Source organism: Hemiscyllium ocellatum, chromosome 37 (assembly GCF_020745735.1).
Source record: "Hemiscyllium ocellatum isolate sHemOce1 chromosome 37, sHemOce1.pat.X.cur, whole genome shotgun sequence".
Taxonomy (NCBI): Eukaryota; Metazoa; Chordata; class Chondrichthyes; order Orectolobiformes; family Hemiscylliidae; genus Hemiscyllium; species Hemiscyllium ocellatum.
The window spans coordinates 6,374,508-6,662,865 of record NC_083437.1 but is presented as its reverse complement, the minus strand read 5'-3'; the positions used below and the strand labels follow the sequence as shown (position 1 = coordinate 6,662,865).

General features: G+C 41.9%; 3 protein-coding genes across 4 annotated transcripts in view; 2 read left to right on the top strand and 1 right to left on the bottom strand.

The window, feature by feature from the left end:
• The window catches only part of ldlrad2 (low density lipoprotein receptor class A domain containing 2), a 25,518-nt gene extending 19,816 nt beyond the window's left edge, over nucleotides 1-5,702 (bottom strand). Inside the window, exon 1 of the mRNA XM_060851910.1 lies at nucleotides 5,621-5,702. Coding sequence (XP_060707893.1) covers nucleotides 5,621-5,702 — 82 coding nt within the window. The remainder of the gene's footprint in view (nucleotides 1-5,620) is intronic.
• Nucleotides 5,703-45,046: 39,344 nt separating this feature from the next.
• On the top strand, nucleotides 45,047-176,366 carry usp48 (ubiquitin specific peptidase 48). Of its 2 annotated transcripts, none has more exons than XM_060851941.1 (27): nucleotides 45,047-45,331; nucleotides 58,343-58,463; nucleotides 60,666-60,822; nucleotides 62,657-62,784; nucleotides 63,987-64,111; nucleotides 79,726-79,834; nucleotides 86,012-86,145; nucleotides 92,371-92,453; nucleotides 102,647-102,826; nucleotides 108,534-108,668; nucleotides 110,465-110,614; nucleotides 119,351-119,551; nucleotides 128,806-128,920; nucleotides 137,069-137,211; nucleotides 139,874-139,948; nucleotides 141,073-141,197; nucleotides 142,799-142,921; nucleotides 152,539-152,600; nucleotides 153,954-154,064; nucleotides 157,749-157,882; nucleotides 159,162-159,268; nucleotides 162,051-162,155; nucleotides 163,359-163,523; nucleotides 167,121-167,246; nucleotides 170,748-170,796; nucleotides 171,265-171,291; nucleotides 175,343-176,366. In XM_060851941.1, the coding sequence occupies exons 1-27, from the start codon at nucleotides 45,198-45,200 to the stop codon at nucleotides 175,363-175,365; spliced, it is 3,147 nt and encodes a 1,048-aa protein (XP_060707924.1). In that variant the 5' UTR covers nucleotides 45,047-45,197; the 3' UTR covers nucleotides 175,366-176,366. The 2 variants fall into 2 exon arrangements, with proteins under 2 accessions (XP_060707924.1, XP_060707925.1); XM_060851942.1 differs by having other exon boundaries at nucleotides 45,242-45,331; nucleotides 60,644-60,822.
• A 7,724-nt stretch (nucleotides 176,367-184,090) lies between these two features.
• si:ch73-206d17.1 (tyrosine-protein kinase STYK1) lies at nucleotides 184,091-287,590 on the top strand. The gene is made up of 10 exons (XM_060852260.1): nucleotides 184,091-184,400; nucleotides 227,139-227,205; nucleotides 229,561-229,701; nucleotides 242,335-242,568; nucleotides 249,466-249,647; nucleotides 259,658-259,741; nucleotides 273,040-273,257; nucleotides 274,729-274,769; nucleotides 279,854-279,950; nucleotides 286,613-287,590. Exons 2-10 carry the CDS (start codon nucleotides 227,166-227,168, stop codon nucleotides 286,782-286,784), a joined length of 1,209 nt encoding a protein of 402 aa, XP_060708243.1. The 5' UTR covers nucleotides 184,091-184,400; nucleotides 227,139-227,165; the 3' UTR covers nucleotides 286,785-287,590.
• The last annotated feature ends 768 nt before the right edge of the window (nucleotides 287,591-288,358 follow it).

Sequence of the window (288,358 nt, the reverse complement as noted above, 5' to 3'; positions counted from 1 at the left end):
ACAGAGAGTCGCCTGAGGTGGAGAATAATTATAGTTCAAACATTAATAGATGATGGAAATTTACAAAAGTAATTTTTACTTTAAATAGTCAATACTGTATAACTAAGACATGTGGTACAACACTAACTTTAACTCCTGTATAAATCATGAGACCATGAGCAACCTTGGTCTTTCCAACAAAATCCCCATTTTGTAGGATCTCTCATGTCCCAGCCAATTGTTTCAACCTTTGAATTGCATTTACAGCAGAACATCTGATATTACCAGACAGGGTCAACATTGGCAAGGAGCAGGTTTATGAATCCTCTCTCACTTGAATTATGGCTAACCCTGATGCCACGGAATTCCTACAGACTCCCTTCTCAATCCCTTTAAACATTCTGGTGAGCTCTATCAAATCTGAAACAGCAGCAATGGGTCTTGTCCAAGTCACAATCCTTTGCTCTTCCTTTCTTCAGTTCTTTTCCAATTCCATTATATAACAGCTACACAGACCCTGCTTCATTCTCAGAGGCCTGTTTCAACACCAGGAAATGTTTGACAACTGACAAACAGAAACCTGTTCCATTTGAAGAGAACCTTACTTGCTTCCATTTTCTATGAATTCTCAAAATGCTTTGAACAACAAAACAGAAAACTACAGAAAGACCCAAGCTCATTGCAATTAGTTTTCCATTCACTCTGCTTCTTTGCTGGAACTTATTGGTACTTAATGATGTCATAATCAGGAAACCAATTAACTTTCAAAAAATTCCTCAGTTCACCTTGTTTTTAAAGAGACATCACACAAAACAAAATAAAGATTTCTCACAGCACATAGCTCATCAGAAATGGCACATGGATATAAGTTCCCAGAACATACTATGACTAAACCAATATCAACATTACCTGAAAATTTAACAGGTTGGATTGCATACTTCCTTTTATTGTAATGACCACCAATATTTTGCAAGAGTTACACATAAAAATGTTTTTACTTAATGTCAATAATGAAACAATATATATTTCTTTTTCCTTATTACATACTTCCAATGAACCTATCTGGCTTTTTTCTATTTCTCATCTCCTTCTATTTCAATCCACTTTCTATCAACACCTTTCATCAGAACTTTGACTCTGCTTCTCATCGAGTCATTGAGTCGCACAGCACAGAAACAGACTCTTCGATCAAATGAGTCCATGCCAAACATAATTCCAGAACTACTACGCTGATTGAGGTATCACATTCAAAGACCATAACTCACTCTGCTCTATTTTGGATGATATGATATCAGCAAAATGTCAGTTTCTTTGTGGTTTACACTTCCTTTATACTTGCCCTTGAAATTGTAGGATGAATCTTTTGCTGTCCCTTTGATAGACTTTCTTTTCAAGCAAATTATCTACATTTATGGAGTATTTCTATAACCTTCAATTAATATGTAACTGCACTTTGTATTTTTACAACAACACCAATAAGATATCTCTCATCATCACCTTAGATTTTTATCATCTCAGTGGTTTTTCATTATTGACCAACATTGAAACTGTGTTTCATGCTTCAAATACCATTGGTACATCTTCACTTTGTCTTGCTTTTTTCTTACTTTGTTATTGATATCAGTCTTAAAACAACTTTAGCCCTGTCCTATGATCATGTTCAAACAATAACAGTCCAATCTGTTGTGGACTGCAGGGTCACTCTGTAAGATAACAGAACATTTTTGCCAGTGTCAACGGGAAGCTCAGAAATTATTGCCTAGTTTGTCACTGAACAAATACTTCATTTTGCAGCACAACCTGATGCTGAGGATATGGTGGTGCATTTGGGCTCCATTCTTACTCAGAAATATCTCAAAGTTTTGGATTTAAATTATGGATCTTTATCGGAGACAAAAACCTCTTTGGTAACTCAAACTGCAAATCAACTTCACAAAACTTCAATGGTTTTAGTACTTGTGTATCAGACTTTTATCTACTTACTGCAATCATCAACCAAAACAGGGTCTTATTTCCTTTCAAAGAAATCAACATGTACTTGTTTCCATAGCCTTCTTGCATTTGACCACAAAATAGAAACATTGGTTGAATCATGCAAGCATTTTTAAATCATTTTTAGATGCACTTCACAATTTTTCCATCAGCGCTTCAATGTCTCTATCTACCTATTGAACCAAGATAGCTGGAGAAAGGGGCAATTTAAATGTTTGATAGCTATTACTGCAACTGACCTTAGCTTCTGAGGACTGGATCCTGCAGAAATTCTCCTGTCAGTTCCTTTCAGATAAACATCCTCCTTGCAATTTGCAACTGTAGTAAATCCTGTGTAACAATGCCCTGTTGTATGTTGTGTAGTTTTAAAGACAGTCAGTTATTTTAATTAGCATTGCAAGTTTTATTTTAACATAATTTCCTACTTGTCTGATGTAGGGGCCCTTTGACCTAACGACTGCCATTTTGGAGCTCACTGTTTCACTGGAGATTAGAGTCAAGATTAGAGCGGTGCTGGAAATGCTCCTCGGATGCTGCCTGACCTGCTGTGCATTTCCAGCACAATTCTAATCTTGACTCTAATCTCGATTCTAATCTCCAGCATCTGCAGTCCTCACTTTCACAAATTTGTTTTGAAGCTGAACCTCCATCGTGCAGCCTCTGCCACTTCCTATTCCAGAACCTTGCTGTTGTCTCACCCACTGAGTCTTTTCCACTTCCTGGCTTATCTTCAAGATGATCCTTACTCTTGTCAAACCTCCCACCTCCCACATTCACCACTTCCCTCTCCTCAACCCTCACTAGAAGTTCATAAGAAATTAGAACAGGAGTAGGTCACTTAGCTCCTTGAGCCTGTTCTGCCATTCAGTGGTTAATCTGACACTCCTCACATCCACTTTCCTGCCCTTTCTCTATAACCCTTGATTCCCCTCCTGACGAAAAGTCTATCTCAGTCCTCAATGTATACAAGGAGTGCAGGTTCATAGTTCCTTGAAAGTAGAGTTGCAGTAGATAGGATAGTGAAGAAGGTGCTTGATATGCTTTCCTTTATTGGTCAGAACATTGAGTACAGGAGTTCGTAGGTCATGTTGCGACTGCACAGGACATTGCTTAGGCTACTTTTGGAATACTGCATGCAATTCTGGTGTCCTTCCTATTTGAAGTATGTTGTGAAACTTGAAAGGGTTCAGAAGAGATTTACAAGGATGTTGCCAGGGTTGGAGGATTTGAGCTATAGGGAGAGGCTGAATAGACTGGGACTGGTATCCCAGGAGCATCAGAGGCTGATGGGTGACCTTATAGAGGTTTACCAGATCATGAGGGGCATGGATAGGATAAATACTCCCCTGGAGTGGGGGAGTCCAGAACTAGAGGGCATAGGTTTAGGGTGAGAGGGGAAAGATATAAAAGGGACAATGTTTTCACGCAGAGGGTGGTACATGGATGGAATGAGCTGCCTGAGGAAGTGGTGGAGGCTGGTACAATTGCTGCATTTAAAAAGGCATCAGGATGGATATATATATGGAAAGAGTTTGGAGGGATATGGGCCAGGTGCTGGCAAATGGGACTAGATTGGGCTGGGATATCTGGTCGACATGGACAAGTTGAACCAAAGGATGTGTTTCCATGCTGTACATCTCTATGACTCTATGACTGTGCCCCCACAGCTCTCAGTGGCAAGGAGCTCCAATGAGTCACAACCCTATGGGAGAATAAATTCCTCCTCAACTCAGTTTGATGAGTGAGGGCTCTACAAGGGAGCTGCAAAAGTCAGGAGGAATAGAGTCCTATCCTCATCATCATCTTGACTAACACAGACTCAACAGCCAGCAGACATTATTCAAATATCCTGATCTACACAGAAGTAGCAGGAGAGAGAGTGCTGTTAAAAAATACTAAGGTCATACAGCATACTGATGATCTGTATTGTCTTCTGGTCAAGTAACCTGAACAGAAGGAGTGCTAAAATTTCATAAAATGGTAGGGGTGTATGAGTTTACAGCGAGAAAAGATGAGGTTGAGGAGGGATTTGTAAGCAAGAAGGATAATACCCACCAAATGAAGTAAAAAACATATATTTGAGCTCTTAATGAATTCAAAACAAGAACAATGTCCCTAAAAGTATTAACATATGGTCATTTACTGGTCAGAATCTGTAACAATCGAGGAAACGTAAAACACAATTCTGAACCTTTAAGAAGAGAAAGTCCAAATTAAATCTGGCATCCAAAGTTCAATTCCCACAATCTGCAAAAGGAACCTGCCATAATTTTAGTTCAAATAATGTCAGCCCCCCGAGGAGTATTATCTGTAAACCATTGCTGCCTGTTAATTGCCAACATAGTGCGTGTAAGGTATTGTTTAATTAGAAGCCAATGTATTTAGATTACTTACAGTGTGGAAACAGGCCCTTCGGCCCAACAAGTCCACACCGACCCGCCGAAGCGACAACCCACCCATACCCCTACATATACCCCTTACCTGACACTACGGACAATTTAGCATGGCCAATTCACCTGACCCGCACATCTTTAGTCTGTGGGAGGAAACCGGAGCACCCGGAGGAAACCCACGCAGACACGGGGAGAACGTGCAAACTCCACAGTCAGTCACCTGAGGCGGGAATTGAACCCAGGTCCCTGGCGCTGTGAGGCAGCAGTGCTAACCACTGTGCCACCGTGCCGCCCAATTGAGTGAGCAGTGCAGTAACAGGTGAACAGGACTTGGTGCGTGTTAGGATACAGGCAGACAAAATTCATACATTGAGTAACAAAAGAGATAGACTCAGCAAGGTGGGACTTAACGGCACATTCCAGATCTTTGGAGAGGAAATGGAGGTCAGTGATGGAGTTGAAAGCTGGAAAGGTAAAAGGCTCAAAATTTTAGGAGAGGACTGGTAATGGCAGATGTCAACGGCGTGGGTGCAACACCTTAGGAGAGCCATTTATCAGAATCAATTATCATGAAGAACAGGAAATGGAGCTGGATATTTTGCAGTCTGGTGAGAGAGGCCTTGTGTCTGCTGGATATAATCCCCGAGAGGTAGTTAAGGACTTGATTCAAACTGACGTTTCACGAAAATAAATTTGGAAGTTATTCATGAAAAATTATTAGATTATTTGTAAATGTTTTTATTCTGGTCGGTCTAGTCCACGTTGAATTTATTAAAATGAAATACATTGTACAACATATTCGATGAGAGTGCGAATATTAATTTTAACTCAACAACCGAACATTATAAGAGACAATAGTGTTCAGCTGAGAAAGGAGAATGGACTGTGAATTCAGGGGAAGAGGATTGTGAATTCAGTCAGAAAGAAGCAAGTTTAAAACAGAGGGGTAGCTAGAATATGATACTGAATTTAATGATTTATTGTCGCTTGTATTTTGGGGAAAGATACAGTGAAAAGTTTCACCTGGACACTTGAGAAAAATTCATGCAAAAGGATCGGCCAAGGCGGGGACTTACAAGTGAACAAAAGGGGAAACAAATACAGACATTGAAACAAAAACCGAACGAATCGCAAAAGCTGCTGAGCTTTTCCAGCAATTTCTGTTTTTGTTACAGGATTGGAAGCCGGTTTAAACAAGGGAGATCTGGAGGGACTGCCTACATTCAAACCCCAACTGAGGACAGGTCGGCATTTACCTGTTTGCATGGAGTCCACATGAAGCGTGTTCAACATGAGGAAGAGAAGGGCCGGCAGAAATCTGCCCAGGGTTCTCTCCATCCTCTGTCTCCTTTAACGAGTCTCACTTTTCGGAATGGACGAGGTGGGATATCCTAGAGCTTGGCTCTCTCTGAGTTCACACGACCAGCCCGTTCAACCAACAAACACAGCATTTCTTCACCAAACATGCGGAGAACTAAAACAGGGTGTGTGCTGCTGTCCTTTCCCTCTCTCAGGCAGGTCTCGGTTTTGAAGGGAAGTGGTGGCGGGAGATCCAAAGGAACAAGGATATTTGATGCACAAAGAGGCGCCGGTCTTTGTCCATTTTACCCTCCTCATGTATGTTTTGGGAGAAACCATGGAAACAATGCGAGTTTAATAGAGCACAGAAGACAGTGAGAGGAGCCGAGGCAGTGACACGTCTTACTGACAATGTTTGACAAAGCCAGGTTTTACAAATTGCAGAATTAATAGTTCTGCCCTTCCTTCGAGTGTTTACAACTGAGCACTTCGAAGTTGGCGACGAACCGCTTTTGTACGTCGTTCAGTTGTGACCAATATTAATGTTGGCCTTAAGGTCCAACCCATTAAACTAAGACCTGGCGCCTTGGCCCCCTACCCCAGAATGAAGATCGAGACACCAACCCGCACATTTCAAACTATTTGCCTGGAATCATAAAACTTGGTGCAAAGCGCCAGGCAGACCCCAGAAACACCGGCTGACAGTATTATTCAGCATTACTAATTACACACGCTGTTATTGGCAGTAACAGACAGCAATGGTTCACAGGTAACTTCTCGGGGGACTGACATTATTTGAACTAAAATTACGGCAGGTTCCTTTTGCAAATTGTGAGAATCGAACTTTGGACACCAGATTTATCTTGGAACTTCTCAAACTCAATCCAGGATGTGTTCCCTTTAAATTTTCGGTATTGTTAAAGATTCTGACTATATGCTAATACTTTCAGAGACATTGTTATTATTTTAAATGCATCAAGTGCTCCAATATAATATTTTCTACTTGATTTGGTCGATATATATATTTCATCCAACCATTAATTTCCAGTTACATTTCCCTTTTACTACTAAACAATAAGGAGTTACAAACCTACATTAGCCATTCCCAGGAAAACAAGTTGACAGACAGTAGAATTTCATCTGAACATAAATAGAAGCCATCTGGCCCATCCAGTCTGTTCCGCCATTCGATAAGATTATGGCTGATCCTTTCATGGACTCAGTTCCACTTACCCACCTGCTGACCATAAGCCTTAATTCCTTTACTGTTCAAAAATGTACCTTTGCTTTGTAAACATTCAATAAGGTAGCCTGACATGCTTAACTGGGCAGGGAATCCCACAAAACCACAATCCTTTGGGTGAAGACGTTCCTCTTCAACTTGGTCTTAAATCTGCTCCCCCTTATTCTGAGGCTATGTCCCTCTAGTTTGAGTTTGACTCACCAGTGGAAACCACCACCCTGCTTCTATTTTACCTATTCTCTTCATAATTTTCTATGTTTCTATAAGATTCCCCTCATTCTTCTATTTTTCATTTGATTAGATTAGATTAGATTCCCTACGGCGTGGAAACAAGCCCTTCGACCCAACAAGTCCACACTGACCCTCTGAAGGGTAACCCCACACCCCCATCCTCTGACTAATGTACCTGACACTATGGGACAATTTAGCATGGTCAACGCACCTGACCTGCACATCTTTGGAATGTGGGAGGAAACCGGAGTATCCAGAGGAAACCCTCACAGACACGTGGAGAATGTGCAAACTCCACACATCGATCCTGGGACCCTGGCGCTGTGAGGTAGCAGTGCTAACTACTGAGCCACCGTGCCGCCCATGAATGACGATAATCGCAGTCTATTCAATCTCTCCTCATAGGCCTACCCCCTCAACTCCAGAATCAACCAAGTAAACCCCCTCTGCACCCCTCCAATGTTACCTCCTTAAGTGAGGAGACCAAAACTGTACAAAATACTCCAGGCATGCCCTCACCAGCACCCTGTATAGCTGCAGCATAATCTCCCCATTTTAAAACTCCATTCCTCTGGAAACAAAGGACAATATTCCATTTGCCTTGATTATCTACTGCATCTGCAGGCCAACCTTTTGTGATTCATGGACAATGAGACCTGAGTCACTCAGCATAGCAGCATTCTGCAATTTTTCAATTTTGCTGTTATTCCTACCAAAATGGATGACCTCACATTTACCAATATTGGACTGCATCTGCAAGACCCTTATCCACTTAACTAACCTATCTATATCTCTCTGCAGACTTTCAAAGTCTTTTATACACTTTGCTCTACTATTTACTTTAGTGTCACCTGTGACCTTTGCCATACTACACTTGGTCCCCCGAGTCTAAATGATCTATGTAAATTGTAAATAATTGTGGTCCCAACACTGATACCTGAGGCATACCACTAGCCCCTGATCACTAACCAAAAAGACACTCATTTATACCTTCTCTTTGCTTTCTGTTAGTTAACCAAATCTTTTATCCATGCTAATACATTACTCATAACGCCATGCACCTTTATCTTATGTAGCTGCTTCTTGTGTGACACCTTGTCAAATGCCTTCTGGAAATCCAGATACACCACATCTACTGGTACCCCATTGTCCACCAAGCTTGTAATGTCCTCAAAGAATTACACTAAATTAGTTAAATATGACCTGCCTTTCATGTACCCATGCTGCATCTGCCCGATGGAACAATTTCTATCCAAATGTTTTGCTATTTTTTCTTTGATTATAGAGTCAAGTATTTTCCTCATGACAGAAGTTTAACTAACAAGGCTATAATTATCCACCTTTTGTCTACCTCATTTTTTAAAATAGTGGTGTCACATCTGCTGTTTTCCAACAAATTTTGGTAAATTATTACAAACTTATTTACTATTTCCCCCATAATTTCTGTCAGTACCCTGGGGTGCATTCCATAAGGGCCAGGAGACTTAAATACCTTTAGCCTCAGTAGTTTTTCCAACACTACCTCTTTAGAGTCATAGAGATGTACAGCATGGAAACAGACCCTTTGGTCCAACCCGTCCATGCTGACCAGACATCCCAACCCAATCTAGTCCCACCTGTCAGCACTCGGCCCATATCCCTCCAAACTCTTCCTATTCATATACCCATCCAAATGCCTTTTAAAATGTTGTAATTGTACCAGCCTCCACAACATCCTCTGGCAGCTCATTCCATACACTTACCACCCTCTGCATGAAAACATTGCCCCTTAGGTCTCTTTTATATCTTTCTCCTCTCACCCTAAACCTATGCCCTCTAGTTCTGGACTCCCCAACCCCAGGGAAGAGACTTTGTCTATTTATCCTATCTATGCTCCTCATAATTTTGTAAACCTCTGTAAGGTCACCCCTCAGCCTCCGACGCTCCAGGGAAAACAGCCCCAGCCTGTTCAGCCTCTCCCTGTAGCTCAGATCCTCCAACCCTGGCAACTTCCTTGTAAATCTTTCCTGAACCCTTTTAAGTTTCATAACATCTTTCCAATAGGAAGGAGGCCAGAATTGCACGCAAAATTCGATCTAGTGATAATGATCATTTCTAAGTACTCACCTGCCACAGCTATTATTGACATGTTATTTGTATTTTCCACTGGGAAGACTGACACAAAATATCTCCAACACCTCGGCCATTTCCTCATTTCTCATTATTAAATCCCCCTTCTCGTGCTCTAAACGATCAATGTTTAACTTCGCCACATTTTTTTCGTTTAATGTATTTGTGGAAACTTTTGCTGTTTTTACATTCTGAGCTAGGTTTACTCTCATAATCCATCTTCCCTTTCTTTATAGCTTTTCTCATGAATTTCTGTTGACTTTTGAAGATTATCTAATTCTCTAGTTTCTGCTAATCTTTGCCACTTTTAGCATTTGCTTTCAATTTGATACCCTCATCTATTTTCTCAGGTGCCTACCAACGTAGCAGACCTATGGCGGATACCATATCCCTAGCCTTTGCCCTTGCACTCATCCCTGGAACATCTGGGCAACAAGGATACTGACATCAGACTCCTGTTCATTGAAGGCAGAGCTGTAGTCAACACCATTATCCCTTCCAGACCATGCTCTCAGCTCTGCCTTCTGCAACTGGCTCCTCAGCTTTCTGACCCACAAACCATAATCATTGAAGATATATAACAGTACCTTCTTCACAATAACACTCAACACTGGAACCTCCCAAGGATGCATCCTCAGCCCCCTATCATACTCCGTGTACACCCACAACTATGTTGCCAAATTCCAAATGAATGCCGTGTACAAGTCCGCTGACAACACCACCATAGTGGGACAGATATCTAAAACGATAAGCCAAAATACAGAAGGGAGATACAGGGCTTGGTGACGTGGTGCAATGAGAACAACCTCTCTCTCAATGTCGGCAAAACTACAGAACTGATCTTTGACTTCAGAAAAACAGGAGGAGAACACATCCCCATCTACATCAATGGAACGGAGGTTGAGAGCATCAAGTTCCTTAGAGCAATGATAACTGACAACATTTCTTGGTCTTCCCACAGAGATACGATGATCAAGAAAGCACAACATCTCGTCTTCCTCAGACGGCTCAGGAAGTTTGACATGTCCATAAGAACTCTCACCAACCTCTACAGGTGCACCACCGAGAGCATACTGTCCAGGTATATAACAGCCTGGTATGGCAACAGCTATGCACAGGACAGTAAGAAACTACAGAAGGTGGTATGCACAACCTGACTATCACGGAAGGCAACCTTCCATCCATGAACTCTATTTACATGGCTCACTGCCGTGGAAAGGCTGCCAACACCACCAAAGACCTATCACATCCCGGTAATGATCTCCTACAACCTTTTCCATCACACAGAAGATGCAGAAGCCTGAACACATGCACCAGCAGGTTCAGGAACAGCTTTTTCCCAACTGTTATTAGACTGAAGCCCACTGTCTAGCCTCAAATAATGCTGATCTCACCCAGTGCATGTTCTGTGCAGTGTAACCTGTGTGCCTTGAAGTCTTTTTGATTTGTACATCCTTGTTTCATGTGACGTGTTTGTACTGCTCATAAACAATGCTTGTCACTGTACCTCAGTACACGTGACAATAAGTTAATCAATCGTTATGCATGGCTGATTATCCCTTTTCCTACAGTCCTTCCTTGTCACTGGTATATACTTTTGCTGAACACTTTGAAAGACCTTCACTGTCCCTCAACTGTCCCACCATATAGTCTTTGCTCCCAGCCTACCTTAGCCAAGTCCTCCCTCATCCCATTGAAGTCTCCTTTATTTAAGCAGAAGACACTGGTATTCAGTTTTACCTTCTCACCCTCCATCTCTATTTTAACTGCAACCACACAGTTTTCATTCCTTCCAAGAGAATTCCTAGCTATGAGATCAATAATTATTTTTGACTCATTACACAGGACCTGATCTAGAATACCTTGCTCCCTCATATGTTCCATCACACACTATTCAAGGAGACTATCGTGAAAGCATTCTATGAACTCTTCCTCATGGCTGCCTTGACCTATTGATTTGACCAAATTGTAGATTAAAATCCCCCATGATCATTGCGATATCATTTCTACCTGCATTGGTTATTTTTTTGTTTATTACCCATCCAGACGTGATGTTATTAGTTGGTGGCCTATAGACAATGTCTGTCAGTGACATTTTCCCTTTACTAGTTCTAATTTCCACCCACATTTATGTAACCTTTTTTCTCTATAGATCCTACATCATCTCTCGCTACTTCTCTGATGTTATCCTTAAATATCAGAGCGACAACACCTCTTTTCCTTCCAGTTTTTCCTCTGAATAATCTAATATTCCTGGACATTTAACTCCCAGTCATGACCACCCTGCAACCATGTCTCTGTAATGGCAACTAAATCATACCCATTTGCGATGATTTACTTTGATCCGAATGCTACGAGCAGTCTGATGAAGTGCCCTTCTGCTAGTTTTTATACCTTCTTTTTGGATCCTAACACCTCCATCAGAAGAACCTTTGTTTTCAAACATTCTCACTTTTTCTTTCATTACCTGGTATCTACTCATCTTAATGCTGCATTTTTTTTTTAGATTAGATTACTTAGTGTGGAAACAGGCCCTTCGGCCCAACAAGTCCACACCGACCCGCCGAAGCGCAACCCACCCAAATCCCTACAATTATGCTAAATTGCCCATAGTGTTAGGTAAGGGATAAATGTAGGGGTATGGGTGGGTTGCGCTTCGGCGGGTTGGTGTGGACTTGTTGGGCCGAAGGGCCTGTTTCCACACTGTAAGTAATCTAATCTAATCTAAAACTTCCGGCAATTTAGCATGGCCAATTCATCTGACCCGCACATCTTTGGACTGTGGGAGGAAACCGGAGCACCTGGAGGAAACCCACGCAGACACGGGGAGAACGTGCAAACTCCACACAGTCAGTCGCCTGAGTTGGGAACTGAACCCAGGTCTCAGGCGCTGTGAGGCAGCAGTGCTAACCACTGTGCCACCGTGCCACCCACATTGCTCAGCTGCTTTTTATTAACTATCTTGATTCTCTTTTTTTTCTTAGGCCCTTACCCACTTTAGTTAACTCAGAGACTCCCCTTAGATTCCCATCCCCTTGCCAAACTAATTTAAAATCATTTATAGAGTAAGGCCTACTGGTGTCAATAGTTTATGAAGGTTACTGTTTCAGAAATCAGGATACACGCTATATTTCTCTTATTTAAAGGTTTTTCTTTTGCATTTATTGAAAGAGTCTTAGAGCCATCACAGATCATTCCAATCCTATCTTTACCAGTTAGGGCACTTAAGAAAATGATAGAGCATAAACCCGACCTGACCTTTCCTCTGGAACTTGAGGAATACTAAACCAAGAGTCCTTTGCAACAAACTAGGAATTAATCACTGTTCTAGTTGTCAACATGGACACCAACTATAAGACTTGGCAAAAGGGCTGTTATAACGTTGAAATCAACACGAGTTGGATCATTAAGATCTGCTTTTTGATAATTACTTTTCTATGAATCGACTTTGAGCAAACTTTAAAGAATTCTTTAACTGTGACACATGCAAGATCATAAGATAGTTATGTTTTAAATTGTTTCCTTTAATTTCAGGTAAAACAGAGTGCACTGAGGAATAGCATCATACTGAACTCTGCCCAGAGACATGTGATATTGTTGTCAAGAGAGGTACACACATTAAAATCCACAGAAACTCAAGTGCCAGTTATAGAGTAATACAGTACGGAACAGACCCTTCAGTCCAATCAGTACATGCCGAACATAATCCCAAACTAAACTAGTCCCACCTGCCTGCACTTGGCCCATATCCCTCCAAATGTTTTTCATTCATGTAATTATCCAAATGTGCTTTAGATGTTGTAACCTGCATCCACCACTTCCTAGAGAAGTTCATTCAACACACATACCACGCTAAAAAGCAAAAACAGACATTGTTGGAAAAGCTCAGCAGGTCTGGCAGCATCTGTGAAGAAACAGAGTTAACTTTTTGAGTTTGGTGACTCTTCCATCACTGGACCGGAAACGTTAACTCTGATTTCTCTTCACAGATGCTGCCAGACCTGCTGAGCTTTTCCAACAACTTCTGTTTTGGTTTCTGATTTACAGCTACCTTCATCAGGTAGCTACTGGAGCAGGATCATAGGACACAGAATTTATAATAAAAGATCAAAGTCTCACATAACTGATGCGATATATTGAACAAACCTGGATTGCTGTTAAGTCTTTAATAACTGAGAATGGGGTTGTAGGTTTCGATTCATCAATATGTAAATCCCAGAGTTTCTTTCCAGTCACATTCCCGAGATAACTGATGGTTTTATTTCTAAAAAGTGGCATCTCAGCTTAGACAATGCATTAAAGGTGTGAGGTTAGAGTCGGTGTATATCCCAATCTTGAGTCAGACTGCTTCTGTTTCCAAAGTCGGAATTGATAAAATGTCACGTGGACTGACTGCCTACAGATTGTGTACTTTTTGAACAAAATGGAATGTATCTGCAAATACAAATTTGCAAATGCAAATTCACCTCAGGGGCGTTTGTGTGTGTGTGTGTGTGTACATGAGCGTGTGAGGGAGAGAGTGTGTTTGTGAGAGCGCGAGAGTTTGTGTGTACTTGATAGAGTGCGTGTGTGAGTGTGATGGAGGGTGATATGTCTATGAGAGGGTGTGAGAATGAGTGTGTGTCTGAGAGAGTGTGTATGTATGACAGAGGGTCTGTGTGAGTGTGATCATGTGTAAGAGTGTGTGAGTGTGAGCGTGCATGTGTGTTGTGGGGAAAATCATCAGCCTCTTTCAGTCAGAATTGGGACTCAACGACAGAGTTTATTGTCCAAAGAAACTGGAGCTCTGGGGAGAGAGAGGTGTCTGCCTGTATGGCTGTCAGCTGTGAGCCTTCTCTCTCCTTCCGAACACATTATGATATTTTATACATTTCATTGTATAATAGTTCAAGTAACGAGCCTTTGTTTGTACAGCATGATTTGTTTACAGAAAACAATAGAGTCATTGTCAGTTTCAGCAGCTACTCAGAAGTCCATTGCTGCAGTAATTGGTCATGATCATTCTTCCTGAGAAGAAAGATCGTTTTCCATAACTGCAAATCTGAAGTATTAACACTTGTATAAAAGCAGTCTCAGGTAGTTAACATTTCTATTGAAGATGATGGCTGGATTCAGACACTTCAGCAAGCAGTAGACGTTACTCATGTGTATCCTCTCCCCCACCTGCCTTAAACTAATCATCTATGTTCTGTGTCTATTGTGCTGGAATCCTATTAGCCTCAGGCAGTATCTGTGTATGCTTTGCTGTATTTTTCCATGTAATGGCTCAGCAGCCATCTTGTGTCTGTGTGCCCTGTGCCAACTGCGAATTCATGTGTGTGTGTGTGTGCGCGTGCGCGCACACACACACACACATTGTGTAGTGGGGGTCACCTGCCATGTGACATGAACTCAAGGTTCCAGTTGAGGCCATTCTCATGGGTACCGATCATGGCTATCAGCCTCTGCTCGGCCACTCTGCGTTGTTGCATGTCCGAAGGCCATCTTGGAGGATAGTCACCCGAAGATCCGAGGCAGAATGAGGTGTTCCCTGATTGAGAGGGAACATCCCTGTCTGGCATTTGTTGCACAGTGTACTTTCATCCGTTGTCTTAGCATCTGCTTGGTCTTGTCAATAGACCATGTGTCAGGACATCCTTGTCTGCAGCATATGAGATCGACAACAATGGCCAAGTCAGACGAGTACCTGCTGCGAATGTGGTGGGTGGTGTCCCCTTGTGTAATGGTGGTATCCATGTCAACACTCTCATGTCTTGCAGTGGTTACCATAATGGGGTTGTACAATGTTCTGTTCAATGTTGTCCTGAAGGCTGGGCAGTTTGCTGCAAACAATAGTCTGTTTAAATGTTTGGCAGTTGTTTAGAGGCGAGAAATGGGAGGTGTGGGGAAGATCTTGGCGAAGTGCTCATCCTCATTGATAATGTGTTGTAGGCTGTGAACATGGCGTAGTTTCTCTATTCTTGGGAAGTACTGGACGACAAAGGGTACCCTATCAGTTATATCCCATATCTGTCTCTGGAGGAGGTTATTACGGTTTCTCGCTGTGGCACATTGGAACTTGCAATCGATGAGTTGAGCATCATATCTTGTTCTTATGAGGGCATCCTACAGCACTTTCAAGTGTCTATCACATTCCACCTCATCTGAACAGATCCTGTGTATGCATCCGCTTGTCCGTAGGGTACAACTGTTTTAATATGCTTAGGGTGGAAGCTGGAGAAATGCAGCAGCATGAGATTATCTGTGGGCTTGTGGTAGAGTGAGCTTCTGAGGTGTCCATCCTTGATGGAGATGTGTGTGTTCAAGGGTGAGACTGATTTTAAAGAGTAGTCCATGGTAAGTCTGATGGTAGGATGAAACTTGTTGATAACACTGTGTAATTGTGTCAGTGACTCCTTGCTATGGGTCCAGAGGAAGAAAATGTCATCAATGTATCTAGTAGGTAAAAATAAGGACTGCAGATGCTGGAAACCACAGTCTAGATTAGAGTGGTGCTGGAAAAGCACAGCAGGTCAGGCAGCATCTGAGGAGCAGGAACATCAATGTATCTAGTGTATAGTATTGGTTGAGGTCCTGCACAGCAAAGAAGTATTGTTCAAACTTGTGCATGAAAATGTTGGTAGATTGGGGTGCAAATTTGGTCCCCGTGGCTGTTCTGTGTATCTGGATGAAGAACTGGTTGTCGAAGGTGAAGATGTGGTCAAGGATGAAGCGGATGAATTGTAGGATAGTGCCTGAAGATTGCCAGTTGTTGGTATTGAGTACTTAGGCTGTTGCAGTGATGCCATCATCGTGGGGGATGCCGGTATAGAGTTCCGAAACATCCATTGTGACAAGGAATGTTCCTGGTTTGACTGGTCCGTGGGTGCTGAGTTTCACTAAGAAATCTGTAGTGTCACAACAGAAACTAGGGGTCCCCAGTACAATTGGTTTCAAGAAAGAGACCTTGGAGTGCAGGTTCATAGCTCCTTGAAAGTGGAGTCGCAGGTAGATAGGTTAGTGAAGAAGGCATTTAGTACAGGAGTTGGGAGGTCATGTTGTGGCTGTACAGGACATTGGTTAGACCACTGTTGGAATATTGCATGCAATTCTGGTCTCCTTCCTATTGGAAAGATGTTGTGAACCTTGTAAGGGTTCAGAAAAGATTTACAATGATGTTGCCAGGGTTTGAGGATCTGAGCTACAGCTGGGGCTGTTTTCCCTGGAGCGTTGGAGGCTGAGGGGTGACCTTATAGAGGTTTACAAAATTATGAGGGGCGTGGATAGGATAAATAGACAAGGTCTTTTCCCTGGGGTCGGGGAGTCCAGAACTAAAGGGTATAGGTTTAGGGTGAGAGGGGAAAGATATAAAAGAGACCTAAGGGGCAACCTTTTCACGCAGAGGGTGGTACGTGTATGGAATGAGCTGCCAGAGGAAGGGGTGGAGGCTGGTACAATTGCAACATTTAAAAGGCATTTGGATGGGTATATGAATAGGAAGGGTTTGGAGGGATATGGGCCAGGTGCTGGCAGGTGGGACTAGATTGAGTTGGGATATCTGGTCGGCATGGACAGGTTGGGCTGAAGGGTCTGTTTCCATGCTTTACATCTCTATGACTCTATGCCTGAGAGGTATCAGACATGACGGGATGACTAATATGACAGGACGTGTATCATTGGAAGGCAGCTGAAGTTGCCTACATGAGAAGTACGTGGGATGACAGCATGTCGAGTACTCTGAAGGGCTGGATCAAAAGTCTTGATCAATCTGTTTAGTTTACGGGGGTGTTCTTTGGTCGGATCGGCCAGTAGTTGCCTGCTGTGATATTGGTTGTTCAGTTGTTCCTGCACTGAACAATGAAAGCAAACATGTTAAATGCCTTCTTAATCTCCCTGTCTACATGTGATGCAAACTTCAAAGATTTATGTACCAGAATCCCTAGGCCTCTCTATTCTACAACACTACTCAAGGCCCGAGTTCTAATTGTATGAGTCCTGCCCTTATTTGTTTTACCAAGATGCAATACCTTGCATTTATCCAAATTAAATTCCATCTGCCACTCCTTAGCCCACTGAACCAATTAATCAAGACCTCTTTGTAATCTTAGATAACCTTCTTCACTGTCCACTATACCACCGGTTTTGGTGTCATCTGCAAACTTACTAACCATGCCTTCTATATTCTCATCTAAATCACTTATATAAATGACAAACAAAAGCAGACCTAGTACCATTCCTTGTGGAACACCACTCTAACAGCTCTCCAGTTTGTAAGAATTACCCTCCAGCACCTCTGTGTCTCCTGCTATTGTCAATTTTGTACCCAATTGACAAGCTCATCCTGAAACCCAGGATGACTAACTATACAAATTAATTTACCATATGGAACCTTGTCAAAGGCTTTACTGAAGTCCAAGTAAACAATATCTATTGTTCTGCCCTCACCTTTTACGTTATTTCCTCAAAACACTCAATCAAGTTTGTGAGACATGATTTCCCTCACACAAAACCATGCTGACTTCCCTAATCATCCCTTGCCTCTCCAATGCATATAAATCCCATCTTTCAGTATCACCTCCAACAATTTACCCAACACCAAAGTCAGACTGACAGGTTCATAGCTCCCAGACTTCTCAAGCAAAGGCACAACAATGTTGAGGAGGTGATAGCCAAGTGATATTATCACTAAACTGCTAATCCAGAGACCCAGATAATGTTCTGGGGACCCAGGTTCAAATCCCACCATGGCAGATGGTGGAATTTGAATTCAATAAATATCTGGAATTAAGAATCTAATGACTACTATAAGTCCATTGCTAATTGTCGGAAAAGCCGATCTGGTTCACTAACATCCTTTAGTCTACTATCCCTACCTGGTCTGGCCTACATCTGACTCCAGACCCACAGCAATGCGGTTGACTCTCAATAAATGCTGTCTAGCCAGTGATGCCTTCAGCCTGTTATGGAATAAAAAAAAAATAGGCATTCCCTAGTCATCCGATGCCTCACCCGTCATTATAGAAGATATAAATATTTCTACAAGGGACCCTGTAATTTCCCACAATGTCTAGGATTCACTAGATCAGGTCCCGGAGATTTATTCAGCTTTATATTTTCTAAGAACTCCAGCAATTTCTCTTCTGTAATGTGAACTGTTTATTTCCCCGAGTTCTCCAGCTCCATTTTTCTCCACATGAAATCTGACGTGAAATATTAATATTTCATCCATCTCCTGAGACTTAATTTAAATACAACTTCTTTGATCTTTACGGAGCCCTACTCCTTCTCACTCTTAACATACTTATAGAAGCTTTTTGGATTACCCTTAACCTTATCTGCCAAGGCTAACTCAAATCTCTTTGCCTTCTTGATTTCCCTCTTTTCTTTGTAAATATATTTATTTGAAATTTTCTTTTAACTTTACAATCATATAAAATTGAAAAATACAAATCAATAACAAATATCAATATAATAAAAACAAAAAAAACACAAATTACAATACAACTACTGTCTACCTTATAATACAAAACAAACCCTAACACTGTGCAAAGCAACACCAAAAAATAAGCAAAAATTAAAAACCACAAAATACAGAACAGCTATGCTCAGCGCAAAGCTCCCAGAAAAAAAAGGGAACAGGAGCATTGTATATATACCCGTATTAACTCAGGAGACCTCTCCTCCAGGGCCCAGGCCTTGACAAATCTAATCAACCTGGTTAGACAAACACCTTAGTTAGGATAACTGACAAATCTATATCCAAATAACTCAAGTAGGGCTGCCATGTCTTGCAAAAATGGTCTGTTGTGTGGTGCACCACGTTTGTAAAAAAAGTCCAAGGGAATGTGCTCCTTAATTAACGTCTGCCACCCCAGCAAACCCGGCAGGTTCTCAGACACCCAATTCATCAGAATATTCTTCCGTGCACAGTATGCAAAAATATTAAATAGTTTCTTCCCATGCCCGTCTAAAGATGGTAAATTCAGTAGACCTAAGAAGAGAGGTATTGGGTCTACTTTGACTTCAGTCCTCAATACCCTCCCTATCTCTCCCGACACAGCACTCCAATAAACACGGAGCCTGTCCAGAAGCAATGGGTAAGAGTACCTACACTTATTTTACATTTGGGGCACACTGAAAATGCCCCTTTTTAAAACTTCACCAGACGGTCTGGTGCCAGATGAGCCCTGTGCAGAACGTTTAACTGCGTAGCACACGTCCTATTACAGATTGAGATCCTTCGAGTATTCTCCCATGATTGAGAAGAGATCTCCACTCCTAGCTCTTGCTCCCAGACCTCACATAACCAGTTTATATCCTGCCAGGCCCTGCCACCCAGCAGGCGATAGAGGGCACTAACTGAAAGGGTGCTTATGGAATGTAGCAGCATCCTCTCTGAACCAGGCTTATTGGGCTTAGTGAGAAGCAGAGTCTTCTTCTGGATGAAAACCCTAACCTGAAAAAAATGGAAAAAGGTCTCTGTTGGGCAACCCATATTTGCCGGTCAGTTGCTCAAAAGACATCATAACCTCCCCCTCAAACAAGTTTCCATACTAGAAACTCCTCTCGCTGCCCATAGTTTGAACCCTGAGTCCATCATCCCTGGTTGGAACCCTGGCATGGCAACTATAGTGTAAGTGGCAAAGTTTTGGATGAACAACCCTCACTCTGATGCATCGCCCTCCATGCCTTGACAGTATTAATGACAGTGGTGTTCCGGCAGTGGTCCATAACTGTCCTCATTTTATCCATGAACAACAGGTTACTAAGAGGGCACTTTGCTTGGGAGGCCTCAATATCCAGCCATATCGTGTTTGGATTGTTACCTACCCAATCGCAGACAAAGGACAGCAGGGAACTCAGTTGATACCTTCTGATGTTTGGGAAATCAACTTCTCCCCTTCCTTGAGGCAACTGCAATTTAGTAAGTTTGATGAGTAGCCACCCACAATGCTAGACAAAGGAACCAAACCACCCCAGAAACTTGTGCAGCGTTGACCTGGGAAACATTATAGGGAGCATACTCATGGGATAAAGCAAACGAGGAAGAACATTCATCCTAATGAGGGGTATTCGGCCCAGCCATGAAATTGGAAGAGCCTTCCATCTCTGGAGATCTCGCCTAATATTGTCGAGCAAGTAAGCAAATTTGGTCCAAAATAACAGATCAAACATGGGGATAATAAAAATGCCTGGGTATCCGAACCCTGCTCGTGACCAATTAAAAGGGAGCTTAGGGCCACCTTTAACTTCTGGCACATCCTTAAGGTTCCCCAAAGGCATAGCTTCCGATTTTGCAAAGTTAATTTTATATCCTGAAATAGCCCCAAATGAATTGATACATTGACCTCCGTACCCCATTTGATACAATCGGGTTCGATAAAGACAGAAGGACATCGTCCGCATACAGTGTAATCTTGTGTACCCTCAATCCCATTCCGGAGAGGTTATGTGGATGTTCGGCTCTATCACCAACGTAAACAACAACGGTGAGAGGGGGCAGCCTTGCCGACTACCCCTACCCATCCTAGGATTCCCAGACTTCACCCCATTGATGATGACCACGGCCAGAGGGTGGTGATATAAAACGTCCATCCACCTAGCAAAGACTCCACCCAACCCAAACTGTTCTAAGACATAAAAAAGATACGGCCATTCCACCCAGTCAAATGCTTTCTCTGCATCTAAGGAAATCACCAACCCCTGCATCGATCATTGCTGACAAACTTGGACCACATTCAGCAACCTTCTAATATTATTAGAGGACCTACGGCCCCTTATAAAGCCTGTTTGGTCCTCTTTAATAATATGGGGCAACATCCTTTCCAATCTCAGCGCCAGGATCTTAGACAGAATTTTGAATTCTGAATTTAATAGAGAAATGGGCTTGTCCTCAGGAACCTTCCCCTTCTTAAAAATTAAGGAAATATTAGCTTCTCTCAAAAATGGTGGTAGGCATTCATGCATATAGGAGTCATTGTACATCTCCAACATGAGGACTTTCCTCATTCCTGAAGAAGGGCTTATGCCCGAAATGTCGATTCTCCTGCTCCTTGGATGCTGCCTGACCTGCTGCGCATTTCCAGCAACACATTTTCAGCTCTGATCTCCAGCACCTGCAGTCCTCACTTTCTCCTCCTGCTCCAAGGTTACCCCTGGGAAGTCCAGGTTCTTAAAAATGGTCTCCATTTTAGCCGTCCTGTCTTCGCAACCTTCAGACCGATACAATTCAGAGTAAAAGCTCCAAAAAGCCTCATTAATCTTTTTAGCATCGTATGTAAGGACCCTGGCGCTGTCTCTGATTGCAGTAATGGATAGGGGAGCATGCTTTTTCCTAGTCAGGTGCGCTAAATACTTCCCTGACCTAACCTCATATTCGAACAACCTTTGTCTAACAAAAGCAAGTTCTTTCTTTGTGTTTTGTGTCTGTATTGAATTCAAGGCAGCCCAGAGGGCTGTGATCTGCTGTAGCTTAGTCACTGAAGGCCACGCAAAATGTGCCACGTCAGCAGCTTTCAACCGCGTTTCAAGTAGACGCTGCTGTTCCTCCCTCTGTCATTTCTGGCTAGCTGAATAAGGAATAGCTAATCCCCTAGCAAAGGTCTTAGCAGTCTCCCACAGCATAGACGGACTACTAGCTGTGCCCGAGTTGATAGTCAAGAATTCCTGAAACTCCTTCAAAAAGTATTCCACAAATTTGGAATCCTTAAGGAGAAAAGGGTCCAAACACCAGTGCAGCAAACCTAGCCCTTCACATTTGGCCTTAACCTCCAAATATACTGCCGCGTGATCAGAGATAGCTATATTCCCAATTTTCCAACCCACAATCGAATCCAGAAGGGCCGAGGGAGCCAGAAAGAGGTCAATCCTCATGTGACATTTATGACGGTTTGAAAAAAAGGTGAAGTCCCTGCCGGTAGGGTCAAGACATGTCCGAATATCCACTAGCCCCAGCTCCTCACATTAGTCAAACAACTTGCTTGGCCTGTGAAGAAATAGTTGGGAGCCACAAGGCATGCTGTCCACTGTTGGATCCAAAAGACAATTAAAATCCCCCCTTTAATAAATGTGCCATGTTCCAAAAGCACTCAACTTAGAGAAAGCACTAATCAAAAATTTGAGGGGATGTGCCGGAGGGCAGTAGATATTTAAAATGCCATATTTCTCCCCATGTATCAGGGCTTTAAATATCACAAACCGTCCCTGCTCATCTTTCACCTGCTGTAATAACATGAACGGGAGATTTTTCTGAATGAATACTGCCACTCCCCTACTTTTAGTAGTAAAGGATGGAAGAATACCCAGTCATAACCCCCCTGTTTTAATTTCAGGTGTTCCCCATCATCAAGATGGGTTTCCTGCAACAAAGCAATATTGTGACCTTATAGAGGTTTACAAAATTATAAGGGGCGTGGATAGGATAAATAGACAAAGTCTTTTCCTTGGGGTCGGGGAGTCCAGAACTAGAGGGCATAGGTTTAGGGTGAGGGGAAAGATATAAAAGAGACCTAAGGGGCAACTTTTTCACACAGAGGGTGGTACGTGTATGGAATGAGCTGCCAGATGATGTGGTGGAAGCTGGTACAATTGCAACATTTAAGAGGCATTTGGATGGGTATATGAATAGGAAGGGTTTGGAGGGATATGGGCCGGGTGCTGGTAGGTAGAACTAGATTGGGTTGAGATATCTGGTTGGCATGGACAGGTTGGACCGAAGGGTCTGTTTACATGCTGTACATCTCTATGACTCTATACTCTGAAGGCTAGAAAGTACTTTTTTCCTATTAACAGATGAATGACTTCCCTTAATGTTCCAGGTGCATCATTTAATAAGACACTTAGCCATATCTCCTTTCAAAGACCCTTGAATCCCTCGGAGGGTGAACCCTGCTTACATAGCGCTGAGCATAAGTAAATAAAGACTCAGAATCGAAAAACTATATATACAAAAACTGCCCTATTCATAACTATAAACAACTATGACTACCAAAAAACTACAAAGAAAACCAACTATAAAACCTTGATTGGAAGACTCTTCCCCCAGCCCATAGGGGGCACTCACCCTACCCCTCCTTCACAGCTCCTTCAAACCCAGACTGTGCACCAGCCTTTGGCCAGAAATAAAAACAAGATGATCATTAAATCAACAGAAAAAAGGCAAAGTCAGGTTGAGCACTCCACCACCCCTGGCTTCATGTCACCCCTACTTGTGACTAAGAGAGAAGCAGAACAAACAAAAAAAAGGGGAGAGACAACAAAGAACATCCACAAGATTTCCCATCAGAAAGTCCAGTTATTAAAAAAAAATAGGAACAACTTATTCCAAGGTCTTTTCCCCACTTTCCAAAAAGGAAATTATTAGGGAGAAAGAAAGGAATAAAAAAAAAGAGAAAACACGGAGAAAGATAGAAAAGAGAACAAACATTAACAGTATTCTTCAGGCCAATCCGTCTATTTTAAAGTTTCCACAAAGTTTTTAGCTTTATCCGCTGAATCAAACAGATAAACTGAGTCCTCGTGGCTGAAACAAAGTACTGCGGGGTACCTCATGGAGTACTGGATGCCCATCTTCCTCAGCCTCTTCTTAACTTCATCAAAGAACTTCCTCTTTCGAATTACAGGTACAGAGAAATCCTAGAAAAACATTATTTCTGATCCCTTGTACAGTAGCGCCTGTGGATCTTTTACCAGGGATCTGGAAGCTTCTACGAGTTTTTGCTTGTATATGAGTGGAAGTGCACTAGGACGGAGCAGGGGCGCTGCACCAGCCTTGACCTGTGCACTGTAATCTGATAAGCCTTTTCAATCTGAAGCCTGCTGGACTCGACGTGAAGGCCCAAAAACTTCGGCAGCCAGTTTTCAAAGAAGCTGACTGGCTGCTCACCTTCCTCACCTTCGAGGAGCCCGACAATTCGGAGATTTATCCTCCGACCTCGATTTTCAAGGTCGTCGATATGGTCTCGCAAGGCCCGCACCTCTCGCTCCAGCACCTGGATCCGACTGGATGAGGACTCCATCGCAGCTTCCAAGGGCTTAGTTCGACACTCCACCTCCTTCAGCCTCTCCCCGAGGCCCTGTATCTCCTGCTCATGCTTCTGCAGCATGGACACGATAGGTTGGACCTGGGCACAAATCTCCCCATGGATCTCCTCAAGTCGCAACCGCAACTTTCAAGGTAAGTTTCTCCATCGCCACAGCCAATTCCTGCAAGTCTGTCAGGTCCCTGGGGGTTCAGGAGAGCCTGATGCTGCAATCTCTGGTGGGGTAGGTGCTGCAGGGGAGTGCCCTCCCTGCTGCTGTTTGCTTGCTCCTTTTCCCTTTGGCATCCTTCCCACTCCCAAATATTAACAAATATGTGTTCTGTAAGGTTTTAAACTAATATTTCCACCACAAAAGTTGGTCAGGGATGGTGAAAAACACCGGTATGCCTTGGCTGTTAGGCAGAGCTGTCCACAGCAGTTCTACAGAATCGCTGCCATCTTGCCGAGTCCCGATTTCCCTCTTAAGAATACCCTTGTATTCTTCATACTGTTCAAGAGATTCATTTGAACTCAGTTGTCTATATCTAATACATGATTCTTCTATATTCTTGACTAGAACGTTAATATCTTTATTGATTCATTGTTCCATAATCCCACCAGACATACCTTTCACTCTAAGAGGAACAGAATGTCTCTAAACTCTCATTGTCACACTTTTGAAAACCTCCTACTTGTCAAATATCCTTTAAACTGTGAACAGCCTATTCCAGTCAATTTTTGAAAATTCATGTCTTATACCATTAAAATTTATCTTACTCCAATTACAAACTTTAATTTTTGTTTGGCTTATCCTTTCCCATTAACATTTTAAAACTACTAGAATTATAATCACTAGACTCAAAAGATTTCCACTACTATCACCTCAATATAATCACTTGCCCTGCCTTACTACCCAAAAGAAGGTCAAGTTTTGTTTCTTCTCAACCATGAACATTTACATATTGATAAAGAAAATTTTCCCAAACACAGTTAACAAATTCTTCACCATCCAAACCTTTAATATTATAATAGGCCCGGTCAATGTTTGGAAAATCAAAATCACTTATTATTACTACAACCTCATTATTCCTACATACTGTATATCTGAGATCTCTCTACATATTTGTTCCTCGATTTCACTCTGACTGTCGGCGAGGGGGAGGGGGTGCATGTAATACAAACCCATCAAGGTGATTTTTTTAAATTTCCAATTTCAACCCATCTACTGGACGATTTTTTTGAAATATTTCCTCTAGATGCTGCAGTAATGTTTTCCTCAATCAAAAATGCCATTCACCTCGTCTCATGCTTCCTTTTCTATCCTCCTTACAGCATCTAAAACCGAGAACATTGAGCTGCCAGTCCTATCCATCCCTGAGGAGAATGTGAGGACTGCAGATCAGAGTCAAAAAGTGTGGCTCTGGAACAGCACAGCAAGTCAGGCAGCATCTCAGGACCAGGAGAATTGACTTTTCGGGCATAGGCTCTTCATCAGGAATACACATCCCTCAGCCAAATTTCTGTAATAGCTATGACGTCCCAATCTCATGTTCCCAAATGAAGTGGGAGATGGCACAGGGCAGGGTGACACTAGGCACAGGGACACACAAGATGACTGCTGAGCCATCAGTTGGCCAACTTGACACAGAAGATGGCCACCAGATCACAATATAGAGTGAAACAGAAGAGCAGATACAGACACTGCCTGGGGGCACCAGAATGCCAGCACAATGCATTCACAATCCAGTTGATTAGTTTAAGGCAGGTGGGGGAAGGGAATACACGAGTAACGAACACTGCCCACCAAAGTGTCTGGGTCCAGCCAACACCTCTTACAGAAATGCTAACAGCTTGATACAGACTCGATACGAATACTAATAGCCAGGGCTGCAGTAATTGTCCTTCTCAGGAAGAGCGATCAGTTCCCATTACTATAGCAATGGATTTCCATGCAGACATTGAAACTGACAATGTCTACACTGAAACTGACAGTGACCACGCGGAAGTTAACAAAGGCTGTGCTGGAACTGAAAAAGACTGTATCAAAACTATCAATGATTCTGCAATGATTGCCATAAACAAACCATATTACAAAGACAATAATCTCTTCACTGATCTATTGTATCACAAGATGTATAAAAGGATCTTGACATGTGCTCCGGGTCGAGAGAAGACTCGCAGCTGACCACTGTGCCGTTGGCGTCTTTCTCTCTCCGGAGCTCTGGTATTTCCTTGTGCAATAAACTCTGTCAGTGAACCCCGACTCTGACTCCGAGGCTGATGATTTTCCCCATAACAGTTGGTGCTGCGAGCAGGGTTCTTATTACCAGTGCCCTGGTAGAAGGCCATGATCAGGGAGCCGGAGTATGAACCAATTTGTACCTGCAAACGGGAAGAGTCCGACCGGGCCAAGGACACAGTTTAAAAGGTGTACCCATTGTAATGGCTAATTTGCTACAGTACTGAGTTAAATATTTTTAAGTTCATGTCTGTGGACAATAAGTGTTTACCTGTATTAATTGCTGCTTCTGCTGAAACAGGAGAGGACAAGGTAGTGCCTGTCTCAAAAGCCCTGGCCTAAACCAGTTGTTAGAGGGGTAGCCCCCGCCCCCACCACCCCCCTCCCCAATCCCCCCCCCATTCCCCTCCCCAATCCCCCCCCCCATTCCCCTCCCCAATCCACCCCAAATCGCACCCCCCTTCCCCCAATCCCCCCCCCCCCACCTATGCGAAGGTTGGGATTTGAAGTGGGAATTGAGGCGGCAGGAGCACTGAGAGCTGTGAAGCACAAGTGGCAAAGTCGGGTAACATTTGACTCTGTAGGGGCAAACAACGCAGAGTCCAGTTAGAGTTTAAGTTAAAAGTTGGGTGCTGTCTGTACTTGTAACTTCCAATGTTGTGAGGAAGAAGAGCTGATCACTCTGACCCCGAGCCAAACCTCAGTGGAGCGCATGTAACCAAAGTGGGGAGCGCGGACACAAAGTAACCACGATAACCTGTCAGTCCGTCATAGGACGATAGAGCTTGAATCGTGGCAGTTGCTGGGAGGATAAAGAGTCCACAGGTAGAGAGCACACCAAGCCAGAGGTAGGTTTCTGGGCCTATCGGGAGGCGTTGGGTCAGTAGAGGTGGCCAGGAGGGTAATGAGTCCCACCGGTAGAGAGCACACCCTATTGAACCAGCATTCCCAGCTAACCGGTAGGTACTGACTAGTGGTGGTGGCCAGGAGGATAGGGAAGTCCCACCGGCAGACAGCACACCTTGCTAGGAGGCTGCTACAACTGTACGGCAGTGCTGTAACAGTATTATTGGCCAGGAAGTAGAGAAGTCCCCACTGGATTAGGGGCACTTTACTGTTGGTAGTATCTGGGGGTACACAATCCGCTAAATGGCAGATCAAAGTTCTAAGGGGAATACTGCAGGTTCCCTCATTGAGAAATACAAGGGCTGACACAGCAAAAGAAGAGGAGTGGTTGGGACCCATCCCAAACATTAGCACAACCGAGAGAGTGGATAGATAAGCAGAAACGGAATAAAACTAAAAAGGTAGGGGTAATGTTAGTACACCAATTAGCAGGCCTAATTGAACAAGTCAGTGCCTTCACGAGTAGGTGGAGAAACGACCAGGAGCAAGTTAGAGAACTGGAGGCAGAATATAAAACAAACTTAGAATTCACCTTAGAAAAAGTCCGAGAGGAGAGAGCAATGGACTGTCTCCCCTCCTACAAAACTGTCCAGCAGGATCCAACTGCTCCCTCTGTTGGGCAAACTGTGCAGGAGCCTAACTTAATGCCCATTACCAGAGGAGGCACAGAGTCGCAACCTATTATAAACCCTTCACCCCAGGGAAAGGCAACAGATTATGGCCTCCCTGGGCAAATTACAGCCCCGGGGCACAAACACCAGATTCTGGGAAGAGCTGGATAGTGTATGGATAGGGCACCAACTACACCTGAGGGACATACACCACCTGGACTGGGCAGCTTGGCCAGCAGACAAGTGGAGACAGGTAACTGGTGGACCCAACGCCACAGCAGCCCAAGACTTTAGGGGAGGGTGGTGGACACATGCCGTTGTCCTCGCAGCAGAGATAGATGCCCTGTAGACCCTCTTCACTGACTTTAAAGAAGAAATCCAGAGGCTATTAGGAAATGCTCCCACGAACTGGAGCTTGATCACGAACATGAAACAACTTAAAGGGAAGGAGCCTCTGAATATAGGGAACGATGATTTAGGATCTATTAGGAATGCTCAGGGCAAGCAAAACCAAATCGGGGTGACTGGGCATTCACCCACGCTTTTAAAGATGTGCTCTCTAGCGCCCACCAAGCCATCCTGAAAATGGGAGTAATAACGTCCCAGGATTATGATGACCTAGTCAAGTGGGGCTAGTGGGGAGCAGGATGCAGAAGTTCCCGCAACAAAGGCAAGATCTGACAAAGTAGCCGACAGGAATGGTGGCAAGAGCAGAATAAACTGGTCCTGCCACAACTGTGGCTGGCAGGGACACTTTACTCCCCTGACTGGGAGAATGTAAGGTCCCACGAGCAGGAGATAGACCAGGGAACAATGTAAAATACTGCAGCCACTGCAAAAGAACAGGACACACAGAAGCAGTGTGTTGGGAAAAGAATGGGGCACCCCCAAACACCACCCGGAACACCGCGGAACCGCGGGAGTCCCAAGGTCAGCAGAGCTGACAACCAGCTGCCCCCATTTGTGAGGGTAAGGGAGAGGGGAGAATTTACCTACCTGCAGTAATAGGAGGGAGGAAATGTGAGATGCTACTAGACACAGGAGCCACTGTATGCATCACAAACCTACCCTTACGCCACACAAACAAAAAGGTTCACTTAACTGGGGTAAGAGGAGATAAAACACCAGCTTACCTAAGTGAAACTACCCTCACAGAAATAAATAACATATATATCCCCATGAGATTCTATGTATATCAAAATAACAAGGACATCATAATGGGCAATGATCTCAAGAAAGAATATAGTGTTCTAATCCATTGTGCAAAAGGGAAATTGATTTGGACCAGACACAGGACGGTCGGAAGACAGATTGGGAAACTCACGAGTCAACTCAAAACTATTAAAGAGGCTACCATCACCAGTAGGGACTGGAACTTTGAAAAGGGGGGATTCGGAGCCTGGGCAGAAACAAAGTTAGATATAAGTCTAGTTAACATAGACCCGATATGGGTTCCCGCACCTGAGCATAAGCCCCACCGGCAATACTCAATAAAACCCAAAGCAGGACAAGCAGTTATGAAGATAGTGCAAGGACTAGTGAAACAGGGAACCCCAAAAGAAACTGCGAGTACAACTAATGCCCCGACCTGCCCAGTACTAAAGCCTGATGGGAGCTACAGGCTCACCATTGATTATACAGGACTAAATAAGGTCACCCCCAAATTGTGCCCCATTGTAGCAGACGCCTCCACCACTTTAAATGGCTTGGCCCCAAAGCACAGGATTTCTAACGGCTTCTGGTCTATTCCGTTACACCCCGAGTGCCAGGACAAATCTGCTTTTACAGTAAGGGGCAGACAGTACACGTGGACTCGCCTGCCACAAGGGCTCCACAACAGACCCACTATTTTTCACAGGGTGATGAGTGACATCCTAAAGAGAGTAGATTTACCAGAGGGTAGCACTGCCCTCCAATATGGAAATGATATCCTACTTGCCTCAGAGTCCGAGTCAGGACACCAGGAAGTTTTAGGGCTAGTATTGCAGGAATTGGCAACTGCAGGGTTAAATGTCAGCCCCACAAAGGCACAGATTGGTAAAACATAAGTCTTATACCTTTGTCACCTCAAATCTCAGGGATTCAAAGAAATGGGCGGCACGGTGGCACAGTGGTTAGTGCTGCTGCCTCCCAGCGCCAAAGACCCGGGTTCAATTCCCACCTCAGGCGACTGACTGTGTGGAGTTTGCATGTTCTCCCCGTGTCTCCGTGGGTTTCCTCCCACAGTCCAAAGATTGCATGTCAGGTGAATTGGCCACAGTGTTGTTAGGGGGTAAACATAGGGGTATGGGTGGGTTGCGCTTCGGCGGGTCGGTGTGGACTTGTTGGGCCGAAGGGCCTGTTTCCACACAGTAAGTAATCTAATCTAAAACATGCCCAACAACCACAAGAAGGCAATCCAACAGATGCCACGACCTGCCCCCGTCAGGGGAGTCAGAAAGGTCATGGGGCTATTCAACTACAGTCAGCGCTTTATACCAATCTTCGCAAAATTGGCTGAACCAATCCAGAGACTAGTTACAGGAGGCAAACCCGCCTTGGAACCTGTAACCTGGGGGCAAGAACAGAAGAAGGCATACAGTCAGCTTAAAACACGACTCATATTGGACCCGAGCTAGGTCTGCCAGATCCCAGCAAAGTGGGAGAATTTTACTCTGCAGTGGTCACCCAAGACCACGGTAGCAGGAGATGGCCTGGAGAGCTCTACTCAACTACAGAAGGGCCAGTTGTCAACAGGTTGCCCAGGTGCATAGCAGCCTTAGACTCTAATGCTTGGGCCATTAGGGTTAGTGAGCCCATAGTAATGACAGCGAATATCCTCCTCCACACTAAACACACCCTGGTAGAGATGCTAAACACAGGGAAACTGAGGGCCGTTTCCAAATTGAGAAGGGCAAAGTGGGAGGTAGTTCTTTTACTCCCAAGTTGGACCGTGGTAATAGTCAGGGATACAGGAGAAAACCCAGCTGAGGGAATTCTAGACTCAGGGGAACCGCACAATTGTGGGGATATAGAGGAGGATGAGGATAGGGGGGGGGGGGGGGGGGTGCGAGTAAAAGATACCCCCCTAGACACAGCCAAGGAGACCCTCTTCGTGGACGGGTCACGAAAATACTTAGCCGGGTCGCCCCGAACAGCCCGGGCTGTGGTAAATGATAAGTTAGAAACAGTTACATCTGGAAGGATCGATGGAAGTCAGTCCGCACAGGTAGCAGAACTGGTAGCACTTACCGAAGCGCTGGAACGCGCAAAAGGAAAAACATACATACGGACAGTAGTTTAGATCAGAGTGGTGCTGGAAAAGTACAGCAGGTCAGGCAGCATTCGAGGGGCAGGAAAATCGACATTTTGGGCTAAAGCCCTTCATCAGGAATAGAAGCAGGAAGCCTCCAGGGTGGAGAGATAAATGGGGAGGTGGGACTGGGGAGAAGGTAGCAAAGAGTACAATAGGTGAATGGGGATGGAGATGGAGGTGATAGGACAGAGAGGAGGGTGGAGTGGATAGGTGGGAAGGGAGATTGGCAGGTAGGACAGGTTATGGAGGACAGTGCTGAGCTGGAAGGTTGAAACTGGGGTAAGGTGGTGGGGGGGGGGGGGGAAAAAGGGGAAAATTAGGAAACTGGTGAACTTCTCTTAATAAAACTAGCAAATCTCCCTGCTCTTTCCAGCTCAGATGAAACCCATCCTTCTTGAACATGTCTTTTCTGTCCCAGAAAAAAAATCCCAATGATCCAAGAATCTGAATCCTTGAACATTACACCACCCCATGAGGAGCACGGATAGGGTAAACAGACAAGATCTTTTCCCTGGCATGGCAGAGTCCAGAACTAGAGTGCATAGGTTTAGAGCTGAGAGAGTGGTGCTGGAAAAGCACAGCAAGTCAGGCAGCATCCAACGAGCAGGAAAATCGACGTTTCGGGCAAAAGCCCTTCATCAGCATAGGTTTAGAGTGAGAAGGGAAAAATTTAAGAGGGACCTAAGGTGCAAATTTTTCATGCAGAGGTTAGTGCGTGTATGGAATGAGCTGCCAGAGGAAGTGGTGGAGGCTGGTACAACACATAAAAGGCACCTGAATGGGTAAATGTGCTGGCAAATAGGACAGATTAGATTAGGATATCTAGTCAGCATAGATGACTTGGACCGAAGGGTCTGTTTCCATGCTGTACATCTCAATGACACTATGACTCTCCAGCCATTGATTTATATCCTTTATCTTTTATTCCTTCCCTCATTTCAGCTTGACACCTGGAGTAAACCAAAGATTACTAGTTTTGAGGTGTTGTTTTTAAATCTTCTACCTTACCTCTTATATTAACTCTGTAAAGCTGTAATCTATTCCCCAACTACATCATTCATACAAGTGTGTATAATAACTTCTGGCTTCTCACTCTCCCTATTAACATTATGTTTTTTAAAATTAATTTGTGGGACTTGGGCATTGCTGGCTGGCTGGCATTAATAGCCCATTCCTACTTGCCTTTGAGAAGGTGGTGGTGAGCTGCCTTCTTGAATCACCATGAAGTCCACTTGCTGTGGGTTTCCCCACATTGCTGGTAGGGAGGGAATTCCAGGATTTTGACCCAATGACTGAAGAAATTGCAGTACATTCCCAAGTCAGGGTGGGGAGTGGCCTAGAGAGGAAAAGGAAGGTGATGGTGTTGCAAAGTACTTGCTACCCTTGTCCTTATAGTTGGAACTGGTTGTAAGTTTGGAAGGTGTTATCTAAGGATGTTTGGTGAATTTCTGCAGTACATCTTGTAGGTAGTACACACTGCTGCTATTGAGTACACATGGTGGAGGGATTGAATGTTTGTAGATGTGCCAATCAAGTGGGTTGCTTTGTCCTGGATGGTAATATTGGTGTCATCTATTGCATCCGCTGCACCCGATGTGGCCTCCTCTATATTGGTGTCATCTATTGCATCCGCTGCACCCGATGTGGCCTCCTCTATATTGGTGAGACAGGCCGCTTACTTGCGGAACGCTTCAGAGAACACCTCTGGGCCGCCCGAACCAACCAACCCAATCACCCCGTGGCTCAACACTTTAACTCCCCCTCCCACTCCACCGAGGACATGCAGGTCCTTGGACTCCTCCACCGGCAGAACACAACTACACGACGGCTGGAGGAGGAGCGCCTCATCTTCCGCCTGGGAACCCTCCAACCACAAGGTATGAATTCAGATTTCTCCAGCTTCCTCATTTCCCCTCCCCCCACCTTGTCTCAGTCGGTTCCCTCAACTCAGCACCGCCCTCCTAACCTGCAATCCTCTTCCTGACCTCTCCGCCCCCACCCCACTCCGGCCTATCACCCTCACCTTGACCTCCTTCCACCTATCCCACCTCCATCGCCCCTCCCCCTAGTCCCTCCTCCCTACCTTTTATCTCAGCCGGCTTGGCTCTCTCTCTTATTCCTGATGAAGGGCTTATGCTCGAAACGTCGAATTCTCTATTCCTGAGATGCTGCCTAACCTGCTGTGCTTTGACCAGCAACACATTTGCAGTTGTCCTGGATGGTGTCAAGCTTCTTGAGTAGTGTTGGAGCTGCATCCATTCAGGCAAGTGAAGCATATTCCATCACACTCCTGACTTGTGCTTTGTAGCTAACGGATAGACTTGCCCCAGTATCCCTAGTCTCTGACCTGCTCTTGTAGCCATTGTTTTTAATGTGGTGATTCCAGTTGCATTCCTGGTCAATGGTAACCCCAAGGATGTTGACAGTTGGGGATTCTGTGATAGTAGTCCTGTTAAATGGCAAGGAGCGGTGGTTAGAGTGTCTCTTCTTGGTGATGGTCATTGCCTGTCATTTGTGTGGGGCTGATGTTACTTGCCACTTGTCGACCCAAGCCTCGATATTATCCAGATCTTATTGCATTTGAGTATACACTGCTTCGGTATCTGAGTCGTCACGCATGGGGCTGAACACTGCAATCATCAGCAAACATCCCCACTTCTGCTCTAATGACAGAGGGAAGGCCATTGATAAAACAGCTGAAGATTCTCAGGCCTAGGACACTACTCTGAGGGATTCCTGTAGAGATATCCTGGAGCTGAGATGACTCACCCTTCACAACCATCTTCCTTTGTGCCAGGTATGACTAACCAGTGGAGTGTTTGCCCCCGATACCCATTGATGCCATACTTGGTCAAATGCAAAGCCCTGGCAAAACTGGAATCAAGGGGTATCGGAGGCAAGCACTCTGCTGGTCAAAGTCATAACTGGCACAAAAGGAAGATGGTTGGAGGGTCCCAGCTCCAGGACATCCCTGCAGGAGTCCCACAGGATAGTGTCCGAGGCCCAACAATCTTCAGCTGCTTCAATGACCTTCCCTCTGTCCTAAGGTCAGAAGTGGGCATGTTCACTCATGATTGCACATGTTCAGCACCATTTGTGACTTCTCAGATACTGAAGCAGTCTGTGCTCAAATGGGCGTGTGCTCAGTCTGTATTCAAACAACATGTTGAGATGTTGTTAATCCTGGTACCAGGAAACCAACACACCAGCTCAGACTCTCACTCTGCCATAGAATTTTCTGTCTGTATCCGAGTTCCCTATAACAATTATTCCTATAAATTTTATAAAACACTGCCTAACACAAGATTCATTCTTAGTACTGAAGGTCAGACTGCCATTTCTATTTTCCTCTTAGAGACCATCCCTTCCAACAGTACTGTTTGAGGGAGGAATAGATGCTGGAGATATCTGAACTACCTTCTTACCCTTCCTGACAGTCACCCATCGATGCGATTGATCCTGCAGTGTCATTGCTTTTCTAAATCCACTCATCATCTCACTATCTCCTGTATGCCCTGGACAACATTAGGTCTAAAAAAAGGTCTTTCAATGGCACATAAAATACAATCTTTCCTCACCCACAGAAATTAAACATTAAAGAATGCAAAAAAAACCCCACCACTTAGCTGAAGAATCAAATTAAAAAATGAAAAAAAGTAGTCAAGCAGAGTTTTAAATCCTTGGATAAAAAGAATTTAAAAATCCTTATCCCAAGCAGACCACATGTGGGCTTCTCCAAATATAAACACATTTGGACAAAAAAAAACTACCTCTAAATTGACATTCAAAAAACCCTATGTGCATAACTATTTTAAGGCAAAAAAAACTTGAGCCGTCAACGAGTAGTCCTCTTCAAAAGTTCCGAAAGTACAACGCGGTTTGAAACACGTGCATTTTTTTTGTTTAAAGATCCAAAAGGAATCAAAATAAAAATCTTTAACCACTGAAATGTAAGAGCTACAATAAAGTTAGAAGTAAGCTGGCAATCTCAGGAGCCGCTGCAATATCCAAGCTACTCAGTCCACTATTGTTTTTTGTCACACCTTGATACTAAAGGGGCAGCTGACCTTTACTGGACAGATTCTCAGTCAGATGGACAGAGGAAGACTGAAAATGGCTGCTATTGGGAGAAAGACCATTATAGTATTCTAGTGTGAGGGTCACCTTGGTTCAGGGTATATTTTAAATGTTACAGGTGTGAGGGATAGTATCACATATTAAAATAACAGCTTCTTTGAATATATTCTGATATATCTCCTTGTCAGAACTCACTAACTCATTTACTAGGTGATGAGTCATATAGTAACAATCTATTCTGTATTTGTGCTGATATATTGAATAATTGGAATCACAAGAGGAGCAAATGTAGAATTCAACAATATCCTCCATAATAATTTTCACTCCATTAAACTTAAAAGCCACAACACACAAGGAAAGCATTAATTTCCAAGATACCACAGTATCAAAATCAATGCAAGACAAGTCATAAATTAACAAGTCCCTTCCCCCCCCCCCCAAAAAAACTGACATACTTCAACAATAAACAAAAACACATCTATCACAGACAGATGAGGAAATCATTAATGAATCTACACAAGCCTTGAACATTTTAATCAGGATAGTCTACAGAATCTTATCTCAGTCCAATAATAAAATATAAAATTAAAACCATCTTTATTACAATGCCATTGATACATTTTCCCACATATGACTCCAGAATTTATGCAGCCTTAAGTTACAGAGTCAGCAGTAATTTTCAAGCAATTCATTACCTCATTGATTTCATGTGTTTCTGTCTCCCAGTTAGCACAGTGTTGCTTTGTTCAGTTTTAACATTACTCTCACTTTTACAGCCTCCTTCTCTTTTCACACACATACAGGATCTTTCTTGCTCCATACCTCACAGCCCCCTTTCTCCCTTTCTCTCTCTCTCCTCACTTGCACATGTATCCCTCTCTCCATTGCTTATGGCACTTTACTTTTCTCCCTCTTCCCATTCTCTCCTGACTCAAACTTGCAGCTCCCTGCAGCCCACTCCTTCTATACATTTTGCTATCTCTCCAACCGTGCTTGTAGTAGCCTCCTCTAACCCTGTTTTTTCCAGCCTCTCTTCTACTCTAGTAGAAGGCAATTTAGGATCAAATCTACCACACCCAAAGACCAGATGGGGCTAATAGCAAATTCCACATATACTCCTCCAATTACAGACCAGTTGTCTCTCATATTTGTTGGTAATGGGCAGAATATTGAACCTATCAGCAGCAAATGCAGATGAGAAAGAACCTGACATTGGAGGAGCAGGGCCTCATAGATTTTGTGTCTGCCATGTGTGTCTCAAGAATTTCCTTGATTGGGAGACCCTGTGGTGGAAGTTTCACAGGTCCTTTGGGCATGAATTCCCCCAACACCTCTGTGTATCTTGAACCCTGGATGGGACTAATTTTGTATCTACAGAAATGCCAAAACTAGCCATAAACTGAGTATTGCCAGGAGTAAACCACTGTGCATTAATCACCAGGAACTTTCAACCTCTACTGTCTTCAGTTAACTGGGGAGAATCCTCAGGACTGCAATGTTTTCGGCTCTCGTCTTGAAGACTACAGGTAAAAGTGACTTTTTGGGCAACTTCTTAGTGTAGGCAACCTCATCTGCAATGAGTGGGTGCTGTTATGGTGACATATCTAGTGTTGAGAAAAATTACTTATTTTAATTAAATCTTATGACAAAGCATGTTTTGTGTCTATTCTTGGAAGTCATTGTACACAAGGAGTTAAAAAGACTTCTTTTTTAAAACACACCTTTTTTGTAGTTCATGGAAAGATGGAACAAAGGGAATCATCCTATTATCTCTCTTTCAATCAGAATAAAGCCCTCATAGTGGTGTAATGCCTATCTATTAAAAAAAGGTATTTGCTTCTTGAGATGGTTTTAGTGAGCTGCCTTCCTGAACTGCTGCAGTTTGTGTGGTGCAGGTACACCCACAATGCTTTTAGGGGTGTTCTAGTATGTTGACCTAGTGACAGGGCTAGGCCCAGGAAGCTAAGACTTAAATATCTGGATATTTTTCTTTTGGCTCTGTTTCTTCTCCTGTATTTGGACTTGGATACATGTTAAAATTAATTCTGACAATGAAGAAAATGCTGATATTGTTCCTTGTTAGGATGCTGTGTGGCTTAACAGAGAATTTGCATTTGGTGGTGTACCTATCCACTTGCTGTCCTTGTCCTTCTGCTGTTAAATGTTGCAGGTTTTGAAGGTGCTTTAGTAAGTTCCTGTAGTGCACCTTGGTACATGGTATACACTGCTGCTATTGAACATTGGTGGATACAGTGAATGCTAGGTGGTGGATATGATGCCTGTCAAGTAGGCTGCTTTGTCCTGGATAACTTTGAGTTTCTTGACTGTTGTTGGATCTGCATTCAAATAAGCCATACTCCCAGTACTCCAAACTTGTTTTTGTAGATAGTAAACAGGCTTTAGGGAGTCAGAGATGAGCCACGTACTGCAGAATTCTTAGTTCTTTCAGCTACAATATTTATGTGCTAGTCCAGTTCAATTTTTGGTCAATGGTAACACTCAGGATGTTGTTAGTACGATATTGCAATATGACAATGTCATTAAATGCAATAGAGAGATACTTAGATTGCTTCTTGCGGAGATGCTCACTTTCTGAAACTTGTATGGCAAGAATGCCCCTTTACACTGATCATCCCAAGCCTGAATGTTGCCTACCACTGCATGTGATACAAACTGCTTATTTATTGAGTTATGAATGGGCCTAAGCAAGTGCAACCATCAGTGAGCATTTTCAATTAGATCTTTATGACGGAGGGATGTTATTGGCATCCAAGTGTTAAACTGATTGGCCTTCAACCATCTTGCTTTGTTTCGAATATGACTTTAGCAAGTACAGAATTGTCTCCCGAATACCCTTATCTTCAAAGTGGATTCTTCTTTAATCCATTTCCTAGTGGTTTCCTGCAGGCACCGTAATCAAAGACTCCTCCCACCCCAGTTATAGAACATAGAACAATACAGCACAGAACAGGCCCTTCGGCCCTCGATGTTGCGCCGACCTCTGAACTATTCTCAGCTCGTCCCCCTACACTATCCCAAAATCATCCATGTGCTTATCTAAGAAATGTTTAAATCTCCCTAACGTGGCTGAGTTGACTATATTAGCAGGTAGTGCATTCCACGCCCTTACCACTCTATGCGTAAAGAACGTGTCTCTGATGTCTGTCTTAAATCTATCACCCCTCAATTTGTAGTTATGTCCTCTCGTACATGCTGACGCCATCATCTCAGGAAAAGGACTTTCACTGTCTACCATATCTAATCCTCTAATCAGGGAGAAAGTGAGTACTGCAGATGTATATCCCTTGTGGTTGGAGGGTTCCTAGGCGGAAGATGAGGTGCTCTTCCTCCAACTGTCGTGTTGCTATGGTCTGTTATATCCCTTGTGGTTGGAGGGTTCCTAGGCGGAAGATTATATCCCTAATCCTCTGATCATCTAGAATGTCTCTATCAAATCCCCTCTTCGCCTTCTTCTTGCCAATGAGAACAGGTTCAAGTCTCTCCGCCTTTCCTCATAAGACCTTCCCTCCAGACCAGGCAACATCCTGGTAAACCTCCTTTTGCACCTTTTCCAATGCTTCCATGTCCTTCCCGAAATATGGGGACCAGAACTGTACATAATATTCCAAGTGTGACCACACCAGCGTTTTGCAGCATGATATTGTGGCTCTGGAACTCAATCCCTCTACCAATAAAACCTAACACACCATATGACTTCTTAACAGCATTATCCACCTGGATGGCAACTTTTAGGGATCTATATACATGGACTCCAAGATCCCTCTGCACATCCACACTACCAAAAATCTTTCCATTGACCCAGTACTCTGCCTTCCTGTTATTCTTCCCAAAGTGCATCACCACACATTTAGTTGCATTGAACTTCATTTGCCACCTCTCAGCCCAATTCTATAGTTTATCCAAGTCCCCCTGCAACCTGTAACACTCTTCCACACTGTCCACTACTCCACCGACTTTAGTGTCGTCTGCAAATTTACTGATCCACCCACCTATGCCTGCGTCTGAGTCATTTATAAAAATGATAAACAGCAGTGGTCCCAAAACAAATCCTTGTGATACACCACTAGTAACCGGACTGCAGGCTGAATATTTTCAATCAGCCACCACTCGCTGCCTTCTTTCAGAAAACCAGTTTCTAATCCAAACTGCTAAGTCACCCTCAATCCCATGTCTCTGCATTTTCTCCAACAGCCTACCATGTGGAACCTTATCCAAGGCTTTACTGAAGTCCATGTACCACATCAACTGCCCTACCCTCATCTACATGTTTCGTCACCTTCTCAAAAAACTCAACGAGGTTTGTGAGACATGACCTGCCCTTGACGAAACCACATTGACTATCTGAAAACAAATTGTTGTTTGCTAGGTGATTATTAATCTTATCTCTTATAATCCTTTCAAAAACCTTTCCTACAACAGAAGTAAGGCTCACTGGTCTATAATTACCTGGGTCATCTCTATTGCCCTTCTTGAACAAGGGCACAACAAGTGGGCGGCACAGTGGTTAGCACTACTGCCTCACAGCGCCTGAGACCCGGGTTCAATTCCCGACTCAGGCGGCTGACTGTGTGGAGTTTGCACGTTCTCCCCGTGTCTGCGTGGGTTTCCTCCGGGTGCTCCGGTTTCCTCCCACAGTCTAAAGATGTGCGGGTCAGGTGAATTGGCCATGCTAAATTGCCCGTAGTGTTAGGTAAGGGGTAAATGTAGGGGTATGGGTGGGTTGCGCTTCGGCGGGTCGGTGTGGACTTGTTGGGCCGGAGGGCCTGTTTCCACACTGGAAGTCTAATCTAATCTAATCTAATCTAATTTAATTTGAAATCCTCCAGTCCTCTGGTACCAAAAGTGTATCCAATGATGACTCAAATATCAAAGCCAAAGTCCCTGCTATCTCCTCTCTAGCTTCCATGAGAATCTGCGGATAAATCCCATCCGGCCCAGGGGACTTGTCTACTTTCACTCCTTCTAGAATTGATAACACCTGTTCATAACTCACCTCAATCCTTTCTAGTCTAATATCTCGTACCTCACTTTTCTCCTCAATGATATTCTCCTTTTCCTGAGTGAACACCAATGAGAAATGTTCTTTTAGCACCTCTCCGATCCCCATAAGATCCACACTCAACTTCCACTTCTGTCTTTGGCTGGCCCTATTCCTACCATAATCATCCTTTCATTCCTCACATAACTATAGAAAGCTTTAGGGTTCTCCTTTATTCTATTTGCTAATGACTGCTCATGTCCTCTCTTTGCTCTTCTTAACTCTCTCTTTAAATCCTTCCTAGCTGATCTGTAACTCTCCATCGCCTCATCAACACATAAGCCTCCTTCTTCTTCTTAACAAGAGATGCAATTTCTGTAATAAACCACGGTTCCCTTACTTATCACTTCCTCCCTGCCTGACAGCGACATACCTATCAAGGACATGCAATATCTGTTCCTTTAAACCAGCTCCGCATTTCCATTGTTGCATCCCCTGCATTTTGCTACCCCATTTTATGCATCCTAATTCCTGCCTAATTGCATTATAATTGCCCTTGTCCCATCGATAACTCTTGACCTGTGGCGAGTACCTATCCCTTTCCATTACTAAACTAAACGTAACTGAATTATGGTCACACTCTCAAGTGCTCACCTACAACTAAATCAAACACCTGGCCTGGTTCATTACCAAGCACCAGATCCAGTGTGGCCTCCCCTCTTGTCGGCCCTTCGACACATTGGATAAAAACTGATCCATCCGACATACTAGTGTTATAGCATTTCCAGTCAATGTTGGGGAAGTTAAAGTCCCCTATAATGACCACCCAGTTCCTTTCACTTCTACACAGAATAATTTTGCTAATCCTCTCTTCCACCTCCCTGGAACTCTGCGGAGGCCTATATTATAAAAAAACCCCAAGCAGTGTGACGTCTCCTCTCCTGTTTCTAACCTCAGCCCATACTACCTCAGTAGACGAGTCTTCATTAAACGTTCTCTCAGTCACTATTATAATATCCTTCACTAACAATGCCACGCCTCCCCCTCTTTTACCGCTTTGCCTGTTCTTAATGAAAGATCTAAACCCTGGAACCTGCAATATCCATTCCTCATCCTGCCCTATCCATGTCTCTGAAATGGCCACAACATCGAAGTCCCAGGTTCCTATCCATGCTGCAAGCTCACCTACCTTATTTCGGATACTTCTGGCGTTGAAGTAGACACACTTCAAACCAGTTTGCTGTCTGCCAGCACATTCCTGTGACCCTGAAATCCTGTCCCTGTCATTCCTACTCTCATCCTCCTGTGCACTGCAACTACACCTCTGGTTCCCATCCCCCTGCTGAGCTCATTTAAACCCACCCGAATTTCCCACCCAGGATATTAGCACCCCTCTGGTTCAAGTGAAGACCGTCCTGTTTGCACAAGTCCCACCTATCCCAGAATGAGCCCCAATTATCCAAGTACCTGAAACCATCCCTCCTGCATCATGCTTGCAGCCATGTGTTCAGCTGATATCTCTCCCTGTTCCTTGCCTCGCTATCACGTGTCACGGGCAACAAACCAGAGATAACAACTGTTTGTTCTAGCTCTCAGCTTCCACCCTAGCTCCCTGAAATCCTGCCTTACATCCACATCCCTCTTTCTACCTATGTCGTTGGTACTTGCATGGACAACGACTTGAGGCTGGTCACCCTCTCCCTTCAGGACCCCAAAGATACGATCTGAGACATCATCTGGCACCTGGGAGGCAATACACCAACCGTGAGTCTCGTTAGTTCCCAATAACCTTCTATCTGAGCCTCTAACTATCGAGTCTCCAATGACGAACACTCTCCTCCTTTCCCTCCTTCCCTTCTATGCAACAGGGACAGGCTCTGTGCCAGAGACCTGGGCCCCACTGCATATCCCTGGTAAGTCGAGCCCCTCAACAGGATCCAAAACGGTATACATGTTTTTCAGGGGAGCGACCACAGGGGATCCCTCCACTGACTGACTGTTGTTTCTTTTCCCCCTTCGAACGGTCACCCAGCTTTCTTCGTGCCTAGGAGTAACTACTTCTTTGTAACTCTTATCTATCACAGCCTCTGCTTCCCGAATTATCTGAAGTTCATCCAGCTCCCGCTCCAGTTCCCTAACACAGTCTTGGAGGAGCGAGAGTTGGGTGCCCTTCCTGCAGATGTACTTGGATGGAACACTAATGGCGTCCCTCACTTCAAACATCATGCAGGAAGAACATTGCTCTCCCTGCACTGCCATCCCTGCTCGTCCTCTTATCACAAAGTAAAAACGAAGAGACGCTTACTTGATATGTCCCTGGTTTTTAAGGTGAGAGAAGGTGGTTGGGTGAGAGGCCTTACAAAGATAGGGTCTTGAGGTGAGAAAACACTGACTTATGTAGGTGGACGGGAATAAAAATAAGAAGTCCCTCCTTTCCCAGAAACCTCTGCTCTCTGACTTCAAATTTCAAAGCTCAAATTAGTGACTCACCGCTCCCGGCAGGCCCCTGGTGCAAGCTCCTGCCCTTCGAGTTGCTGCTGCCGCTGAAAAACAGAAATGATCTCTTCCAACCTCTTCCATCAGGTAGAAGATACAAAAGCTTAAACACGTGTACCAACAAATTCAAGAACAGCTTCTGTTGTACCCTGCTGTTATTAGATTTCTGAAGGGACCTCTAAAATATTAATGTTAATCTCACTCTTTGTACACCTTGTCTGCAGCCATACATTGTATTCCTTGTTCTGTACTATTATCCTACTGTACCTTGTATGGATGATCTGCCTGTACTGTGTGAAAACAAAACTTTTCTCTTTACCTAGGTACACGTGTGCAATTCTGGTCTCCCTCCTATCGGAAGAGTCTTTTCCCTGGGGTGGGGGAGTTCAGACCTAGAGGGCAAAGCTGTAGGGTCAGAGGGCAAAGATTTAAGTGACCTTAGGGGCAGAGAGTGGTGAGTGAATGGAATGAGCTGCCAGAGGAAGTGGTGGAAGCTGGTACAATAACAACATTTCAAAGGCATCTGGATGGGTACATGAATAGGAAAGTGTCTAGAGGGATATCGGCCTAGTGCTGGCAAATGGGACTAGATTAGTTTATGATATCTGGTCAGCAAGGACGAGTTGGATGAAAGGGTCTGTTTCCGTGTTGTACATCTCTATGACTCTAAATCAAATCAAATTGTCGTATTGGTGGAACAAGATGTACTCAGGGTTGTTAATGAAAGTGTCTGAGATATCAATTGTAAGGTATGATTTGATTATTATAACTGTCGGTCACTTGCTAGCCTAATCTATGCTAGATTAGAGTGGTGCTGGAAAAGCACAGTAGAGGCCTCTATTCCTGATGAAGGGTTTTTGCCCAAAACATCGATTTTCCTGTTCCTCGGATGCTGCCTGACCTGCTGTGCTTTTCCAGCACCACTCTAATCTAGATTCTGGATTCCAGCATCTGCAGTCCTTGTTTTCACCTCACCTAATCTATGTGTCAGCTTTCCCAATTTTAGTACAAAAAGACTTCAGGTAGGGAGGTGTACTTTTTGGGGTTGACTGGGCTGTGTGCACCTTGTCTTGTGTCCTGTTTAGTTATTTGATATGTTCAGAGCTGTTTAGATGCAAGTGACAGCATTATCCCATAGATGTTCACACTTTTCATTAGTCTTAATTCATTTTCTATTTCTTAATTCTACTAATATAGTTGCCATTACCTGCTTCGTTCCTGTCATTTTGCCTCTTGGTTGAACCAATTTCATCCTTAATCATGAAGGCAACTATTTTCTATAATTTTCCTTAGGTTTCCTGTCGATCTTATATTTGGTGTATTTAGTTCTGAGTTATAGAATCTTGGAATGATTCCAGCACAAAAAGAAGCCAATTTGGTCTGTTGTTTTTGTGCTTCCTTGCTACAAAAGCAACAATTCCCCTGGCAAGATTAATAAACTACATTTCCCCATTGCTTTTCTTTCCAGATAATTTCCTTTTGACTGTATTGATTGTATCTACTCCTCGATAGTACATTTCAGACCTGAATGATGCGCTGTGTAAAACACTTTTCCTTCTGTTGCCATTGCGTTTTTGCCAATTGTCTAAATAGAGGGTTCAACAAAACCAATTTGTTCCTATGTTTCCTATTTAGAACCTAAGCCATATGAATTTGAAAACCGATATGCACTTCACGTCACTAAAGTTCATCATCTCTGCAACCATTCTCTCAATTCTCTTATCTTGCAGCAGCCCAGTTCACTTCGGGGTAGCATGTCATTGCTTCCAAGTTGAACTTTGAGGCTGAAATTCGTCCAGCTTGTTCCTTGCGTGCTCACTGCAGTTGGGCACAACATGTTCATCCTGACCTGACCTGTTCTAATGGATGTTGAAAGCCAAGTCCCAAGTGTGTCACAGCATCTTTAAAAAAGTTGATTAGAAAATCTCTACACCACGGTCTGAGTAGAGATGATTCAGTGATCGAAATGAGAATTGAACATGAGTGATACAATAAAGCTCTCAGGTGAGTACATTCTGACAGCAACATAATAAAGATACATTTCTGCACGTAGAGCACACTTGGATGGATCTCCAGCCTGTGTGCTCTACGTCACTGCGTGTAGTAGTTATGACGTCACATATGTTGCTGTGGTCCCGACGTCACCGAGATCTGTGCTCCTGTGTGTTCCACGTCAGGATCCCGGCTGTTTGGCGGTGCAGAGCAGGCCTAGGGCTCGGAGTGAAGGCCGCGGCGGGACCGGGCCAGGCCGGCGCTGGGGAGAGAGTGAACCAGAGAGGCGCCGCGAACGGACAGTCCGCTCACCACGGCCGCAGGCTGAGCGGAGCCTATGGCCCCGAAGCAGCAGCTGGAGAAGGCGGCCTGGCAGTGGACTGAGAGCGTCAGGCCGGAGGAGGTGAAGCAGGAACACATCGAGCTGGCGTACCGCATCCGCCTGGGCTCCTGCCGCAGGGACGCCCGCAGGTAAGCGCCGGGAGGCTTGGCCTTCACCCTCACTCACTGTCCGGGGACAGGGCGTCACCGCAATGAGCTCTGAGACTGGACCCAAGTCTTGGAGCGGCCCCGGGTCCCAGCCCCGTCCCGGCCCCTGAGTCCCGGGTCCCAGCCCCGTCCCGACCCCCGGGTCCCAGCCCCGTCCCGACCCCCGGGTCCCAGCCCCGTCCCGGCCCCCGGGTCCCAGCACCATCCCGGCCCCCGGGTCCCAGCACCATCCCGGCCCCCGGCCCAGGGCCCCCGGCCCCGGGTCCCGGCCCCAGGTCCCAGCCCCATCCCGGCCCCGGGTCCCAGCCCCGTCCCAGCCCCATCCCGGCCCCCGGCCCCGGGTCCCAGCACCATCCCGGGCCCTCCCTCCTTTCCCCGCACGCAGTATCGCCCCCAGAACCACACTCTCTCTCTCTCTGTCTCTGCTGATTCCCCGCCCTAACCACCCTGTGAACAATCCGTGCCCCAGCCCATCCAGCTGCACCCCTCCCTCTGCCAGACAAACTCCCTCAATCACTGCACGCCTCAAACATGCCCTTCCCTCCGCAACTGGCTCTTCCACCCTCCCCGCGCCGCCCCCTGAACATGAACCGTCTTTCTCTGCAGGAAACATTGAGTATACATTTATTACACACGCTGACGGTGATGTCAGTTGTGAATGTACAGGCACATTCTGACTTGGGGGGGTTGGCTACCGCCAGGAGCTGATGTCACTTGACCCTTGTGTATAGATTACATTAGGTTAGAGTCCCCTCAGTGTGGAAACAGGCCCTTCGGGTCAACAAGTCCATACTGACCCTCTGAAGAGTAACCCACCCAGACCCATTTCACTCTGACTAATTGACCTAACACTATGGGACAATTTAGCATGGCCAATTCACCTAACCTGCACATCTTTGGACTGTGGGAGGAAACCGGAGCACCCGGAGGAAACGGAGAATGTGCAAACTCCACACAGTATAAATGGCCATCTTGACAATCATTTTGGCTTTCGGATCAATTATTTCAAGAAGCAAATTGCATTTAAGTAACTTTACACATTTCTTTGGAATAATGGAGAGAGCTGGTCAGGATTGTGTACTAATGTTTTTAAAAGGTACACGGTGGCACAGTGATTAGCACTGCTGCCTCACAGCACCAGGGACCTGGGTTCAATTCCTGCCTCAGGCGACTGACTGTGTGGAGTTTGCACGTTCTCCCCGTGTCTGCGTGGGTTTCCTCCGGGTGCTCCGGTTTCCTCCACAGTCCAAAGATGTGCAGGTCAGGTGAATTGGCCATGCTAAATTGCCTGTAGTGTTAGGTAAGGGGTATATGTAGGGGTATGGGTGGGTTGCGCTTCGGCGGGTCGGTGTGGACTTGTTGGGCCGAAGTAATCTAAAAAACATCAGTTAAGACTAGAAACTGTTAAAGCAACAATAGTGGTATGATTACAAATTTGGTGAGAGGACAAAAAGCAGTAATTTTTTAAACAAATGAAATTATGTTCTTGAGGGATCAGTGTTAGGACCACAACTCTCTTCCTTTACAAGACTGTTTAAAAGTTTGTAAATAACATAAAACTTTTTGGAAAGGTGTGTGAGCAATGAGGGAGATTTCAAGGTAACATAAATCAGTGAAATGGGCAAATATGACTGAAATTTAGAGTAGTAAAGGGGTATATTTTGGCATGGGGAATGAGACAACATAAAGTACAATTTTGAAAGGGATGCAGCATGAGATGTACTTAGATGCATTTACAGAAATAGTTTTACCATAGCAAGGCAAATTAAGAAGGCTGTATTATTACAAATAGCTTCTGACATCCTTGGCTTTATAAATGGAGACTCCAGAATATAAAAGCAAGGAAGTTATCCTAAACATTGGCAAAACACGGGTTAGGTCTCAGCTGAAGTATTGTATATTTCTGAATTTATTTAAATGAATATGTAAAGTGATTCATTTGATCTGTAAGGTAACATTTTTGCTTGATTTCAGTTTTATACTTGGAGCTTTTCCCTAGCATGCTTCTCTTCACTGCAATAAATAGGTTCTGTACACAGAACTAGTTACCTGTGATGTAAAACTGGAATGTTTTATGTGCCATGTATCCATACAGTGTGTGTGTCTGTCTCTCACTCACGCACTCACACACGCACACCAGTTCACAGGCTGTCTCTTAAATAATCAGAACAACTAGGTTGATATCCTGGTACACTACTCAACGGTGTGTCTGTGCAGTACAAGTCTTCCTTCATTCAGAGCACAGATTTGCTACTAGTAACAGCAATATGAGAATTGTTCAGTATCTGCTTAGTCCAAGTCATCTGAGTCAGTTGTCTGTCATCACGATATGATTGCTACCGACTAGATATCAAGGTGAGAGAAGTGATTAAACTCGTATATTGGTGCTTGCAATTGGAAATAATATTGTCATTCTGACAGGTTATTTACCTGGGTTCAAAATCTCAGTGCATATTTTATTTAAATTTGCAGAAAAGAAGTAGGGCGGTTAATTCAGAGCAGATCGTAAAAGTATTGTAAAGTGAGTTGGACAGAATTTGAGTTGGCAGAAAAGTGGCTAATACTCTGTTTTAAATGATACATTTAATCTTTCTGAAATATTAAAATGAAGATAAACTTTTGGGTTGAATGCTGTAATTTTGGAGTGATTGTTCTTGCATATATAATCAATACCTTGGGTTATAAAATATTCAAGGCCATTTAGTGATAAACAGAATCCAAAATTTGAGATACTAGAATAGGTGACTAAATATAAAGAGGATGTTTTTAGAACATAGAAAAATACAGCGCAGTACAGGCCCTTCGGCCCTCAATATTGCGCTGACCGAAGTCTACCTAACCTACACTAGCCCAATAACCTCCATATGCTTATCCAATGCCCGCTTAAATGACCATAAAGAGGGAGAATCCACCACTGCTACTGGCAGGGCATTCCATGAACACTCAACCCGCTGAGTAAAGAATCTACCCCTAACATCTGTCCTATACTTACCACCCCTTTAATTTAAAGCTGTGTCCCCTAGTAACAGCTGACTCCATTAACGGAAAAAAGGTTCTCACAGTCAACCCTATCTAAACCCCTAATCATCTTGTACACCTCTATCAAATCTCCCCTAAACCTTCTTTTCTCCAATGAGATCAGCCCCAAGTGCCTCAGCCTTTCCTCATACGATCTTCCTACCATGCCAGGCAACATCCAGGTAAACCTCCTCTGCACTCGTTCCAATGCCTCCACATCCTTCCTATAGTGTGGCGACCAAAACTGCACACAATACTCCAGATGAGGCCGCACCAGAGTCTTATACAAGTGCAACATGACCTCAGGACTCCGGAACTCAATTCCTCTACCAATAAAGCCCAGTACACCATATGGCTTCTTCACAGCACTATTTACCTGGGTGGCAACTTTCAGAGATCTGTGTACATGGACACCAAGATCCCTCTGCTCATCCACACTACCAAGTAGCCTACCATTAGCCCAGTAATCCATCATCTTGTTACTCTTACCAGAGTGAATGACTTCACACTTAGCTACATTGAACTCCATTTGCCACCTTTCTGCCCAGCTCTGCAACTTATCTATATTCCGCTGTAACCTGCCACATCCTTCTTCGCTGTCCACAACTCCACCGACTTTCGTGTCATCCGCAAACTTGCTCACCCAGCCTTCAAGCCCCTCCTCTAGGGAGTACTCACTGTGAGAACCTTTTAGGGAGTACCTTGCAGGAGAAAAGGCAGTTATTTGAATATAGAACAAATAGAATCAAAACTAGAGGTGCACAGATGTCAGAGTTGTCGGACCAGATGAGAATGGAAGGACCGATGCCATGAAGGGATTTGAAAATGATGATAATTTCAAAATTGAACTTTTGCTATACTGGCAGCCAACACAGAAGAAGGTGTGGGGTATATTTTGCTAATTAGGCTGCAATTTAAGTACTTCGTGCAACTTTGGTCACTTGTTTATAGATGTAATTGCACTGGAGCTTTACAAAGATGTTGTTGAAACAGGAAAAATGTAGCTGCAAGTAAAGTTTGGATGGTCTGGGCTTTGTAGCTGCAAGTCAGGTTTGGATGGTCTGGGCTTATCCTCCATGGAATAGAGGCAGCGAGTGGGAGATTTGATTGAGATAGCCACATTCTCCAAGAAGCACAATTGTGGGCCTGATTAGAATGAATGGGAAGAGTCTGTTTATCTTAAAGAGATCAGGTTAGTGGGCGTAAGTTTAAAGTGATTAGTAGACAGATTTGAGAGAGACAGTGTTTTTCCCACCCACAGGGTGGTAGGAGTCTGGAACTCACTGTCTGTCTGAAAGCAATTATAGAATCACTACAGTGTGAAACAGGCCATTAGGCCCAACATCAACTCTTCAAAGACTACCCCCACTCCCCTCCTCTATCCCTGTAACCCTGCATTTCCTATTGCTAATCCACCTAACCTACACATCTGTGGATAGTATGGGCAATTAAGCATGGCCAGTCCACCTAACCTGCACATCTTTGGATTGTGGAGGGGAAACCAGAATACCCAGAGGAAACCCATGCAGACACGGATGCATACTCCAAACATTCAGTCACCCAAGGGTGAATTGATCCCAAGTCCCTAGTGCTGTGAGACAGCAGTGCTAACTACCAAGCAGCCCCCAGTAGTAGAGGTAGAAATCTTTGACTCGTTTGAATGGTGACTAGATATGCACCTGCAGGGTTATGGATCAAATGCTAGAAAATGGAACTAAACTCTTTTTCGGAGAAAATGAGGACTGCGGATGCTGGAGATCAAAATCGAGAGTGTGGTACTGGAAAAAGACAGCAGGTCAGGCAACATCAGAGGAACAGGGGAATTGAAGATTCGGGCAAGAACCCTTCATCAGGAATCATCTTCTATGGGTCTATAGCTGAGTGACTCCTGGGTGAATGTAAATTAAAGATAATTAGTGGATTTCCATATGGCTTTAAAGCCACATTCTTTGCTTTTTCCAATGCATTTTCTCTTTGAAATAATTGCTGTTCAGTCAAATGTGATTCTGGTCGTAAGATGATCTTACTGGTAGTATCCCATTTGGCTTGAAATATCCAGATCGATAGGTGCTGACAAACTTAACAGCCCCATTCCAGGGCTTAGAAATCATATTTTAAAACTTTGAAAGTAATACAAATGAAATTCATTAAACTAACAAGCCCATGATTGGGCTTGATGAGTGCCATAAATTAGCTTTGATCTGATTAGAAAAAGAGAAAATGCTTCAGCAACATCTATCCCCTTTTCAGCAAGATTCAAGTCCTATACTACCAACTGACTAGAAATATGCTTATTGATAATGACCTGTGTAGACTTTATGGGAAATTGGGAGACTGAACTAGAGATGTTAATGCTGATAGGATTAGTCAGAAGGAAGCTGCATATCTTTGAAGTGACAGTCAAAATAAATTTAAAATAATCAAGTTTAAATTATTGGCTGCGTGAGTCTAGAAAGTAAAAATATAATTGGCAGTCAACATAGATTTTGAAAAAGAGACCTCTTGATGCACAGTGGGAGTGTCCCTATCTTATGGTCAGGAAGTTCCAGTTAGTCTAACTTGCCTTGAATAAGTGTCATAACATGCTAATATAGCTCAAGCAAGACTTTTTTAAAAAAAAAGTAAACAATTTAATTAAAGTAAAATACTGTGGAGGCTGGAAATCTGAAATGAAAATAGACAATATTGGATGACCTCACCAGGTAGCATATGTGTAGAGAGAAAAATAGTACATTTCGAGTCTATTATGACTCTTCTATGGAGCTGTCCTGAAAAAGGATTGTATTAGACTTGAAACATTAATTGTTTCTTTCTCCACAAGTACTGCTAGACCTATTGAATGTCTCTACTATTTTCTGTTTTAATTTCCCATTGAATTCTTTGGAGGGTACCAGAATAGCTGAGGGTGATGTAATGGATGTGATGTATCTAGATTTTTAAAAGGTCATTATAAGGTAGCATGTAATCGACTATTGAATAAAGTTACAGCATGTAGAATTGAGATGTTTGGCAGAATGAGAGTGGCAGCATGGAAAGTGGGCTCCCACAAGGATCAGTTCTGGCACTACTGTTGACAATGTATGTGAGCAAAGTAAACTTTGAAATCAAAAATGGAGGTCCTAAATCTGTGGACATTGTCGATATAGAAAAGTACAATGAATCAGACGAAGACACTAAACTTGAACAATCAATATATAAATGAATTTCAGTACAGGTGGTAGAAGATCCTCCGGGAAGAGGATCTGTATTTCCTCTTAAGCCAATGAGGAAAGCAACTGGAACCCAGCCTTGTATTCTTTCTGTCATATTGCTTATTAAAGTTTAAAATGGTAGGCTCTTATTAGTAGCTGAAGAGGAAAATGCAGGATTGAGAACGGTGTTAAACTTAGCAGTGGACTATTGTTGCACAGATCATCACCACAAAGACAAATATGAAGTATTACATTTTATTCGGAAAAATAAGAAGGTCACATTGGAAAGTGACAAACTTAATAGGATAGAAGAGAAATGGGATCTGGAACTGCAAATGCAGTCTTTATTAAAGATTGCAATGCAGGTCATAAATTAAAAATAATCGAGCACTGGGCTTTACAATTTGTAGCAGCATAGTAAACCTGGAGTAAAGGTGATACCAAATTTTGCGAGATTAATTATCTTTAGGCCAAAACTCTTTGGATACATTGAACCCTGCCCGTGCCAGACTCCTATTGGGAGTTGGCCTAAATTTTGCACCGTACGGCGTGTTTGCTCATCAAGAAAACACTGGCAAGTGCTGAACAGAAGTGGATACTCTAGCCAAAAGAATTAAGTATGAAGCTGACATTTGCTAACTGATCAAATAACCGATACAGCGAGGGATTATGGTATTCCTGAAAGAAGTCGTTAAACCACCCTGAATCGGATGTCCAAGACCAAATGTGCCACAAAATCAAGAAACAAAGCATTCATTGAGCTGGCTTCTCAAATCGTCAAAGTGGTTGTATCATTTAAGAATGTAATATGTATAAGTGGCTGGATCTAATGGAGTCCAGCAAAAATTTCAGAGCAGCACCTATTTCACATTAGTTGTTCAACACTTTGAGTGTCCATAGTTATGGCAAAGAATGAAAGTCACTCAGTCTACCAGAACACCTCAGCTAAAATTACCAGTTTCCTAATGCTTAATCATCAGACATTGACAAAAATGTGAATCAGCAATATAGATGAAATGCACGTGAATTTTGATATGCTCAGCAGCTGAATTGTGGAGTGGCATGATTCAAAGAATTTCGGTGAAAGCTATAACACACGAAGACAAGATACATGGTGATAGAACAATATTAAAACTTAAGCTAATTTTCAAACCAACAATCATGCTGAGAATCACATTCCATATGGAGCTTGTGTGCATGTCCTGGACAGTGGTTGAATGGATGAAAATGGAGCATAATTTTAAACTAATAGAATGTGGAATGGACATTCTGGAAAGAATGCAGTTTAACGTGTGGGCCATTAATGAGATAGAGGTATCTGTGAGGCAATGCTGAAATTACAAATTATACTAGAATTCAACTTTTTGTTGTATATCCCAACAAATCTGCGCTGTATTGTTCTATGTTCCAAATCATTTGAGGTTATTGTTATTGCATAGTTAATGAAGAAAAATACTTTCTCAAAGAGTGGAAATGTGCATGCTGTCTCACTTGATATTCTTTCTGGTTTTGTGATCAAATTGTGAGATGTTATTAATGCTCAAATTGTTGAAAATATTCAGCTAATGGAAAGGAAGGTGATTTATTCAGGAAGTTAATTCTGAAACCGCAAGTGCCAAATCTAATAATCCAGAATAGAATCTTTACAAGCTCCTCATTTTTGACCCCGAAGTCCTTAGGTTTTCACAAACCACGTGCTCGTTTTGGGATTAAGGTTGGCAGGGAAAACTGCAGTGAGTATTTTTTGTAATTGCTCCTACTTAAGCTATGAAATAGCCTGGGACACCAAGTCACTGAATTCAGGACCATGGTCAGCAGCCGCTGAGGGGGTCTCCTTATTGGCTGTTCTGGAGAATTGGTAAATATTTCAACCCCTTGAAAATATTACTCATGTCTCAGAGCCCCTTTTTCTGTGTTTAAAAATTGGTTTTCAGAACCTGTTTTTACTACGTGTTTGTTAAAACTTGTTAAAGATTTTCAAAATTTAGTTGATCTACACTTTTCGCCTCCTGAACTCTGCTCCATATCTTGTCAAATGTGTTTATGTTTGCAATGCTTTGTTTGAGCTCTTTCTCGCAAAGAGCATCCAGGTCTTAAGTTAAATGCAGATGTTAATACACCTGCCAAAGATTTTGAGTCTTTGTCTAATTTAAGCTTCACATGAACCCAAAATTCATTCAGAGCAATTATACCAACTACCGTCAAGGGAGCATGTGTCTGAATTTGTGTGGGGGGTGGGGTTCACAACCTCATTTTACTTTTCGGCATATGTTAAATGGACTATCCTGTAACAAACTATGACTAGTACACTTCAGCGTTTATTAACTTTAGATTGCAGATTTGTAAAATCCCTCCAGTGTGGAAGCATATCATTTGGCCCATTGAGTCCACACTCATCCCCTGAAGTGTATCCCACTCTGGTGCAGGTCTATACTTTTAAAACCTGCTTAAACATGTTAAATTTCTGTTGAAACAAAAAAAAAACAAATTGCTGGCAAAACTCAGCAGTTCTGGCAGCATCTGTGGGAAGAAACCAGAGTTAATATTTAGAGTATGTTGACTCTTCATTAGAACTGCTAGGGAAAAGTGGTATTTATTTATACTGAAGGTGAAACTAAGAAGGGAAGAGGTGATCAGATAGGTGGACATGGAATCCAGCGGGGGAGAGATATGAGAGGGGTAAGTATACAGATTGCAGACCAGGACAGGAAAAGCTGAAATAACTGATAAGAGCTAAGCACAGGAATGGGTAAAATGCACTCAAAACAACCTGTTTAATGTGATAATAGGCCGAGGAGTGAGAGTGGATGACTGATGTCATAACAGGACCTTGTGTAGGATGCGTAATAAAACTAGGAAGAATGGAATTAGCCTCTCAAGTTATTGAATACAGTGTTGAGTCCTCGAGGCTGCAAGTTTCCCCAGCAGAAAGTGAGGTTTTATTCGATGTGCTTGCTCTAAGTGAGGCTCACTTGGTAATTGCAGCAAACCTGCAACAGAAATGTTCGCATGGGAACACAGTGGTGAATTGAAGTGGCAGGCAACTGGAAGTTATGGGTCATTTTTGCAGACAGTAAAGTGGTCACCTAGTGTCTGTCTCCAGCCTTCATGCCAACTTCTCACTCATTATCATCACACCACCCTGTGTTGTAAAACATAATCTCCAACAGAAATAGCACTTTTTCCTAGCTGCCAAGAGTTCTGATGAAGAGTCACCAGAAATATTAACTTTGCTTTCTTCCCATTGATGCTGCCAGTCATGCTTAGTTTTGCCTCCAGTGTCTGTTTCTGTTGCTTATCTCTGTCATCTGCAGTTTTTTTTCTTCATTTTAAGTATGCTCTGTTAGCTTTCGAAGACTTGTTTATTTTGTCTGACTCGCCCATGCATAAGAATATAAGGCATAGGAGCAGAATTAGGCCATTTGGCTCAAGGAGTCTGCACCACCATTCAATCATGGCAATATGTTTGTCAGTCTCATTCTCCTATCTTCTCCTTGTAGCTCTTGATCCCTTTTACTAATCAAGAACCACAATGAGTTCCACAGATTCACTGCCCTTTGGTTGAAGGAATTCCTCCATCTCAGTTGATTTGATTTATTATTATTGTCACATATACTGAGATACACTGAAAAGTATTGTTGTTGTGGTTCTGTTTGCCGTGCTGGGAATTTGTGTTGCAGATGTTTCGTCCCCTGTCTAGGTGGCATCCTCAGTGCTTGGGAGCCTCCTGTGAAGCGTTTCTGTAATGTTTCCTCCGGCATTTGTAGTGGTTTGAATCTGCCACTTCCGGTTGTCAGTTCCAGCTGTCCGCTGCAGTGGCCAGTATATTGGGTCCAAGTCGGTGCTTATTGATTCAACCAATAAACACATCGATCTGGACCCAATATACCGGCCACTGCAGCGGACAGCTGGAACTGACAACCGGAAGCGGCAGATACAAATCACTATAAATGCCGGAGGAAACATCACAGGAGGCTCCCAAGCACCTGAGGATGTCACCTAGACAGGGGATGAAACGTCTGCAACACAAATTCCCAGCTCAGCAAACAGAACCGCTACAAATCTTCTCTCAAACTTTGAAAAGTATTGTATTATGTGCAAATCAGACAAGCCTTTCACAAGTGCATCAGGATAACGAAACAGAATGCAGAATATAATGTTTAAGCTACAGAGCAGGTGCAGAGAAAGATCAGCTCTAATATGAGAGGCCCATTCATAATTTTGATAGTAGCAGGGAAGCAGCTGTTCTTAACTTTGTTGGTATTTGAAGGAGCGTCTCTTCATTCTGAGGCTGTGCCCTCAGGTGTTAGTCTCTCCTCTTAGTGGATATGGAGAAGATGTTTTCACTATATCCAGGCCTCTCAGTATTACCCTCATCCTTCTAAACTCCAAATACAGACCCAGAGTCCTCATGTGACAAACTCTTCATCCCTAGGATCATTTTTGTAAACTTCCCCTGGACCACCTCCAAAGCCAGCACATCCATCCTTTGATATTGGGCACATAACTACTCTTAATATTCCAAATACGGTCTGACCAAAGTTCTATACAGTACATCCCTGCTCATGAATTCTAGCCCTCTTGAAATGAATGCAAGCATTGTATTTACTTCCCTAACTGCCAACTGAACCTGTACCTTAACCTGAAGAGCTAGAGCTCCCAAGTCCCTTTTTGTGCTTCAGCTTTCCAGAGTTTTTTTCCTTTTAGAAAATAGGCTACGTTTCCATTCTTCCTACCAAAATGCACGACTTTGCCCTTTACAATATTGTTTTCCATCTGCCACTTCTTTGTGCATTCTCTTAGCCTACTCAAGTCTTTCTGCAACCTTACCACTTCCTCAACACTCTGCCTATCTACCTCCTCTTACCACCACATTTTTTGATTATAAATTGATATCAAACCTTCAAAAACAAATGAACTGTTATGCTGCTACAGTCTGTAAGAAATATTTGCTTTCTCAAGGCAGCCCTGCTGGCACCTGGGGTTCATATAATGCCATGTTCCTGCAGATCTTGTTAGATCAGGAAAGGGTACGGTTACTTAAGTTTCTTCACCAAATGTTTTATTAGAAGAGTAGTTCTGAATCTTAGCCAGTTCAAATGGAACCGAGTTGCATTATGATGTATCCTCATTTACAAACTGCACATGTTCTCATTATCTGTCATTGCCGCCAAAGTAGACATTTAATTTAGTCTTGCAGCTAAGCCTTATTCCGCCTTTTCTTCCTCTGTATTTCCAACAAAAGCACCAAATCCTCTTTTGTAGTCTTGAGGTCTGGTTGCTCCATCCCATGTCTCGTGCTTCTTTCTGGAATTCTGCCCAAACAAGGTCAGATTTTTATGATCGACATTATCGCGTTATGCTGGATACTCAGCAACCTGGTATCACTATTATTTGCTGATTTTAATTCGTGTTGTTTAAACTTAAAAATTTAATAACATGCTGTGGAATATTGAGTTAATTTTGATAAAATTACAATTATGTTTGCAAAAGTATTTCTTTCTTAATTACATGTGAATAATTTGTGGCTTTTTAAACTGGGTTCGTGATTTAACACCAATTTGCACATCATTTAAATTAGCACAGTGAAGCAGGTTTCACTATACCAGATACACACACACACTGTCAAACTCTCAGAATAGACACAAATCGTTAAAGTGAGAAATGTAGTTTAGTTACACCATGAAAATAACAGCATCTTGGATCATTTCCAGTAGAATGGGATTCAAAAGCAGAGAAGTTACGTCAATAATTATGTCGAGCCTTGTTTAGGCCAAGCTCCAAGTACTGTGCAGTCTAGCCCTCACATTTGCATGAGGGCTACAGAGCACTGGAGAAAATGCATAACATAAGTTCTACTATCACTTTTATAATTGACAGGGTGCAACCATCTGAAGACTAAAATGGTCTGAAGTGATGGTTAGTAGAGCTGTTTAAAATATAAAAGACTTCATAGGGTGGACATAGGGTTGTTTTCACTGATGGGAGAGTGTAAAACCAAGAAAGTATATGTTAAAGCCATCAATAAGGAATTTCATTTTTTTAAAAAATTCTTCACTAGGTAGCCGTGTAGAACGCCACATGGTGTTAAATACTATATGATAGCAAAAACATATTTAGGGCGTGGCAGGTAGATTAGCACATGTTGAAGAAGTAAAGAGATATGTTCATAGGGTGAAGTAGAGAACAGTGACAGGCGGCTCATGTGGATGAGCTAACCTTTTTAAACTGGTCTACTTGGGCGCTGACAAATTACATGAGAATTAGTGAATAAAATAAAGTGGCAACTTAAATCACAATCATGAAGTTAGCCAGTAAGAATTAGAATTCCTCTGTAGACTTCATAGCTTTGGCTCTATGAAAATCAGAAACTGTCTGATGTTCTACTTATATTTTATAGTGAAAATGTGGGGTGAGTACTGGCAGAATCAAACTGGTATTTTTCTTGTCTCCAATGTACATTTTCCAGCCTGTTCACTCTTGGGAAATTGGTTGTTTTGTCTCCGTTCTTGCTTTCTGACTCTGATATACAAGATGCTTCTCTATTTTGGCTACTGTAGTTCACCCAATGGAGATTGTAATTGATAGAGACCATCCAAGAGAATTTATAATTGAAGGCTTTTATAATGGACAATAAAGAAATAACAAGCTAAACTAGTAAGATTAGATAATACACATTATACATTTATAAGAGTTTCTTGGTCACACAATGTTTATTGCAATTTTCTAAAAGATTCATTCAAGGTTTCACTATTGATATTTGCTTTCCCCTTCCACAATCTAGACGCAACTGTAGAGGAAACCCAAACTGCTTAGTAGGTCTTGGTGAACATGTTTGGCTGGGAGAAATTGATGAAAATAGCTTCCACAATATCGATGATCCAAACTCTGAAAGGAGATGCAAGGTAAGTACAATGCGCTTTGGGAATAGCTTATTGCAAAAACATAAAAATGTGATGTTTCAGGTGGAATCTACCATCTGGACATAAAGTGCAGTAAGAATTCTACTGATTTTCTGAATTGATGATTGGTTTAACCTTCTGCACAAGCTTATTTATATAAACTAGCATTTTAAATCTTCCAGGGATATGTGCAGTTTTGAGAACTTTTTTTTTCTTGAATTCACATTTTAATTTCTTGACCCCTTTAAATGATAACCTAGTGCGGTTTTATTGATATTCCAGAAATATTAGTTTATGGATGTAGGTTCATTCGCTGAGCTGGAAGGTTTGTTTTCAGATGCTTCGTCACCATACTAGTAACATCACTGAGCCTCCTGATGAAGCACTCGTGGTAAGGCTCCTTTTCTATTTGTGTGTTTAGGTTTCCTTGGGTTGGTGATGTCATTTCCTGGAGTGATGCCATTTCCTGTTCTTTCTTTTTCTCAGGGGGTGGTAAATATGTTTGTTGATAGAGTTCTGGTTGGAATGCTATCCTTCTAGGAGTTCTTGTGCGTGTCTCTGTTTGGCTTGTTCTAGGATGGATGTGTTGTCCCAGTTGAAGTGGTGTCCTTCCTCATCTGTATGTAAAGATACTAGTGAGAGTGGGTCATGTCTTTTTGTTGCTAGTTGATGTTCATGTACCCTGGTGGCTAGTTTTCTGCCCGTTTGTCCAATGTAGTGTTTGTTACAGTCCTTGCAAGGTATTTTGTAAATGAGATTAGTTTTGCTTGTTGTCTGTGTAGGGTCTTTCAAGTTCATTAGCTGTATGTTCACTAGTTCAATTCTTAAGTTTATTTTCACTAATATTCTCTCATATAGATGAGTAAGGACAGCACTTCAACTGGGACAACACATCCAGCTAGGACAAGCCAAATGGAGATCCCCACGAGAATTCCTAGAAGCATGGCATTCAGACCAGAACTCTTTCAACAAACACATTTGACTTTGATCCTATTTACCACCCCTTGAGAAAAAGAAAGAACAGGGAATAACATCACCAACCCAAGGAAACCTAAACACGCAAATAGAAAGCAGGCCATATCACCAATGCTCACTGATTTTACCTAGTATGATGATGAAACGTCTGAAAATGAACCTTCCAGCTCAGCAAGCAAACCTACATCCAGAATTTCAGCCTGAGCTACACATCTTCTCAAAACTTGCTAATATTAATTTATTGCTAAGTATAAGTATTTTAAGCTGTACTTATTAGGTCTGAGCAGATTGTGTCTGAGAGTAATCAAATTCCAGCTGGAAAAGACAAAGAAAAATGTACTGAAGCATCTGCCAGTTATGTCTGTGGAAATTTAGTTCTGTTGTAAATGAGATATTTTCTTAAAGATGACTCTTACATCATAAGAGCTTCATTTAAAAAACACTCTTGGGCTTGTAAGTAGGTGCAATCTGTAGAAACTTGCCATGGAATTAATTTAATTTAGGGCAATGACTGGGGTAGTGATCAGGCCAGCTTCTAATGCAATCTTCTGAAAGCAGCGCAAAAAAGTTCACAAACTCCTTTTTGGGTGAACTAAATTGCATAACCTCATGGAAACTATGCTAGCAACTCTGAATCATTTGTAATATCTTTGTAGCTGTGGAATAGAGAATTAAAAGGTCCCAAAGTTTTGGGACAGGAGAGATTTTATATGACACTTGCACAAGATTATGGGTTGTTGAGGAGGTGGTGCTTTTCACTGTGCAATTTGGGTGTTCATGTTACTCAAGTGAAATAGTGTTGGAATTTTTTTTAGCTTTTCTGCTTGACAACAAGTAATTGTCAATATTTGGTGAAAATTGATAGCTACTCATGGTTATAGCAGTGGTATTTTACACTCATATATTTTGCAAACATGCATAAAATAATGTACAAATGTAAATGGTGAGAGAAAAATTAATATGGAAATTATATGAGAAATACAATTTTAGACAAAGTTGTGCATAAATGCTTTTACTTTCAGTCCTGCATTTCTTCCTCCTAGTGTATCCTATGAACTCGGCTCTTAATTTTTTTTAACCCAGTTTTGATCAGTTGAGCTGATGTCTTTTTAAAGTACTTTTATATTTGATCAGCATGTACTTTGGCAGTTTTACAAACTCTGAAACCTCACATTGTTATAAAATATTCTTCCTCATAATTCAAACAGTTTTTTTTCTTCTCTTTTGAAGAATACCTTTGTTGGATTAACTAATCTTGGAGCTACTTGTTACGTTAACACCCTGCTTCAGGTTTGGTTTCACAACCTTGAGTTGCGACAAGCACTGTATCTCTGCCATAGTCCTCGAAAGGAAATAGGGACTGGAGAAGCGATCGAGGATGATGCAGGCAAGTATTGGCAGTGAGTTGGCCTTAAGGAAATTGCGGAAAACTGAATTGTCTTTGACTCTACTGCAATACGGTAGTTTATAATATTTTCTACTCTTTATTAGATGTTTGGGCATGGCCTGGATGATTATGAATGTAATTGTTGATTCTGTTAAAATGTGATATGAATAGATCCACTTTGGTAGTTCCCATTAAATGATTTAAAAATAGGTTGCTGATGAAAATGTCCAAGTATAATGAGATTCTAATGTGCTTTGTAGCAGTGTGTGGGAAAACCTTTATTGAATGATAGCTGTGAGAATTGGTTTAGCTATCCTGGGTTGAGGTTCCTTTTATGCTGAGTTGTTTTAGGGAATATTGTATTCCTCCATTGCTTGATGAAGGTGGTAACTGTCATAGTGAGAGTTGGTTTTAAAATGTATTTATTGGTCAGGAGATGTGTCCCTAATTTTTTCTCTTGGTTTCTGCTTGGTTATTGAATCATGCAATAATTGTAAAAATGCAAATTCTGCTAATATGGAAGCCATGGAAGTTTGAAATTGATCTCTTGCTGTGAAAGCTAGACATGTGGTGCAAGGGAAGGATAGGGCTTCCAATTATATTTTTAAAACCAAAACCTAATGCATCCTCCATTGGATCCTTTCAAAATGATCATTCCCTTTTTGAAAATATGCTTCACAAAAATGCATAAATTATTTCAGCTCTGGCAAAAGTTTAAGTGATCTGTTGTAATTTAAATGTTTCTTTGTTGAATCCCTTTTGCTGCACATATGTAAATGTAACTTAGCAATAACTTCTCCGACTGAATTCTTGCATTGAATGCTTAGTAGTGATCTTCAAATCACCTTTGTTTCCTACCTTTGCAATTCCTTTATTTTGTATTCATTTCAGTTGTATGTTGCCCCTTTCTGTTCTGTAACATTCAATCTGATTTGTATTGTCAGTGACTGAACATCAATCTCTTTGCATCCTACTTCATCCAGCCATATCTGCATAACCTTCTATTTCTTTCTCCCTTCTGTACTTGGCTGACCTCCCTATAAAGGCTGTCTATTGACGTTAAGACTCATCCAGTTAATTAATTCAGATGGCCTCAAGTTTTCTCCATCACCACAAAGTTTTAGAATTATTTAAAAACATCATTGTACAAGAGGTATATGTTACATTACAGCTTGGCCACCCTCTTGTTGTAGACATCCTAAACTGCATCATTCTTAGGTGGACTACAAATTGATATTATTTGAAGTATTTTTAAATTGGATGGGAAGGATAGGGCTGCAAGTGAAAGATGAAAGCAATTTCTTGTGTGAGTGTTGCCTTTCTACAAACAATGTGGACTTGCATTTTGTAGATACAGTGCCAAAGGGTTGTAGCAGGTTTGGAAAGGAGCTGTGAATGATCATTAAGTTAAAGGATGGAGATCTCAAAACCATTAAAACTACGAGCTTTAAAATGACAGTTGAAGGCATTGCTAAAAGGCTGAGCTGACCAGTTTACACAGCTGATTGATAAACTATGCAAACGTACTGTGTACTGTTAGTCTTGGCTCCATTTCAGTATACCTGCACTCTGGTATTGTGTTGAGTCTGGAGTGAAATGTTCTTTGTGTTCAGTACACTGGAATGCAGAGGCAGTATGATCAATAGAAATCCTGCTAGTCTCATACAAATATGTTTTAACTATCTAGATTTAACCATTTATATCTGTCTTACAAAAAACAGATCACTTTAGTACTGCCCTCCAGTCTATATTTCATGCAAATGAGACATTCTAGAAGAAAGACATTATTTAATACAATAATAATCAGATACTAAAATGGTGTTTTCCATTTCAGAATTTGAACCGCAATCCATCTGTGAGCACCTTCAGTACTTGTTTGCTTTGTTGCAAAGTAGCAATAGACGATATATTGATCCTTCTGGTTTTGTAAAAGCACTGGGCCTGGATACAGGGCAACAGCAGGTAAATCCATGTAAATCTATGGAACGATGTTGCGAAGGAATATTGTGTATTAGGTTTTCTGTATCTTGTAATTAAAAAGAAACATTTTAATTAATATTGATCCAGTTTAAGCAAATTCTGTTGGCTTGTGGTCAGGATTATAACTTATTGTGTATTAAATATCAATTTAAAGGATACTTTGTGTTTACATTGTGGCCTTCTCTTGTATGTTGTAAATAACAAATTCAGTTGATGTTTCAGTGGATCATCCAAAAATGGCCTTTGAATTAATAAAAAGTGAACAGTCAGTTGCTAGAAATGTGCAAAATAATTGACAATATGTGAAGGTTCTTCATCAAGTTAGGTTAAGATGGAAAATTGCCAAGGGAATTTTTGATCTAAAAGATTAAGAAAAAATGCTTAGAACAAGGAGTGCCTTTGACCAACTGGAATGCACGAACGTAAAGGCAGCAGATAATATCAGTAGGGGATAAGGGTGGAGGACGTGATTAAGGTGAAAAGGATCATTTTGAGGACATTTTGTCTAGGGTAGGAAAGTGTATATGTGGACAGGCGAGTGACATTCTGGCAGAAGTACAGTAAAAGTAGTCAGTAATCTAATAATTCTGTATCAGTGAGCACCCATTGAAATATCTTCTGCAAAAGCAAAATATTTCAGACACTGAATCAAATAACGCCATTACCATATAATGCAGCATGTTTGAATTCAAAATATCTAAATGTAGTTTGTGGAAGTAGCATGACAGTGTTTTTAATGCCATTAACTGGCGTTCTACGTGCCATTTTTAGTGCTAGATTTTCAAGAACAGTATCAACGTTAGTGCCTTAATGCAACTGTTGTTGTAAACTTTTGATAATGTTTAGTCTTTCTTGGCAAGTACAGAGTGCTAGAGTAGAAGTTATATTCAGAGACTTGCAGTGAATGGTCCACTCTGCTTTTCATAGTGCTTAACTTCTAGCTGTAAATGAGGATGAAAGTTGGTAATCCTGTCCAGTTGATCGCAATTTTAAGTTGGTTGTTAGGATTTCGTAGGCTATATGATTGATTCTGCACTTGACAGAAATGACCTTTCAAAGATTTTTTTTCTATTTTATACTATGCTTAACAGTTAAATAATGAATCACTTTTTTTTCCTCAGTAGTTAAAATAGCTATTTTCATGATATTTGTTAAATATTTGAATTTTTTGCATGGAATTACAGGATGCTCAAGAATTCTCTAAGCTTTTTATGTCACTATTGGAGGACACACTATCAAAACAGAACAATCCAGATGTACAGAATATTATTCAGCAGCAGTTCTGTGGACAGTATGCGTATGTCACAGTGTAAGTATGCTGGAATCTATTACTGAACTTTGCTTGTGCTGCAGAACTTTTTCCAATTATGTTTTGGAGCGTGGTTTTGGGAAACAAAAATTGTGAGAAATTAAGAAATAATAGTTTGTGTCCTGTTTTGGATGGCCATGCATATTCTTTTGAGACTAGTAAATTTGGCTGAGTTGATATTTGTGTTGAAATGATTTTTGAATTGTATAGTTTCTTTGCTACTCGATGCCAATCTTGTATTTACTGTTATCAAAATGCAAAGTAATGTGACATTAAATACAAGATTTCATTCAGAGACTAAGCATTGTAAGGGAAAAAAAAGTCTATTTTCATGCTTTTAAGCATTCTCTGAGTGAAGGGATGACACTTTAGAGCTGAGACGGAATTTCTTCAGCCCAGGGGTGGTGAATCTGTGTAACTCATTGCCGCAGAAGGCTGTGGAGGCTAAGTCACTGAGTGGATTCAAGGCAGAGATGGATCGCGTTTTCATTACTAAGGGGTCAAGGGTTATGGAGAGAAGGCTGGAGAATGCATTGAGAAAGACGTCAACTATGATCAGATGGCAGAACAGACCTAATGGGCAAATGGTCTAGTTTGGCTGCTGTACCTTGGTCTTTTCTGGAATAGAGGATGTATTGAATTCCTTGCTTAATTGTAGCATGTTATCATTCTAACTGTTACAAGCACTTAACTGATTATCTCACTTCACAACATCTTATGCCATTGTCCCAAAAACTAGTAGATGTTCATTATCTTGTAGTCCACATTTCTCTGTTGGAATGCCTTTCTGTTGTTAGCAAAATAGGACGTTTCCGCTTCCGACTTGTTAATTTTTCAGATTTGTTTGGAGAGACTATATTTCTTCAGCCATAATTCTTAAGATCATCAAACTACTTGGGTTTTAAAATTAATTTTTAAAATTTTGTTTTGGGATGTGGGTGTTGCTGGCTAGGACAATGTTTGTTTATTTCCTATCCCTAAGTGTCTGTGTAAGAGTTAATCACGTCACTGAGGGCCTGGAACCGCGTATAAACCACATCAGGTAACAATGGTAGATTTCATTTCCTGGAAGACAGTAGTGAACCAAATGGGTTTTTATAACAATTGACGCTGGTCATGTGACTGTCATTAAGGTTTTTATTTCAGATTTTTATTAATTTTAAATTTTACCATCAACTATGCTGGGATTCAAAGCATGTCCCCAGAATATTAGCCTGGGTTTCTTGATTGCTAGTTTAGTGACATTATCACTGCACCACTACCTCTGCCAAAACATGGAAATATACTCTGACACCCCCCCATTTGGAACATGAAGTACAGTGGAATAGTGAAAAGAAAAGATGTGCAGGTTAGGGTGAATTGGCCGTGCTAAATTGCCCGTAGTGTCAAGTGGATTAGTCAGGGATAAATATAGGGGGGTGGGTTTCTCTTCATAGTGTCAGTGTGGACTTGGTGGGTGGAAGGGCCTGTTTCCACACTGTAGAGAATCTAATCTAATTTAAAAACATTTCAAATAATGGTAGGGAACAAGTCCATGAATTCTAGATGGTTTTAGCAAGTTTTGAGAAGATTTGTAGCTCAGGTTGAGGTTCTGGACGTAGGTTTGCTCGCTGAGCTGGAAGGTTCATTTTCAGATGTTGTGTCACCACACTAGATAACATCTTCAGTGAGCCTCCGGACAAAGGCTTCCTCCTGGAGGCTCATTGAAGATGTTACCTAGTAAAGTGATGAAACGTCTGAAAATGAACCTTCCAACTCAGTGAGCAAACCTACGTCTAGATGATTTCTTGTTAGGATCAAATCCAAGATATGTGTTATTATCAAAACTCTATGGATCAAAAGGTGTCACCTGAGAACACAGTGAAAATATTTATTCAAGCCATTCAATAAGATCATGTCTGATTTGATCTAGCCTCAACTTCTTTCCTGTTGTGTTCTGCTTAACTCTAATACTACCAACAGTTCAAAATCTCTCCCTCCCCCTCTCTCCCCCTCCCTCTCATCTACATTGTCAAATCCTCTCAAGCTTCGTGTTTCAATAAAATCAGCTTTTATTCTTGTTAATTTCAACCTGTTCAACTTTCCATATTAGACATCTGCCCCCTTCCCCCATAACAATAGGGATGATCAATTTTGTCTGTTTACCATTTCTTTTCCTAGTCGAAAAGGTGTGGCGCCAGAAAAGCAAAGCAGTTCAGCAGCATCCGAGGAGCAGGTGAATCAACGTTTCAGGCATAAGCCCTTCATCAGAAATGTGCCCAAAACATCGACTTACCTGCCCCTTGGATGCTGCCTAACCTATTGTGCTTTTCCAGCGCCTCACTTTTTGACTCTGATCTTCAGCATCTGCAGTCCTCACTGTTTCCCATTTCTCTTCCTATACTGCCCTATAAGCTTGTGTACTCTCAACATTGTATGCTGTGTTCCTTCCTGCCACATTCTAGTTGTCATGGTTTGCATTACTAATTTGTGCAATTGTATTGTGATTTTCACTTTGCTATCTAAATTTTTCCTCCTTTGCATCCACCCTATATTGTTTAGTTTTTCAATTTTTCGGGACTCTAATCCCGACATAGTTGATGTAAACTCATCCCAAAGTACAGCTTCCTCATTCCCTCTTACTGTTACTGGTACCCCATGAATTAAAACCATTTCTCCCACAATGTGTTCAACTTTGATTTATTTTGACCGTGTGCTAAGGTATTAATGACTCAGGCATGACTGTTTGTGGTATGGATTTATCCTCTGGTTGGTTGTCATCCTTCATTGGAAACTCGATTGTAGTTCTACCTATTATGTATTGTTATCCTTGGGTACCATGGCAATTGGTGTGTTTCTCTCCTGCTGAAACCTCCCCTTTGGCCGCAAAGAGAGGTTATTAACCCTTGCACAGAGCAGGCAGCATTGTCTTCAGAACTCACATGCCCAGCTATCCTTACTTAAATTTCTTATTTAGTCCCCAGCGTTGAATAGTCTCCTAAACCACAGTCTGTGGTTAATTTGTTCATCCTCCTTGTAGTGCTTGCTTTCTTCCACACAAACTGCAAGCATCTCAAACCTATCCGAGAAGTGCAAAGATCCCCACACCTGCCACACATAAGTCCCATCCTCCTGTCTGTGACCACAGCCCAAATCAAACTTCCTTTTTCCATTCATGGGATGTGACGTTGCTGAGTAGACTAGCTTTAATTGCTGTGGAGGAGGTAAGCTAGCTATCTTGAACTAATGCAGTCCTTAGAATGTGGATAGTTTTTTCTTAAACTTGAGTGGTGTGACTATTTCCTGGAACATAGTTCAAGTGGCTTTCTTCTTGCTGATGCATTGCAGTGTCTAACATGTGGAGTCCAGCTTATGTAGCTTTTGAGCTGATGGTACTATAACTTTAGGTATTTAGTGCAGATGCCCTTAAGGTGACTTATACTGATGCCTGCTAGCTCCCATATGCTGCTTATTGCTTGATGTTCTATTTTAATTAAATTACATTTTCAAAATCTGAAATATCACTTTGTACTTTTTTTAATGTAGGTAACTACGTTTTATTTGAGTAATGCTCTGTTCTTTTGTTCTCCCGTCCAGGGTGAGCAACTTCATAAATCCTACCATGGCAGATGTGAAGTTTGGAATAAAACTGAGCCTAATGGTGAACACTGTTGATTTCTGGTTTACTGTTGTCCTTTTAGGAAAGTTAATGTGCCACCTTTACCTGGTCTGGCCTATGTTTGACTCCAGACCCACAGATGTGGTTGAATCTTAACAACAGTCTTTGGGTAGTTAGAGATGGGCAATAAATGTTGGCCAAGCCAGATTTGGGATTGGTGGTGCTGGAAGAGCACAGCAGTTCAGGCAGCATCCGAGGAGCAACAAAATCGACGTTTTGGGCAAAAGTCCTTCATCAGGAATAAAGGAATTATTCCTGATGAAGGGCTTTTGCCCGAAACATCAATTTTGCTGCTCCTCGGATGCTGCCTGAACTGCTGTGCTCTTCCAGCACCACCAATCCCAAATCTGATTTCCAGCATCTGCAGTCATTGTTATTACCGAAATGCTGGCCAAGCCAGTGATGCTCATACCCCAAATGAGGTTTTTTAAAAATAGTGTTTTACTTCAAATATTTTATTCCTTACTTCGAGAATTCGTACAGTGTGGAAGTAAACCATTTGGCCTATCATGTCCACACAGATACACCGAAGAACACCCCACCTAGATCCACTCCCCTACCTTATCCCTGTAAACCTGCATTTCCCATGGCTAATCCATCCAGCCTACACATCCTTGTACATGATAAGCAATTTAGCATGGCCAATCCATCTCATCTGCACATCTTTGGGTGGAAACTGGATCCCCAAAGGAAACCCACGCAGATACAGAGAATGTGCAAACCCCATACAGGTAGTCTTCGAAGGTAGAATCAAACCTCGCTCCCTAGTGCTGTGAGGTAACAGTGCTAACCTCTCAGCTATTCTGCAGCCTGCTTTACTTATTTGTTTATAGCTGATTGCACATGTAGCATATCTGCTTAATGGTTTTTACTATCTTCGAGTCTCCTTTTTACCCTTTGTCAGTACTCTTCCACAAATATCTGTCTAGCTGTTACTTGAAAATCGTCAATTCAGAGTGTAATTGCGTCTCGCTCATTCTGCATGCTGGGCTTTCCAAATCACTCAACGTGATCTCTTGAGGATACAGCTCCCAAATGCTGTATATTTCTGACTGGACAGTACCTCTTGTTTCACCTTCATAGAAAGTATTGTAAATTATTACATGTATTTATGAAAAGACAGGTGTTGTGGCAGCACTTTTTTGAATTGTGTTGGCAGTGGAAGCTGAAGAATTTTGGTCAAGCTTCTTGGGTGCTGTCCACTTAGTGGAGTGGTCTTGAATTCTGCTGTAAAAGCTTCTGCACTGAAAGACTGTCCATTTGGATCTGTTTAGTTATGTTGTTTATCATTGATTGAGTTGGAAGATTGTTGTTTCAAATCCGGCTCCATTTCTTAAGTATTCAACATTTTAGTGTGGTGTTGAAGATATAAAATTAGCACAGAAGTATAAGGTTTTGCATTTTGTAAGAAGGGAAATGGGAAGGCAATTGCATTGTTCTCCAGGTATATGCAGGGAACACTGCGTATAGATCTTTGAAGGTTGCAGGATGCATTGAGAGAGGAATTAACATCTGATATGCATGTATTGTGAACTGAAATTAGATTCTGATTTAGTCACAAGAAGAGTATTTATTCAATTCTACTTTGCGTAGTTCAGAGCAATCAGAAAATTTACAGCACTGGCCTAACAACTAACCATCACATGCAGCCTAATCTTGCTTTCTAACTTCTGGTCTCCAGCCTTGTACGTTAGGGCACATGCTAGGTATTTCCAAGTAGGTTTTAAATATGATTTAGGATTTCTGCCTTTACTACCCTTCCGGCATTGAGTTCATAATCTGGCTGAAAAAAACGTTTCCTCTCAGATTCTTCTCTAAATGTCCAATCTCTGATCTTAACCACTTGGTACATGAAAATGTTTTCTCTCGTATTGCTTTTGCTGCTTTTGCTTTTGCCATTTATTTTAAGTCTATGCCCTCAAGATCTTAATATTTTCTTGAGTGGGTGCAGTTACGGAGTGATTAGAGTCCTTCATCAGAGTCAGGCCCTTTCACCTAAACTCGTCCATGCTGACCAAAATGTGTCTCCACGCTAACCCAATTTCCCTGCACTTGGCCCATGACTTTTAAATGTTGTTAATGTACTCGCTTGAACCACTTCTGCTAGCAGCTCATTCCATATGCACATCTCTTCATAAAAAGGTTGCCCCTCAGGTTCCATTTTTATTCTTTCCCCTCTAACCTTAAACTGATGCCTTCTAGTCCTTGATTCCCTAACCCTGGCAAAGAGACTGACTGACTGACTGCATTCACTGTATCCATGCCCCTTATGATCTTGTACGCTTCTTTAAGACCCACCCCCCCCCGCCCAAAGTCTCCTACATTCTAAAGAAAAAAAGTCCAAGCTTGTCTAACCTCTCCCTATAACTCAGACCGTTGAATCCTGGCAGCATCCTTGAAAATTGCTCCTGTACTTTTTCCAGTTTAATAATATCCTTCATATATTATTCCTGATGAAGGGCTTATGCCCGAAACGTCGAATTTCCTGTTCCTTGGATGCTGCCTAACCTGCTGTGCTTTAACCAGCAACACATTTTCAGCTCTGATCTCCAGCATCTGCAGACCTCATTTTTTACCCGAAGATTTTAACCTACTGCGAATCCTCTTGCAAGGATGCCTTCCTTGAAGAAGCTCTCTTCCTCCCTCTACAAGGATCTCAGTGAGTCTCTCTCTCACTGCACCCCCCAGGTCATCTCCTCTGCACAGAAGCTCTTCAGCCACGTTCTCAAACAGACTCGTTACCACAGCCACATCTCCTTCCTCAGCTCCTGCCTACGGAACCGACTGATCCCACACGGACTCCGAACTACATTCCAACCAACAAAATTTGGACCCAACCAGGACAACCTGTACCTACAACAAATCCGAAGCCTCCAGCATCAGACCTCCCTCCGGATCCTCCGCTCCACCCTTGCAGCCATGCGTCGCTACCTACATTCCTGATGAAGGGCTTCTGCCTGAAACGTCGAATTTCCTATTCCTTAGATGCTGCCTAACCTGCTGTGCTTTAACCAGCAACACATTTTCAGCTCTAATATCCTTCATATAGCAAGGTGACCAAAACTGAACACAATACTCCCAAGTATGGCCTCGTCAATGTCCTGTACAACTGCAAAATAACTTCCTAACTTCTGTACTCAATGCCCTGACTGATGAAGGCCAGTGTGCCAAAAGCTACCTTCAGTTCCCTGTCTGTTCCACTGTACTCCTTAAAGCCCTACCATTCACCATGAAACTCCTACCTTGATTTGACTTTCCAAAGTGCAAGACCTCACACTTATCTATATTAAATTCCATTTACTATTTCTTGGCCCACTTCCCCAACTGATCAAGGTCCTGCTGCAAATTCTGATCACCTCCCTCATTGTCCACAATACCACCTATTTTAGTGTCATCTGCAAACTTACTAATCCTGCCCTGTAAATTCTCATCAAAATCATTGATATTCATAACAAACAGCAATGGGCCCAGCATTGACCCCTGAGGTACACCACTAGTCACAGGCCTTCCATTAATATCCTCTGCATCCTACCATCAAGCCAACCGAGTATCTAATTTGCCAGCCCTCCCTGGATTTCACGTGCTCTAACCTCCCAGAGTAGCCTGCCAATGTGGAACCTTATTAGAGGCCTTATTGGAATCCATATTGCCCTGCTCTCATCAACCTTCCGGTCACTTCATCAAAGAATGTTGACAAATTTGTGAGGCATGACCTCTCATGCATGGAGCCATGCTGACTACTGCTAATCAAGCCTCATCTTTTCAAATGCGTGTATATCTTATCCCTCAGAATCTTCTCCAATAACTTACCTACCACAGATGTTAAGCTTACTGGTCTATGGTTCCCAGGTTTTTCTTTACAGCTATTCTTGAATAAGGAAAACATATTTGCTACCCTCCAGTCTTCCAGGACCTCAGTTGTGGCTAACGATGATGCAAATATATCAGCCATGGCACCCACAATTTCTTCAGGAGCCTCTTTAGGGTCCTTGGATATATGTGGTCAGTTCTCTCTAACTAACTACTGTATCTCTACCGCTAAGATTTTGAATAAGTATATCAAATTTCATCTCAATATTTTTTTCTTCAAGGAAACAATTTCAACTTCTTCAATTTACCTTCACAAGAGCAATCTCTCATTTCTGGGGCCATCTTCGTAAATCATTTCTGCAGTATGTTTGATGTCTTTGCATGCTTCCGAACATGTGGCCTCCAGAACTGAACAGCTGAGGGTGAACTAGTGTTTTATGCAGTTTAACATAACCTCCTTGCTGTTACACTCTGTTCCTCTATTAATACACCCTGAAATATTGTATACTTTATTCTTCACCTCTATGTCACCTTTAATGACCTGTATTTAAACACACAGCAATGAACCATAGTGTTCTGCTGTGTTATGGGCAGCACTCTTTCCTCAGTTGATGTTAACGAGCAATTTAACTGGTCATTCAACTTGTGCCTCATCAAAGCGGTTACTGCACATCAGAAAATAGGGTAATCAATGCTGACCATCTTGGACTTTGGCCACTCGGAGCGAATGTAGATTTTTATTTTTTTGGCTTAGAAGATTTAATTTCTAGAACGTTAATGAGATATGATCAGGTTCAGTTTACAAGAAGTATATTTCCAGCAATATACAAGCCATTCATACGGATGCTTAAGTGCAGATGCAAGCTGATCAGTTCTTTGTTCAATTAGATTACCTGTGCCTCAATGCCATTTACCCATCTTTGCTTCATCTCCTTAATACCTAACAAAAATCCAGCAAATATCTTAATTGTGAATTTTCTAATGATATAGTTACAGCTTTTGAGAGTATTCTAGGTTTTCATTATTCTTTTGGGTGAAGAGATGCTTTCTGAACATCCTAGCATTAATTTTATGGCTGCATGTCATTGTTGTGAACTCTACAATTTCAAAGAAAATTTCTGCATTCAACCTATCAAATTCTTAACTCCCTTAGCAAGCTTCATTTGACGGATCCCATAATATTCTGTATTGAAGGCATTACAAGCTCTATCTGCATTATCATTTAACCTCTCTAATTACAGTATTGTTCAAGTGAATCTGCATTGCACCGTTGCAAGGCCGGAATATCCTGCCTAATATGTGGTGCTCAAAATTGAGATATTACCCCAGACTCTCTAGCAGTCTTACTTTCACCCCTTTGTATCCAGTTTCCTTGAGATAAAGACTAACATTCCATTAACTTTTAATGATTTTTCTCATGCCTGTTCATCAGCGTTTGTACTTCTTGACATGGAGCTATAAATGGCACAACAGTTCCCAGTTTCTTACAGTTTAGATAGTGGTGCAATCAGTCTGTTTCTGGCTTCAGATTGAATGACCTTACACATAGCTGCAAATGTATTGCTGGTCAAAGCACAGCAGGCCAGGCAGCATCTCAGGAATAGAGAATTCGACGTTTCGAGCATAAGCCCTTCATCAGATTCCTGATGAAGGGCTTATGCTCGAAACGTCGAATTCTCTATTCCTGAGATGCTGCCTGGCCTGCTGTGCTTTGACCAGCAACACATTTGCAGCTGTGATCTCCAGCATCTGCAGACCTCATTTTTTACTCGATGACCTTACACACAGCCATATTAACCCTTTCTTCACTTAATCTATCCATCAATGTCCCTTTACAACTTTCTGCTCCATCTGTGTTCATAAATAATGCTGTTGATTTCATTAGGGAGAATATCAGACAAACAAACACACACTGGCATTTTTTGAGGACAATGGGGAGTCTTTATAGAAGTTTGCAGTCCAAATCCAAATCCAAATCCATCTTCATTCGAATTGCCCAGCAGAGGGGTTTAGCTGAGCAAATGTAGCGTGAGATGTTGTATTGGAAGGAAGTGTGATTCATTCAAGATGATAACAATCCTGGTCAGAGTTGAAGATGGGGTCAGAAGTCACCCTTTGTGTCTCTGAGATATCCAACGCTCTTATGTGGGCATGTTTTGAGATCCCAGATTTTGTCATTAGGATTTATAATCTACAAGATTTCACAGACTGAAAATCTATAACAGGGTCGAAATGACTTTGATATAAGATGCAGTCGATAATTGATCAGCAAATGTATTTGCTGTGTGAGTAGTTTGTATTTGTTGGTCCATGAGTTAGCTGCTTTTTGAATGTTCAACCTCTGACCTTGGACTATCATGGATATAACTGTGACAAATCAATTAGTTGAGATCAAAGTTTCTCCTCATTGGTTCTCTTGCTATCTGCCACCAACAGATTCTGGTGACTTTTTGTTCAGAATTTGGTCATAGGTGGTGCTGTGATGTCAGCAGATATGACAGACATTGAAGTCACCTGCAAGATTACATTCTGTGCTCCTATTTGCTTTCCACAAGTGGTGTACAATGTGGAAGAATAATGTGCAGGGGGTATTTTTGCTCTTAGCTAGAAGCCATGACATTCAATGGTGCCCACTGTCCACATCGAGGATTCCCAGGGTACTCACTGCCAACTGTATACGTTTGTGGCATCATGTCTAATGGCTCTGACCTGCCAATAAGCCAAGACTTGCTCAGAGATGGGATGGAGTGGTATGTGAAAGTCACTTTGTCAGAACCATCCTTAAGCCAGGCTGATGCTTGACTAGTCTGAGGGTCAACTATTTCAATTGTGGTGCTGAGGAAATCCTTGTAAGGTTTCCTTCTACAGTCATAAAGATGTGCAGATCAGGTGAATTGGCCAGGCTAAATTGCCCATATTGTTAGATGCATTAGTCAGAGGGAAATGTGTCTGGGTGGGATATTCTTCGGAGGGTCGGTGTGGACTGGTTGGGCCAAAGGTTCTGTTTCCACACTGTAGGGAATCTTTAAAAAAAAAATTAAATAATGTATTGGTATTCTACTGTTTATTGTAGGGGAACTCTAATTTCAAACAACCTTTCACTTAGGATGTCAAATTAAGTCTTAGGTAGTTTATGCCTGATATAAATGGCAAATGGTAAAAGGAAAATTGTCAAACAAATTAAAATGATAATCACAGAATCATAGGATTGTTACAGCGTGTAACGTGATCACATTTTTTCTCAAATTGCTCCTACAGGAGTTGAATGCTTTATAATTTCAAACTAATGAGCCAGACTGTGTTGCCAAAGAAAAATAAGGCTCATGGCCATACAGTAGAGTAACTTTAATGTGCAGGCAGTTTAAACTATATTATCAAGAAATTGTTGAATGCATTTGGCAATTATATTGACTGTTGGGAAAAATTGCAGTTCACTGTCTACATCACTATTAAACATACAGCTACTTTGACATTAAATATTTGTGTGTTGTCAATATGTCTAAACGCCACAGAATCTTGACATTTCAATTCTAAGTTTCCTTTTACTATAGTAATTTATGAATTACTGCCAATTAACCTTTCTGATACTGAAAAGTAACTTACAGAAGTGTATGGTCTAATTTCTTCAGTTGTTAGGTTTAAATTTAAAATGTTTTACTTTTACTTCACCCTTTTCTGTTAATCCAATCTTCTTTGTCCCGTCTAAGCTGCTTTTTCTGCACCCAATTTCACATTGAATTCACCCACACTAACTTTCTATTGCTCTTCAGTTGTTACGCTGTGTACTCCTCAGTGCTTGCATGTTTCTGGTTCGTACCAATTAACATGATGAATTGCCACACAAAAGTATTAAGAGAAGTCTAGACCACATCCGCAAAATGTGAGCTATTGTATCTCAACTTGTTTCTCATAAATGATAGTTAAACTAAAAATGTTAACTTGAGCATTGATCATTTTACACTGAAAATGAATTCTACATTAGCATGGTATTTTAACAAATATCTTGCTCCCACTGGACTGAATCATATTTTTCTTGTTTTATTGCCCTTAAGATATTCTTTCCTTATCTCTGTCACTTCCCTTTCACAGGTCAGGTAGGGTAATGAACAAAATATGGCATTCATTGGTATGAACTGATTGGTGTTCAAAGTCCATTGTCTTGGACGGATATTTAACTGGTTAAAGATAAAGGCCTTTCTGTTTAATCAAAAGAGAAAGACTGAGTGATTAAATATTTTTTATCTGTTGAACCTCCTGTCTATGTTTGAATGTGGTCTCGTTAAGAAATGGCTGAGGTGGAGCCTTCCATTGTTCTGTTTGGTTCGGAATTAGTTTTGATTTTCACCTCCTGTTCAATGTAGGATGTAATGACATATTCCAAACCTTTTCCCAATTTTATTACTCTCTATCATTCCTAGCTACTGGCCCACTGCTTATTCTTTGGCTTATACTCTGCTGTTGCAACTTTAATCTCTAGAAAACAGAAGAACATAGATACACAAATAGTATTATGAGCAAATGCCATGCCATGGGAAGTCAATATTGCTTCATCTAATTCTAAATTGTTTCCTCTCACACTTATTCACTTTCAGTTGAGGAGGTGCATATAGTTATAAAACTGGTCATTCAGACCTGTCAAACAATATCATTGTAAGGAATCGCTTTGATTTTTAAGAATCAGCTTCGGTTGAATATTTGTATTTCTTATTTCTGAATTAGAGCCATCTGTTCGAGCCTTATTCCAGAGATTTCCTCAAGCAAGTTAGGCTGAAGCTTTGTACAATACTGAAATGCTGTCTTTGGCCAATGCTAAATTTGGGCCCTCATTGGCTTCTGTGGTGGATAGATTCAGATAGAAGTTAACAGGTTTCTGATTTATCTGCGGACATTTAGCCCCAGTCAATAGCATTCAAACAGATTGTTATTTTCTAATTGCTGCTTTATGTGAGCTTGCTACATGTAAATTACACTATTCAGGTGTACATAAACTGTACAGTATGACAATGACCAATCTACCCTAGTTTTATTTTGCATGTGGGAGATTCATTAAGGTACTTTAGCTGTTAATTTTTTTTTCAAATGGCACCTAAATAGGACTGACTTGTACGTAGACTGAGAGAGTTTTTAGGTTACAGCTTAGAGGTAACATTGGTGATGATCTAAAAGATGCACTGTTGCAACCATAATTCCGGTGTTATCCAAACACCGCGAATGCAGAATCACAGTGAAAAGCCAGTAAACTGGTATCTTCTATGAACTGAGGCTTGCATTCTGACAAGCACTGCATAGGACAGTATTCCACTGGACTAATTATAATTGCTGTTATCGCAGGTTTAAGCAGCGACACTCACTTGGGCTGCTCACCTAGTTATTATTTGAAATGGGGAAAACATCACTTGAAGTATAAAACTGATTCTCTAAGTGGTTTACAGGTGATATAACAAAATGCGTGAAGAAATTGGGAGGGAGATGGAAAGCCAGCCTTTGTACAATTTGGCAGTGTTTCCAAAGTACAGAATTCTTCCAAAGATTAAAGATATTGTTCACAGGCAATCTGCAGAGCTGTAACTGCAGATATATAGGTTTTGAATTTGTTCATTTTCTTAGTTGTCTGTCCTGTAAATTTGGCTGAGAGCTCAAACTCCTTTAACATCTCAAAAATGTGAGAATGGCTAAGAAAGCTTACTGATTTTGGATTCTAATTACAGGCAATGCCTTCCTACCACCCCTCCTCCACCTGCCCCTGCTCTGCCAAAGACCACTGAATGTAGGTTGTCTCAAAACCAGTTGCTAAAACAATACTCAACAGTCTGATATTCACCCGACAAAGACAAAAAAATCTTATTTTTCAAAAGCTACTCCTGAATACCAGTCTTCATAATTCAATGGTCTAATGTGTGCAAAAAGAAAATCTTCTGAAGTAAGATGATCGCTGGTTCTGTCACGGTGGTTGAAAATTAATCACCAATTTTCAAAGCTATCCTCTCATAGTTAAGGATTATATGGGTTTTTAATATAAGAAGGTTTGAAGGTTTGAACGTTTGCAAGTGTGTCCAGTGGAATACCTGTCACTAAAAGTAGGAAAAACTGATTTAAGAGGTGAAGCGAACTTGCATTTTAATGGTGACTTTCACAAACACAGCCATCTCAAAACACTTCACACTCAATAGAAAATATGCTTTGATATGTACTGGCTGTTGTAATGATGGCAGGTTTGTGATGCAGGGTGGCACCACAGCATGGGTTCAATTCCTGCACTGTTGATATTTCCATGGAGGTGCATCCTTCTCAACATTTCCCCTTGCCTGGGGTGTGCTCTCCCATTAGAGAGCAGGCCAATGCTGACTTTACCTTTACTGTTGTCATGGAGAAAATGTGATAACCAGTTTATACTCAATAATCTCTCAAACTATTTCAGATGTTGATTGAGGGATAAATATGGCCCAGGAGGCGCAAGTTAATTCTGTAGCTGCTCTTCAAAATGTTGCTCTGGGTTCTACCTGAGAAGATCTTTGTTTACTGCCGTATGCAAAATATGGCACCTGAGGCAATGCAGAACTTTCTAAAAACTGGACTGGAACATTATTTTTGTTTTTTGTGCTCAAATCTACTAGTTCCATCTTTGCAAAGAACCAATGGATTAAAGCCTTTGGTGACTTCCATAACCACACAGGTGACTTTTCATCCAAACTGGAAAATGTTCAACATGAACCTGGCTTTCAGCAAGACAAGGGGCAGAGAATGCAGGAAGGAGGAGAAAAGAGCCAAGGGAAGGTCTGAACTAGAATATAAGGCAGGAGAGATGAGCCAATAAAAGGGTTAAGTGCATGGCCAAATGTACAATTTGGACAAAAATTAAATCAATAAAAAAATCACGTTCAAAATAGTTAACTTGGCAAGTCTGGCAGTGTCTGTGGAGAGAGAAACAGTTAACATTTTACGTCCAATGGGTGACTCATCTCCAGATCTGGAGAGAGATAGAGATGGATGTTTTAGGCTGTTGAAAAGGGTAGGAAGGCAAATAGAACAAAAAGGAAGGTTTGGGTTGAGGGAGACTAGAGATTAAAGTCATTATAGAGAATAAAAGGTAAAGGGAATAGTAATGGTTTTCAGGAAGAAACTAAGCATCTGACCCCGAATGGCTTTACCCTACCGCTGATAGACAGCTGAGACAGGAGTAAGCCCTAATCTCTGGAATTTGCTCACCAGGCGGCATGGTGGCTCAGTGGTTAGCACTGCAGCCTCACAGCGCCAGGAACCTGGTTCAATTCCAGCCTCGGACAACTGTCTGTGTGGAGTTTGCACGTTCTCCCCATGTCTGCATGGGTTTCCTCCCACAGTCCAAAGATGTGCAGGTCAGGTGGATTAGCCATGCTAAATTGCCCAGAGTGTTAGGTGCATTAGTCAGAGGGAAGTATGTCTGGGTGGGTTACTCTTCGGAGGGTCTGTGTGGACTGGTTGGGCCAACGAGCCTGTTTCCACACTGGAGGGAATCTAATCTAATCTAAAAGTCCACCTATTTAAAGTTCACTTTGAAGCCACCTATTTGGTCAGCTGCACTCCTGGCTCCCACCTGTTTTGGTCAATGTCCGTGTTTGGCTGATTATGACTCTGAAGTGCCATGAATCACCTTAGTACATTAAAGATGCTTTATAAATATGTGTAGTTTTGCAGAATTTTTTTTCGTTGTAGAACACAAAAGCATTGAGTAATTTGCCTCCCTACGTCCTTAATGATGTATGTAATATGCAAAAGAAATTGTCCCTTCATTGTGGTATATATTATTCCAGCAGTCAAATAGTTCCATAAACCAGCTAGGCATATTTTTGTTACTATTCAACAAATTCAAATTAAATAGAATCATGAAACGCAACATTTTATCTGCATTTTGATATAAAGTTGAAGGAGTATTTTATGCCCAAGCAGAATTCAAGTGATCTAACCAAATATTTGCCTATTTTAAGTGAGTGAAATTCTTGGTGATCCAAATGGAATCTGATAGTAATTTGATTTGACATCATCTATCCCAACTGCATCTAATGTAGATGAGTTCCTCAGTTGAACTATGATTTGCAAAAGCATTTTTCAAAACCAAAGTTTGTTTAGTCTCTGCTTAATTAGCAATGTCTCTCTCTTTTAATTTCAGGTGTAATCAGTGCAGGCGGGAGTCTAAGCTGTTATCTCGTTTTTATGAACTGGAGTTAAATATCCAAGGACACAAGCAGCTGACAGATTGCATTGATGAATTTCTGAAGGTATCGTGATCTTCAGTAATGGGGAGAACAGGTCCCAGGACTCATTCTGCAGTAACATGTCTTTCACCAGGCCCACGACACAAATAATTGTTGAGTCCACCTCAATTTCATTAATTTTGTAGCATTATTTTTCTCAAAAATGCTTGTGTTCTTTTATTTGCAATGGTGAGGGTAGGTGGGAGACAGTTAAAGAGACTTATAATACCAATATCAGGCAATGAATTCTCACCCATTTAAATTTTGAAGTGCTTCCTTGGTACACAAGGATTGCAGTGTCAGAAGGGGATCCAGTTGCCATACCAAAAACATGTCGTCATCATAAAATCACACAACACAGGTTATAGTCCAACAGATTTGTTTGAAAGCACTACCTCCTTCATCAGGTGGTTGTGGAGAATAAGATCATGATCACAGATTTTATTGCCAGAAGAGTCCAGTGTCATGGAGATGTGGTACATTAAACAATTTTAGATCAAATCTTTCATCCTTTTAGGATAGGATATGCTGGTTTCTGTTCTTTGATATGTAAATCCCAGAGCTTCTTTTTAAATTACATTCTCAAGATAACTCAGCTTTTCTAACAATAGGTGTGAAGTCTGTCTGTGTCCCAATGTTGATGAAGAGGCCCGATCTCTAGGATTAATGCTGGTTGTACCAAGCAATGAACTATTAGCTCTACAAGTTAAATTACAACATCAGTAGAATAGAGTTGCTCACCTGACTCTCTCCAGCCCCACTGATTATAGACCCTCTCACCTCTTTTTAACTGGTGGTTCAAACTTCTTTTATCAGTGTTAACATTCCCCAGCCATTGTTCAAACTGACTTAATATCCATTTTACTCCCTCCTTCCCCTGCCTCCATGAGATGGGACTACAGTCAGTTTTTTGAGCATTTACAGCACATCCTTCACGGTGTCCATTAATATGGCCTCTTTTAAAAATTCTTTATGCTTTCGTTTTTTTTTATAAACCAGACTTTAAGACTCATTGAAAAATTGTAAATATGTTTACTACATTAAGAAAAGAAATGCATTATCTACTCAGTTTTAAATCTATTCCTTTAGAAGTAATTGAAAATCTGAAGAATTTGGTTGCCTCAGTATTCATCATTGTATAATGAAGAGTATACGCTTTCAAAACTAGTGATGAGAGGGCGAATCTGGACCAGGACAAACCGCTAAGCCAGGAGAAGAAAATCAAGACTGTAGAGCAGGGTAGTGAGTTTGATTAGGATTAAGCAGGTTATGTCAGGAAACGATATAGGAGCGGAAACAGGCCATTTGGGCTGCTTTACCATTGATCATGGCTGATATGTTTCTCAATCCCATTGTCCTACCTTCCCTGTGTAATCCTTGATCTCCTTATTAGTCAGGAGACTGTCTATATCTGTTTTAAATACACTCCAAGACTTAGCCTCTACAGCCATTTGAGGCAATGAGTTCCAAAGATTCCACTTAGGCTGAAGAAATTCCTCCTCATCTCAGTTCTAAGTGGCCATTCCTTAGCTCTGAAGCTGTGTCCTTAGGTCTTAGTGTCTCCTATTAGCGGAAACATTTTATCCACATCCACTCTATACAGACCTCTCAGTATTCTGTAAGTTTTAATGAGATCACCTTCCAAACTCTATCAATTACAGACCCAGAGTCCTCCTATGACAAGCCCTTCATTCCCAGAGTCATTCGTGTAAACCTCCTCCCAATTTTATTCAATTTCAAATCAGTTTAACACCGAGGAAGACAAACTTATAACCTTTTTCTGTTTCGGACTTGTTTGTTTCCACTTATAATCACCAATGAAACTTAATTTTGATGTGCCAGTCATAACTTTATTGAGGGAGTCCCCTCCATCAATGACAACTGAAGTTTCAGTCAACATTAGGTTGTGATAAATCATGTAATAAAATTAATATCCTATGGTTAATATCTGTGTTTTTGGATTTGGCCATTATTTGTGCCTTCGAAGTCTTTTTAATCATCTGAGTAGACAAGAACTTTTCAGGCAGCTGCAACCATTTCATGATCGATAGCGTTGTAAATGAGCAATGTCTGGTCAGGACCACTTAGGGGACCTAATCTTGGATTTAAGTTAAGGGATTAGAACCGGCTAATTATAGTGAATTTCAAAGTTGGAAATGGTATACATTTTACTTTTTTAAATATTGAATACTGAATAAATGAATTTTGGTTACCTCAGTATTCATCATTGTATAAGGAAGAGTATACATTTTCAAAACTAGTGATGAGAGGGCGAATCTGGACCAGGACAAACCGCTAAACCAGGAGAAGAAGATCAAGACTGTAGAGCAGGGTAGTGAGTTTGATTAGGATTAAGCAGGTTATGTCAGGAAACAATATAAGATATAGGAGCGGAAACAGCGGAAAATAAATAAATATTGATGACTTTTAAAATGTCTTAGTCACTTGTTCAGTTTCCACCTCTGAATTGCAGATAATTATTTTTAATAGTCAATCGTATTAAGGGGAATCACAAAATCAAAATGAATTGGCAGGATTGTTTGGTTTTATTCCTTTACACATCGTCAGTGACCTGTCTCATTGCCTCTTGGTTAATTTGAAGCATGGCTGCATTAATTCATTGATAACTAAAGAATGGAAAGCTACCTTACTGGCCAGTTGAAGAAATTCTGCATGTGATTGGGGGATAGACCTGTGTATAGCAGATGGAACTCCCAAAAGGTGGGAGGTGATTGTGAATGGGTACATGAGAAAAAAGGGCCATAAGAGAACGTGAAAGGCCACTAAGGTTGAGGAATATACAACAGGTACTGTAAAATAAAGAACTTCGGCTCGGGATTCCTAGTAGAATCTGTATCTGGTATACCGGCCCTTTTTTGAGGATAGTGATTTTGTTCCTAGATACCCACTGAGCCCCTAGCATCTCCTGATTGATTGTCCCCAGCACACACCCACTTATCACAAACCTTTCTTGCTTTTGAAAATGAAGCACCCAGTCTTCATAGCCGATATTATGGGGATGAGTGGCCTGCGTCATCCTAAACTGGGTCCCATTCTAGGAATGAGAGTTATGTTAATTTGCAGCCTGAAGCCATTTTATTATGTTACTTGCATTAAGAAGCCATTTTGTAGTTAGTAAAAGCATGCATTAAATGGTTGCTCCTGACAATAGCCTAAATCCAGATTTTCGATCCTCACTCCAGCACCACTATATCCTTTCTTCGATATGGAGCCCAAAACTGCCCTAAGTATTCCAAATGCTATTCTGTCACTTTTGAAATAAATGTTAATATTCTCAAGGACAGAGTTCAACAATAGTAATTGGACACTAAGATGAAAGACAAATCAAGAAAAAAGTTTAAAATTATAGAGACTAATATTTTGTGCAGATTTTTCAACAAGTTAGTTGAATTTATGGCAGAAATAGAGATCATTAATTTTGATCTAAAATCAAATACTGTAACTTTAAAACAAAAAGCTAGCCTGATTTTAGTAGCAAAAGTGGTTACGTTAATGGACTACTAATCCATAAACCTTGGACTAAGGATTCTGAGACATGAATTCTAATCCCATTGTGTCAACTGTGAAAATTAACTTCAATTAATTTAATTAAATCTGCAGAAACATTCTGGTATTCATTACAGTTGGCACGCAATGACTTGTTCCAAAAACCCATCCTGTTTTCTAACCTCCTTTTTGGTGAAGGCAACCTGCTGACCCATCTGGTCTGAGTACCCTCAGCCCAACAATAGTGTGATTAACTCTGAAGTGTTTAACAGGGCGTTCATTTGTTATGTAGCCAAGGAGTATAATGAGGTGAAGTAAGGTGATCTTTTTGAAATTTATAAAATTCTTAGAGCGCTTTAAATGGCAGTTGCTGAGAGGGGAACATCCTTTATTTCAAACATAAAAACTGTTTCTGCCAGGATTGAACCCAAGGTTGGCTATATAGGGCAAAATTGAGATTTTTTTCACTTAAGTGTTATGAATCTGAAATTATCTACTAGAGGGCTTTTATGTTATTTATGTTCAGGATTGAGGTGGTAGATTTTCAGCCACTTAGGATTGAAGGAAATGGAAAACAGGTGGAAAACTGGAGTTGATACAGTTAATTAAATCTCTTTTGACTGGTGGAGCACACCTGAGAGGCGTACTGTTTCATTGATCTTGTGTTACATTAATCTTGTTAAGCTTTACTTGTGTGAATGCTGTGCAGTTAATATTCTTTTGTTTCAAGAAGAAGTCATTTTGGACTCGAAGCCTTTAGCTCCTTTCTTTTTCCACAGATACTGCCAAACCTGCTGAGCTTTTCCAGAGCTTTCTGTTTTTCTTTCAGGTTTCAATGTTCACAGTGCTTTGTTTACTTTCAGCAGTTATGTTTTATGTGTGCCAGATATAGGACTTGATTTCTGAGTAGCTTCAGGACTGATGCCAGCCTTTCAGTTCAGACTTTTGCAGGGTTTTAAGTCAGTGAAACTAATACAGTCGCTTACTTGTAAAGCTATTTCCATTCATAATGTGTTTGTTTCTGACAAAGGAAATGTTAGTGTTTTGAGTCAGCTGTGAAAAAGCCTCCCTGGAAAGTTTCACTTCGTGTGCAAGGAATTAAATAACAATATCTAAAAATTTTTATACATTTTTCTATGGCAAACTTTGGTCAACCTATAGTTGGTAAACCATGTGGTAAACCAAAGCCACTCCTCAGCTTCAACAGTGTAGGCAGTGCCATTCCTTATCGTACAGTTGTCGATATTCTAGAAACTCTGATAAAAGCTATCTGTGGAAGCTTTCTAAACCACTAGTAAATGGCACAGAAAGTCCAGAAAGAAGACCAAATTAGAAATCAGTCTGTAAATATTTGAGTACTTACAAAGTAACCTACATCATTTACAGTTCCATCTTCATCCTGTGTAACTTCCATCACGGGCGGCACGGTGGCACAGTGGTTAGCATTGCTGCCTCACAGCGCCAGGGACCTGGGTTCAATTCCCACCTCAGGCGACTGACTGTGTGGAGTTTGCACGTTCTCCCCGTGTCTGCGTGGGTTTCCTCCGGGTGCTCCGGTTTCCTCCCACAGTCCAAAGATGTGCGGGTCAGGTGAATTGGCCATGCTAAATTGCCCATAGTGTTAGGTAAGGGGTATGGGTAGGGGTATGGGTGGGTTGCGCTTCGGTGGGTCGGTGTGGACTTGTTGGGCCGAAGGGCCTGTTTCCACACTGTAAGTAATCTAATCTTCACATCCAAAGTTCCACTCATCCCATCTCTCATCCCTGTGCCACTAACTTTCATTGACTCATTGTCCTCTGGTGTTTCATTTAAAATCAAAACATTCATTCTCAACTCCATTATAATCTTTCTCCTTCCTATCCTTGTAATCCTCATATGTTTGACAACAGCTTTCATGTCATTCAGTAAGTAAAAAGTTTAATGTTCGCAACAGCTACTTAAGTTATGTCATATGCAAGAAAGTCTTTGCTATTACTTATTTGTTTGAATAGAAACTCAACTTCTTCTGAACAGTTGAAGCATAGAAGCAAAATGCAAAATACTGCACCTGCTGGAAATCAAAATGGATGCAAGAAGTCCTCAAAGTTGGTCAGTGTCTGTGATGCTGATCTTGCATTGGAACTGGAAAACGTTAAGGAAAAACAGAGGAAATGAGGAGGAAAATTGTAAAAGGAGGATCTTGAATAGGTAGAAAGCAGAAGAGGAGAAATGACAAAATGAATGATGGTGCAAGAATAAGATGGTGATAGAACAAGTAAAGAAACAAGAAAGAGAGGAAAGTGAACCTTGGAAATACTGGAATCAACAGTAGAACTGTCAGCTGCTGTCCAAACAAATTGCAGAAATGATTATGATCCGAAAATTATAAAGTGCATTTTGAGCCCAAAAGCTGTAAAAGACCTAATCGCAAAATGAGGGGGTTGGGGGTGTCTTATTCTTCACCTTTATGCTGGGTTTCAGTGAAATTGTTTAGGAAACTATGGACAGCAAGTTGGGAGTGAAGAGGAGATTTAAAAGAACAATCAAATAGAATTTTAGGTTCACCATTGTAAGTTCCACAATCTCCCACAGTGATGTAAGAAAAATGATAACGTGTGTAACATTTATTTAGGAAAAGAACGTTCATTCCATATATAAACCTAAGTGATTTACTCCATGTTATAATCCTTGCACTAATCTTAAATTTTCTTTCAGGAAGAAAAGCTGGAAGGAGATAACAGGTACTTTTGTGATGAATGTCAGGACAAACAGAATGCAACTAGGAAAATTAAACTACTCAGCCTTCCAAGAACACTCAATTTGCAGCTTTTGAGGTTTGTCTTTGACAGGTCAGTCACATTCAACTTGCTGAAAGCATCACCAGCAAACAGTTATGTTTGTTTTCCAAAAATGCATTTACAATCTTTGGTATAGTTATCTATGTAGTCAATTTTCAAGCCATGACAATGCTGCTTAATTTCAAGGCGAGAGGTAGGAGATATACATCAAGGGATCTCAAAACTGTCACTCAGAAAAGCATCTGATTTGATCCTTATTATTTTTGTCAATCTCAGTTAAAACCTAATGTTCCATTTTAGAGATGAATAAGTACCTAGGACTTCAATGTTTTGGCCATTTTGGAGAACTGGATAGAGCTTGGGTCAGGAATGGATGTTGCAGGTTCCAGGATTTAGGTCTTTCATTAAGAACAGGGAAGGCGGTATAACAGGGGGAAGGTGTGGCCTTGTTAATCAAAGACAATATAACGGTGGCTGAAAGAACTTTTGCCGAGGACTCGTCTACTAAGGTGATATGGGCTGAGGTTAGAAACAGGAGAGGAGAGGTCACACTGCTGGGAGTTTTTTTTATAGGCCTCTGCAGAGTTCCAGGGGTGTGGAGGAGAGGATCAGCAAAGCAATTCTGGATAGGACTGAAAGGAACAGGGTGGTCATTATGGGGTCTTTAACTTCTCCAACATTGACCGGAAACGCTATAAATCCAGTACGTTGGATGGATCAGTTTTTGTCCAATGTGTGCAGGAGGGTTTCCTGACACTGTATGTCGAAGGGTCAATGAGGGGAGGCCATATTGGATCAGGTGCTTGAGTTTGATTTAGTGATCGGGCGGCACGGTGGCACAGTGGTTAGCACTGCTGCCTCACAACGCCTGAGACCCGGGTTCAGTTCCCGACTCAGGCGACTGACTGTGGAGTTTGCACGTTCTCCCCGTGTCTGCGTGGGTTTCCTCCGGGTGCTCCGGTTTCCTCCCACAGTCCAAAGATGTGCGGGTCAGGTGAATTGGCCATGTTAAATTGCCCATAGTGTTAGGTAAGGGGTAAATGTAGGGGTATGGGTGGGTTGTGCTTCGGTGGGTCGGTGTGGACTTGTTGGGCCAAAGGGCCTGTTTCCACACTGTAAGTAATCTAATCTGATCTAATTTAAGAGTGACCATAATTTCAGTTATGTTTAGTTTAGCAATGGGAAGGGATAGGTACATGCCACAGGGCAAGAGTTATAGATGGGGGAACAGCAATTATAATGCGATTAGGCAGGAATTAGGATGCATAGAATGGGGTAGCAAAATGTAGGGTATGGGGACAATCAAAATGTGAGGTGGTTTAAGGAACAGTTATTGCGTGTCCTTGATGGGTATGTCCCTGTCTGGCAGGGAGGAAGTGATCAGTAAACCATGGTTCCCTTAACTTAAGAAATTACATTTCTTGTTAAGCAGGAGGAGGAGGCTTATGTGATGTTGAGACAAGATGGTTCAGATGAGGCGATGGAGAGTTATAGATCAGCTAGGAAGGTTTAAAGAGAGTTAAGAAGACCAAGGAGAGGACACGAGCAGTCTGTAGCAGGTAGAAGAAAGGTGAACCCTGAAGCTTTCCATAGGTATGTGAGGAATAAAAGGATGACTAGGGTAGGGAATAGGGACAGAAGTGGGAAGATGAGTGTGGACCCCGCAGAGAGGTGCTAAACGAATATTCCTCATCTGTTTTCAGTCCGGAAGAGAACATTGTAGAGGAGAAGAATGAGATATGGGATATTTAGACTAGAAAGCATCAAGGTTAGTAAGGAAGAAGTGTCATCAATTTTAGAAGGAGTGAAAGTAGACAAGTCCCTGGGCTGGATGGAATTTATCCAAGGCTTCTCTGGGAAGCTAGAGAGGAGATGGCAGAGCCTTTGGACTGGATCTTTGCATCGTCATTGTCTATAGGTTTAGTACCAGAGGACTGGAGGGTTGCAAATGTTATGCCCTTGTTCAAGAAGGGCAGTAGAGATGACTCTGGTAATTATCGACCAGTGAGCCTTACGTCTGTTGTAGGAAACGTTTTGGAAAGGATTATAAGAGAGAGGATTTATAATCATCTAGCAAGCAACAATTTGATTGGAGATAGTCAACATGGTTTTGTCAAAGGCAGGTCATGTCTCACAAACCTCATTGAGTTTTTTTGAGGTGATCAAGCAGGGGTACGGCATGATGTGGGTAGGGCAATTGACGTGGTGTACATGGACTTCAGTGAAGCCTTTGGTAAGGTTCCAGATGATGGGCTGTTGAAGAAAATGCAGAGCCATGGGATTGAGGGTGATTTAGCATTTTGGATTAGAAACTGGCTTTCCGTAAGGCAGTGAGTGGTGATTGATGGAAAATATTCAGCTGGAGTCTGGTTACTAGTGGTTTGCCACAAGGATCTGCAGGCATAGTTGGATGGATTAGTAAGTTTGTAGATGATATTAAAGTCGGTGGAGTAGTGGACAGTGTGGAAGATTATTGCAGGCAGATTTGAATAAACTGCAGAATTGGGCTGAGAAGTGGCAAATGGAATTCAATGCAGACAAATGAGGTGATTCACTTTGGGAAGAATAACAGGGAGGCAGAATACTGCGTCAGTAGAAAGATTCTTGGTAGTGTGGATGTGCAGAGGGATCTTTGGAGTCCATGTACATAGATCCCTGAAAGTTGCCGCCCACGTGGATAGTACTATTAAGAAGCCATCTGGTGTTTTAGGTTTTATTGGTAGAGGGATCGAGTTCCGGACACACAATGTCATGCTGCAACTATGCAAATTAGAATGGATGGCTTTGAGGTATGTAGGGAGGAGGTGTTGGAAATTCTGGAAAGGGTGAATGTAGATAAGTCCCCTGGGCCTGATGGCATTTATCCTAGGATTCTCTGGGAAGCAAGGGAGGAGATTGCAGAGCCATTGGCCTTGATTTTTATGTCCTCGTTGTCTACAGGAATAGTGTCAGAAGACTGGAGGATAGCAAATGTGATTCCCTTGTTCAAGAAGGGGAGTAGGGATAACCCTAGTAACTATAGGCCGGTGAGTCTCACTTCTGTTGTGGGCAAAGTCTTAGAGAGAATTGTAAGGGATAGGATTTATGAACATCTGGATAGGAATAATGTGATCAAGGATAGTCAGCATGGTTTTGTGAAGGGCAGGTCATGCCTCACAAACCTTATTGAATTCTTTGAGAAGGTGACTAAGGAGGTGGATGAGGGTAAAGCGGTAGATGTGGTGTATATGGATTTTAGTAAGGCATTTGATAAGGTTCCCCATAGTAGGCTACTGCAAAAAATACGAGGTATGGCATTGAGGGTGAGTTGGAGGTTTGGATTGGGAATTGGCTGGCTGGAAGAAGACAGATGGTAGTAGTTGATGGAAAAGGTTCATCTTGGAGTGCAGTTATTAGCGGTGTTTCGCAAGGATCTGATTTGGGACCATTGCTGTTTGTCATTTTTATAAATGAGAGGCTAGAAGGTTGGGTGAGCAAATTTGTGGATGATACGAAAGTCGGTGGAGTTGTTGACAGTGAGGAAGGATGTGGCAGGTTACAGCGGGATATAGATAAGCTGCAGAGCTGGGCAGAAAGGTGGCAAATGGAGTTCAATGTAGGTAAGTGTGAAGTGATTCACTTTGGTAAGAGTAACAAGAAGATGGGGTACTGGGCTAATGGTCGGATACTTGGTAGCGTGGATGAGCAGAGGGATCTTGGTGTCCATGTACACAGATCTCTGAAAGTTGCCACCCAGGTAAATAGTGTTGCGTAGAAGGCATATGGCGTACTGGCTTTTATTGGTAGAGGAATTGAGTTCCGGAGTCCTGAGGTCATGTTGCAGTTGTATAAGACTCTGGTGTGGCCGCATCTGGAGTATTGTGTGCAGTTTTGGTCGCCATACTATAGGAAGGATGTGGAGGCACTGGAACGGGTGCAGAGGAGGTTTACCAGGATGTTGCCTGGTATGGTAGGAAGATCGTATGAGGAAAGGCTGAGGCACTTGGGGCTGTTTTCATTGGAGAAAAGAAGGTTTAGGGGAGATTTGATAGAGGTGTACAAGATGATTAGGGGTTTAGATAGAGTTGACCATGAGAACCTTTTTCCACGTATGGAGTCAGCTATTACGAGGGGGCATAGCTTTAAATTAAGGGGTGGTAGGTATAGAACAGATGTTAGGGGTAGATTCTTTACTCAGCAAGTTGAGTTCATGGAATGCCCTGCCAGTAGCAGTGGTGGACTCTCCCTCTTTATGGGCATTTAAACGGGCATTGGATAGACATATGGAGGAAAGTGGGCTAGTGTAGGTTAGGTGGGCTTGGATCGGCGCAACATCGAGGGCCAAAGGGCCTGTACTGCGCAGTATCTTTCTATGTTCTATGTTCTAAAACACTAGTGTGGCCTCCCTTAGAATATTGTGTACAGTTTTGGTCGCCCCATTACAGGAAAGATGTGGAAGCTTTGGAAAAGATGCAGAGGAGATTTACCAGGATGTTGCCTGGTCTGGAGTGAAGGTCTTATGAGGAAAGGCTGAGAGATTTGGGTCTGTTCTCATTGGAGAGAAGAGGGCTAAGAGGGGATTTGATAGAGACATACAAGATGGTCAGAGGATTTGATAGGTTGGACAATGGAAGTGTTTTTTCCAAGGATAATGACGTAAGCGTGTACGAGGGGGCAGAGCTACAAACTGAGAAGTGATAGATTTAAGTCAGATGTCAGAGATAGGTTCTTTACGCCGACAGTGGTAAGGGCGTGGAATGTCCTGCCTACCAATATAGTTAACACCGCCACATTAGGGACATTTTAAACAATCCTTGGATGATGATGGGATATTGGAGGGGAATGGGCTTCGATTAGTTCACAGGTCGGTGAAACATTGAAGGCTGAAGGGCCTGTTCTGCGTTGTATCATTCTGTGTTTATGGGGATACGCAATCCTCCAAATTTTGTACAACGTTTGAATCAACTGGACTCTAAAAATTGCATTCAGTTGGTTGAGCACGTCATTGGCTCAGGTGCTGCTGAAGTTTAGATGAAATTCCTTTTCTTGTATAGCATGTGATGGCTAAAACTGACTCATTTTCCCATTTTCCTGCTCCCTCCCATTTAGTCATATAATTGGAATCAGACCCTTCAGTCAAACTCCTCTGCGCCAACCAGACATCCCACTCTGGCCATTTGCTAGCATTTGGCCCATATCTCTTTTAAACCCTTCCTATTCATATGCCCAACCAGATGCCTTTTAAATGTTATTATAGTACCAGCTTCCACCACTTTTTCTGGGCATTTTTTCTTTAGAAATGTTGAGACATCCAGTCAATAACAATGTAACATTACGCAATCCCAGTATTTTTTCATTGTCATTATTACACCTGAGTATTTTTAACGTGATTTCCAGCAGTTAATTTTATTGATGCAGAACTGACAAAAGTGTTGAATAGTTTGAGAAAGAGCAGTTGTCCTCCGAATTACAAAACATTCTGCCATGATTTGCATTATGCTACATTGCTGTTGATGTTTGTTTTGATTCATGAACTTGTTTTTCTTGCTCTGTTAACTGCATGGTTATGCTAAACATTTTGTAGCAGGTTTGGCTTTCAATCGATACTTTTAAAGTTTAAATCTGTTCCTTCATTGGAAGCTTATTTTGAGTTTACTAGTGATCCATTTTGGTGGCTGGTCTGTGCAACCAGTACCTCTGTTTCTAGTAGACTGCATCTTTGAGCATTCTATCTCAAAGAAGGCTATTTCTGACTGCTTACAGAATTTCAAACTCTAACATGACAGAATTAAATCATGCAGCCCAGTCTACCTGTAAAGAACTATTCAGTTAGTACCACATTCTTCCCCGGTTCCTGCACTTCTTCCCATTCAGCTTTTCTCAATTATTGCTGAACTTGCTTCCATCAGCTTTTTGATTTAAAACACAAAATTGTAGCATTTTATAAAATTCAAATTTTGTGGATTTGTGGTGTTAATTTTTAGTTTTTATCTATTTTAAAAATATAATGCAATAACTTGGGTAATGCTATAGCTTTTTGCCTTTAACTAGTCTCCACAAGGTGAAATTCGTCTTGGATCATGATTCTTCACTGGCTGTAGTGGATTGGTCACCCATTATTCCCAGTGCTTGATGTTTAATTCCATCGCTGCAATAGAACTGAAGGTCTGATGTTTTGTGTAATATGCAGGCAATCTGATACAACCTGATTTGTGCATGGCTTAAGATGAATTTCTATCCCATAAGCTTTAATATCCAAATTTGGCAAACTAACTCTCTCACATTTTACTTCTGCAGACAAACTGGTCATAAAAAAAAGCTAAACTCTTACATCAGCTTTCCTGAAGTTTTAGACCTAACTACGTACCTTGAACGAAAAGGTAATGAATAACTTTATTTCTAAATGCTTTCAGCCATGATGTTGGAGTTCAATTATCTAGGGAATTGTGTTTTTTCTCTCTTGGTATGAGGATCCAGTTCAAGTTAATCTATTATGTGGGAAATTAATGTTTGCTTTTCCTGTCAAGCCTATTAACATGCTTATTAGCTGACATCTAGTTAATGAAAATATATTTTCAAGGACTGATTCAGCCCTTGCAAATTTTGCACAGTTTGTTCAAGAGGAAAAGTGAATTTATTTCCAGATCATTTCAAAGAACGTCAAAAACAAAATATTCTAAAATGCGACGGTCAAACTAAAATTGCTAAATGATTGGAAATTACTGCAGCATTTAAAATATCCCCAGAGCAAAAACGGTGAGGATCTTTGAGATTAAGTAAAATCCATGTCAGGAGATGGTAGAAATAGAGAGTTCAGCAGACAGAAATGGAACTTATTTAACAGTGTATTTATAATAAATTGTGCTTTTTAAGATAATTTTAAGCTTCTAAAGGGCACCGAGATAGCTGGTTGCATACAGAAATCATTGGTGAACAGTTAGCATCTAGTTGGTGTGTCACATGGTGAGTTAATTAATGCAATTTAATTATGTTCTTATGATTCCTGCATCTGCTTTTATGGGCTATCTGATTTAACCCTCGACCTGTCTGGTGGAGTATAGTTGAAAGAAGAATCTAACCTGTGCAATATTTCTGACGTTTGAACCAACTGCTTAATCATTCTTCAAGCCTGGAGCAATGGGCCATACACTGGGCACTTGGACTCTCCAATGTGTTCACAAACCTTACAAATGAATATAAGTAGGTCATACGTAGGGAGGGGTGAGGTAATAGTGCCATTTTGTGATAAGCTACAGGGCTACAAATGATTAAATTCTCTTGACTCTTGCACCAATGCTATTTAAAGTTGTTCAAGTAGTATTGTAGGAGAGAAACAGTAATTCTCTGGTCCAGAACTTCCAAAACCTTTTTCTGTTTGATATTTCAAAACTGATTTGGTCTCGGACAATTGTGTGTGCATGTTGTCTGGGTGTTGAGGCGAGTGTGTGGTTTTTGTTGGCAGATATGTGGCTCGGTGGAAGGTACCTGAGGAAGTGGGGTGCTGGTGGTAGTGTGGGGAAGAGGATCAGTGAAGAGATGGCCCTGTCCCTTGCTCTTTACCTCTAACCCTGCAGCCTTTTCATAAATAATTATTCAGTACAGCTTTAATGGAATCTTCCAACACAATCAAGCTGTGCCTTCCAGATTCTAGTTACTCACTACATGTGGAGGTTATTCCTTATGTTGCCTCTGCTTCCTTTGCCTATTACATTAACTCTACCTTCCCCTCTTCTTGACACATCTGCAAATTCAAACACTTTTACCTTTTCTGCTCTTGTCCAGACTTTTCATGTTGAGTACACTGATTCAAATCTCCTTTCTAAATTTGTCAAACTATCTCATTAGAACCATTGCTGTAAGTCGTCTTTGCATTCTTGCAATTCCCTCCCTTCCTTCCTCAAGTGGAATGCCCAGAATTAGATACTCCAGTTAAGAGTGAGTCAGTGTTTTAGAAATGTTCATAATGATCTGTTTGCTTTTGCACACTTTTTTTTGGCTGTATCTGTAAACCTCAGCCACATACTATGAATTATACAGCTATATCCACCATGTTTATTTGTTCCTGCACCTTTTTAGAATTGTATCCTTTGTTATACTGTCATTCCTTGTGTCACTATTCAGTGCTTCCAATTTTTGTCACCCAAACAGATTTGAAATTATACCCTAACACCTATGTCTAAGTGATTAGATTTGCAAGAGTGGTACCAATTTTGATGGGAAAAGCTGAACAGCCTGGAGCGTTCATCTCTTAGATGACTTAAGAGATAAGATTATGAAGGGGTTTTGTAGAGTGGTATTCCAAAATTAGGAGTCATAAATAGAGTAATTGTGAAGAAAACCAACATAGAATGGGGGAGAAAAGCCGATAGAGAAGATTAGATTAGATTCCTGACAGTGTGGGGACAGGTTCTTTGGCCCAACAGGTCCACACCGACCTCCGAAGAATAACCCACCCAGACCCATTTCCCTCGGTGACTAATATACCTAACACTACGGCCAATTTTGCATGGCCAATTCACCTGACCTGCACATCTTTTGGACTGCGGGAAGAAACTGGGGCACCCGGAGGATACCCCATGCAAACACTGGGAGAATGTGCAAACTCCGCACAGACAGTCGCCCATGGCACCCTGGTGTTTCGAATCGAACATGGGACCCTGGTGCTTTGAGGCAGCAGTGCTAACCAGTGAGCCACCGTGCTACCCCACAGAAACCTAATCTTTATCCGGTCTAGCCGGTTACAGATAAACAAAAATAAAAATTAATTATCACGAAGTATTTGAGGCAACAATTCTAGTTGCTTGTTCCAAAAAAAGAGATGTGTACATGAAGGTAAAAACAGTAGGAGATTATACTGATAAGATTAGATGAAGTAAAATAGGAAGCAGTTCATGTGGAGTGAGAGTATTTAAATGTATGAATTAAGAGCAGGAATAGACAACTAAGCTCCACTCTGTCGTTTACTAAGATCATGGCTAATCTGAATACTTCATATTTCACTGACTTCAAAATCTTTCGCCACTGAAATAAGAGTTATATAGTACAGAAGAAATCCTTCAAGGGATGCTGCCTAACCTGCTGTGCTTTGACCAGCAACACATTTGCAGCTGTGATCTCCAGCATCTGCAGACCTCATTTTTTACTCAAAAATATACTCCAAAAATCCTGCTTTCCTGTACTAGGTCCATAGCCTTGAATGTTATGACACTTCATGTACTCATCCAAGTACTTTTTTAAAGATTGTGAATTTCCCCCCTCAACTACCCTGCCAGGCAGTGCATTCCAGACCACTATCACCATGTAGGTTTAAAAAAAGGTTTTCCTCAAATCCCTTGTAAATTTGCAGCCTTTCGCTTTAAAATTATGCCCCCTTGTACTGACCCTCCAGTTAAGGAGAACAACTGCATTCTAGTCGATCAAGAGCATCTCTGTTCTAAAGAAAACCATCCGAGCTTAGCTAACCCCTTTATAGCTGAAATGCTGCATTTCAGTTGATACCTTGGTGAATCTCCTTTAAATCTCCTGCAGTACAACTGTGTCCTTCCTTAGTGTCGTGACCAGAATTGCACGTTAATCTTTACAACCCCATCATGACCTCCCTGCTCTTGTATTCAAATTCAAGGGCAACACTTCCACTGCCTTTTGATGAAGTGAGTTCTGAAGATTTGTTCCCTGCTGTGAGGAAACATTCTCCTAACTTCTGTGAAATGATCAATCCTTTATTTCAAAAGTGACCCCTAGCTCTAGAATGCGCAGACCATTTCACCTAAATGACCTATTTCTCTGAAGTTAATCCTATGTAAAAGAGTAGGCCTTTATTGCCACCATATAAAATAAGCTTTTGATTAATGAGTGAAGTTTTTTTTTGCTTGGCACTTCTGCAGTTATTTCTTTTATAGTGTGCTTGCTGTTGGATATTTAATGGGATAATGTCTTATTGTTTCCATATCTGCTCTGAAGAGCATTTGAAGAATACGGAGTCACACAGAATATCTACATGGAGGCCATTTGGCCAATCAAATTCTCACTGACCCTCTGAAGAGGATTATTCTGACTGAGCAGCCACACGTTACTGCTTGAAGTTACATTAGTTCTATTACTGAATGTATTTCGTTCCCTGCCTATGAAGTGCACTTGTGTCTAATGTAAATATAGTGACTGTCTATAACTTATTAATTTGTAGCAGCCATTTACTATGTTAAACCTTTAACTTGCTGGCTTAGACTTCACTAAATGAAATTTATATTGATGTCACTGATTTCATTGCCTGTCAAACCATGGAACCTAGGAGAAAGTGAGGACTGCAGATGCTGGAGATCAGAGCTGAAAATGTGTTGCTGGAAAAGCGCAGCAGCATCCAAGGAGCAGGAGAATCGATGTTTCGGGCATGAGTCCTTCTTCAGGAGAGTGTGCCAAGCAGGCTAAGATAAAAGGTAGGGAGGAGGGACTTGGGGGAGGGGTGTTGGAAGTGTGATAGGCGGAGGGTGGTTAAAGTGAGGGTGATAGGCCGGAGTGGGGGTGGAGAGGTCAGGAAGAAGGTTGCAGGTTAGGAAGGTGGTGCTGAGTTCGAGGGTTGGGTGGAGACAAGGTGGGGGGAGGGGAAATGAGGAAACTGGAGAAATCTGCATTCATCCCTTGTGGTTGGAGGGTTCCCAGGCGGAAGATGAGGCGCTCTTCCTCCAGCCGTCGTGTTTTTATGGTGTGGCGATGGAGGAGTCCAAGGACCTGCATGTCCTTGGTGGAGTGGGAGGGGGAGTTGAAGTGTTGAGCCACGGGGTGGTTGGATTGGTTGGTCCGGGTGTCCCAGAGGTGTTTTCTAAACGTTCCGCAAGTAGGCGGCCTATCTCCCCAATATAGAGGAGGCCACACCGGGAGCAGCGGATGCAGTAAATGAAGTGTGTGGAGGTGCAGGTGAATTTGTGGCGGATATGGAAGGATCCATTGGGGCCTTGGAGAGAAGTAAGGGAGGAGGTGTGGGCGCAAGTTTTACATTTCTTGCGGTTGCAGGGGAAGGTGCCAGGAGTGGAGGTTGGGTTAATGGGGGGTGTGGACCTGATGAGGGAGTGGTCTTTTCGGAACGCTGATAGGGGAGGGGAGGGAAATATATCCCCGATGGTGGGGTCCGTTTGGAGGTGGCGGAAATGACGACGGATGATATGATGTACATGGAGGTTGGTGGGGTGGTAGGTGAGGACCAGTGGGGTTCTGTCCTGGTGGCGATTGGAGGGGCGGAGCTCAAGGGCGGAGGGGCAGGAAGTGGAAGAGATGTGGTGGAGAGCATCGTCAATCACGTCTGGGGGAAAATTGCGGTCTTTGAAGAAGAAGGCCATCTGGGTTGTTGGAACTGGTCCTCCTGTGAGCAGATGCAGCGGAGAGTAAGGAATTGGGAATATGGGATGGTGTTTTTACAGGGGGCAGGGTGGGCGGAGATGTAGTCTAGGTAGCTGTAGGAGTTGGTCGGTTTATAGTAAATGTCTGTGTTGATTCGGTCGTCCGAGATAGAAATGGAGAGGTCTAGGAAGGGGAGGGAGGAGTCTGAGATGGTCCAGGTAAATTTGAGGTCGGGGTGGGAGTTGGTAAAGTGGATTGAACTGTTCAACCTCCTCATGGGAGCATGAGGCAGCACCGATACAGTCATCAATGTAGCGGAGGAAAAAGCGGGGGTTGGTGCCAGTGTAGCTGCGGAAGATGGACTGTTCCACATATCCTACGTAGAGGCAGGCATAGTTGGGGCCCATGCGGGTGCCCATGGCAACTCCTTTGGTTTGGAGGAAGTGGGATGATTGGAAAGAGAATTTGTTCAGAGTGAGGACCAGTTCAGTCAGTCGAAGGAGGGTGTCAGTGGAAGAGTACTGGTTGGTACGGCGGGAAAGGAAGAAACGGAGGGCTTTGAGTCCCTCGTGATGGGGGAATGGAGGTGTACAGGGACTGGATGTCCATAGTGAAGATAAGGCGTTGGGGACCGGGGAAGCGAAAATTATGGAGGAGGTGGAGGGCGTGAGTGGTGTCCCGAACGTAGGTGGGGAGTTCTTGGACTAAGGGGGACAGGACCGTGTCGAGGTATGCAGAGATGAGTTCAGTCGGGCAGGAGCCGGCTGAGACAATGGGTCAGCCGGGGCAGTCAGGTTTGTGGATTTTGGGCAGAAGGTAGAAACGGGCGGTGCGGGGTTGTGGGACTGCGGTTGGAGGTGGTGGAAGGGAGATCCCCTGAGGTGATGAGGTTATGGATGATCTGGGAGATGATGGTTTGGTGGTGGGAGGTGGGGTTATGGTCATGGGGGCAATAGGAGGAGGTGTCCGCGAGCTGGCGTTTAGCCTCAGTGGTGTAAAGCTCGGTGCGCAAAACTACTACCGCGCCTCCCTTGTCTGCCGGTTTGGTAGTGAGGTTGGGGTTGGAACGGAGGGAGTGGAGGGCTGCACGTTCCGAGGGTGAGAGGTTGGAGTTGGTGAGAGGGGTGGAGAGGTTGTGGTGGTTAATATCGCGGCAGCAGTTGGCAATGAAGAGATCGAGGGCGGGTCAGAGGCCAGCACGGAGTGTCCAGGTGAATGGGGTGTGTTGGAGGCGGGAGAAGGGGTCGTCAGAGGGTGGGCGAGAATCCTGGTTGAAGAAGTAGTCCGAGAGCGTAGAGGAATGAAGGTGAGGCCTCTACCGAGGACTGATCTTTCATCCTCAGAGAGGGGTAGTTCTGGAGGGATGGTGAAAACAATCTTCCGCCACCTCCGCCTCCGCGCCTACTTCTTCGACCAGGATTCTCGCCCAACCTCTGACGACCCCTTCTCCCACCTCCAACACACCCCATCCACCTGGACACCCCGTGCTGGCCTCTTACCTGCCCTCGATCTCTTCATTGCCAACTGCTGCCGCCACATTAACTGCCTCAACCTCTCCACCCCTCTCACCAACTCCAACCTCTCCCTCAGAACATGCAGCCCTCCACTCCCTCCGCTCCAACCCCAACCTCACTATCAAACCGGCAGACAAGGGAGGCGCGGTAGTAGTTTGGCGCACCAACCTTTTCACCGCTGAGGCTAAACGCCAGCTCGCGGACACCTCCTCTTACTGCCCCCTTGACCATGACCCCACCTCCCTCCACCAAACCATCATCTCCCAGACCATCCATAACCTCATCACCTCGGGAGATCTCCCTTTCATAGCCTCCAACCTCAGTCCCACAACCCCGCACCGCCCACTTCTATCTCCTGCCCAAAATCCACAAACCTGACTGCCCCGGCTGACCCATTGTCTCAGCCTGCACCTGCCCCACCGAACTCATCTCTGCATACCTCGACACGGTCCTGTCCCTCTTAGTCCAAGAACTCCCCACCTACGTTCGGGACACCACCCATGCCCTCCACCTCCTCCATGATTTTTGCTTCCCCGGTCCCCAACACCTTATCTTCACCAAGGACATCCAGTCCCTGTACACCTCCATCCCCCATCACGAAGGGCTCAAAGCCCTCCGCTTCTTCCTTTCCCGCAGCACCAACCAGTACCCTTCCACTGACACCTCCTTTGACTGACTGAACTGGTCCTCACTCTGAACAAATTCTCTTTCCAATCATCCCATTTCCTCCAAACCAAAGGAGTAGCCATGGGCACCCGCATGGGCCCCAGCTATCCTTCCTCTTTGTAGGATATGTGGAACAGTCCATCTTCCGCAGCTACACTGGCACCAACCCCCACCTTTTCCTCTGCTACATCGATGACTGTATCGGTGCTGCCTCATGCTCCCATGAGGAGGTTGAGCAGTTCATCCACTTTACCAACTCCCACCCCGACCTCAAATTCACCTGGACCATCTCAGACTCCTCCCTCCCCTTCCTAGACCCCTCCATTTCTATCTTGGACGACCGAATCAACACAGACATTTACCATAAACCGACTGACTCCCACAGCTACCTAGACTACACCTCCTCCCACCCTGCCCCCTGTAAAAACACCATTCCATATTCCCAATTCCTTCGTCTCCGCCGCATCTGCTCGCAGGAGGACCAGTTCCAATACCGAACAACCCAGATGGCCTCCTTCTTCAAAGACCGCAATTTCCCCCCAGACGTGATCGATGCTATCCACTGCATCTCCTCCACTTCCCGCTCCTCCACTTCCTGCTTCTCCGCCCTTGAGCCCCGCCCCTCCAATTGCCACCAGGACAGAATCCCATTGGTCCTTACCTACCACCCCACCAACCTCCATATACATCATATCATCCGTTGTCATTTCTGCCACCTCCAAACGGACCCCACCATCGGGGATATATTTCCCTCCCCTCCCCTATCAGCGTTCTGAAAAAGACCACTCCCTCCGTGACTTCCTCGTCAGGTCCACACCCCCCACCAACCCAACCTCCACTCCCGGCACCTTCCCCTGCAACTGCAAGAAATGCAAAACTTGCACCAACACCTCCCTCCATACTTCCCTCCAAGGCCCCAAGGGATCCTTCCATATCCGCCACAAATTCACCTGCACCTCCACACACTTCATTTATTGCATCTCCTGCTCCCGATGTGGCCTCCTCTATATTGGGGAGACAGGCCACCTACTTGCGGAACGTTTAGAAAACACCTCTGGGACACCCGGACCAACCAACCCAACCACCCCGTGGCTCAACACTTCAACTCCCCCTCCCACTCCACCAAGGACATGCAGGTCCTTGGACTCCTCCATCGCCACACCATAAAAACATGACGGCTGGAGGAAGAGCGCCTCATCTTCCACCTAGGAACCCTCCAGTCACAAGGGATGAACTCCGATTTCTCCAGTTTCCTCATTTCCCCTCCCCCCGCCTTGTCTCAGTCCCAACCCTCGAACTCAGCACCACCTTCCTAACCTGCAATCTTCTTCCTGACCTCTCCACCCCCACCCCCACTCTAGCCTATCACCCTCACCTTAACCTCCTTCCACCTATCGCACTTCCAACGCCGCTCCCCCTACCTTCTATCTTAGTCCTGAAGAAGGACTCATGCCCGAAACGTTGATTCTCCTGCTCCTTGGATGCTGCCTGACCTGCTGCGCTTTTTGAGCAACACATTTTCAAACCACGGATCCTGTAGTACATCAACTGGGAGTCTTTCAAAGAGCCTGTCTGTGTGACCTTCGTGTGTGGGATAGAAAAGTACAAAAAACAGAGTACTAAAACTAAGAGACAAGATTGCTTTGCTGTATGAGTGCAGTGAATGTAATTTATTAGTGTTTTCAGATTGATGAAAGCATGCTGTATTCAGGAACAGTATCCTAGGTAATTCAGCTATTGGTATCTGTAAGGATTTACTTTGAGAAGTAACAGGAAATATGAGAACATATTGTTTAACACTAGGCTGCACAGTGAGGTTGAACTATAATGTTTGTGATCCAGTTAGTGCATAGGTACGTTTCAGCTGTTTTGCCCCATTTGCACTGTTTTCTGAAAACATTTTGCAAATGGAAAACTAGAGTTGAATTTTCAGCTGGGACAAGGACTCACTCAATAATGAGAGATTTCTTTATTTGGAAAAAGGGTCATTATTAATTTTGCAATCCTTTCTACATCCATTCAAACAAAAATTTGATTTGAGACTGGGCTGTCCAATATAAAACTTTCGGTGCCCAATGACCGTTTTTAATGCTGTTGGCTTTTGCCCAGCTTTCTTCCATTCTGTACAATGGAAGTAAATATTTTTTGCTTCATTGGGAAAGCTAAACTGGATTTATTTTGCTCTTGGGAAACTTTCATTCCTTCAAACCCAAAAAGCAATTGAAATAATGTTTATTAAAAATATTGCTGGTGAATGCAAATAACTTCAGTTAGCAATTCTCACTAACATTGCAATCATGAATATTTATATCTGACATTTCCATCTGCCACATTTGCAGGTTGCTTATTTAGTCATTTGCACTTTTAATACTGTAGTGTTTTAGTTTTAATATTTATATTTCTAAAGCTTAGGTGGTAAAACTAATTTGATTGTAATTTTGGAGGGTAAAGGCTCCTGACAGATCCTTCATCAAGTTTACTGTGTTGTGTAGTGGTGCTGTGTTTAATGGTGCTGTGTTGTGTAGAAATCATGGTGACTTACCCAGCAAAGCACAAGGTTAAATGTTTTTCTCAGAACAGAAGACCTTCATTTTTAAAAACACCAATTGAAAATTTTACAAAATAAGAATTAAGGAAAAAAGAAGTACTCTTGAGTCTTTGTTAGTTCTTGCAGACTAGAAGGAGCTGAAAAATGGATAGTAATTAATTCTTAATAAATGTGTCATTGATACATAAGTCAACAACTCCCAGTTGAACTACATTATTGTAACTACATCTTTGCAGTTTTAAAAAAAAAGCTGAGATTATGAAACATCACAAAATCTGGCAGAGTTTTGTAAGTGCCATTTGGTCAAAGTGCATCACGTCAGTACTCCAACCACAGCTAGAATATTTTGAGTTATAGTGTGTAATAGTTTTGCATGGAGAATTAACAGAATCAAATTCCACTGTACTCCATTAAATATTACCATGTGTCAACTTAGTACTCTGCTAATTAATGCTAGAATTATTATCACTTTGTGCATAATTAAATGCATTCTTCAATTTCTGTGCTCTTCCAGATATTGGCTGTATTTATGAACTGAGTGCGGTGCTGATCCACAGAGGGGTGAGTGCATATTCCGGCCATTACATTGCACACGTGCGAGATGACAGGACCGGCGACTGGTATAAATTTAATGATGAGGAGATTGAGAAAATGGAAGGGAAGAAGCTACAGTTGGGGATAGAGGAAGATCTTGGTGAGCAATCAGTGGCTTGATGCTAGCCCATGTTCAGACGTTTTACAGATATGTTGTGTTCAAAATGAGACAACTCTTTGATATATGTTTGGCCCTTGAGGTTTTCAGTGCCTTCACCTCCATCGGCTTGGTAGGCCAGGTAATCAGTTTCTGAGTCCATGCTAATAAGCTCTAAAACTGCACTGAAGTAGTCCAGAACTACTTACTGAAATATATTTTTATTATGGCTGAGTAGATGTGCTCAGCATTTAGTGGGGTCATGTAAAGTCACCCATGTCATACCTCTCCTGCCAGCACTTAGTGACACAGGTTCCTGTGCAATTTACTTTCAAATCGGAAACAAGTTCCTATGCATGAACAATTAGCATTTAACAAGTGCACTGGTTCACAAATGTCAATTCTAGCTAAGTCCATGAAACAGAATAAGAGTTACTTACCTATTTTGCACCAGCAGCACAGTCATTTGCACTGCTGGGTGAAAAGCTAGTTAATTGTACTGCTGCAGTCTCAGTAAGTGAGAAGTGCTGCAATTTTGAGTGGAAGTAAACATATGATACTGATGGTAACTTTGATGTAATGTCTGTTAATTTTTTTTTAAAGAAAAGGTCTTGATTTTGTTTTTTGTCCCTTGTTACTTTCATGGAGTCTCATGTTTGCATACTTTCCAATTAGAGGGAATGGGGTAGTCACTTGTTTGTAGTCTTTCTGTGAATTGGATGACTGGACTTCCATTTCCCTTTGTATCAAGCCTGCCGCACCCTGTGGTGGAATCATACAAGGAATTGTTTGCACAAATTTGTATCATAATCCTCTAAGTTTTGTGACTGTGTTGAAATCTGCTCATTTTGGTAATTGGCTTTTTTTCTATCAATAAAACTGGTTAAAGATTTACTGCTGTTCATTACCTCCTTTTATAATTAAATGATCAGTTATTGTCTTTGACCAGATAATGCATTGATATTGTGTGAATTGTCTTTTCTTTATTTTTGTGTCCTTCCCTTCCCCAGCTATCTTTGTTGTCTTATCCTTCATCCCACACACCCATTCAGTTATTGAAGAAGACATCAGACTTGTTCCCTGCTGTGTATTCATCCATGACCCTTTGCCTGCAAGTAAGCTGCTGGATAGCCATCTGAAACAAACCTCAACTACTTACCTTAACCAAGTGGTGCTGAAGCCAATTATAGTGAGATATACTATCACTGTTAAATCGCAGTTTACTCCTAGTTTGCATCAGCATCTATCCTGAGTATCACTGTATTTGTTTCTTCATAGTTTAAATCGCTCAAGTTAAATCTTTGAATTGGGCTCATTGCAATAATTGGAATGTCATTGTTAATTGATAATGTGTTAGTTATTGACACTGAATACTGTTCACAGGATACGGCTTTTTCCCTTGCAGTAAACAGTAGAGTTGTGCAAGATAGCAAGATTGCTAATTTGACAACTTGTATTAATATGGGACCCCTAGTACAATAAACTGTCCTCCCAACTGCTTCATAGGAGCACACTGAAACAAAGAATTTACCTACCCACGTGAGGATGGGTGAACAAAAATGTGTCCATTTGAAGTAAGCTTTAGAGAATGCCTTAAGAGGTCTGAGAAAAATGCAGGTTTACTGGGGAATTCCAGACCTTGCATCAAAACAGTTGAAGTAACTGCCAGGAATGGTGGAGCAGAGAAGGGGACAGAGTTGGAAGAGTGCAGTCTCCAGCATCTACAGTTTCCCCCCTTTTTCCAGCTGCAGAGTGTTGTGGGTTTGGGCAAAGTTTGAGGAGTGGGGGAACAAGACCATGGATAGATTTGAATGCAATGATAATTTTAAGATGGAGGTGTTGATGGTGATTACTCAGTGCAGATCAGCTAGCAGAAGGGTGATGGGTGAATGAATCTGGATGGACTAATGTTTATGCAGGCTGGACGATAGTTGCTTCCCAGGATATTGTTTGAATGGTTAATCTGGTTGTGGTGAAAATAGCAGATGGGATGAGGTAAGGATAGCAATTTTAAATGGGTGAAAGTAGTTATCTTCGTGTTGGAAGGAATATGGAATCACAGACTTACCTCCGGGTCACATAGACACACCAGGGGAAACAGTTTCTGGATTAGCTTGAGACAGAAGGCAATGGAGTCAATTGTTATGCAAGTAACTTTGTTGGGATTTGTTGGTGATGGCTTCAGCTTTACTTTAATTGGTGGAAGTTTCAGTGCAACATGAAATGGAATTCAGACAATACTGCTCACCTCCAAACCCTGGACAGTATAGAGACAACGTAGGAGTGTTGTGGATGCATTGAGACTAGAGGCAGATGCAGATGCAAACATTCATTCAAACATTAAAATCAGTTGCAGGTGTAGGACATGACTTCTAAGAATGAACTGAGGTGAACTCTTAAGAATGAACTCTTGGTGACAGGTGGTGAGGGAACCAACAACAAGGCACACAAGTATCCCATCCTGAATGCTGGGGGAGCTTGGTACATCAAAGATAAGACAAGTTCTTGCAGCAGCTTTCAGTTAGAAGTACCAAATGGATGAATGTAATGCCAGTCTTCAGACAATTTGGTTCACTTTACCTTATATCAAGTAATGGCTGGAGGCATTGGAAACTACAAAGGCCAAGGGCCCTGATGATATTCCAGCAATAGAACTTGCTGGGCCTCTACAGTGGTATCTCCCCAACAGTGTGGAAAATTGCCCAGGCTTGTCAGTTTACTCTTGTTCATATGTAAAGTGATGTAAGAAGTCATCAACAGTGCTCTCAAGCAGCTTGACAGTAACCTGAGCTCAATGAGATTGGTTGCTCCTGACTTCTTTGCAACCTTGGTTCGAACCTGGAGGCAAGAGCTGAATCCCAGCAGTGAGGTAAGAGTGACAGTCCTTGACAAAGGCTGCATTTGACTGAGTGTGGTATCAAGAAGCCCTAGCAAAACTGGAATCCATGATAATCAGGAAGAAAACTCTTTGGTTGAAGTCACATCTGGCATGAAGGAAGATGATTGTGATAATTGGAAGTCATGATTTTGGTTCCAGATCATCACTGCAGGATGTTTGTTGGGATAGTGACCTTAGCCCAACCATCAGCTGCTTCATCAATGACCTTCCCTCCATCATAAGGTCAGGAGTGGGAATATACACCTTAGTAATGTTCAGTACCATTCATGTCTCCTCAGGTACTAACGTAGTCCATTATCAAATGCAGCAATATTCAAAGTTGGGCTGACCAGTGATAAATAAAATTCATGCTTTACAATTGCCAATAAATGGTATTCTCTAGCAAGAGAGATTCTGGCCAATGCCAGTTGACATTCAGTGGCACTACTTTTGCTGAATCCCCATAATTAGCATCTTGCAGGTGATAGTACCAGGAACTGGGCCACCCATATAAACATAGTGGCTCCAAGAACATGTCAGAATCTATGAATCCTGTAGTGAGTAAATCACCTCCTGACTCCTTAGTGCCTCTCCACAAATCAGGAGTGCGATGGAGTACTTCCAATTTGTCTGGGTGAGTGCAACTTCAGCGAAACTTCAAGAAACTGGACCTGATTCAGGACTGGCACTGCATTCAGTCACTCCACTCCTGATGCTCAGTAGCAAGTGTGCATCTACAAGATTCACTGCAGAAATTCATTAAGGCTTCTTACATGTCACTTTCCATGAAGGTAACATGGACCTGGAAGCATCATCTGCACACTCCTCTGCAAGCCACTTCCTATCTTGGAAATGCAGTATTGGTCTTTCAGTGTTGCTGACGCAATATCTTGGAACTCCCTTCCTAACAGTATTGAGTGTATTTATACCAAATACACTGCACTGGTTTAAGAAAGCAGGTCACAACCGCATTCTCAAGGCATGGGCAAAGTAATAATGGCCCATTTAGTGAAGTACACATTCTGTGAATAAAATTTTTAACATCTGATAGGAGGAAACCCTGCCAGCTGATCTCATGCTGTCATTGTGACCGTATTTAGGAAACGAGTGTATACCCATTTCATTTTCCTTGAAATTGTCAACAAGCAACAGCCACCTCTCCCCACACCTTTTTGACTTTTGAAGCATCCTCCTCCAAGTTGGATGCCTACAGAAATTCTGTGCTGCCATCTGCCTATTGCATAAGAATGCAATCTTCATCTTCGGCCTAGTGCATGTGCAGGCTTGAGATCAGGCCAAGTTGACTTATCAGGCAAATGCTCTTCTCCATTTTCCTTCCATTCACACTATACCCTGTATCTGTCAGGTTTCCCACTGGTGTGGAGCTAATCTACTGGGCATGCAGAAAACTGTTTAGCTGACATGTTCAGTTCAGAACCAAGTACACCCCAACCTCTGTCATCAAACTGCAGTAGACAACTGGCATGTGTGCCTACTGAAACCAAGCTCCAAGCCATTGATGATACATTCATAGGGACATATGAAAGGTTGGGCCTTAGGCTCAGTATCTGTAAGACAATAGTCTTCTACCAGCCAACTCCTGAAACATATCATTGCCCTTAGGAGGATTTATAACAAGTCACTGGACAAAGTGGATCATTCCTATGCCTTGGAAGCTTCCTCTGAATGAGAGGAGACATTGTCCTTAAAATTCAGCATCATCTACGATGTGCCAACACAGCCTCTGACCATCTAAGAAGCAGCAGGTTGGATGGTAAAGACCTCCCACTTGGCACCTTGTTAATGATTTACAGGATTAGAAGTGTTAACTGGTCCAATGTGTGTGTTGGAAACATGGACAGTTATGGCAGACATTTCAAATTCCTTGTGAAATATTAGCAGTAATGCGTCCACCCAATGCTGCAAATACAGCAGCAAAATAGGCCTTCCAATATCAATGTCTTCTATCAAGCTAACATGCACAATATTGTGGTGCTACATATTTGATGTGAGACTTCAAAGCAAGTTCTTTTCTGCCCTCGTGGTGGGTGAATACCAGGAGGCCAAAGGAAACCTTTCCGGGATGTCCTTGTAGCATTTCTAATAAATCCAATATCCCCACTGATTCCATGGAATCTCCAGCTGAAGACTGTCCAATTTAAAGAAGTAGGAACTTGGAAGAAGACAGCTGTTTTGTGTTCCTGACCGACCCAGATGGAGGCCAAGTGCAAACAGTGGAAGGAACATGTCAAAATCAAAGCATCGCATCCACCTGCTTCAGTCAACAATACCTGTCATAGTTTGCATTTCCAATAGTCCATTATTTAGTTATTCCAGGGCCCACAACACTAAAGTGGAAGAAAGCAATCCTCGATCCTGAGGGACTCCCAAGGAAAAGTGTTGGGTTTGAAGTGATACCAAGATAGAACTAGGCGTCATCAATTTTCTTCGAATCTAATATGATATTTTCACATGATTTTGAAGAGCAGCAGAATGTAGTTCAGATATGAAAATAAGTAAACTCTGGTATTTTGCCTGACCACCTCATGTATGAAAGATTAACTTGAGTTGCTGTATTCAAATTAAGTCATATTGGTAAGTTGAATGTCTACACTTTGTCATTTGGAATATCTTGCTACAATGTTTCATAATATCATATAAATATTATTGCTTTTATTTTTAAAAAACATGCACCAAGCTAATTAGTGAGAGCAATCAACTCATCCTATTTAGTAGTCTAACCATTAGTTTTATTCCAGGTGTACCTAAAATTGTTAGACAGTTCAATTTTATCAGTATTGACATGGGTTTTGTTTTTTTGCATATTTTTAGCTGAACCTTCAAAGTCACAGACACGAAAACCCAAATGTGTTAAAGGTGTTCACTGTTCGCGGAATGCTTACATGTTGGTGTACAGACGTAAAGTGGAAGGAGGCAAGGAAAAGGAAATAACTGTTCAACTACCACGTAAGCATCCACAATTCAGTAAATTAGATTTCATAGTACTTTCAGCTGGAAATGTGATGCCTTTTAATGTGGGTGGGTTTTGTATCACCCATTACTAAACGTTGAAATGTGGTTTGGAATTAAAGGGAAAGCAGTAAGGCAGGACTAGGCCACGCTGCATTACTGCCACGAGGATGACATACCTGCAGTTAGGCTCACCCAGGAGAATTAGAATTAGGTTTATTGTCATGTGTAGTCAAGTTACAAAAGAACAGGAGTACAATGAAAAGTGTACAATGTTGCCAACGCACGGTACCATCTTAGGTACCTAAGTACTGTTACGACACCGGACGTGAGCCCCTCTGTTAATTAAACCAAACACCCTGAAAAGCTCACCTCGCCTTATCACCAATTCCACTATTTAAGAAAAAAAATCAATAGAATTGTGAATTATTGTTTTAATGTTCACTTTGAGTTTAAAAAAAATCAATTTTTTGCCCTAAAAGTTAACATTAAACAATAATTCACAATTCTAAGCTTCACTTTCTCCTAACTGCTTATTATCTGCCTCCAATTCTATAACAATATTATTAAATTGCATCAACGTAAATTTCAAAACCACATAGCAGCTCTCGTGTTTCTGTGTCTTTCGTCTTCCAGCTGAGGATCTCCCTGGGTCATCGTCTTTTGTTTTACTGCGAATATGTTTCATATGAAAAGGTACCTTTTGATAGAATATTTCTAAGTTCTTGGAGAGTAAGATGTTAACTCTGCAAGAAGTTTCTGTCTCGAAGACCGTTGCGCTGTCTCAAATTTTCAGAATGTCAGCATTGTTATACTTCCAACATCAGATCGTCTCATTGGTTCAATGTTGGTGGCAATATAATGGATTCAGTCTTGGATTTTAGTATCCTGGGGCATAATTTAACCTGGTTAAATATGAATTGTTGTCAAAACAGAAACCGAAACTCAGGTAGCTATTTCATAGCCAAATGTTACAACTTCTTAATTTTCCAGTACACTCTGGAACTGCCAATTAGTCATATATAGGTGCTTGTAAGTTCTCAGTTCAAGTAAAAAGTGAGGTCTGCAGATGCTGGAGATCAGAGCTGAAAATGTGTTGCTGGTTAAAGCGCAGCAGGTCAGGCAGCATCCAAGGAGCAGGAAATTCGACGTTTCGGGCACAAGCCCTTCATCAGAAACAGTTCTCAGTTCAAAACAGTATTCTGTCTCTTAAATGTACAGTAAATGCCTTCAACTTCATAACAGCACAAAAAATAGAGAAAATAAGGAAGAAATGTTACACTACATTACAGGTATACATAGTATAAGTATACATTAGGAAAATAAGAAATAAACATAAAATTATTAACACTGCCATCTTTCTATAAGGGGCTTCCGTGTGGTCTGACCCCTGAGCTACAACAGTTCCCAAGCAAGAGCCAACTTTGCTCCAGTCCATTGGCAGCTCTCCCCGCTCTGTTTTGGGTCACTGGCTGTCCCCAATCCATTTAAGCTAAATAATCTGAATTTGTACAGTGAAGTTTTGTTTTTAGAAAAGCTATTTGTACTATAAACCAGTGTACATCTCCATGTTGGAAGAAACCTGCATTAACAGCCTCAGTGATTTTCAAAATTAAAACACCAGTATATCTATTATGAAATTAATTGAGTAAAGATTGCTTCTAATTATTATTGATCAGAATGTTGAAATGTTTTTTCCCCATTGTACGCAGTGGAGATATTTGATTTACATATGGCTCTACAAATGTAAACTTTCGGTTTCTGAAGACCTTTTCATTTACTTTTGTTTGCAGCACATTTACAAAAAATGGTTGAACGTGATAACAAAAAATTTGAGGAGTGGTGCATGGAAATGGCTGAGATGCGGAAGCAGAGTGTGGACAAAGGCAAAGCCAAGCATGAGGAGGTGCAAGAGCTCTTTAACATGTTACCAGCTAAAGAAGGTCTGTAAATTTATTGGAGGGTGGAGTTCACATATAATATGTACATCTATCTGAACAATTTCTTTTGAAGAAACCTATTCAATTTGCTCAGTAAATGTGTCCAGCAGAGATGACAGCGTGTATGTAGTAGTAGAAAGTTGCTTGATCCTGTCTGAGAGGTTAAACCTATCAACCATTATTTTAAGTGGCTTTATTCTCTGGCAAGGAAAACCATTCCAAGTCTAAATTAAAAATTGTAGCTAGTGCACCCCCACATTGCCCAGATATCTCGTTGTGAACAAAATGCCGTACAAGCAGAAGACTTGCTTTGTGTTTCAGTGGAGGCCATTGAGTGTTCTCTTGCTCAGTTATTCTCTGCTAGGTAGGGGCAGTATTAGTCCAATCCCTAATCTTGATTGACTATTGTAGTGATATATGCTGCCGAATGAATAGAAAAGTGAAATTAGATAGAAAAATATCAATTATTGATTGAGAGTCAGTGTTCTTCCTTTTATTTATGAAGGCCTGAAGTTTTTGTGATAGGAGGAAAAGTTATTCTAATGCCGCTCACTGTTATTAAAGAGAAAGTCAAATTGTAGCATCTAGTGACTGCTCCTGCCCAGAAAATTTGTTGTTGCTGCCTGATATGACCTGCTTCGTCATAAGCCTGTTATCCCAGGATATCACTGAGAGACTCTGCTTTCAAATACATCAGGACCGTGGCATTGCAATACTTTCTTGTTACCCATAAAACTTGCCATAAAAAGGTGAAGTTTATCCATTCAAATGTAAGTGATTTTTTCACATCATATTTGTTTTTAATTATAATCAATCAAATTGAGGAATCCACATAGTGACACAGCCTTCAAGCAAGGGAATAAAGAATGGGAAGTGTAAGTTATATTTAAATAATTGTGTAGAAAGCGACATAAAGGTTATACACACGATTGTAGGAGATGCAAAGGGAAAAAACAGAAATGCTTACTTAAAGAAGCATTGAATGTTCTTTTGGGGAAAGAGATTCCATGCTTAGCTTTTCTGGGCAAGAGAAAAGGTGGTATGCCATTTAAAAGGAAAATTGTTTGTACCTCAACGGTCTCATAACCTTTTTTTTCATCTGTCTTCAGTGTGACTATTGTTGCTGCCTTAAGTTCATTCCACGACAGTGATAAATGTGCAGATTTATTTGGTAGAAATTTCAATAGCGTAGTCTCTAGAGGAGTAGATTATCATTGACAGCTTCTGCATTTGCATTTCACACCGTCTTGCTAAGAGTTAGCAAGCTATCTGTTTGCCCTGTAATAACATTGAATGCTGTTGGCATTCCCATTATTCATACACCAAAATCAAAGCCGAATCTTGTTTCAAAGAGAAACAGAAATAATTTAGCTTCACTTATTTCTTACTAAGATTTGCAATTCTCAAAGCTGCATTGGTGCTGCCATGTCCTGGTCAATGGTGAATGTATGTTAATGACCCTGAGTTTTGAACTGTTCTGAGTGAAAACATTTGGGCGGCACAGGTATGGGAAATTAGGGTTGTTGGGGGAAGGGGGGTGGAATAGCACTGTACCAACACTGGAGAAGATGTTAAGAAGATAGAAAGAAGACAAAACTAAAGATTCTATACTTGCATAGCGTTCCAATCAAAGTAAATGAAGTGATAGCAACATTTAAGTAAATATATACAATTTGAAAGCCATTATGGAGATGTGGCTTCAGGAAGACAAAATATTGAGGGGTGAGTAACATTTAAGAAAATTAGAAAAATGTTAGAGGAGGGTTAGCGCTGTAAATTAAGGATGGCATTTGTAGAACAGTTTGGAGGTCCTGTTGTGGATTTGGCTTGGAGGAAGACCAGGAATAGCAGGGAAAAGGTTGGGTCTACGCCTAGTATTTTAAATCTAAATGAGGGCAATTATATGGACATGAAAGCTGAGCTCACTAAAGTGAACTGGCATACTGTTATGGACTAGGCCAGACCACTCAAAGCGTTCTTAAGCAGGCAGCCCCAGACCATAATTTTGCAATTTGTTTCGGTAAGCATACTGTGACAATTACCCAGAGTAAGCTAGCTCGGTTGACTACTAAATTTTAAAATGAACAAAAATTTAGTCACAAAATTACACAATGAAACACAGAGCTCAATCTATCCAACTAGACTTAATTATGCTGTTCCAGATATACACAACAGTCCCAATAAGCCAACTCCCTTTAAAACCCAGTATAAATGGAACATGCTTATAGGTTGAAGTTGAAGGGCAGAAAAGAGAAAGAAAGTTTCCACACAGCTCCCTGTGGAACTTCCCAGTTCCAGACTGAACTAAATCCAGCTCAGCCCAGCTAAAGAGCTGATCAGTCCCCTCTCTTTACACTTCTAAAGCATGACCACTTTGGCCTGAAATCTCATCTGTTTACATATAAACAAAAGGCCTCTCAAAATCCTTTTCATCTCTGTACCAAACCAGACTGATCGGACCCCGGCCCAGTTTATTGCCCCTCTGAAAAAAAATCAAGGATGGAGTCTCCTTGAGCCAAGGAACGGCTTTTAGGAAAAAAGGGACTAAACTAAAGTCAGACCATAGATGCACAGTTTTTAGGGGATTTTGTTTTAACAGAGTACTTGGAATAAATGTACTCTGACTATGCGAAGTTCTTAAGAGAATACTTACCATCTTTGGTTAACTAAAGTTAATGAAAGCCTCAAACTTAAGGAAAATCATGAAATCGGGCAAAGATGAGTGTTGGCCATAATATTGGTCAAGACATAAGGGATGGCAGCAAGTGACTAAAAGGTTAATCAAGAAATTGGACTGAAAGCAAGCTAGCTAGGAAAATAAAAACAGATAGCAAGAGTTTGTATAGGTATGTTTTTAAAGAAAGGAGAAGGTTAATAAGTGTGTGTTGGCCCTCCAGAGAGCGAGAATGTGGAGTTGATGGTAGATAACAGAGAAATGGCCGATCTGATCGATGGGTCTCGAGAGATTGTGAATGAGGTAGTAGATGTGGTGTTAATTTTCTAAAGTTCCTTTGTTCCATCAGACTGAAAAGGAGCAAATCACCTCCATTCAGGAAAGGTGGCACAGAACAGAATACAGTAGGCCAGTTATCCTGATTTCTGTTGTGAGAAAGGTGCTAGAATTGATTCAAGAGAATATAGCTATGTACTTGGAAAGATTGAAGGGAATCTGGAAAGTTCACCAACCGAATCGGCCAAGGGGAAATAATGTTCAACCAATTAATGGAGTTATTTGAAGGCATAACATGCACTTTCCATTTAGAGGAATGTGTAGAATTACTGCACTTGGATTTCCAGAAAATGGTTAGTAAGAAACATAAACTTGACCGGTGTAGGCAAATCCAGCCCTTTGAGCATCCTCTGCCATTAAGTAGGCTAATAGCTTATCCTCCATTCCAATGCTATATTCCCACTTTCTCCAAATACCCTTTGGTGTATTGAAAATTCACCTCATTAGATTCCTCTGCTTCATAAAGGTAAGCAACAAACTATGTTAAGTTTGCTATCCTGTTAAAAACTTAAGAACTAGGACTGGGCAATTTCACCCCTCGTGCCTGCTCCACTATTTTCTCCAATCACGGCCGATCTAATCTTGGCCTCAATTCTCTCTTCCTGTCATCTCGTCATAATTCTTAATCCACATCTAATTAAAAATCTGTGTCTCTCCTCAAATGTAGCCAGTGTCCCAGTGTCCGGCATGCTCGAATAGAGAATTCTACAAATTCAGTACCCTTTCAGAGAAGTAAGTCGTCATCTATTTTAAATCTGCCACCCATTAGCCTAAATTATAGCCTAACTTACTAGGTTGCTTCACAAGCGAAAGTATTTGTTCTGATCCTTCAATATCAGTCCTCTCTGCCACCTTAGATATTGCAAGTAAATCTCCTTTCGTCCTTCTAAACTCTGGCAAAACCACTCAATCTCACCTTCTAAGACAAGCTTTTCATCTCTGGAATTAAGTGAACCTTCTCCAAACTGCGTTGCATGCAGGTACATCCTTTCTCTAGAAAAGGGACTGAAACTGGATTCCAGCAGTGGTCTCACCAATGCTTTGTCTCATTGCAACAATATGTCCCTGCTTTTATAGTCTATCAGGTTAGCAATAAATTTAGAGATTCTGTTTGTCCTCTCTATTACATGCCACACCTGCACACAGGCTTTCTGCAACTTATGAATGAGGGCACCCAGATTGTGAAGTTTCTCTCCATATAAATAATAACTTGTCTTTTCATTTTTCTAACTAAAATACCTAACTTCATGCTTTTATTACATTAGATTAAATTCCCTACAGTGTGAAAATAGGCCCTTCAGCCCAACAAGCCCACACCGATCCTCTGAAGAGCAACCCACCCAGACCCATTCACCTAATACTACGGGCAATTTAGCCTGGCCAATTCACCTAACCTGCACATTTTTGGACTGTGGGAGGAAACCCATGCAGACACTGGGAGAATGTGCAAACTCCACACGACAGCCGCCCAAGGTTGGAATCGAACCTGGGACCCTGGTGCTGAGAGGCAGCAGTGCTAACCACTGAGCCACCGTGCCACCCCATTTAAAAAAAAGCCTACTGCACCTGGTATTCCCAGGCGGTGTCCCATCCAATTACTAACCAGGCCTGAGTCTGCTTAGCTTCCGAGATCAGGCATTTTCAGACTTGACACATTAAATTCTATTTGCCATACTTTGACCTGTTATCTAGCCTATCAATGTCCGTTGGTAGAGTTATTTTAGTCATGGAGCCACACAGCACAGAAACAGACTCTTCAGTCTAACTCTTCCATGCTGACCAAGTTTCTCAAACTAAACTAGTTCCATTTGAATGCATTTGGCCCCTATCCGTCTGAACTCTTTCTATTCAAGTACCATCCAAATGATTTTTACATGTTGTAACTGTTCCTGCATCTACCATTTCCTCTGGCAGTTCATTCCATATACAAGCCACCCTCTGTGTTTTTAAAAAGATGTTGCAAGACTCTTTTTTTTTTAATCATTCTCCTCTCGCCTTAAAAATGTGCCCCCTAGTTTTGAACTCTCCCATCCCAGGGAAAAGACTCTTGCTATTCACCTTATCTATGATTTTATAAACATCCTATAAGGTCACCCCTCAACCTCCCACACTCCAGTGAAAAAAGTCCTAGCCTATACAGCATCTCCTTATAACTCAAGCATTCCAGTTCTAGCAGCATCCAGGTCAATCTTTTCTGAACCGTCTCCAGTTTAACAATATTCTTTCTGTAACAGAGCGACCAGAACAGTACACAGGACAGGTAGTTCCCCTACAATGTGATTTATTAAACATGATTTGTGAATTGCTGACCTTTTTTTAAAATATGAAGCAAGCTCCCATCCGCTGTTACATGATTCTCATCCCAGGCACGAGGTGTCGTGGTGTGTGGTGGACTGGTCTCCAGTCGGCGTCACGTGACCAGTCGGCTTGTGAAGAGCTTCTTGAAGAGTATTGTGAAATATTTGTGCTAGTGGACTTGGAAAAGTATTGTGAAAATGTCTCTACAGCCTTAGGACAAGAAGCTGTTAATTTAAAAGCTTAGTGTTGAGACGAGTGAAATTTCACTGGAATTGACTAACAGTAAAAGGATAGTGTTGAGGAGTAGTTTGAAACTTGACTTTGTTGTTTTATATTAAGAGCTTTTTTTTCTTTGTTGTTTAAAAAAATCTGTTTAGATGTTAAAGAATACCAGCAGACTCTGTCTGTGACTAATGACTATGGTAACCAACTACAAAAGAATCACCAGTGCAGTCAGTTCTGTTATAACGAGGTTGATTCGTGTTCATGCAATCCCATGGTATAAGAAAATTGTATAACAGCAGTACCATTTAAACTAATGGGATGGGAATCACGTTATAACCAATACACGCTTTAAAGTTGGCGCTTTTGAAACAGTGTCCCCAATTTGTCAATCTCAAATTCACATTAACGAAATGCGCATTATAGCAAAACAACCTGTACAGGTGCTTGGACATGGTCAGTCAGCTGATCAGAGTGGTCTGAGTCAGGAAACTCTACACATAGTGGGTGAGGGAGAGAAAGTGGGTGGCAAGCTGTTACTTTTGGTGCACATGTGCAGATGCCCTGAGGGGATGAATAGGCTGTGCAAAAGAGACTTGAGTTAGTCAGAGTCAGATGTTAGCGAGGATGAGAATGAGTGGGGAAGATGTTGCAGGAAATGGTAGGTTCAGTAGTGGAGATAGTGAGTGTGAGGTATCAAGGTGAAACTGGGGCACTTTCACTGGCAGAGTGGAGAAGATAATTGATCATCTTAACTAGCCCAGTGATGCCAAGTTTGGGTTCTGCCAGGCCAATCAGCACGTAACCTCATTACAGCCTTGGTTGAAAATGGACAAAAGAGCTAAATTCCAGAGGTGAGGTGAGAACGACAGCCTTGACATCAAGGCTGCATTCGACTGTGTAGTATCAAGGAATGCTCGCAAACCTGGAATCAATGGGAATTAATGGGAAAACTGTTTCTACTGATTTGGAGTCATATCTGGCACAAAGAATTAGAGGTGGTTATTGGAGGTCTGTCATCTCTGCTCCAGGAGGTCTGTCATCTCTGCTCCAGGAGGTCTGTCATCTCTGCTCCAGGAGGTCTGTCATCTCCGCTCCAGGAGGTCTGTCATCTCTGCTCCAGGAGGTCTCTTCACAAGTTCCTCAGGGGAATGTCCTCGACCCAACCATCTTTAGCTAATTCATCAAGACTTTCTCTCCATCAGCATCATGCACGACGACTCAAATATTGAAGCAGCCTATATTCAAATACGACAAGATCTGGACAACAACCAGCTTTGGGCTAACAACAGGTTTGGGCAAGCAACATTTGTGCCAGACAATGATCATTTCCAATAGGAGACAATCTAACCACTGCCATTTGTCATTCAGTGTTATCATCAGTGAGTTCCCCACAATCAATATCCTGGGGGTTACCATTGACCAGAAATGTAACTGGACTCACTACATAAGCACAGTGGCTACAATGGCATGTCTTAGGCTAGGAATGCTGAAATGAGAGACTCCCCTCCTGAGTCCCTAAATCCTGCCCATCAAGTACCATCATCAGGAGTGTGAGGAAATACTCCCCATTTGCATGGATGGATGCAGCTCCAACGATACTGAAGAAACTTGGCACCATCAAGGACAAGCTTGATTAGCACGAGATCCACAAGTATCCACTTTTTTATCATCGGCACTCAGTAGAAATAGTATGTGCCATCAGCAAAATGTACTGCAGAAATTCACCAAAAATTCTTATATAGCACCTTCCAAACTCTCAACCACCACTTCCATCCACAAGGACAAGGGCAGCAGATACAGAACACCACCGCCTACAAGCTCCCTCCAAGTCGTTCACCATTTTGACTTGGAAATATATTGCCATTCTTCCACTGTCATCGTGCAAAGCCTGGAATTTCCTCCCCAGTGGAATTGAGAGTCTACCTACCAAATATAGACAGCATCGGTTCAAGAAGGCAGCTCACCATCACCTTCTAACTGGCAGCTAGGGATGGGCAATAAAAATTGGCTAGCCAGTGACGCCCATGTCCTGTTTGTGAATTAAGAAAAAGATTGACTTCAATTTAAGGATGTTATGCTTCAGTTTTGCGGAGCATTGGTGAGACCACAACTCAATATGCTGCACAGTTTTGGTATATTTATTGGAAGTAAACACACTGGAGCCAGTCCAGAAGAGGTGTATTCCATTGTTAGCTGAAATGAGTGAATTCCTTTTTTGAGAAAAGATTGAATGTACTGGAGTTTAGAAATGTGCGGAATTGAAGTGTTTAAGATCCTAAGTGATCTTGACAAGGTGAACATAGAAAAGATGTTTCCTCTTGTAGGTCAGTCCCGAACCAGAGGATAACTAGGTTTAAAACTAGGTGCCCTTCCAAGACAAAGATGAGAATTTTTTTTCCCAAAAGGTGGAGGAGGCAGGGTCATTAAATATATTTAAGGTGGAGAGGTTAGGCAGGGAATCCAGGGTTATCAGGGTTAGACAGGAATATGGAATTTGAAACATGAGCAGACAAGCTGTGACCACTTGAGATCAAATAGTCTAATTTTCCTATTTTATATTGCCGCACCTCACAAGATTTGGGCAGGATTTCTTTCCTGTAATAATTTGAAAGGCAATGTGGGAAGTGTAGTACGTTTGGAAGGCCTCGGTCACTTTGCATCTATAATTCCCATTGCTTTGTATCAACTGAGTTCTTATCATCTCCTGTGTCTCAAATACTGGAGGTTGATAGTCAACAATCCATTACTATTGCATCATGCTGGAATGGAAGGGGGCAAACTTAATGAAATGTTTTCCATCTCAGTATATGTCTCCGTAAACCATGTTGCAATCAGTTATTATGTCTCTTTGCCACCATCCCCCTTCCCCAAAGCATACTACCAGTAATAGTGTAAACTTTTTTAAAAAAGTCTTAACCATGTCTTCCGCAAGCATGACATGCGATATAAAGTTCCAAGTGTGACCGGTCCATTGAGGTGTCTCCCAAATGACCATTTATCAAGTTTGAGTTTGCAGTGTGAATTATGACAGTAAATGTGGTCACTGCATGTACACAGCTACCTGCACTTATTGTTTCCTGCGCAAATGAACACTGCTTGTATACCTGCTGAAGATTATCTGAAAACTTTTTTATTTCATATGTCCCATTACGGTTGCTAGTTAAATGTTTGCTAGTGTAAAATTTCTTGAATTTTTATTGTTTTAGATGAGCACTATGAGTTTCTACCAGTGGATTGGTTACGGAAGTGGCTGGATGACTCGGCAGTAACAAAACCAATTGATAATTCTTGCCACCTGTGTGCACATAACAGACTTATTCCGGATAAAATCTGTGATGTCAAAAGGATTTCTCAGAAAGCAGCTGATATTTTCTATGCTAGATATGGAGGTGGTCCCAGGTTGGATGGTAAGTAAACCAGTTTTATAACGTTTTGAGTAAAAGGTCTGCAGAGTTGACTGTGGCCAAAAGCCCTTTAATTAACTGAAGTTAAATTTATAAAGCTTTGTTAAATTGGTTGGTTGGTTTGAATTTACTGCAATCTGTCAGTATGTGTGTGTACTTGGCAAATGAGTTTCCATGTTGATACTGTAAGGTGATACATTTTAATAATAAAAAAGCCTCTTACACAGCGGCACAAAGGAAACTGATTGCAGATAATAAAAAGCGCTCAATAGTTACCGAGGATAATAAGGTCAGTTTGGAATAAAGCAGACAAAACACTGGGAATCACTGCTATAGGATCAGAATTGAAAAACAGAAATTTTCTAAAATGTGGGAAGAATCGCAAATAGATCACAATGTGTACTATATGGAATTCAGGTCTCCAGACTATTAAAAAGGATATTGCAGAACTGAAAAAATACAACAGAAAGTACCATTTTGAACTGAGATTGTGTCTATCAAGAAACATAGAACATTACAGCGCAGTATAGACCCTTCAGCACTCTGATGTTGTGCCAACCTGTGAAACCAGTCTGCAACCCATCTAACCTACACTATTCCATTGTGATCCATATGTTTATCTAATGACCATTTAAATGCCCTCAAAGTTGGCACGTCTACTACTTTTGCAGGCAGGGTGTTCCACGCAGTTATTGTTCTGAGTAAAGAAACTATCTCTGACAACTGTCCTATATCTATTATCCCTCAGTTTAAAGTTATGTCCCCTCATGCTAGCCATCACCATCCAAGGAGAAAGATCTCATTGTCCACCCTATCTAACCCTCTGATCATCTTGTATGTCTCTATTGAGTCATCTCTCAACCTTCTTCTCTAATGAAAACAGCCTCAAGTCCCCATAGCCTTTCCTCATAAGACCTTCCCTCCATACCAGGTAATAACCTGGTAAATCTCTTCTGCATCCTTTCCAACGCTTCCATGTCCTTTGTATAAAGCCGTGACCAGAACTGTAAGCAGTATTATAAGTGCAGCTGCACCAGAGTTTTGTAGAGTTGCAGTATGATCGCATGGCTGCGAAACTCGAACCCTCTACCAGTAAAAGTTAACAGAACGTATGCCTTCTTCACAACCCTATCAACCTGGGTGGCAACTTTCAAGGATTAATGTACATGGACACTGAGATCTCTCTGCTCATCCACCATACCAAAAGTCTTGCCATTAGCCCAGTGCTCTGTATTCCTGTTACTCTTTCCAATATGAATCATCTCTCAATTTTCCACGTTAAACTCCATTTGCAACCTCTCTGCCCAGCCCTGCAGCTTATCTATACCCCTCTGTAACCTGCAACATCCTTCAGCACTGTCCACAACTCCACCAACCTTAGTGTCATCTGCCAATTTACTAACCCATCCTTCTATGTCCTCATAGAGTCATAAATGACAAACAGCAGCGGCTCCCAAACAGATCCATGCGGTATGCCACTAGTAACTGAACTCCAGCATGAACATTTCCCATGAACCACTACCCTCTGTCTTCTTTCAGCTAGCCAATTTCTGATCCAAACCGCTAAATCATCCTCAATGCCATGCCTCTCTATTTTCTGCAATAGCCTGCTATGGCGAACCTTAACAAACACTTTACCTTCATCCATCTGTTTGGTCACTTTTCAAAGAACTCCATAAGGTTTGTGAGGCACGACCTACCCTTCACAAAACTGTGGTGACTATCCCTAATCAAGTTATTCCTTTCTAGATGATTATAAATCCTATATCTTATAATCCTATCTCTTTTAGTCCTTTCCAATGCTTACCCACAACCAAAGTAAGGCTCACTGGTCTATAATTACCAGGGTTATCCCTGCTCCCCTTCTTGAACAAGGGGGCAACATTTGCTATCCTCTAGTTTTCTGGCACTATTCCTGTAGGCAATGATGACATAAAGATCCAAGCCAAAGGTTCTGCAATCTCCTCTCTAGCTTCCCAGATAAATCCCATCTGCCTCAGGGTACGTATTAATTTTCTCACATGCCAGAATTGTCAGCACCATCTCCTTATGAACCTCAATTCTGTCTAGTCTGATAGCCTGAATCTCGGTATTCTCCTCAACAACATTGTCTTTTTGCATACGAAAAATATTCATTTAGTGCCTCTCCTATCCCCTCGGACTCCACACACAATTTCCCACTACTGCCCTTGACTGACCTTCATTTGAGTCAAAAGTGAGCACTACTGGAAACCAGAGTCTAGATTAGAGTGGTGCTGGAAAAGCCCTTCATTCCTGATGAAGGGCTTTTGCCCGAAATGTCAATTTTCCTGCTCCTCGGATGCTGTTTGACCTAACCCTGACCTTAATTTTACTCTAGTCATTCTTTTATTCCTGACATATCTATAGAAAGCTTTAGGTTTTTCCTTGATTCTACCTGCCAAAGACTTCTCATGTCCCCTCCTGGCTCTCCTTAGCGCTCTGTTTAGGACCTTCCTAGGTAACATGTAACTCTCAGGTGCTCTTACTGAGCCTTCACACCTCATCCTAACATAAGCAGCCGCCTTCCTCTTGACAAGAGATTCAACTTAGAGTCATAGAGATGTACAGCATGGAAACAGATCCTTCGATCCAACCCGTCCAGATATCCCAACCCAATCTAGTCCCACCTGCCAGCACCCGGCTTTATTAAACCACGGCTCCCTTGCTCGATCCCTTTCTCCATCCTTGACAGGTACATATTTATCACGAAGCTGCTTCTCTGGAGAAGAGAGTACTTGTTGGTGAAGTGATAGTTGTCACAACGTTACGTAAAGGTTTGATGGGTGGGATATAGGAAAGCTGTTTCCACTTGGGGAGAACAGAATTAGTCATAAAAATGAAAATAGTCACTAATAAATCTAATAGGAAGTACAGGAGAGGTTTCAGTTTCCATAGAATTATTGGAATGTGGAGTCCCCTATCACAGCACGTAGTTGAAGCAACTAGTAGAGATTTATTTCTGGGGAAGTCATATATATGTGAAGGAGAAAATAGGTTAGCTGACGTTGGATGAGTGGAGGTTCACGTGGAACATAAATGCTGTGGGCTAGTTTAGTCTGTTCCTGTTTAAAATTGTATGCAAATTTCCTTTCTTTAGTTTTTCCAAAGATGTGTTTCCAATTTGTTTTTACCACCTTTTGCATTACTTTCTTTTCTGTTTGAAAAAACTTTATATGGTGCACAAAAATGCTGTATTACCCCTGCTGCATTTTCAAAACTATTTTTTTAAGCGTTGCCCCCCCCCCCCACTGAGTTTGTAATGATTCTGTATTGCTTAGGGCTGGGCTTTGATGAGCACTCCTTGAAAGGTGTAATAGTAAATGTAGCTTATCATTACCCTGTGTGTCTCAGTCTGGATCCTGCCTCACTGCAGCTGCAAGCTTCTCGCATGAGTTAAAATTTAAATGCGGGATTGCAGCAGGGAGGATCCTTACAGTATTTAAACCTACCAGACATGAACTTAAACAAATTATGAAAAGTGGCCATGAGGTACAGTGCAGTGCCTGATCATTTTGTAAATCCATATCAAACTTTGTTTACCTTCAGAAATAACAAATGGAAGTGGTGTGTGGCACCCTTTTCCAGATCTTTTTGCACACTCACTGAAAACAGAGAAGCCGATCTCTGAATTTCCACTGCAAGTTCAGTAGAAGTACTAATCTGCAACCATTTTACACAATTGTTACATCTGTTGAATTAATGTGCCCAAAGATAATCGTAAATATAGATAGCTCTTTTCCTGTGCTCCTTATTTCTTGACCCATAATTTACAGACATTTTGGTGTGTTTTCCAAGCTCTGCAAGCTGGCTACTATGAACTGATTCAAGGAATGGCAGCCCTTTAGGTGAGATCTGCCAGCTTTGGTGAATTTAGTTGATCTGCTCCCATGTTGACACTATCAATAGTTCATTGTTTCCAATCGTTGTTTTTCTTTCAAAACTCATTATTGTCACCCCATTCCACCCCTTCAGTCCTAACAGAAACCTCACTCACACCTTCACTAGGTGCTAACACTTGAACAGTAGAATCATGTCAAGAAAAAAATTTGATATGTACTTGTATTCTATTCTCAGAACTAATATGGAAAGTTATTATTTGCTAATACCTGCACCTTTCTTGAGTTTTAGGCCAAGGTACTACCATCTACAATTTGGCAACCTCCAGTTCCACTTTTGCTTTCTTTGCTGAATAAATGTCATGGAAAAGATTCAGCTGCTCCCAATTGAAATGGAATTCATCTTGACAACCTGATCTTACCTTAGGTGAATTCAAATCAGTCAGTTTGAGGAACATTTTCCTTTCATGCACATCCGTCTGAAAAAGGGGACAGGAGAGAAGAGAACCTTTTTAATTTGGTGTCAGGAAGAGGTCGGAAGTAATTGAGACAATGTTTTCAGACTGGTTAAAATTTTCTTTAAAAAACGTTAGCATGGTGTTAGCATTTGAGTCAACTTTAATCTGTGCAGAGTATTTATCTGTGGGTCAGCAGCCAGCTCTCAACATCTGAGAGAGATATTGTTTTAAAATCGAGTAGCCAGCATGTTATGAAACTTGATAGTAAAATTATTGTCTGAAGGACATGCTACAGCTGGGAAACTTGGTATCTTTCATTGGGTCGGAGGTGGTGCAGAGTATATGTGAAATTCAGTGTGACAACGAAGAACATACAGTGCTTTTCATGTTGTCACTTTGAATATATATTTGAAAATCTATCTTGTCCAGTGTCTTGACCCCACATTCAAACTTTCTTAAATATTGTTTATTTAACCTGGGGGACATCAGCTAATAGTATAAATTTAGCAATTCACAAAGATGACTGTAGGGAATGGATAAATCATGTGGCAGTAGTAACAGTATTAAGAGTTTGATGTCATGTTGAGTGAGCATTGCTCTGCATCAGACCTGTGATATTGGTCTTTGAGTTGCTCAGTGTTGACCTAGGCTGATAAAATATAGTGTAATTTACTAATAAATGACATAAAATATTTTCCATTTTGTTTTAATTTGTCTTGACTGTGAGTGGGAGTTTGTGCCATTGCAAAGATCCACTTTGACAAACAGAATCAGATGCCACTATGATTAATCATGATTAGATTAGATTACTTAGTGTGGAAACGGTCACTTCAGCCCAACAAGTCCACACCGACCTGCCGAAGCGCAACCCACCCAGACCCACTCCCCTATATTTACCCCTTCACCTAACAATACGGGCAATTTAGCATGGCCAATTCACCTATCTACACATTTTTTGGATTGTGGGAGGAAACCGGAGCACCCGGAGGGTGCCCACGCAGACACTGGAAGAATGTGTAAACTCCACACAGAATTACCTGATGCGGGAATTGAACCCAGGTCTCTGGCGCTGTGAGGCAGCAGTGCTAACCACTGTGCCACCATGCCGCCCATAGATTAAACAAAGTGAGCCTTCTTTTCTGTACAAATGACTGCCATAAAACATTTTCTCTCACCACATCCATTCTGAACTCTCAATGTGAGCAACTGCATCCTGCCTTTTGCTTGGTGTCTCTTGTCCAGATCCTCATCCATTTTTTTGGAGTCCCACCCAAATTGTTTGCCCTTCAATCTGAAGCTCACATTCATTATGATCTATGTTGATGCTCTACCCATTTATTTTCTGACCACCAACATCTTTTCCAGTTGTCCTTGCTAGCTAATGTTCAATAGAACTTCTGAACTATTTTCTCTTCAAAACCATTGTTGTCATTTTCATGCTAAAGAAATAGTTTTAATCCGTCTGTCTAATATTCGCTCTGTCCTGATCTCCCTTTCCTCATTTTGTTTGGGCAATTGTGTTGTAGTTTTAAGCTTGAAGTCTTGCAAGTTCAGTTTGTTGAGTATTCTGTGTCATAACCCTAATCAGGAATCTGTGCCCATCTCCAGGTTACGTGGGAAATTGTGAATCAAAGTGACATCAACTATGGGATTGTTGATTGTTTCATCATTTATTTTGACTTCTGAGTTGCAAAAGGTTCCCAACCACTTTTTTTATCTGTGAATATTTCTGGTTCTCTGCAGCATCAGAGTTCATCTTCACTGCATTGGTTTCAACGTTTTGTTTCCCTATTTGCAAACATCAAAAAAGGAGGACATTGGGCTTTAGTGTGATCTAGCCAGGGCGGTATAGAGCTGCAGCATAACCTCTCAGCTGTTAAACTTAATCCTCCTGCTAATGAAAACCAGCACACCATACGCCGCCTTAATAACCCAATCAACTTGGGTGGCAGCTTTGAGGGATCTGTGGTCGTGGACCACAAGATCCCTCTGTTCCTCCACACTGCCAAGAATCCTGCCTTTAACCTGCATTTTGTGTTCAAATTCGACCTTCCAAAATGAATCACTTCACACTTTTCCAGGTTGAACGCCATCTGCCACTTATCAGCTCAGTTTTGCATTCTGTCAACGTCCCGTTGTAATCTACAATGGCCCTCCACACTATCTACAACTCCACCGACCTTGGTGTCCTCATTCCAAGTCATTTATAAAAGTCACAAAGAGCAGAGGTACTAGAACCGATCCCTGCAGAACACCACTGGTCACAGAGTTCCAGGCTGAATACTTTCCATTTACCACCACCCTCTGTCTTCTATGGACGAGCCAATTCTGTATCCAGACAGACAGGTTTCCCCGTATCCCATGCCTCCTTTAATGTCGAAATGAGCCTACCATGGGGAACCTAATTAAACGCCTTCAGTTCTGGTCACCTCATTATAGGAAAGATATGGAAGTTTTAGAGGGTACAGAGAAGATTTATCAGGATGCTGCCTGGACTGTAAGGCATGTCTTATGAAGAAAAGTTGAGGGAGTTAGGGCTTTTCTCATTGGAACAAGGAAGGATGAGAGGTGACTTGATGTAGGTGTACAAGATGATGAGAAGCATAGATAGAGTGGATAGCCAGAGAAGGTTTCCCATGGCTATCACGAGGGGGCATAACTTTAAGGTGATTGGTGGATGGTTTAGAGGAGATGCTGGTGTAGGTTCTCTACTCGGAATGATTGGTGCATGGAATGTACTGCCAGCAATTGTCGTAGAGTCAGATACTTTAGGGACATTGAAGCGACTCTTGGATAGGCACATAAAGTTAGTACAATGAAGAGTATATAGGTTATTTTGATCTTAATAGTATAAAAGATCAGCACAACATTGAGGGCCAAAGGGTCTGTACTATGAACAAGAATGAAATAACAGTATGGCCTTTTAAATGAAGCATAAGTTGTCTTCAGTTCTTATCCCCCTGAGTAATATTAAGGGACTATGTCTGTTAATTAGGTAGATATAATGTATATGTTCCCAAATGTCTGTAAATTATGCATTATATTTTGGTTTCTGCACCATTGGAAATCTATTAGTTACTGTTGTAATGATCTTAATGCGTAAGGAATGTCTACGTTTGGAAAGGCAGCATTGTAAAACATTAAGCAAAGTAGATCTTGAAGCTGTTTAGTAAAGAAACCACAAGCTTGAAATCTATAATAAAACCAAGAGGAACTATCCAAGAGTTGTACATGTGTCTTTTCCCATAGCCCTGAAAATTTATTTTGTTCAAATATTTATCCAATGACCTCTGAAAAGTAGCTATTGAACTTTCATTTGCTTCACTTTCAGATAGTGCATTCCAGATGTTTATTTTTTTTCTCTCCTGTTGCATCTAGTCCTTTTGGCAATCACTTTAAATCTGTCTCCTTGAGTTAAGAACCTTCCTGCCACTGGAAACCATTTCTCCTAATTTATCCAATTAAAATCATTCATAGTTTTGAATATCCTCTGTGAAATCCACCCCCACCCTCAACAGCATTCTCAACCTTAAAGTTCTCCATGTCTGGTGAAATTTTAGCTAATTACTTTTGCACTCTTTCTAAAGTGTAGTGTCCACAAATGACCTTGATGCTGTAGCAGACCCTGTAAAATTATTTTATCATGTTTAGCATAATTTCCTTGCTTTGTATTCATGCTTCCATCTTAAGCAGCCAAGAATTGTCTTTTCAACAGCTTTCTCAACTTGTCTAACTATCTTTAAAGATTTAAGCCTGTATGCCGTTGTCTCTGTTTCTGCCCCCTTCCCTTTAAGATTTTTGCATGCTGTTCAGATGATCAAAATGAATGCTAAAAGAAGTTCTGCCAGGTACATTCCCTGTGGCAATGCCTCCAACTAGCAAGGTCCACTTGCCAACCAAAAAGCATACTCTTATACAGTATACATATGATGCTTATGCTGGTATTTCTTTCATATTGTCATAATGAGTGCAAGGTGAAAAATCTGGACAAAATGTGTCTTCAGAAAAACAACAGAAGTTCTTTCGTGATCGGCATTTGGAAGAAGAAAATGAAATGTTTTACTGGCTGTTTTGGTTGCAATGAACCATTTGCAATAACCTCTTTCTAACTTTTTTGGGGCAAAATTTCAGCCTTCTACTAAGGTGTCTTCATTGTTTTTCTTTCCCTTTGTTTTGTTCACATTTTACTAGATACAAGAAAGTTTAAGGAATATAGAATGAAGACTAACCCATTTGGTAGTGATTAAAATTGTATTTCGGTTGACTATTATGAAATAACAAACTTGCATACATGTATGGTACTGTCTTGCACATCCTTGGGAAGCTGACAACCAATTATTTTTATTGATCTGTTTGTTTGGATCATAACAGTTTTCTGAACAATATAGAATCCTGTTAATCAAACCTGGTATATGCTGTATGTAGTTCTTGTGAAGTGCCAAAGCATGTTATGTTAATCAACTGAATATTCATTGCAAGGCCTTATTAAGCATATACCTGAACTTTATGGGCAGGGTGCAGGGAAGGGTTGAAGTTGGAAAATGTGGCGAAGCAAACATGTTGTATGATGATAATCCAGAACCTACTTTAATGTTCTTCCTGCCTGTTTCATATCCACAGTAATCTACTCAGCCCCTGTTCTATCTCATTATCTGCTGTTGAGTTTTGCCTGCTTAACAACTGTACCCTGTTTTGTAATTCTTTAATATTTTGGGCATCCAGTTGAGCTATAATTCTGTATTGTGTGCCTTAGCTTTACCAAGAAAATCCTCTGTTAAACAGCTGGAAAGCATCTTTTGAGATAAATGTAAAACACTAAAGTTAATTTGGATGTGACTATCAGTAACAGTCTTAGTCTTAGTCCTGTAACAACCAAAAAAAAGGTAAATTTGTTGTAAATTTAACTATTGCTGAATAAAATATATTATTTTCTTCTTTTTAGCTACTGCTTTATGTAGAGATTGTGTGGTGGAAAAATGCAGGATTCTTAGATTAAAAAATCAGTTAAATGAAGATTACAAAATCATCTCCAACTTGACCAGGACCACATTGCAAAGGTACTTTTTTGTTTGTTTTGAAACCATCATTCAGCTTAAATGGCAAGAACTTGATTCGAATCATTTGAAAGTTAGTTTGTCCTTTAATGTTGATTTTGGTGTTGTTCTGTTAATCTATTTATTTTAGAATTTCTAATGCATTCTGTGACTTTGTGCTTGCTTGCATGTATTTATTATCATCTATTCTTACCTAGTTTCATCTAACTAGTATTACTAAATTTTATGTTAGGTAGCTATTTGCAAGGACAGATTACGATTTTGAGCAAATTGAGTCTATACTATTTAAAGGTTAGAAGAATGGAAAATGATCCTATTGCAACATTTTGGATTCTGCAGGGTCTTGGCAGGGTAAATGTTGAGATGATCTATTAATCTAGAATTAGGCATTAGTTTCAGAATAAAGGTGTCTCGTTTAAAGCTGAGATGAGAAATTCCTGTCGGTCATGAAACTTTAGATTTTTTTTAATCCCAGAGAACTATGGATGTTGAATCATTGAATTTATCCACTGCCGGGAGATTCTAAATTATAGGTTATCGAGGATTAATATAAACAGCAGGCAAATGGAGTTGAGGTCAAAATTAGCAGGGGCTTTATTAGTCTACTGCTGCTTCGATTTCTTAGATTTATTATGTTCTTTTGAAGTTAAAAAGCAAACTACCCTTAGAGCATCAGGCAGTATTTAAAAATATCCTGGAACAGAAACCTTCTTGCCTTGGCTACTAAATATATCACAATGTGAATACCTGTTCTGACATTATTAATAGATTATCTGTCATAGTTATGGTAGTTTTTGGGCATCAGATTTAATGCTATTCATTTTTAATGTTGAGGATCAGCCAGTGATTTGGACATCAGAACAAAGAAGCTAGATTCTTAGTGAAGTTGAGAAAGCATTGCGGGTAGTCAGATTTTGAAGTAACTTCTTTCAGATGTTGAAAGAGGAAACCAGATTGTCAACTTCAACAGGTATATTAAAGAGCATTATCAATTACATCTGCTTGGACAGCAAGAGGACAGAGTATATGGACCTTAGAATTTTCTGTGATTCATTGTGTACTGCCAAAAGGCTTTAATCCCTGGGCATTGAGTTGAAGTGATGCTTTATAAGTTGTTGTGAACACTTGGGATGGTTCTATACTTTATTAAAGATGCTTTGCTGCTGGGGGTTGTCACTTTTTTCCATTGGCACTTGCAGCTGCAGCTGTGTTCACCCATCTCCTCATTCTTAGGAATGAGATTTTTGGCTTGAATGCTGTGCAAGTTACTACACCGGTGTCTTTATCTGCTGCCTGTTGGAGCACAAAGTGCTTTCACTTAATGCCTGATTTGCTCTTGCATCTTTGAAGGAATATTCCATCAAGAGGGAAGGAAGCCTGAGAGACGTTGTCACTCAGGAGACTCGAAGTTTCTCCAGACACACTTTTCCAGGTGATCATCGTAGGGATTTAACTTCTTTCTTTTCAACTTGTAAGCTTGTAGATGAAATACATTTTTTTTCCATGAGTTGCGACTATCAGCATTTCCTTGTAGGATTTTGACATTTTACTATAAAGAAAAGTCTTGGAACCTAATAAAGCATGATATCTAATTCACAGCTTATGATTGTCACATCAGTTCTGATTTTGTGTCTCCTCATTCTCCCTGAAAATTGACATAAAGTACAGATTATTCTTCCAATTGGGTGTCCAAGATCCTGATGAAAGAGAAAGTATAACATTATTTGGCAATCTAAAACCGAGTATTGCCAATCATAACAAGATTTTTGGCTAAACTATGAAATAGTCATATTTGTTTTAAGAACAAGTCTTGCCAGTGTACTCGTGAATTAATCCCATGAACAAACCCATGAGTAAATACTTAAAGCAGTGAAGAAATAACAATGGGCTGTTTGGCCTCTAGAAATCCTATTCTGCCACACTGGCTTATATTCTCTATCAACTTTACTTTTCTGCCTGGTCACTATATCCCTTGATTCCCTTAATGTCCAGAAATTCTTCAATCTGGAATATCTTGAATCAACGCATTGCATATTTACACCCCTCTGGGGAGAGCATTCCAGTGGTTTGCAACTTTCAGAATGCATGGCACAGGTTAGTTTACTTTTTATCGCCTATTGCTGATATCGATTGTTTCATCATAATGGGTGCATAGCCAGAATTTGAAGCATTTTTAATGCTACAGACATTGGAATTCACTTGTTGGATAATGTGAGACCAACCACAAAATGAGAATTTTTAAGACTAAAGTATTTCTGCTACTGAGTTTGAATGAAGAAGCTTTATCCAAAGGAGAAGACTAAGCTTCTATTGACATACAGTCTGATTGAAGCATTTAAATATAAATTGCACTCTCTCTTGTTCTGTATCACACATCCATGTCTTGGAGTTATTGCTTCAGGGCAACTTGCATCTTGCTGTCGACCCTCTGAGGTTTATTCTTGCTGTCAGTTTGATAGATTTAGTTTATGACTGCTGTTAAGCCTTTTGCTCTGCACAGGATAAATAACTGGTGCTGATCCTACCTTTTATGGTTTGAAGTTAACATTTACACCTTTTAGAGTAACGGGTAGCTAGTTGTTTAGTTTGATTCCCATTGCTAAACACCTATATGTATTTGTCTATATGTACAGTGAACGATTTTGTGACTTTTAGATTGTTGCAATTCATCATAAAAAGCTGCACTATAAGCACATCACTGCCTAATGTACAACAGGTTTCTGTTTACTTTCATGCAAAAAAAAATTTAGGCCATTCATAATGCAAGTTATCTGAGCTTAATGGTTTAAAGTGACTGGAAACTAAACTTGTTGAGCTTAATTTTGAACTTCCATCCCATTGTCAAGAACTTATCCTCTCTCTCAATTTGGCTTCTGCCCACCTTGCTTCCAACTCCTGAGTGCAGCACAAGGTTCCGCCAAGGAAATTTCAATCCTGGGGGATAACGTAACAGAACCTTCTCCCCAAAGGAACAACGGGCAGAATTGGCAAGGAGTTGCTCCCTGTAGTCACAGGCCAGTGAACGAAAGGAGAATGAGACTGCAAGAGAATGGCTGCAAAGGCAAGAAAATAGTTTAAACCTGTCAATAAAGACATAATCAATCAGCACATGACAGAAGAACTTGAAATCAGTAAAGTAATGGATTCCTTGCAAATGAATGTGGAATCTCGAGTTTAAACCTACATAAATTCAAAAGCTACTATTGAAGGAAAAATGAAGTGGGTGTTATTGCAATAATCACCATTCACTTGTTACTTTTAAGTCTGAGATGCACTGAAAAGAATAGCAAAATATTTCAGTTTTGTACATTTACCATAGAAACACATTTTGCTCTGACCTCACCCAGACTGTTGAAGTTGTGTTTGGGGTGATGACTTTGTGTGGAAGTGTCAGTTATTTTGAGGGAAAGAAACATTTTAACATGGAAACAGAATTAGATCATGGCCGATCATTTACCTCTATACCACTTCTGTATGCTATTTCTATATCCCTTAATATCACATTAATCTGCCTTTTGTCTTGTGCCAGATTAAACACTGTGGTGTCTAGAAAATTGTTCTGGTGTATTGTGGTTTTAGTTTAATAGAGTTTGCTGATAATTGAGGATATTGATTAATTCTTCTAAAATTACTGCTGTGAGTGTCTGAATGTCCCAGTGATCAACACAACTACAGAAAGTATTGTTACTAATTGACTGCATCACCTAATGGCTGGTGAGTGAATACTGAGCTCTGAAATCATAAAAACGTAGCCCTCTGTAAAGTGTGGAGTAGTGCCATTGGGGAAAAGAAATTCTTGTGAATCGGTGTAAAATTGCCAGCCTAAATCTGTTGTTAGAGAGGAATTCCTGGCTAACTACAGGTAAGCACCTTGCGTATAATGTAGATATATCAATTTCATGTGTTCAATTACTTTACAAACATCACAAATGCAAAATCGTTTTGCCAATTTTCAAAGTTGGCAGCTTCTACATGTTGTCCAGCATTTGGGTGTAGTGCTTCCTTCATCCTGAGCGTGTTGACTTTGCAATTATTGCCTTGTCCATCCAGAATGTGATTAGACACAGCTTTTCCTTTACTGTGATACCAGGTGGGAGCCACTTGTTCCTGTTTGCACTTGCAACTACTTAATGAAGCAGCAGCGTTTCAAAAACTAGTGCTTCCAAATAAACCTGTTGGACTATAACTTGGTGTTGTGATTTTTAATTTTGTCCACCTCAATCTAACACCGGCTCATCCAAATCATGATTACTTTGTTCTCACCTTTTGAAGTTATTCGGATTGGTTGAGCTGCCCAGTTCGTATATGTAGTTTCCATGATGTTGATTTAGTGTTTTCATCCATTTCCTTACAATTTTAACAGATAAGTAGTGAGTAACAGGAAGTAAATCCTACACAGCCATCGCAGAATACTCACACTTTGCATGCCACCAATAAATGGTACAAATGTGAATGCCATGCAAATTTGAGTACTGAGATCACAAGCCTAGAATATCTAGTATTTATTTCACATTTGCTAATCAAGAATGCAGTTGCTACATCAGGGCTTCCAATTAGCCACATGTGACTGATGCTAAACTATTGGACAACGTTGACCTAAGTTATGTGCTCAAGTCTTGTGATAGGGCTTTAATGATTTAACTGGGGCATAAATGCTATCTCCTGAGCAAGTTGACATTTCAAAAATCTTACATCCTTTGATTTAGGGACAATTTTTGCACTCCTCAACTTTTGATGTGTAGATTTCCTGCTTGGAAATGCAATAGCCTACACACATACTTCAAAGTGCAGATCTGGCTAAGCATGGTTCTGTCAAAGTTGTTGAGGATAAGAAAAAATAGCTAGTTGAATCTGGCTGAAAGGAGAGTTCAGACAACAAAATTAATTGTGATATTTCATGAAAAATGTTTTTATAATTTATTTTTCAAAAGTTGTGCCCAGTTCCAAAGCATTTTAAATGATTTGATTATTTCATTCATAACACATTTGTAACTATGAAGTTTTTGCACAGAAAATGCTTAGATCCTGAGCTGTAGGATTTATTTTAAGTTTGTGATTTTCCATGGTGACATATTGCTACTTTTGAATCATACACTAAGAGTAGTTTGTGTGAGCATGAACTGCATTTCATTAGATGTAGTGTTGAATCCCATTAGAAAATGTATCTTACTAGTAGGCATTGGTTATGTTTATACAGAACAATCTCAGTTATCCGAACGTCAATTATCCAAATTTCGGATTATCCGAGCAAGATCTCAAGGTCCTGTAAAAACGTAATCCGTTATCCAAACAATCAGTTTTCCGAGCAAAATATTCGCCGCCCATCTCGTTCGGATAATTGAGGTTGTACTGTACAAGAATATAAATTTGGGTGAGTAAACATTCCATGATACACTCATGCTATTGTGACCGCAAAGTGTAAACTGCAAAACAGTCATCTAGAGTGATGGCTAATGTATGTGGAAGGGTGGCAGATAGTCCAGAATGTGCATGTGATGAGCTATTAAAAAACTAGCCCAATTTCATTCCATTGCTTCCAATGGAATGAAAATTGGACACATTTGCTACTGAGTAGGTGAAACATTTTTCCAGATTGCTTTTCGCAATGAATTGGTATAACACATTAGATTTTGTTCTTTGTTTTCTGAAAGTTTTGGTTTTACATCTGTGCTCTGCATTTGAGTTAAAGCATAGTAGTTATACCTGTTTCTTTTGTGTTGGTGCATTAATTTAACCTCCGTTATGCCTTGTTTGTAACACAGCTATAGAAAATCATTGTGAATGTAGGGATGCAGCACCCTCAGACTATGCAGGATAACCAGGCTGAACATGGATTTGCAAGGCAATGCTAATGGTAGCCATAGAGAATCTCTCAGCTGCAGCACATCACTCCACATTGACTTCGTTATGTCACAAGAGTCTTCTGCAGACTCCATTGGTTTGGTGACCTACTTAGTATTTCAGGAAGCTTCCCTCTTTGGGGATTTTGCAACTGTGTAGTAGAGAAACACAATATTGCTTCATAACTATGACTTTGTAACCCCAAACATATTCTTCATATTGTATCACCTTCTGAGAAGGACAACATTCATTGATGGGTGACCTTTCCCCTCTTTTGAACCAAAGGTGCAGACAATTAACAGCTCTCCAAATACATTGCAGTAAGCCACGTGCGTGTGCAAGTAATGCCATAGTTTACTTGCCCAATGCTCTTAGTGTAAAAAGTGAGGTCTGCAGATGCTGGAGATCAGAGCTGAAATGTGTTGCTGGTTAAAGCACAGCAGGTTAGGCAGCATCCAAGGAACAGGAAATTCGACGTTTCGGGCCAGAGCCCTTCATCAGGAATGAGGAGAGGGTGCCAGGCAGACTCAGATAAAAGGTAGGAGGGAGGGACTTGGGGGAGGGGCGATGGAGATGTGATAGGTGGAAGGAGGTCAAGGTGAGGGTGATAGGCCGGAGTGGGGGTGGGGGCGGAGAGGTCAGGAAGAGGATTGCAGGTTAGGAGGGCGGTGCTGAGTCCAAGGGAATCGACTGAGACAAGGTGGGGGGAGGGGAAATGAGGAAACTGGAGAAATCCGAGTTCATCCCTTGTGGCTGGAGGGTTCCCAGGCGGAAGATGAGGCGCTCTTCCTCCAACCGTCGTGTTGTTATATTCTGGCGATGGAGGAGTCCAAGGACCTGCATGTCTTCGGTGGAGTGGGAGGGAGAGTTAAAGTGTTGAGCCACGGGGTGGTTGGGTTGGTTGGTTCGGGCGTCCCAGAGGTGTTCCCTGAAGCGTTCTGCAAGTAGGCAGCCTGTCTCCCCAATATAGAGGAGGCCACATCGGGTGCAGCGGACGCAATAGATGATGTGTGGAGGTGCAGGTGAATTTGTGGTGGATATGGAAGGATCCCTTGGGGCCTTGGAGAGAAGTAAGGGAGGAGGTGTGGGCGCAAGTTTTGCATTTCCTGCGGTTGAAGGGGAAGGTGCCGGGAGTGGAGGTTGGGTTGGTGAGGGGTGTGGACCTGACGAGGGAGTCACGAAGGGAGTGGTCTTTGCGGAACGCTGATAGGGGAGGGGAGGGAAATATATCCCTGGTGGTGGGGTCCGTTTGGAGTTGGCGGAAATGACGGCGGATGATACGCTGTATACGGAGGTTGGTGGGGTGGTAGGTGAGAACCAGTGGGGTTCTGTCTTGGTGGCGGTTGGAGGGGCGGGGCTCAAGGGCGGAGGAGATGCGGTGGAGGGCATCGTCGATCACGTCTGGGGGGAATCTGCGGTCCTTGAAGAAGGAGGCCATCTGGGCTGTACGGTATTGGAACTGGCCCTCCTGGGAGCAGATGCGGCGAAGACGAAGGAATTGGGAATATGGAATGGAGTTTTTACAGGGGGCAGGGTGGGAGGAGGTGTAGTCCAGGTAGCTGTGGGAGTCAGTCGGTTTATAGAAGATGTCGGTCGCCCGAGATAGAAATGGAAAGGTCTAGGAAGGGGAGGGAGGAGTCGGAGAACGCTTCAGGGAACACCTCTGGGACGCCCGAACCAACCAACCCAACCACCCCGTGGCTCAACACTTTAACTCTCCCTCCCACTTCACTGAAGACATGCAGGTCCTTGGACTCCTCCATCGCCAGAATATAACAACACGACGGTTGGAGGAAGAGCGCCTCATCTTCCGCCTGGGAACCCTCCAGCCACAAGGGATGAACTCAGATTTCTCCAGTTTCCTCATTTCCCCTCCCCCCACCTTATCTCAGTCGATTCCCTTGGACTCAGCACCGCCCTCCTAACCTGCAATCCTCTTCCTGACCTCTCCGCCCCCACCCCCTCTCCGGCCTATCACCCTCACCTTGACCTCCTTCCACCTATCACATCTCCATCGCCCCTCCCCCCTACCTTTTATCTGAGCCTGCCTGGCACCCTCTCCTCATTCCTGATGAAGGGCTCTGGCCCGAAACGTCGAATTTCCTGTTCCTTGGATGCTGCCTAACCTGCTGTGCTTTAACCAGCAACATATTTTCAGCAATGCTCTTAGTGGCATTTTTTGTTTTTATTATTTGAACTTGGGTATGGTATTCTTCTGCCTGACACTAGGAATTGCAGCTGAATAAGTTTAATTATAAATTAGATGCTGTGCCTTTTCAAAGGCTAACTAATTTGTCACCTCTTTTCTAGCCATGAAGGATATTGGGTGGGAAAAGCCTCACTTCGAAGTTGGCGTCAACTAGCACTAAATCAGTTGGATGGAAAGGAAGGTGACCCAGATCACACTGATGGGAAAAGCAATGGAGAAGGCCTAAACAATTTGCATGCCAAAGGTATTTTTCCAAAAGGGATTTAATAAGTGTGCAGCTAATCCAATATCCAGCTAAGTAGGTGAGGTTTTAAAAAGAAAAGTATGGATGCTTCGCAAATACGCAGCCACTTTTCCTGCAAATAACATCTGTACTGTTTTATGTAGATATGTGAGGTGATGCATTTGGGCAGGGCAAACAAGGCAAGAGAATGCAGTAGGACCCTGGGAAGCATTGAGGATAAGAGGAACCTGGGTGTGCATCCGCACTGATCCCTAAAGTTATCAGGACAGTTGGATAAAGTGGTTGCAAGAAAGCATGTGGGATACTTGCCTTTATTAGCTGAGAAATAAAGTTTAAGAGCAGTGAGATTCATAGGATCATAATGTACAGTAAAGCAGAGGCCTTTCGGTCCATCAAATCTGTACTGCCAAAAATATAATTACTACCTACACAAGTCCCACTTTCCCACACTAGGTCCATAACCTTGAATGCCACGACAGTTTAAATGCTATCCATGTACTATTAAAACATTGAGGTTTTTTGCCTCAGCTTACCCTCCCAAGCAGTGCATTCCAGACCCCTTTCACCCTCTGGGTGCAAAGAAATTTCCTCCAGTCCCTTATAAACTTCCTGTCTTTCATATTAAAATTATGGCCCCTTATTATTAACCCTTCAGCTAAGGCAAACTGGATAAAATATTGGCAATGCTATAACTAGAGTATCGTGCAGCTGTGGAATTGACATAATTTTTTGGGTGTGAGGGAGGGCGGGGAGGTGGCATGGTGGTGGTTGTTGATATGATAGCACTGGAGAGGATGCTGCCTGAGCTGGAGACTTTCAGCTGTGGTAAGAGTTTAAGTTTGGACAAACTAGGATTGTTTCTCTCCAAAGAGAGGAGACATGATGAGATCTATTACATTAGATAGCATAGTTGGGAAGAAACTTCTATTCTTCATGAAGAGATCAATGGCAAGTGGGCACAGAATTAAGTAAGGGGCAGAAGGTTTCGAGGAAATGTGAGGAAAGACATTTCACCCAGAGTGTGATGACAATCTGGAACTCACTGCCTGTGAGGCTGGTAGAGGCATAAGCAATCAGACCATGTAAGAGGTGCAATTGTAAAGGCATGCAAGGCAATGGGCCAAGTGCTTGAAAACGGAATTAGGTGGCTGGTTTTGACCATTGTGAACATGATGGGTCGAAGGGCCTCTTTCTGTGCTATAGAGCTCTATGATCTTAGTCCTGATGTAAAACATATGGCACAAAGAGAAATTTATAGTAATTCAATGTGACATTTTACACAGTGTAGGTATTTGCCCAGACTTTGTCTTGGTTCTGAAGACATGTATGTTAATCACACCCACTAAGAGGATCCTGATGTGGTATTGGATCACATCTGCTCCCGTCTTGTATAAAACCTTATGCTGCCTGGAATGTTGCAAGTTTAGTTTTCCTCATTCTCACTCCACGTTGACCTCATTATGTCGCAAGCTTCTTCTGCAGACTCTGTTGGTTTGGTGACCTACTTGTACTTCAGGAAGCCTCCCTGTTTGGGGATTTTGCAACACAATGTTACCTCCTACTTATGGCTTTGTAACCCCAAACATACTCTTCCCATCATTGCACCTTTCTCATATTCAGAGAATGCATCTTTTAGCACTTCAATGAAATATAATTTGTAGAGATTACTAGGATGTCCCCTCCTTCACTCTATTATCAGACTTGTTCTTTTTCATCTTTGGGGTATTTTGTTGAAACATGGTGAGAGCAGTCAAGGCATAACTGTTCTTTGACAGTAAAGTGTGTTACTGTATTTTAATTCCAACAATGAGGTGTGAGGTGTGTGTAGCTGAGGTGGATGGATAACTGCCTGTGTAATGCTGGGTCTGTTTCCTGGTGGGAATTTACTGAGTAGCAGAGAGGTATAGGGTTTCAGACAGCAGAAAGCATCTATTGAGAATGTGGAAAATGGTTAATTTCTTTATTCATGGCATTGTTCGTGGAGGAGGAATCTCGGAAGGACACAGCGAGAGCTCTTTTGTTATTTTTGAATAGCAGCATGGTGTGTTTTAATATTTTAAAGAATATACGTAAATGGAAGCTGGTGCATGCATATGTATTATTGATGCAACCTTAGTTTTAATATCTCACCTATAAGATGATACCTTTGGCATTATAACATTCCTATTACTGGATTACAAGCTTGCATTGTGTGCTGATGTGGGGCTCAAATCTATCTCTGATCAAAGTAAGATGCTATGTTGAACTTCCTTCATGGAACGGCAATTTATCATGGGTCGGTAAACTGATCTTTTGGAACAACTCCTGTGTGAGGAAGGTTTTCAGTTATCTGGTTTCTCACTTGAAATCAGAAAAAATTAACAGAGGTACTGTGATTGCTTTTAAGAGTAACTGAAAGGTGCAAAATATTATTTAGAGAACACTGTTGGAATAAAACACAGTGTATGGCTTGGAAAATTACCATTTGAATTTTAAAGAAAGTTTATGTTGGCTCACTGCCACCTCCTTCAAAGTCTCTGTTATGATCCTTTATGATAATATTATGCTGCTTAAGAAAAAGTATCTATTTAATGTTTTTCTGTTGCCTATTTAGTGTAATTTGACATTTATTTTTGTTATGTATGTTTTGGGGGAAATCATCCAACATTGTAATTTGTTGAAGGGGATGACGAGATGATAGGAGAAAAGGATGATGATGAAGACATGAACTTTAACGAAGATCTTGTCTGTCCACATGGTATGTAAGAGAATTTTAATGCAGTGACATTACTTTATTTAAACTTACTTTTCTCTTTAGTTAGCGAGTTGATTATTAAATATTGGATTGGAGTAAAACATCTTCCAGAATCCCTGTCAGATTTTTTTTCTGTTCAAATATTTTTTGTATAATTTGGCTGGAAATGTGAGCTGATTACACATGGCAAGAGCAATATGGTATCTGGGATCAATGCTGCATCTTGATAATGAATTAGATTAAAGGATTGAGAAAGAAATGGGAACAACAGAGGCAAATAAATTAGTGACTGAAATAGAGTCAGATCAGATACAGGAAGAAAAATAAAAGAAAGAAACATTGAATGTTTCTTGGTCTTATTCAAGGTGTAAAACCAAGAGGAGAAAAATACATGAGGTAAAAATCCACTAGATAGTTTACATGGTTGAGCGTGCATTTGGCACATAGAAATGTAGGAAATTGTGAACTCATCCACTCTGAGAATGAATAGAAAAACAACACATTATTTAAATGGAAAAAAAATTGTAGAACTCAGACAAGGAGATCTGAATATCCTGATCATGACTCCTACTAATATGCAGGTAGGGCAAATGACTAGGAAGCAAACGGATTGTTGTTTTCGACAAGGAGAATGAAATATGAAAGTACAGATGTTTTGTTGCATTGATGCAGTGCATTAATATAACCATATCTGCACTGTGTGCAGTTGCTGGTATCGTTATTTAAGACTGGATCTAAATGCATTACAAGTAGTTAAGAGAGGATGTACTGATAACTGCAATGTTGTTTGTGCGTGCGTGTTTTTCAGAGGAGGTGCTGGCTAGAACTTATGTTATTGGGAAAAAGTTGGTGCCGCAGTTCCATTTTGAATGCAGAGCAGGCTCAAGGGGCTGAATGGCCTACTCCTGTTCCTAATTTAAATACTTAAACGTCGAATGCTCCCAGGGTACTGATCCAAGAAATGTAGAATTTATATTTTGTCTTCGGAGATGTAGGTGAAACTCCTATATCTGCCGCTCACCGTACGTCTGAAACTTGGAAGGCCTTTGGGGCTCAAAAACGTATCACTATGTTTGTAATTTAGCCAGATAAACTGAGATTTAATAATTCATAAATATTTTCAACAGGCGATTTATGCACATCTGAAACTGAAAGAAGACTTGTGTCTGTTGAAACGTGGCATAGACTAAAGGCTTATTTCCCAAAGTCACCTGAGTTCCCACATTATCACTCGCCTTGTGTACAGTGTCAGGTAATAGCAATACTGGATTACTAAACCAAGCAATGAGCTTCAGTCTGATTGTTTTAAAATTTGTTGGTTTGTTTCTTGCATAGGGACACAGAAACTTCTTCAGAAGAGATTAACAAATCTATCAGTCATGCTAGACATTCGTCTATCCAATTAATCCCATTCACACCTTAAAAACAACTCTCACGTGTTGCCCATAGATATTTTAGCAATGAGAGCCCAATTGTGTTAAATTTCTCCCAAAAAGCAGTAATTCTCAGTGCTCATAACATTTTAATAAAGTTCGTTTGCACCTTCGCTATTATGTTTTCAAAAAATATAGAAACTGCTGAGAATGTGGTCTGACCTTCTATATAAGCCTATTCCATTTCTCTGCTTTTAACCCTTGAGTAATGAATTTTGATGTTTTGTTCAATTTTTCATGTCTATATTAACCTGTGAAGTGCTTTGTAATTTGTCTATTTTTACTCCTAGGTTCCTTTTATGCCTGTACCTCATTCAGACTCTTACTTTCTATAGATACTTAACCAAAATGCACCACCTTATTTGGCTGTATTGAAATAAGTCTGCAGTTTTTAGACCAATTCGACAGATTAATGAATGTCCTCTTATAGTCTGTAATAGTCTTCCTCAGTATCAAGTATGCTGTCGCTCCTTAGTTTGTGTCATTTTGTCTCCAGTAAATATTTCTTCAATGCAATTCAGGGATTTCATTCCACATGTTCTGAAAATATTGTTTGAATGATTTTTTTTAACGAATTAGACTTTGACAAGTTTGTTTACTTTCCCTCATGTTTCCCTTCTTGGAAGAATGTTAAGGTAGTTCTCATGTCACCCTGTGATCTATTTTCAGTACAGTATAATGTTAGTTTACCTGGTCTTTTATAATGTATCTATGGAATTGTTGTAGAGTTAAATATTTTATATTTTTGCACCACTTGTTGTTTGTTCTTTGCTAATTGCTTTTTTTTAAACAGTATAATCAGAAAGTTTATGGTTTAAATCTTTTGAAATTAGTTGTGTGTCAAAGGGCCACATGTACTTGCAGACCATACAAATAAACTGTACAAAGCAGGAGGAGTCCATTTATCCTGTGGCTTTTTTGAAAGAGCAGTCAAATTATTCCCAATATCCTGCTCTTTTCCCTGAGCTTTGGAGTCTTTTTTTAAGTATATAATCTCGATTCCCTTTTGAAGATGCTGTTCAACCCTGTTCCCACCATTCCCTCAGACATTGCATCGCAGATCACCATAATTTGCTATATAATAAAAAAAACTCATCCTTTCAGTCTGTCCTCTGGTTATCAGCTGTTTTATCACTGAAAGCTTACTTAAGCAAAATCCTCAATTTTGATCACCTCTATCAAGTCCTCTTTAAGCAGAGCAAATCCAACTTCTCCAGTCTCTTTGGACAGCTGAAGATGCTCATTCTTTCTCTCATTCTTGTAAAATCCCTTCTGCACTGTTTCCACTGGACTGGCATCATGCTTTGGGAAGGATCTCCAGATTTGGGCATGATGTACCTGCTGAAACCTGATCAGTAATTTATAGCAATTTAGCATCATTTCATGTAATTAACTTTGAGCCTTCTGTTTTGTGGAGAAGGTATTAGAAAAGGAGGGTGAGGAAAATGAAACTCTGAGCAAGATGATGGCAAATGAGCAGAAATCAGCACTTCTATGTCTTTTTCAAGATAAGAATAGACCACTGCTAATCAAATGGCCTGAGGTAAGTAGCTTGATGGAGAAATCCTATTTATTATTAACTATTCAATCATGAATGAACCAATTTTTTTTCTGTGTTTCCATTAAATCTATCATGTGAAATATTGGTGTATGTCTTGGGTAAGCGACTGTAGTTACACAGTTATGAGACCAGTGATTCATATTTGGATAAATACAAATATAATAGGATAACTGCTGTAAGACCAGCGTATCTGCCACTCTTTGAAGTAATGCTGTGACATTCTTTGGCTTTTATAGAGTATAGATGTACAGCATGGAAACAGGTCTCTTTGTTCAGCAACACTCCCTAGGACCTTGCCATTAAGTGTATAAGTCCTGCTAAGATTTGCTTTCCCAAAATGCAGCACCTCGCATTTATCTGAATTAAACTTCATCTGCCACTTTTCAGCCCATTGGTCCATCTGGTCCAAATCCTGTTGGTCTGGTGTAACCCTCTTCGCTGTCCACTACACCTCCAATTTTGGTGTCATCTGCAAACTTACTAACTGTACCTCTTATGTTCCCATCCAAATCATTTATGTAAATGACAAAAAGTTGAGAACCCAGCACTGAGCCTTGTGGCACTCCACTGGTCACAGGCCTCCAGTCTGAAAAATAACCCTCCACCACCACCCTCTGTCTTCTACCTTTGAGCCAGTTCTGTATCCAAATGGCTAGTTCTCTCTGTATTCCGTGAGATCTAACGTTGCTAATCAGTCTCCCATGGGGAACCTTGTCGAACGCCTTACTGAAGTCCATCTATTGCTCTTCCCTCATTAATCATCTTGTTACTTCTTCAAAAAACTCAATCAAGTTTGAGACACATGATTTCCCACGCACAAAGTCATGTTGACTATCCTGAATCAGTCCTTGCCTTTCTTAATACATGTACATCCTGTCCCTCAGGATTCCCTCCAACAACATGCCCACCACTGAGGTCAGGTTCACTGGTTTATAGTTCCCTGGCTTGTTCTTACCACCTTTCTTGAATATTGGCACCATGCTAGCCAACCTCCAGTCTTCTGACACCTCACCTGTGACTATCGATGATACAAATATCTCAGCAAGAGGCCCAGCAATCACTTCCCACAGAGTTCTAGGGTACACCTGATAAGGTCCTGGGGATTTATCCACTTTTATGCGTTTCAAAACATCGAGCACTTCCTCCTCTGTAATATGGACATTTTTCAAGCTGACACAGTCTATATCTTCCATATCCTTTTCCACAGTAAATACTGATGCAAAACATTCATTTAGTATCTCCCTCATTTTCTGTGGCTCCACACAAAGGCTGCTTTGCTGATCTTTGAGGGGCCCTATTCTCTCTCTAGTTACCCTTTTGTCCTTAATATATTTGTAAAAGCCCTATAGATTCTCCTTAATTTTCCTTAATTCTGTTTGCCAAAGCTATCTCATGTCCCCTTATTGCCCTCCTGATTTCCCTCTTAAGTATACTCCTAATTCCTTTATACTCTTCTAAGGATTCACTCGATCTATCCTGTCTATACCTGACATATGCTTCCTTCTTTTTCTTAACCAAACCCTCAATTTCTTTAGTCATCCAGCATTCGCTTATACCTACCAGCCTTCCCTTTCACCCTGACAGGAATATACTTTCACTGGATTCTAATTTCTGAAGGCTTCCCATTTTCCAGCCGTCCCTTTACCTGCAAACATCTGCCTCCAATCAGCTTTCGAAAGTTCTTGCCTAATACCCTCAAAATTGACCTTTCTCCAATTTAGAACTTCAACTTTTAGATCTGGTCTATCCTTTTTCCATCACTCTTTTAAATCTAATAGAATTATGGTTGCTGGCCCCAAAGTGCTCCCCCACTGACACCTCAGTCACCTGCCCTGCCTTATTTCCCAAAAGTAGGTCAAGGTTTGCACCTTCTCTAGTAGGTACATCCACATACTGAATCAGAAAATTGTCTTGTACGCACTTCAGAAATTCCTCTCCATCTAAACCTTTAACACTATGGCAGTCCCAGTCGATGTTTGAAAAGTTAAAATCCTCTACCATAACCACCCTAATATTCTTACAGATAGCTGAGATCTCCTGACAAATTTGTTTCTCAATTTCTCTCTGACTATTGGGGGGTCTTTCATACAATCCCAATAAGGTGATTATCCCTTTCTTATTTCTCGGTTCCACCCAAATAACTTCCCTGGATGTATTTCTGGGAATATTCTCCCTCAGCACAGCTGTAATGCTATCCCTTATCAAAAATGCCACTCCCCCTCCTCTCTTGCCTCCCTTTCTATCCTTCCTGTAGCATTTGTATCCTGGAACATTAAGCTGCCAGTCCTGCCCATCCCTGAGCCATGTTTCTGTAATTGCTATGATATCCCAGTCCCATGTTCCTAACCATGCCCTGAGTTCAACTGCCTTCCCTGTTAGGCCTTGCATTGAAATAAATGCAGTTTAATTTATTAGTCCTATCTTGTCCCTGACTGTTTGACTCACTTCTGTTCTCAACTGTACCAGTCTCAGATTGATCTCTTTCCTCACTATCTCCCTGCTCTCCCCCCACCAACCTAACTAGTTTACATGCTCCCAAGCAGTTCTTGCAAATTTCCCTGCCAGTATATTAGTCCCCTTCCAATTTAGGTGCAGTCTGTCCTTGTACAGGTCACTTCTACCCCAAAAGAGATTCCAATGATCGAAAAATGTGAATCCAGCTCCTCAGCCATCAATTTATCTGCTCTATCCTCCTATTCCTGCCCTCACTAGCTCATAGCACTGGGAGTAATCCAGATATCACTACCCTTGAGGACCTCCTTTTTAAATTTCTGCCTAACTCTCTGTAATCTCCCTTCAGAGTCTCAACCTTTTCCCTTCCAATGTTGTTGGTTCCGATGTGGACAATGACCTCCTGCTGGCCCCTCCCCCCCGTGAGAACATTCTGTGCCCTCTGAGACATCCTTGATCCTGGCACCAGGGAAACAACACACCATTCTGCTTTTTCTCTGCTGGCCACAGAAATGTCTGTTTGTACCTCTGACTACTAACACAATTGATCTCTTGGAAGCCAACATACCCCTCATTGCAATCAAGCTAGTCTCAATACCAGAAACTTGGCTGTTTGTGCTATGTTCCCCTGAGAATCCATCACCCCCTACATTTTCCAAAACAGCATACCTGTTTGAAATGGGTATATCCACAAAAGATTCCTAAACGAGGTGCCTACCTCTCTCGCCCTTCCTGGAGTTAACCCATCAATGTGACTGTATCTGAGACTTTCCCCCTTCCTATAACTGCCATCCATTACATACTGTTGCTGTTGCAAATTCCTCATCACTTCTATCTGTCTCTCCAACCGATCCACTCAATCTAATCAGATTCACATCCAACAGCATTTATGGCAGGTATAATCCACAGTAACCCTTAAACTCTCTTCAAACTCCCATATCCGACAAGAAGTACATATCACTGCAAAGGCCATTTTTGCTCCTTCACAGTCTAGAGACTCAGGAATAAGACAGTGTTATTCCTCTACAAAACACTGCCCCAGGTTAAATTAATAGTTATGGCTTATATTTTAAGTTTAATCAAGAGACTCCAAAAACATATAATCAAGAAAGAACCCACTGTACTCACTAATACAGCCTTTATCTTGGACAGACTTAAAACAACAAAAAAATTACCTGATTCTGTGTTGTGAACGTCACCCAAACCAGTTCCTCCAAGATTAGTTGTGAAATTCACTGTTTGTTAATTTTCCCAGATACACTACGATGTCTAGCAACACATGAATTCAAAAACAGCAAAGGCAGTAACTGTGCAGGTTCTCTCTCTCTCTTGCACTGTCCTCACTATGTGCTTCCTTTGTCTGTTCTGCTTAGCTTCATCTGAGGACATTGTCACTGTATGACTGTTGATGGGTCAGAGGAAAATTTGTCCTTTTTTTGTTTTATTCATCCACAAGCACATTGTTTGTTTGTTTTTTCACTTTTCTTGCAACATTAGTATGACGGCACATGCTTTTTCTCCCCCAGTATACTGATGAATAATTAGTGCTGGGTTATTCACCTATGATTGGGTTTCCAGTACATCAATCTATTAGTAATAGCTTGTTGCTGTGACCTGAATGAGCCCCTCATGGTATGTGGGAAACCGAACTCTCCATGTCACTTGTGATCTTTTATCTCTCATCGATGACATCTGTGTCAGCTATTTTTGTACTAGATTGGAACAGTTTTCTTTTGAGATTTACCATCATTCAAACCCTGTTTAGCTGCTGTCCTTGATAAGGGATAGGGAGGCCCCTCTCTATTACTCATATTTAGTTTTTAGAACTTTTTAATGTCTTGTTTAATTTTATATAAATGTGTGTTAAAACTATAATTTACTTGGAAACTATATGATTATCTTGAAGAATCTTAATTAAAATCTACTTGTAGTATAACTGATTAGAAAAAAAGCAATAACTAATTGTCATGAAATGTTCTTATCTTTCAGGTAGCAAAGAATGTTGCACATTAATTAGTTATTGTTTTAAGCACTGAGAACATAAGCCTTCCCCACACACTAATTCCTGTTAAATGTACTGCAAAGCTTGATGGGGCTTTCATTGGCTATTTTGCTGCACTGTCAGGGGACAACCCTAACAGTTACAAATAGCTGGCCATGCTTCTCTCACGCTCACTTAACAGTACTTTTCCAACCTCCCCATTGGCAGTCAGGATTTAACAGGAGTAGGTAGATCATGTCCTGTAAGTCATGGAACATTTGTAGGGTATTTGGTACTCTTTCTGGAGAAAGGGGCAACTCATCACTTTATTGGCATTGCAGCAGGACAGTTGTGAGTTCAGGTAATAGTTTTATAAGAGTGACTAGAATCAGCCTCAGAGAGCTATGGGCCCAGGACAAATCACACTCTACAACACAGGGAGAGTGATGGGGTACAAAAATTTCATCAAACTCCTTTGTGCTAATGGACCTTGCCTTCGAACTAAAGAAGAAACAAAGTGCAAGGTCACCAAGGTGTCTCTTCCACCTATTCCTTGCCTGATATGGGCGGCTCAGTGGTTAGCACTGCCGCCTTGCAAGGCCAGGGACCCAGGTTTGATTCCAGCCTCTGGTAACTGTCTGTGTGGAGTTTGCACATTCTTCCTGTGTCTGCATGGGTTTCCTCTGGGTGTTCCAGTTTCCTCCCACAGTCCAAAGCTGTGCAATTCGGGGAAATTGGCCAAGCTAAATTGTCCATAGTGATACTTGCATTAGTAGGAAGTAGGAGAATGGGTCTGGGTGGGTTACTTTTCAGATGGTCGGTGTGGACTTGGGCCAAAGGGCCTGTTTCCGCACTGTAGGGAATCTAATTTAATCTAATCTACCTGGCTTTTAGGTCCTCACAGATGACCATGGTCTCAACATGGGCTGTCAACAGAGGCCAGTGGTTACCCTATTTTGCCCTACTGTAGGGATAGTTCTGAGAGTAACCATGAATGCCAGCACTACAATGAGGCACATGCATCCACGAGACTAAGGTGACATAAGGTATCAGAAATGTTTTTATTTCCTGACAAATCAGGAACAAAGCTAGGTCATGATTTTGAACAGTTGGAGCCTATTATGTTCCTTATTTCACTTAGCAAAGGCTGAACTTTGATCGGTTTGATGCAAATGCTTTCCTTAGTTAGATGCAGAACTACGTGGAGCATTATGATGGTGGGCACTCAGAGGAGTCCTCATAACATGCAGGAAGGGGCATCAGAATCCAAACCATTCGCTTTCCTTCCAGTGTAATATCCTATCTTTGCCTTTATCGTCCCTGTCCCTCTTTCAAAGAAATGGACTTTCTCTTAAATTACTAGTCATTCTACCACATGAAGTGTTTTTTTCAGCTCTCTGGCCCTATTTGTATTTGCTTGCACCTTTTTCCCTTTTATGATTAGATTAAATAGCATAGTGTTGGCTGATGGGAAATCTATTTTAATACAATAATTTTAATAGCATAATCTTCCCAGTCTTTCCTAACATTGCAGATACTCTGAGGGAGTATGCTTTTCTCCATTTATCACTGGAGCTAGGTTTTATGAGAAATGATTGATATTAGACAAACCTTGGAAATCAGTGGCCTTTCCAGGGAGGTGATTGCGGCAATTTTAACTGCAGCAGCAGCTTCAAGGCAATCCAGTAGTACATCTCTCCCACCCGCTTGCATCCAAAAAATGAAATAGGCCTAAATCCATATCTTTTTACTCAACTGAACCTAATAGTTCTCTGTATCATAACACAGAATGGTAAATCTAGTGGGAAGCATTCCTCCTCCACCCTCCTCATTTTGCCCTAGCCCCATATCCTTCTGCTAAGAATCTATATGTTATTTGGCTGTCTCTGTAATTGTATCCAAACGTGTGAAATGCTAACTTCCACTTTGGGTGCATCCTGCAGTAACTCCATTAAGACTTGATATTGAATCAGTTTCTGACATACCTCTTTCTTCTTCTCTTTTCTCCTTAATGTGGAAGACTTAATTCTGCCCCAGCTGTTGACCAGTGGATATGCAAGTTCACATCAGCTGTTTGTAGAACAGGAGATTTCCTTGGCTAATGTTTATCCATCAAACAACATAAAGAGATTATCTTGTCATTATGTCATTAGTGTTAGTGGTATCTTGTTATGGATAAGTTGGCAGCCATGTGTTTAATAACAATGCTTACAGCAATGACTATATTTTAAGCTAGTAAAAAATGAGGTCTGCAGATGCTGGAGATCACAGCTGCAAATGTGTTGCTGGTCAAAGCACAGCAGGCCAGGCAGCATCTCAGGAATAGAGAATTCGACGTTTCGAGCATAAGCCCTTCATCAGGAATAAGAGAGAGAGCCAAGCAGGCTAAGATAAAAGGTAGGGAGGAGGGACTAGGGGGAGGGGCGATGGAGGTGGGATAGGTGGAAGGAGGTCAAGGTGAGGGTGATAGGCCGGAGTGGGGTGGGGGCGGAGAGGTCAGGAAGAGGATTGCAGGTTAGGAGGGCGGTGCTGAGTTGAGGGAACCGACTGAGACAAGGTGGGGGGAGGGGAAATGAGGAAACTGGAGAAATCTGAATTCATACCTTGTGGTTGGAGGGTTCCCAGGCGGAAGATGAGGCGCTCCTCCTCCAGCCGTCGTGTTGTTGTGTTCTGCCGGTGGAGGAGTCCAAGGACCTGCATGTCCTCGGTGGAGTGGGAGGGAGAGTTAAGTGTTGAGCCACGGGGTGATTGGGTTGGTTGGTTCGGGCGGCCCGGAGGTGTTCTCTGAAGCGTTCCGCAAGTAAGCGGCCTGTCTCCCCAATATAGAGGAGGCCACATCGGGTGCAGCGGATGCAATAGATGATGTGTGTGGAGGTACAGGTGAACTTGTGGCGGATATGGAAGGATCCCTTGGGGCCTTGGAGGGAAGTGAGGGAGGAGGTGTGGACGCAAGTTTTACATTTCCTGCGGTTGCAGGGGAAGGTGCCGGGGGTGGAGGTTGGGTTGGTGGGGGGTGTGGATCTGACGAGGGAGTCACGAAGGGAGTGGTCCTTGCGGAACGCTGATAGGGGAGGGGAGGGAAATATATCCTTGGTGATGGGGTCCGTTTGGAGGTGGCGGAAATGGCGGCGGATGATACGTTGTATGCGGAGGTTGGTGGGGTGGTAGGTGAGAACCAGTGGGGTTCTGTCTTGGTAGCGGTTGGAGGGGTGGGGCTCAAGGGCGGAGGAGCGGGAAGTGGAGGAGATGCGGTGGAGGGCATCGTCGATCACGTCTGGGGGGAATTTGCGGTCCTTGAAGAAGGAGGCCATCTGGGCTGTGCGGTGTTGGAATTGGTCCTCCTGGGAGCAGATGCGGCGGAGACGAAGGAATTGGGAATATGGGATGGCGTTTTTACAGGGGGCAGGGTGGGAGGAGGTGTAGTCCAGGTAGCTGTGGGAGTCAGTTGGTTTATAATAGATGTCTGTGTTGAGTCGGTTGCCCGAGATAGAAATGGAAAGGTCTAGGAAGGGGAGGGAGGAGTCTGAGACAGTCCAGGTGAATTTCAGGTCGGGATGGAAGGTGTTAGTAAAGTTGATGAACTGTTCAACCTCCTCGTGGGAGCACGAGGCAGCGCCGATACAGTCATCGATGTAGCGGAGGAAAAGGTGGGGGGTGGTGCCAGTGTAGTTGCGGAAGATGGACTGTTCAGCTACTTGGCTGTATAGTTGTGAAAGGTGCAAGACTTTTCTTAAAATAGTAGAATGAACGATTACTTTATGAAAATCTTCAAGCACTGCACTAAACTGGATATGTTCATTTTTCATATCGGGGAGTGAGATTTTAACTTAGATCTTGCTCTCAAAATTAACCCTTGGTTGCCATAAAATGCAGGGTCTGAAATGTGGTTGAAGTAGAGCCTTTCACCTCCTAAAGGGTTTGAAAGTTCTTGTGAGGAATGGTATTGAAAGATGGGCTGGTTCTGTTTGAAGGAGACAGGCTTGCCACATTGTTTGAACTATTGAAATTGAGAAGGTTGATTGAGACGTACTGCACATTGTAGCATAGGATTCAAAGATCAAGAGCAGAAAATTTAAAAATTAAGTGAATGGTAACCTGATACCATTTCCTTTGAGCAAAAGATAATTAGATTAGACTTACAGTGTGGAAACAGGCCCTTCGGCCCAACAAGTCCACACCGACCCGCCGAAGCGAAACCCACCCATACCCCTACATTACCCCTTACCTAACACTATGGGCAATTTAGCATGGCCAATTCACCTGACCCGCACATCTTTGGACTGTGGGAGGAAACCGGAGCACCCGGAGGAAACCCACGCAGACACGGGGAGAACGTGCAAACTCCACACAGTCAGTCGCCTGAGTCGGGAATTGAACCCGGGTCTTCAGGCGCTGTGAGGCAGCAGTGCTAACCACTGTGCCACCGTGCCGCCCATAATGTGAATGAGTTACCTGGACTGATTGTGAAATATGGGATGCAAAGAGATGTGCTTCTTCTGGAGTGGAGGTTGGGGTTGGCATGTTAGGATAGTCATTGACGGGCAGACAAATATAGCTGATGCCAACAGTAATATTGGTAACCTCCGAGCATACAAGTTGCCATGATACCTGATATCACGCTAGGATTTAGCAGTACTATGAAGAGGAAGCCTGGAATTTTGACAAAGATGATGGGTAGAACATTGGGTTTGGATCACTGATGGATTATTACAAGCTTAATTAAAAAGGGGACAAGAAAACAAGTGGAAAGGGTTGTTGGTACATTACTTATTCCCAGGTTACCCGGTGTTACTGTCTTGATATTTTGTACACAGGAACATTTTGCACGAACTTTGCTAATTTTTCTTCTTGAATGGAAGCACTGGACATTGCTTAGCCGCACTCAGAATAGCAAAGTGAGCTGAGTTCTATTAATATGGAGAACTAATATATTACGTTTAACTAGGATGATAGCAAGCTGTCAAAGTAACAGTGATATTAACTATAACATTGAGTGGTTGAAGTATCTTGTCAAAGAAAATTAAGAGATGTAAAATATGTGTTATAACTCAGCATTTCTTCTGAAGTAAGCCTCTCTGCAGGTTGCGGTATACTAGACTGATTGACTGACTTCAGTTGCATAATCTTGTAGAGTTTTACTGACAATATCGTAATACATGTTTTCCAGGAGACAGATGTTCTTTATGTTGTTTCCCAGTTTTTTGTCGAAGAGTGGAAGAAGTTTATCAGGTGATGTTTTGTTTTGTTTCTGTTTTATTTTTGTATATTTTTGCTGTATTATTTATTTATGCTTTGGCTGTTCCAAATGGTCATCTGAAGTTTAGGACTGCTGTTCACAATGGTTTAGGAGTGGACAGGAAAATAATTTATGGTTTGGTTGGTGCACAATCATATTTTGAATTTTGGCTTTTTGAAGATGGAATACTATTTGATCAACTCAACATTAAATGATAAAATGCCCCCAGAATATTGCCTCAATTGCAGAATTTAGAATCACAAAGAGAAAATACAGGTATCCCTCCATATTGGTTACTGATGCATATTGGGCTTTATTTGAGGATAGCATATTTGTACACTTTCTGTTGTCATAAATTGATTGTTACTTCAATTGTCAAGCTAATTTTGAAAACATTTTGTTTTACTTTTTAAGTACTTAGTATGGTGATTGTTGTTCCAGACTTATAATTATCATTTATATTATTATTATAATTATTTGAAAATTGCAGTAAGTTTTTTTTATGGTAGTTCGCGTTCACATACTTCTTCCTTAAGTACCTCTTTGTAACTTGGTATTGGGAAAGTTGTCTGTTTTATGTGCTCAAATCCTCACTGCATCAGTAAGGTCCCTTCATTGCTCCTTCCAAAAGAAGCAGCAATGTTAAAATTCCAGAATAGGCCCTATGTGCATCGCACAAGCAGTGAGTAACTGGCAAGGCACCAAAACAATTGCAAAGTTGTTTTTGTATCTGTTTGAATGATGGACATTTCACTAGTATGTGGAAGTTACGCTACATTCTCAAAAAAAAAGACTTTATGGGAAACTTTGAGTACGTTCGCATGCATAATTAAGTACTAATAAACAAATAAGTTTATAGCCAAACTTGGTTGTCCACAGTGGTACTTAAAATTAATTGTTAACCAAATCCTATCACGGAATATTTTTCCAGTCCTTTCACTGTTTGATGGAATATGCACCAGAGGTACATTACTGTTGGTGGGAAATGAGCAGAATGGCTTCAGCTTTCCAGTGTTGAGTTGTAACAAAGTTATGATTCAGTTGGAAGGTGTTTGACCCAGCAGCAGACCTGACGTCCTTAGTGATGCTGCACTGGAAGAACAGAGCATATAAATGCATAACAAGGTTTTAAACCAGGCGGCGCAATACCTATCACAGGAAAATCACTTCACTTCAAGGTGCTAACTGAATGTAGATTTTTAGAATAATATCTACCATTTAGTAATGTTTTAATTCAGAGGGCAAATAGGCTCACTCTAAGAGCAAGAGGATCAACATTGATGTTGAATATGTTGCATCCCTGTAAATCCCTCCTCTGTGCATTCATTTGATTCTGTTTTCTGAAGGAAGCCAACGAAATGCAGTCCTGTATCATCTGTGGGTAACAATGCACTTCTCTGTCCACACGGAGGTCTCATGTTTACAGCAGAGTCAATGACCAAAGAGGATTCAAAACAGTGAGTCTTATTCCATCCTTCTTCTTAATGCTTGCCTACAAAGACTTAAGTATTTATAATCCCTTTTTTAGGCAACTATTTAAGTACTGATGACAGATAATCATTTCATTTCCTTCGGTAACATGTTTAATTGAAATTAGGATTACGAGTCATGTTCTATAGTAATTCAATCTCCAGAAGTAAAGAAAGATGTTGCTGCTATCAGGTGGAAGAGGATTTGAAGGGAAGTGGGGTACAAAACAAGCTATGCTTTGATTTTCAAAGTTTGGGAGAAGATTTGTAGTTCGGGTGCTCGTTTTGTGGTTCTGTTTGCCAAGCTGGGAATTTGTGTTGCAGACGTTTAGTCCCTTGTCTAGGTGACACCCTCAGTGCTTGGGAGCCTCCTGTGACACGCTTCTGTGATGTTTCTTCCGGCATTTATAGTGATTTGTATCTGCCGCTTCCGGTTGTCAGTTCCAGCTGTCCGCTGCAGTGGCCGGTATATTGGGTCCAGATCGATATGCTTACTGGTTGAATCAATAAGTACATCAACCTGGGCCCAATATACCGGCCACTGCAGCGGACAGCTGGAACTAACAACCAGAAGCGGCAGATTCAAACCACTACAAATGCCGGAGTAAACATCACAGAAGCGCGTCACAGGAGGCTCCCAAGCACTGAGGATGTCACCTAGACAGGGGACGAAACTTCTGCAACACAAATTCCCAGCTTGGCGAACAGAACCACGACAATGCTTTGATTTTATTCAGCCTTCATTCAGCCCTATCGGAGAAACTCTATTCAGTCGTTACTGCCTCTGGCAGAACCTACTCTCCTATGAGGGATCCAGTGCAGATTGACAGAATCATTTTTTTTTACAGATTAGACTTACAGTGTGGAAACAGGCCCTTCGGCCCAACAAGTCCACACCGACCCGCCGAAGCGCAACCCACCCATACCCCTACATTTACCCCTTACCTAACACTACGGGCAATTTAGCTTGGCCAATTCACCTGACCCGCACATCTTTGTGACTGTGGGAGGAAACCGGAGCACCCGGAGGAAACCCACGCAGACACGGGGAGAACATGCAAACTCCACACAGTCAATCGCCTGAGTCGGGAATTGAACCCGGATCTACAGGCGCTGTGAGGCAGCAGTGGGACTTACACGAATAACTTAAAAGTCCAGTTGCATGAACCTGGCTTGTATTTCCTTAACTTTAGGGGATTGATGAGTTCTTTGAGTCTTTCAAAATGTTAAAAAAAAAAAGTTGATCTGGTTTAACAGAAATTATACATACTGTTGCCTGAGATAAAAGCAAGAATATTTAAACTCATTAAACAGGATATAGAAGAACCACAATATAAATGACTTTTCTAGGAGAAATTATTTTTTCTGGTCTGAAGATCAACATCAAGGGGACATAAAATTAGTTTTCAATGATTCAGGAGTAAAATCACGAAGCAATTTTTTTCCACATGTGATAATAGAAATCTGGAAACCCTTCCCATCCTTTGGCTTTCTTCAAGGCAGTGCCTTGTCCAGTTAGAGTTGACTTGTCCCTGCTGTATAGATTGTTGTAATTGTTTGAAATTTGGAATTCTTGAGTTTGTCCAGATGAGCATAAGCTTAAAGATTTGGCAACTTGCTTCTCTCTTCCGTCATGTTCAAGTTCTGGACTGCCAAGAGACAATTCAATTATAAGCCAGCCTTTTTTAAAAGTGGTGTGTTATGCTTTCACAACTAACAACATTGTCCGCAGCATGCCAGAAACTTCAACTAGATCTAGCTACTAGGGCCAGTCTGCTTTCCCAACCGGCTTTGCTGTTGTAGGTTATGGCTGTTCATCCACCTTAATGCCATATTCCTATGTTATCCCCATATCCCAGGTCATTAGTAATTAATTAGAAATCTATCAATCAAACTTGGGCGGCACGGTGGCACAGTGGTTAGCACTGCTGCCTCACAGTGGTTAGCACTGCTGCCTCACAGCGCCTGAGACCCGGGTTCAATTCCCGAATCAGGCGACTGACTGTGTGGAGTTTGCACGTTCTCCCCATGTCTGCGTGGGTTTCCTCCGGGTGCTCCGGTTTCCTCCCACTGTCCAAAGATGTGCGGGTCAGGTGAATTGGCCAAGCTAAATTGCCCGTAGTGTTAGGTAAGGGGTAAATGTAGGGGTATGGGTGGGTTGCGCTTCGGCGGGTCGGTGTGGACTTGTTGGGTCGAAGGGCCTGTTTCCACACTGTAAGTCTAATCTTATTCAATAATTGAGCTCCGCAGCCCTCTAAGGTAAAGAATTTCAAAGACACCAGGAAAAACATCCTTTCTATATCTACTCAACTTTCTAAAAAAATATTGTATGCTTCTATGAGATCACCTCTCATTTTCCTAAACATTAGACAATACAGGCACAGGCTCCCCAGTCTCTCCTCTTTGGAAAATTCCAAATCCCAGGAATTATTCTAGTGAACTAATAGAGGTTTCTCTCTGTGATAGCTTCTGAATTTAACCGTGTTGATATAGGTGCTTGCAATTCATTGGATCAAATAGTCAGAAGATATTTTAATGGGATAAAATCTTATTAGTACAGGGATATAAACAATTTATTTTGGGATTTTGGACCATAACCTTCAGCAGCTTCATGATTTCTTCAGTGGAAATGCCTCATTTTTAAAATTCTCATTCTTGTTTTCAAACCCCTGATACTCCCCATTCTGTAACCTCCAATGTCAAACCTTTTAAGATGCCTGCATTTAATTCTGGGTTCTCTTGTATTTCCCAATTTTAATCAGTTCACAGTGATCTTGCTTTCAGCTGCCAAAGCTAAAGCTCTGGAATTCCCTCCAAAGACCTCGCTGTCTTGTTTCTTCTGTTTCTTTCTGAAAGATGCTACTTAAGATCTACCGCACTTGCCCCAATATCTATTTTTGAATAAGGCATTTGACAATCTTCAAGGCAGTATATTGTCAGCAAGTTGTCAGGCCTATCTTTGTGATGTTGAATGACAGATGTTACTTCCTATAGCTGACTTCCCTCCGACCTTATCTAATCAGTCTACATGTACAAAAATATGAGTCTATCATTGTTCTCCTTCAAAGATGGCCTAATCTGTCCTTTAGTCGTTGTTTTAAAGGTTAGCTGCTTTTCATATTAACTGAGTAACCAAAATGTTGGTACGTACTCCTGTAACTGGAAGCCTGTCACAAATTGAGACTAAAATAATATGGGACTTCGATCTGCATTGCATATTGTTTCGGAGATGGTGAACTTGGCAACTTTTACCATGCACTTATGGCAGTTTTTATTTGCTTGGGGCTGCTTAACGCCTTTAAAAATGGTGGCAAACATGCTGCCTGCAACAAGAAATTAATTACTTTTGATGGAGATATCTATGGCTACTCTTTTAAAGTTTTGTGATAATAGTGACTTAGATGGATTGAAAGATTAAGACTGGAGAAAACTGATCAAATAAATCTGTTTAGTTTAAATTACTGCAGCACAATCAAACCTATCAAACTAAGGATAAGTGTGCATCTTCGTGTAAATAACTGTTTTATTTCGTGTTTGGCTCATGGTCTCTAATATTTGTGCTGTTTTTTGAAGTGTAGTATTGACCCTCTTAGCTTTTGTGTTTGTGGTTTTGTTTAAATAAACACTCAACATTCTTTCAGCATTCAATAACCTGTATCTTCCTTTGCACAGTGTAGCTCTTTTATGGCCAAGTGAATGGGAAATCATCCACAAATTATTTGTCGTTGATAATACGATTAAAGTTATTCGACTGATGAGCACTGGAGAAAATGGCACTGTCCAACTGGAATATACCACCAGTCCTGGTAAGCATGGTTCCAGTGTGAGTTTTGACAGAAAGGAGTGTCTTCCTTTGATTTGTTACAGTTCTGCTGTTAATGTCAATTACTTTATCCTCGAAAGCATTGCTGCTTTTTCTAGTCTCTACTTTGTGAAGAATTTTCAAATACTAGTTGCAAAAATCTATTAATTTGATCATTCCCATCACAATTGAAATCTTTGCAATTGCACGCTTTTTACTCTTATGTTTAAAACCCGTGGTGCAGGTGAAGTTCTGCTTGTATCCCAATTGGGTATCTGTGAAATTGGTGATATGCTGTATATTCTTGTATATGGTCACAAGTCATGTTCTGTGCTGCTTGTAGAGTGATGTTTGCTCAGATCCCTTATCAACCTGATATGTAACCCCATTCAGCCAAACCCAATCTATTACCTATATGAAAGTTGAGGTCAAAGCATAATGTAGCCACGCTTACTTCCCCACGTCCCACATTCATTACATTGAGGCACAGAAATAAAATCAAGTTGGTGAGATTCTTTGTTAATTTAACAAAGCAGCAATTGAATCCATCTCTGTTACGTACCAAGAATTTCTGCCATTATTAACAAGTTACTGAACCATACGTTTTAAGTTGATTTTGTTCCTTGCACTCGATTACAAGATTTTTACAATGATACCAAGTGTAGTCGAATAGTGCTCGACAAACAATAAGGAATGTGAAAGTAATCAAGAACTAAGTCAGCACAGACTTTGAAATGGACTGTGCAGAGATTTGGTTGCTGAAGGACTACCGATGCCACAATATGGCAGCCAAGAAACGTGCACACATTTTACTAAGGTGTGCTCCCTTATCATTGTGGGCGAGGGAAAAAGATTTTTGTTCTCAGCTAACACCTGAAACACCTGAAGGTTTTTTGCATATGCAAATAATGATCCTAAGACTTGTTTGAGGCTCCTGTTTAATAATGGATGTGCCTTGACACAGCTGGTGATAACATCATGTCCACCTTGTTCGCTACAAGTGGGGTGACAAGTTGAAATGTATTTAAGTGAATGTGGCACTGGAAAAAATCAAGAATGCTCTACATTTGAAGAAAGCTAGCCCTGAAACTCCACGAGGCTTCATTTTGCGCTGTTTGCTGAAATTGCAAAGCCATGAGAAAAGATGCCAACCAATGGTCGGTGTGGACAAATGGTCAGAGTACCAACTGGGATAGGGCTGGTAAAGCAATCTTTATATGATTGACACACCAATTGAATTTTTATAAAACAAAAGATTGTAAAGTTTAATTTTTAATGTCTAGATCTTTGTGGAGAGTGTCGGGAAGGTTTACTTTGTCAACAGCAGCGAGATTTAAGAGAGTACACACAGGCCACTATCTATATCCGAAAGGTAGTGGAGAGTATCAAGGTACGACGATTTGTTTTATAAATGCTATTCCTATATAAATTATATTTTAAAACACAGCATTTAACATAAAGTATGATGTACCCTTGTATAATATCTCGTTAAATCATCACATTTTTTGTGTGATCACTTATCATGTATTGCTGCCATGCTGGTTTACATGTGGCTAGCAAGAAGGTTTAAAAATTGGATGAAGGGCCATTTAATCTTCCCCAAAAAAGTAGATAGTCTGAGTTTTAGGAGGATTTTAGAATTCAGCAAACAAAAAAAGTCAAAGCTCAGGATATCAGAAATAGAGTTAACTAGCCAGCGGGATAAAAACAGACTGCAGAAGACTTTATGGCATTTTAAAAAAAATGTTAGCAAAGGTAAATTTAAGCCTCTTTGAGGCAGCGACAGGGGTTAAAAAAAATAAGTAAATGGCATAGATGTTACATATTTTGTGCTAGCCTTTGCACGAGGAAACACAAATAACATACTGAAATATGGCTGGGAAACCAAAAGTCTAGTGAATGTGAGGTAAATAAAGAAATTAGCATTAAGGAATAAATAATACTGAAGAAATTAGTGGGACTTAGAGCTCAACTTCCAAAGCATGGTGACTCTGCTTGATTATATTATGTATTTCTAAATGCCCTGCGATTACATCCTTCATAAGAAAATAACATTTTTCCCAATGGCAGATATTAAGTTAACTGGAGCATAGTTACCATTGTTTTTGTCACTTTGTGACTGTGGGTGTTAGTTACATTGACTGACAGTTTTCCAATCCTTTCCAGAATCTAAAGATCTTTATATCATTAATTTTCCCTTTGCATTTCCCCAGTGCATCCACTATCTCTGTGATTATTTCCATTAATATCTCAGAATGTCCCATCAGTTCAGGGGGACTTGTCAGCCTACAGTCCCATTCATTTCCCTGGTACCTTTTTCTCTAATGATGGTTACAGTATTCATTTATCTCCCAACGTTTGGAATGTTATTAATGTCTTTTACTGTAGAGACTGATTGAAAGTATTTATTCAACTGATCACCCAGTTTTTGATTCCTCATTATTATTTCCTCAGCCTCACACTCTCGGGATTATGTTCACTTTGGTCCGTCTCTTCTTTTTCATATATTTAAAGAATCTGTTAGTCTGTTTTTGAATTATTTGCTAATTTACCTTTTTTTTGGTAATCTTTTGTTTTAACAATACTTTCTCATTCCTCTGACAGTCCTTTAATCTTTGCTATATTGTATGTTTCGTTTCCTCCAAGTTGATACCAGCCTTAAGTTGTTAACTATGATCAGTTTATCCCTTTGCTAGAATCCTCCTTCCTCAGTACTATATATCTTTGCATAAACGATTATCGTTGTTCCTCAATCATCTTTTCTTTCCTTTCCTTTCTTAATCCATGCCAGCCAACTCTACTCTCATTCCTTTATCATTACCCTTACTCAAATATAACAATGTTTCTGACAAGTTTCTTGCTCCCAAACTGAACGCTTAATTCGACCATGTTATGGTCACTGTTTCCTAGGAGATCTTTTGTTCAGAAATTATTTATTAAATTTGTCTCATTACACTTGCCAGATCAAAAATAGCCTGATCTCTGGTTGGACTCTCAACACATATTCTAGGAACTTGTTCCAAGTACACTGTATGAATTCTTTCTCGTGGTTGGCATTGCCAATTTGAATTTCTCAGTCTGTTTGAAAGTTAAAGTCAAGTCTGATTTAATGATGACTGTGTGTCTTGCATGCCCTCATTATCACCTGATTTATTCTCTATCTTATGGTATAATTAATGCGAGGGGCCTGTATACAACGCTCCTCAATATCATCTTGCTCCTATTATTTCTTAAAGCCACTCGTGGATTCTTCATCTTCCTGTCCCAAGATCACACGTCCACCTCCTCATTCTCTAACAAAGCCACCCAGCTCCTTTTCTTTCCTGCCTGTCTTTGCAGAAAGTCAATTCTCCTGAAACATTTAGGGTTAATTTGGCTAACTTTGGTTGCCTTGTAACCATATTTCCATAATGGCTCTAAGATCATAACCATTAACCTATATTTGTGCTGTTTAATTTTGTTCTGAATACTGAGTGCATTCAAGTAAAGAGCTACTAATTTTGTCTTTATACCACTTTTTACCTCCTTTGACCCTATGTGCTGCTTTTTTAAAGTTTATACACATTGTGAACTTTCCTGTAAGACTCTGGATATCTTTACCTAAACAGCTATCCTGCAACACTGCTGTATCTTTTGCAGTGTATCCCCTCAACCAGAACTCATTAGGAGCAGGAATAGGCAATTCAGCCTCTCAAACCTGTTGTTCCATTCTGAGAGATCATGGCTGATCTATGAATGAACTCGGATATATCAATTTTTGGTCCATATCCACACTAATCTTTGAGGCACGCATTTAACTCCTTCATTTCATTTACCTTATGCCAGTTTGCCCATGTCTCAGGGAGCAATTCTGAAGTTGTTGTCTTGGGGTTCTGCTGATCAGTGTAACTCCTCACTGCTCAGTCTTTCAGCAGAATCTCCTAAACTTATCTGAGGATTACATTTCCTGTACAAACTAAAGATGTAGTTTTTTTTAATAAGTTGGACTCCTTTCATGATATACTTGGAGTTGTGGTTGTAAAATGGAGTTAAAAGAATGAAAGACTGTAAATTAGTTTACATTATAACATTTATTCAGTGTAAAATAATGTTACTTGGCGGAAGTATAGCTGTGTTTGCCTTGTTACAAGCTGATTATTCTGTATATTACACATCATTCCTTTATTTCTCAGGTGATGAAAGAAGGTGCACCAGAGCTAAATTTAAGTGGTTCAGAGGCAGAGGAGGAGAGAGAGGAATGCAAAGTAGAAGGAGAGAAGGATCCTGACTTTAACCAGGTAGTATGATGTTTCCTTTTATTTAAAAGATACCTTGCAAATGAGTGGTCGGAAGGAGTCTTCTAACAGTGTAATTTATTTCTGAATTAATAGTTTATAGTAAAGCATTTAGCTGGAACATTGGAGGGACAGTTTGTGATTGCCATAACTGCCTTTCATAACCTTTGCTGCAACTGAAGCCAACTTACTTTTCATTAATATCTAGTTATGTTGTGTTACATGATTGAGGTCAGATTATTTTGGTTGCACTGTTCATTTATGACATTTTTTTCAGATATTAGAATTTGTGTCTTCTGCCAATGGCATTTGTATGTGGTCTTCAAGCACCGTCCAATTTTTCTGAATAAACTGGTGCACTCCTAATAAGAGGTTGGTTAGCATTGTTGCACAATTTGTCCAAACTACTATGTTTACCTCCATCTCATGACTGGCTCTGGGAGTCAGTGCCTCTGTGCATGAAAAGAAATTAATGCTGGAATTTCAAGTTGACAACTGAACATGGTGTTACAGCCACCCACAGCAACCCCTTCAGAGTAACCTGATTCTAGTTGGCATTAGGCAAGGTCCACTCACCACACAGATTGTGATTCAGTATTAAGTGTTGATTAGCCATACAGTCATATAAACAAGCTCTTAATGTTCCTGTGATGTGCTGAACAATTCAGCTCAATGATACTCTATAGACCTGCCATCTGTTCTCCTCTCTGCATAAGTTTGCAGAGTTGACTCTTGCTGATGATGTTGTTGTAGCCCCTGCTTCCTCCGACATGTTAAGGAGTGGAAAATAGGATGTTGCACAAAGAACATCTGTTCTCAACAGATCAAATTTAAAAAAAAATTCAAATGTTGGAAATCTGATTCAAAAACAGAAAATGTCAGCTGATCAGTCAGCACTTGTGAACCATCAGTGAAGTTTCAGATATAATTTTTCATCAGGACCTTTGAAAGTATTACAAATAAACAATTTTTCTAAAGGAAGTAACAAATGAGGTGTAGGCAAAACTATGTATTCTAGATGTAAGGTAGCTAATCCATGAGCATCTTGTTTCGTATTTATAATGAATTAAATAATGATGTAATTTATAGTCGATAAACTTAAAATGTCCTCCATGTTCCATGCTAATTCAATGCAGAAGTTAATAGATCAAGTTTCTCCACTTTGTGGTCAAAAGCAAAAGTAGATGTCAAACCTTCTGCTTTCAGAGTAATGGAGCGAAACGACGGAAGCTGACACACCCTTGTATTGGTGGAGGTAACAGCAGCACATACTATAAACAGGGAATTCGACGTAGCACACGGCATAGAGTTCGTGGAGAAAAGGAGCTCATTGTGTCAGCGAATCAGACTCTCAAAGAGTTGAAAATTCAGGTAAGCTATTGTTTTAGGCAAATTACACCTTTGTTTCAATTACATTTTCTGTTTATGCAACTATCAGATCTGTTACTGATATTTGTTTTGTGGTGTACGTGTAGAACTATTGAAATTAACTATTGTAAATGAAAATACAGCTGGGGGGAAAAGCCATTCAGGTATGTTTTTAAAAAAAGTCAATTAATGACATTCCTATCCATCAAAATAAGCAGTTTATTCGATCAATTATTTCATGATCTCTAAAATTTGGAGTTACACATACTTTTTTTTACTGTCATTGTGTTTTTAGGGGGCAGCAAAGCAGAATACATAGCTGTCACCATACAGAAAGGTTCAGTACTGTAAACAGGGAATTCACTAAATATAACTAAAAATAAAATTCAGTTTGTGAATTTTCTGAATCCTGTGCAGGTTAGTGGTATTATTGGGAGCAACTTCATTCTCACTGCACTTGAGGGCTAATTAGATTAGATTAGACTTACAGTGTGGAAACAGGCCCTTCGGCCCAACAAGTCCACACCGACCCGCCGAAGCGAAACCCACCCATATCCCTACATTTACGTCTTACCTAACACTACGGGCAATTTAGCATGGCCAATTCACCTGACCCGCACATCTTTGGACTGTGGGAGGAAACCGGAGCACCCGGAGGAAACCCACGCTGACACGGGGAGAACGTGCAAACTCCACACAGTCAGTCGCCTGAGTCAGGAACTGAACCCGGGTCTCAGGCGCTGTGAGGCAGCAGTGCTAACCACTGTGCCACCGTGCCGCCCAAATAGGGATGATTTAATCATTGAATGCCTTTGATGGTCAGAAATAGTTGTTTTCTGTGTGCCAACACAATCTGTGCTGAAAGAATACCTCCATACTGAGCTTAGAGGATGAAAAAGTACACAGACCTTGACATGTTTTTACTTCTGTGTATGGCCTGATAAACTGATGGATACACCAGTAGTATGTGCTTTCTGGTAAAATAATTGCTGCTGATGTCCCAGTTCCTGAAGCAAAGGTGTCACGTAAAGTAAGATAATGTTAGGAATTAAATTTTGGAGGCATAATCGTAAACTATCGAAGTTATGCACAGAAAACCCGTTGTCTGTGTGGCTGAAAGAAGGGGAAAATGAGGTTGACCGCCACCACCCCCCCCACCCCCCAATTTCAAATCCCATGTTTCAGCACCTAGCCTGCAGGTCACAGCATGTCAGGTTCAAACCCAGGTCCCTTTTAAACAAGTTGAGGGTGTTTTCCTCCACTGTCACACTAGCAGAAAAATCCAGATACTCATTGCCTTCTGGGTAAAACATCTTTACCTCCTGTCCTTTCTAATGTTTTTACAATCAACTTAAATTTGTGCCTTGTAGTAACTGACGTCTCATCCAGGGGAAACAGATCGTATCTGTGTCCCCTATCTAGGCCCCTCAAAATTGTGTACACCTCAATTACAACTCCTTCTGTTCCAATGTGTAGACTTCGCCCATGACCACTTCATTTGAGAAGGACAAGGGCAGCAAATACATGGGAACACCACCACCTTTAAATTCCCCTCCAAGCCAATCGCCATTCTGACTTGGAAATATATCACCATTCCTTCATTGTTGCTGGGTCAAAATGCTGGAACTTTCTCCCTAAGTGCATTGTGAGTCCACCTTCTCAAAGGGCAACTAGGGCAGGCAATAAATGCTGGCCTGGCCAATGATGCATATCTCCCACTAAGTGAATTTTTTAAAATTCCAAACTTAATTCATAGCTGCCATTTCAGGACTTGGAAATATTCTGTAACTCCCTTTTGTATTCTCTCTAGAGTAATTATGTCCTTCCTTTAATGTGATAACAGAACTGTCTAGCTGTGGTCTAATCAGTGTCCAATATATTTCTAGCATTACATTCCTGCTTTTGTATTCAACACTTAACCCAATAAAGGAAAACATTGTATTTGTCTCTTCACCTTCTCTATCTGTCATCATTAAACCAGTTTTGGATCCAACATGTCAAATGCTCCTATATTCCAAAGGTCTTTACTGACCGGTCTGTCCTGTGGAACTTGTCAGATTCCTTTCTAAAATCTGTGTAGACAATATCCATTCCACTTGGCTCTTTAATCCTCATTGTTATTTCCTCAAAAAAGTCAATAAAGTTAGTAAGACACAACCTTCAATAAAACCATATTCTCTATTCCTGATTAATCATCTATGCCTTTTTAACATCATAGTTTATCATCATAGAATCCCTACTGTGTGGAAACCTGCCATTTGGCCCAGCAAGTCCACACCGACCCTCTGAAGAGCATCCCACCCAGACTCATTCCCCCACATTTCCTCTAACTAATGCACCTAACGAGACTTCATAATTTATTCTAATAATACGATTTTGGAGAAGATCAGGTTGTAAGCTGGTAGATTTGTTCTCAGATGTTTCGTCACCATGCTAGGTAACACCAGTGAGCCTCCGATGAAGCATTGGTGTTCTGTCTCACTTGCTATTTGTGTGTTTTGGTCTATTGTGAGTGATATCACTTGTGGTTCTGTTTCTGAGAGGTTGGTAAATGGGGTCAAAATCATTATGCATATTAATGAAGTTCCAGTTTGAATGCCAACCCTCCTGGAATGCCCATACATGCCTTTGTTGAGCCTGTCCCATGATGGATATATTCTAAGAATATGCTCCTCATCAAGTCAGACTGATCAGCCTATAATTATTTTACCTATATCCTTGACTCTTTTAAAGCAACGATGCAGCATTTACCACCCTCTAATACTCTGGTCTTCACCTGTACCTAGTGAGGATTGAAGAGTGATCTTTGCAGCAACTGCTAAGCTCCCTGGCTTCTTTTTACCACCTGGAATATAACTCCACTTTCAAATATGTCAATACCACCAGTAATTCTGCATGCATTATGCTTATTCTATTTAATATTTCATACACTTTTTTATTTAGAACACCTGCATCAACCATTTTCTTTGTGAATTCGGAGATAAAATACTCATTACGAACCGTGTCTACATTATCTGTGTCCATGGAGTCCACCCTTGGTTATCTGTTGCTCTTAATGAACTAATGAAACGTCTTTGGGTTTTCTTTGATTTTTGTTTTTGTTTATGTGCATATTTTCTCAAAATCTCTCTTTCCTAATTTGTTTTATTACTTCCTTCCTGTACTTTCCGTATCTCATTAGCCTTTTGTACTGACTAAAATAGTTCTCTTGAATACAGATCAAGAATTTTATACTCTCTACACTCTTCACATTTGTTTGTGTCCCAGTTGATATGAAGGTAGTTGAAGTCTCTAACTATTGTTGTTTATGCAGTCAGAAATTTGCCTTCATGTTGTGGTTCTGTTCGCCGAGCTGGGAATTTGTGTTGCAGACATTTCGCCCCCTGTCTAGGTGACCTCCTCAGTGCTTGGGAGCCTCCCGTGAAGCGCTTCTGTGATGTTTCCTCCAGCATTTATAGTGATTTGTACCTGCCGCTTCCGGTTGTCAGTCCGCTGCAGTGGCCGGTATATTGGGTCCTATCCTTACAATGACGGTGATCAGATTGTTTACATCACAAATTCCTTATTTCAAATTGTTCTTTACTTTCACCTCTTCTACAGATCATGCATGCCTTTTCTGTTGCACCATTTGATCAAAATTTGTCACTGGAAGGACGGATGCTAACTGATGACACTGCAACACTGGGAAATCTGGGAATTATCCCAGAATCAGTCATTCTGTTAAAGGTATTTTTTATTCAATAATTGGCTATTTTGGTACTATGGTATTAACTGCTTTTTGTTGTTAAAACTATGATTTAGTGGCAATGTGTTAATAAATATGGAATCAAATTTTATTTTCCTTACTGACTAGTAGTGGTTTCACCTCAAACTGAATTTCAGTGATTTATTTCTCAATGTGTGTTAAATTTATATTCTATTACATTTTGGTAGCATTCTAGTCTTCTAGTCATCCACCTGTGTCCAGGTTTTGTCTCAAAACACCCTCCATCACTCAGGATTTAATACAGCAAGTAACGAGATGATTTAAAAAAATATAAATTATTAAAGACAGTATGTTGGCAACATTTTGCACTATTTTTGACCCTGAAAACTTTCTTTAGAGTAAAACCACAAACAGGGCTGCAGAAATTGAATGTTGTGGAATCATAGAATTTGCTGCCTATAGAGGGTTATTAAGGCCATAATTCTAGCCCTTCCACTATCTATAGCAACTCAATTGCCCTGTCTTCCCCTTATCCATTTGTATTTATCCATCTCTAATCTTCTAATTTCTTTTGAATAATTAGAGTGCCTGTCTCAATTGCTCCTTGTAGTAAATGTGTGCCTTACGAAATGATTCTCCAAGCTTCCCTCTTTAATTTGACTTGATGTTCTCTTGTACTGACTTACCAACCAGCAGAAGCAGTATATGGAGTTCATTGCCACAGAAGGCTGTGGAAGCCAGGTCCTTGAATATATTCAAGATTGAAATAGATAGGTTCTTGAAGATCAAGGTTACAAGGAGAAAGTGGGAGAATGGGGTTGAGAAACTTTTCAGCCGTGACTGACTGACTGAATTTTGGAGCAGACTCAATGGGATGAATGGCCTAATTTCTGCTCCTTTGTCTTATGGTCTATAGCAATTAATGACAATTAAACTTTGATGTGAAATATTTCATTGTTGTACACCTTCACCTATATTTCGTCTTTCATAACCATTTCACTCATCATTGCATAATTCTAGTGACTCTATACTTTTTCCATAGTTCATAGAATATTCATACAGCGTCAAACCTAGCAAAGTGCCAAATAAAGACTTAGTCTTATTTATATAGATATAAGATATAATCCATAAAACAAAACTCTCTACACTATCAAACCTTTCCTCAGCAGTGTTAAGGAAAGGGAATACATGATGAACGGTAGGACCCTGGTGCAAGACCCAGTCCCTTAAGACATCAGGACAGATAGATAAATTAGTTAAGGGGACATATGGGTTACCTGCCTTTATTACTGGAAGAACAGAGTTTAAGAGTAGGGAGGTTTGTGCTGGAACTGTATAAAACATTGGTTCAGCCACAGCCAGAGTATTGTGTGGTGTTCTGGATTCCACATTTCGAGGATATGATAGGACTGGAGAGGATGCAGAGGAGAGTCACCAGGATGTCTGTGCTTGAGACTTTCAGTTGTGAGAGAGATTAGACAGACTGGGGTTGTTATCTGTGGAGGAGAGGAGACTGAATGGGGACACGACTGAGATGTTCAAGGAAAATTATCCCTTTGGTGACCATGGGGCAAAGATTTACAGAAAAGGGCAGGAGATTTAGAAAGGTCGTGAGAAATTTTGTTTTCTACCCAGAGGGTGGTGAGAATCTGGAACTTTGCTTGTAAAAGTAGTAGAGGCAGAAAATCAACATTTCAGAAATATTTAGATGTGCACTTTTTTTGCCAAGGTATACAGTGCTATGTTCCAAGTGCTGCAAAATAGGATTTGAATAGTTCGATCATTAAGTGTTCATTGGTCAAAACAAAGGGCCTTTTTCTATGATGGTAGATCTCTATGACCCTAAGACATCCAAGTGTTGAATTATTTAATTTTTTTTAATGTACAATTCACATTTTTTGTAATATATCATCTGCCCATTCTGTTAATCTGCATGTTCCTTTTCTTGCTAACGTACAATTAGCCATAGCTTTAATTTAGTATGTTGTGGTTCTGTTCGCCGAGCTGGGAATTTGTGTTGCAGATGTTTCGTCCCCTGTCTAGGTGACATCCTCAGTGCTTGGGAGCCTCCTGTGAAGCGCTTCTGTGATGTTTCCTCCGGCATTTATAGTGGTTTGTCTCTGCCGCTTCCAGTTGTCAGTTCCAGCTGTCCACTGCAGTGGCCGGTATATTGGGTCCAGGTCGATGTGTTTGTTGATAGAATCTGTGGATGAAGGCCATACCTCTAGGGATTTGCTGGCTGTTCTGTGTGGCTTGTCCTATAATAGTAGTGTTGTCCCAGTCTAACTCATGTTGCTTGTCAGCCGCGTGCGTGGCTACTAAGGATAGCTGGTCGTGTCCTTTCGTGGCTAGTTGGCATTCATGGATACGGATCATTGTTAATGATTATCATACATCAAGACAGTTTCTGAACTGACGGCCAGACTACTGCGATCACTCGGATTCATCACAGCACACAAACCAACAGCCACTCTCCGACGACAACTCACCAGGACAATGGACCCGAGACCCAGCATAAGCAAAACCAACATAGTGTACAAAATCCCATGCAAGGACTGCATAAAACACTACATAGGACAGACAGGAAGACAGCTAACTATCCGTATCCATGAACGCCAACTAGCCATGAAAGGACACGACCAGCTATCCTTAAGTAGCCACACGCACGGATGACAAGCAACATGAGTTCGACTGGGACAACACTACTATTATAGGACAAGCCAAACCGAGAACAGCCAGGGAATTCCTAGAGGCATGGCACTCATCCACAGATTCTATCAACAAACACATCGACCTGGAACCAATATACCGGCCACTACAGCGGACAGCTGGAACTGACAACCGGAAGCGGCAGAGACAAACCGCGATAAATGCCGGAGGAAACATCACAGAAGCGCTTCATAGGAAGCTCCCAAGCACTGAGGATGTCACCTAGACGGGACGAAATGTCTGCAACACAAATTCCCAGCTCGGCGAATATAACCACAACAACGAGCACCCGAGCTACAAATCTTCTCACAAACTTTAATTTAGTATTGCTATCAGACATTGCTACAGTATCTGTATAAAAAAAAGAATTATACATGTAGATGACAAGAGTTCCAACTCAGATCCTGGGTAAGTTGTGGCAGTCATACCTGAAATCATCCTTATTTTATCCCAATTGTTGCTGCATTTTTTCTCTGAGGAGTCACTTTCTTTATACAAGTGCAATAATTTTTATAAACTTCCTAACCTAATATTCCCAGTGATTACTAGTTTCATTCTGTACTGTAGAGTCCAGGGGGTTAACCACAAACCAGGTAAAACTAACTAGTTTATAGTGTCCTGTTTGAAACCAGCAGTACAAAAATATGTTTTCTGTACCGCTAATAATTTGTATATAAGTTTCTTTCATTTTGAATCTTTATGAAAATCTCAAGATTCTCAGCAGATTTGATTTGGTCAGATTTCTTTGATCATTAAAAATGTATGAAATGTGCAAGCAGTTAAATTATCTTCCATTATTTTTTGTACTTAAGGCTGATGAACCACTTGCTGATTATACAGCAATGGATGATATAATGCAAGGTAGGAAATTTGAAAGGTTTTCTTGAATTAATGTAAATTTATAAATTCTATTACAAATTACTGCTGAACAATCTACCTTAATATGTGGTCTGTAATTATTTTATTTTTAACCTATAAAAGGTGGAAATTTTGAACATCTAAAGAAGTGAAGAATGCAAAGATAATTTCGTGTTTTATAGTTGATAAAGTTTGGTTTTAAAAAAAAAGGGCTGCAGATGCTGGAAACCAGAGTCTAGATTAGAGTGGTGCTGGAAAAGCACAGCAGGTCAGGCAGCAGCCAAGGAGCAGGAAAATCAACGTTTCGAGCAAAAGCCCTTCATCAGGAATAGAGGCAGAGAGCCTGCAGCGTGGAGAGATAAATGAGAGGAGGGTGGGGCATTAATAAAGTTTGGTCATTGAATGATTTCTGTTCAGAATCTGACATTGAAAAGTTTTTTAATCACGCAATTAACTTTTCTCTTTTCCCAGTATGTATGCCTGAAGAGGGTTTTAAAGGTGAGTCTTCAGTTTTTTTTCGGATCTGTTTTGTGGCTTACAGAAGTCTGCTATGTTACCTGGGTCCTTTATCATTTTAGATATGGGTAGCAATGTACCAGAAGGCATCAGACCAGGTTATAAATGTCAATATACGGGAGTATCACCTGGACAGGTTTTGGGATTGGCACTTCAAGTATAACTATACCAAGTAAAGCATAAATAGAATTGACTACACACCCCTCGACCTCTTCCATTCTTCTTATCGTGGTAGGTTTGATCTACTGTACTTTCCTGTTTGCTCTCCCATAACTCTAAAGCTTTCTTTTTATTCACTCATGGGACATGGGTGTCACTAGTGGCTAGCATTTATTGAATGTTCCCAGCTGCCTCGTGAACCACTGCAGTCCATGTCCTTTCGGTAGACCTACAATGGCTTTAGGAGGGGATTTCCAGGATTTTGACCGAGTGACAGTGAAGGAACAGCAATATATTTCTCAAGTCAGAATGGTGAGTGACTTAGAGGGGATCTTGCAGATGGTGGTGTTGCCAAGTATTTACTGCCTTTGTCCTTGGAAATGGAAATGATTGTGGATTTGGAAAATGGTGCCCAAGGATATTTTGTGAATTTCTGCACTGCATCTTGAGTTCATACTGCTGCTACTGAGCATTGGTGCAGAGGGTGTGGACATGGTGCCAATCAAGTGGGCTTATTTGTTTTAGGCAGTGTCAAGATTCTTGAGTGTTGTCGACTCTGCACTCGGCCAGGCAAGTGGGGAGTATTCCATCATATTCCTGACTTGTGCCTTGTGGACAGGCTTCAGGGAGTCAGGAGAGAGTGTTCCTCGTCTCTTACCTGCTCTGGTAGCCACTCTGTTTATGTGGTGACTCCAATTGTGTTTCTGGTCAGTGGTAACTCCCAGGATATTCTTAGTGGTGGATTGACTGATGGTATCAACGTTGAATGTTAAAAGGCAGTGTCTCTTATTGGACATAGTAATTGCCTGCATTTTCTGTGGCAAGAATGTTATTTGTCACTTGTCAGCTCAAGTCTTGATATTGTCCAGATCTTGGACTGCTTCAGTATCTGAGGAGTGGTGAATGGTACAGAACATTGTACAATCATCAGAGAACATCACCACTTCTGACCTTATGATGGAGGGAAGGTCATTGAAGCACCTGAAAATGGTTATGCTGAGGACACTATCCTGAGGAACCTCTGCTGAAATGACAGACCTCCATCTACCACAAAAACCTTCCAAAGTAGCAGGTATGACTCCAACCGGCAGAGAGTTTATCCAAGATTCCCATGGACTCCAGTTCTGAGGGGCTCCTTGATGCCAAACTCAGTCAAATGCAGCCCAATGTCAAGGGCTGTCACTCTCACCTCGCCTCTGGAATTTAGCTGTTTTGTCCATGTTTGAACCAAGGTTGTAATGAGGTCAGGAGCTGAATGGCTCTAACAGAACCCAAACTGGGTGTCACTGTGCAGGTTATTGCTGAGCAGGTGCTGCTTGATAGCACTGATAACACCTTCCATCACTTTACTGAATGATGGAGAGTAGACTGATGGGGCAGTAATTAGCAAAATTGGATTGTCCTGCTTTTTGTGTACAGGACATACTCTGCATTTTCCACATTGCCGGGTGGATGCTAGTGTTGTAACTGTACTGGAACAGCTTGGCTAGAGGAGTCGCAAATTCTGGAGCACAAGTCTTCAGCACTATTGCGGGGATGTTGTCAGGGCCCATAGCCTTTAAAGTATCTACTGCCTCCAACTATTTCTTGAATGGAATTGCTGAAGACTGGTGTCTGTAATGCTGGGGATCACTGGAGGAAGCAGAGATGGATAAGCCACTTTAAACTTGTGGCTGAAATTTGCTGTAAATGTTTCAGCCTTATCTTTTGCACTGATGGGCTCGTCCATCATTGTGGATGGGTGTATTTGTGGAGTTGCTGTCACAAGTGAGTTATTTAATTGTGTGCCACCATTAATGACTGTATGGGACAGGACTGCAGAGCTTAGATCTGATCCATTATTGGTTGTGGAATCAATCAGTTTCGGCTTTCACTTGCTGCTTGTGCTGTTTAGCACACAAGTAGCCTTGATTGGTAGCTTCACCAGGTTGACACCTGATTTTTAATGTATGTCTGGTGCTGCTCCTGGAGTGCGCTCTCGCATTCTCGATTGAACCAGGGTTGATCCCCTGAGTTGATGGTAATGGTTGACTGGGAAATATGCCATTCAAGAGTTTGCAGATTGTGCTGGAGCACAGTTCTGCTGTTGATGGCCCACAGCACCACATAAATGCCCCATCTTGTGTTGCTAGATCTGTTCAAAGTCTGATCCATTTTAGCACTGTGCTAGTGCCACACAGAATGATGGAGGGTAGTGTTAATGTGAGGGCAGGACTTTGTCTCCACCAGGGCTGTGCAGTAGTCACTCTTATTGATACTGTCATTGACCTGCATCATGGCAGATTAGTAAGGATAAAATAGAGTATGTTTTTCCCTCGCCAGTTACCACAGACCCAGTCTAGCAGCCATGTCCTTTAGGATGAAACTGGCTCGATCATCATTGCTGCTACCAAGCCATTTTTGGTGGACATTGAAATCCTTCACCAAGGGTACATTTTGTGCCCTTGTCACCCTCAGCGTTTCCTCTAAGTGTGAACACTGTTGTTTGTCAGCCAAGGGGTAATCAGGAAGTTTCCTTGCTCCTGCTTAACCCAAAGCCATAAGATTCCATGGATCACAGAGTCAGATGTGTAGGACTCCTAGAGCAACTCTCTTCTAACTGTATATTTACTGTGCCACCACCTCTTCTGGGTCTATCCTGCCAGTGGCCAGGACATATCTAGGGATGATGTCTGGGGCTTTGTCTGTCAGGTTTGGATTCTAAGATTATGACTGTCAGGCTGTTGTTTTACCAGTCTAAAACGGTTCTCCCAATTTGTACTAACCCCCAGATGTTAGTAAGGTGGATTTTGCAGGGTCAGCAGGACTGTTTCTGCCCTTGTCCTTTCATGTGCCTAGGTCAATGCCTGGTCATTCATCTGGTTTCATTTCTTTGTTGAGACTTAATAGCAATTGGCACAATTCCGTGGCTTGTTCGGTCCTTTTGACAGCAGTTGAGGGTGAACAACATTTCTGTGAGTTTAGAGTCACATATAGGTCAGACCATGTGAGGATGGCAGATTTCCTTTCCTGAAGGACATTAGTGAGTCAGTGGGGTTTTCTCACTATCAACAATGGTTTCATGGTTATCAGTAGATTCTTAATTACAGAATTTTAAAATTGAATTCAAATGCCACCATTTGCTGTGATGAGATTCAAACCTGAGTCCCCCAGAATATGAGCTGAGTTTCTGGATTAATAGTCTAGCTATAATACCACTTGCACCTCCCTTCGTTGAAGAGTCTGTCCATCTCATTCTCCGTTATATTTCATGGTTCCATTTCCATGCTTTCTGAGGTAGAAATTCCAAGACATGACCAGCCTCAAAAAAAAAGTTTTCTTTGTCATCTTAAATGGGTGACCCCTTGACCTGAAACGAGGCTCCAAATACCTGATTGCCCCATGAGGGGTGATATCCTGTTCAGAATCTAGCCCATCAAATCTACTCAATCTTAATTTTCAATCCGATAACCCCTCATTCTTTTAAACTCCAGTGAGTATAGATCAACCTGCTCAACATGTGTGTCAGAAAGCCCTTCTTCCCAGGAATTAACCTTGTGAAGCAGTTCAACGCAGGTAAATCCTTCCTTCAATAGGAGACCAAAAGTGGACACAATCCTCCAGTTGTGGCCTCATCAGCACTACATATAGCATTTGCAAAAGTTCTACATCAGTATGTCTGGTTCCTGATATCATTATGCCAGTATTGAGTTTTGATCCCTTTGATATGAATATGACGGAGATGATTTTCCGATAGAGCTCATGACCGAGACAGTCCGCCACTTGTGCTGGCTTTGTTTGTACGAATATTTATAAACGGAACTACTGAGCCATCGATTTGCATTATCTGGCTGGTCACAGCAGATGAGTAATCAGCCTTTGGTTCTTGTTGCAGGTACAGGTCTACTGGGCCACTGAGCAAATGAAAATTGCTGTGGACAGCTGAGTGAAAAGTTATGCAATAAGGAAGGACAAAGGTGAAGTTGCTCAAACATTGCACCAAGCATACAGGACATGCATTGACTTGGTTTATACTTTTAAAAAGAAAGGACCAGTCTTAAAGTTTGCTTGTATCTCCTGCCTTTTTATGCAAAAATGCACAGTGTCTTGAATTCAGTTGATGGAGCAATAGAGGAAAATAAACCTGTTTCGATGCTGCCTTGACATTTCAGAGTGACCAGATCATTGGTGTTGAGAGAGAAAATCCCCTTCGATTCACTGTGTCTAAAAATGTATTTGAAGCCAGAATAGTGTCTTGATGCCTGTTCTGATCAAGCTGTTTGATGTAAAGTTTCTTCCTTGAGCACGCTCAACTGTTGGCAAGTTGCTATTTACCATGAGGCCAATAATTAACTTTTTCTCCTGTGATGTCATCACACACTTAAAAGTTGATTTTTGCTTAGAATGACACATCAACCTGTCAATATGTGTTAATACTGAGTTATATAAATTGTTTAACACATCAAATTAACAAGTCACTACTGCATTTCAAAATGTAAAATATGCAAGAACAAACTGAACAAATTTAATGTTCTATGAGTATCCTTGTTCAGGTTGTTCCTTGCAACTTGTAAACTGTGTACACAGTGAAATAGTTGCCTGCATTAATTACATTAATGTTTCCTGATATATTCGAGTAATATTGTACTAGGACCACTGAAGTGCTGTAAATAAATGCAATGCTTCTTGATTTAATACATTTTACTGTTTTGTTTTTTGATACGGCCTTTTGCTTGGAAGAGAATTGAAAGTGTGCTGAAATAGGTTTTTCCAAATCCTGTTAAAAGGGTTGTACAAATTGCGTTTGTTGTAGAAATGCTGTGGTAAAAATGCTATCTTGATAAATCTACTAGAATTGTTATATTGCTTATCTTTACTGTACCAAATAAAAGAGCAGATGGTTATAGAAAATGAGGTGTTTTTTTAAGATGAGAGGCATGAAGGTGCTCAACACATTACAGCCTGGATCAACCTGTGTGTATATTTTGCAAAACAGAAGATTGTGATGAATAAATATTAATTACGACAGCCATCGTAATTGCTGCTTATGGTATAGTTTTATACCATATCATAAAATGCCATTGAGATTTAAATCTCAATCATCAGTGAAGTCAAAATGCATGGACGTACTTAAAACTTAATCTACTTATGGACTGGAAAAAGATAGCTGTGCAAAGGTAGCTTTGAGGAGTTTATAGAGTATTTTCAAGTTAACTCCTCAGCACATCATGTTCTGGAGCAGTTTGAGAGAGAGAGAGAAGTGAGTCCAAAACAATTTCTTTACATTTCAATAAGGACAATTGTGAGGGAATCAATGAAGAACTGGCTAAAATGAAATGGCATGTTTAGTTGAAGGTTAAAGTGCAGAGGCAGTGATTTAAGGGGATATTTTAGAATACAGAGTAGCTGCCTTCCAATGACAAAAATTCCAAGGGATCATCCCTCTCCCCCAATATGTATTTAACTAGAAATAAAGATAGTATCAAACTTAAAAAGCATATAGTTAGGTAATGATAGGTCAGATTGGACAGAATATAAAAATACAGCAAAAAAGATTTTAAAATTAATGGGCAAAAATTAATGAAAAAGCTAGCTAGAAATAGAAGAACAGAATTTGAGTTTCTATTATTATTTAAACTATTACATGTCATGATGGGATCCAAACCTATGCCCCCACAGCATTAACCTGGGGGTCTAGATTACTCATTCAGTAACATAATATCCATACCACTGCCTTCCTAGCTGCAGGTCTGGAGTCAAATGTCAGCCAGGTGTCAAGGATAATAGATTTCATGTCATGAAGGACATTAGTAAACCAGATTAAGATAATCCTATGGTTTCATGATCACTACGATCAAGACACGCATTTTTTCCACATTTCATAACTAAACTCTAGTTCCTTTAGCTTCTGGGATTTACATCTCCTTGCACCTTTCCCAACCTATTGACATTCAGATAATCTGCCTACCTGTTTTTGCTACCAAACTGGATCATCTCTCACTTATCTGCATTGTATTACTGTCGTGTGTGTGCCCACTTAACTTGTCCACATCACACACAAGTGCCTCCCATAGCAAACACTCCCATCCAACCTTGCGTCATGTGCAAACGTGGAGATATGACCTGTAGTTTCCTCGTGTAAATGTGTATTGTGAATAAGCTGGTGTCAAAGTCATGGTTCTGATAACTTTCAAGGGCCACAGATATCTAAGATAGGTAATCATTTATAAGTAATTTTAAGGTAGCTTATTAAGAAGCGACAGCTTAGATATTGATGCATTAGCTACTTGTGGTAGTTAAGGCTAGTTCACTGACACTGGAGGATGCTTAGACCATTGACACCAAGTGTGTCGATCTGAAGAGCTTGCAATAACAACTTTGTGATCTTTAACCAAAGTGGGAGAGCACGCTTCCCCCTCCAATCATCTTCCAGGACCACTTTCCACCTGCAGAATCCAGCAAACAGCTGAGCACTGTCCCCTGTCTCTGAACACACATTCCTATGGTTTATTTATGGGTATTTCTATTTCCCACTGTATCAATCTTGAGACTGGTGCCAATGTATGGCAACAGTATAAACTTTCGCTGTATGTTATTGAATACATTTGACAATAAATGATTCAATTCAATAGAGCTCTATGCTATCCTAAAAAAAAAATTGAGGGTTTATATTTCTTAGATGCTGTTGCCATTTATCACTACCCTTTGGCCTATATTTTGATCTCTAATTTGTCTCATTATCACCTTCTCCTATATATCCATTAGCCCTTTGTCATTTAATTTTTATCCTAACATTGACTCCTAGTTGTTCTTTGCTCCCCACCCCTTAACTATATTTAATTTAAACCTGCTACATTTCTAACTTCGTTCTCGAACTTTAATTCTGTTTCTCCACAAGTGCCAGACCAATTGAGTATTTCCTGTTTTTTTTTTTGTTTTTCAGATTTGCAGCATCCTGCAGTAATTTTGCAAGTGTGCCTGCCTATGTATATTATTTCTTGCACCTCTGAACAAACCTAGATATATCACTGTCCCCTTACGTAGCAATAAATAACATGAGAAGAATATGCTGAACAACAATTTGTAACTCTGGGGAAATCTCTGTTCAGTGCTGTGGAAATTCCTGGACTAAGTCTAACAAACAGGTAACTGACACCCTTCACTGGACCCTGTTGTATGTTCATGTAATTGTGCTGGTGCGTCATGTGCTTAATATTCAGTGAAAAAAGAACATAAATGATCGTCCTGACATTTATACCATAAACCAAACAAATAACATTTTCTATCATTTTAGTTAATGTGGTGCGTCATGTCCCATAACTTGTACCTTTATAAATTGCTTTCATCTAACAGAAGTTCAACATAATAATGTTAGCTTAACATTTTAATTAAGTACTTAAATAAATTAGTAATCAGAGTCATTGAATGTCTTGTGATTTTCTAAATCATAAAAGGCATAATCGGCTGAATTGCTCAATCGGATCACTATAGCCAACCCGTAAACAACACCCGAAATACAAATCACATAGTTTTCTTGATGATTCACCTTGGAAACCATGAGATTATCATTAGTGGTGGATTTTGTTTTACTGCGTTGCAAAACAGCATAACCAGTCCTTTAGGCTTCAAAACACAGTAATTAAATACTCAAGTTGACTCCCAGTGGTATTAGCACCCTCTAAGGGAGACACTCTCTGACAGTGAAGAGAGCTACCCAGATAGATGACTGTTGGAGGAGGGTGGTGCTGTTGAAGGCGGTGTACAGGTCAAGAAGGAGAATGAAGAAAAGCTTACAGATATTATACTCATATAAGATGTCAAAACAAAGGGGCATAATCTTAGTCAGATATGGGGCTGTATAGGAATGAAATTAGAAAATTATCACAAAGGGTAACAAAAATCATGAACTCAAAGGGTGTATTGTCACATGATTATATACTGGACAATAAGTGTCAACTGGTGCTTGTAGGGCCTGTAGTCTGGGTTAGGATTGGTCATTGGTTTAAAATAGGACTGTCAGCCCCTCAAATGTGTCCCGCCTCTATTCACTGCTCTGTGATCTGACTCCATGTACTTTAAGAACATCTAAGAATCTTTAACAAAGCATTCAGAAAGGGAAAAATTAAAAATGTTGATATAATGTTTCAAATAACACAGCTCAGGGATGCATCTGGCTTGCCACAAAATATGTCAAAACCTTGCTGTGAGGCATTGGTTCCACCAATGAGTGAAAAGAAACGGAGTGTCGCAGTTATTTGTGCCCATTGTACTATCATAGTGTTGCAGATACAGAGATACACATGATATTGGGGGGGGTCCCCAGTAAGAAAGACCAGAATGAGGTCAAAATTACAACATTGTGTGTAAACACATAGGGAATGATCAATAACCTTGAGCTGTGAGTGCTAAGAAGTTAATGTGGTACAAGCTGAAACTTTGGGGAAAAAAATGAAGTATAAAATATTTCTGGGAGAGAAAGAAGAGGGAGATAGTTTAGAGTAGATTACAGGTAATATAATGATGCTGAAGAAAGAGGGTAACCTTGAGGAATTCAGGACTGAATCCATTTGATGTAGGTATCACTAGCAAGGCCAGGATATGATGCACATCACAAACTGCCCTTGGAAGGAGATGGTAAGCTACATTTTTTTGTCATGTGGTCCTGCCAGCTGATGTGTGTGATTTTTGACTTTGTCTATCAGTGGCGTTAGTTTTCAGCACAGAAAATGTGATTCTAACCCAAACTGGTTAGACTGGAGGCGTGTGACCAGCAGTGTGCCCCAAGGATCCATGCTGGGTCTACTGTCATTCATTTATATAAATTATTTGAATGAGAATATAGGAGGCATAGCAATTAAGTAATTAAAATTGGTGGTATAATGGACAGTGAAAATAATTGTCTAAAAATACAATGGGATCTTGACCAAGTGGGCCAGTGGACCTAGGAATGGCAGGTGAAGTTTAATTCAAATAATTGTGAGGTATTGCATTTTGATAAGACAAGCCAGGGCAGGACTTGCACAGTAGATGTTGTTGAATAGAGAGACCTAGGGGGTGCAGGTGTATTGTTCTTTGACAGTGGTGTCGCAGGTAGACGGGTGGAGAAGGAAGCATTTGGCATGCTTATCTTCATAGGTCAGAGCACTGAGTACAGGAGTTGGGATGTCATGTTACAGCTATACAAGATATTGGTAAAGCCACATTTGGAGTACTGCATACAATTTGGGTCACCCTACTATAGGAAGTGTGACAATGCTGCTCCTTTTAACAAGGTTATTCTGTCATTGGTTGTTTTTTCAGAAGGGTCATAAAGGCAGAGATATCAATATGTCAGGAAATATTGGCTTGAAAAAGCTTTAATATATTTTTAAACACTTGTACAATGTAAGTAGAATGGCTAGTTCTCCCAGTTCAGGTTTTGGTTTGGTTTGGTTTGGTTTTAGCAAGCTGTTTTTTTTTGTTGAGGCTGGTTATTGAAACAGCTCCATGCTGATCCTCTCTCTCTCTCTCTCTGTGACATCTCTCCTGGAAGAACCTGTGTTTGACTTTACCTTTTTTGCCAAGGGGGTTTTTACGGGGATGTTGCTACTATTTGGAACAGCATCATTAAGCTGTGATAGAGTCAACTGGGTTCTCAAATAGTCATGTTATTCTAAATTCAGTTTGCATTTATTAGTGTATAAATAAATTCTGTTTTGTTTAAAACTGAGTGGCTGGGCCAGCTGCATCCCTCCTGGAATATCCACTCTACACCTGCTTAATACAACTAGAAAAGTTCTCGCGCTACTGTCTTGAAATGTTTTGAGGGGGTCTGGCCTGGTCTATAACAGATGGGGGGATTTTTGTAGGATTTGTTCAACAGTTCTGACTTGGGATTAGGGTTGTTGGAGGCAGCGAGTGGTGGATATGAGTAACTTTTGTTCCAGGTGTTGAAGTTGGTTGGTTTAAACAGTGTTTGGTGTCGTAATGACTCTTTCAATCACTAAGTGTGTTCTGGGGGTGGAAGAAGTGACTTTGGGGGCTTTACAAAAGATGTACAAGGCAAAGCTGCTGGAATTGGCAGTCAGGCTGGAGTTGGGGTTACCTTTGTCCGTATGAAAAAGAGAGATAATTACAGCAATAGCTCGGCATTTAAATCTTTGGAGATGGCTAAAGTTCAATAGAGAATGAAGCAGCTTGAGTTTTTAAATTAGATTACTTACAGTGTGGAAACAGGCCCTTCGGCCCAACAAGACCACACTGATCCGCCGAAGCGCAACCCACCCATACCCGTACCTTTAACTAACACTACGGGCAATTTAGCATGGGCAATTCACCTAACCTGTACATTTTTGGACTGTGGGAGGAAACCAGAGCACCCGGAGGAAACCCACGCAGACAAGGGGAGAATGTGCAAACTCCATACAGTCAGTCACCTGAGTCGGGAATTGAACCCAGGTCTCTGGCGCTGTGAGGCCACAGTTAGAGGCAAGAGAAAGAGAAAATGAAATGAAACCATTTGAGTAATGATTAAAGGCAGAGAAAAGGAATAAAAGGCCCTAGCAGAACAAAAAAAAATCAGAATAACTTCATTAAAGGAGCAGCATCATCACAGAAGGATGTTATTAAACTGGAAAAGGTGCATAACAGATTTACACGCATGTTACCAAGACTGGAAGGTTTGAATTGTAAGGAGAGGCTGAATAGGCTAGGACTTCTTTTCCCTAGAGCATAGGAGGCTGAGGAGTGACCTTATAGAGGTTTATAAAATCATGAGAGGCGTAGATAAGGCGAAAAGCCAAGATCATTTCAGCAGAGTCCAAAACTACAGGCATTGGCTTAAGGTGAGAGGGGAAAGATTTAAAGGGGACATGAGGGGCAACTTTTTCACTGAGAGTAGTACGTGCATGGGATGAGTTGCCAGAGGAAATGTTAGAGATGGGTATAATAATATTTTAAAGACATTTGGACAAATACACAAATAAAAGTTTAGAGGGATAAAGTCAAATTTAGAAAAATGGGACTAGTTCAGTTAGAAAATGTGATTGGCAACAGACAAGTTGGGCTGATGGGCCTGTTTCCATGCTGTATGACTCAACCAGGGCATTCAGAGGACAATCACTCCCCAGGTATCTGCAAACAGCCTGTTCAGGGTAAATTATGACACACCTGTGGAGCTGGTGGAACTTGAACCCTGGTGTTCTGGCCGAGAGACAGGGATTCTACCATTAGGCCTCTGACAATCCCTTTATATTTTTGAGTTTAAATTTAATTTAAAGGACCATCATAATGGAATTATAACCATGGCTCCAGGTTCACAATTTACAATTTACCTTAAGCTACTTTTGAATTAGCAAACTATTTTACAACACAGTGCTAGCTCTTCAAATCTAGTTTACTGTATCCAGTGCTCCCAGTGTGGTCTTCTCTATGTTGGGGAGACCAAACGTAAACTTAGGGAATGGTTCACTGAGGATCTCAGCCAAGTGGACGTCCCAGTCACCCCCATTTAAATTTCCCCAACCTCTCCCATTCTGACATGACCATCCTTGGCCGCCTCCATTGCCAAAATGAACCACACTGCAAATTGGAGGAACAACACCTCATCATCTGCCTGGGCAGCCTACAGCCCAGAGGACTCGATGCAGAATTTTCCAATTTCAAATAACCTCCCTCCCCATCCCCCCAACTCCCTTCCTAGTGCCTCCCCCTCCCTTCCACTGCTCCCAGCCACCAACCGGATTCATTCCTCCCACTGACCGAGTAGATTGTACCTTCAACCTGTCCTCACCTATCCCCACTTCACCACCCTGAACTCTTTACCTGCAGCTCTCCTTTCACCCACCCCCAGTCTTGAAGAAGGGTTACACCCGAAACGTCGACCTCTGTACCTCCTGATGCTGCCTGGCTTGCTGTGTTCATCCAGCCTCCTGCCTGTCTATTCTAGTTCCTCTTACAGCAATTAATATTGTGAGGGAGACTTGTGTCAGCTAGAGTCTGTAAACATTCTGATTACTTCTGGTAATTAAAAAGGCATTCCAAAATGTAATAGGATTCCTGAATAACTTTCCACAAACAGGAATGTGGTACTAACCAGAGAATCTGCTGTGGATAAAGAATGAATATTCGCCAGAACTAATAGCTCGCCACGGGATGCTCAGATTTGGAATCGCTCCTCATTCCTGATGAAGGGCTTATGCCCGAAACGTCGAATTTCCTATTCCTTGGATGCTGCCTGACCTGCTGTGCTTTAACCAGCAACACATTTTCAACTGTGATCTCCAGCATCTGCAGACCTCATTTTTTACCCACACACACGCACAGTCTGGCATCAGCCCAGATAACCACAACTCTGAGGAAAGCTCAATGTCCCCCACCCACAACACACACACAGGATGCCCATGGAAGTGGAATTTGGTTTCGTTTTGAGCTTCTGTGAATTACTCGAATGCGTGTAAAAGTCAGCATGTTATTCGAGGAACCACGTTTTCTGAATAAGTGACCATCCCCTTGGTACCCAACTGTGTGTCTCTGCCTCAGCAAAACTGCAAGGCGTGCGCTTGTCATTTCAATGTGGGTTCGGAGATGCCTCCCTTGACTTGGGGATTTTGATCGGAGTAATTATAAATTCCTTGGGCAATTGTTTTCCCGAGAGAAAAAAAAGACTCGCCCCACCTTGCAGAGTTGCGTCACATCCTTCAAACAGGTGAACTCATTTGCATCCGGAGCTGCTTTGTGTTATAATGTCGCTTACAGTGTAAACTCTAACCAGACAGAGACGGAGCAGAGAAACAAGGAGACAGTATCAATTGTCAAGGATGCACATCTCTTGAGTGAGAATTCTGTCGCGAACATTTTGTAAACAATCACAAGAGTGGATTGGGGATGTGCAGAGTGAATGGAAACTGACAGGAATCCTTGATTCTGCTGCAGAATAAAAGCTATAAACTCCATTCATCTCCCTTCGAGAGCAGGTACTGTGAGCCGTGCTAATCTCTCTATTGTTCCCCCTAAACAAAATACAGGTAAAATTAGGCACTTGAGCATTTAAGGATTTGAAAATAAGCTGTTTCCTCGCCTTCGTTAAGAATACGGGTTAGCTTGGACAAGTAAAAATTGCTGAGACGGTGAATTAACTTCCAAAGTGTACGTTCTGGGTTGGTTTTTAATTGAACCTTGGAGCTTTTAATTGTATTGATTTCACCAAGTGGGTGCTGTGGATGCAAAGCTCATTCAGGATTGTCCTGATGGTGCATGCGGGGGTTTACACTGGAAGCCCACCTGGGCTGGAGAATGTCCTGCTCTCATTTCTTGTTGGGTCACCATGGAGTTGGACATAATGAATGAAGAGGAGGTCTAGCCCCTACCATGGCAAATCAAAACACTCAGGCCAACATCCGTGGGATGGGGAGAGGGAAGACAGAGAGGAAAATAAACAAGTCAACCTTTCCAGTTCCTGACCCACGATAACATTCCCAGAAGAGGTCACACGGCAAGGCACACCTGCTCCATGGGTGTGTCATAACATCTCTGAACAGGTTGTTTTATTTTTTAAAAAAAGCTAAACCCACTTTATAGTGATTGTAACAAGGTCTACCAAGTCGACTTCATTGAATGAGTTCCCTGATTGGGACAGTTGATCTAGCCCAATTAGGGAGCCCTGGCTGACAGAACGGGAGCGTCAGACCATTCTGACACCGTGAGCTGGCTCTGAAGGAGCTGGAAATGTATTGCTGGTTAAAGCACAGCAGGTCAGGCAGCATCCAAGGAACAGGAAATTCAACGTTTCGGGCCAGAGCCCTTCATCATTCCTGATGAAGGGCTCTGGCCCGAAACGTTGAATTTCCTGTTCCTTGGGTGCTGCCTAACCTGCTGTGCTTTAACCAGCAACACATTTTCAGCTCTGATCTCCAGCATCTGCAGACCTCACTTTTTACTCTGAAGGAGCTGGATCAGTGTCAAGGATGTTCCGCATGTAAATGGTGATCTGGTGAGAGGATATCGGCCTCTGTGGAATTATTTTGGTGGCTATGAGAGTAAAATGTGCTCTTAAAGAAAGTTGCTTGTAATAGTTGTATTTGAGTTGGGGGTAAGCATTTCTGACGTCATGCTGTTACTTGGGAAGTTTGCCTCATTCAGTCCTGCCATTGCAGACTGCGCCCAGTACATGGAAAGAATGTGTTTTTTTTTCCTGACAGATGACATTGGGGCAGATGAAAAGCAATGAATAATTCTCCTGATAGCTTGTGAGCCCACAGTGTTTTGGTTATTAGGAGCCTAACCTTCCCTGTGGCACCAGATACTAAAGCCTTTCAAGAGTTAACGGATGTAATCAATGAATATTACAACCCAAGTCTCCTTTCATTCTGACTTGCAGTTGGTTTTACTTGGTAATTTGAGCAGCAAGGGAATCCATTTTTGACTAGGTTAAGATGTTTGGCAGTGGAATGTGATTTTAGTTTAACACTTAGTGAGATGCTGAGAGATTGTGTTTGGTATGTAGGATTAATGATATAACCATGCAAAAGTGCCTACTAGCTGAAGCCCAACTGGAGTGCAGGTTCATAGCTCCTTGAAAGTGGAGTCGCAGGGAGATAGGATAGTGAAGAAGACGTTTGGTATGCTTTCCTTTATTAGTCAGAGTATTAAGTACAGGAGTTGAGAGGTCATGTTGTGGCTGTACAGGACATTGGTTAGGCCGCTGTTGGAATATTGTGTGCAGTTCTGGCCTCCTTCCTATCAGAAAGATGTTGTGAAACTTGAAAGGGTTCAGAAAAGATTTACAAGGCTGTTGCCAGGATTGGAGGATTTGAGCTACAGGGACAGGCTGAACAGGCTGGGGCTGTTTTCCCTGGAGTGCCGGAGGCTGAGGGGTGACCTTATAGAGGTTTATAAAATTGAGGGGCATGGATAGGATAAATAGACAAAGTCTTTTCCCTGGGGTCAGGGAGTCCAGAACTAGAGGGCATAGGTTTAGGATGAGAGGGGAAAGATATCAAAGAGACCCAAGGGGCAACTTTTCACGCAGAGTGTGGTACGTGTATGGAATGAGCTGCCAGAGGATGTGGTGGAGGCTGGTACAATTGCAACATTTAAAAGGCATTTGGATGGGTATATGAATAGGAAGGGTTTGGAGGGATATGGGCTGGGTGCTGGCAGGTGGGACTAGATTGGGTTGGGATATCTGGCCAGTATGGACGGGTTGGACCAAAGGGTCTGTTTCCATGCTGCCCATCTCTATGACTTAAACAGGTATTACAACAGGCTGTATCATTGGGAAATGCAGCAAGTGGAGATTATGGGTTTTAGGGTATTCTGATGAAAGTGGACACCCTCACCAGTCTGACTGAGCTTGGGGAATATGAGTGAAGGCAATTGCATAGCCTCACTCGGGACATATCCAGAACATAGGGACTGCAGGTCAGCCCACAGCAAAACCTCAAAACAAAGACAGCCCTCAGCCAAACAGTTATAATTTTCTTCAGGATCCAGGCTGGCAAATTATTGTAATTCCTGCCAGTATATGGACTTGAGAATAATGAAGGAGTCCCACTGGACCTAAACTGAGTAAGAGAACCCATTGGCCAGTATCCCGGAGAGTGCACACTCTGGAAAGTCTAATTTCAGTTTGGAATAGTTCATCTGTTTAGCAATGCTCAAATCAGAGCCAATCAAAATAAACATCTGGTTAAAGGGTCATCTGGTTCAAATGGATGTTGATTGAGGCATGGCCTTTTGTGATTACAGAAGCAGTCTTTAACAAAATTCATTCTGAATTCCAACCCTTAAGTTTATGCAAGATTTCACCTAAAATCCTTAGTGTGGAAACGGGTCTCCCGGCCCAACAAATTAACATTGACTTTCTGAAGAGCACCCCACCCAGACCTATACCCTACCCTTTTTCCATGGTCAACACACCTAACCTACACGTCCTTGGACACTATGGGGAATTTAGTATAGCCAATCCACCTGCACATCTTTGGACTGTGGGGGAAACGCACACAGACATAGGGAGAATGTGCAAGTTCCACACTGGACATCCCACCTGGACCCAACTCATACCTTATCCCTGTAACCCTGTATTTTCCATGGCTAATCCCCTTTGCTTGCACATCTTTGGATCGTGGGAGGAAACCAACGTAGACACGGGAAGAACGTGCAAACTCCACACAGATGTCGCCCGAGGCTGGAATCGAACCCATGTTCCTAGTGCCACCCAGCTAGACTGAAAGCATATACAGGGGAACCTTTACAGATTTGGTTCCAGTCTCTCATGAGAACCAACTGGTTCAGTTAGCACTGATTGTAGTAAAAGGCTCAGGCCCAAGCAAGATGGGGCAAAATTGGTTGAGAAAGATTCACCTATATTGGCTGAATGCTTTTTTTGAATGGAAAATGGCTAGACTTTTTCAGGAAAGTCTAGGGATTCTCAAAGGAGCCCAATGTTCTTAGTCAAAGTGGCTGGGAAGACGATAGAAAAACTGCCCACCCTTTGCATTACATGAACCTCGGACATGTTGGTCACAGATAACAAGCCATCGCTTACCAGCAGGGAATTTCCTAAAGTTGAATCACATTTGATATTTAACCGCCTCATAACATCCATCATCCAATGGTCTGGCAAAAGAATAGTCCAACCCTTGAAGGCAGGCTTGAGGAACCCGCTTACAGCTTCACTAGATACCAACCTGTCCCAGTTCCTATTTGATTGTAGGACCATCCCTCATGCAACTACATAGTTGCTAATGGGGAGAAGACTCTGGACAAAGTTAAATCTCTTGGATCTTGTGGGGAGGGTGAAACGGCATCAGAAATGCCAATGCCAGTCCCAAGACTGTTAAACAAGACAATTTACTTCAGGGATGAGATTTGGTGTAGAGACCATGGCAATGGCTGTGCATTGTTGAGAGGCATGGTTATTGTGTGGTCAGCCCAATGTTGTAAAACGTTTGGGTAGGTGCAACAGTCCTGAACAAGCATGTGAACCGTATGAAAGCTGCAGAGTGAGACCAAAACTTACCCAGCTCTTCTGAACAGTTGGAAAGGCTGTTGGAACTGAAGAGACCTCAGAAGCTGAGATGGACTGGGCAGATGTTGCTGCCTTGATGCCTTTGTCATCTGAAGAAGGGAATGAATTTCTTCTGAGATGACCCAGGCGTAAGAAGCTAGCTACAGTGCAAAACAATCCACCTGAATCAGAGGCAGATGCTAAAAATGTCCCAGAAGGAGCTACAAAAAAACCGGCTGATGTCCCTGAACTTAGAGGGGCAGGAAGTAGTGATTGTAATGAGGTCAGCCAGGTGGATTCATAGAATGAGTTGCCTGATTGGACCACATTAACAGCTCCAATGCAGGATTCCTGGCTGATAGATAAGAACAGGAGCATCAGACGGCCTGTCTGCTCTGAGAGAGCTGGATCAGTGTCAAGGACTATCCACATGGAAATAAAGGGTGCCTTAGTAACATAATACTGGCGCCTCAGGAGTTATTTCAGCCTTTTATACACTCTAAAAGATCAACCACTGGACTTTCCTCACAGATACTATCTGACCTACTGAGTACTTCCAGTATTTTCTGTTGTTTTCTCCACTTATTCCATTTTGCTTGTGGCATCTGTAAAGTAACACAGACCCTGTCTGAACAGACTGGGGACACAAACTGAGGGGTTCAGCACTTCATTTTGTGACTGACTAGTTTGATGTGTCTCCATTTTCCTGGGGGCTTTCTCAGTTTTACTATTGACAACTGATTACGTGTGTCTGTGTGTGAGAAAGTTCTAGATGGCTCACACCCATGATTAATCCTGAATGATTTGTGTAGCACCACTAATCCTGAATGATTTGTGTAGCTTACTACTTTAATATGCAGTGGTCATGGTCATGATTTCTATGCCAGTAGATTGAGAAGGATCAACAGTTGGAGAAGGACAGCCCAGCATTGCAGAGATTGCTCTGGGAGTAGTGGGTAGAGTTGATGAAGTTTTAAAGTCTTAATCGCTAAAGTGTGTATAATCTGCATTGACATCACAGTGGCTGAGATGTTTGGGGATGTGAATTAAGATGGTGAATGGGAAAAATTTCTGGCTGTTACAGGCTGCTCCTTTTTGAGGTATTTTTGGTGTTAGAGATGATTTTCTCGAATTCCAGGAGCAGCAATTACTGTTTGTATGCTCTTGCATTGTTTTGGAACTTAGGAGGGAAAAAATCAAAACAATGGCATTTTTAAAAGAGAGAGGAACAGACAAAGGCAGCACATGGTCAGGTCAGTGCAGGAGAGCGAGAAACCCACACTGCTTACTGACATAGCAGTAAGCCTGTGCAGGTACTGCCTTTGCTGTTGAATTCCAAGTATCGCTGGAGATCGGAGTGTATCTCCGGAAAATTAACAAACTGTGAAATTCACAACTGACCTTGGAGGAACTGTTTGGGAGAGGTCACAGCCTAGAAACAGGTAAGTTGAATAGTTTAAGGTGTGGCCATGGGGAATCTGCAGTAGTGAGTTGAGCCAGTTCATTCTTGATGATATGCTTTATTGAGATAAGTCTCTTGATTAAATTTAAAAATATAAGCCATAAGTATTCAGTTAGCCTGGAGCAGATTTTTTTGTAGAAGAATAAGACAGTGCTATTTCTGGGTCTGCAGATTGGAAGAAGCAAAAATGGCCCTTATGCTCCTCTTGTCAGATGTGGGAGTTTAGGGTGAGTTTGTTCCTGCAATAAATGTCGTTAGTTGCGAATCCTATCATATCGAATGGATCAGTTGGAGTGACAGTTAGAGGCAATGAGGAATTTACAAGAACAAGGGGATGTGATGGACGGCAGTTATAGGAAGGGAGAAAAGCTGCAGATACAGTCAGATAGATGGGTTAACCCCAGGAAAGGGAAGAGAGGTAGGTACCTCATGCAGGAGTCTTCTGTGGCTATCCCCATTTCAAACAAGTATGCTGTTTTAGAAAATGTTGGGGGTGATGGATTCTCAGGGGAATGTAGCATGAACAGCCAAGTTTCTGGTATTGAGACTGGCTCTAATGCAATTAGAGATACGTTGGGTTCCAAGAGATCGATTGTGTAAGGGGACTCTCCAGTCCAAGGTACAGACAGGCGTTTCTGGGCCAGCAGTGAGAAATCAGAATACTGTGTTGCCTCCCTGGTGCCAGGATCAAGGATGTCTCAGAGAGGGTGCAGAATGTTCTCAAGGGGGGGAGGGGCCAGCAGGAGGCCATTGTCCACATTGGAACCAACGACGTAAAAAGGGAAAAGCATGAGATTCTGAAAGGAGAATATAGAGAGTTAGGCAGGAATTTCAAAGAAGGTCCTTGAGAATAGTAGTAACTGGATTACTCCTGGTACTATGAATTAGTGATGGTAGAAATAGGAGGATCGAGCAGATGAATGCATGGCTGAGGAGCTGGTATAGGGGAGAAGGGTTCATATTTTTGGATCATTGGAATCTCTTCTGGAGTAGAAGTGACCTGTACAAGAAGGACAGATTGCACCTGAATTGGAAGGGGACTAATATACTAGCAGGGAGATTTGCTAGAGCTGCTCGGGAGGACTTAAACTAGTAAGGCAGGGGGTGGGGATGGAGGTGGGACCCAGGGAGATAGCGAGGAAAGAAATCAATCTGAGATTGATACAGTTGAGAAAATAAGCAAAGCAGAGAACAAGGTAGGACTGATGAAATAAATGCAGTTTAATTTAATGCAAGAGGCCTAACAGGGAAGGCAGATGAACTCAGGGCATGGTTAGGAACATGGGACTGGGATATCATAGCAATTACAGAAATGTGGCTCAGGGATGGACAGGCCTGGCAGCTTAATGTTCCAGGATACAAATGCTACTGGAAAGACAGAAAGGGAGGCAAGAGAGGAGGGGGAATGGCGTTTTTGATAAGGGATAGCATTACAGCTGTACTGAGGGAGGATATTCTGGGAAATTATATCCAGGGAAGTTACTTGGGTGAAACTGAGAAATAAGAAAGGGATGATCACCTTATTGGGATTGTATTATAGACCCCCAATAGTCAGCAGGAAATTAAGAAACAAATTTGTAAGGAGATCTGTTATCTGTAAGAACAATAGGTTGGTTATAGTAGGGGATATTAATTTTCCAAACATAGACTGGAACTGCCATAGTGTTAAAGGTTTAGATGGAGAGGAATTTAACTGCATACAAGAAAAGTTTCTGATTCAGTCTGTGGATGTACCTCTAGAGAAAGTACAAAACTTGACCTACTCTTGGGAAATAAGACAGGGCAAGTGACTGAGGTGTCAGTGGGGGAGCACTTTGGGACCAGTGACCATAATTCTATTAGTTTTAAAATAGTGATGGAAAAGGATAGACCAGATCTAAAAGTTGAAATTCTAAATTGAAGAAAGGCTAATTTTGACGGTATTAGGCAAGTACTTTCTAAAGCTGATTGGGGGAAGATGTTCTCAGGTAAAGGGATGGCTAGAAAATGGGAAGCCTACAGAAATGAGATAACAAGAGTCCAGAGAAAGTATATTCCTGTTGGGGTGAAAGGCAAGGCTGGTAGATATAGGGAATGCTGGATGACTAAAGAAATTGAGGGGTTGGTTAAGATAAAGGAAGGAAGCATATGTCAGGTATAGACAGGATAGATCAAGTGAATTCTTAGAGTATAAAGACAGGAGGAGTATACTTAAAAGGAAAATCAGGAGGGCAAAACGGGGACATGAGATAGCATTGGCAGATAGAGTTAAGGAGAATTTGAAGGTTTTTTTAAAAAAAATACCTTAAGGACAAAAGGGTAACTAGGGAGAGAATAGTGCCCCTCAAAGACCAGCAAGGTGGCCTTTTTTGTTGAGCTGCAGAAGATGAGGGAGATACTAAACCAGTATTTTGCATCAGTGCTTATTGTGGAGAAGGACATGGAAGATATAGAATGTAGGGAAATAGATGGTAACACCTTGAAAAAATGTTCATATTATAGAGGATGAAGTGTTGGATGTCTTGAAACACGCACAAGTGGATAAATCCCCAGGACCTGATCAGGTGTACCCTAAAATTCTGTGGGAAGCGAGGGAAGTGACTGCTGGGCCTCTTGCTGAGATATTTGTATCATCGATAGTTACAGGTGAGGTGCCGGAAGACTGGAGGTTGGCTAACGTGGTGCCACTGTTTAAGAAGCGTGGTAAGGACAAGCCAGGGAACTATAGACCAGTGAGCCTGACCTCAGTGGTAGGCAAGTTGTTGGAGGGAATCCTGAGGGACAGGATGTACATTGCGGGGCAGCACGGTGGCACAGTGGTTAGCACTGCTGCCTCACAGCGCCAGGGACCTGGGTTCAATTCCCGCCTCAGGCGACTGACTGTGTGGAGTTTGCACGTTCTCCCCGTGTCTGCGTGGGTTTTCTCCGGGTGCTCCGGTTTCCTCCCACAGACCGAAAGATGTGCGGGTCAGGTGAATTGGCCATGTTAAATTGTCCGTAGTGTTAGGTAAGGGGTAAATGTAGGGGTATGGGTGGGTTGCGCTTCGGCGGGTCGGTGTGGACTTGTTGGGCCGAAGGGCCTGTTTCCACACTGTAAGTCTAATCTAAATGTGTTTGGAAAGGCAAGGATTGATTAGGGATTGTCAACATGGCTTTGTGTGTGGGAAATCATGTCTCACAAACTTGATTGAATTTTTTGAAGAAGTAACAAAGAGGATTGATGAGGGCAGGGTAGTAGATGTGATCTATATGGACTTCAGTAAGGCATTCTCCAAGGTTCCCCTTGGGAAACTGATTAGCAAGGTTAGATCTCATGGAATACAGGGAGAACTAGTCATTTGGATACAGAACTGGCTCAAAGGTAGAAGACAGAGGGTAGTGAAGGATTATTTTTCAGACTGGAGACCTGTGACCAGTGGAGTGCCACAAGGATCTGTGCTGGGTCCACTACTTTTTGTCATTTATGTAAATGATTCAGCTGTGAGCATAAGAGGTATAGTTAGTAAGTGTGCAGATGACACCATAATTGGAAGTGTAGTGTACAGTGAAGAAGGTTACCTCAGTACAATGGGATCTTGATCAGATGGGCAAATGGGCTGGAAATGGAGGTGCAGAACTTTGGGAAAGCAAGTCTTAACAGGACTTATACACTTAATGGTAAGGTCCTAGGGAGTATTACTGAACAAAGAGACCTTGGAGTGCAGGTTCATAGCTCCTTGAAAGTGGAGTCGCAGGTAGATAGGATAGTGAAGAAGATGTTTGATATGCTTTCCTTTATTGGTTAGAGTACTGAGTACAGGAATTGGGAGGTCATGTTGCGGCTGTACACGACATTGGTTAGGCCACTTTTGGAGTACTGCATGCAGTTTTGGTCTCCTTCCTATTGGAAAGATGTAAAACTTGAAAGGATTCAGAAAAGATTTATAAGGATGTTGCCAGGGTTGGAGATTTTGAGCTATAGGGAGAGGTTGTTGCTGTTTTTCCCTGCAGCGTTGGAGGCTGAGGGGTGACCTTTATAGAGGTGTATAAAATCATGAGGGGCATGGATAGGGTAAATGCACATGGTCTTTTTCTTGGGGAGGGGGAGACCAGAACTAGAGGGCATAGGTTTAGGGTGAGAGGGGAAAGATATAAAAGAGACCTAAGGGGCATCTTTTTTATGCAGAGGATGATGTGTACATGGAATGGGTTGCCAGAGGAAGTGGTGGAGGTTAGTTAAATTGCAACATTTAAAAGGCATCTGGATCGAGATGCGACTTGAAGGGTTTGGAGGGATATAGACCGGGTGCTGGCAGGTGGGACTAGACTGGGTTCGGATATCTGTCGGCATGGATGGGTTGGACCGAATGGTTTGTTTCTGTGCTGTACATCTCTATTTGAACTGTAGGAAGTTCGAGTTGTGGGTTAACTGAAGAGCAAGGCAGTTGGTGTGCACAGGTTGCTTGGTCAGCTGAACAGAAGCTACAATCTTCCTGAAATGTTGGAAGCTTGAACAGTCTCGGGTGAGGGACTCATGGGAGTGGGTGGAGTCTTTTCTTCCCATTGCCTGTACTGGCATGCAGTGGTGTTCTAGCTGGTCTCCTGCCTTTGACATCCCTAACCCCGTCTTCATGACTCCATTTGTACAGTTGTCCCACTTGATCTACAGCATTTTGGGGGAATAAATGGAAATTCCATTTCACCCTTGTGAGGAAAATATACTTGTTTGCCTCAACAGCCGGGTTTTAATCTTTTGTTTAAGACAATGCCCCCTTCTGGATTCTCTGAAAGCAGCAGTAGTTTCTCTGGATTTATTGCTTTGAATTCCCTTTGCTGTTTTTAGACCTTGATTAGCTCAAGGCAAATACAGTTCAGGTTTGTGTGATCTGTCCTTACAATTGAACACGCTCAGCACTGCTATCACTGCCGTGAATTTCTGCTCTGCCTCCCCCAGTGCCAGTTAAACTTTGAAATTTGGGGCCTGACCCTGAACATTCTGTAGCTCGACCTGCCCATGGTTCTGTGTGATTGAACCACCATTTTTTTTAAACTTTAAGACTTTGTGAGAGAGGGCCATATTTGGTTTTTAATTTCTTTTTGTATTTATACACCAGCTTTTAATCTTTTCCATTCATTTAATCTCTGTCTCTTTTGCAACTTGCTCTGAACAACCTAACTTGTTGATCCAAAAGATATATATTTCCTAATCTGCTGTTGTCACTACTACCTTCCTTCATCCAAACATTGAAACCAAGGTTCAGGATCCCTTGGGGACACGAAAGGAACGGAAACACCCTTCAGTGAACTCATCCATCTATTCCTGATGAAGGGCTTTTACCCGAAATATCGATTTTCTTGCTCTGCGGTTGCTGCCTGAACTGCTGTGCTTTACCAGCACCACTCTAATCCAGACTCTGGTTTCCAGCATCTGCAGCCCTTGTTTTTAGCAAATTGTTAGTGTATAGAGGTGAACATCTGAGATCCTAGCACTCAACCCTGTGGTACCCCACTCATCACTATCTGCCAGTCTGAAAAGAACCTATTTATTCCAACTCTCTGCTTCCTCTCTGCCAACCAGTTCTCTATCCATGTCAATACATTACCTCCAATACCATGAGCTTTAAATTTTCCTTACTAATCTCTTACATGGAACCTTGTCAAAAAACATTTTGAAAGTCCAGATACACAACATCTGCTGATTCCACCTGGTCTACTCTACTGGTCACATCCTCAAAAAATTCCAGAAAATTTGTCAGCTTGATTTCCCTGTGAATCCAGACTGACTAGGACCAATTCTGTCACCACCATCCAAATGCTCAGTTGTTGCATCGTTAATGGAATAACTTCTTGAATCACTACAGTCTATTCACTGTGGGTTGACCCACAATGGCGGTATGAAGGGAATTCCAGAATTTTGACCCATCATCTGTGGTATATTTCCAAGTCAGGGTGGTGAGCAGCCTGGAGGGGAAGTAGAAGGGGGCATGGAAGGTGGTAGTGTTCCCAAGTACCTGCTGCCCTTGTTCATATAGATGGAATTGGTTGTAATTGGAAAGTGCATTCTACAGATCTTCGGTGAATTTCTGCAGTGCAACTTGTAGATAGTACACACTGCTGCTATTGAACACCTGTGGTGGAGGAATTAAATGTTCGTAGATATGATGTCAATCAAACAGGTTGCTTTGTACTGGATGGTGTCAAGCGTCTTGAGTATTGTTGGAGCTGCACCCCTCCAGGCAAGTGTGGAGCATTCCATCACACTCCTGACTTGTACCTTGTAGATGGTGAGTAGACTTTGGGGTGTCCAGAGAGGAGTTACCCACTGCAGTACCCCTAGTTTCTGACCTGCTCTGTGGCCACTGTGTTTATGTGGTGAGTCCACTGGAGTTTCAGGTCAATGTTAACCCCAAGGATGTTGACAGTGAGCGATTCTGTGATGGTTATACTGTTGACTGTCAAGGGGCAGTAGTTAGTGTGTTTCTTATTGATGATGGTCATTGTCAGTCTTTTGTGTGGCATGAATGTTATTTGCCACTTGTCAGCCATGCCTGCACATTGTCCAGATCTTGCTGCATTTGAGCATGGACTGTTTCAGTACCTGAGGAGTTGCAAATGGTGCTGAACACTGCAATCATCAGTGAACATCCCCACTTCTGACCTTATGACAGAGGGAAGGTCATTGACGAAGCAGCTGAAGATGGTTACGCCTTGGACACTACCCTGAGGGACTCCTGTAAGAGATGTCCTGCATATTCCAACAGTTTGAGTTAGTATGTCAGATTTCCAGCATCCACTGTATTTTGCTCCAGGATATGGGGTTAGGCCACAGATCATCAATAATCTCATTGAAACAGCCTCAAAAAGGCTGAAACTCTTCTTGGTGCTATGGGGAAAATGTTACTCACGCAAAAAAGTGACCTCTCAGACTGTTCACTTCCTCATCTGACCACCTCAGATTGTTCATGCACTGCAGAAATTCACCAAATGAGGAAACATTTCCATTTATATCTTAATTTAAAAAGTTAAAAATTGCACAACACCAGGTTATATTCCAACCACCTTCATCAGGTGATTGTGACCAGCAGCACTCTGAAAGCTAGAGCTTCCAAGTAAACTTGTTGGATTATAACCTGGTGTTGTGTGATTTTTTTTAACTTTGTACACCCCGGTCCAACACCAGCACCTCCAAAGCATTTAAGAACACCAGCAATCTTGTGCATACAAGAGCAGCATCATGACTAAATTTAAACATTTAAATAGTTTCATTAAGCACAAAATATTGAGGAAGTCTTGTATTAGTCACGTGAAAAGGTGAGTCTCTTGGTGGGTCTCTTCAATTCTCCCAGTTGTTCTCCCTCTATGGCAGAACTGGACCAACCAAATAAAAAAAATGCTGCAGACTTTAAAAATCTGGCCCAGTTCTCTCTCATCAATGACCTGTCCAGGTAAAACAATAGACCTAATCTGTAGTGAAATGACTGTCACCTGTTCAAAACCAAATTGTTACAGTCGGTTGTCAAGTTGTTAGATAAACTTGTAACAAATAAATCCATAAAACCTTTCTATTAGATTACAATTCTTTATTGTTATCCTTTTTCTTCATTGTAGCATATTTACTTTTAAATTTGTAGATCTGTATTTATATGCTCTTTGGAGGGTCAGTAAAGACTCAATGGGCTAAATGGCCTGCTTTCACTTTGTAGGGATTCTAAGATTGGACCAGGGATTACAGTGTATGATAAGAATCAAAAACAACACCTGATAGTGGTCTTACTCTGGCAGATGTTAGCGCTCTCAGTTTGATCTTCATTCTCCAAAAGGTGTTTTTCTTAGGAGTGTACTTTAAAAAAAAAAATTGTTTGTGACAAGGAATCACGTACACATTATACTCTGTGCGCATGAGAAGGCAGAGAATTTCTGATGTGTCATAAGACAAATATTTCACATCCACTTCAAAATGGATGGATAAAAGCATCAGTTTTCTTAGTTTCTACCTCTCCTGTAATGGATTGAGATTAAGGGAAACGTGACTAAGAACAAGAGCAGGCAGGGAAACACTGCGAAAATTACAGGGTAAAAGTGGAAGGATGCTTATTGGACTGGGTTCGCTGCTGGGCCCATTGCTGTTTGTTATCTATATCAATGCTGTGGATGTATTACGTTTGCAGGTGGCACTAGGATAGGCAGTATTGTGGACAATGAGGAAGGTTATCAGAAATTGCAGCAGGACCTTGAGCAGTTAGGGAAGTGGGCTGAGAAATGGCAAATAGAGTTTAATATAGATAAGTGTGAGGTCTTGCATTTTGGAAAGTCAAATTAAGGTTGGAGTTTCATGGTGATTGGTAGGGCCTGAAGTAGTGTAGTGGAACACAGGAACCTTGGAGTTCAGGTTCATAGTTCGCTGAGAGTCATAGGTAGACAGGGCAGTGAAGGTGGCTTTTGCCACACTGGCCTTCATCAGTCAGGGCACTGAGTATAGAAGTTGGGAAGTTCAAGACGTTGGTGAGCCTCACTTGGAGCATTGTGTTCAGTTTTGGTCACCTTGCAAGATGGTATTAAGTTGGAAAGAGTGCAGAAGAAATTTACAAGCATGTTACCAGGACTGAACATTCTGAGTTAGGGGGAAGAGGTTGAACAAGTTAGGACTTCTTTTCCTTAGAGCATACGAGACTAAGGGGGATCTTATAGAAGTGTATAAGATTATGAGAGGCATGGATAGGGTGAATGCACTCAGTCTTTTTCCCAGGGTTAGGAAATTGAGGATGAGAGGGCACCAGTTTAAGGTTAGAGGAGAAAGAATAAAAGGGAACCTGAGGAACAACTTTTTTTTAACATCATGATACGCATATGGAATGAGTTGCCAGACGTGATTGAGAAAAGAACATTAATAACATTTAAAAGGTATTTGAAAAAAAACATGGATTGGAAAGGTTCAGAGGGATATGGGCCAAGCGCAGGGAAATAGTGTTAGCACGGATGGAGGTTTTGTTTGGCATGGACCAGTTTGGGCCGAAAAGGGCCTGTCTCTGTGCTGTTGGACTCTCCGACTCAAAGATCAGGGGAAGTGGTCTGAAATGCATGCGTTTCAAAGTGAGAAGTACAATAGGGAAGCTAGATGAACACAGAGCTTTCGTTAATAATTGGAACAGTGACATTATTGTGATTAGAGACTTGGCTGAAAGGGGGACAGGACCAACATTTCAATGTCCCAGGTGTGATAGGAAGTGACGTAAAAGGGGGGGGGGAGTTGCATTACCGGTAAAGCAGTATCTCACAGCTGTACTGAGGGAGGACACAGGACTTGTGCAGCGAGGCAGCATGGGTAGAACTCAGGATTAGGAAAGGTGAAATCACAATACGGGGGGGTACACTACAGGCCTCCCAACAGCCAGCAGGAGATAGAGGAGGGAATATGTAGACAGAATTTGGAAAAATGTAAAAACAATAGAATTGTTGTGGTGGGTGATTTTAACTGCCCAGTAAGGACTAGGACTCACTTCGTGCTTGGATGGGGCAGGATTTGTAAGGACTTTTCAGGGGGGTTCCTTGACATAATATGAAAACAGTGTGACCAGGGAAAGGGTTATGCTAGACCTGGATTTTGGGAAATGAACCCAGCCAGCTGAGTGAAACTTCAGTGGGGGAGCATTTCGGGAGTAGTGTCCATAATACCACAAGTTTTAAGATACTCATGAACAGGAAAAGCAGCAGTCCTTAGGTGAAGGTGTTAAATTGAAGGAAGGCAAACTACAACAAATACTAGTAAGAAGAGGAGAATATAGATTGGAGGTGGCTGTTTGAGGGTAAATCCACATCAGACAAGTGGGAGTATTTCAAACAGATAAGAGTTCAGGAGCAGCATGTTCCTGCAAGAATAAAGGATAGATCCAGCATGTTACATGAACCTTGGATGACCAGGGATGTAATGGCTTTGGTCAAAAAAAAGGGAACTACATGTAAGGTGTAGGAAGTTGAAGTACATAAGGAAACGAGGACATACCTTAAACAATGAATTAGATGGCTAGAAAGGGTCATGAAAAGGCATTAACAAACAGGATTAGGGAGAATCCCAAGGCTGTTTATACATGTATAAAAAGCAAGAGGGTGGCCAGGGAAAGGATTTGCTCATTCAAGGACAAAAGGAAAGAAGTGAATCAGTGTGTGGAGCCAGAAGGGGTAGGTGAGGTCCTAAATGTATACTTTGCGTCAGTATTCAAACAGAAGGAATTTGGCGGAGGATGCTGTCAGGGCAGGGAATGTCAAATCTCTAAACCATGTTGCTGTTAAAAAGAAAGAGGTGCAGAGTGTCTTAGTATTAAAGGTAGGCAAGTCTCCGAATCCTGATGGGATCTATTGCAGAATATTATGGGAAACTACAGGCCAGACTTCAGTTTTAGAGATTTTAGTGTCCATTATTAAGAAAGAAATTGCAGAGTACTTGAAAGTGCATGGTAAAATAGGGCTGAGTCGGCACAGCTTTGTCAAAGGGAGGTCATGACTGACAAATCTGTTTGAACTTTTTCTGCAGCAATGGGCAAGTTAGACAAAGGAGAGCCAATGGATGTGATCTATTTGACGAGAAGACCTTTGCAAATGGTGTTTCATAGGGACCACACCATTCGTGTTATACAGTAATGATCAGGATGAAGGAACTGAACGCATTGTTGCTAAGTTTGCAAATGACATGTATGTGGAGGGACAGGTACTGTTGAGGAAGTAGGCAGGCCTCCGAAGGACTTGGACAGGACAGGAGAGTGGGCAACAAAGTGGCAGATGGAAGGCAATGTGAGAAAGAGTGAGGTTATACACTTTGGTAAGAAGAATAGAGGTGGAAGTTATTTTTAAATGGGGAAAGGCTTCAGAAATCTGAGGCACAAAGGGACTTGGGATTTCCTAGTTCAGGATTCTCAAGGTTAGCATGCGGGTTCAGTTGGGATTAGGAAGGCAAATGCAATGCTAACATTCATTACAAGAGTGGTGAGAATACAAGATACATATTGCTGAGGCTATATAAGGCTCTGGTCGCGCATTTAGAATATCGAGAGTAGTTTTGGACCCCGTATCTAAGGAAGGATATATTGACAGTGGAGAGGTTTACAAGAATGATTCATGGGCTGAAGGGTGTGGTTGAGAACTGTGAGTCTGTACTCAATGGAGTTTAGAAGGATGGGATCTCATTGAAGTTACATAATATTGAAAGGCCTGGTGAGAGTGGACGTGGAGATGATGGAGATGATGATTCCACTATTGGAAGAGACTAGGACCCAAGGGCACAGCCTCATACTGAAAGGATAACCCTTAAGAGCTGAGACAAGGAGGACAAGCCAGAGGGTGGTGAATCTCATTGTCATAGACAGCTGTGCAGGCCAAGTCATTGAGTGTATTTAAGACCGAGATAGAGAGGATCTTGATTAGTCAGGGGATCAAGAGTTATTGGGAGAAGGCAGGACAGTGGAGTTGAGAAACGTATCAGTCATGATTGAATGACAGAGCAAACTTGATGGGCCAAATGCCTAATTCTGCTCGTATTACTTGTTTTGTTAAAATATAAATTTAAAAGAGCAAAATTGCATATTTCAATGTTGCTTTTCTGCCAAAAGGCAGATGTTTCACATGCCTGCCCATGAAACTCTCCCACTGCACCCTCACCTCTCAGGCAGAAGGAGGGGAAATATTACATTTAAAATTGAGCTCAGCTGAAGGAGAGTTTCCCACAGGAATTATGTTGACAAATCAAAAAGGCAGGTGTATGATAAAGTCATAACTGCATCTCCGATGAAACCAGGGCAACCTTGGAGATAATTACAAAACAGCAATGACATCCACAGAACAACAGGAGAGAAGACCCTGGGGAAATGGTGTGTTACTAATCTGCCCCAAAATCAGTGTACGAAGAGAATCTACATACTCCTCTTCACATCCTACTTATTCTTGATCCTACAATCCTTTCTCCCTTCGAGACTATACATGATGCAAGCTCACACTTTGGACTTTCTCCTCTCACCACACCCCAAGCCTAGAACACACATCTTGTCAGAAATCCCAGAACTGTAACCCCCTGCCGAGTGTAGAGGGAGAAAAGACGACAGTGATGATGAAAAATCATGGTCGCCATCATTCTTGTGGCCAGTAGCTCAGAATCTGACGTTGCAGATAATTTCAGGAGGATAGGATACTTGCAAAATGGTGAGTCACTGGGAACAGGGAAAAAGGATAGGACAGGTGCCAACTCAGAAGGCAAGGACACACACATGAGAGAAATCACACAAATTGTGATGGGCCAGGTCATGGCTGATGGGTATTCACAGTTAAAAGCTGTGAGCACAGGATTTGTGGTGGACGAAGTGAAAGTGCCTGGAGATGGGTCAACCAGTTTGAGACAGGTCACCAGGCAGAACCTGCAGCCACTCCTTCCAACATGGAAGGATGCCTGCTTCTAGTGACAGTGCTCCATGGTCAATGTTTCAGTACTGCAGTTGGCTGTAGCCATCACAGCTCCGTGTGTGTTTGCAAGCCCACTTGAGTAGCACCCCAGCAACCACCTTCATCACTAACACCGTGGCAGCAGTGTACTATCCATCAGATGCATCTCAGCAACTTATCAAAGCTCATCTGACATTATCTTCCAAATGCAATAGCGCAACCATCTGGAAGTTTAGGGCAGCAAACACACAGGGACAATGCCAGCTGCAAGATCCCCTCCAAGACTACAAACCATGCTGACCCCAGAAAGTGTTTCATCATTTCTTCAGTGTTGCTAGGTCAACATCCAGGAACTCAATCCCAAAAGCATGCTGGATGTTACCACACCAAATGGCCTACAATGGTTCAAGCCAGAAGCTCACCATTGCATTCTTGTGGGCAATTAAGAATGGGTACTGAGCTGAAAATGTGTTGCTGGTTAAAGCACAGCAGGTTAGGCAGCATCCAAGGAACAGGAAATTTGACGTTTCAGGCCAGAGCCCTTCATCAGGAATGAGGAGAGGGTGCCAGGCAGGCTAAGATAAAAGGTAGGGAGGAGGGACTTGGGGGAGGGGCAATGGAGATGTGATAGGTGGAAGGAGGTCAAGGTGAGGGTGATAGGCTGGAGTGGGGTGGGGGCGGAGAGGTCAGGAAGAGGATTGCAGGTTAGGAGGGTGGTGCTGAGTTGAAGGGAATCAACTGAGACAAGGTGGGGGGGAGGGGAAATGAGGAAACTGGAGAAATCCGAGTTCATCCCTTGTGGCTGGAGGGTTCCCAGGCGGAAGATGAGGCGCTCTTCCTCCAACTGTCGTGTTGTTATGTTCTGGCGATGGAGGAGTCCAAGGACCTGCATGTCCTTGGTGGAGTGGGAGGGAGAGTTAAAGTGTTGAGCCACGGGGTGGTTGGGTTGGTTGGTTCGGGCGTCCCAGAGGTGTTCCCTGAAGCGTTCTGCAAGTAGGCGGCCTGTCTCCCCAATATAGAGGAGGCCACATCGGGTGCAGCGGATGCAATAGATGATGTGTGTGGAGGTGCAGGTGAATTTGTGGCGGATATGGAAGGATCTCTTGGGGCCTTGGAGAGAAGTAAGGGAGGAGGTGTGGGCGCAAGTTTTGCATTTCCTGCGGTTGCAGGGGAAGGTGCCGGGAGTGGAGGTTGGGTTGGTGGGGGGTGTGGACCTGACGAGGGAGTCACGAAGGGAGTGGTCTTTGCGGAACGCTAATAGGGGAGGGGAGGGAAATATATCCTGGTGGGGTCCGTTTGGAGTTGGCGGAAATGACGGCGGATGATATGCTGTATACGGAGGTTGGTGGGGTGGTAGGTGAGAACCAGTGGGGTTCTGTCTTGGTGGCGGTTGGAGGGGCAGGGCTCAAGGGCGGAGGAGCGGGAAGTGGAGGAGATGCGGTGGAGGGCATCGTCGATCACGTCTGGGGGGAATCTGCGGTCCTTGAAGAAGGAGGCCATCTGGGCTGTACGGTATTGGAACTGGTCCTCCTGGGAGCAGATGCGGCGGAGACGAAGGAATTGGGAATATGGGATGGAGTTTTTACAGGGGGCAGGGTGGGAGGAGGTGTACTCCAGGTAGCTGTGGGAGTCAGTCGGTTTATAGTAGATGTCTGTGTTGAGTCGGTCGCCCGAGATAGAAATGGAAAGGTCTAGGAAGGGGAGGGAGGAGTCTGAGACAGTCCAGGTGAATTTGAGGTCAGGATGGAAGGTGTTGGTAAAGTTGATGAACTGTTCAACCTCCTCATGGGAGCACGAGGCAGCGCCGATACAGCGCCATCTCCTCCATGATTTTCACTTCCCCGGTCCCCAATGCCTTATCTTCACGATGGACATCCAGTCCCTGTACACCTCCATCCCCCATCACGAAGGACTCAAAGCCCTCTGCTTCTTCCTTTCCCGCCGCACCAACCAGTACCCTTCCACTGACACCCTCCTTCGACTGACTGAACTGGTCCTCACCCTGAACAACTTCTCTTTCCAATCCTCCCACTTCCTCCAAGCTAAAGGAGTTGCCATGGGCACCCTCATGGGCCCCAGCTATGCCTGTCTCTTTGCAGGATATGTGGAACAGTCCATCTTCCGCAACTACACTGGCACCACCCCCCACCTTTTCCTCCGCTACATCGATGACTATCCCTATACTTCAACTCTTCCATTTCCAGACGAAATCATGTCAACACAAAGTAGGTTCAGCTGCACATCAATGACCAGCTCCTTAATAGTGTAGAACCTTTACAAATAAAGTATTAATGACATCAATAAAATAACAAGACAATGGAAATTAAATAAAGAACTTTTAACAGAATTTAAGATGAGATTAGGTTAGAGGATTTTGAAGTATATTCGAATGATAAGAGGAATGATTGAAGTAAAGTAGATGTGGGTGTGAATATGAAGGCGAAGGAAAAGGCAGAGTTATTCAATGAGAAATAGGGAAGGAGATTTGTATATACTACTCGTAAAATCAGCCTTTACAACCCAAAGCCAACTGCTGCAATCTCCAGTTAGTTGCTAGTTTCAAAGCAACACAAAATGTTTCCAGAAAATAAGAGTTTTGGTTCCTATGAAGAGGCCCCAGACTCGAAACATTAACTCTGCTTTCTTACCACGGATGCTGCCAGACCTGCTGAGTTTCTCCATCAGTTTGTATTTCTGTTTCATATCTCAAGCATCCACAGCTCCTTACTTTTAGTGTAACATCTTTATCAAGTCCTGAACCAGTCAGAGAGCTTAATTTAAATATCAGGAGGTTTTCTGCTTCACTAATAGAGAAGAACAATAGTAGTCACCCACCCATGTAGCAGCTTCGGGTGGGGTGTTTCAGGACATGGGAATGCTGTTTAACATTAAATTTTAATCCTTTTTCATAGTAAAGGCAGAGACACAGTACCAGGGAATTAAAGAGAGAAATTTAATGGGATTTCTAATATTAGTGCAAAACATAATGGTGTAAACAATGGGGCGTAACTGAAGGAATCCTGAGAGATGGGTTGGCAATTTATTGGGAAATCTTGAGAAAGAACATAGGGAAAAAGGGAGAGAAAATTTACTCTATTTTGTACAATGTGACAATTTCCCTCCAGAATCAGAGGCTGAGGAGTGACCTTATAGAGGTTTATAAAACCATGAGGGGCATTGTTGAGGTGAGTAGCCAAGATCTTTTTCCTGGGTTGGAGAGTCCAAAACTAAAGGTGAGATGGGAAAAATATAAAAAGGGACCTGAGGGGCACATTTTTTCCACGCAGAGTGTGGTACAGGTGTGAAAAGGGCTGCCAGAAGAAGTGGAGGATACTGGTACAATTACATAATATAAAAGGCAACTAGATGGGTACATGGATAGGAAGGGTTTAAGAGGGATGTGGGCCAAATACTGACAAACAGGACTAGATTAATTTAGGGTATCTGGTCAGTATGGTGGAGACCTGCAGGCACTCTACCTCTATTCCTGATGAAGGGCTTTTGGCCGAAATGTTGATTTTCCTGCTCCTCGGATGCTGCCTGAACTGCTGTGCTTTTCCAGCAACACTCTAATCTAGACACTAACAAGTTGGACAAAGGAATTGAATGCAATGTCTCCACATGTGCAGATGACACTAAGTCTATGCTGTGTGGAGGATGCTAATTGGACAGGCTGGCTGAGTGGGCAAATATTTGGCAAATGGATAAATGTGCGATTTTCCACTTTGGTGGCAAAAACGGGGGCAGGTTATGATCTGGATGGTGGCATGTTAGGAAAAGGGTGAGGTGCAACAAGACCTGGGTATCATGGTGGAATAATTGCTGAAGGTTGGCATGCAGGTATAGCAGGCAGTGAGGCAAGATAATGGCATGCTGTCCTTAATAGCAAGAGGATTTGAGTATAGGAGTAGGGATGTTTTGCTGCATTTATACAGGGCCTTGGTGATGCTACACCTTGAGTACTGTGACCAGTTTTGGTCTCCTAGTCTGAGGAAGAACATTCTTGTTATTGAGGGAGTCCACCGAAGGTTCACCAGACTGATTCCAGGGATGGCAGCACTGACGTATGAAGAAAGATTAGATCCACTGGGCTGGTACTTGCTGGAATTTAGAATAATGAGGAGGGATCTCCTAGGAACTTATAAAATCCTGATGGGACTTGACAGGCTAGATGCTGGAACAATTTCCTGAGGTTGAGGAAGTCCAGAACTAGAAGTCACATTCTAAGAAGAAGGGATAAGCCATTCAGGACTGAGATAAGGAAGAGTTTCTTCACTCAGAATAGTGAACCTGTGGAATTCTCTCCCACAGGAAGCTGTTGAAGCCATTTCATTAAATATATTCAAGAGGGAGCTGGACATGGTCTTTGTGGCTAAAAGGGTAAAAAGGTATAGGGAGAGGGTGGGAATGGGATACTGAGACTGAATAATCAGCCATGATTGTATTGAATGGTGGTACGGGCTAAATGGGCCTTCTCCTGCAGCTATTTTTCATGTTTCTATGGTTATCCTGAAACAGTGACTTAATCTAGTATATCAGAGAGCAGGTCACTGTGAATCCCAGAGAATAAATGAAAAATTGTCTAATTGTACTGTGGTTGTTTTACAACAACTCAAGTCAACACTGAATGCCGTTTAATTTGGTTTCAGTTTGGACTAATGAAGCATTGATTTTAGGTTTGAGAAGCCCAGAGATTGAATGAATGTTTCTTGGGCAATTCAGAGGAATCCTGATTGGGTCAGAAGCAAGTAGTTTCTATCCTAGAAATACATTTATTTCAGTGCAGTTAAGGGGATATGTTAACTCAAGTTTCGTTTGTGGAACTTCCAGACCAGAATATTTGATTAGACATCAGGCAGGTTGTTGAAAGCTGAGAAAGTTTAAGCTGCCAATGTTTGGAGTAGTAATGTAAAAATACTCCACTGTTTGGGGGACACAACATGGGGAATCACTTACATCAAACTTAATGATCAGATGTGGCAGTTAATCCTCTGGATTTGAATCTCTGTAAAGAGATATTGGGAATTGCTAAAAACATTTGTTTTTCTGTGTTTTTAAGATTTTTCGAAATTGTCTCCAATGAGTAGATAGCTTGGGTTTGTTTTTTTAATTTGTCTGATGTAATGAACCTCTGGTCTATTAAAGAAACTACAAGAAATTTCCAAGTCAGAATGGTGAGTGGTTTGGAGGGGAACTTGAAGGTGGTGTTCCCATGTATTTGCTGTCCTTGTCCTTCTAAGTGGAAGTGGTCATGGTGAATTTCTGCAATGTATCTTGTAAATAATAGTGCTATTGAGCATTGGAGGGTGTGGATATAGTGGAAATCACGCAGGCTGCTTTGTCCTGGATGGTGTCATACTACTTGTGTTGTTGGAGCTGCACTCATCCAAGCTGTATGGTGGGTATCCATCATACAGCATCATAGTTGTAGGTTTGAGGATTCACATGAATAACGTCAATAGCTGTTTGCAGAAGACATTTTCACACTGCTACTATTCTTTGTTCCTCAGTTTTGCTCTTAAAAATAATCGGTTCAAATGTTTAGATGAGATTTCCAAATCCCAAGCTCCATTTTCCCTGAAGTGTCGGAGGCTGGGGGTGATCTTATAGGTTTATAAAATTGAGGGACATGGATAGAATAAATAGACAAGGTCTTTTCCCTGGGGTGGATGAGTCCAGAACTAGAGGGCATAGGTTTAAGGTGAGAGGAAAGATTTAAAAGTGACCTAAGGGACAACTTTTTCACGCAGAGGGTGATGCATGCACGGAATGAGCTGCTAAGGGAAGTGGTGGAGGCTGATACAATTACAATTTAAAATGCATCTGCTTGGGTATATGAATAGGAAGGATAGAGAAACTATCTGTTTCCTGAAGATGTTATTTAATAAGCTAAACGTATTCAGCTCACTCCTTAATCTTCTAAATTTTAGGGATTGCAATCCAATTGTGCACTTTGTGAATTAACCCTTCAAGTTCAGCCCATCCTCCAAGTCTAAGTTATCCTTTAGTAATACCTAAAACTGTGGTCCAGCAATTGTCTAACTAGATATATCATTGAAACTTGACTTCTAACTCCTTGCATTCTAGTCTTTTAGATATGAATGCTGGCATTCCATTCCCTTTTCTTAGAAGTATTTTCTGCACTTGTTCAGAACATTTTGGTGATGTATGTACCTGTACCTTCAAGTCTTTGTTTCTAGCTTTTAGAAGGTAACCTACTCTGTCCTTTTCAGATCTAAAGGAATTGACTTACTGTAAAATTAGTTTGGCGCAGTTTTCCACTCACTTAATCTACAAATGTCGCTTTATAATTTTATGCCTTTATCTCCACTGTCTTACTTTAGAGTTCTATCGTTGTATAATCAGTGAGCTATGGGGTTTCCTTGCTCATTGTCTAAGTCATTGAGAAACTCTGAATTCTTTTAGGTCCTCGCTAGTCAATTCCTGTCAATTTGAGAATCTGCCATGGTCCCTACTCTGTCTCTCCTCATTCAATTACCTCAGCTGCTCGATTCATCTTGGCCTCCACTTCCATGAGCTTCAACTCGAGCAAATAATTTCTTAGGAAGGACTTTATCAAATGCTTTCCATATTTAAAACCAAAAGCAAAATTCCTGTGTTCATTATTTTAGTTCCCTCTCCAAAAATGCAATCAAATCCATCAAGAATTGTTCAAATATTTCCAAATGTGTCTCTGTGTTCAGCTGACTTACCATGGGGTTCAATTACCCTCTATTGGATTGTAGACTCTGTCGTTATTTCCCACAAGAAGAAACAAAGACAGAAATTGCTGGAAAAACTCAGCAGGTCTGGCAGCATCTGTCGAGAGAAATGAGACTTAACGTTTCGTATCCAGTGACCCTTCCTCAGAACTGGTGGCAGCTAGGGAAATGTCAGTTTATATGCAGAGGATAGGGTGGGGAGAGGGGTAAGGAATAAACAATAGGTGGATCTACAACCCAATGAGAGCAGAGCAGTTACATAGACAAAGGTGTGGATCACGATCTGGGTAGAAGGGTGAATAGCTATTAATGGCTAGAACATAGAACATTACAGCACAGTACAGGCCCTTCAGCCCTCGATGGTTTCATAGGTCAGTGCAACAATCTGAAGCCCATCCAACCTACACTATTCCTAACAATGGGTTGCATGTAATAGCAGATTGTGATAAAGAAGCTTGGTGTGGGGTAAGGGCACACAAGGACATGGGAGAGCTCAAGCCCTGAAATAATTGGACTTGATATTAAGTCCTAATTTGGACTTGTCCCTTGGCCAACATCTCAGTCTCAGGTTTGCTGCAGTGCTCCAGTGAAACTGAGTGCAAGCTGGAAGAACAGTACCTCATTTTGCACTTGGGAACCCTGAAGCCTTCTGGACTGATTATTGCAACACCAGGTTGTAGCTCAACAGGTTTATTTGGAAGCACTAGCTTTCAGAGTGCTGCACTTTCATCAGGGGGAGCAATGCTCCGAAGGTTAAAAATCTCACAACACCAGGTTATTGTCCTACAAGTTTATTTGGAAGCACTAACCTTCGGATCGCTGCTCCCCCTGATGAAAGTGCAGCACTCTGAAAGCTAGTGCTTCTAAATAAACCTGTTGAGCTACAACCTGGTGTTGTGATAATAAGTCCAGAAGACTTCAGGATTCCCAAGTGCAAAACGAGGTGCTGTTCTTCCAGCTTGCACTAAGCTTCACTGGAGCACTGCAGCAAACCTGAGACTGAGATGTTGGCCAAGGGACAAGGGTGTGTGTTAAAGTGGCAGACAACTGGCAGCTCAATATTGGGCAGAATGTAGCTGTTCTGTAAAGCGGTCACACTTTGTTTCCCCCAGTGGAGAGGAAACCACAAAGTGAGCAGCGAATGCAGTAGACTCGATTGTGGGAAGTGCAGGTAAAGTGCTGCCTCACCTGGAAGGTATATGTTTGCGCCCTTGGGTACTGAGGAAGGAGGAGGTAAATGGGCAGGTGTTAGACCTTCTGTGGTTATAGGAGAAGGTGCCATGGGGCTGTTGGGGAGTGTTGGGAGTGAAGGAAGAGTGGACTAGGGTGTCCTGGAGGGAACGGTCCCTGCAGAAGTGGACAGGGGAGGGGAGGGGAATGTGTGTCTGGAGGTGAAGGAAATGGCAGCTGATGATCCTCAATGTGGCAGCTGGTGGGATGGTCGGTAAGGACAAGGGAAACTCTATTGCTGTTGTGTGAGGGAAGAGAGGGAGCGAGGGCTGAAGTGTGGGAGATGACTCAGACCTGGTTAAGGCTCCTATCAATAATGGTGCTGGGGTATCCTTGGTTGAAGAAGAAGGCAGACATTTTGGAGGCACCGTTATGGAAGTTGATATCATCGGAAAAGATGCGATGGAGACAGAGGAACTGGGAGAATGGAATAGAGTCTTTATAGGAAGCAGGGTGTGAGTATGTGTAGTCAAAGTAACTGTGGGAGTCAGTGGGTTTATACCGAGGATTCCCCAGCGCCGCTGTTGCCGCGTCCCGCAACCAGGTGCGACAGGAGCATCTGCATTCACCCACCTCTTTAAAACCCTTGAATGGAAATTCTCTGGTCTGGTGATGTCTCACTCTGTTGTGCCATTGTCACTGTTACTTGGCTTCTTTTAGCTTTGCTGATGTCTATTGTTGACGTGATATGAGTTTCCATGGAATGTTTCACATGCAGATCTTTTCCTGTAGTGTAAATATTAGTGCAAGAAAACTTATTCAATATAATTGTCACGCAGTTGTTAGCACTGATGTCATCATTACTGCATTGGGGAACCAACATGGCTCCTAACCACCCTGACTTCCCTAAAAATGAAATAGTAGTGGGATGATTTTACTAAGCTATTTTTCAACCTCCTTTTTGTAACTTGCTATCTGTGTTACATTATTGGCATCACACCTTCTTACAGACCGGCTCAGTCTTTCCTCTTGGCTACATGTATAGTGTAGAGCACAGCTGCCCATTACCCAGAGCCCTGAACCAGATTTATTCCTCAACTAATATTCTCAACAGATTGACTGACTGTGAAATTCAGTTTTATGGTGCTTAGCAGTTTAATGCTTTGGGTAATGTTTTAATTAATAAATGACCATTTGCAACAGATGGCCTGCATTTAGTGCAGGAATAATCTGAGAGACGTGTGTGTGAGAGACAGTGCTATACAGAACAGGCAGGTTGGGAGATAAGGAGAAAGTGAGGACTGCAGATGCTGGAGTTCAGAGCGGAAAATGTGTTGCTGGAAAAGCGCAGCAGGTCAGGCAGCATCCAAGGAGCAGGGGAGGGCTTCTGAAGAAGGGCTCATGCCTGAAACGTCGATTCCCCTGCTCCTTGGATGCTGCCTTACCTATTGCGCTTTTCCAGCAACACATTTTCAGGTTGGGAGATAAGTTAATGTGCAATGTTAATACAGTGCAAGGACTTTTTTTTCTGATGTCAACTGCTGTTGCAAATTTTCTGTTCTGTCCGTGTGCTCAGCAGTATGAAGGAGCCCTCTTTCGCAACCCCAGCTCATAGGTTAGTCAGCGATTACCATGGTGCTCAGAGTTTGTGGCAGTGCCTAGTGTTTGCCGAGTTGCTGAATTCTGCAGGGACCGCTGCTCTGGATGCGAGAGCAAGGGCTCTGAAGACTCTTTCTCCTGGACATGGTTTAGTTGCAGTTCTAATATGGAAGGGCAAAATATGTTCAGCACAGGCTTGGAGGGCCGAAGGGCCTGTTTCTGTGCTGCATTGTTCTTTTGTTCAAAATTGCAGATAGAACTTGGGCAACAAAGAAATGGCAACGCTGCTCAGTAGGATGTTCAAATACAAAAACATGAGCAGACATAGAGGTAGAAACAGAAAATAGGTGCGGGAGTAGGCCATTCGGCCCTTCAAGCCTGCACCACCATTCAATACGATCATGGCTGATCATATAATCTCAGTATCCCATTCCCACTTTCCCTCCATATCCCTTGACCCCTTTAGCCACAAGAGCCACATTCAGCTGCCTCTTGAATATACCTAATGAACAGCTTCTGGTGGGAGAGAATTCCATAAGTTCACAACTCTCCGAGTGAAGAAATTCTTCCTAATTTCAGTTCTGAATGGCTTATCCCTTCCTTTTAGACCCCTTGTTCTGCACTGGCCCAACATCGAGAACATTCTTCCTGCATCTAACCCGTTGAGTCCCATCAGAATTGTATTGTATTTCTGAGATTTCTCTCCACCCCACCTCCCCCCCCCACCCCACCCCACCCCAAACAAAACCCATTCTTCAAAATTCCAGTGAGTACAAACCCAGTCAATCCAGTCTCTCCTCATATGTCAGTGCTGCCATCCCTGGAATCATTCTGGTAAACCTTCGCTGGACTCCCTCAGTAACAAAAATGTCCTTCCTCAGACTAGGAGACTAAAACTGTACACAATACTCAAGATGTGGTCTCACCAAGGCCCTGTATAATTGCAGCAAGACATCCCTACTCCAGTCCTCACTGAAGGCTAGTGTGCTGTTAGCTTTCCTCACTGCCTGCTGCACCTGCATGCTAACCTTCAGTGACTTCCACCATGACACCCAGGAATCAATGCACCTCACCTTTTTCCTAAATTGGCACTGTTCAGATAATAATCTGCTTTCCTGCTCTTGCCGTCAAAGTGGGTAACCTTGCATTTATCTACTCAGCCTTTGAGCCTGCTCCACCATGCAGGAGGAACATGACTGACTTTCCTCCGACTTTGCTTTCCAGCCTGCTCTTCACATTCTTCAATTCTCTCCCTCGACCTTAATGGTACCTCATTGGGGAGAGAAGGCCAAAGATTCAAAGTCTCTAAATGAGAAGGTTTCTGCTCCACTCATTCCTAAGCAATCAGCTCCTTTTCCTGAGAGTCTGTCGCTATGTTCTTGGTTTTTCAGCAGGGAGTTCAATGCTGAGCTGTATGCCATCATTAAATTAGAAGGCAGTGTGGACTTTGAAAGCTATCTGCATTATCTGTACAGTCACAACATGCAGTGGGATTAGAGTGTCTGCTTTAAGATCTAATGAAGTTTGAGCTCATCATCTAATCATTGTATTACTGCTGTGTATGTGTGTGGTGGGGGGGTGGGGGGGGAGGAACATTTCATCAAATGACCATTTTGTGAAATGTATCTACTGGCAGTGAACCACTTTGGGATGTGCCCGAGTGTCAAGCTTGCAAATGGCACCTACCTATCAGCAAGTTCATCCCTTTTTGATTTGTTTTTCCTCTCCACAGTCTTGCTCTCTGAGAATGTGGTGCATCATCTTCCATTTGAGAGTTGTCCCGAAAGAGTTTGGATTTGTGAACTCCTTCTTGTGCAAGATGTCAGTTTGATCTTGTTCACTAGTAGCTGCTGTTAAACAAAAAACATATTCATCAAGAGCTCTGTGGGTCATGTCCTGATGATATCCACTGGTTATTTTCCATGGTTCAATTGGTCTCACGTTTAAAAAATTAAAGATCTGGTACACTTCGTTAATTAAGATGTGGGCTTGAAACTGCAGAATCTAGTGTTTGTGACGGATCTAAATTTTATCAAGCTTGGGTGTTGTTAAATTTCAAAATATAATAAGGTTTCACCACACATTTGGACAATTTTCTAAGCTTTTCGTGTGGTGAATGCACTGGCAAGACGCACCAGTTGGTATTAGTCACTTGATTACTTTGTTCCTTGTGCCTATAATATTGTATAGTCTGAGTGCTTGGTATCTGTCTTGGATATCTCTAATCTTCTACAGTGTCCAGTTTTCTAGTTGTTGCATTAAATATTTTCGATCTCTTTTATAAAATCTGGCAGTTTCAATTCATATGGGTTGTGGATTGAGGAGACTGAATCCAACTGAATTGATTGGAGAGAATTTTGTTCCATAACCATGTGATCAAGTCATGATGGAATTTACTTTCTGCCTTTTAAAATGTCTCTGTAGCAATATTTAGCTGTTGGTGTTATTAAACTTCTCTGACTAGACCTTGCTGGAGTGGTGTTGATAGTAAAAATAGAGCAGTCAAATCATATACTTCCATCGTCCCCAACTTGAGGGAACTGCTGGCTTCAAAAATTGCAGAACTGGAGAGAAATGAACAGAACCTTGGATAATGTCTGATTATGATTTCTGCCAATATCTTACGAAAGATATCACTCTCTGTCTGGAGAACTCCCGCAGATATCCGATTTGTCCATGCTCCTTAGCATCACAGCAAAATGGCATCTTGCAAGTATGTTGTTAAGCTCACTTTTTAAGGGCTATGGTGCTTTCCCTGTATTTGAGAACAAGAGTGTTATCTTTTCTCCTGTCTCCCTCCCTCCTTCCTATTTCAGAATGGTGGTTAATTACCCTGCTCCACCTCCTCCAGTCAGTCTCCCACTCTCCTTTCAATTCTGATGCACTTAAATCTCTTGCTGCAATCCTTTTTTTTTCTTTTACACTTGGGCATTCCTCTTTTTCAAGTTGGATTTTGGTCTATTATAATCAGCAACAACGAACAGCATTCTATCTGAGCTGCTCACCTGCATGGCTGTGCTATTGGGAAGGTGGGAGACAGCCCTCTCTCATGCCATCTCCTTTAATCACTGAGGATGCTGTCCCTCCTTTCTGTAATCGCACCTCCTTTACTCATCTCTCCACATTTGCCCCTTCATATTAAGTGAGCAGATCATTTCCATCTTTCTGTTACACTGCTTCCTCTAACACTCCCTAATGTTCAAGTGGAATTGGTCCATTATCATCCATTGACACATCCAGCTCAGGAGTAGGTAGTTGTTCCTCTCCTCTTGCTGCTTCTGCCCATTATATAACCATGCTGGTTTACAACATTCTTCAAGATTCTTCCTTTCAGTTTCACGCTTGATTTTGTATCACACAACACTCCACTGCATTGACCGAAAAGACATTCATCCTGAAATCAACCTAACTCTGCTGATTGGATATATGAAGTCTTGACATACTGTCCCTATTTACCTTAAAGTTCTTATTAAACTAGACAGTATCCATTCCCTTTATATCATTTTAAAATTTTCATCTTCAATTCTGCAGCTCCTTAATATAAGTAACATTCACTCTTGCAGCCTAACCTTCTCATTAAATCCTCAAAGATTCGGGTATTGTCCTGTATGCTACTTCCCAGGACATCCATATCCTTCGTATCTGTGGGCTTTCATGTATAATGTGGATATCCCAGAGTCCTGTTTATACCTATACCATTACCATGTACAAGATGAACAATGATCCCTAAATTTTTTTGAGAAGACACCCTGTTTATTTTAATGCACTGTATGTTTCAATTTCAGAATTATAAAATCATTACAGTGTGGAAGCAGGCCATTCAACCCATTGAGTGCACACTGAGGAACATCCCACCTGGACTCCACTTCTCTCCCCCCACACTGAACATTATCCCTGTAAGCCTGCATTTCCCATGGCTAATTCCCCCTAGCCTGCACACCTTTTGGATTGTGAGAGGAAACCTACCAGACACTGGGTAAAAGTGCAAACTCCACACAGACAGTTGCCAGAACCTGGAATCACACCAGGGTCCTTGGCACTATGGGGCAGCAGTGCTAACCACTGAGCCACTGTGCTGCCCTAATTTGTTTTAGCACAGCTTCCTTTTCTTTACAGGAGGCTGTGTTTGTGTGTGTGTGTGTGTGTAAAGTTTGGAAAGACCAGTGCTCTCCTTATCCTATGCTCACTCATTTATTATTTTTTTCTTGTTCCGCTATCAAACTCCACCCTGTGCACTATCATGGTGTCTTGAACCTCTGAACTAAACCTGCATTGTCAGCATTTAAATGTTACCTGTTGAATGCAGGAACATTGACCCAAATTCTTTTTTGTAAAAAAAAACTTTATTTCTGGTACTTCATGTGAAAATCAAGAGTGTCTGTATTGAATAAAAATGTTATGTATTTCCAAGGAGCTCAATACCACATCTGGTTTGATCCTATCAGTTGCTGTACAGTGACTTGGTAAGACCACACCTGGGGATCAAATGTAGGTTTGGTCATATTTTACCCAAGAAAAGATGCTCCCAGGTAGGGGAGTCCAAAACTAGAGGGCATAAGTTTAAGGTGAGAGGGGAAGATCTAAAAGGGACCTAAGGGGCAGCATTTTCACCCAGAGGGTGGTGCCTGTATGGAATGAGCTGCCAGAGGAGGTGGTGGAGGCTGGTACAATTACAACATTCCAAAAGGCATTTGGATGGGTATATGAATAGGAAGGGGTTAGAGGGATATGAGCCAAATGCTGGCAAATGGGAATAGATTAAATTAGGATATCTCATTGGCATGGATGAGTTGGATTGAGGGTCGGTTTCTGTGTTGTACATCTGTGACTCTGCGTACTTGCCATTGAGTGAGTGCAGCAAGAGTTCACCACAGGCTCTTAGTGCCATGAACAAGTCACCTAGTAAGCTAGTCACCTCAATGCCCATTAATCCACCAAACACTTCCCATTCCCCTATGCCCCCTAACTCCCCTTGAGTGGCATGACAATATTGTCATCAGTCGACAGTTTCCATGTGGCGGGCATTATTGCTCGTTATACTTGTTAACAACCCAACTTGCGACAGGCCTGTGATCTTGTGAAACTCTCAAACTATCTGTCAGGAAAACCTGATGTGGAAATCAGTGGGAGGGTTTTTATGGGTTTAACCCTTTTCTTTCTTCAAAGAAGCTATGTGTTGGACACTGGGTACCATCTCCAGACACACTCTGTAGGCACTGGCTACAGGCACCTCATGTCCACAAGCATTGGCATCTGATATATGCCAAACCCTATGAACATATCAACTCCAATCCACTGACAGGATGCTTCTGTACATCAGCATGCTTCCCTAGTATCTGTCACCGTAATACTGCAGCTAGCACATTGTGTGCTGAGGGGACGCACAGCTTAGGGACTGTACCAGGCCGAATCTCCAGAATCTTCACTCTCACTCGTCACATTCAGTCACTCTGGACCTACCTGGATGTTTTACAGCATCCCTATCTTGATGTGCCATTTTGCACTTTGCCCCTCAGCTAGAAATACACGGCTCATTTTATTGATGTCTTCCTGTGTCAAGGAAGCCTGTGTCAGCGGGGCTTTGGTCCACTGCACTGCAGTGTGATAGCATTCCCTCAGAATCTGGCACAGTAAGTAAAGGTAGCCTCTGATACCAATCTGCCTCGGGATGTTAGAATCGGGGTCATCTCCTCGGGGTGAGGAACCAGATGTTGAGCAGTACACTTTTTGGTCTACTGTGAGCTATTTTGCTCCTGGAATGAGAGAGAGGCAGGAATTCCAGGAGGTGGGGGCGGATGGCAAGTGGGGAGGTGTCTTGAGCATGTGAGCAGGCAGCGCAGGACAAGGAGGATGAGTGATGTCGGGGGTTGGGATGATAGAATGTAGATGGGGATGATGTGTGCGTTACTAAGTTTTTGGAGCATGATCCTTTGTATAGTTAAGGCACGGAGTGTGAGAAGATGGGGCACTTTAGCTGGTGGAATGGAGAAGGTTGTTGACCTGACCTCCTACAAAGCACAGCATTCCTCCAGTCAGCTGAGACTGCACTGACCTGGATGGTAACTTTGGACCAGGCTGGTCAGGGTCTGGTGTCATGTCCTTCACTGCTAGGCCTGGAGAAAGATGAAGTCCCACCTCTGCACCACTCTGTCCAGTCGAACCTCCAGAGCCCCCCACTCGAAGCAGGACAAGACTTTTAATTATTCCCTTTTTCCAATCCTCCTGGTATGCCATTTGTGGCAAAATCTCAGGAAGTGTGCAGGACAGTTCCGGAATGATGACTGCTTACTCGGGTGCAAATTAAGCTTTTAAAGATGGTGCCAGTGCGAGGGATCCTGGTCAATTCTGGAACCTTCAGTGAGTAGTGAGTTGTTCTGGGAACAGTTTGTTGTAAGATTGGGTGGAAATAGGGGTGTGATTCTTTGGTGCGAGGGCTGCCTCAGCAATGAAACAGCTTAGTGAGTGTGGTTAAGGCATAGTTTTTTAGAGGCTAAAGGTATCAAAGACTTGAGGAGAGCGCACAAGTATGGCTTTGAGATTGGTCAGTCATGACCATGTTGAATGGCAGAGCAGACTCAATGGGCCAATTGGTCCACCCTCCTCCTATTTTCAATGGTTTTATTCTCCCTATAATATCTGATAATTCTCAACTACCTAACAGCAAAACTGCTCTGAAAATCTAAACTTTTTTGACAAGTTGTCTGAGATTTTTGATTAGTTTTCAATATTTTTCTGGAGTCAAGCCACACGATATGCTGATCATTTTTGAAAGATTCTGTGTGTCCCCATTATTTAAAATTCCTGTAATTTTTAAAGTCACATTATTGTAAACATAGTATTATTGACTACCAATAGATCTGACCACATTCTGTTGTATTCAGTGAAGTCCGAATGTGAGGCAACCTCTTATTTTTCAGTTTTAAAGCTATTGAGAGTGTGATGCTTTCCTCCAAGAACCTATATTTTTAAGCTTAGAGGATGCAAAATAAGAAATCCTACAAGACTGTTTTTGTCATAGTCTCTGAATAGCAATGATATACTGTGGAGATTTGAAAAAAATCATGTAATTGTATTTTGTGTTCCAAAGATGTTTCTGTCATACTTGTCAGGTCCGCGCCCCCCTACAACCCACCCTCCCATCCTGGTACTTTCCCCTGCCACCTCAGGAACTGTAAAACCTGTGCCCACACCTCCTCCCTCACCTCTATCCAAGGCCCTAAAGGAGCCTTCCACATCCATCAAAGTTTTACCTGCACATCCACTAATATCATTTATTGTATCCGTTGCTCCCGATGCGGTCTCCTTTACACTGGGGAGACTGGGCGCCTCCTAGCAGAGCACTTTAGGGAACATCTTCGAGACACCCGCACCAATCAACCACACCGCCCCGTGGGCCAACATTTCAACTCCCCCTCCCACTCTGCCGAGGACATGGAGGGCCTCCTTCACTGCCGCTCCCTCACCACCAGACGCCTGGAGGAAGAACGCCTCATCTTCCGCCTCAGAACACTTCAACCCCAGGGCATCAATGTGGACTTCAACAGTTTCCTCATTTCCCCTTCCCCCACTTCACCCTAGTTTCAAACTTCCAGCTCAGCACTGTCACCATGACTTGTCCGGACTTGTCCGACTTGCCTAACTCCTTTTCCACCTATCCACTCCACCCTCTCCTCCTTGACCTATCACCTTCATCCCCTCCCCCACTCACCCATTGTACTCTATGCTACTCTCTCCCCACCCCCACCCTCCTCTAGCTTATCTCTCCACGCTTCAGGCTCACTGCCTTTATTCCTGATGAAGGGCTTTTTCCCGAAATGTCGATTTCGCTGCTCGTTGGATGCTGCCTGAACTGCTGTGCTCTTCCAGCACCACTAATCCAGAATCTGGTTTCCAGCATCTGCAGTCATTGTTTTTATCTTTCTGTCATACTGTTCAATGACACAGAAGGAACCTCTACAATCGTACAGTATTATAATATGTAGGAACTACAGCAAATCTGACACTGGAACATGGTCAATAAAAGGACAATTAGAAATGTCAGATGCCCGAGTTGATCATTAACTGATATTTTGCCATCGCCACTACAGGTGCAATGTCATTGTTTAAACAGCTTAGTATAAAATCTGACCCTGGGATCCAAAGTATAACAGGATTATTTGGCAAAGAGAAATAAAGGCTTTTTGTTTCCTTTTTAAAATGAGACTTCTTGTTTTAATTGCTCATGAAGGGGAGAGGTTTCCTTATCAAATGGTTTTGTTTTGAATCAGTGCCCAGTGGCATTTAGTTTTCTTTGGGACAATGGGTTCACTCATTTCCATTCGCCCTGCTCCCATGTACCTGGGCCTGCTTTTGAGAACTATGACCAATGGGCAGAGAGCATTATAACAGCAACACTTTCTCTTGTTGATGCTTCCATGTTTTTTCAAGTTACTGAAGTGGTTCAATCCCATTTGAACTGGGATACCGTCTGTTTCTGAAGCAGATGGATAAACCCTAGGTGCCACTCTTTCAGAGCCCACATTGTTTGTACCCAGTGCAATTGTGGGCAGTTATTTTGGGCATTGAGAGAGTGTAGTGTAAATTCATTAGGACTGCTTTGGGAAAGACACAACTGCTGCCTCACAGCGCCAGGGACCTGGGTTCAATTCCCACCTCAGGCCACTGACTGTGTGGAGTTTGCACATTCTCCCCGTGTCTGCGTGGGTTTCCTCCGGGTGCTCCGGTTTCCTCCCACAGTCCAAAGATGTGCGGGTCAGGTGAATTGGCCATGCTAAATTGCCCATAGTGTTAGGTAAGGGGTATATGTAGGGGTAGGGGTATGGGTGGGTTGCGCTTCGGCGGGTCGGTGTGGACTTGTTGGGCCGAAGTGCCTGTTTCCACACTGTAAGTAATCTAATCTAATCTAATCTAATGGAGTAAAAGAAAAACTTCAGGACATCCATATGAGTGAAGAAGCCCAGGTGATGTTTTAGTGATTGCTTTTAAAATTATGCAAAACTTTGAGATGTGTAAGACAATTCTATTTCCTTCAGTTGTTGAATAATGAAGTGGGAGAGTTGAGGTTGGACTTGAAGTTTCCTTAATTGCTGTGAAAATGATGCCCAGTGGGGTCTTGTCACAGTCTTCCTTGGAATTTATCCCATCACCAAGTTTGGCCATTGCATGTCCAGTTCATAAGCCTAAGTTACTTGTGTAAAAGGTGTTCCTGGCAGTAATCCTTGTGGGACACCATCCTCCACCGTACGTTTCACAAATCTGATTGAGTGTCTTTAATGCCTCTGCTGTTCTGTTGTCAGCTTGCTATCTACTCCACTACTTGCCACTGAGCACTTTGATCCCCATCCACTTCTGTAGGTTTTGTTTAAACATTCCACTTTTTAATAACACTAGACTAATAGAAATAGGAGCCACGGGGAGAGTTGATTTGATTTTGTGTGTAAATGTTAAATGCCACGTACTCCATGTCTACTGAGTCATCCACCAGATTGTGTTTTAAGAGGGTGGTGGTTTGTTCCAGGCTGTGTTCACTCTCTTGACCATAGTAACAATGGATTCTAATGTGTTTATTGTGTAAGAGCTGTGAGCATTGATAACAGTTCAAATCATTCCAGGATTTGATTATAGTGTAAGTATTATTACTGAGGTGTATGTCTGTCTGTTTATTTTTTGGGCTTCTTTGTGAAGTAGAATCATTGACTAAGAGTGAGAAGAGGCTGTTTAAATGGTTGGGTATTTATCTAGTTCTTGCCAATGGAGCTAACCTTTTGTTAGGGACCAGGAATAATGACTGATTAAGAAGCTGGTGAGGCTCTAGGTTTCCCTGTCGGATTGCATCACTTTGAATGGTTTAAAATGTGAAATTCTTATTCATGCTGCATTCAGGTATGAAGACGGATTGTACCAGAATGTGTGGAAATATAATTTTAAACACCAGTTGAAGCAATACTGGGTTATAAGGCACCTCTGGGGTGCAGTCAGGAACTCACTACAGCCTCCGATAATGAGAGAGTGGGGTTGTGCAAATGGGTCATAAGAGAAGGAATAGGGAAAGGTAGCTGGCTCCTTTATAGTTACAGCATTGCTTCAGTAGCTTTTTGTTGCTGTGGGTGAGGTTGGCACTGGTAATCATAGTACCCTGAACTGTTGTACGCTGCTCTGTTTTCCTGCCTTCCACCACATAATTTCTTATTACATCTCCAGTCTCTGCCCAGGTTCAGCTGAAAGCACTTGCCTCACCTGAGATCTTGAAGTGTGTAGCTAATTGTTGTTCACCAATCCTACATCTTGATTAGATTACTTACAGTGAGGAAACAGGCCCTTCGGCCCAATAAGTCCACACTGACCCTCCGAAGAGCAACTCACCCAGACCCATTCCCCTACATTTACCCCTTCACCTAACACTATGGGCAATTTAGCATGGCCAATTCACCTAACCTGCACATTTTTGGACTGTGGGAGGAAATCGGAGCACCCGGAGGAAACCCAGGCAGACACTGGGAGAATGTGCAAACTTCACACAGTTGTCCAAGGAGGGAATTGAGCCCAGATCTCTGGCGCTGTGAGGCAGCAGCGCTAACCACACTGCTGGTGATTATATGGTGATTATTTTCCAGAGATCAATAGATTCGGGATCGGTTCCTGAGGATTGGAGGGTGGCTAATGTTATACCACTTTTTAAGAAAGGTGGGAGAGAGAAAGCAGAAAATTATAGACCAGTTAGTCTGACCTCAGTGGTGGGAAAGATGCTGGAGTCTATTATAAAGGATGAAATTACGGCACATCTGGATAGTAGTAACAGGATAGGACAGAGTCAGCATGGATTTATGAAGGGGAAATCATGCTTGACTAATCTTCTTGAATTTTTTGAGTATGTAACTCTGAAGATGGACGAGGGAGATCCAGTAGATGTAGTGTACCTGGACTTTCAGAAAGCTTTTGATAAAGTTCCACATAGGAGGTTAGTGAGTAAACTTAGGGCGCATGGTAGTGGGGGCAAAGTACTAGATTGGATTGAAAATTGGTTGGCTGATAGGAAATAAAGGGTAGTGATAAACGGCTCCATTTTGGAATGGCAGGCAGTGACCAGTGGGGTACCGCAGGGATCCGTGCTGGGACCGCAGCTTTTTACAATATATGTTAATGATATAGAAGATGGCATCAGCAATAACATTAGCAAATTTGCTGATGATACAAAGCTGGGTGGCAGGGTGAAATGTGAGGAGGATGTTAGGAGATTACAGGGTGCCCTGGACAAGTTAGGTGAGTGGGCAGATGCATGGCAGATGCAGTTTAATGTGGATAAATGTATGGTTATCCACTTTGGTGGCAAGAACAGGAAGGCAGATTACTACCTCAATGGAATCAATTTAGGTAAAGGGGCAGTACAGAGAGATCTGGGTGTTCTTGTACACCAGTCAATGAAGGCAAGCATGCAGGTACAGCGGGTAGTGAAGAAGGCTAATAGCATGCTGGCCTTCATAACAAGAGGAATTGAGTATAGAAGCAAAGAGGTGCTTCTGCAGCTGTACAGGGCCCTGGTGAGACCACACCTGGAGTACTGTGTGCAGTTCTGGTCTCCAAATTTGAGGAAAGACATTCTGGCTATTGAGGGAGTGCAGCGTAGGTTCACTAGGTCAATTCCTGGAATGGAGGGATTACCTTACACTGAAAGAGTGAAGCGACTGGGCTTGTATACCCTTGAGTTTAGAAGACTGAGAGGGGACCTAATTGAGACATATAAGATTATGAAAGGATTGGACACTCTGGCAGCTGGAAACATGTTTCTGCTGATGGGTGAGTGCCGAACCAGAGGACACAGCTTAAAAATACGGGGTAGACCATTTAGGACAGAGATGAGGAGAAACTTCTTCACCCAGAGAGTGGTGGCTGTGTGGAATGCTCTGCCCCAGAGGGCAGTGGAGGCCCAGTCTCTGGATTCATTTAAGAAAGAGTTGGATAGAGCTCTCAAAGACAGTGGAATCGGAATGATCAGCAATGATCACATTGAATGGCAGTGCAGGCTCGAAGGGCTGAATGGCCTACTCCTGCACCTATTGTCTATTGTCTATTAACCACTGTACCACCGTGCTGCCCTTAACTTCAATAAGTTCAGAGCTGCTTAATGTTAGATTTTGTTAATATACCATTGTTAATGAGGGTCTCTCTGCATTTATGCTGACTTTGACTGATCAGTCCTCTACGGCTCAGAAAGCAGTCATTCAGTCCATCAAACCTATGCTGACCCTTTGTGGAATAGTCCAGGCTGCCCCATTCATTCACTGTGTCATAGAGTCAGACAGCACAGAAACAGACCCTTCAGTCCAACCAGTCCATGCTGACCATAATCCCAAACTAAACCAGTCCCACCTGTCTGCGCTTGGCCCATACCCCTCCAAATATTTCTTATTCATGTTCTTATCTAAATGTCTTTTGAACATTGTTCCGCAAAATGGGTAGAGTATTTGCGGATTGGTAGGCAGGATGTTAGAATTTGATATTTGGAAAATGATTGGGGGGATGTGTGTATGGGGGGAGATTGCATGGTCCCTTTTAAAAGATGTTTTTTCTCTATGCTTAAAGATTTTAAAATTGAGTGGCAAGCTGTTGCACACAAAGTTTGCAGATGCTCAAATTGAAATATTTGTATCAAACGGCAAAGTAGCATTTTTATCAGGACAATAGATTTTTAAACTTTAGCCAATTTAATTTAAACCAGGCACTTGAAGACTAAGGACAATTTAGATTTAAAACTGATGGTTTTGACAACCTAGAACCAATGCTATTATAGTAAATCAAGGGTATAAAAGAACAGGGCCTTGAAAATTGGCAGAGAACAAACTGTACTCTGAGTAACCATTATTTGACTAAAGTTACAGCAGCACTCTTAGCTGATATTCTTGACACATAAATCTCGTGGAGAGAGACATTGATGATGCAAGAATTCAAAGGAGGAGATCTTCTTAAAAGATCAGCAGAGAGGAGGTGGAGCATTTGAGAGACTAACATGTTTTTGTATTTTACATAAGTGGGGCTTGTATTTATTGGAACAGCATACCATTAGAATTCTGTTTTATTTGGGAATAGTTAGTTAGAGGGGAATTGTTCAGTTTGTTAGAGGTTCTGTTAATTTGTTCACTGTTGGAGTTAGATACATAAATTGTTACTTGTTGAATTATAAAGTGAGTGAAAGGATTTAATTTTGTTTAACCACTTCCTTATAACAGTTTGTGGGGCAGGAGGGGTGGTGAGAGGTGGTTTTACCACTTTCACATTTATTCTAACAGATTGAGGCCAGGCAAGCCTCTCTGGTGTTTTTTTGGATTTAGTTATTAAAGGAGGGTCAAGCTCTGCTTCATAACAGTTGTAACTGTAACTGCATCCATCACTTCCTCTGGAAGTTCAGTCCACACACAAACCCTATCTTTTTCTAAATCTTTGTCCTTTCACCTTAAAAGTATGCCCGCTAGTCTCGAAATCCTCCACCCTAGTGAAAAGATACCTGCCATTCACCTTACTTATACTCCTTATGATTTTATAAACTTCCATAATGTCACCTCTTAAACTCCTTGTCCTTGTAACCTTGCAAGTTTATTTCTCTTTAGTGCTCATCCATTGGGTCCCAGATCTCATCTGCACATCCCTCACTCTCTCTCTTTTGCCTTAAAAAGATTTGAGTGTACTCATCTTTGTACCATTTAATAAAGGAGACAGCCTTTCCTCGTGTACCTTATCCAATCCGTCACAATCTTGTACACCTCAATCAGATTTGCTCTTGCTGTCTCATTTCTTTTGCTGTCAGGAGAAACATACCAACTTCTCCAACCTAAGCCTGTGTTAGAAGCTCATAATCCCCAGAAGGTTCTCATCAGCCTCCTCTGCAGCCTCTTGATGACCCTTTGTAAAGTGTTGTGTTCCGAATTAGATGTGGACTAATCAGAGCTTTAGGAAGGTCTAGTATCAATTCCCTCCTTTTTCTTGTTTTTACTGAATGCTTCTATCTATGCAAACTTGGGCTTCATGTATTTTGCTAACTGCTGGTTTAATCTATCCTGGTACCTTCAAGGTGCTATGCATCTCTTCCTGACTTTGTTTGGAAATGCCATTCAGTCTCTACTGCTTCTCCCTTTCCCTTCTGCAGTATCCATCATCTCACACCTTCCATCTGCCACTTGTGTGCCTCATTATGCTTCTGCATCCATTTCTTCTTGCAGTCACTTAGTTATCCACACACCCATATTTGGATTCATAAGCAAATTTTAGAAGCGTATTTTGTGTTCCAATATCAAAATCATTTTACTTGGACTGAAAATTTATGGTCTGAACATTAAATCTTGTGGAGCACATTGCTCTCCACCCTCCAGTTTTCAAACAACTTTTTATTGTGACATGTTTTCTGTCTTCCATGTTTCGTCTGTCAGAACTAGTTAACACTCTTCAATGCTCCAGCCTCTCTCTGTACCTTGGGATTTAGATGAGTTACCATCCAATGAAAAAGGGCAAGCTGGAAAGATTTGGAGTAAAAAATATGACCTGTTGGTGGGGGTGGGGTGGTGGGTGTGAAGTCGATTTTGAGAACTATAGAGGAGAGTTAAGGAAAGTGTCAAAAGTTTGTAAACTGGAGTTTTAGTCTTAAAAATGAGGGTGAAAATGTCGTTAAGTGGAACATTTACCTGATGGTGACTCTCCTGAAATAAGATTAGATTACTTAGTGTGGAAACAGGCCCTTCAGCCCAACAAGTTCACACCGACCCGCCAAAGCGCAACCCACCCATACCCCTACACCTAACACTAGGGGCAATTTAGCATGGCCAATTCACCTGGCCTGCACATCTTTGTGATTGTGGGAGGAAACCGGAGCACCTGGAAGAAACCCACGCAGACAATGTACAAACTCCACACAGTCACCTGAAGCGGGAATTGAACCCGAGTCTCTGGCGCTGTGAGGCAGCAGTGCTAACCACTGTGCCACCGTGCTGCCAGAGCAGGACTGTTTGAATTTTTGGGGTGGGAAATGATGTATTTTGATGCAGTAAGCAGCTCTGTGTCAGGATAGCATCCAGCTCTATTGGAAGAGGGACATTGAGGGCTAGAATTGGCCTAGAAGCTCTAGGTGAAAGTCCTAGAAACGGTATTGTGCCCGGTCTGCTGGTTTCTCTGCACAACTGGTCACTCTGATAAATCGTCATTTGTCTTCTAGAGTGATTTTATTAGCCACTTGGTGGGGAGCTGGGCTTGGTCAGGATGTAATTGTGGGATCCACCCTCTCTCTGCTGCACTTTTCAGAAATGACCTGTGTAACTTGACTGTGCTGACTGTCTGTCTGATTGACTTCCTCACTCTCACTTACTGATACTACTTCAATGTTTTCCAGATCCTGCCCACCGTGTGCTCAAGTCTAATGAGCCTCCAGTGTAATTTCAGCACCTCGAATCGATGTAGTGAGTCTCTGATTCTTATCTTTTTTTTAACTTGTTTGGCAATTTCTGTGAAGAGAGACCAAATCAATGCTGAGATTTACCAACTTGTTACTGGATAGGCTGGGACTTCTTTCACGAGAGCATAGAAGTTTGAGGGGGTGACCTTTTATAAAGGTTTATAAAGTTGAGGGGTTTAGATAAGGTGAATGGCTAGTGTTTTTTCGCTTGGGTGGGGGAAAGGTGGGTCTTCAGGTGAGAAGAGAAAGGTTTTTACAAAGACATGAGGGACAATGTTTTTTTTACAGGGTGGTTCATGTGTGGAATGAACTTCCAAAAGAAGTGATGGATGGAGGTGCAATTACAACATTTAGAAGACATTTGGATAAATAAATGGAAGTTTGGAGGGATATGGCTCAAGTGCAGACTGATGGGACTAGTTTGGTTTGGAATTATAGTTGGCATGGACTGTTTGGACCAAAGGGTCTGTTTCCACGCTGTATGAGTGTGACAGTGCTCCAGCTTGTTAGTGAGAAGATTGAGACTTTGAGTCCCAACTTGTGCTCAGTCTGACCAGGTTTTTTTTTTAGATTAGATTAGACTTACAGTGTGGAAACAGGCCCTTCGGCCCAACAAGTCCACACCGACCCGCCGAAGCGCAACCCACCCATACCCCTACATTTACCCCTTACCTAACACTATGGGCAATTTAGCATGGCCAATTCACCTGACCCGCACATCTTTGTGACTGTGGGAGGAAACCGGAGCACCCGGAGGAAACCCACGCAGACACGGGGAGAACGTGCAAACTCCACACAGTCAGTCGCCTGAGTCGGGAATTGAACCCGGGTCTACAGGCGCTGTGAGGCAGCAGTGCTAACCACTGTGCCACCGTGCCGCCCATTAATGTTGCTGTGTAGCTCTGAGCGGATGCTGTATTATTGGGGGTACCATCTCTCAGCAGGTGTTCACCTGAGCTGCTTCTGTTCCCTTGTAAAAGGCTTTATGACACCATATTGAAGGAGAGCAAAGGTTTTCTTATTATCTTCTGGACAATATTTATCTCTCAACCAACAATACTTGAACTAATTATTAGATCACTGTCTTGTTTTGATTTCCTTTCCTTCATGGGGTGTGGGTATCATTGGCAAAGCCAGTTTTTAGTGTGCACAGAAACATAGAATCCTTACAGTATGGAAGTAGGACAATTGGTCCATTGGATTACACAGACCTTTATGACCCCTACCCTCTGCCGTAACCCTGCATTTCTCATGGCCAATGCACATCTTTGGACTGTGGGAGGTAACTGGAGTACTCAGAAGAAATACAGGTGAACAAGCAAACTTCACATAGATGGTAGAATCGAACCTGAGTCCCTGACGCTGTGAGGCAGCAGTGCTAGCCACTGAGCCACCGTGCCACCATCCTGCATCTAGTGAATGCAGTACTTCAGTGGGCAGTTAAGAGTCAGCCACATTGCTGTTGGTTTGGAGTCTCACACACAGGCCAGACCAGCTAAGGACAGCAAGTTTCCCTCCCTAAATGATATAAAAACCCATCTGGTTCACTTACAACAATTGAAATTGGTTTCCAGGTCACCATTGTGAAGACTAGCTTTACATTCCCGATTGATGAATTGAATTGAATTTGAATTTGAATTTCTATAGCTGCTGTGATAGGATTGGATGAAGGAGCAGTGCTCTGAAAACTTGTGATGTCAAATAAGCCTGTTGAACTATAATCTAGTGTTGTGTGACTTCTGACAATGTCCTTATCCAAGCTTCAGGAAGTTGGCTAACAAAATAGTCCTCTGGGAAAAATGGATCCAGTTCAGGACCATTATATGAGAGAGTCCTCATTGAACTGAGATCCAAGGGTTCAAATCCCGGCCCCTCTCTACCAGTGACATCACCATCGTCGTGTGTGTGTGTGTGTGTGTGTGTGTGTGTGTGTGTGTGTGTGTGTGTGTGTGTGTGTGTGTGTGTGTGTGTGTGTCACATGCCCTCCATTGCAATAGTCGCTATTAGTGAAGTACTACATTACTGGCTGGAAAGTCCTTTAGAATAACCTGTGACAGTCAGCAATATAAATGTAACTGTCTCAGTTTATTATTTTGGTGATGCTTATTTTCTAGCTGTAGAACAATTTTAAGCAATTTCTTTAGCATAGATCAGTTTTAGACCTGAAGTCACTGAAGGAGACTCTGTGAGTTGGACTTATTAGGAAGATAGGAACAGGGGTAGACCATGCAGCCTCTCAATATCAGTTTCCTGGGAGATTCATTTAATGGAAGTTTCTGACATGGGCGTGTCTGGGGATTTTGTTACTGGGAGAAAACAGTGTGACTGATAGATGTATGTCTCTTCCCTCCTGTCTCAGATGCGAATGGTGTAAACAATGGGGTTATCATCATCCCAGTGATCCTTGGCTTCTCGTCTGTAGTTCTGATCATTATTGTCATCTGGAAGACGTGCAAGATGAAGAAAGAAAAGGAGCGTGCTCCAGTCATACTGCTGCAAGGTGGGTGAGCTTTGGTTTTTTTAAATTTGAAATAGTTTATTTTGTTTTGCATACAGTACTGGAGGATCATACCATTCAAAGCGTGTAAGGGTAATAGAACAGAGCAAAGAATACAATGTTACAGCTGCAGTGAAGGTGCACAAAGAGTGAGATCGACATTAAATTTAAAATTTGAGAGACCCCTTCAGAAACCTAATAACAGCAGGGAAGAAGCTGTTCTTGAATCTGTTAGTATGTGTGTTTAAGTTTTTGTATCTTCTGTCTGACAGAAGAGGTTGGAATAGATTGTATTGAGGATGGGGGAGAGGCTGCCTTCTCAGGACTGTGAGAAATATTTATCTGAGATCAAATGATTTCAGCATTAGGTTTAATGTCATGAGTGCTCAAGTACAAAGTACATGAGTACAATGAAATGTGTGCAATGATACCACACATCTTAAATACAAAGTACCTAGGTATAAATCTTAGTTACTAAGCTAAACAAGGTATGAAAGTAGAGAAATAAGGAGAAAAGCTAAAAGTTCTCCATTAAGTTCTTCGTTGTATAAATTTAGAAAGATAAAGAAATTAAGTTTTAAAAGATAAACATTACAGTCCTTCTGTAGCCAGCAGTTGCTCCATGCTGTGGGCTTTCCACACATGGTCGGTCTCTCGCTGCATTGCAGGGTTCTAGATCTGTGACAGGCTGACCAGACCGGGCTGTGGGCCGCAGCCCACCACCCTCTCTGCTCTGGCCCACTGACTGCTGAGGTGCATGTGCAGATAGTAGAACGTTTGGAACCTCTTTCTCCTTTTCACTCCTGTCAAGCAATGGACTAAGCTGATCATACCTGAAATGGTGTACTTCCCATTTTCAGGAGAATCACCTTTTAAGGAGTGATAAAAACATTTGCTACTTGGCCTATACTTTGTTGTCATCTTTATTAAAGAATCCTCAAATAATGCAGAACAGAAGGAGACTATTCAGCCTATTATTATGTCTGCGTTACTCTTTTTAACCAGTGATCTAGTCAGTCCCACCCTGTCTAGTTCTTTCTCCATAGCCCTGTAGTTTGTTCCATCTATTTCTGATTCCCTTTTCAAAGCTTCCATTGACGCTGTCCCCTGTAACCCGTCAGATGTTGTGTTTCAAATCAAATGAGGTTCTTTTTTGTTCAAAAAGAACCCTCTGCCTTACAGACTCTGATGTTTACAGCATAGAAGGAGGCTATCCAGGCCATCGTTTCTGTGGCAGACCACATTCTGACAATAGTAAACCATCTCTGGCCCCACAGCCCCCAAGGCTCTGGGAATGTATCAATATCTAAATACTGCTGGAATGTTCAGAGAGTTTAACTCAACCACTCTTTCAGGCAGTGAATTCTAGACCCCCATAACCCTCTCCGTGAAAACAATTGCTTTCTCTGGCTTCCACCTCATACCTTTTTAAATTTCTGCAGTGGTATACTGCCATTAAGGTGCCTCAATTCACATCTGGTTCTTTTTGTTAGTCACCTTTTAAATCTGCGTCCTGTAGTTATTAGCTCAACAGCCATGGAAACCATTTCCTTTTATTTGCTTTAACTAACCCCTTCATAATTTCAAGCAACTCTACCAAATCAGCGCTCTCTACTTTCTCTGCTGTAAGGAGAATAACTTCTGCCTCTCCACTGATCTCTCATCCCTAGAAACTCTCGTGCAGTTCCTAGAATATAGTGTCCAGACAGAGTACACCGGAGCTTTTGTATATGTGGGCCAGATCTTCTCCACCCAAGGGGATCTGAAACGTAAGGTGTGCGGACTCTCAATTCCTCAGTTGCCAGGCAATTCCTGCTATCGTCTATCTTTTTCCTTTCCATTTTGTAAGATGACCCAACATGCACTTAGTGAGATTGGGTTCACCATTTGAATCTTTTCTATAAATTCAGATTGCTATTTTCCCAGGGTTCCTGAAGACTGTGGCAATCCCACCAGGTAAGTCAATTTGTGAATCTTGTGGGAGTCCTCCTATGGAGTTAGGATTTGTTTGACAGGTATGTCTATAACGTCCCACCAATCCCCCAATCCATCTTCCCAGGCACACCACTCTGCTCCTTCCACACTTTTGTGTATCCTCCATTGCTATTTTTCCAATATCCACTATAATGGTAACCAATAAGCCATATAAAGACACTGACAAGTCTTTGAACTACTCCTCAAACTGACACACAAAGCCAGGTTTGAAAATTGTCTTTGCAAAGTTCTCCTCCTAAAAGTGTTAATGAAACAGCTGTATTACTAATGAAAATAATTCTCAAAATATCTCCTAATTTTGATCGTACAAACACATCGCAATGAAAAATTCCACAAAAAGAAGAAAAACAAGAATTATTATTGCCTCAAGTGTCAATCAAACAAAGCTAACACTTCTCTTTGTAACTGTAAACATTGCTTCTTTGGTTAAACACCTTATCTTGGAGTTTGGCTGAATGTTCATAATGAGACCATCTGCCAAGTGTATGGGCAGAAACAGACTGAGCAGATGGCCAGTCATCATTAGTTCCAAATCTTCAGTGCAATTCTGAACACTGCTGTAATTCTAGCTTAATGGCACAGTGGTGACTTTCCAAGTTGCTGGTCTGTGGATGCAACTATATCCTTGGAATAGTTACACAAATACAAAATATTTAACAGAGGGCAATGAAATTAGAGTTTTATTGGATAAAATGTATTGGTCTAACTTCCATTAGGCTGTACAAGAACAAATATTGCATCAAGGGGTGCACAGTACATGATTAACACATCAATTACAATTAAGCGATTAGAAACCCACTATACAGTGTAACCACTTGCACTAAAATGTGATATAAGGAATGGGCTGATTTACCATTTTCACCAACCTTAGTTTTACTCTGGATTAATCTAAAGTCTCATTTACAAAGGAAGCCAAATTCACCAACTCAATGGACCTTTGTCACTCATTGTATCATAGACATGGGGAGCTGCTCCTTATTGTAATGGAGGTGGTCACTCATGAGGTTACCATTCCAATAGGCACTGACTGGCTTTTCACACATCATTGGAAGGATTATGCTTCAGGTCTGGTGTTAGTGATCATCTGTAGAGATGGGATGAATGGAGCAATGCAGCCACACACAATTTCACACTCCATTAATATCCAAAATTGAAATTTTTAACAAACTAATGATCGAGGACATCATGGCCAATTGTTTTCTTATCTTTGTCTGCAACACTGGAGTAAATTATAGAAGGTCTACCTTTATTGCAGACCTCCGTTGTGTGTGAGATTAAGAAGGTAGCTGATACAGCCAGCTGTAGATGTATAAATCAAGTTAAGATCACATCCTGCCCTGGTCTGTATTAACTTGTCGTCCTGATTGGCTGCAAATGTTTCCATAGAACATGAGCTGAATTTCCTTTATTGAGAGAAAGTGGGTCATCTTTGAACAATGAATGGGTCGTGAGTAACTGGGACCTTCCCAATACTGGGGCTTGGTGCTTCTGTCAATCTGCTGGGCTGTGCTCATTTCAAACACTCACTGAACAGTCAGTGTCTTGGAACCACTGCAGCTCGCCGACTCCTACTGCTCACACGGGTACCTTTTCAACTGACTGCATCACACATGAGGTGCGATTTGTCAACACTGAGCCCAACATGTCACTGTGTCTTTGACAGAGTGTCTTCCCCTAGGATGGGGGGATTTCAAGACTACGGGACACATTTTTGAAGGTGAGAAGAGAGGGATTTAAAGACATGAGGGACAAATTTATTTTTTTACACATGTGGAATGAACTTCCTGAGAAAGAATTGGATGCACATACAGTTACGATATTTAAAAGACTTTTGGATAAGTACATGAATAGGAAATGATTTGGAGATGCCAGTGTGGGACTGGGGTGTTCAAAGTTAAAAATCATACAACGCCAGGTTATAGTCCAACAGGTTTAATTGGAAGAACACTAGCTTTCGGAGCGTCGCTCCTTCATCAGGTGATAGTGGAGGACTCAATCCTAAGACACAGAATTTATAGCAAACATTTACAGTGATGTAACTGAAATTATACATTGAAAAATACCTTGATTGTCTGTTGAGTTTTTCATCTGTTTGACCACCATGATAGTTTCACTTCTTTCTTGTGTTAATCACAAAACTTTTTTAATAATATATGTTTATTAAGAAAAGATAGATTTTAAATATTACAACAAATACAAAGCAATGCAATTCAAAACAGTACAAAACTAAACCCAAATAATAAAAAGAATTCTCCAACCCACCCTCCTATACGAATGCATAAACATATATAGAGAAGTATAAAATTTAAAAAAAACTAAACTAGCTATTTAACTAACTAAATAAATACCTAACAACAAACAAATAAATAGTAATAACTCAGCCCAGCCAAACAAAACACTCATACATTCACAGTTCCTCCTCCCTGGATATTGGACTCATGAAACACAATCGTTATGGCTATATAAAAGCCCTTGTTACTGTGGCAGATAAATCTGTGTCCAGGTATTTCAAAAAGGGTTGCCATATCTTGTAAAAAATCTCAGTTTTGTGGTGTACCATATTTGTGAGAAAATCCAGGGAAATATGTTCCATAACAATCTTCTGCCAACCCGACAGGCCTGGGGGGTTTCTGATATCCAACCTAGCAAGATATTCTTCCTTGCACAGAATGTAAGAATATGGAAAAGTCTTTCCATATGCGAGCCTGCAGGCAATACAATGGGTAGGCCCAAAAGGAGCAAAATAGAGTCCTTCTCCACCCCTACACCTAAAATCCTCTCCATTGCAGCCACCACAGCACTCCAGTATGTTTGAAGCCTGTCACAAGACCAAAGACAGTGGGTAAGAGTACCCGTACAGACCTTGCACTTGGGGCATGCTGAAGATACCTCTAGTTTAAATTTTGACAAACGGTCTGGGGCTAAGTGGACCCTGTGGAGAACCTTCAACTGTAAAACATGGGTCCTACTGCAAATTGATATCTTCCTTGCATTCTCCCAAATATCCTCCCATGCCTCTGAAGAAACTTCAACACCCAGCTCTCTTTCCCAGTCTTGCAGAGTCGATCAGACTCATCTGAGATGGCACCCCCTAATTGGTGATATAGAGTACTGACAGAAAGTGTACTCTGAGCCCTTAGTACCCTTCTTTCTATGTCAGATTTGTAGGGATCAGTCAAAAGTGTGGTTTTTTTTGAATAAAATCCCTAACTTGGAAAAAAAACAAAAGAGATCCCTATTAGGTAACTCATACTTCTGTACTAACTGATCGAAGGACATCATTACATCGCCCTCAAATAAATCACCCATGCAAAATATACCCCTAGCTGCCCAACTTTTAAATCCAGAATCTATCATACCTGGTTCAAAATTCGGCATACCCACTAAAGGTGTAAACAAAGATGTTTTGCCAATATTATCTTCCCTCTGCCGAATTGCCCTCCATGCTTTAACAGTATTGATGACTATTGGGTTATGGCAATAACTGTCCTCACCTTGTCCATAAACAGCAAACTGGTAAGGGGGCACCTTGCCTGGGAGACTTCGATATCTAGCCATATTGAAGGAGGGTCCCCACAAACCCAATCACTTATGTAGGTCAAGAGTGAGCTAAATTGGTAATTTTTAATGTCTGGAAAGTCTACTCCCCACTCCCCGTGCCCCCCCCACCCAAATCTGTGAGGCAACTGCAGCTGAGCTAATTTAATGAGGGGCCGTTTATGGTGCCAGATAAAGGAGCTGAACCAACTGTTCAGTCTCCTGAGTGTTTGTTTATTGAAAATCAGGGGGAGCATCCGTATAGGGTACAGCAAATGAGGGAGAATATTCATCTTAATAAGCGCTATCCGACCTATCCATGAGACTGGAAGTGCCTCCCATCTTTGGAGATCTTGTTTAATTTTTTCAAATAATTGAATTTGAATTGGCTTTGAACAGCCAATCCAGAACTGGAATAATGAATATACCCAAATACACACAACCCCCCTGTGACCACCTAAATGAGAATCTATAGTCACCCTCAAGAGCCAACTCTTTCGTAAGACCACCCATAGGCATAGCCTCTGATTTAGCAAAATTAATCTTATACCCTGAAAAAGTGCCAAATGCGTGAATGCATTGTATCAGGCAAGGCACTGAGACTGCTGGATTTGTCAAGAAAATTAGAACATCATCTGCATACAGCGAGATCTTATGTAATTTTGACCCCACTTCTGGAGCTGATATATTGAGATCCCCACGAATGGCCTCTGCCAACGGTTCAACGTAAAAGGTAATGGTGAAAGGGGACAGCCCTGCTGGCTGCCCCTAGAAATATTAAAATTGCTTGATTGTACCCCGTTGGTAATGACCGCAGCAAGAGGTACACTGTAGAGAACCTTTACACATCTTATAAAAACTTCACCCAGACCAAACCGGTCTAGAGTATAGAAAAGGTACGGCCACTCAACTCGATCAAATGCCTTCTCTGCATCTAAAGAAATCACCAATCCCTGTATTGACGGCTGTTGGCATGCTTAAATTATGTTAAGCAGCCTCCTAACGTTATTGGAGGATCTGCGACTCTTTATGAAGCCTGTCTGATGCTCTTTAATAATAAAGGGTAACACAGTCTCCAGCCTTAACGCAAGAGCCTGAGAGAGGAACAATCCACATTTAAGAGCGAGATGAGCCTGTATAAAGCACAGTCTTCTGGATCCTTCCCTTTTTTAAGGATAAGTGAAATATCGGCCTCTCTCAGAGATGGTGGGAGACAATCATGACTGGATGAATCATTAAACATATTCAGCATCGAGCCTGACAGTATACTTATAAATTCCTTATAGAATTCACTGGGAATTCCATCAGGACCGGGCGCCTTTCCACTCTGAAGCTGCCTCACAGCTTCCAGCACTTCTTGCTCTGATAATGGGGCATTGAGAAAGGACTGTTGTTCGGGAGTCACACCCAGGAACTTCAGACCTCTAAAAAAGGATTCCATTTTGGCCTGCCCCTCCTCACAATTCTCAGAGTGATATAACTTAGAGTAGAATCTCTGGAACGCCACATTAATCTTTTTAGAATCGCATGTTAGGTTCCCAGACCCTTCCCTCATTGCTGTAATGGTTTGTGGGGCACTTCTCTTTCTGGCAACGTATGCTAAGTATTCGCCTGGCTTGTCACCATGCTCGTATAACCTTTGCTTTGCAAAAGCCAGCTCCTTCTTTGCCGTCTGCATGAGCACGGAATTTAGCGTAGACCGCAGTGCCATAATCCTCTGTGGTTTGACCAACGAGGATCTGTCAAAATAGGCCTTCTCAGCTGCCTTCAGCCGTGCTTCAAGGAGACATTGCTGCTCACCCTTCTGCCACTTCCTACTTGTGGAATATGAAATAACTAACCCTCTGGCATAAGCTTTGGCAGTTTCCCAGTGAACAGATGAGTTATCAACCGAGCCTATGTTGATGTCTAGGAATGCCCGAAATTCCCTAGAGAAATACTCCACAAACTTGCTGTCCATGAGAATAAAGGGGTCCATTCGCCAGTACCTTGAATCCACTCTAACATCCTTAATTTTAACCATGAGGTACACTGGAGCATGATCAGAGATGGCAATATTACCAATTGTACAGGATGCCACCAGATCCAGGGTTACCGCAGAAGTCAGAAAAAAATCAATCCTCGTGTGACATCTGTGCGGATTGGAGAAAAATGTGAAATCCCTAACTGTAGGGTGGAGACACCTCCAGATGTCCACCAATCCTAATTCCCCACACAAACCCAGTAACTGTTTAGTTTGTGTAGAGGGTATCGAGGGACCTTTAGGCAACCTGTCTACTGTGGGGTCCATGAGGCAGTTAAAATCTCCCCCTATAATGATGTGCCGAGACTTGAGACTTATCAGTTTAGAAAAAGCATCTACCAAGAATTTAAGAGGATGAGCTGTGGACAATAAACATTTAAAATGCCATATTCTTCCCCATTTATCAAGGCTTTAAGAATTACAAACCTCCCGTATGTGTCTTTCACACATTCCAACAATTTAAATGAGAGATTTTTCCTAACCAATATAGCTACTCCCCTAATTCTAGTATTAAATGATGAAAAATAAACTCGGTCAAAGCCATTCTGCTGTAATTTCAGATGCATCTTGTCATCCAAATGTGTCTCCTGTTACAAAGCAATATCCACCTCCTTTCTCAGACTCAAGAGTACCTTCTTCCTCTTAATTGGTGAGTGACTTCCCTTGATATTCCAGGTACACCATTTAATCAAATCATTAGCCATAATCTTCTGCAATTCCATTTAAATTCCAGACAGGAGTAACCCGAGCCTTAGTGCCGCATGGTCCACCAAATATAAAAGCTACATAAACTAAAACCACTACATTTAACAAACATACAAAATTATTAAAAATAAAAAACAACAGAAAACAAAAAACAAACCAACATATAAAGCGCCAATAGCGCTGAGTAGGGGAACTCACCCCCTGCCTGGAGGGGGCAACTACCCGTCCCGAACTGCCCTTAAATAGGCATCTAACCATCTCAACCACCTTCACTTCTCCCAGCTAAAGTCACATCGCAAGCACAAGCTAAAAAGAATAAACACCCCATAGAATGTCAATATGAAAAAAAATTCTTTTATTTAAAAATAAAAAGGGGAATAAATACCCCACCCATCCTTTGGTATGTCCTAACTTAGAAATTTAAAATGTACATCTTAACCACCGCCAGACATAGTTTGAACCAAATTATTATCAATAGAGGAAAAAAAAGGGGAAAAACAAAGCTCCAACCGGATTTCCTCCATTTCTTTTACAGAATGGTAAACGCATACCCAAGCAACAATGTTTATACATACTACAATTGTTTAAATTAGGTTAGCTTGTCCACAAAGTCTCTTGCCTTCTCCGATGTGTCAAAGAGATGCATGTATCCATCTAAGGTGATCCAAAGCACTGCTGGATATCTCAGGGAGTACTGAATCCCAAGCTCCTTCAATCTTCTCTTGACACCATCATTCGATTTTCATTTCTGGATCACCGCTGCTGAAAATTCCTGAAGAATCATGATCTTAGACCCCTTGTAAATCAGGGTCTTTGGATCCTTCCCCTGGAGTCTGGAAGCCTCCATGACTCTCTCCTTATCCCGGTAATGATGGAACTGCACCAGGAAAGGATGAGGGCATTGACCCAGACCCAACCTCCGTGCTGTGACCCGGTGAGCCCTCTCTATCTTCAATCCTCTCATGCCAGTCTCCAAGTCAAGGAATTTCGGAAGCCAATCTTCAACAAATTCCGCAGGCTGCTCACCTTCCTTATCCTCAGGCAGACCAATGATCCGAATGTTTTTTCTCCTGCCCCTGTTTTCAATATCATCCACTTGGTCACGCAAATTACGAACCTGCGTCTTCAGGGCTTGGATCTCTTCCTTGAATGAACTGGCATCAGCTTCCACCACTGTGACCATGTGCTCCACCTCATCCGTCCTCTTCTCCAGGTCTCCCAGCTGCTGCTCATGCTTCTGCAGCATGAGAGAGACTGGAGCCAGCTTCTCTTCAATCTGTTTCCCCAACATCTCGCAAGATTTCGAGAGCTGGTTCACCAGGTCCTGGAGAGTAATTGGCTCCCAGGCTGCTGCAGGCTGAGCTGCAGGCCAGGCCTCAGATGCTCCTCCCCCCTTTTTAGGCATTTCTGGACAGCTGAAAATACAGTTAAGTCAATTTTTAAATATTTCTTGGGGCTCCACAATCTTCCCAACGCCCCAAGAAATCCTGATGATCTGGATTGGGTGGGTTAAAGGACTGTCCTGCTCCTGCTGCGACGTGAAGCTCTGCAGTGTGATCTTCTCAGGTCGCCGCCACCTTAGATCCCCCCACAAAACGTTTTTTTAAAAGTTGTATTTACAGGTTAGCTGTAACAATGGGTGATAGCTCGGCAATATGTTGAAGGTGTTAGCCCCCGTGTTCTCTGTTTATGCCATGATGTTTTTAGATTAGAATCAATCTAAACATCATGGCATAGATGGAGAACACAGGGGGCTAACACCTTCAACATATTGTCTAGCTATTACCCATTGTTACAGCTAACCTGAAAATGTAACTTTTAAAAAAAACATTTTGTGATTTACACATGAAAGAAGTGAAACTGCCATGGTGTTCAAACAGATGAAAGACTCAACAGACAATCAAGGTATTTTCAATGTATAATTTCAGTTACATCACACTGTAAATTTTTGCTATAAATTCTGTGTCTTAGGATTGAGTCCTCCACTATCAGTTGATGAAGGAGTGACACTCCGAAAGCTCGTGTGTTTTCCTGTTGGACTATAACCTGGTGTTGTGTGATTTTTAACTATGAATAGGAAGGGTTTGAAGGGATTTGAATCAGGAGCAGGCAGGTTGGGATTATGTTTGGCATGGACTGGCTGGAGGGAAGGGTCTGCTTCCATGCTGCATGACTCTGACTCAATAAGGCAATTCCCGATACCTCCGAGATCAGTCAGCTGAAAAAGGGTTAATGAGTACAGAGAGTGGGTAGACCCTGACCACAAAGGATATGGTGTTCTCTCAGATGTAACCCTTGTGTAACTGGCTCATGCTGAACACTTTAACCTGTCACTCCTTGCTACCATATAATATACTGTAACTGTTTTTCTGCGAGTCTGAGGAATAACGTGGCTCTGACCTTTGGCATCCCTGCATATACCTGAATAAAGGAGAGTTGTTAAAGGTACTTTGTGTCTGGACTGGGTTATTCCTCCTACTCCAAAACTTGGCAATTGCTGGTCTTATGAACTTCTGAGTAATAGTTCTGTTAAACAGGCAATCCCATAACCTCTGGCTAATTTTCTTATCCTGACTGAGGAGCAGGCTGTTGCATTGCACCAATAGCTCTCCCATCCTGAAGAGACCTGATCTCACAACCTACCCCAGTTGTGAGTTCAGGTTGTTAATATGAAACTGACTTTCTGTAAAGCTAGATGGAATTTAGGCTGAAGATGTTTACAGAGCTGAAGTGAATGGCTGGAGTTTTGCCAATATTAAGCTGGCAGAAATTTTAGCAGACCTTGATCTGACACTTATCACCTGTGGCTTGAGGATAGAACACTGTTTTCTCTGTGTCAGTTGTCGGTTTGTTGGTTTAAGTCCCATTCTGAAGCCTTGAACCTGTCTTTTGACTGCTGAGCCAGTCAAGGCTCAGAGTACAGCATTACCCAAGTTGCTGCTGTTGTACTTGCAGATGAGATATTACCTTCCTTTTCAGGTGGACATTAAATTTTACACCAGTGTTTTGAAGAAGAGTGAGGGTAAGAGAGGTCCCTCGGGGCCAAATTAGTTTCCTCATTTTCCTAGATTTATCCTTGCATGTTTTATAAATTGAAATTCTTCTGATATCTCTTCCTATTAAGTTTTGTAAGGTGCCTGGAAGGAACATTGGGGAACATGAAACTGCTGCAGAAGGTGGAGGCAGAGCAGGGTTTGCATGTGAACGTTGTCCTCATGCTGCTTGGTGCAAAAGCAGTCTGTAATTTAACTGTAACTGTACCTTCCATTTAAAATAACACAACCACAGAGTTCAAATCTCTAAAACCAGGGGCATATATACAAGCTAAGAGGGGAATCTTCAAAGGACATGTTGGGGGCAAGTGTTTTTACACTGTAGTAGGAGTCTGGAACGTGCTGCCGGGGTGGTAGTGGATGCAGTTATAAGCGACTTTTGGATAAACACATGAATATGGAAGGAGGGATATGGATCATGGATAGGCAGAAGGGATTAGTTTAATTTGGCGTCCTGTTCGGCACAATATCGTGGGCCAAAGGGCCTGTTCCTGTGCTGCACAGTTCTGTGTTCTAACTCCATTAGCATTGTGGTTCAGGGGTATGAGAGGCACCTTATCACCACATCATCAAATGCTGTGTGGGGCAAATCAGACCAGTTTTTATTGTTACCGTCTTTTTCAGATGGTCTGAAACATACTGAGAGAACCTGTTTGGTTGTGAATTAGGGTTGCCAACTCTTCTTAAATATATTCCAGGAGAATTCCTCACATGACTTCCGCCAATCATTAGCCACTCTTACGATCTATTGTGTTCGAACACCGATTAGAAAGTGAAAATGTTCATTTCCCAATTGGATAGTGCTTGAACATCGGTCAAAACAGTCTTTGTTTCACCTCCATTTTCAATATTTGTTACATCTGGTACAGAAGACTGTGCAAAGAAACTGATAAACACCATCCCCCACCCAGTCTTTTATCAAAGATCCATGTGATTTTTCTCCAGGGTAGCACACAGCAACACCTAGAGATCAAGCTTCAATTCCCAGAGACTCCAGACCAATCCTGGAGGGTTGGCAACTCTGTATAATGTTGTGAGGTCCTCCGTTGGGAATATCATCCTGAGCAACCTGATTGCTGTTTTGTATGATTGTATTCTGTCTCTTTAAATTACGATCATTTTCCTCCTTCGGGTTTGGGCTTTCAGAATCTGAAACATTCCAAACCCTTTGCTCATCCTGTGGCTCTGTTCTAGGTATTATTGTAGATTCATACACAACCCACAGCTTCAAACGGATCGATTTACTGTGTGCTGTCTTTACTTATAGCTGGTTTAACTTTTTGTTTTGAGTAATTGTAGTTTCTGATCATGAATCTTTTGTAGATAAACCCAATCCTGCAAAACGGTTGGAGAATGAATACGAATCGATGACCAATGCAACAGAACGGATTCTGGCAGCCAGGGATCCCTCTTTCAATCGATGGGAGATCCCACCGGAAAATCTGACTGGGAATTTGGAATATATGCAGAGTGGAACTTATGGACCAATATACAAGGCTAATATCCTCTCCACAGATGGGTCTGGAGAAGTGAAAGCTGTATTCAAATCTCTCCATGGTAGGTGATGAATGATCCTTAATGTTTTTTGGATGACAGAGTATAAGCATCACATTTGGAAGTTTACCTTCTGTGGAGGGATTGCTTTTCTTAAAAACAAAAAGAAAGTTCAGAGTCTCCTTCTGGACTAATGACTTAAAATCCAGCGTTTGTCATAAAGCTACTGACTGCAGACCACTGTGGTGTTTGTGGAAATGTGTTTATATTATTGTTTTTGACAGGGTAAACGTGTAAGACCGCTAGCATTGCTTTTAATTTTGTTCAGCATACATGGGTTCAGTTTAGTTTCTCTTTTAAAAGGAATTCTGGGAACAATGACACCTCTGTATAAAGGGTTCAATTGTGAAACTTGCAAGCTAGGAGAATGTGGTTAGAAATCTGCATATTATTAGAACTGAGAAAGTTTAGGCTCTCAGACTTTGGAAAAGTTTATGTCAGACTTGGCACAAACTTATCAACTTGTTTCCACAGTTCATGACCAAGAAACTACTAGGAATCAGTTAATTAGAAATTTAAGAGCAGAGATGGGTGTGCAATTTCTCTGGATTTCTGTCTCTGTAATGAGTAGTGTCAGGAAATAGGTTGACACTTCATTCTGTGTAATTGAGATCTTGCCAGTTCTATATTTAGCCAGATTTGTTTGTTTTTCTTTTGCGTAATAAAATTTTGTGCAGCAGTTAATGAAAATCTGCAGCCTCATGTGAATACCACAGTGGTGACCAACCACACTGAAGAACTCAAACAGAAAAATGATCTATTATCCCAGAGTTCATTCTGGAATGTGACTTGTGTAACAGTACCATCGACTGAGATCAGAACCCTTTCAATTCATCACGTGCTTTTTTTTTTAATGAGTCAACCCTACTCATCTACAGCCTTTAACAGTGGGATAAGTAACTCTTGAAAACCAAATCCTTACCAATAGCTGTATATTGTGGATTGCATCAGAACAATCCTTTTATATATTTGCTTAACTTCATTTTTTCAAATTACAGATGTGGCCAACATTCTCCTTCTAGAACCTAACATTCTTGGCCAGCTGTAGCTCTTGACCAATATTGCACATTCAACTGGAATATTCAAAGTGAAATGCAAACTTTGATATTCTGGATTTTACTATTGCTTCGTTTCAGTTGTCTAATGCTGTAGGGTTAAGGACTCATCATTGAAGAATTTTTATATCGAATTAAAAACATAGTAGTAAGCTTTGGCACTGTTTAATGTTACTGGTCATTGTGGTTCTAGAGAGATGTGTGGTGAATGATATAAGTTGGGTTTTGCTGTCAGAGCATGGGACAGATGTGTAGTGATTGGACACAGGTGTGAGGGACCCAGAATGCCAAAATTGCAACCTTGTGCCAACTGGCTCCTGTTGTAACTTGGATGATAAGCATGACCAGTTCCATCCAGATGCACTCTCAAACTGACATTGGGAATTGTGGGGCATGGGTGCCTCTGGCTGAGCAGCATTATTGCCTGTCCCTAGCTGCCCTTGAACTGAGTGGCTTGCTAGATCATTTCAGAGAGTAGTTGAGAGTCAACACATTACTATGGGCCTGACCAAGTGAAGATGGTCCTTTCCTGCAAGATAGGAGTTAGCCATACATGTTTTTCCAACAACTGACAATAGTTTCGTGGTCATTGTAGATTATTAATTTCAATTTTTTTAAAAATTGTGACCACATTCAGATACAACAGAGTGCTTTGTCCAGTGGATGACGTGTTCTTTTATGTTTAGTAGTATGGAGGTTCAGGTTTAATGTATGAATTGGACCCTCTAGACTAGACTAGACTTACAGTGTGGAAACAGGCCCTTCGGCCCAACAAGTCCACACCGACCCGCCGAAGCGCAACCCACCCATACCCTTACATTTACCCCTTACCTAACACTACGGGCAATTTAGCTTGGCCAATTCACCTGACCCGCACATCTTTGTGACTGTGGGAGGAAACCGGAGCACCCGGAGGAAACCCACGCAGACACGGGGAGAACGTGCAAACTCCACACAGTCAGTTGCCTGAGTCGGGAATTGAACCCGGGTCTACAGGCGCTGTGAGGCAGCAGTGCTAACCACTGTGCCACCGTGCCGCCCATGATTAAATCAATTGACGGTTTAGCCATCTATGGAGCCTTTGAAATAGGTGAAACAATGATACCTGGGATACCTAACTCCAATGTGTGGAACTGCCCTATGCCCCAGTGATTGGTTAGAATGTCTACAACAGATCTACACAGCATCGCCCACTTCCACTCCCATCTTACGTGCTTCAGGAAATTGTAGTGGTGACTTCACTATATCTTTGCCACCCCAGTAAAAAGATGGTGCCAGGTAGGAGGTAGGATTGTAATATTGCGTATTTGTATAAATATGGTGGACTGTCACTTTTTAAAAGTCTGGTCATGTGACAATGATATCCTTGGCCATTTTGGACAGGAAACAGCTGGGTCTAACTTTGGTCCCTTTTGAATAACCATCTTCATAATAAAGCCTTCGCTGTTTAACACTTTGGACTCCTCGTCTTCCTCCAAATATAACGTAAGACGTAAACTGGCCACATGCATTGCAATCCACTGGGTCAAGCCACTTATTGTTAAAAACAAATTGAATCCTTGCTGCAGATCCTAGAAGCACTTTGATAAAGAGAAAATAAATCAAAATATATCATTGTTGAAACAAAACAGGTACAGTCAGCAATGGGGAAGAAAGAGGAATTCACTGCAGGGAAGAGGTGACCAGCACAGAAGAGGCTCATCACATGCTCACCCTGAAGGAACACTGAGTATGAGGACTGTCCACGGAGGGCAATGGCTTGAGCTGGGGCAGAGATCCAGAAAGAAAAGAGCTGCATGAGGAATACCTTTTTGGAAAATCAAATCAGGGCAGGACTGTACACTTAGTGTGGCTGAACAAAGAGACCTTGGAGTGCAGGTTGCTCGTTGCTTGAAGGTGGAGTTGCACGTAGATAGGCTGGTGAAGAAGGCATCTGGTACACTTTTATTGGTCAATGCATTGACTATAGGAGTTGGGATGTATGTTGTGGCTGTACAGGGCATTGTTTAGGTCACTTTTGTAATACTGCATTCAATTCTGGTCCCCCTGTGATAGGAAAGGTGTTAAAATTGAAAAGATGCAGAAAGGATTTACAAGGAGGTTGCCACAGTTGGAGGATTTAAGCTCTCTGGAGAGGCTGGGGCCGTTTTCCCTGGAGCATTGGAGGCTGAAGGGTGACCTTGTAGAGGTTTATAAAATCATGAGAGGTTTGGATAGGGTAAATAGGCAAGGTCATTTTCCTAGGATAGGGGAGTCTCAAGCTGGAGAGCATAGGCTTAAAGTGAGAGGGGACAGATTTAAAAGGGACCCGACGGGCAACTTTATAACCGAGGTGGTATGTGTATGGAATGCGCTACCAGAGGAAATGGTATAATTACAATATTCAAGAGGCATCTGGATGGGTATGTGAATCAGTAGGGTTTAATGGAATATGGGCAAAAGCTGGCAAATAAGAGTAGATTAATTTCTGATATCTGGTCAGCATGGGCAAGTTGGACTGAAGGGTCTGTTTCTGTGTTGTCCATCTCTATGACTTTATAATCTTGTTTTAGACGATATAAAATCTGGTAGCGCTTAAAATATTTGTACATCATGCTCTGCAGATCTCTTCCCAGTTTCCAGATGCACGTAGATCACAAAGATGACATTTTCTGGCAAAACAATTGAGAGAGTGGGGATGATCTTTACAAGGTTTGGTTATCACCACTTGTTAGTGATAATAGTCCATGGTTTGTGTCAGAAGAGTTGATAGACTATCTAAAGCAGAACAGAATTCAATACATTGGATCAGCTCCTCATCATCCAGCAATCGATGATTTAGCTAAAAGGTTTATTCAGGCAACAAAACATTTTTTGTGAATGGACCAAACCACAGCCCACTCGATAACTGAGTTCTCTGGCACTACTCATTTTGAAATATCAGTTGAGCACAATATCTGATTTGACAAAACCACACATGACGAAAGATATTGAAAACCTGATTCTGTTGATTCCTGTGAACAATAAGAGAACAAGGCAAAATGCCATATTTTCCAAAATGTCAAGAAGTGTTACTGAAGAATTGTACCAATCGGGAGATGAGTACCAACCATTGGTTGGTTGACTCCTACACTCTGCAGATGTAGAATGGTGCAGATATGCATATCAACTCTTGGGAGCAAAAATGAATGTGCCAGAGACAACATTAACCTAAGATTGTCAAATAACTGCCACATAGAGACCTGGATATACATGAGGACAGAATAGTAACTGAAGCATCTGTGGGAGACACTACCTTCGTGGAGGAGATACAATGACATTGTGCAAATCTCCAAACATGCTGTCAGCTCAGGAAAAGACTGACAAATGATGCTCTTAGCATACCTAGAACACCAGAGATTAAAAGCAACTAGAAATATAAACAAGGTGGGTGTGCCAACAATCACACTGGAATCAACATCCTCTAGAATGTCTTGCCTACTGACTATATACGACTAATTACTGTAAGTGGTTTCATTGCAGGAATGTCTGCTGTAAAAAATGTGTACATATGGTGGGCTGTCACTTTAAGACTGTGATCACATGATGATGACATCATTGACCACTTTGAGCGGGAAATACAGATAATCATTCTCACCTCAAAGGGAATGTCCAGCCATAAAAGTCCATTTCTGAAATTTTTTTTAAAAAGGAACAACTCTTGCAGTTATGCCAGCTTGATTTGTATAGGACATTAATTTCTAGGTCAACACACTTCATTGCTACCACCTGCACAAGCCGACAGTGAATGGATGAAAGCTTATCGAGGATACACAGGAATGTAGAGGTGGAGTTACAATCAGATCAGCCATGATCTTATTGAACGGTGGAGCAGGCTAGAAGGGCTGAATGGCCCACTCTTGTTCATAACGTTCACCAGCAAAAACTCTAAACGTGGATATGTTAAAGTACACTGTGGCAAAATGCACTTTGATAAATCAGTCAATTCTGTTGAAAGATAGTCGCTGTATGCTTTGTTTTGCTGCAGATGTATTTGTTAACTCCCCAGTGGTGTGCATCTTAAGTGTAAACAACATGAGTTGAAATCCATTGCTTCATCTGAATCACCAGTTACATACGTTTTCATAAGGAATCAGTGTACTTAGGGAGAGGCACTGGGGTAAGGGGGAATGGGCTTGGGGCATTCAGATGTGGGGAAATGGGAGGTGGGGCACTGCATATGCATAATAATCTTGAAATTATTTCTTAGTCTCACTTTGATTTTGGGGCTGGGAGTTTTGATTCTTTTCTGTAATAATTTTGAGTTACTTAGAATTTATTCACGTACAGGTGAGTTGCAAACTAGTGAATCCAGGTTCTGATCAGCATGGTAACACTCACTCTGGAAAGGATCTGAAATTATCTTGAGGTCACATCCTTGCTGTAGTCCCCAACCTGATCCTGCGTAGACATTAATGAGTATTTTTGAGAGAAATGGGCTGGTTTCCTGGGAGACATTAATTGTATTTCAGGCCATCCCTCAGCTTCACAAGTGGGAGGGAAGGGTGACCTGATCTTTGAACTCGTGCTGATGTGGAACAGAGTGGTCACGATCTTTTTCTTTCAAGTCTGAAGGTCCTTGTGTGACAGTAAAGGCATATCATGTTCTACTGTTTGCTGAATTTGTACTGGTCAGCTGTACAAGCAAGTGATATCAAAAATTTTACTTGACATCAGCCCAGAATTTGGCTGAATGATTTGTGCCCGTGGAGTCTTCCAGTATCTTAAGTGAATACAAAACTCTCTGCCCAACATTTCAGTTTGTACCAAGTCTCATTCACTTGTTATCCCCGTGACACTGAATCACACTGGCCTCTGGTTCTGCCACACTTCTTTTTATTTTAAATTCCGCAACCTCACTCCTTTTTATCTTTGCAACATCATACCATCTTTTGAGAACCTTGTATTCCTTCAACTCTGGCACTTGGTGCAACTGTGATTTCCTCAGCCATTGGTGAGTGCATCTTCAGCTGTCAAGGCAGAGTTTTGTTGAACTTCCTGTCACCCCCCCCCCCCCCTCTTGCTTTGAAGACAATCAAAACAAAACCAGTCTTTTTGATTAAGCCGTCTGTATGTATTGATGCTGAGTTGAAGGCAAAGGTGTTCTGCCTCTGCTTGGATGTTTTACTACAGATTCCATTACACTGTGAGACTGTTCAGGCCATCAATACCATACTACAATAATGTAATATAAAAATGTATTTGTTTATTATTACAAGGACACAGGGTTCGATGATCTTTGATTTTGCACTGCTGTTGCTCAGTTAAGAGACAGAAATTGTTTTGCTAATGAGGGTATTACTCTGGAGTTGAAGTATGGGTGTCAGCAGAGGGAGCTGCAACCTCACTTTTCAATGAGGCTGATCTTAACCCTGTGACAAGCCCAGTGGAAACCAGGCAGATGAGCAGCTAGGATTGAACCAATTACTGCCTAACTCTAATTCTTATTGCAGGATTTCCTGTTCCTGAGTTTGGTTTGCACTCCCTCCTAATATAGGTGGCTATCTGCAAATTGGACCTTCATATCCCATGATAACCAGGATCTGATCCTAGAATCCACCCTGGGTTTTCTGCCAGGCTGAAATCCGGTGACGCTTTGCATCATCTGCCAAGAGACAATCCATTACAGTCAGAAACTTGTCTTTTTGGGAGGCCAGAAAAACCTGTCCCGACCACACGCAGATGCCCAATGCTCTAGTGGTATTTTCCAATGCTATAGAAGTCAGTGAGAGGTACTGATTGTCCTATGTTTTCCCCTCCATTTCTAGCAACACATGCTATTCGCAATCTACAAACCTGAGTTTCATGTTTGTCTCATTTTCTCTAGACAATGCAAATGCAAAGGAGATTTTGGAATACTTGGACTTTGTGAAGTTCCACATGAAAGTTTGTAACCATGATTCCATTGTGAAACTGTTGGGCTGCAGGACAGAAAAACTACCCCTCTACATCTTTCTGGAGTATGTGAGCGGGGGCTGCCTATTGCATTCATTGTGGCAATTACGTGAGGTTTGTGGATAGCTTTTTTTTTGTTTCAAAGTTCATTATCAGAGTAGAGTACAATTATTGCCTTGATGTCAATAGTTACAAATGGTTGTATTATAATTGTTGTACAATTTGTATTTGATAAGAGATGACTGAAATGTTCAATTCCTGAATCAGAATGATTAATGGCATCATCATTGCCACCATTGGTTAGAAACTCAACTGGACCAGCTGTATAAGCACCATGACTACAAGATCAGTCAAGAGGCTGGGAATTCTACAATAAGTAATTTGCATGATTTACAATCCTCTCAATTCAGCAGAGTCAACATTGTTTCTGATGTTCAGAATGTCCTGCTTACCTCACTTAATCGTGTACTCCAATGTTTCCAATAGTTCCCTAATAACACATGCTGGACAAGCTGGCCTAGAGAAATCTGCTCTCTTTCTGCCTTGATTCTTCAATAGAAGTGGTTTTCCAGTCTGTTGGGATCTCTTGTAAAATCTAGGGAATGTTGGATGATTGCAGTCATTGTCCAATATCTGCAGTTGCTTCTTACAAGATTCTAGGATGCAAGAAATGGCCAGATCACCACTGGAATACTGTGAATTGTTCTGGTCTCCTTTATCTAAGGAAAAAAAGAACAGCTCATTAGGTTGGTCTGAGTGTAGAGAGGCTGTTCTTAGGTAAGTAGGTTTGGTGTTTAGAAGAATGAGAAGCAACTTTATTGAAAATATCCTTTAAAGGATTTGCCATGGTAGACATAGAAAGGTTGTTGTTTCCACTTAAGGGAGAGTCAAGAACCAGAGGACATCATCTTAGAGTAAGGGATTGCTCATTTAAGTCAAATGAGGAGGAATCTTTGAGTGTGGTGAATCTGTGGAATTCTACAGAGGGCTGTGGGGGCTGGGCAATTAAATATGTCCAAGGCTGATACTGATTTTTAACCAGTAAAGGAATCTAGGATTGTGGGAAACAACAGGACAGTGGAGTTTGGGATTATGACATCAGCTATGATCTTATTGAATAGAACAGTAGATTCAATAGGCTGAATAGCCTGCTTCTTCTACATCTTGTGTTGCAGGTCATCAGGTTCAGGAATGTGTCAGCCTTTTAAGCCCAATTGTTTTCTTTGCACTTTTTCTCTGCTCATTATTTTAAATATCTCTTCCCTTATGCCCCATGAATTTCTTCTCCTGTTGTTTTTGGGATGCTTTTGTGTCTTGTACAAGTACAAAATACAAATTCTCTGCCATTTCCTTGTTTCTGATCATTTCCCACTTTCAATTGCTGAAGGGACCAGTACTTTTTATTAATGCTTCCCTCTTCATATAATTGTTGTTTGTTCTTTTATGTCTAACTTGTTTGCGCTCATTCTAATTTTCCCCTTGTAAACATTTTGCAGTTACTTTTTTGCTGGTTTTCAAATGTTTGCAAATTTCTGCTCTTCCACTAGCCTCGAATGCCGTTTCTTTCAATTTCATACTATCTTTTAATTTCCTGAGTTGTGCATCATTCTTGCCATCTGTCTTTCTTGTCATCTGTCTTTCTCAAATAGAGTTTTGAGAGAGAGCAAATATCTGCCTAAATATCTGTCTCAGTTTCTCTATATCCTTACAATCTTTTTATCTAAGTTTTGAATATCAGCTTCAGATCCAAAACATTGACCCTCAAAGTAGCTATCAAATTCAACAATGTTATGATCATGTTTTCAAGATGATGTTTATTGTGCGGTCATTAATTTGTTCTATTTCCTTTCTTATCACCAGGGCTAAAATAGCCCGTTCCCTGGTTGGTGCCAGAACATATTGTCGCGATGCGCTCTAAATTGGAATCACAGCTACTTTTGCCAATGTGATTGATCTAATCCATATGAAGATTCAAAGTATCCATTTTTATTATGGGATTTTTTTTCACAAGAATTAAAGTGCCACATAACTTTGTAATAGTTTATAGTTAATGATAAAAGACTTTAAGAATATTTTAAGAACATCACAATGGTAAGGGAGTAGCATTGGGAGAAATATGTGATATACATGATGCCACAATGGTGCAGCAGAGTTGCTCAGTGGTTAGCACTGCAGCCTCAGCACCAGGGACCCGGGTTCAATTCCAGCCTCTGGGCTGCGTGGAGTTTGTGTCTTTTCCTGGTTTCCTCTGAGTGCTCCCATAGTCCAAAGTTGTGCAGGTTAGGTGGATTGGCCATGCTAAATGGTTCCGTAGTGTCCAGGGATCTGTGGGTTAGCCATGTGAAATGCAAGGTTACAGGGATAGGATGGGGGGAGGTTGGCCTCAGTGGGATGTTGTTTGGAGGTCAACGTGGACTCAATGGGCCGAATGGCCTGCTTCCAGACTTTTAGGAATTCTGTGATATTTATTTATTTTAATGGTAATCTATCAGCGGCAATGCCAAATTGTAGACTCTGGCTGATGTTCTTGGAGCATGGGTTCAAATCTTATTACGGGTCTAAATTAGAGTGGTGCTGGAAAAGCATAGCAGGTCAGGCAGCATCTGAGGAGCAGGAAAATCGACCTTCATCAGAATGAAATTTATTGTAACAAATTAAAAGTTAGTTCACTGACCATTCCTGTTTGTTGTTTGAGGGTGGAGAGTGGGTGTGGGAGCAATGGAAGAGTCATGTTCATTAATCTTCCTTGGGGGAAGAAGATCTATTGGGTCCAGGTCAGATAGCCAGTGTGTATCTCCAGACTCTCAGCAATGTCATCGGTTCTTAGCTGCTCTCTGAAATAGCTCAGCATGTCATTCAGTTCAAGGGCAATTGGAGAAATGCAACAAATGCTGGCCTTCCCTGACACACTCTTAACCCACTCCAGAATGAAGAAGAACAAAAATACCAAGTTTTGTTTTATATCCATTCTCACTCTGAATAAGAGAGGCAAACCCCCAGTGATACAAGTTAAACGGAGGAACTTACTGAATTAATGTAAAGCATTGGTAAATAACGGAAAATAATCTGAGGATAAATACCACTCCAACAGCTTATGGATTCTGCCCTAGAACAATAGAAGCAAATAGGTAATTAAATTAGGGAGACATTTGTTACAGAAGCAATATTCCAAAGGAGTAGCTTTGGAATATCAAATTGCTCCATTATTTGAGAGAGAAGCAGACCAGTAAAGTGCAGATCTGAGTTTGAGGCCAGTTGTTGGAAATTACTGCGTCTAACATTGGTAACTAGACTGAGTAGATTGACAAAAATGAACAGAACAGCTAGTATCAGCTTGGGAAGGATGGGTAATGTTTATTGAATTTACATAAATTTCATGGAGGTCATTATCCTAGTGATATGACAATGTTTATGCGTGTTGCTTTTGTTGACGGTTGGAAGGTGCATTACGATCAGGTTCCAGACTGAAGATTATCGGTAACAACGAAAACTCAGTCTTCTGGGTAAGTGCAGCATCGGGTTGGTAACTGGTTGGGAGGTAGTTGATGGTAGAGATCGATCGTATGGCATCTGATTGACTGGATGGAACATGTGGTGTTTGCCTTGGATTCATATTGCAAACTTTACAAAGATTAAGTCAATGTCTTGGATAAAAGATCAGAAGGTTGTGGATTCAAGTTAATAGCTGCTCCAATCCCAGAGGACTGGAGAATTGCTAATGTTGTCCCCTTGTTTAAGAAAGGTAGCAGGGATAATCCAGGTAATTATAGACTGGTGAGCCTGACGTCAATGGTAGGGAAGCTGCTGGAGAAGATACTGAGGGATAGTATCTATTTAAATTTGGAAGAAAATGGGCTTATCAGTGATAGGCAACACAGGTTTGTGCAGGGAAGGTCATGTCTTACCAACTTAATAGAATTATTTTGAGGAAGTGACCAAAGTTGATTGAGGGAAGGACTATAGATACCATATACATGGACCTCAGTAAGGCATTTGATAAGATGCCCCATGGTAAGCTGATGGAAAAAGTGAAGTCACACGGGGTCCAGGATGTACTAGCTAGATGGATAGAGAACTGACTGGGCAGCCCGAGATGACAGAGAATAGTAATGGATGGAAGTTTCTCAAAATGGAGAACTGTGACCAGTGGTGTTCCACATGGATCCGTGCTGGGACCACTGTTTGTGTTATATGTGAATGATCTGGAGGAAGGTATAGGTGGTCTGATTAGCAAGTTTGCAGATGACACTAAGATTGGTGTAGTAACAGATAGCAAAGGGGACTGTGAGAGAATGCAGCAGAATATAGATAGATTGGAGAGTTGTGTGAAGAAATGGCAGATGGAGTTCAATCTGGGCAAATGTGTGGTGTTTTGGAAGATCCATTTCAAGAGTGAACTATATGGTAAATGGAAAAGTCCTGGGGAAAATTGATGTACAGAGAGATCTAGGTGTTCAGGTGCATTGTATCCTGAAGGTAGTAACACAGATTGATAGAGTGGTCAAGAAAGCATACAGCATTCTTTCATAGAACATAGAACAATACAGTGCAGAACAGGCCCTTCGGCCCTCAATGTTCTGCCGACCTGTGAACTAATCTAAGCTCACCCCCCACATTATCCCATCATCATTCATGTGCTAATCCAAGGATTGTTTAAATCTCCCTAATGTGGCTGAGTTAACTACGTTGGCAGGCAGGGCTTTATCGGATAGGCTATTGAGTACAAGAGTTGGCTGGTTATGTTACAGATGTATAGGACTTTGGTTTGGCCACATTTGGAATACTGCGTACAGTTCTGGTCACCACATTACCAAAAGGATGTGGATGCTTTGGAGAGGGTGCAGAGGAGATTAAGCAGGATGTTGTCTGGTATGGAGGGTGCTAGCTATGAAGAGAGGTTGAGGAAATTAGGATTATTTTCATGAAAAAGACAGAGGTTGAGGGAGGACCTGATTGAGGCCTACAAAACTGTGAGAGGTATTAACAGGGTGGATAGCAAGAAGCTTTTTTCCAAAGTGGAGGACTCGATTACTAGGGGTCATGAGTTCAAAGTGGGGGAGGAAAAGTTTAAGGGAGATATGCTTGGAAAGATCTTTACGCAGTGGGTGGTAGGTGCCTGGAAAGTGTTGCCAGTGGAGATGGTAGAGTCGGGCACGATAGCGTCATTCAAGATGCACTTAGATGCATACATGAGTGGGCAGGGACCAAAAGGCTACAGACCCTGAGGGAATAGGTGACAAGTTTAGATAGAGGATCTGGATCAGCGCAGGCTTGGAGGGCTCAAGGGTCTGTTCCTGTGCTGTAATTTTCTTTGTTCCTGTTATTCCTCCACATGAAGTATAAAGTTCTGTAGCTAGGAGGTTACACCTGAAAAGGATAGGCAAACTCAAAATGGAAGTCAGTATACCAAAATGAGAGGAAAGAAAGAGAAACTGGATTATTTTTTAAATGGGGACAGACTTGATTGTCGTGTTCGTGTCTACAAACTGCTAAAGGCAAGGATGTAATTAGAAAGAGTTTTATAGTAAACTAATGGAATCTTGATCTTAACCTTGTATTTCAGCCCCCTCAAGAATAAGTGCCAGTTTTATGAAGCATTGCTCAGGCCTCACTGCATCTCAGTACAGACCAATTGACTTCAGGAGATTCACCTGGAATTCTAGGGACTAAAAGGGTTAAATTATGAGGATCGATTTGCCCCACATTCCCTTGCATTTAAAACGTCATTGTTGGCCTAACTGAGCGTTGGAGTCAAAGAGAGATCAGAGCTGAAAATATGTTGCTGGAAAAGCAGGTCAGGCAGCATCCAAGGAGTAGAAGAGTCGACGTTTCGGGCATGAGCCCTTCTTCAGGAGAGATCAGAGACAACTTGCTAGAAATGTTCCCGATTTTCTGAATTGCTCTGAATGAACAAAGAACAATACAGCACAGGAAGAGACTTTTTGACTCTCTCAGCTGCACCAAAACATTTCGCCCTAAAGCTGTCGTCACTTACAGGATTTGTATCTCTACTCCTTTCCTATTCATGTATTTATCCAGGTGTTCCTTGAATGCTGCTATTGTGTCTGCTTCCACCACCACCTCCACTCACCCCAATTTGTGTGAAAAATTTGCCTTATCCATCTCTCTTAAACACACCCCCTCCTCCAAATGCACTGGTATAAATGTATCATGTGACATTTGTCTGGATTAAACTCAAGCAGCCATTTTGTGGAACCTCAGACGATTGACATTTTTACCACAGAATTGGATATTCAGCACAACAGGTTGACCTTGGTCTTTGCCCTGTAGATTGTGGAACTTCATGTGCAACTCCAAGTAGTTTGTCATAGTCATGCAGGTCTACAGCACTTTAAAAAAAAAAGACCCTATTGGCCCATCATATCAACGCCTGCCAAAAACAGCCACCTAACTATAGTTTTTCAGCACTCTTCCATACTCTATATGCCTTAGCATTGCCAGTATATCTAAGTATTTCTAAAGTGTTGTGAAGGGTTTTGAATCTATTATCCTCACAGGGAGTGAGATTCAGATTCCCAGCCCCAACTGAGTGAAAAAGTTTTTCCACACATCTCCTCTAAACCTCTGCAGCTTTCCCTTAAATCTGTCCTCCTGGCCATTGATCCCTCCACCAATGGGAGTCTCCTCCTGCCTCTCCTATCTATGCCCTTCATGACTTGTATAAAGTTATCATGTCCCCTTTCCTCTGCACAAAGAAAAGCAACCCTGTCTGTCCAATCCCTCTCCTTAACTGAAACTCTCCAGTCCAGGCAATATCCTGGGAAATCTCCTCTGTACCCTCTCTAGTGCAATCACACCCCTCCTGCAATGTGTTGCAGAATTGCATACAACACTCCAGCTGTGGCCTACTCGACATTATTACACAACTGCAGCAGCACCTCCCTGCTGTTAAACTCTGTGCCTCAACTCATAAAGGCAAGTATTCCATATGCCATCCCTAACCATTTTAACCATTTTGTCCTGATACCTTAAGGGACTGATAGACATGCACACCAAGGTCCCTCTGATTCTCTGTCCTTCTGAGTGTCCAACTGTTCATCATGTATTTCCTCGCCTTGTTTGTCCTGTTCAAGTGCATACCTTGCATTTCTTCAAGTTGAATTTAGTTTGGCATTGGTAATCTTAAATGTTACGGTGGTGTCTGCCAATTCACCCTTTCAGGCTGAGAGTTCCAGATGCACATCATCCTCTAGATGAAAAAAACCCTCCTTTCTAAACCTGCTACTTCAAAGCCAAAATCTCTGCCCCCTGGTTACAGATCCTTTAACAACTGTAGTGGTGGTCTCTGTTGTATGGTCAGTGAAATAGCAAGAGATAACACACCCTTTTGAGGATATACACACCATATTAGAGGAATGATGTGGAGGTGCCTATGTTGAACTGGAATCAACAAAGTCAGAAGTCGCAGGACACCAGGTTATAGTCCAACAGGTTTATTTGAAATCACAAGCTTTCACAGGTAAAGTGACTTCATTTCCCTTCACCTGAAGAAGCAGCACTTCAAAAGTTTGTAAATTCAAAGAAACCTGTTGGACTATTACCTGGTGTCCTGTGACTTCTGAAAATGTGTTGCTGGAAAAGCGCAGCAGGTCAGGCAGCATCCAAAGAGCAGGAGATTCGACATTCGGGCATAAGCCCTTCTTCAGGAATGAGGAAAGTGTGTCCAGCAGGCTAAGATAAAAGGTAGGGAGGAGGGACTTGGGGGAGGGGTGTTGGAAATGCGATAGGTGGAAGGAGGTCAAGGTGAGGGTGATAGGCCGGAGAGGGGGTGGGGGCGGAGAGGTCAGGAAGAAGATTGCAGGTTAGGAGGGCGGTGCTGAGTTCAAAGGATTTGACTGAGACAAGGTGGGGGGAGGGGAAATGAGGAAACTTGAGAAATCTGAGTTCATCCCTTGTGATTGGAGCATTCCTTGGCGGAAGATGAGGCGCTCTTCCTTCAGCTGTTGTGTTGCTATGATCTGGCGATGGAGGAGTCCAAGGACCTGCATGTCCTTGGTGGAGTGGGAGGGGAAGTTGAAGTGTTGAGCCACGGGGTGGTTGGGTTGGTTGGTCTGGGTGTCCCAGAGGTGTTCTCTAAACGTTCCGCAAGTAGGCGGCCTGTCTCCCCAATATAGAGGAGGCCACATCGGGTGTAGCGAATGCAGTAAATGATGTGTGTGGAGGTGCAGGGGAATTTGTGGCGGATCTCGAAGATCCCTTGGGGCCTTGGAGGGAAGTGAGGGGTGAGGTGTGGGCGCAAGTTTTGCATTTCTTGCAGTTGCAGGGGAAGGTGCCGGGAGTGGAGGTTGGGTTAGTGGGGGTGTGTGGACCTAACGAGGGAGTCCCGAATGGACTGGTCTTTTCGGAACGCTGATAGGTGAGGGGAAGGAAATATATCTCTGGTGGTGGGGTCCGCTTGGAGATGGCGGAAATGATGACGGATGATACGCTGTATATGGAGGTTGGTGGGGTGGTAGGTGAGGACCAGTGGGGTTCTGTCCTGGTGGCGATTGGAGGGGTGGGGCTCAAGGGCGGAGGAGCGGAAAGTGGAGGAGATGCGGTGGAGGGCATCGTCGATCACGTCTGGGGGGAAATTGCGGTCTTTGAAGAAGGAGACCATCTGGGTTGTACGGTATTGGAACTGGTCCTCCTGAGAGCAGATGCGGCGGAGATGAAAGAATTGGGAATATGGGATGATGTTTTTACAGGGGGCAGGGTGGGAGGAGGTGTAGTCTAGGTAGCTGTGGGAATCAGTCGGTTTATAGTAAATGTCCGTGTTGATTCGGTCACCCGAGATAGAAATGGAAAGGTCTAGGAAGGGGAGGGAGGAGTCTGAGACGGTCCAGGTAAATTTGAGGTCGGGGTGGAAGGTGTTTAGTAAAGTGGATGAACTGTTCATCCTCCTTGTGGGAGCACGAGGCAGTGCCAATACAGTCATCCAGCAACACATTTTCAGCTCTGATCTCCAGCATCTGCAGTCCTCACTTTGTCCTGTGACTTCTGGCCATATTAAGGAACAGGGTAGGAATATTTGTTTACAAATAAGGCAAAAAATGATATTCTGTTCCCATACCACAGCTCAAAAAGAGAACATGGCAGTCCTTTGGGGTGTAGGGTTACCCACAATGCTATAGGGAAGAAGGTTCAGGATTTTGACTTCATGTAAATGAAGGAATGGTGATATATTTCCAAGTCAGATGGTGAGTTGCTTGGAGAGGGTGATAACTTTCTTACAAGGCCCATGGGGATTAACTATTGAATCTCCTTGTGAAGGTCATTGAATATGGAGGGCTATATGAAACAGATTCCGGGATGGCTCTGCAGAACTGTCTGTATTGGGATGGTAAATATCCCATATATGTCACAAGAAGGGGCTCTATTTTGATGTTCAACAATAAACGAGTTTCCTTTCCAGTCAGGTTTCCTAAGATATTCCAGAGAGGAACTTGCAGGAGGTGGTGTTCCCATGTATCTGCTGACTGTGGATGGTAGAGGTCGTGAGTTTTGAAGAAACTTTGAGGAGTCTTGGTGAGTTGTTATGGTTCATTTTGTGGATGGTAGATGCTGCTACCACAGTGCATTAGGAGAGGAGGGAATGAATGTTTTAAGGTGCTGGTAAAGTGGACTGTCTGTTGTGAATACTACTAAGCTGTGACTGATACCTGCAGCTCCAACAAGTGGGGGGAAGTCCATCATAGACCTGCTGTGAGCTTTGTAGATTGGGACAAGCTTATTGAAGACAAGAGATGAGTTTCTCAGCCTCTTCCCTGCTCTTGTTATGACAGTATTTTAAGTAGCCGGTCTGGTTTGATCTCTGGTCAATGATAAGTTCAAAATAAGAGACATTAAGATTCCACAATGAATGTTCTGTTCTAATTCGGACTTGATTTTGAACCTAGGAGCCAAGGGTGGTGTTTTGAGATGGTGTTTTGTTTCCCCATTCTCATGTACTTCTGTACACTTGACAATACAATTTAATTCTAATTCTTTGCACCTTTTGTTTTCCAGTGATGGAATAAGGCTGCAATTTGTTGTATAATGTTGGGGTTCGATGTTTGCATTCGTTGAGTTTACCTGGAATAATCAGTTTGTTATCCTAATACCTGTTCTTTATGTCTCAATAGACTGCAGCTGAATCTGGGGAAGTAGTGCTGAATCTTACAGAGAAAAGTATGTACAGCATTGCAAAGCAAGTAGCGTGTGGATTGGTAAGTTTATGCTGGAAATACTGCTTTAACTTGGGTGCACCAAAGATGATGGTCAGATCTATGATGCATATTTAGCCTTTATTTTCATTATTGAAGCTGCAGTGAATCACTATTAAAGATATATATAGTGACAATCAAGCAGTTTTGGGTAAGTTTCCTTTTGATCATCTCACTACAACAGAACTTTCCAAAAGTTGCACAAATAGACTCCCATTAATTCTGGAAAACTATAGCCTTACTCAAGTAAAACATTTTCACACAAATTGACATTGGGACAAGTTAACGAATTGTAACTTCGGAGGAAGCTTTATTTTGGCTACTGGAAATCTGAAATAAAAGCACAAAAGGTTGGTAATATTCAGTAAAGAAAGAACAAGAGATAACGTTTCAGGTCAAACATATGACTCTGAAATATTATTGGAGGTGATAGATTTCTCACCAAACATAGATTCGTGCCAATACTTAACCCAAGTGATGCAACTAACTGATTTGCCAAGATGTACCACCCTGCATTGAAATAATTTATATTCGCTTCTTTGTGCTGTTCTGTTTCCCTTTTCATAAGGAGAATTTGAGAATTTTGGGCAGTTCTTAATATGGGCTGAATGGCTTCCTTCTACACAGGGATGATTTATGATTCTGAGTACCACAGCAAAGCCGTGAACACCTTAGAAAGACTGCTGAGGTGGTTTCCCCAGAGGTGGGAGAGAATTTGGGAAAGTTTTTCTTTCTTAAATTAGGGAAGGTTAGATGTTGGATGGAATAGAGGTTTTCATGTTCCTGAGGCATGGGGTGGGGTGGAAATAATTGCTTCCCAGCAATTGTCAGCTGTGGTTAAGTACTTAACACACTCTGTTTGAATCTAGAATCATGAAATTCCTACAGTGTGGAAACAGGCCATTTCCCCCACACTGACCCTCTGAAGAGCATCCCACCCAAAATCACTCCCCTATCCTGTCCATGTAACATTGCATTTCCAATGGTTAATCCACCTAACCTACACATCCTTGGACACTGTACACAATTTAGCATGGCCAATCCACCTAACCTGCACATCTTTGAACTGTAGGAGGAAGCCAGACCACCTGGAGGAAACCCACACAGACACAAGGAGAATGTGTAAACTCCACACGGACAGTTGCCAGAGGTTAGAATTGAACCCAGGTACCTGGTTCTGTTAGGCAGCAGTGCTAATCACTGAGCCAAGTTTAAAGACAAGACCGATGTTTCTGTGCAGTACTGAGGCATTGCTGCACTACCGGAGATGGTGTGCTTTGGACGAGGTGTTAAACTGAAATCATCTGCTCCCGTTAGTTGAATGTAGAAGATCCTCTGGATTCAAAGGAGAAGGGAACTTGCTTCCCAGCGTTCAGATTAATATTTACCCTTCAATCCACATCATAGCAAACAGATTATCTGGTCATTATTACATGGTTACTTATGTGAGTTTGCTGTGTATAAATTGGCTGCTGCCTCTCCTTATATAGCAGTTTCCTTACTATTACAGTATAACAGTACACGTAATGGTAAGGTCCTAGGGAGGGTTGCTGAACATAGACCTTGGAGTGCAGGTTCATAATTCCTTGAAAATGGAGTTGCAGGTAGATAGGATAGTGAAGAAGATGTTTGGTATGCTTTCCTTTATTGGTCAGAGTATTGAGTACAGCAGTTGGGAGGTCATGTTGCTGCTGTACAGGACATTGGTTAGGCTACTGTTGGAATATTGCGTACAATGCTAGTCTCCTTCCTATCGGAAAGATGTTGTGAAACTTGAAAGGGTTCAGAAAAGATTTCCAAGGATGTTTCCAGGGTTGCAGGATTTGACATATAGGGTGAGGCTGAGTAGGCTAGGGATGTTTTCCCTGGAGCGTCGGAGACCGAGGGGTGACCTTATAGAAGTTTAGAAAATCATGAGGGACATACACAGGATAAATAGGCAAAGTCTTTTCCCTGGGTCGGGGAGTCCAGAACTAGAGGACATAGGTTTAGGGTGAGAGGGGAAAGATATAAAAGAGACCTAAGAGGCAACTTTTCACGCAGAGGGTGGTACGTGTATGGAATGAGCTGCCAGAGGATGTGGTGGAGGCTGGTACAATTGCAACATTTAAAAGGCATTTGGATGGGTATATGAATAGGAAGGGTTTGGAGGGATATGGGCTGGGTGCTGGCAGATAGGACTAGATAGGTTGGGATACCTGGTCAGCATGGACGGGTTGGACCGAAGGGTCTGTTTCTGTGCTGTACATTTCTATGATTCTATAACAGTAATTGCAACCTAAAAAGTTGGTTGTAAAGGTCTTTGAGATGCCTAGTGGGTGCACAAAGAACACTAAAATAAATCATTTTTCTTTTCCTGGGTGAGGCATAATAATAATAGATTCTGAATCTATTTGAGAAGATTAAGCAGCGGGCTGAGATATGTCTTCACTGGGAGCTACCTGAAGAAATGCTGAAGCTGATTCTATAGAGCACATGGAAAAGGTATTGGACACCCCTTGTAGTGTGTTATAGATGAATTTAGAGTGTAGGTTTGCTCGCTGAGCTGTAGGATTGATATCCAGACGTTTCATTACCTGGCTAGGTAACATCATCAGTGGTGACCTCCAAGTGAAGTGAAGCTGTTGTCTCCTGCTTTCTATTTATATGTTTGTCCTGGATGGGGTTCCTGGGGTTTTGTGGTGATGTCATTTCCTGTTTGCTTTCTGAGGGGTTGATAGATGGTATATAGATCGGTGTGTTTGTTTATGGCGTTGTGGTTAGAGTGCCAGGCTGCCAAACACAGCCAGAAACCCTAACCACCTTACTATATATCAAAGAAGTTTCAGAAATGACAGCCAGACTACGAAGACCCCTCGGAATCCTAGTAGTACACAAACCCACCAACACACTCAAACAAAAACGAACAAACTTAAGACCCAGTGCAATCCATGGACAAAACCAACGTCATCTACAAAGTTCCATGCAAGAATTGCCACAAACACTACGTAGGACAAACAGGAAGAAAGTTAGCCACCAGGATACACCAACACCAGTTAACCACAAAAAGACACGACCCCCTCTCCCTCGTAGCCCTACACACTGAGGGAAAAAAAAACACCATTTCGACTGGGACAACACATCTATCCTAGGACAGGCTAAGCAAAGACATGCCAGAGAATTCCTAGAGGTCTGGCACTCCAACCACAACGCCATAAACAAACACATAGATCTAGATGCCATCTATCAACCCCTCAGAAAACGAACAGGAAATGACATCACCAAAAACCCCAGGAACCCCATCCAGGAGAAAGATAGAAATAGAAAGCAGGAGACAACAGCTTCGCTTCACTTGGAGGTCACCACTGATGATGTTACCTAGCCAGGTAATGAAACGTCTGGATATCAAACCTACAGCTCAGCGAGCAAACCTACACTCTAAACCTCAACCTGAGCTACAAACCTTCACAAACCTTGCAAAGACCAATTCAAACACCCTGCAAGGAGATAGGCTAGACCCTGACTTTTATCTTTTTATTTAAAGGCAAGTGTAAAGTGCTGTCTTCCAGATATTGATTGGTCACACTGTTTGGCTTGAACCAAAACCCACTGTATGTTAACTGCAGGGTAAGGATATAACTGCAGGGTAAGGATATAACTGCAGGGTAAGAATACAGACGAAAGAATTGATATAACTTCATTGGAAAACTTAAACAGAATAATGGATTATTTAACCACTAAACAGCAACTGTTCCAATATAGTAACATCCCATAAATACAGCCTTGGTAAAGATAAAGTCAGTAAAACAGATTGTCTCACAAGTGATTCTGGCAGCAGAAAGAGAACCCAAGCTTTTAGCTGGAACAGATGTAGCAGCTTCCACAATAAGCTTCCAAAGCCCCAACAACTGCTGAAAACAAAACTAAAAGCCTGGTTCTGTGGGAGCCTGACTCCACCCAGTCATGCTTCTATTGTTCCAATATTTTGCTTAAAAAAAACCCCAAAATTCCAAGTTTATTTTATTAGCCTGGAACATATCACTGTCTCGACCTGTCTTCATAAAAAGAAAACCAGGAGAAAATACACCTAAAAAAGCAATAGTACTGTTACAAGTTGAGAACTTGCAAAGTTGTAGACCAAAAAAAAGCTAACATGGGTTTGAGTGAAGCCTTTTCTCTCCAAGAGACAGTACTCGCATTTTCAGATTCTTGATCAAATTTCTGGAACTCCCTCCCTAACAATGCTGTGGGTGCATCTACACCAGATGGACATCAAGAAGGCAGCTCATCACTGCCATCTTGAGGGCATTATGGAAAGGCAATAAGTCCTAGCCCAGTCAATATCACCCACATGTGAAGGATGAACTTTAACAAAAGGCTGTGTTCTACTATGCTTCTATAATTTTACATACTAGAACGTGAAAAGTCATATTTCACAGTAAAAATATTGGTAGGCAAGTCTAATATAAATGTCTGTCCCAAGCCAGTAGTGCCCATTCACAGGCATCTAGGGGGCGTTAGACTATCATTTGAAGCCTAAACTAGAAGTTCAAGGTTCACAAAACAATATTCTGCTTTTTAGCATATTGGCTGTAAATGATTTAAGAATTATAATTATATTATTATAATGGCGTTGTGTGGCATTAATGGGTTTGATTCCACCTTCAGGTGACTGACTGACTGTATGGAATTTGCACATTCTCCCTGTGTCTGTGTGGGTTTCCTCTGGATGCTCCAGTTTCCTCTCACAGTCCAAAGATGTGCAAGTCAGGTGAATTGGCCATGCTAAATTGCCCATTGAGTTAGGTGCATTAGTCAGGGATAACTGTAGGGGAATGGGTCTGGGTGGGTTGCTCTTCGGAGGGTTGGTGTGCACTTGTTGGGCCGAAGGGCCTGTTTCCACACTGTAGGAAATTTAATCTAATCTATAAAGTGCAGAAAGAGACAATTCAGCCTCCTGGGTCAGCACTGACCCTCTGAAAAGCATTCTACCCAGATCCAACCCCCAAACCCATTCTTGTGACCCACACGGGGTTTTTACCATGGCTGCCTCACCTAAACTGCACATTCTCAACGATTGAGTTGTGCCTCTCATCTCCTATTTTTCTGCTGGGAAGACTTGATGTTCATATTGAATAGTGTGACCTTTTACTGTGACTTAGTGCCACCTAAAGGCTTACAGTGATGACACGTTTGAACAAAGGAGTATTTGTCAATGGGACTGAATATTGATTGAAAAAGGGATTTTAAAAACCTCCTTATTTTACAGATATCGGCAGGGTTTCTGAACATGTAGGCTCAAAGCAGCACTATCTCCACCAATTGAAAAGGTGCTATCCATTTATATATTACCACACAGCCAAAGTCTTCCTATGCTGAGATATAATTAGTCTTAAGAAGAGTTGCTCTTTGTTCTTGCAGCTTAATAAACAAAGTTTCTAGCCTGGATATTCCCATCAGTGAGGTTTAAAAATTGGCAGCCAGGACTTGATCCAAGGATTCTTACCTGCATCAATCATTCCTGCTTTGCCAAGTTCCATCAGCATGTGACTGGGGGGTATGTTTGAAGCCCATGTGATGTTATTGGCACCATGGTGGAAGTGGGCACTTTAGATTTGGGCCTTCCGCTATTTTGGAGGGCACATTTTGTCAGGTGATGTTGATCCCACAAAAAGACATTGGAAACTATGGTTTGGAAATGGGACCCCTATGAAAAAATGAGTTTTATTTTAAAAGAAACATAGATTATCATTGTGTACTCCATACTTTGAGTTAATATGAAATGCTGTAGTTTAGGTTAAATAGACTTTTACAACAGTGAGTGAACATCGGGATTTGATTTGAGAAATTAAATGTTTGCTGGCTTGTCACTTCCAACAAGCTGTTCAGGGAAATGCCAGCATTGTAAAAGTGGAAGCACAATCAAATCCATCAGAGTTGTTTATCCATCGGATAAAGTGCAATTTTTGCATTGCTTAATATTTACAATCCTGTTGTGATTGTGTGGAATGTCCTCATTGTTTTCACTTTTTCCTTTAAGTTGAATACAGATATCTTTCTTAGCTGTTTCAAAGCTTTGCTGAGTTTCTGGCCGTATTCAAAGATTCTAATGAATTTTTGAGAATGTGAGCATGTTTATTTTGACAGATTTGTCTCTTTCAAATAAGATTGGGTTTTTAAGTTACCTTCAAGCAATGTTTGCGTTTTTCCAAAACTTTCAAATGTTACAGGTCTCTCAACTTCTGTTTATAGTGGATACCAGGTGAGTTGTAGGGGTGAAGATGCATGTGAGCAGTGTGCGGTATCAAGACATTGAGGAGAAAGCTGAAGGTGAGAGAGAGGAATAGGTGAAGGAAGGGGCGAAAAATGAGGTGAAGGCTAGGTAACCTCTAGAACGGGATCAAATCTGAGCTCATTAGAGATGGATGCAAAAATTATAGTTATTTTGGGAGACTTTATTATCCCAGTATATATTCAAATAATTAAGATAGAGGGGTGGGACAAGTTGGAACGAGTTCTTGATGTTCTGGAAATCTTTCTATCACTCCTGTGAGAATGTGGGGCCCTGCTAGACTTCTTTCTTGTGAAAGAGGTGGACCGGATAGATTTGGGCAGCTCAGTGGTTAGCACTTCTGCCTCACAGTACCAGGGACCCAGCTTCAGTTCCACCCTTGGGTGACTGTCTGCATTGGTTTCTTGCTGGTGCTCCAGTTCCTTGCACAGTCCAAAGATATGCAGGGTTAAATGGATTGGCCATGCTAAATTACCTGATGGTATTCACGGATGTGCAGATTTGGTGGAGTAGCCCATGGAGATACAGGATTACTGGGATATAGGGTGGGTCGAGGTGGGATACTGTTTGGAGAGTTGGTGTGAACTTGATGGACTGAATGGCCTGCTTCCACACTGTGTAGGGATTCTATGGTTTGAACTGTCAGCTGGGGAGCATTCAAGGAGCATGATTATTGTATCACAACGTTTGCACTGATAATGGAAGAAAGTAAGGTACAATCTAGAGTAAGATTGAATAATTGAGGGAAAAATCATCCTCAGTGAGGTAACAGTGGATTTGAGTAAAAAATGAGGTCTGCAGATGCTGGAGATCACAGCTGCAAATGTGTTGCTGGTCAAAGCACAACAGGCCAGGCAGCATCTCAGGAATAGAGAATTCGACGTTTTGAGCATAAGCCCTTCATCAGGAATCATTCCTGATGAAGGGCTTATGCTCGAAACATCAAATTCTCTATTCCTGAGATGCTGCCTGGCCTGCTGTGCTTTGACCAGCAACAGTGGATTTGAATTGAATACATAATGTTGAAGTTTGACAGGAAAAATAGTAGCTGAACTACTACATTAAATAAAAAGCATGCGTTCAGGCGCAGTCAAGCTATACCACCTTAAAAGGGAAAGGTCAGGAAATAGTAACCCAGATGACAAAAGAAAATAAACTAAATAAATTAAGAAACATCTGCTTATGACAGAGGTTGTGTAAAATGTACAATTGGGAGCCAGGCTAAATATCAAAGATTCAGCATGCATGTGATAATATAAGCAAAAATGGCAGAGAGGAAGTGTGAGAAAAGACTAGCAACCAATGCAAAAGAAAATCCCAAGGTCGTCTTTAGGTCCATTAGACACCAAAAAGAGGATAGATACTACACAGATAAGAGGTGCAATTGAAGCTTTAAATGAATTTGATTTGTCTTTATGAAAGAAGACTGTGTGTTGCCTAGGCAATGAAGAGGAGAAAATTTGATCACTGGAAGGGATTGTACTTCATGAGGAATAAGTGATGGACAGGTTATCTGAATTTAAAGTCGATCAGCCACCAGGACTGGAAGAGACACATCCAAAGATCCTGATTGCCTCTGCAATTTTCAATTCAATGGCTATAACTGTTCATTCTTCCTGGCAATTGGGAAGGTGCTGAAGATGCAAACATTACCCTGTTAAGGATGTAGGTTTGCTCGCTGAGCTGGAAAGTTCATTTTCAAACATTTTGTCACCCTACTAGGTAACATCATCAATGAGCTGCCAGAAGAAACATCCAGAGGCTCACTGATGATGTTACCTACTATGGTGACAAAACATCTGAAAACGAACCTTCCAGCTCAGCGAGCAAACCAACATGCAGAACCTAAACCTGAGCTACAAATCTTCTGGAAACTTGCTATTAACCTAATATTTAAAAAAGGGTGTGAATGTAAACCCTGAAATTACAGATCAGTCAGTTTAATTCTAATAGAGGAGAAAATTCTCAGAAGCTGTCAACATGTTAATCTCTTATCAAAAAAAGCATTATTTGAGAAAAGCTAAAATGAATTTAAGGAAAGGTTCTGTTGAAATAATTTGCTTGAGCTTTTTGAGGTTCTGATGAGGGCAGTGTGGTTGATGTGGTGTACCTGGATTTTAAAAAGGCATTTAACAGTGCTACACAACAGACATGAGAAGTTGTAGCTTATGGAACAACATAGGACAGTGACAACAAGGGCATGAAATTGACTGTTTGACATATTAATGCAGGCGTGGAATTCCCCGCCGAACAGCGTTGGGCCACTTGCTTTTCCTGATCTGTGTTAATCTACAAAGTGTACAGGGTGCAGTTTTGAAGTTTGTGGATCATACAGAACTTGCAGGCATTATAAATGAGAAAGGTAATGCAGATCTTTGGAAGGTCATTGAAATGTTGGCAATCCAAAGATATGCAGATTAGGTGGATTGGCCATGGAAAATATAGGGTATGGGTGGGTCTGGGTGGGATGTTTTTTTGGAAGGGCAGTGTAGACTTGATGGGCTGAATGGCCTGCTTGCACACTGTAGGGATTCTATGGAGTGGGCGATAATGGTACAATTCTACTTGGCTTTCCCAATATTTTATATATAAAGGTTGCAAGAGCAGAGAGACCTTGGTGTGTATAAATAAGTAAAGGTGGCCAGACCAGCGGAGAAAGGTGTTAACAAAGCATGGATATTGTATTCTTCATGAATAGGGTCATGATGTACAAGAACCACGAGGTATGTTGAACCTCCTATTGGGAACAGTTTCAGCCTCTGCAGGTCTGTTTTTGGCTACCATGCTGTATGAAGGAGATGATGATTTTGCAAAGAAGGAAGAAAAATAAATCAGGCCATTAGTTCCACTGATGAGGAACACCATCTGTGAAGACATATCAGAGAATCTGGGAATAAGATTAAGGAAATATGGTGCTCAAAATAATGAGGGATATAAGCACAACGACTGTGGAGAAACTGTTCCTACTTGTAAGGATGAAGAGATGTCCTGGAGGTGAGGTGACTGACTTCTAATGACTGCAACCATCTTCTTTTGTGTCCAGTATGTCTCCAACTTGCAGAAAGTATTCCTCTCGATTCCCACTGAATTCCATTCTGATAAGGCTTCTTAATGTCATTCTTGGTCGAATGCAGCCTAGATATCAAGAGCAGCTGCAAATGTGTTGCTGGTCAAAGCAGAGCAGCCAGGCAGCATCTCAGGAATAGAGAATTCGACGTTTCGAGCATAAGCCCTTCATCAGGAATAAGAGAGAGAGCCAAGCAGGCTAAGATAAAAGGTAGGGAGGAGGGACTAGGGGGAGGGGCGATGGAGGTGGGATAGGTGGAAGGAGGTCAAGGTGAGGGTGATAGGCCAGAGTGGGGTGGGGGCGGAGAGGTCAGGAAGAGGATTGCAGGTTAGGAGGGCGGTGCTGAGTTGAGGGAACCGACTGAGACAAGGTGGGGGGAGGGGAAATGAGGAAACTGGAGAAATCTGAATTCATACCTTGTGGTTGGAGGGTTCCCAGGCAGAAGATGAGGCGCTCCTCCTCCAGCCGTCGTTTTGTTGTGTTCTGCCGGTGGAGGAGTCCAAGGACCTGCATGTCCTCGGTGGAGTGGGAGGGAGAGTTAAAGTGTTGAGCCACGGGGTGATTGGGTTGGTTGGTTCGGGAGGCCCGGAGGTGTTCTCTGAAGCGTTCCGCAAGTTCCGCTTACTTGCTGGTCAAAGCACAGTTCTGCTGTGCTTTGACCAGCAACACATTTGCAGCTGTGATCTCCAGCATCTGCAGACCTCATTTTTTACTCATAGGTATCAAGAGCAGTCAGTCTTGGCTCCCCTCTGGAATTCAGCTCTTTTGTCCATGTTTGAACCAAGGCTATAATGCAGTCAGCAGCTGAGTGGCCCTGGAGGATCCAAACTGGGCGTCACTGAGCAGGTGCTGCTTGATAGCACTGTTGATCACTCCTTCTGTCACTGATCAAGAGTAGACTGATGGGCCAGTAATTGTGGCAAGTGCTGGAAACAAGTCTTCAACACAATTGCCAGAATGATGGTGAGGCCCATAGCCTTTGCAGTATCTGGTGTCTCCAGCTGTTTTTTGATACCTTATGATGTGAATCAATTTGACTGAAGATTGGCGTTGAAGCTTTCAAAACGGATTTCTTTTTGGTTTTGAAACCAGAATTGTGCAGGATGCAGGGAGAAGGCAGGAAAATGGCACTGAGTAAGCTGCCCATTTGAAAAGCTGACGCAGACATCACGATGGGCTAAAGGATCTCCCACTAGACTTCAACAATTAGTTTCAAACACACTGAAGGGAGCTCAGCGTCCTACCATTAATGTATTTTGAAGTTTAGCCCAAGACCTAATCAATAGATGGCACAGTGGTTAGCACTGCTGCCTCACAGCGCCAGAGATCTGGGTTCAGTTCCTGTCTCAGGCGACTGACAGTGTGGAGTTTGCACAATCTCCCCGTGTCTGTGTGGGTTTGCTCCGGTTTCCTCCCACAGTCCAGAAATGTGCAGGTTAGGTGAATTGGCCATGCTAAATTTTAGGGGAGTATTACCGCGGTGTGAAGGTCTTTGCTAAATGATGGCAGCCTTTCTGCAGCAACGGGCCATTTAAATGGAGGCCGCGGATGGAAGATTGTTAGTGTTAGTGAAGGGGTAAATGTAGGGGAATGGGTCTGGGTGGGTTGCGGGTCGGTGTGGATTTGTTGCGCTGAAGGGCCTGTTTTCACGCTGTAAGTAATCTAATCTAATCTAATTTAATATAACCCTAATCTGTACTGATCCTCCGAATGTACCTAGCAATAATGATTGAAAACATGTTGCTGAGAGTGTGTCTAGGTTTTGCCAGCCTCTACTGATAGTATTTGATTTATTGTCACGTGTAACTAAATGAAAGGATTTGTTTATAGGCAGATCGTAATAAGCAAGGACATACAGATTATTGAGTGCAAAACATCTAGACAGAGGCATACAAGTTACATTGTATAGGGTGTGCATGAGGCAAAATCAACATTATTTGAAGTCAGGGTGCATTATTTAGTTGAATAATGACAGGGAAGAAGCTGTTCTTGAACGTGTGTGTGTGTGTGTGTGTGTGTGTGTGTGTGTAAGCTTCTATATCTTCTGCCTGGCGGAAGTGTAGGGGAGTATTACTGCAGTGTGACAGGTCTTTGCTAAATAATGACAGCCTTTCTGCAGCAACGGGCCATTTAAATGAAGGTCGCGGATGGAAGATTGTTAGTGTGCTTGGAGTTTTGTAGTAAATATACAATTACACCGGGAATAAATGTTGCACTATGGTTTGAATTTTTTTCTCTCTCCATGCTGGAATGCAGTTTGTGATTATTGACTTTTCTGATATTTTAAGAATTTCTGTCACTGAAAATTGAGTGGCACATTTTTCTGTTTGCTTTCTATTAAAACCAGAACACATTTCAATTCACAAATGGAAATGATATGTGTTTGCCAAAAATCATTGGCTATGGTAAAAGTTTGAATAACTGTCATTGTCCCCCAGGAATCCAAAGGTTTGACACAAGTCGTCAAAACCCTCTTTTTTTTTGATACAAAAGTCTTTAGTTAGGTCTATGAGGTTGATAAAAGGGGTTGAGTGTGTGTTGCTGGAAAATGCACAGCAGGTCAGGCAGCATCCGAGGAACTGGACAATCGATGTTTCAGACCGGAGCCTTTCCTGATGAAGAGCTTTTGCCGAAACGTTGATTTTCCTGCTCTTCTGCTGCCTGACCTGCTGTGCTTTTCCAGCAATGTACTATCAACTCTGGCCCTCCAGCATCTACAGATCCCACTGTCTCCTCCCTGATTTAAAAAAAAAAGGCACTGAGTTCTCTTGGGTTCATGGCCGTTATTCCGAAATAGAGTTAAGGTGTATTGCATTTTTGGTAAAGAGGACAAGAATTAATGTCACTTTAAAATAGAAAATACAGAAAAGAACTGCTGAATGCTGCAAATGTGAAATAAAAACCCAATTGTTGGAAATACCCAGCAAGTCAGCAACGTCTGCAGAGAGGGAAGGCAGCAATTGTTCTGTCATCAGGACTGTAGTGGAGTTTGTGTACCGTCTGTTTCTACCACACTTTAAAGGAATTCTGGCAAGGCTGCTCCTCTCTGTTGATAAAAACAACAAGGTCACGACTGTTTCCAAGTTCTGATTCATCCCTTACAATTCTGAATGAGGGGAATAGATTCCCCCCCTTCATTCAGGAGTTGTCTGATTCTCATTGTCATGTGGGAAGAATGGCTGACCTATCCAAACATTTGTTCTGCTTTAGTGTCAATAGGCAAATATCTCAAAAACAAATGTAAATTAAAATCACTTTGGGAGTGTAATTGTGTTCCCCGAGAGTTAATACAAATATTTTTTTCTGGGCACTATGTGGGGTTGGTTTACTAAGAGAGCATAAGGCGTCTGACACCTGTTAAGACTTTGATCAATTTAAACTTAAGCTGTCCAAAGTGCAGCCTCTCTTCCCAGTTGCATTAGGCTGGCCCCTATCAGTGAGTTTATAAAAGGATGTGTTTCTTTTTCTTATTGGCGGTGGGGGGCGGGGGGGGGGGGGGCGGCGTGGGTGGTGGTGTAGGAAAGAGAACTGGAAAGAAGCATTATCTGCTGCGAAAGTTTGCCTTATTTCTGCCTTCCACAAAAAATCCTATTCAAAGCTCTGCTGTTTATATAGAGCTATTCAGCATTTATAACTGAGTCAGATTGATAGAATTAATAGAACTGGTAATTTCTAAATCACTATTATAGCTTAAATTGGTTTCAGAATGAGTTGGTTAGCTAGGTATCTGGGGAAAAGCCTCCCTTCGTAGCTTGCTTGGGATAGCTGTAATTTTTGCTGAAATAACTGGGAGAAGCTGGTCATTGAGAGAGAGAGAGAGAAAATCCTGGTGTTATCTGTAGATTAGCTGTTCAGTTTTTTTTAGCAGAACTGCAGTTAACATTCTCATTGAAATCTATTTGATTAAGATTCAAATGCTGTGCTTCCAAAACACTATTGAGTCTGTCTATCCATTTGGAATAGGATTATCTGACCACAAAGCATAAAGTAATCCATGGGGATATTGCTGCCCGGAATATTTTGATCCATGAAGATTTAACTGTTAAACTCGCTGGTCTGAGCCTGGCCTTTGATGTTTACAAAACTGGAACGTTGTCATCCCACAGAGCAGCACAGGTTCCAATTAAATGGCTTGCACCCGAAAGGGTCATAAAGCGACCCATCACAGAAAAAAGTGACACGTGAGTACAGGAAAACTTAATGTAAAAACTGGATCCGAGCCACAGAGGGATGTACTGTGGGTTCAGGGTGGGAAATGGGTATGTTATACATTCCACACACCACTGAGGTGTATGAATTGCCTGCCAAAACATTCCTTACTTATTGCTGTGTTTTAATTTATTCTTTTATGGATATGTCCATCCCTAACAGAGAGGCTTGCCCAATGATTTCAGAACGCAGTTACAATCAGCCACTTGCTTAAATGTAAGAACATGGAATACAAAATTGAGCCCCTCAACCCTGCTCCACTATTTTATATGATCACAGCTTACCTCATCTTCACTTCAGCTCCATTTTCCTGCCCACTCTCCATAACGCTTCAACCCAGTACTAATGAAAAATCTGTTTCTTGCCTTAAATTTACTCAATGTCTCAGCATCCACCACACTCTGGGGGAGTGAATCCCACAGATTTACAAACCTTTTAATACGAGTAATTTCTCCTCCTCTCCATTTTAAATCTGTGACCCCTTATCCCGAAACTATGATCTCTCACTCTAGATTGCCTCACATGAGGAAGCAGCCTTTCCTTGTTGACTTTGTCAAACTCTGTAGCATCTTATCTACCTCAATTAGATCTCCTCTCATTCCTAACTCCAGAGAGTGTCGGCCTGAACTGTTCAATTTCGCTTCATAAGGCGAACCACTCCTCTCTGGAATCAATCTAATGAACCTCCTCTGAACTGCTTCCAACTACATTGTTCCTCAAGTGTGAGAACCAAAGTTGTATGCAATATTCCACATGCAGTTTCATTAATGCATTGTACAGTTGCAGCAACACTTACCTACTTTTTAATACTCTTTTCCTTCAGCAATAACTACAATTACAATAAACACTACAATTTCATTTGCATTATTTGTTACTTGTTATACCTGCATACTGATTTTGTGGTTCATGCATGTGGATCTAGATTCCCATGTAGAACATTTCCTTCTTTAAAGCAGATGGATTTTGCAACAATCAATGATAATTGTCATGAGTACCATAACTGAGATGAGCTTTCAACTCAGGATTAATTAATTTACCAATGTTTATACTTCAGTGGCTGCTCTGGTGAGAGTTGAATCTTTGACCCCAAAGCAATGGCCTGGATTTCTGCATTACCAATCCCTTGATACAACCACTACACCTACACCTCTCTTTACCTTGTTGTTTGTGGATTAATTCATGATGCATACCTAAACTATAAAATGCATAGCTCAATGGAAAATGGTCAAACGCACCCCAGTGACATGTTACAATGTTAAGTGTCTGTGATTAAAATTCCAAACATTGTCTCATTAACTACAGCCCATTTTGTTTGAAAACAAAGATTGGGAAATATCACGAGGAATTATCAATTAATTGTGCCTTTGAACACTTGCCTAAATAGGAATTAATGTTTTTAGGGTGACCTTGCTTCTATATTCAACTTTTTGTTTTTATTCACAGGTGGTCATTTGGGATCTTTCTGTATGAAGTCGTTACTTTAGGTAAGTTGCTTTGTAAATCAATTAATTTAATGAACACTAGCTTTAACATGAACGGCAAAATACGGTTTCAGTCTGCTTCCTAGAAAAAGCCTTTACTGATATTCAGTCCCAGCCAGTGAGGTCATCGCTGGCTGGGTCAGCATTTATTGCCCATCACTCATCGATTGGAGGGCAGTTAAGAGTCAACCACACTGCTGAGTCTGGAGTCATATGTAGGCCAGAACAGGTAAGGATCATTGTTTCCTTCCCTGAATGACATTACTGAACAATGGACAATGGATTCATGATCATCAGTGGACTCTTCATGCCAGATTTTTTTATTGAACTCAATTCCATCATTCCATCATACCACCAAGACAGGATTTGAACTCAGGTCCCCAGAATATTATGTGGGTCTGGGTTAATTGTTCAGCAATGTTATCACTAGGGCTCCCCTTAAGTGTCCTTCTATCTTAACTCTAACTTCCTACCTAATGTTAACTACTTCATTCTGTTATTACTCTGCCACCTTTTTTGATGTCACTGAAGGACTTTACTTTCATGCTTATAATGTTCTTGAACAGTATTAAGAACTCTACTTTTATGAAACTCCTCCTTGAAAGACTTCAGAAATACTTTTCTAACACAGGGCATTGAGACTCTGATATTATTATTATGATTTAAGGCCAAAACAAATTTATTATTATTGGGAATTTGGATTTTTAAAGTAGAGGATTTGATTTCCGTTCTGTGAAAGTAGTTTTAGTTTGAGGTCACGGTCATTTGGAAAAGTAACGAAAATGTATAATTTTCAAACAACTGACTTAGTAAATACCTAACCAGATATCTGCAGTGTTAACATAGAATGTAGAACGCTACAGACCCTTCGGCCTTCGATGTTGTGCTGACCTTTTATCCTACCCTAAGATTAAACTAACCTACATACCTTTCATTTTACTATCATCCATGTGCCTATCCATGAGTCGCTTAAATGTCCCTAATGTATCTGACTCTATTACTACTACTGGTAATGTATTCCACACACCCACCACGCTCTGTGTAAAGAAACCTCTCTGACATCTCCCCTAAACCTTCCTCCAATCATCCTTAAAATTACGCCCCCTCGGGAATGCTATTCCTGCCCTGGGAAAATGTCTGACTATTCACTCTCGTCACCTTGTTCATCTCTATGATGCCACCTCTCTCCCTTCTTAGCTCCCTCAACCTTTCTTCATAAGACATGCCCTCCAGTTCAGGCAACATCCTGGTAAATCTCCTCCACACCCTCTCTAAAGCTTCCACATCCTTCCTATAATGAGTTGACCAGAACTGAACACAATATTCCAAGTGTGGTCTAACCAGGACTCTCTATAGAGCTGCAGCATAACCTCACATCTCTTAAATTCAATCCCCCAGCTAATCAAAGCCAACAGACCATAGGCCTCCTTAACAACCCTATCAACTTGGGTGGCAACTTTGAGCGATCTATGGACATGGACCCTTCATGGACCTCTGTTCCTCTACACTGCCAAGAATCCTACCTTTAACCCTGTATTCTGCATTCAAAGGAGAAAATGAGGACTGCAGATGCTGAAGATCAGAGCTGAAAAATGTGTTGCTGGGAAAGCACAGCAGGTCAGGCAGCATCCAAGGAGCAGGAGAATCTATGTTTCAGGCATGAGCCTGAAGAAGGGCTCATGCCTGAAACGTCGATTCTCCTGCTCCTTGGATGCTGCCTGACCTGCTGCGCTTTTCCAGCAACACATTTTCAGTTCTGCATTCAAATTCAACCTTCCAAAATGAATCACTTCACACTTTTTCAGCCCACTTATCAGCCCAGATCTGTATCCTGTCAATGTCCTGTTGCAGCCTCCAACATTACCCACCATTCCACCAACTTTCGTGTCATCAGCAACTTACTAACGCATCCTTCCACTTCCTTATCCAAGTCATTTATAAAAGTCACAAAGAGCAGAGGTCCCAGAACTGATCCCTGCGGAACACCACTGGTCACTAAGCTCCAGGTTGAATACTTTCCATCTACCACCGCACTTTATCTTCAATGGGTCAGCCAATTCTGTATTCAGACAGCCAAATTTCCCTGTATCCCATGCTTCCTTACTTTCTGGATGAGCTTACTATGGGGAACCTTATCAAAAACCTTGCCAAAATCCATGTACACCCCATCCAATACTCTACCTTCATCAACGTGTTTCATCATGTCCTCAAAGATTTGAATAAGGTTTGTGAGGCAGGAATTGCCCCTCTCAAAGCCATGCTGACTATCTCTAATCAAACTATCGTTTTCCAAGTAATCATAAATCCTGTCTCCCAGAATCCTCTCCAATAATTTTCAAATCATAGACGTAAGACTGACTGGTCTGTAATTCCCAGGATTATCCTTATTCCTTTCCTTGAACATGGGAATAACGTTTGCCACCCTCCAATCCACTGGCACTAATCTAGTGGGCAGTGAGGATGCAAAGATCATTGCCAAAGGTGCAGCAATCGTTTCCCTCGCTTGGGTGTAGTAACCTTGGATATATCCCGTCTGGCCCAGGGGACTTAGCCGTCCTTATGTTTTTCAAAACTTTCAGCACATCCTTCTTGACATCAACCTGTTAGATCATATCAGTCTGTTTCACACTATCCTCTCAAATGTCAAGGTCTCTCTCAGTGGTGAATACTGAAGCAAAGTATTTATTTAGGACCTCCCTTACCATCACCTGACTCCAGGCACAAACTCCCTCCCCTATCCCTGATCGGCCCTACCCTCACTCTGGCTATCCTCTTGATCCTTCCATCAGTGTAGAATGCCTTAGGTTTTCCTTAATCCTACCTGCTAAAGCTTTTTCATGCACTTTCTAGCTTTTGAGTCCATTCTTCAGTTTCTTTCTGGCTACTTTGTGACCCTCTAGAGCCCTGTTTGACCTTTGCCTCCTCAACCTTAAGTAGGCTTCCTTCTCTTGACTAGATGTTCCACATCACTGTCGCCCAATGTTCCTTCGCCCTACCATCCCTTCTTTGCTTCAGGTGGGACAAATCCATCCAGTACTATCAGAAAGTGCTCCCTCAACAGCCTCCACATTTGTCACACACTTTCCTGAGAATATCTGTTCCCAATTTATGTGCCCCAGTTGTAAACCCCCCCCTCCTGCAATTAAATACTTTCACATACTGTCTGCTGCTGTCCCTCTCCGTGACTATAGTAAAGTTCTGGGAGTTGCGATCACTCTCGTCGAAATGTTCTCCCACCGAGAACAGCTGACCTGGTTTGTTGCCAAGCATCAAATCCAATATGGCCTCTCCTCTACTCTGCCTATCTACATATTGAGTCAGGAATCTTCCCTAGACACAACTAACAAAAACTGTTCCATACAAACTATTTGAACTAAGGAGGTTCCAATCAATATTAGGGAAGTTAAAGTCACCCATGACAACAACCCTATTACTTCTGCAACTTTCCAAAATCTGCCTTCCAATCTTGTCCTCAGTGGCTCTGTTGCTATTGGATGGTCTGTAGAAAACTCCCAATAAAGTGACTAGTCCTTTCCTGTTCATTGAAGAATTTATGATACTAAGTTTTTGACAGACAGAATAAAAGCAAACGACCAGATCCCTCTAATTTATTTAGTGTTCATTCCTTCCTATCAGGAGAATTGTTTTGTTTTTGTCCTAGTTTAGGAGATCATTTCACCCTAGCAGAAAGGTTTATAGTTTTTGAAGTCCAAAAGGCTTCATGTGAGGATAGTGTAGAAGCTCTCCAACTATCATGTGAAGTAATTTAGATCATCAGTATGAGAAAGACTTCTTAAACCTGGTAAAAGTTCGTTAGATAAGAAAATAAAGTTAATATAGAAGGAACACAACTGGGATAGATAATCGCTGAAGGATATTTCTAAGAAACAAACTGAAACGTTGCTCGCTGTTTGTTAGGATCTTTCTAAACTCATTATTTCTCTTTGTTCTTTTGGTAAAGAACACTGTAAATATGTTCAGTGACTAACTACCATGGTAACCAACTGCACACCTTAGTCTTCTGACCTGTGAAGCTAGGTTTCACTCTGAGATCAAGCCGTCCAGTATTACCATCAGCTGGGAACATATGACTACACTTGAATTTACCAATAAGTTCACAGAATTTGTACACGACCCACTGTTGATGCCATTTACACAACAGCAGGACATGTACCATGTTGCATCATTGCTATGGCACTGGTGTAGAACTAGCCTCCATTCAATATGACTTCCCCAGCACGAAGGAGTCTCACTCCACTTCACTTCAGTTTAGAATCAGGTCAGGACCTGATTTACGTAAGTGGAGTCTCTAGCATCACGTTCTGACAGTCTGGATTGGTGAGGACTGCAATGCCTTCTTTCATGCTGGTGTTAATTCTGCATTTAGGCTGTGTCTGCATTGCTACAGGAAAACTTTTTGAATTTAAATAACATTGGCGCTCAGCCTATAAAGGTGTCCTTTACAGGCCATTTGGCCCAACAAATCCACTCCGACCCTCCAAAGAGTAACCCACCCAGATGTATTCCCCTACCCTATTATTCTACATTTACCCCGACTAATACACCTAACCTATGCATCCCTGAACACTATGGGCAATTTAGCATGGTAAATTCACCTAACCTGTACATCTTTGGATTATGGGAGGAAACCAGAGCACCCGGAGGAAACCCACACAGACACTGGGGGGAAAAAAAGCAAATTACTGCGGGTGCTGGAATCTGAAACCAAAAGAGAAAATGATGGCAAATTTCAGCAGGTTTGTCAAAGGGTTAGTTAGACTCGAAACGTCAGCTCTTTTCTCTCCTTACAGATGCTGCCAGACACTGGGGGAATGTACAAACTCCACACAGACAGCTGTCTGAGGCTGGAATTGAACCAGAGTCCATGCTGGACAGTGCCGCCCCATATATATGAAATTAGTTATTACTGCTCCTGCCAAGTAATATTTAAACAGCTGAGTTCAAGTATGACTTTAGCTAAAGTCACTGTCACCTGAAGATTTAAATGCTTCACGGATTACTAAGACTCCATCCTAATTCTATATTTAGTCAGTGTTTGACCTCACTCCAATTGTTTTATTTTATAGGAGCTCCTCCATATCCTGAGTTTCAGCCACTGGAAATCTTCCCAAAGCTGCAAAGAAATTACAGAATGCCCAAACCGTCCAACAGTAGCAATGCACTGTAAGTAGCTCACCGTGCCATGGCTCACCACCAGTTCATTTGATTCAATCATAGCTGGTCTGTTTCTTAACCTAGTGGCAGATTGTCTGTTCTGGCTGTTAAGGGGGAAGTATAGTCAAGCCAAACCAATAACGAGGCAAATTGGGGAATTTGGGGGGACTTTTGGAACACCTTTTTGGAAGCAATGATGACCCAGATTTAATCTGTGGAAGTCCGATCAAGTACTCCTCTTCTTCCTCACGGTCCCACAATGTGGAAATCTTAAACCAGAAATGCTGATTGCTCAATGGACTGTCTAGTTAATTACATCCACAATGAGCAAACTGATTTGCAGTCAGTTTCTGATAGGTATAGGATGTGTTTCAGAGGAGGACTACAGAACCATTGTCAAAAGTTGAACATTGATGATAAGTGATTACTGTTCATGCAAAAACAATTGTTGTAACAAGTGGATTTGTTTTTAATATTTATTCTGGACATGCTGATTCCTAGTTGATTTGGGTGAGTGCTGGTGGAGGTTCCACAATACTGACCCAGTGGTGGCAAACAGATGGTGATGTACATCTGGATTATTACATGTGAGAATCTTTTGCAGCAAGTTTCCTCTTGCGTTTCTATTTGACCACCTGAAGAATCATAGACTTCCTATATTAGGCCCATTGAGTCTGCACTGAGCCTCTGAAGAGCATTCCATCCGGACACCTACCCTATCCCTGTAACCCCATATTTACCATAGTTTGCCCACCTAGCCTGCACAACATGGGACAATTTAGCATGGCCAATCCACCTAACCTGCACATCATTTAACTGTGGGAGGAAACTGGGGCATCTAGAGGAAATCTATGCAGGCAAAGGGAGAATATACAAACTCCATGCAGTTGAGTGAGGCTGGAATTGAACCTGGGTCCTTGGTGTGTGAGGCAGCAGTGCTAGCCAATGTGCCTCTTGGTGGGTTTGAAATGTGATTAATCCAAAGAGTATTTTTAGGAAGAGCGATCACAACTTCCAAGAATTTGGGAATTGCTCTATTATATCTACTCACTATAGAGTTGCAAACTTTCTACGATTGTCCTAGAAATAAAACTCAGCCAATCAAAATCAACCTGTCAACCACACTTTTGCCACTTTTTCCCCTGAAGTACAAATTGTTGGGATTTGTTTGTTAAAAGTTTGTCATTTTGTTTGTACCACAACACGATAATCTGTAGCAAAATTGTATGTAAAATTGAAGGTGAATCTCCAGGATATGGTGTGGATGACCTGAGAAGTGCAATGAAGAGCAGGAAGAGACTGTTCTTGCAACTTGAGACTAATTCGATGGAATATCTTGAGGAGTCTGTTGGCTTCCCAGTTGGCTATGGGAAAGGCTGTGTTCCCAAAGGATGGAACAATGTTAAAAATTTGGGATTGGGGCCATTCGATATGGGAGGTCATAGGATGAAATCTTCATTTAACTCCAATGTGCTAGCCATTTAGAATTTAATTGTTGCAAGTTCTCTCTCATGCAGTGTCTTCTGTCTCCAATACTCCCTATCCCCAGCAGATTTTTATGTTGTCTTATTTTAAAATCTGGTACCGTTCAGTGCATGTATATTGTAATGGCCTATTGTCTGGCTATTCTTTTCCCTTTTTGGAGTTTTATTTCTAAGAGATGTGAACTTGTATCCAATCTGCTGGTCCTTGGCAACCTTAGATTCATACAGTACAGAAAAGGCCCATCGAGTCTGCACCAACAGTAACTACCACTAAAGGCATGCTAATCCCAATTTCTTGAACTTGTTTCATATCTTTTAGTGTTATGATATTTTGAAGTGCTCATCAAAAATGTGTTTTTTTCAAGTTGTAAGGTTTTCGGCCTCTGTTACTGTCCCAGGCAGTGTATTCTAGATTCCCACCACCCACTAAGTGAAAATGATTTTTTTCCCAAATCCCCTAAATTTCCTGCCCCTTGCCCTAAAACTATGCCCCTTTGTGATTAACTTCTCAACCAAGGGGAGAAGCTATTCCCCATCCTGTCCTGTTTTATTTTAGTTGATTTCTGACCATGATCAGCACTCCACTTTGTCCTCTCCACAGGAAAGATGGTCACGTATCTGAGCTACTCCCAGCATTCTGATTGCCAGCTTTGTACGAGCCAAATGACAAATCTTCCCTGCTGTACTTTTACATTCCATTTAGAATTTTCTACAATAGTACACCAGACGTTTGGTACTCCCTCTGATCTTGATACATCTTTGCGCTCATTCCATCTTGTAGTTTTTGCATTCCTTCTGCATCATTTTAATTGAATGATTTAAAAGGTAAATTATTAACTGACACACTAATATAATCTCTCATATTAGTTTTTGGAATTTATAAAATATTAAATCTGCTCATTTTATCATCCAAGTAATCTCTATTTGGTGGAATATCTAGTGGAATGCAAAGTAGTGTAACACTGATATTTAACTACATATGATACATATTGAGCACCAGGGGGCATGAATGGATAGCTGGGGAGATGCCACTTCAGATGTGCAAGCAGTTTAAAATACAGGTACTGCGAATCCACCTGTTCAGATATGTAATGACATGCTTCTAGGACAGGTTTTTTAAGGTTTGAATCCAGGCCTCCTGGCCCAGAGGGTGGGACACTTTCGCTGCCTCAAACCAGCAATTTAATGTTGAGCAAGACACTCTGGCTCTTTCCTCACCATTAAACACCAAATGTCTTTTTACTTGATTGCAATATTAACATTTTTCCTTTCAATTATTTATTGTTAAGAGTGATTTATTTTCAATATTAAGTATTGAGGATTTTGTTATAAAACTATGTATGGACTAATTATTGAACACAGCGAGCGGCGTGCACAGATACAATTGAGATTGAGTGCTCCCTGGAACAGTCTGGCTTCAGCTGTCACCTAATTGAGCTCCAAGCTTATCTGACCCTGTTCCCTGCCCATCTTTGTTATCATTAGTGTTCGTCAGCTTTGTTTTTCTTCTATAATGCAGATCTAGAAGTCATTTTCTCTCATTCATTATATTGAGATTTTCTTTCGCAAAGATATGAACATTAAGAAATGCTGCATTGTTTGCAATGTCTTTTTTGTCTAATTTCTCCAATTTCAGCATAGTAGGTGTGCTTTGGTTTTGTAAGCTGCCTGTTGTTTGGTTTTACAGGCTGCTGAAGATTGTACTGACGCCAACATCTCCTTGGTATTTTGCTTAAATGACCATTCCTCATGTTTGACCCTCAATGCTGGCAGACTACTCGAGGAAAGTTGTTCTCATTTAAATAAGCAGAGGTCACAGCTCCCCTCTGTCAATTGCAACAAAGTTGTCTTTTAAGCATGTAGCAATGATGTGTAATTAAACTTGGTTAACCAGACCAAAAATAAAGGAGAGACTACTCCCAAGGGTGTTTTGAGTGCAAGAGTGGAGTTCTTCACTCCCATGCACAAATACCGGTGATGAGCTTACAATGCAGGATGGAGAGACGAGTCTAGTACAGACATGAAGGCTAATGCAGTTACACATCTTGAGTCCTTTGAATTGTGGCAACGCCAATACCTGAGTCAAATGTTTAGCTGTTCTCCTGTTTCTTTAGGAGTAGAGAGGTTTGCAGATCTTGTTCTTAGTGAACAATGTTTACTTTGTTTTTTTCACCAGTGCCAGTTTCTGTATTGAGATTGATGGAGAAAAGCGCTTCCAAAATCCTTACTATTTTTGTTCTACATTGTGTTCTCTCTTTTTGCTCTCGAAGGCTACTGTTCCTCTGCAGAGTCTGGTGGTTATTTCATTTGAAGCTGGTTTCATTTAAAACTTTTTTTTCTCTCTAAATGGAATATACCATGCCACACCGTGTTCCCCATCTGTTGATTAAAATGATAACTCCAAGGCACCTGGTTTTGTATATTCCATTGGGTTTCTTAGACCTATGATGTGATCATAGCAGCCGTTTGAGTTTAGTGGTGTCCCCATTCAAACCATTTTAGTCCATGGAAATCTCAGCTATCGAAGTCAAATGATATAAAAGCTGGAAATTTATAGTTCATTTTCTCTGCATTTTTATGGACCAGACCAAACCATCTCAAAATATACTGTGAAGATAATCTACATGCCAACTTTTTTTATTTTTAAAGGCAAGTATAAGCCTTTGTTCCGATTGGTCAAACAACCAGGCTTGAAGCAAAACATACTTTATTCTTGCATTATCGTTTCTATTTTCAAAGACACCAATGCTCCATTTTGCCAATTTGGCAAAATTCCAAAAACACTCATTAAATTTTGTTTGGGGTCCAAAGTGATCTAATGAACGAACTACCTGTTGGGTCAAGTTCTATACTGACTGTGACACTCTGCACAATGACTTCAGAAAACACATACATGCATTATTTGTTTAAAAAGTTTCAAGTTTATTTCAAAGGTTTTAAATAAAATTGGGCAGAGTTGTTTCTGTTGGTGAATCTGTAACGAGTGGGGATTGAGTCAAGGTTAACTCAAAAAAAAGTAGAGGGAATGTTCGAAAGGTATTTAAGTGGAAGGCTATTAACACATGATTGAGGCAGATTTTTCTTCAATTTCAAATGGAATTTGAATTCAAAGAATATAAAAGACTGAAGATTTTTGAGGGTCCTGACCAGGCATCATGGGATAAATGCACATTTCCTGAGCTGTAATTACTGCATATCAAATCTGGAGGCGAGATTTGAGTAATGCTGAAAGATGATAATGAAAATGACTGGCTAGAGTTTAGATCTTGTAACGATAAGAGAGAGCAAGCATTAGCTTTATGATTCAACAATAATTTTCTATGGCCGTGGAATTCATGGGATAACTTGAATCAGACGGAGCTATCACCAGAAACAATCCCCAAGCATTTCACCATCCAATGGAACAGAACAAATTGGTCCCGACAATTGTTCAGTGAATACATCCCACACCAAACCACCTGGTTGTTTGCATCTGACGGAGGGTCATCACTCACCTAATGGATGGCATTCCATGCTGTTCATTTTTCATTGTTAAAACCTAATTCTTAAACCTAATCTTCCATCATTCACACAAAATTTACTGGAAGTATTCTAAGTATTTTTATGCATTTTTTAGTCACTGTTCCTGAAATCCAAAAGATTTTTGAGTTCGAGTTTCCACCCTTTCTCTATAGAGTTTTCTGTTCAAGAAAATCTCTCATTGTTGGTCTAATTTAATTGAAAATGTTTTGAGATTCTACACTTTAGATTTGGGGTGTGTTGGATTTTTCATTCTGTACATAACACAATTCATCCAAATTGAATTGATTTGTTTTTTCTCTTTAAACTCTTGATCATGAGGGAACCATTCAGTAATACTCTACTTTGTCTAGATCTGGTCATACAATCTGACAAGAACAGAATAAAATGTCTGTGGTGTAGCGCAGACCCAGGAGAATAGTGCTCAGCCCTTTGTGATCTTTGTCAGGTTGGATGAATGTGTTAGACTGTCTGTAATTTCCCAATCCATTCATTGTCTTGATGTGACCATTCCTACAGTAGAAATTAGAGAATTGATATTCCAATTACTGATCCCTTGAGCTGCTCTGATATAGTACTGCCAAATGCATGACTTGAGCACTGTTCTTTTGTGTTGCCCAATGTTGTCTCCTAGATTTGGGTGTATAGTTTCATAGATAAATTTGTAATGCAAACTCAATGTGAAATGTTTAATCTGATCTCTGACCTGAAGGTTGAAAATGAGTGGCATGAGAGAGAACCATTCAACCCTTTTGAGCCAATTCTTCCTTGCTTCTTCATGGCTTACCCAGTTTATTTTATCTCAAACGAACATGGAGTCATAGTGGCACAGAGGCAAATATAGGCAGCACGTTCTAGGCTATAACCATTTGCTGCCTAAGCATGTTCATCATTACATTTCTTCCCAAAACCTTTTAAAGCTGTGACTCTCTCACCTGGCTTTATCAGGGACTAATGAGAACAGCCTTTTATCCTGCCCTATCTAATCCTACCACAATCTTACACTCTTCTATCAAATCACTGTCTCTTTAGCTCCAAGGAGAATTCCTCCAGCTTATCCAGTCTAACCTTAAAGCTAAAATCCCCTGTACTGTGGAAAGTGTTCTAGTAAATCTCTTGTGAATGCTACTGAGGACCATAGCTTTATAACCACAACACGATATAATATTCTGTGGTCTCACCAGATCTTTATAAAAGTTCAGCATAACGTCTATATTTGTGTACCCAACATTTGAGGCCCTAGATCCTATATGTTTTAGTAATTATTCTCTTTCTATCTCCTGCCACTGTCAAAGATAAGTAGATTTGAACCTTGAGGTTTCTTTATCTTTATACACCCTTCGAACCAAATGAAACACAATCAAAAACATTAGTGTTGGCATCCTCTGAGTTTTCAAGATATAAATATTAATACAGCAAATCCTACTTTATTGCATTAAAGTGATATTTGTTCTTACAGGGAATTTAGTCTCTGTGAAGTAAGGAGAGATTAAGCATTATTTAATAATTCGTATCTTCCCAACTGTTAAAAGGAATAATGTGCAGTCCATGGTTAATCACCATGCATATAACAACATAGAATACGTTTCTAAATACAATAATCTGAAAATCTGAACTGTAACCTTTTTAAATGAAATTTTTCTCCCTACCCCTCTGCTTCCCCACCAGATATGACTTGATGAAACAGTGCTGGCAGTGGAAACCGTATGAAAGGCCAAACTGGTCTGATTTGACTAACAAACTGGAGGCCTTGATGAGCAATGCTGATGAAATGAAGTTGCTGCAAGTAGCTGATGAGCTGGACCTTAACCAGTACAAACAAGCTGCTGGGGTTTTCTGACTGAGGAATGAGGCTATGGGTAAATTGTCAACAGATGTGTGAAAGCAAGTGCTGGATTGAAGGCCATAATGAACAATAAGCTGAATAGCAGAATTCTTGCCTCGCTGGAGAAAATGGGAATTGCTAACTTGGTGAAAGCTTTGAATACACTTTGACTGAATGCTATTTTATACGATCGAAGACTTTGAGGTACTATCAGCTGAGGGAACTAAGCAACAGCAAGTTGCTGTGCTCTCCAGGGAATTCTTGTGACAGCTGAGTCTTCAGTTTACTATGGAACCTGTTCACTTCCAAAAGCAGCATGAATGCTCTTTGATGTTTGGCAATAGCAGAGAATGGAATGTTCTAGAAGACGACATGAGTGTTGCAGTCAGGGCAGTGTACCAATTACCCGAGACTAAGAATAGTTCAGGATGGAACCAATAAAAGCTGTCTGTAAGTTCTAAAGTAATGATCAGCAATGGGCAGAGTCCATAGCTAAAGGTCCATTAATGCAAAGGTTTGTTTTAAACTATTGCCTGTACTTGTCAATCTTACTGCTCACAATAGCATACATTCTCTAAACAACTTCAAACTGAGGGAGGGGAATGGTTTCCTTCTGACTTCTCCCACCTGATTTGTGACTTTCGACAAATCCGCCACTGAACGATGTGATGCTGTGAAAATTCTCCCTGTATTTTTAATAAGTAATAAGGCACACTGGGGGCAATTTGTGGGGACTTTGGGAAGGGACAATTACAAATGAGGGGAGAGTCTAGTGGTTTTGTATTATTATCCTGGTGCGTTTTTCTGAATCTATGGGAACTGCTGCATTTTAAAAGAATAGATCTGTATTCAAAAGGTACAGAAAAGAAATTTAAATTGGATTTTAAAAAAAGATAAATTAAATCTGATTACTTATCCACACTTAGTTATACTGATATGTTGGAAGTAGGAACACAGCAGTCAGTATGAAACAGCTAATAGCACGTGTCTACCTTTTTATCCGTTTTTACGTTTGATTACACATTTTCTTTCTTCTCTTTCCCCCAACAAACCCTTCTGATTGATCATCGATAGAGAATCACAGTACCACATTTCTACCTTTATTTATTTGTGGCAGTGAAGGCCTCAGCTGACGTTATGACCTCCAGTGGGATTAAGACTTGAGATTTTGGAGCCATGAGCACTGAATCAGCATTGGGCTACCATTGTGCTGAATGTTACCAACTGCTAAATCCCTTTAAATTAATTCTTTTGTTGATAGTGGGCACTGCCAAATGGACAGACCTTTGATGACTGATTGCAGCTGTAAAATATAATGCCTCATGACCCTCAGTTGAAGGTCACATTTTCTAAATTGCTGCCTGTTGCTCATCAACTATCCCAATCCCCTCATTTTTACTCCAGGGTCATGCACTGTCTGGGACATTACACTGGGGTCACTCCTGGAGTTGTGGAGGCGGGGAGGTAGGGGGTTGGATTGAAGGAAGAGAGGCAGGGAACACACTCTAACCTAACTAAATGCAGTTCTCTCATTCCTGACCTGCAGAAAAGCAACTCACTCCATACAGACCAGGAATGGTACCTGGTAA

Excerpts from the sequence above, each read along its gene's own strand:
- usp48 (XM_060851941.1), top strand. The coding sequence starts at position 45,198 with ATGGCCCCGAAGCAGCAGCTGGAGAAGGCGGCCTGGCAGTGGACTGAG. Across the intron at positions 108,669-110,464 it reads AATAACTGTTCAACTACCAC|CACATTTACAAAAAATGGTT; the intron begins GTAAGCATCCAC and ends TTTTGTTTGCAG. Across the intron at positions 154,065-157,748 it reads ACCAAAGAGGATTCAAAACA|TGTAGCTCTTTTATGGCCAA; the intron begins GTGAGTCTTATT and ends TCCTTTGCACAG.
- si:ch73-206d17.1 (XM_060852260.1), top strand. The coding sequence starts at position 227,166 with ATGAGCCTCCAGTGTAATTTCAGCACCTCGAATCGATGTA. Across the intron at positions 229,702-242,334 it reads TCCAGTCATACTGCTGCAAG|ATAAACCCAATCCTGCAAAA; the intron begins GTGGGTGAGCTT and ends AATCTTTTGTAG. Across the intron at positions 242,569-249,465 it reads TGTATTCAAATCTCTCCATG|ACAATGCAAATGCAAAGGAG; the intron begins GTAGGTGATGAA and ends CATTTTCTCTAG.